This window comes from Bos indicus x Bos taurus, chromosome 1 (genome assembly GCF_003369695.1).
Source record: "Bos indicus x Bos taurus breed Angus x Brahman F1 hybrid chromosome 1, Bos_hybrid_MaternalHap_v2.0, whole genome shotgun sequence".
Classification (NCBI taxonomy): domain Eukaryota; kingdom Metazoa; phylum Chordata; class Mammalia; order Artiodactyla; family Bovidae; genus Bos; species Bos indicus x Bos taurus.
The window spans coordinates 114,730,601-115,018,958 of NC_040076.1; the positions used below are offsets into that span (position 1 = coordinate 114,730,601).

The 288,358-nt window shown below is 37.1% G+C and overlaps 1 protein-coding gene across 28 annotated transcripts; it reads right to left on the reverse strand.

Annotated features, from left to right (window-relative positions):
* Positions 1-8,719: 8,719 nt before the first annotated feature.
* MBNL1 (muscleblind like splicing regulator 1) lies at positions 8,720-231,012 on the reverse strand. Of its 28 annotated transcripts, none has more exons than XM_027543281.1 (12): positions 230,942-231,012; positions 167,739-168,723; positions 50,627-50,797; positions 49,471-49,581; positions 39,097-39,297; positions 28,592-28,849; positions 27,348-27,401; positions 26,323-26,476; positions 18,922-18,957; positions 18,133-18,227; positions 15,077-15,151; positions 8,720-12,144 (listed from the first exon to the last, which is right to left on the reverse strand). In XM_027543281.1, the coding sequence occupies exons 2-11, from the start codon at positions 167,910-167,912 to the stop codon at positions 15,095-15,097; spliced, it is 1,311 nt and encodes a 436-aa protein (XP_027399082.1). In that variant the 5' UTR covers positions 167,913-168,723; positions 230,942-231,012; the 3' UTR covers positions 8,720-12,144; positions 15,077-15,094. The 28 variants fall into 28 exon arrangements, with proteins under 28 accessions (XP_027399082.1, XP_027399063.1, XP_027399129.1 ...); XM_027543262.1 differs by lacking the exon at positions 230,942-231,012 and adding an exon at positions 202,707-202,985; XM_027543328.1 differs by lacking the exon at positions 230,942-231,012 and adding an exon at positions 202,707-202,931 and having other exon boundaries at positions 26,323-26,371.
* Positions 231,013-288,358: the final 57,346 nt, after the last annotated feature.

A 288,358-nucleotide genomic window follows, 5' to 3' on the forward strand; every position in this document is an offset into this window, starting at 1 on the left:
CCATCTATTTCCCATGAAGTGATGGGACCAGATGCCATGATCTTTGTTTTCTGAATGTTGAGCTTTAAGCCAACTTTTTCACTCTCCTCTTTCACTGTCATCAAGAGGCTTTTGAGTTCCTCTTCACTTTCTGCCATAAGGGTGGTGTCATCTGCATATCTGAGGTTACTGATATTTCTCCCGGCAATTTTGATTCCAGCTTGTGCTTCCTCCAGCCCAGCGTTTCTCATGATGTACTCTGCATAGAAGTTAAATAAGCAGGGTGACAATATACAGCCTTGACATACTCCTTTTCCTATTTGGAACCAGTCTGTTGTTTCATGTCCAGTTCTAACTGTTGCTTCCTGACCTGCATACAGATTTCTCAAGAGACAGGTCAGGTGGTCTGGTATTCCCATCTCTTTCAGAATTTTCCACAGTTTATTGTGATGCACACAGTCAAAGGCTTTGGCATAGTCAATAAAGCAGAAATAAATGTTTTTCTGGAACTCTCTTGCTTTTTTGATGATCCAGCGGATGTTAGCAATTTGATCCCTGGTTCCTCTGCCTTTTCTAAAACCAGCTTGAACATCTGGAATTTCATGGTTCACGTATTGCTGAAGCCTGGCTTGGAGAATTTTGAGCATTACTGACAAATAATTAATCTTAAAAATATATAAGCAACTCCTGCAGCTCGATTCCAGAAAAATAAACAACCCAATCAAAAAATGGGCCAAAGAACTAAACAGACAGTTCTCCAGAGAAGACATACAGATGGCTAACAAACACATGAAAAGATGCTTAACATCACTCATTATCAGAGAAATGCAAATCAAAAACACAATGAGGTACCATTTCACACCAGTCAGAATGGCTGCTATCCAGAAGTCTACAAGCAATAAATGCTGGAGAAAAGGGAACCCTCTTACACTGTTGGTGGGAATGCAAATTAGTACAGCCACTATGGAGAACAGTGTGGAGATTCCTTAAAAAACTGGAAATAGAATTGCCATATGACCCAGCAATCTCACTACTGGGAATACACACTGAGGAAACCAGAATTGAAAGAGACACATGTACCCCAATGTTCATTGCAGCACTGTTTATAATAGCCAGGACATGGAAGCAACCTAGATGTGCATCACAGATGAATAGATAGGAAAGCTGTGGTACATATATACAATGGAATATTACTCAGCCATTAAAAAGAATACATTCTAATCAGTTCTAATGAGGTGGATGAAACTGGAGCCTATTATACAGAGTGAAGTAAGCCAGAAAGAAAAACACCAATACAGTATACTAATGCATATATATGGAATTTAGAAAGACGGTAATGATGACCCTGTATGCGAGACAGCAAAAGAGACACAGATTTATAGAATATTCTTTTGGACTCTGTGGGAGAGGGCGAGGGTGGGATGATTTGGGAGAATGACATTGAAACATATATATTATCATATGTGAAACAAATCGCCAGTCCAGGTTTGATGCATGAGACAGGGTGCTCGGGGCTGGTACACTGGGATGACCCAGAGGGATGGTACGGGGAGGGATGTGGAAGGGGGGTTCAGGATGGGCAACACATGTACACCTGTGGCAGATTCATGTCAATGTATGGCAAAACCGCTACAATATTGTAAAGTAATTAGCCTCCAATTAAAATAAATAAATTTATATTTAAAAAATAAATAAAATAGAAATTTGTGCTATGAATAAAATGTAAATAGAGGATGACCTAGTCACACAAAAACTAATTACAATTTTAGAGAATTAAGACCAAAGACTATACTCGTATGGATTTTATTAATATCCTTTCACTAGTCTTCCCTAAAACAACATACATATTTCACTGATATGGCAAGATATTTTATATGCTTTTCAACTAACAGTGATAGATAAATGCATGTTTTATTAGACATTTTAATATTTTCAATTGGGCAAACCCCAGGGACAGGAAGCCTGGTGGGCTGCCGTCTATGGGGTCGCACAGTCGGATGCGACTGTAGCGACTTAGCAGCAGCAGCAGTATACTCAAATGGGTACATGATCTAAGAAACAATATAAATGAATTTATTGTAAAAAAAAAAGAAAAAATATGAAGCAATTTAAATGAAAAGCAAAAATCGTTTACTAGACACTTAGAAAATTTTAAACCCCCAAATTTAAAAGTAATAACCATACAATCCTACTACTACAATCACTTTCCTGTGTGGCATCTGATACCATCACTTCATAACAAATAGATGGGGAAATAGTGACAGACTTTATATTTGGGGGCTCCAAAATCACTGCAGATGGTGACTGCAGCCATGAATTTAAAAGACGCTTCCTCCTTGGAAGGCAAGTTTTGACCAACCTAGATAGCATATTCAAAAGCAGAGACATTACTGTGCCAACAAAGGTCCATCTAGTCAAAGCTATGGTTTTTCCAGAAGTCATGTGTGGATGTGAGAGTTGGACTATAAAGAAAGCTGAGCACCAAAGAATTAATGCTTTTGAACTGTGGTGTTGGAGAAGACTCTTGAGAGTCCCTTGGACTGCAAGGAGATCCAACCAGACAATCCTAAACAAAATCAGTCCTGAATATGCATTGGAAGGACTGATGTTGAAGCTGAAACTCCAATACTTTGGCCACCTGATGCGAAGAGTCAAGTCATTAGAAAAGACCCTGATGCTGGGAAAGATTGAAGGCAGGAGGAGAAGGGGATGACAGAGGATGAGATGGTTGGATGGCGTCACCGACTCAATGGACATGAGTTTGAGTAAACTCTGGGAGTTGGTGATGGACAGGGAGGCCTGGCATGCTGCAGTCCATAGGGTCACAGAGTTGGACACGACTGAGTGACTGAACTGAACTGAATTGATGTGACTTAATGATTTTTTAAAAAATCCTTTTTAAATGCATAACATAAAGAAGACTGAGCACCAAAGAATTGATGCTTTTGAAGTGGTGTTGGAGAAGATTCTTGAAAGTCCCCTGGACCGTAAAGTGATCAAACTAGTCAATTCTAAAGGAAATCAACTCTGAATATTCATTGAAAGGACTGAAGCTTAAGCTGAAACTCCAATACTTTGGCCACCTGATGTGAAGAGTCAACTCATTAGAAAAGACCCTGATGCTGGGAAAGATTGAAGGCAGGAAGAGAAGAGGACAACAGGGGATGAGATGGTTGGATTGCATCACCGACTCAATGAACATGAGTTTGAGCAAGCTCTGGGAGATGGTGAAGGACAGGAAAGCCTGGCATGCTGCAGTCCATGGGGTCACAAAGAGTAGGACACCACTGAGTGACTGAAAAACAACAATTGTAATAGCTTGTAATAGTTATTTCCTAACTATTGAAATAATTATTGTAATATTGAAAGACTGCTCTTGTTTTCTAATATTATGAAAAAATGCTGCAATGAACATGGCTATTCATAAATATTTTTTCAATAGTCAGGTTACTTTTTAAGGATAAAATAAGTTGGATGAGGATTAGAGTAGTCATAGTATTGATTCAAGAAGATAGGATGATTTTCATTTAATCTTATTCCAAATTATGTTGTGGTTCAGTTAAAGGACTAGAGGCAGATGTGGGAGGCAGGAAATACTAGATCAGCCTATATTCAGGATCCTATACATCTTGTTTTAGTCATTACACTGTGAGGTTCTTGCCATTCAGCCTCGCATCTCAAGCCCAGCATGGTGCCTGGCTAGATTCTTATAATGTGTGTTTACAAAGCTGAGTCAGTGTCAGTTTAAGCATTTAAAATATACTTGTGATGAAATATGATAAGGAAATATGGTAGTGCCACTCAAATATAATTAGAAATATTTTGATTAATACAATAAAATATTTTAAATACATTGTTTAACAGAACAAATTTCATGATGATTATGGCATCCATTCTCTAACTTGATCTTGAACACTGTTTAAATAAAGGGGGAATTCGAATAGTTAAGTTTAGTTATGTCTAAACGGTCACTTTCAAATTGACATGGATTAGGTATGGTATGTGATCATATCATGCTGGATGATGAATTTAAAATTTTCAGAGTGAGTCAAAAAGCACTTGATTCTATTTCTGAAGTGTTCATTATGTTTGCAACAATGAGCAAGACCTATTGTAGGTGCAAAGAACAGGAAGATAAAGTTTCACTACTGAACAGGAAAGATAGAATTAGAGACAACACAAATAGAGTATGTTCCATGACTGCTTTGAAAGGGATGTGTAACATAAGAACTAGGAGGAAAATGAAAGATTAGGTGAAGTAATTTGAAAAATGGATAATAATAAAATAGCAATCATAGTTTCTTGCTGCATGTCAGGCATCATCTAAAATTTTATATGTTAACCCAGTAGTTGCCTCCATAACAATAAAATCAGAATGGTGGAAGAGGGAAGCATCAATACTTTTTAAAAAGATTCCCCTGGATAATTCAATCTGGAACCATTCAAAAACCCTGCAAGGTAAATATTCTCTTGCGATTTCTGTTTTATGAAGGGGGAATCTGAATCCCAAAGAGGCAATGTAGCTTGGCCAAGGTCAAAGAGCCTAAAAGTTGACATGAATCCAGATGGTCTGATTACAGAGGCCTTAATTTTAATCACTTGCAGTGCCTTCCCAGCACTTCAGGGCCATTTCTGATGAGTAGCTTTGATTTTTATGAATTTAAGGAAGTTTCCAATGCATCTCTTAAAAATAACCATTTCAGGGACCTCCCTGGTGGTGGGCCAGTGACTAAGACTCCGTGCTCCCAAGGCAGGGGCCCCAGGTTTGATCCCTGGTCAGGAAATTAGATCCCTCATGCTGCAACTAAGACCCGGTACAGCCAAATAAATAAACAACTGAGCACCTTAAAAAATAATAATAAGATAAAAAGTTACCTCCTAAAAAGGAGGTTATAATCTATTTCTGTGGCTTAGCCAGCATTAGTGATGTTGGTGTCCCTGAGCAGTACTCATCTCTTCCATGCACAACTTGTCAAAACTGTCCTCTCTGCCTCATTCCTTAACCCTCTAAATATCACTATGTCCTAGTTCACCTTCAGAGTTCACCTAAGCTCACGTCAGGAAATTGGTTGCATCTGTGAAAGGAAGAGGCCCAGTGGCAAAGCAAAGCAGGGCAAGCACTGAGGCTCTTTACTGAAGCCACATTCACCCCACCCTGATTTTGACTGTTAGTTTTCCAGTTGTCCATTACAAAGGCTTCTTTTGTTCAGTCTCTGCTCCAGACTTCTAGCTCCTCAGATGTCTTTCTACCTTCAGCCTAAAGCTAAAGTCATGTTATCTTATGGGTCTAGTTTACTGCTTAGCTTGGCCATTCTCACCATATGACTTTAGTCAAGAGGTTTATACTCTCCTCTAGACTACTGTATTCTGTGCTCTTCTAAATGGAATTTGGAGATTTGCTTGGCTAAATTTCTGGCTCTTTGGCAGAGCATTGCTCTACATTTAAGTGCACGCATGCACTTCTGATGACTGCTGCGCTATGTCTAGACCTTCAAGGCCACATGAGCACTAGCTTCTACAACCCCTTATGAACATGCTGTCTCCTGTGAATGGATCCTGTCTGTATGGGCCATCTCAGTCACATTTTTACTGGTCCAAGCAATTGCCTTTCACCTATAATTTGGCAGGGGGTGGGGGTGGGGGGTTGGGGGAAGATATTTCTGTATAGCAACTGTGTGTCTAGTGCCAGAAAAGATGTAATGAGCTGGGCACTTTCGCCTGAGGACTCACACAAATGTGAAACCCTCCTATAGAGAATGTGACTGCTTTTTCATTTATTTTTAATTGGAAGAGAATTGCTTTACAAAGTTATGTTGGTTTCTGCCGTACAACACCGTATATCAGTTATAAGTATATATATATATATATATATATATATATATATATATCCTATATATCCTCTCCCTCTTGACCCTCCCTCCCACCCCCACCATCTCACCCCTCTAGGTCATCACAGAGCACGGAGTTTGGCTCCATGTTACACAGAAGCTTCCCACTAGCTGTGCTTTACACATGGTAATGTATATATGTCAATGATCCTCTTCCAATTCATCCCACCCTCTCCTTCCTTGCTGTGTCCACAAGTGTGTTCTCCAAGTCTGCATCGCTATTCCTGCTTTGCAACTGATGCTTTTTTATTTCCTAGGTGATGTATTTATGACCACGGCACAAGCAGGGATTGCAGTAGTTAAAAATTTCCCTCCAGTGAACCATGCCCATTGCAAGTGGAATCACACAGGCCCACCTGAAGCCACAGTTTAACCCAACCATCAGGCTCTGCTAAATTCCAAGGGCAGAGATTCAACAGCCGGGCTCCACCAAGGGGCCAACGTGACTGAGTGGCAGTTACAATTTACATAACAGCCTAGTGGCTCCCCACCACCGTGAATGAAGCTTCAGGTTTATTCTTTATCTGTTAAAAAAAGAAATCCTCTGTTTTGTCATCATGAAACCCAACTAGGGAGAAAAAAAAACTGATCACACTTGCTTCCGTAAATTGTTTCTGAAAGACATAAACAGGTCACTAATAGTAGCAGATTTTATCTGTGTTCTAATCTGCCACTGCCGTTTTCCCTAAAACAGTACACTCAAGGGCAAGGCTGTATGTTTTCCCTAACATTTAATTAGCAAAAGAAAAATAGTACATGAATTAAAAAAAAAAAAAACAGCTCGCACAACAAGAAAAGAGAACCAAGGGGCTGCTTTCTCAGAAGACACATAAGAGTAGCTCTGGCTACCTTGGTTACCTCAGCATCCCCCAGTGGAGGTGAGGTGGAGGTGGAGGGTAGGCTACAAGAGCTGAGGATGACAGGTGTCCAGAGCAAGTGCAGGCAACTCTGAGGGTGTTTGGCTGCAGGGCTTTGGAGGCGAGTTCACCACGTCCTGGCCCAGGTCAGCTCCAGCACACACCTGTATTTTGCTTTTGCAGGGTTCAGAGTACCTGCGGCCCTTTAAGAACCGAGTCCAACTCTTAAGAAGTTTGGAGAGGGAAGCTGTGACCCTGCGTGGCCTCACACAGCCACAGTCTGAGAGTAGCTTCAGATTTATTGCCCATCCCAAGTGCTGCATAACACAGACCAGCCATGGGAGGACCATGTGCTGGAGGCTGAGCCATGGCCAGTCATGGCCTAAGGCCACTTTAAAGTCACTTCAACAAGGCCCAGTGTTGTTTTGAAAGGTCAAGAGAAGTCAAAAACAAATCCTTTAACATTTAAATCTCTACATTTTCTCATTTTTGTATCTCTTCATGATGTTATACAACAGACTTTGAATACTTTAAATGGATATGTTCTGTCAAAAGTTTCCAAATCTTGAATAATAACATTTTTCTCCAGAATATATAGTAGACTATTTCAAATAGTAAGGTGACTGCCTCAGACTCATCAGTGAATGGAGTTAAAAAAAAAAAAATAGCAAAATCTCATTGCTGACTGTCCCACAGGTTCACAGGTTCGCTGACATGTTAAGTGGCTATTTCCTGTATGGAGGTGTGCCTCAGTAAAATTTAGATCGTCACTGAACTTCAGGGTCATTCCAAAGTGTAAACTCCATGAATGTCTAGGGTCTGTAATGAAATAAGAAACTAGACGTCTAAGACAGGGTTCCATCCTGTGAGCTGAGGACCCCTAGTGGTTGCTGCAGTAATAATTCCTTCTGAACAAGTACCGCCTGGAGAAAGAGTATCTTAAATTACCATTTTTCAGATGCATGTATACGCTGTTGTGATTAGTAAAAATAGTACAATGGCTTTTTGATACTGTATTTTTTTCAATTAAAAGATACCCAAAAGTACTCTCACTAATTGGAGAGGAGCCAGATGTTTTGATGTTACTCAAAAAAGTTGTGAACCCCTGCTTTAGACAGTCACCCCAGGGCAGCTACTGTTTTGAGTAGCTTGAATTAGTTGAGTCCACCGAAAAGAACAGAAATGCTATGCAAAACTCAACCCATAACATAACTGTATTAATTATAAAGTAATGCACTTATTTCTTCTGCAATAGGTTTTAGAAAACAAGCATTGACTACAAAGGAGAATTTGCCATCCCTGACCAAATACCAAGTACCACAGTCACACAAAGTAGCACTCAGCGAATGAGCAAATTTCTTCACATTGGAACTTTGGCTTTCACGATCTGTGAAAATTGAAAAATGCAAAGCCATATGGGAGACCAGGTCTCACTTCAACTGAATTTTTAACTCACCATTTAAAAAGCTCTCTCACACACGCACACACACAAACACAAACATTCAAGAGTGAGTCATCTCACAGCCTGTGTGTCAGCTGTGTGTGTGCATAAACGTTTATCCCTCTGAATCAAGTCATCATTATTCCATTATTGAAATATTCCCTCAGATTGCCTGATTTCCAGTGCCAGTCTCCTGGGGTAGTTAGGCAAATAAAATTTCATTTACAGAAAGACTGTGATTTGGAATTGATAAAGAGAATTTCTTTTTTCCCCTTAAGAGTTCTCCCCTCCTGAACCTAAAATACATCAAACAGCAGTCGAAGTGTCAGAGGAAAGGAGAAGATTTTTCAAAAGCACTGGGCAGTGGTGGCAACACATGATTCAGATTTTCCCCTTGGGCATGAGAGGCTAGTGGGGAGGAGAGTCAAGGTCCCGGTTGTCGTCAGTTAACACCTGATGATGAATTTCCATATCATTATGTTTGTCAAGACAGACACGCATGGATGCATGAAACGCGCACAAATAATAACACTTCAATCTCAGGTACACAAACATACTTAAGAAAGAGAAGTTTTATTAGGGCAATTTCACTTTATTTTTCCATACAGCAAAGTCAACTACTGCAGTAATAATAAAATAAGCATAAAACAAATTGCAGCCCAAGACAAAATACATAATTTTAAGCAACTACAAGCAGAAAGTAAGTTGTGATTACATAATAGTAAAACCAAGCACACCTGTCCTTTCAGCAGATGAAAGTGTAGGGTTGCTGATAAGTGCAACATTATAACCAGCTGGAGTGAAGGCTGGATACACTAATTCAGTAAACAAGTGCCCATTATCACATTTGCTTTTTTGAGTGCTTCTGAGTTGAAAATTAAAACCGTGAAAATTGAACTGTGTTTTATCTTTTTCACCTGCTGAAAGAACAGGCTCCTACAGCAATTAAAAAACAATCACATAACAACTATAGCTACGGTGTGCTGTTTGGTTTGCCTGTTTATGGTTGAAATTTTGTGAAAGTCAATACTTGTTTTGAAGATTTTTTTTTCTTTCTTTTTTTTTTTTGTGAACAGTAAACCACTGAAATTGGCAGAAACTGATTTGAATAGTATATGTCCTTAGTATAGTTCTTTCTCTCGTTTTTTTTTTTGTTGTTGTTTTGTTGAAGTTTTAAACATGCAGTAGTTTTTGAAAAATGTAAGGAATATCTGATCCATGATTTCACCTTAATGGTTGAAGGACCTGCTATTTTTGGTAATGATCTTCAGGCAGGTTTGGCCCAATGGAGTTTTTGTCAGTCATGAGATCTTGGAAGGATGGCATATCTTTCCAGCTGAAAAAATCCTGGCAAACTACAAGCTGTCCACAAAAAAGCAAAGCAACATGTTTGAAGGGGTATGGAGTGCTAACTCTGTGCCACTTTTGCAAGCAATTTTGCTCAGTCTGTCATTTTATTAGCCTTAACAAAACTCCTTGTAATTATAGACGTTTTTATTCAAAATAAGATCTTACTATTATACAGGTTTCTCTCTTTTGACTATATACAGAAGTGCAAAAAGTCAACCTTCTCTCTAGACGTTCCAACATGCTAAATTGCAGCATAATCAACCCTCAAGAGTTTGCACACACGCTATAATTCTCATTACGTAAACTTTGAGTATTTGGATTATCAACAAAAAGTCCCTTGTTCTATTTATTGATTATGCAGCTTATTTATAACAAGGCCTGATATTCAGGGATTTCAAAAATATTAAACAATACTTTAACATTTGAAATGGATACAGTAGAAAATAAATTTTATTCTAATATCTAGGATCTAGATCTTCTTATAATAACTAATTACAAACAAAATAAATCATCAAAATATTACTCAATTGTCTGCCAGGATTGTTGCGATAGCAACAACTTAACTTCTTACTTAGCAATGATTATATATTTATAAGATATCCATATAAAAGATCTTTGTTCTTTAATGAAAACTAGACAAGAACTAACAATGACTGACATTCTTACACTTTTAATATTAAATCAGTAAAATATAAATCATTTAGTTAACAATACGAATATTCATATGACACTACATGTAATTCAAAACTGAGTATGTTATGAAGGAAAAAACTACTTTTTTTTTGTATTTTGAAAAGTTCATCGGTAAAATCTACTAAAACAAGAGTCTATAAACTGAAATGGTATTCAATTGTTAATAGAAAATGAAATCTAATAAATGTAGGAAATGAAAAAACTACACTTTAACAAGAAAAATAAGTAATATTCTATAATGTAACTAACTACAATAACATGTGGAGTCACCATTACTCTCTTAACACGATTGAAATTACATTGGTATGGGTTCCAACCCGTAATGTAATAATCTAAGGCTTTAATAGATGTACAGTACAATCAGTAAAATCAACACATCAGTCTTATATTAGAAAGCATCTCTCTCAAGCATAAAAACTTGCAGTAAACTTGGAAGTATGGAAAGTTCTAGAACTGAACTTTCACTTCTCCCATTCCATACTAGAACTACCAGTGACCTGGCCCCTACTTCAGCAATTTTTAGAACTGCTGAACAGAGCAAAAATATCCTTTACTAGCTGCAACATCCAAACCACAAAAAAGGAATTCCTTTGGATGAATCCATTCTTAAAAACTGAATGCACATCTATTTTTTTTTAATTTGTAAAAGGCTTTCTAAGGCTATAAGCAGTAAATCTGAACAAAACAAAACAAAACAAATCACATATAAAATTCACCCATGTACTTAACCCACCCAATGACTAGGTTAATTAAACATTTCCCATTTTCATATTTTGGTTTATCATGCATCTGATGACAGTGCTGCTTTCTTCTTTGTTTAGAGTCACTATTTTAAATGTGACTGTGATGAAGCATTTAAGCAAATGTGAAACCATTTTTGCAAAGCATTTAGAGTCTTCTGACTTTTGACAGAGCTATAAATAGAAGCAAAATAATTTCCTCAAACTTTTTTTTGTTATCGTGTCTCAGAAATGGCATATCCCTTTTGAATAACGTGTTATACAGTATAGTAGGCATAAATATTACACTACAATGCATTAAAATAATTTTTATATATATCTATTATATATAATCTCCAGTATGTGTGAGTTTATCTGTATTGAGAGAGTCTGTGTTGTGCTGTCTATTCTGTTACTGTAAAGTTAAATCGGCCATTTCTGAGACAGCTTTGGTTTCCAAAAAAAAAAGAATGGTGCCCTTTGACTGATTAGTACTAGCAAATAAGCAACAAAATGTGGCTCTGAAAACAATAACACTGAAGAAATAATACTCTAATTTGATGTACAGTCTATGGCACTTCATGAGAATCCTTAACAACATGGTACTTAAAGCCATGATGTGCTTTAAAAGATACACAGTTGTGGTTTTGCTTGGCACATTCATCTCTGTCAGATCCCTCCCTCACCACATCTTAAAATCTATTACATTAAAAATATTACTCAAACAAAAATGACTGTGCATGCACGCTCTCATCTATAATGGCAATTTTAAATACAAGGTGCACCTTTGTTATTTGTAAACCTTGAAAGAAATAAACTTATTTTTAAAAAATTATATCTTGGTCTACAGACGTACCAATACATAATAGAGTCATGGTTACACCATAGTCTGTCTTTTCAAGATGGCATGAATATATAGGAAACTAATTAGGTCTGCATATTTGAATGCATCACTCTGTGCTAGAAAAGAAAGACAATGTTGTTCTTTTAGACAGGAGTATCACCTCAGCACAAATATCAATTAAATGTACAAAGTGTATAGGCAACAGTGTGCAGTGGGTTTCCATGTTGTCTTTTCTTCTGGTTAACATGCAGTATGTGGATGTCTTGTGGCTGAGGGGTTTTTGTGTGTGGTTGCTTGACGGTATATACAATATGGCTAATGACCTCGTCCTTTACTCTAACCAAGCACACTGTCCTTTCCTCTTTAGTACGATCTACAAGGGAAAAAGAGATAACCTTCTGTTAAAACAGACAATATCTAACAGCAGTTTCTCAAATACATTCAACATGAAAATTGTATTTCTTGGTTTAAAGAGTGAACACAGGAATAGCAGCACCTTCATGTAAAAACAAAAAACACATCGCAGGTACAAAGGACCAAAATGTGTTTATTGTCTCTTTGAGAATAAAATGACACTCACAGCTTCATAAAATTGTAGTCTCTGAACAAATATCAGCCAATACACAGCTTAAAGTATAAAATACATTTGCAGAATCAAGGGGCATGATACAGCAGAGCTCTTTTAGCACTATCATTGTGGGACAGAATTTACAACTCACTTTACTTCTTTCTAAAGTTTAATAGGTTTCAGAAGTAATGGTTTGGCCCACAAAATTAAAATCCATGAAACAGTCCTATTAAACACAATTTGTTCTATGTGAATGCTTGATTAGCACAGTATGTGTTCGGAAAAAAACCAAAAAACAAAAAAAAACGAAGATACTCTAAGTGACTGCTTTGGATAATTTGCAGTTTGGATTTTTTCTCCTAAAGGCAAGAAAAAGAAAAATCATTCCTTATGCTCTTGACAAATTCAGGTTGAACTGATATTACAATGTACTTGTGACTTAATAATTCCAGCTGTTACATGAAATTTGTTCCCATAGAATCTTTACATATTCAACTATGCTTTCATACAACTTGAGAATTTAAAAAATCACCATTCTGCTCCACTCAAAAACCATTCTAAATATCGCAGCTTCTCATGAAAATGTGTAAGTATTTGTTAAATAAACAGAACCTTAAAGAGCTTGAGTTTCAATACTGACAAATCTACTGTTTTGCTAACTGATGAACTCCACAGCCATTTTGTATTTTTTATGAACCTGGATTATTGCTAAGAAACAGAACTTGTTTACATATATGCATACCCAACTGACCATAAAAGCTTGAAATGTGGTTTTAACACGTCTAAAGAAGAACTCTACATACTACAAAGTGATGTACTATTACATTATACAGAATAATAAACCTTATTATTAGAACTGCACTGAGAGAGCTTATGAAATAGAAATCAGTTTCAGTAATTTAATTCATGATTGCAGCACATCTTTGGTGGTGCATCTCGGATTGAGTTTATCATTCCTTTATTTCAAGTTGTGTCTGTTTTCTTCTCTATGAGTTTATCCTCTGACAAGCTCTTCCTATAGATTATTATTGCAAGGGCCTCTGAACTGGTTCCCTAACACCATCTCCTGATTCAACATCCTGTCCCTTCTTCTATAAGGCTCTGATATCTCCTTTCTCTCTGCATCAACCTTTACTGTTCAAATTCACTTAATTTCTGACTCGGTTAGGAAGATCTGCTCCTTCATCTTTGTTCCTAGAGGAATTTGTTCAAAGCTCTCTTATTTTAATAAAGAGTGCTAAAATTTCCATCATCATCTCACTGACTGTCAATCTTTATTTCATCGACCTGGTAACTAACACACAGTAGATAACACAAAAAATCATTTATAAATGTGTTAATGCACAGATAAATGAATGAAAAGAAGCAACAAAGAAAGAATGATCACTCATCTTATTTACCAGATTCAGTTTTAAGCATTGTAGCTCTTCTTAAATATAAAAAGAAATACCTAATATAATTCTGAGCAGGTAGATAACTTGAATGAATACTTAAGAATAAAACATGATCTAAAAGGATGAAACATGGTCATCTTTGCAAGTCAGTGTGTCTGAAAAGAAACTACAAGACTTTCCAACTATTTGAGCAAATATCCAGGTAGATGTGTGCGTGTGTGTGTATGTGTGTGCATATATGAATGCATGCTGCTGCTGCTACTGCTAAGTCGCTTCAGTCGTGTCTGACTCTGTGCGACCCCATAGACGGCAGCCCACCAGGCTCCCCCGTCCCTGGGATTCTCCAGGCAAGAACACTGGAGTGGCTTGCCATTTCCTTCTCCAATGCATAAAAGTGAAAAGTGAAAGTGAAGTCGCTCAGTCGACCCCATGGACTGCAGCCTATCAAGCTCCCCTGCCCATGGGATTATCCAGGCAAGAGTACTGGAATGGGGTGCCATTGCCTTCTCCTATATGAATGCATGAATATATTTAAATTAGGCTCTTTATATCCTAATGACCCTGATGTGGTGAAGCATGGGGTGAACTGGATACATGTTCTCATTTAGGATTTAGCAAGACAATTTTTGAATAAAATAAATGCTGACCTATACCAGGGATCAGCAAACTATTGCCTGTAAGCTAAATCCTGACTACTGCCTGGTTTTGTGTGTGTCCAGCTTTTTGTGACCTTATGATCCATAGCCCACCACGTTCCTTGGTCCACGGGATTTTCCAGGCAAGAATACTGGAGTGCGTTACCATACCCTCCTCCAGGGGATCTTCCCAGCCCAGAGATCTAACCTGTGTCTCTTATGTCTCCTCATTGGCAGGTGGGTTCTTTGCCACTAGCACCACCAATAAAGTTTAACTGGGACACAGCACACCCTTTCATTTACACACTGTCTCTGGTTGCTTTTATGCTATATCGGCAGAGTAGCCCTATGGCCCACACAACCAGAAGTATTTACTATCTCATCTTGAAAGAAAAAGCTTGCCAGTCCCTGATCTATACCTTCTATTTAGTTTTAAGCTGTATTTTCCCTTCACGATTGTGCTTATTTCTAGTACAAAATTTTTAAAAATGTATATATCCTCAGTATTATGCATATTTAAATGACATTAGCATATTTCTTATAAATTCGTACATTAAAATTCCTCATAACCCATCTAAGATAAAATCGTGAGTTCTATATAAGTACATTTTTTTGAATTCTGCAAAATTTTTTAAGTGCATTACATAATTGTTATCTTAAAAAAAAAAACACCATGAATATACACTCAATATTACATAATGAACTTACTGTTTAGTGATGAAAATTCTACATCTGGGTAACATACTTGTGGCTAGTCAGATGTTCGGCAGATATTATGGGTATCTAGCAAATAAAAAATTATTTAATGAATGACCCATGCAAGCAAGCCAACAACCAAGAGATGAAAACATCTTAATATTAAATTTTTTAAGAAAGTGAAATTCAGCTGTGAGGTGACAGTCCTTATCTGATCAACATAACAGTAAGTTAATGTAAACTTAATGCCAAAGTAGCAACTCATTGTTTAAAATCTTTGTGTTAAATACTATTCTATAAATGTTATCAGTTTTTAGGAAGTAAGAGAAGTAAAACTATCAAAAATTCATGCAGAGCAGTAATTGAAAAGAAGCCCTTTTTGTTGGCCTACACACACGCGCCTGTGGTTTCAGTTATTCCATATTCTAGAAAGCAAAGTAGGCAAGGTCTTGCCTATTTTTGTGCAACCAATTTCTACATTTTCATTCAACTTATGGTATCTAACATTTTTTTCCAAGTTAAAAATACCAGGTAATAATTATAAAGGAGTATTTCAAAAGAACCGGATAAAAGCATGTAAGTCTACTTCAGAACATATTCCTGAATCCTGATTGCACATTTTATTGCATTTTAAATGGGCAAGAAAATTACAAAACTTGACAGGAAACACAATAAGGAACCAATATAGAGGTGACTTGTTTCAATCATCCCAACAGCCATTTTCCTGTAGCCCAATTCTTCTCTACCCAGAATGATGACTGCTATACGGGGAGAGGCAACACAGCACAGGTTCAACCCCCTAGTGACCCATTTCTGGGTGTGTAAACGTGAGCAAAGCACTTTATTACTCTATACTTAGGTTTCTTCATCTCTAAACTGGCACTAATCTCATTTCAGCAAGGTTGATGGGAGAAGAGTAAAATCGCATACATGAAGGCATTTTGTTGCTGTTTCCATCTAGATGTCCTAGACTAACTACCTCAACGTATTACAATCCACAGTCTGGAGTGTAAATTAGTATGTCTCTATTTTATTTCCATTTCTCAGCTGACATCTTTACACAATTTACAGCACTGGCAAATGGCACGAAAATGTGCTCCAAGCATAATGAAGCTTCTCATACCATTTTTCCTGCTGCTGCAGGACAGGATGCTGCACCCAACAGTGTAGAAGCATCAAGGATGGGGCTGTCGAAACATACCAAGGACCTTCAACACCAATCGATGCAGATGAAGGGCCAGCTATAAACTTCTGCATGCATGCAGGCTGCATTTTGTGGCATCAGCTATTTCCAGCATCGCTAATGTACTGTAGGCATATACATATGTATGTATATGTAGATATAATATATGTGTGTATATATATCCATTCCCTTTTCTTTCTTCTGGTTGTCAAACAGTATGAAGACCCAAGATTATGCATGAAATGGTCACAGCACAATGCAAAAAGTAAAGTGTCCCCTACAACCAAGGTGGCCAAGGGCATGTTGAAATTTGCTTTGCTGTAGTTCTGCTTACACCAGCAATTCTATAGTCATACATGGTACACACAAGAGAGTGCAGCATCACTGAACTGCACCATAAATGGATTGCATTGAATCCATTAAGAAATTTCCACCATAGATTACTAACATGCCACATATGCACAATCTAGCATTCTTGTAAATGAGTCTGATGTGTTAGTAAAAATCCAAGGCTATTTTGACAAACTTCAGAAAAACTAATGATTCTTTGCCAAGAAATGTTTAAAGCTTGTCTGAAACTTTAAAATACATCCACTTTGGCATGCTGCTTTTGAAAGTTTTTAGTGACTATATTTATAGTTTATAGTTCTTCAATGGTACATGGCGTACTGCAGAAACAAGGCTGGCTCCTCCTTATAGTGATAACTGCACATTCAAATGGCATTTAAAGGGGCAACACGTCGATACCCATCTGATACTGCTTGTTTTGTTTTTGAGATTCATTTGGTTGCATTTAACTTGGTCTGTGAATTATGTGAAATTTGATTGGACTCTAGATATTTCATATGCTGATAACCCTATTGAACTTGCTTTCATAACAAACCTATCTATACTTTCAAGCCAAAAACTACTTTATATAAATTTGATTTTGATTCAACCAGTATTTTCTAGACTATAATTTTAAACAGGAGCTAAAAATGCTGGCTGAATCCATGCAGATTTTAAATTTCAAATATTTTAACAATTATTTTCTTTTGAATAATTACATTATGAAATTTAAATTTCTGAAACATATTCCTTTTACTTAAAAAACAACCCTGTGTATTTGTCACTCCATGTAGACTTGTATGGAGCACAGAATGACTCTAATTGCTATACTTGGTGCCTTCTTCTTTCCTTCATAACCCTCTAACATTTATGCTGAGTAGTTACAGAAATAAGAGCACTTACGAATTTTATTTTTTCACTTAAATCACTGAGAATCAAAACTTGAACACTTATTTTAACTTATTTTGAGTATGCAATCTGCTTATCAAATAAAACTAATGAATTTATAACAAACTCTATTTACAAGAGTGGTTGTTTGTGGCATATATAGCACATTTAAATGTTTTGCTTTTTATTAAGAATTTAGGCAAGAAACTATATATATATATATCCAATGCTTATAACAAAACCCTTAAAATCACCTATATTTTTAAAATTACTTTTTATTATGTAAGTTTCAGGTGTACAGTACTGTAGTTCAACATCTGTATACACTACCTGATATAATTTCGATTGGTCAAAATACCTGCATGATTTTGATTTGAGACCAACTGAGAATTGCTTGTGTAATTATCATTTTAGTAGCTTTAGAAATGGAGCTGCGACAACTTTGGAGCACTTATAAATGGCATAAAAGCATTCTGCTGCTCATCATAGAAAGAATGTGTAGGCCAACAAGAGGTATCTTTGAAACCCCATGCTATTAAAGCACCCTCTACAGCCCTCACGGACACACGATTCCCCACTGACCTCAATGGGAAATCCACGTGCGTAAGGGCTGTTGGATTGAGCCCTATTAGAGTTGGTTTTTAAGAAACAAAGCTGTAAATTAGCAAACCTGGTTGGCTGTGGCTGTTGCAGCGAAGGGAACACTTGTGGCAGATGTTGTTGCTGCGGACACAGTGGCTGGCGTAGCACCGTGCACCATGGGAACTTTCGGAGGGAAAATCATATAAGCAAACATACAGAAGAGTGTAGCAATATGGAAACCATGGCAACATGGAGGAGATAATTGGGCATGGTATTTATCACAGCAGTAAGCCATGTGACGGGACATCATCACCAGCGAGTGACATGCAATCACAGCGCAAAGCAGGACAACATTCCAAGGAGAGAGGGGGAAGGGGGATGAAAGAGAAAAAAAAGGGGAAAAAAAGCTTGTTACCATCAAATCAAGAAAATTGACACAAACAGGCTTAATTTGCTAAGTCAACACCAAGAATTTTATATAGTGTTCATAGTTAGACATTCAAAATCTAAGTTAAAATACAGATATTTACTTCATATATACAATTATCTGGTTTTGAATAAAAGTATGTTTTCTTATTTACTATTATAAAAATACACAATATATTACTTTTATGAGATAGTTTGTTTTTTTTTTTACACACCAGAACTCATAGTCCAATCAAAATCCACCAAAGGTGACTAAAGGAAACTTGTGTGTAAAGAAAACACTTATGTGAGTCCATGTCAATTAAATAGAAAATGGCATTTAATTGACAGGTGTTAGTAAAAAGGAAATGGACTTGCCCAATAGATACAAGTTAAACTCAGCAGTGGATTTTGAGGGGCTGTGAGGTGCACCATAGGTTTAAGATAATCAAGAAACAAAGCTGGCACCTACCAACACTTGTAGCGGGTGTCATGCACAATATTGAGCCTGCCCATCATGCATTGCAACAGGAAGGTGGATTTGAAAAGGGAAAAGAATTAAAACATCCCATCACACGTGTAATTAGGAAATTCATTTGAACAAAGAAGAAAAATTGTTATTATGGGAACAGTGGCATGTAACTGTCAGCACAATCAAATCATACAATAGCATAGTGATCAATTAGAACTAGTCTCAAGTGAAGAATAAAAGCCAGTTTAACTGTGTGCTGGTACACTTTGTTTCTCCTAATTGCTGCCTATAAATAAAAGTGAATTTAAAAAAAAAAATGGAAACCTGCTTAATTCTTTTAAAAATAATATTGCAATTTGTTTTGTTTTAATCTGGTTACTGGCCATCTGGTGGCTTTGCTATTTCTGACTTTTTAACATATGAATTGAGCACATGTTAAATAATTAAGAGAAATTTACTAAGAGGCTAAATAATTCAACGCACAGAACTGACTTAACAATGCAATGAAACCAAAGCACTCATTTCATTCCCTTAGTTTTATTTATTTCCCTGTTCAATGCAGCAGCAACCACACAGAAATGGAAGGGGTTGTGATCAACCATACAGGAATTTTATTTGGAGGGATACCAAGCAATATAAATAAGGCATAAGGAGAAACTGAACTTCTGCACTGCCTTAGTTTGGAATTTAAATGTACAGAAAACATTTAGATGGGACACACTTTCTTAAAGTCTCGAACTGATTTATTACTTAGAAGGTATCTGAGAAAGCAGACTGGTTTTCCTTGATGTTTTAAACCTTCAGGACTTCTCAGACCGGCAAGTGTTCTATGAAATTTCACATTCAAAAATGGTTAATTGGATTAGAATAAAAACCCTGAATGGGGGATAATGAGATATATACACTGCATAGGGGGTGTTGGCACTGATGTTCACAATGGCTCCACCACAACGTTAAAATCAGTATTACATAGATAGTACCTGTTCTCTTGGCCATATAAACATTGGAAAATCTACCTAATCTTACCAAGCACAGGGCACTTTCCCATATACTGAATTACTGTTCTTTCTATGAGACTATTTTAGACTCCTAGGTTTTAAAATATCATATGATTTTATATTTCTATCTAAATCTTGGCACATCCTATTTACATACTAGCAGCATCTGGGATGAACATTTGTTAGAAAAAATCTGCCAATTGCGTCTTGTCAGAGATGGCCCTACAAAACAAAGCTGCCATTGAGAAGCATAGATTACTTCACTGGCATCCTTGTAACAGCTGCAATTAGACTGTTATCACAATTAAGACTGTGGGCGCAATGATCAATGATTAAACTCGGGAAGAGAGCTAGGGAGGCATTGTCTCAGGTGGAGTACTGTTACACTGATAGGCATTATTTATGAAGACACTTGAAGATCTCTGTCATTTGCTACCACTACTGAGTCAAAGCCTTGTGGAAGACAACAGAAACAAATCAGTGATAACTGAGACAGTAATTTGAGACAGTAGAGCAAGCAAACTTTAATATTCTAGATTCTATGAAATCATTATCCTCCAACAGTTGGGCCAGAAGACTGGGAAAGAATGAATGAAAGATGAATGAAAAAGAATAATGTGGAATTTCAGAAATATTTGTTTTAAATACTGTCCAGGGTAAGTTTTAAATTTATTATTATGCTGCAATTTGTCTATTATGTTTCATCCCATGCATAAGGAAGGCTGCACATGCTGAAAATGAGTTAACCTTATCCTACCTCTCTAAAACCCTAAAGCTTTCAGGATTTGAATTTCAGTTTGAGCTATCTTCCTCATTACCATTAAAACCAATGCACACAGTTTTGAGAGGGATTTGCAGCAAATAAACATAAGGCAGCAATGAAAATACTAGCCAGGGTGCAGTAACTCACAAATATGAAGACATAATGCTGTAGGACCCACTTACCGAAATAAAAAATCACTTTTGAAATGACCATAATAGCCATCTTTACATCAGATTGGTTGATTTATGAATAATGATTGCATAAATAGCCAATTAAAATTTTTTATTCAATTTTCAGCATAAGGTAAAATTTAAGTGAATGTATTTGTCAATTTCAAATTTCCCCTACAAAGGTAGAGCAGAATGGTGTGCTTCTGAGGAATGCAGGATGTTAATTACATGATTTTTAAATTGAAATGTTAAGTTAATCTGTATGAAGATTCAGAAAATACAACTAGGAAAGTAGTTTACCAATGAGATGTATGTGTAGTTCAAATCAGTTCAAGGAGAAGGGAAAAAAGTAGAGAGGAAAAGAACTATAGAGATTTTGTTGGAGGTTTTACATGTGGTAATTCAAGCCTATTTAGGTGTATTATGATAGGAGTAAAAAGCTGATTTAAAGCCTTCTAAAAATACTCTATATCATTTAGAACTAAAAGTTCACAATAAATTGAATTATTCTTAAAACTGATGTCTAAAGAAGCAACAGCTTCATATAATTTATTTTTATAATCTATTGAATTATATTTTGTGTCTCTACTGAGTTCAGGAAACAACAAAAAAACAGTGCTTACTACATTCCTGGCTTTATTCCAAATTCTTAGACCTGTCTGTAAAAGCGCTTTAAGAAGATGTTTTATCAAATTATGCTTAAAACTAACTTACACATAACTTTATGAAATAATCACCAGTATTATCTCCTTTTTATATATGAAAAAATTAAAGTATAACTTATGGTAGACTGTATTTAAACTTCCAAGCCAGATTTATAATCATTATGCTAAGGTTCAAATAAACCATCTTTATTAACTTCATTAATCATATAAAAATGATAATTGAAAGTTTTGTTTTCTTTTCTTTCTGTAAAAGCAACCCCATCCCCTGCATCTCTCCTCTTATTCCAAACCCTTAGGAAAGTTTTCTGGACTTCTGTTTCCTTCTTTCTAGGAGTGTTTGCTCAAGGTGAAGCTGAAGCTGTTGAAAGCAAACTTATTTTTAGGTTTTTAAAAATCATAAGCCTACAATGACTGAGGGCAATATGCTAGGAAGAGAAGTATGCTTTTGCAGATGGCAAGTGGGCAAAAATGGTGAAGGAAAGCAGAGAGAAAAAAATTCTTCCAGACTCTGAAGAGAAGGCGAGAAGCGTGCAGGACCCCTCGGTAATTGGGCTGGTGGTGTGTTCTTTCACAGAAGTGCTGCCAGAAGCAGGCTTTCCAGGGAATGGGCTGCATGGGAGGCTAAGGAGCGTAGGCAAGGATGCTGGTACCCAAGGCAGGCACAGAAGCCCTGGAGCACCTGCCTTCAAGGGATCTTCTAAGCATGGACAATGATTACATCAGTAATGGCCAGTGTTGACTGAAGAATGGAGACTGGGTAACCTGTCTGAGACTACTGGACGGCACAGGATCACCATTCGAGTAGAGGTGGGAAAGAAGAGGAGATGTGAGGATGGGAATCCTGGAATTTCAGTGGTGCCTGATACATCTATCCAATACTGTAACTGAAGTTTAGAATTGGACTTAATATAAATTCAGGAAAACAAAACTGATGTAAATATAAGTGTTATTTCGTGAAATTTATACCTACAACATAAGTAGACATTAGATTACGTATACTCTGTATGAATAGCAAATTTAGTCTTAACAGGTGAAGGTAAAAAAAAATGGACTATACATCTAAAAAAATAAAAATTTCTTCAGTGTGAACATGGTCCAAATTACTTATATTTATCTTTAAATGAGATGGAGGGTATAAAAGTAAAAGGCTAGAAAACTTTCTTGGGAGGGGTGGTAGTGGGATGGGAGATGCAGTGGGATGTAGTTGACTGAATGAAAAGAAAGACGGATGAACAAGTGAGTTAGAAGGATGTGCGGTGCTAAGTCGTTTCAGTTGTGTCAGACTCATTGTAACCCCATGGACTGTAGCCCGCCAGGCTCCTCTGTCCATGAGATTCTCCAGGCAAGAATACTGGAATGAGTCGCTATGGCCTCCTCCAGGGGAATCTTCCTGACCCAGGGATCGAACCCGCATCTCTTTTGTCTCCTGCATTGGCAAGCAGGTCCTTTACCACTGGCACCACCTGGGAAGCCCAGGAAGAAGGATAGGTGGATGGAAAACAGGGAAGGAAAGAAGAAAAAGAGGAAGATAAGGAGGTAGGAACAGAAAGAATAGATGGTTAGAAGGATGGATGGATAAATGGACAGATGAATGCATACATGGATGGATGCATGGATGGATTGATGGATAGATGAGTAAAGGCCACATAAGTCTAAGTTTGTTCTTAAAAGTTATGGTATATACTAATTTTTCTTTACTAGTTAGGTGGCTTGTCATGGAATCCTGATCTTTTGCTAGCAACCTGTTCTGTATACAGTTACCTGCTCCAAAGATTTAGTCAACCATGCTTCACTGTAATGTCAATGAAATAGACCTATATATCCCTGATGTTATTACTGAAGCAACAGACTACAGAATTCAAAAACTATAAACTGCAAAAAATAAATGTCTTTCTTTCTCTAATCAGTTCCAATAAAGTCTTCAAATATAACTTCCGAATTATAATATTGTGGTTAGATAGGATGCTCTGATCACAGAATTCATCTATAGGTCTGCAGAATAACCTAGACTTTGGAAAATGAATTTCCTTTTCCTCCCTATCCCATGAGATGACACATGAATTTATGGTAGGATAGATTTTCTGTAGTTCTCAAAAATTAATTGACAATGTTTAAAAATGGACAGATTTCACATATAACTGTTCAAAAGTCCAGAGTATCTGGGAAATACATCATAAGATCTAGCAATACTGGACACCAGAGCCATCACTTTGAGTTGAATACAACCAACCCTGAGAGGCACAGACACAACCACCCATAGTCACAAAGACTATGACATATATGGAGCCACAAAGGGTGTCCAGCGCACAACAGGTACAACCTACAGGGCAGATAATCTTCTAAGGCAACAAAAGGCTAAGTCTGAACACCGACTGTCCCCTTCAGACTAGGCCTAAGCTCTCCTGCACCTCCCAGACCCCATAGCTTCAAATTTACTTCTTGCTTCACTTGTTCATATTTCCTGCCTGGCTTTTAAGGCATTTGGGTTTTTATATATTTTCTACATTAGATTTCTTTCCTTCCCAGCTGTATAATAAAGTGGTTTGGCAGGAGTATAGATGGGCTATCCATTATAACTTTTTAATGTCACTGTGGCACATAAGTACATATGAGATTAAAAATACTCTGAAGGAATGAAGGAGGTACTACTTACTTCTATGTGATGACTAAAAGTTAACCTGCAAGCTCTTTAAAACTGGGTTACAAATAAACCTTATTTGATATTACTATTGCAATAATTACATATTGACTACAAATATAAAAAAATATTTCTGATGCAAATTTATCATAAAAAATGCAAACAAATCTTAAAAATTTCAGCATATTTCTTTTTTTTTAATTTTAATTGGAGGCTAATTACTTTACAATATTGTATTGGTTTTGCCATACATCAACATGAATCCGCCACGGGTGTACACATGTTCCAATATATTGTGGCACATTTTATTTAACAATGCTTAGTTTCTAGACAGAGAAGTAAGTATGACTCTGATTTATAAAGGTATTTATTGGTTTTCCCTGAGTTGAATTTTATCTCACATCTTTTGCTCTATCCTATCCACAGACTAAAATCCATTCCATAGAGAGACTATGGTCATAAATCAGAGTCATACATGTCATACAATTAATGATTATACTTATTTAGAAAAGTCTTCAGTCATGTGAATGTTGTTGGAGAAAATGATGCAAAATCCACTTGATAAAAGAGATTATTTTAGGTTTCTTTAAGTAATACATGGAAGAAGTTAAATTTGTTTTCACTTTTAGATTTTTAAATAGAGAAACTGTCATTTCTAGTAGTAATGTTTCATTCAGTGAAATAAACTGACAAAAATAGTTGTTAATTTCTTCAAAAAGATCACAGTAGTTACCTACAATTCCTTGAAACTTTGTCTAGTGATCTGACTATAGAAAAATTGATAGATTATTTGTTGGAGACAGCATAAATCCAGGGGAATGGAAATTTATACTAAAGCAAAAAAAATTATTTCTGGAAATCTCTGAAAACATACATATGTTGAGAAAAAATTTTTAATTTTATAAAACTTAAAAGAAATGTGACTTTTCCTTCAGAGTACAACAAATACCCAAAGATCAAATGACTTAATTTCTATTCTAAAATGGACAAACTTCAACTTGATAGATACTATTTCATGAGTTCAAATATAACTTTATCTGTGGTGCTAGGGCAGGCTATTTCAATTAGTGGAATATTCTATTCTAGTTCATTGAATGTTACTACATATTCTACACATGGATGGCTAGTTTTCAAAGAGGCACTGTATAAAAAGCTGTACTTGGCAGTAAAACCTAATGAGAATATAATTTATTCTCACTATTAAAAAATAAATTATCACATTTCCTCATGGTATTTTGAACCTAATGTACTATAAATACTGTTAGCATAGTATAACATACTAATGGGTCTGGATCTTTGACATACACACCTAACCATAAATTAATCAATTTAATTAATAAAATTATTTTATTAACTGAATCTCTTAACACAAGGCAATTTTTAAGAAAGATTAAGAGATGAAGAGGAAAATAAGATTAGAGTCTCTGGTTACTTGAATTCTAGATTATAAGGAATGTAATATGTATTGTCTGAAGCAAATGAAGAGTAAGTAAAAGTAATAAATTTCCAGGTAATTAAGTGACTGATTATGTTTTTAAATTGTAAATCTTTGTGTATAGTTCTAGAGTATGTTTATGTTACTACGTTGAAATCAACTGAAACCAGAAATGTGTAACTCACTTATACATGTAAACTTCACCAGGTACTTAGGGCTACTTCAATATAAGCTCAGGAGCAACAGCTTTAAGTGATGTATACTGATTGGTACCAATAAGATTGGAACAGAGTCAGTTTTTTATTCTCCACCTTGAAAACAAACAGGCTGAAAAATAAAAATCAAAACTGAAGTGTCATTTCATATAATTCAAATGAACTCTGGAATCATGAAGGCAAAGGGGTCTTACAGCAGGAAAGGGTCATAAAATAGCTTGACAGACACATAACGGTGTTGAGGAAAGAGAAAAAAAAAAAAAGAGAACTCTATTTCATTTCAAATTACACAAATACAAATAAATATACAAAATATCACTGACTTCTCATCCATTTTTCATCAACCTAAAACTCTTAATTTTTAAGGAAAATCATAGGAGAGACCTGAGATAACTTTTCATCTTACCTTCCACCTGCTCTATGGCTAAAAACGACTAGGGGCGTGGCTTATCTGCTCTACCGACAGAAATCTACATGCATTATCAGATTTATTTATTAACAGACTCAAACGCCTTACCTGGTGGGAGAAATGCTGTATGCTGCTGTAACTGCATGTTGGCTAGAGCCTGTTGGTATTGGAAAATACCAGTGTTAAAGACTGCTGTGGCACCGTTGGTTTTTTCAAGAGCAGGCCTCTTTGGTAATGGGGGAAGTACAGCTTGAGGAATTCCCTGTTTAGTGAGTGAGTATAAAAAACAAATACCAGTAAAAAGAGAAAAAGAAAAAAGAAAAATCAGTTGAAGGCTAAAATTGTTAGGAAGCATGAGCAAGCAAGCAGCAGAGCACTTAACTACCCGAGGAAAAAAACATCCAATAAACAAAAATTTAAAGGGAAAAAAAAAAAGCAAGATAAAAGCTTTAAAGGAAGCATTATTTTTGTCTTGGAGAAAAACAATCCCACTAGTATGAGAGCACATGTTATAATGTGTTAAAGTGTTTTAAGTCCCATAATGCTTCAGGCTTTCTGGGAGAAGCCGTTGATTTGGGAAAAGAAGAAAAGCTGCACTGCGAGCTCCATGAGGATTGACAAGTATAAGCAATGTTAATAGTTAATTGTACGAAGTGACCGAAACTGGTAAAATAAACCCAGTCCCACTCTGCCCCCCTCCCCACATCTACCTAAACATGCACATGTCCCAGAGCATGCAAGTTTTTTTTTTTTCTTAAAACACTGAACTATAAATATTAAAAAGTCAATAATTCTATCACTAAAGCCATGCTAACCAAACAGGTACATAAATATACAGTCCAAAAATACATTTTTAATGTCCTTCAAATACTTCATTAGAACATTCTACAATGTAGTTAAACTGAATGTGGGCTGCTGGGTTTTTGGATTCTTTCATTGTACCACATCTGTCCAGGGACTTGTTTACAGTCTTTCCACTAATTTTGTCAGGAAACCACACTCAGTTTTCATTGTACTTTACAACTTTATAACAGAAAAAGGAATATATATATTTAAATTGATTAAAAAAAAAAAAAAAACTTGTATCTACAATAAAGCTACATGCCAAGCTAAAAGGTGAAAGGTCATAGTACCAGGTCAAAGGTTGCCTCGAGGGGTCGCTTCAGTGATTTGACAGCCGACTGAGTCTTAATTAGCAGGCAGCGAGCACATGATGGCAATGGGCCAGTGGGGTTCAAGCGCATTAACATAAACAGCAAGCAGAGGTGCATCATGGGGGCAGCAGTGCATTTTTGGGTAGGTGAGAAAAAACAAATAAAAAAACAAATCATCGGAATGCCATATACAACGAATAACAAGACTAAGCATGCACAATAAAGGCACTACTGAGTTGTTATTGGGAGGATAACTCCTCTTCGTAGTTAATTACAAACAAGATACTCTAACAGAAAAAAAAAAAAAAAAAAAGAAGAGTGGAAGGAAGAGAAGAGGAGAGAGTCTGCCTTCTGTATTTTTGCTCAAGTATCCATAAACAAACACAGAAAAGACCTCTCCGTAACTATTTGACTGTGCTACGAAATACCACACAGTGTTCTTTTTCATGAATAATTTAACAATTAAGTCATATATTTATGTAAAAAAAAAAAGGACAACATTAAAACAGCTAAGCAAAGAACAAAAATGGACTCATTAAAATCAGCTATTAGATCACGTTAAAATTTACCTTCATTATATAGTTTAGTATCGTTCTAAATGATCCATTTCTAACTCTTCCTTCAGTACTGCTTTCTCCTTTCTATGTAATGGCATAGGCAAACTTCTCTGGTTTTACAGTTCTGTTTATGCCACAATATAGTTCAAGAGAATCTAGATAAGCAAACTGCTCAACATCGTGTATTGAATTCTTAAAACAGTTTTGTTGAAGCAATTCTCCTAAATAGTTTCAGATTTTGTTATGGTTAAAGCAAGATAAATGTAGAGAAGAGCCTTGATGTGCAGAAGAACACACCGAAGGAAAACAATGGCTGATTAGATAGCACACAGAAATAAGAGGATCAGAAATGGCAGTATCGTTAAACCGAAAAGGAGACAGGTGTTCTGTACAAAGCAGAAATTTCAGAAACCCTACATCCAGAGTAAGACAGAGTATTAAAAATTAGGCCGAGGGTAGGAGCAATCTGAACCATTTGAGGAGTTACCCTCACTTCTCTGAATGGTCACTTCATTATGTATTGTCTGGGATACCTGAACAAACATATCTTCAGCAAAAAAAAAAAAAAAAATTTTTAAAGGTTAATAAATGAATAGCTTGTTGTCAGATACAGCTGTTCACTGTTTTGTGACCGTTAACAAGGACTGAGCTAAGGTCTCTACTCACCATGGCAGCTGCAGTGGCTGCAGCCTGTGCTGCGGCAGCCTGGTTGACCTGGTATTGGGCAGCCTTGATCTTGGCTTGCAGATGTGCGGGAGGATGGAAGTATTTGCACTTTTCCCGAGAGCATCTCCCTTTGATGTAATCCATACACACGGTGACTGTGTTGTCATTGGTGTCAATCATTGTGCTGTCAGCAGGATGGGCAAACCGACAATCATTTTCTCCTCTGTTGCAATTGCCTCGCTGGTACTCTCGACATACCTATGGGGTCATAAAGTGCACGAAGGTCAGTCAATATGGACAAGTAGAAACTTTCTCAAGATTTAAAGTGCAAGAGTGGTGACAGAAGGCTACAGGTGAAAGGGGGAAAGAATTTGCAAAGGAACCACAAAATAACTTGAAAACTGTGTGTGTGTGTTAGTCACTCAGTTGTGTCTGACTCTTTGCAACCCCATGGGCTGTAGCCTGCCAGGCTTCTCTGTCCATGGAATTCTCCAGGCAAGAATACTGGAATGGATTGCCATTGCCTCCTCCAGAGAAACTTCCCGACCCAGGGATTGAACTCTGGTCTCCTTCCTCACAGGCATATTCTTTACCATTTGAGCTACAGGGAAATTGTAGTATACTAATTACAGCCCCATTTCAATAAAATGTCCATTAGGAAGAAAACGCACTTAAGATACTAACTATGGTAAAACATCTAATTTAAATAAAGTTGATATACTTATTTATTGTTGTTGTTCAATCACTTAGTTGTTTCTGACTCTTTTGTGACCCCATGGACTGTAGCTCACCAGGCTCCTCTGCCCATGGGACTCTCCAGACAAGAGTATTGGAGTAGGTTGCCATTTCCTTCTCCAGGGGATTTTCCCAACCCAGGAACTGAACCTGCAACTCCTACATTGTAGGTGGATTCTTTACTGCTGAGCCATCATGGAAGGCCACACTTACTCATTACTAAGGAGGAAACAGTAACTCTGTAGTGAAGAACTCTATAGACACCCACTTAACCAAACAAAGTTAATATCACCAGTAATAAAGACATAATGATACCACATATTTACTGATATGATGCACTTAAAAAAGGTTACAACATCACATTTGTTGTATTATTGCTGAGAATGCATAACCTGAATTTAATCATGACAATACATTAAACAAACTAAAACGGTAGGATGTTTTACAAAATGACTCATCAGTACTCTCCCAAAGTGTCAAGGTCATGAAAGACAAAGAAAGACTGAGATACTGTTATAGACTGAAGGATCCTGATTCAGAGGAAGGATATTGGGAGCACAATGGGTGAAATTTGATTAAGGTCTGTAGATTGGTTAATAGCAGCATATCAATGCTAATTTTCTGGTTTTGTAAGCGGTAACATGGTTATGTAAGCTGTCAATATTTAGGTAAGCTGGGTGAAGGAGATGTAGGAATTCAGTTCTATTTTTGCAAATTTTACGCTAATCAGAAATAATTTAAAAGTCAAAGTGTAAAAAGTAAAATGATAGCTTTTTTATAAAATGTTTCTAAGAGCTATATTTTTGATCATTAGAGATTCACCAGGTAGTAATGTAAAGCAGATGCAAAGGATTCGTTTTTGTCATTTGTTTGTTTTATATCTATTAATTTTGGATGGGGTCCCTGGAGAAAAGGTGAAAATGGATTATTTTTCACCCATTTGCTTGATTCAGACCTCTTACTATTAAAGGTTGTTGGGGATTTCCCAGGTGGCACAGTGGTAAAGAATCTGCCTGCCAATTCAGGAGATGTGGGTTTAATCCGTGGGTCAGGAAGATCCCGTGGAGTAGGAAGTGGCAACCCACTCCCGTATCCTTGCCTGGAAAATTCCATGGACAGAGGAGCCTGTTGGGCTACAGTCCATGGGGTTGCAAAGTGTTGGATACGACTGAGCACACACTTTATAGCTCTTTTCAAAAAGTTGCCAGCACTTTCATTCAGGAAAGTTTGACCTTTTTACCACAAGAGGGCCACCTAAACACAAAAAGTCCTTGTGATATTTTTATGCTCTTGTTACTTCATGCTTTAAGGATGTTTCCTTTTTGTTTTTCACAAATCTTTTACAAACTGAGCAGATACAGTCCCTGAACACTCTATTTTGGAATTCATGAAGAAAAAAAAAAGGCGAACTCTGCTATGGTTTAAAAAACAAAGATTTTCTTGGATTTAAGTACATAAAATGATTACATTCAATTCTAGGCGTTTCTCCCTTTTATATCCATATCCCATTATTGAGGAAAATGATTCCTTTTAAAAAGGCCTCTATAATTTGTATCATGCTACATGTTAAAAAAAGAGCATCTTGTACTTTTTAGAAACCTCAAGCTAAAGCAATGCATCTTATCTACATAGCCGAGTCAACTCTACTCATCACTTCAATTTATATAATTTTAAAAAAGTATTAAATAATTACTCTGTGCAAAATACTCCGAGAAATATTAGGAGTAAAAGATGACTTAGAAAGTTACAAAAGATGCTCCTTTTTTTAATCATTACATTTATCTTCTTGAATAGAAGAAAACAAGGATATTGAAAGGATATTGAGGAGTTTATAATTTGAAAAGCAAACGTGGTTACGCTGTTATCCGGAATTCTTGTCCTCCACTCTCACTGGGCATGCAATCAAGCTGTGCCGCTTTCTAAACCACAAATCCCCACTTACTAAATTAGACTTCTCAAAATACGAGGAGATTTTAAATACGGATTAAATACGGATAAAAACTTTTCATGTATATATGTAAAACTTATGCATAAGCAAAAAGGCCACTTTTCTGTTTAAAAAAATCTATGTCAATTCAGCCTCATTCAACAGGAAACTGTTGTTCGGACACTACTGCTGTTAGCTTTTCGGTAATTTTTGCTTTCTCGAATATGCTCACAAAGAATCTGCCGGCAGCTGAACCAACACTCTTTTCCAATTTCTCTTACTCTGCCACAATGACAAGAAATAACATCTAAAGGTAGTCTATCTGCAGGAGCCTGAATAACTACTAAAATCAAAGATTTGTTATTTTCCAAAAGCAATTACACCAGTGTTTGTGCCAGAAATTTGAGCAACAGTCCCCCAAAATAAAACCTGAATGCTGGGCTGATTTTGACTTTTTATTTCTCTGTCTGTCTCAATGTTCTTTTTATTTTTAGGAATATGAACTTACCATCAGGTTGCATAAAGATGGTCATTCTAAGACCTCTTCTGGTCCCTGTCCATTTGCTTTATACATGTGTATATGTGTGTTTTGTATAAGTTAGTATGTGTCTTTTGTATAAGTTAATAACTGGTTTAGTACAATTTTGTACTCTTTACAGTCTTGCAGGATTCATTTAGGGAGAATTCTAAAAAACACTTAAGCAGAGTTGATAACTCGCAGTCAGCTTAGAATCTTGTCCTAAAGTGACTGTTTCACTTTTTTTTTTTAAATCCAGCTTAATGTTTCTCCTGACAAGAGAAACAGAACAGAAGAAATACACTGAAATAGCTTTTCTCCAATTATTCTTGCCTTTGAAAAAATATAAAGAAGAAACAGAAAATCTCTTGTGTAAACTTGTACTGGTGCGAGCCACAAGGCCAGGGGGCCTAGAGAATGTTGCCAAGCTTTAGATGTACATCTGGCTTGCTGAAGACCTATCTGAACAGAACAAACCTCCCAGAGCTTTTCACACAGATTTTTCTCTAATAATCAATACATCTCATTTCTAAATAAAATTTTTCATTAAAAATAAAATGAGATCTGTTTCTTGACTGATGAATATGAGTTTGGCCTGGTTTCTCTGATAAACTCGAGAAACTGTAGGGTGTGCTGCTCCCTCAAAGAAATATCTTAGTCTGGTACTGCATTTGCAAATTCTAGTTGACAGACAAAATTTCAACAAATTTAACCATCCAACTCAAATCAGGATAAGAAGTTGCACAATTTACCATATAGAGAATTTGCAACAAAGAAGATTAAATTTGAAAATCCTAACAATGTTATGGTCCTCTTTGCTATTTGCATCTAATCTTCTGCACGAATGTATTTTTCAAATAGTTGTAATTAGAGTATGGTTATTACCTGGTGATATGTTATTGCTTGCTGATGTATGTAAACATTCTTTTTTGCCATTTTACTAGTGTCCACAGTGATCATTTTTGCTGACTGAATCAAATTCCATCAAATAGATATGCACAATCTAAGTAATTCTTTCAGAGAACATCTAGATTATTTTGAATATTTCCATACTACAAATAATGTTGCAAAGACTATTTTCAAGACACACCAAAAAAATCATTCTGTAAGGATGAATATGTAGAAATGGTATTAGTGGGTCAACAAACATAACTACTTTTACAATTTGATAAGTGGTTTCAAACCTACATGAAAATAATTCCATCTACCAGCTAATGTCCTTCAATCAAAAAGAATGTTTGTAAGTGTTAACATAGATTTACTTTCGAAATCACGTAAGTTTTGTAAACTTTCATACAAAAAGGTTAAGAAGTTACTTTCATAGTAAAAATCATCACTTTGATAAAAATATTTACTGAAAACATTAAAGTAGTAAATTTCATTTCCAGAAAAACATCTTTGGCTAATAAACTTTAAATAATCAAAAGGAAAAGCAATTAGAAAAACTTCTGAAGGAAATCTATGTTAATTCTACATAAACCTTCTTTGTTAATTAAATAGCAGTGGTAGTCTGCAAAGAGAACAGAGTCTGAAAACAGAAATTTGGGGTTCTATCTAGTATTTATATTTACTAGTTATGGAATCATGAATACTGAAAAAAAATAATACATAGCTTAAAACATACTATATAAATCTGATTAAAATAAACAGTTCTGTTATGTGATCTCAATTTTTTATAAACATGACAAACATATTTCAAATCAGTCAAAATAATAATAGGTTGTAAGAAATGAAAGTGTTAGTCACTCAGTTGTGTCTGACTCTTTTGCAACCCCATGGACTATTGCCTGCTAGGCTCCTCTGTCCATGGGATTTCCCAAGCAAGAATACTGGAGTGGGTTGCCATTTCCTCCTCCAGGGGATTTTCCCAACCCAGGGATCAAACCCACGTCTCCTGCATTGGCAGGCGGGATTTTTTTTTTTACTACCACTGAGCCACCAGGAAGGCCCAATTTAAGTCTAATGACTAATAATAAGGAGCTTAGTCAAAGATACATATATACCTGCTGTTCAACAGTAAGTATCATGGATATTTTATTTTCTATTAAATTTGAGCTAACACACACTTTAAAGCATAAATACTGAATAATCAATTATTTTATCAAAGAATCCATAGCATTATACGTCATGAATATACAAATATGATGAAATTATCTATGTTTTCAAAAAGAATTCAAATATCCATATCTTAAAATTGTGATGATTAGGGGAAATGATCTTAGTTAATTGTTTCCATAATTACATTCCCAAGATAAATGTCTAATGGTATGATATCTAGTTTCAGTTTGTTACCAGATAATTGAACAAACTTGGTCTACCTGAATCTCATTTTTTAAAAAAATGAAGAAAAAGACATCTATAATGCTACTCTAGAGGATTTCTGTTAAGATCAACAGGGACTTTTCTTTGAAATCTAAACGGTGAAATCCATGATTACTGCCATTAGCCAATGAAGACAAGCACATTTCTATAGATAATATAGCTAAGAATTTGTCATTTGATTTCAAGTAACTTAAAAGTAAAATCTGAATATATTAGAATGGCCAACTAAAGAAACAACTTCCAACTATATTGTTTCCAAAACAAAACTCAAACTAATTACAGATAGCACAGACTAGACGTTTTAACTGGGAACATGAGTTCATCATTTTAGAGTCTTATTACACTACATTATTAAGCCATTCTAAAGTCTTATTACAATTATTTTTTTAATTTAAACTTCATAGAACCATGTGCATTAAACTCTTAATATTTCTTGGTGATTTTCCAAAGAAATTAAAATATCACAGAAGCAGTAGCTAAATACTCGAGACAAAGACACAAAAGTAAAGTAATTATATCAATAAGGCTTTCTTGTATTATTAAAAGCATTTGCTTTTCTAATCTCATTTTGAAATGAGTGCAATAGATCATGACAAATCCATTAAATGCCTATAATGCTGTCATGGAGGCATCCTTTCACCATCACTTAAATCCACATTTAGCTTTAAATGCTTTTTTTGTGTGTGTAGTCAGTAAGTATCATATGTTTTTATACCTATATGAAAAAAGCCACTAGACTCTTCTGTATCAGTAAGTAGTGGAAGCATTCAGTATCCAGCGGCCTGAATTAGAAACTCATGTCATGATTGCCTCAGTAGAATAAAACTTTGAGCACATGAATACATTATTTTGAAACAACTCCAACTGAAAATATCAGAAGCCAAGTAGTTTGGCCACCTTGCTGGAATATGTCATATAGACTATTAATATAAAAATAATACAGTTAACCTAATGGCAATCTAATGTCTCCATCAGCATATGAAGTATGTGGCCACTGGTTTGTTCTGTTTTATTAATGCTTTATGTGGTATAAATTGCCCCCAAAATCATCATTGTTTACTTAAAATATTTCATTATGCTGTACCACGGTGTTCTCAGCAACTTCACAAAATACAGAATGCTAAATGCATTTGAGGAGACAGATTTTTAATCCAGAATCACAAGTAAACTACATGAGGTAAGTGATAAAAAAGTTACTGCTTAAATAACAGGTGCTCACATCCCCTGAATGGAATTTTATAAACCATTTGTATTTACAATCACCCAGATCATCTGTGAAAAGAATTTGAGATCCCCATTGGAGATCCACCAAATCAGTCCGTGGGGATGAGGCCCCACACTTAAAAACAATTTTTTATGTTTTAATTTTTGGTTGTGCCTTGTGGCTTGCAGGATCTTAGTTCCCTGAGCAGGAATTGAACCTGCACCCTCCTCAGTGAAAGCCCAAGTCCTAACCACTGGATGTCCAGAGAATTCCCAGGCTTTCCATTTTTAACAATCATCGCAAGTGATTCTCATCACATTAAAGCTTGAAACTATTGCTCTAGGACTAGGGGCATGAACAGGATGCCTTATTATGTAGTTGGAATGTTCAAAATGTAAACATGTTCCCAAGGATAATGCCAACAATGTTAAAAATGTGTCATGTTTTATCTCCTCTGGTAGATTACCCTAAGCTCTGAATAAGGGCATGGACTAATTAATTGATTAACTAGTTGATTGACTCATTTATTCCTTCATCGAACAAGTTACTAGGCATAATTTATGAGCCTGGCACTATTCTGGGACCTTTTATTGTTACAAAACAGTAGGCAACCTTTGATGCCTCAAGATATTCCTCACAACAGCTTTTACTTGAAATATGGTCAACAGTTCTTCATTGGATATTGCTGAATAAAGGAGAGAATAAATGCATTCATGGATCCTTTTTGCACCATAAAAAAATTATTGTGTATCTTGAAAATAAACAGTTTCCTTGATTACCAACTCTTTGTAGTAAAGCAGATATGACTAAAAACCTCAGTCCTTTCTAGTACGTACAGATTTTAACAATTGTTAAAATAATCACTGAAAATAACTGCCACTCAGAAATTACACAAAGGCACCCCAAGGTCACAAAATGGAATTTTTTAAAAGCCTCATTTCAGTGACCAATATTTAAGAGGTTTGCTCCTCTTTAGAGAAAACTGATTTTACACCATAGAGAGTATGCAGCTGCAAAGTCTTTTAAAAGATATCCAACAAAGAATGGATAATATGGATAGTGATAGGAAACTTATGCATGTGTGGATATATACACACACACACACACATAAATAACCTTTTCAGTAATTTGTGGTTGGCATTAAATGCAAGAAAATGATCTAAATTTCACCTTACTGGAGGTGATCGTAGAGAGTATCTGGTATAATCTCCTAGTTTAATACGTGTGAAATATGACACTTAGGGGGAAAAAAAACTTGACCTATGCTTACTCAATTAGCAACATCACCAGCACTAATCCTTGGGTTCCTCTTTTTCAATTTTTTGTAGTATCAACATTTTTGTAGCATCACATTGGGTGCTATATGTTAGTTCTTCTAAAAAAAAGAATCAGAAGGGTGATAATCTATGGTGTTTTTAACTTCATTTCCTATTTTGTAGTAAAAAGAGAAAAGGAAGTGGCAAGAAGAACTGGCCGGTATTTTAACTGATTCAAAATTTGTTCACCTCAAAAGTAACTCAAAAATTCTAAAATGTACTTGGGAGTTCCATGAGTTAAAAATCAAGCACAGATTTAAATCCCAAACAACTAAATGTGTAAATAAGTGCCGGCGCTTACTACCATGTCTCTTAGACCCCAAGATATGGTGTAATGAGCATGAGAGGAAAGAGCCTGAAGACAGGAGTGTCTAAAATCACAAAGCCAAGGAGAAAGACGTGCCCCTTAGCATCACACTGCAATATCCTAACAGGTTGTAACTGTGACCCTGAATCAGATCCTGTGAATGAGAATAAGATAGGAAGCTGCCCTACTATCAGGCACTGAGATAAGTGGAATTCAGGTTAAAAGGAAATGACAGTCATTACAACAGGAGCCATTTGTTGTGACTACTAGAAAGGAAGACAGAAAAAAAATACTTGCAATAGCTCCTTGCAAAAGAAAAACAAAACCAAATGAAAGACGGAAGTCTTCATTTTAACTGAACATCATGCAGAATATAACCAATTACAGTCTACCTAAAATTGTGGAAGAATTAGTTTAAAAGAGTTCTGAATACACAATCAGCCTTTTAAAAAGGTTCCTTGAAAGAGAGTTAAATAGAGACAATCTCAGTTTTAATCTCCTATTAAAAATTAATTCAATCAAGTTCATCTCAGACTGCCTATTTGGTTCCCATTAAACAATCAAGAACCTTAAGATATGCTTCTGAAAGGTTGGGGGGGAGGGATTCATACATTGAGCATCTAATAAATTTTAAATATTTAAAACTTCCTAAATTTGCTCCTAAATTTCTCTGCAAACAGCGTTAGTTATTAATGAGCAAGAACAACTATGCAATGACAAACCACCCACAAGTCAAGGTTTTATCTCTAGCACACAGCAGGGCCTTGGTCCACAGAGGGCATGAAATCAGGTCTCAACATCCTTCCTGAGTCCTCCTTATGGAACTCCTGTAACTAGGAGCTTTTTCCAGCATGTTCAATGAAAGGTTAAAAATAAGCCCAAAACAAACAAACAAACAAAAACTCTAAAGGGAACACACAAGCCCAAATTTCCTGCCTCTTGTTTGTACCATCACTTGTACGGGAAGGGGAGTAATAACAATGTTTAAAATTCTGGTATCATGCCCTACCAGAAGATCCTACCCATGTGACCTTGAATAAGTCACGTTACATCTCTCTCAAGTTTATTGCCTTGTTAAATGGAGTTAACGATAGTATCTTTCTCATAAGATGGCTTTGAGGATTAAATGTGTGTTGCACATGGAGGGGTAATGCTATGGCTGGTAGAGAGTAAATATCCAGTAATTATCAACTATTGCTACTATCATCAGAAAGGTGGTGGCAGTTATAAATACTCTGAAATCTGAGATCCTTTGTAATGCATGCAATGAAACTTAATCAACAAGAAAGTGGTATTTATTAAATAAATTCCTGCTAAACCGATAAATTATTAGTGTCAATTATGTTCACACAATGGCCTTGTTTTGCCATTTTCTCGTAATTAAGACATGCAAAACTTCTAGTACTAAATATTGCCTCATCCTAACCAGAGAAAAGAGGAAAAGCTCATTTTTTCTTTATTTGGATACCAAAGCCAGATTTGAGAGCTTCAGTGTACAGTAATGCTGCCATTTTTCCCAGAGTTTACCAAGTCTACTAATTTACAGTCAAGTTGAAATTCTCAACTACTTCAATATAAGATTATATCTTTAATTTCTTTTTCACGCAGCAACAGCAAAGCACATACATCAGATCATCCTTGACTCGAAGACAGAATATCACCCAATCTGCAATTAAAAATTTATCAGCACATTTCACAAAGAAAGGTGCCTTGTCATTCCTGTTGAAACATTGTGAGGGTTATAAGGAAACTTAACAATAAAAAAATTTTAAACACTTTGTATGTAGTAACTTAATAACAAGTTCATTCAGGGGATTGACAGAATTTGTTAATACCAACAGTAACAAGAAACATTTAGGAAGCTAAGTCTAACTCTTTGAGATAAAATCGTTTCTCCATTTTGAACATAAAAAAACTGAGGCCCAACCAAGTAAAAAGCAGTCTGATCCCAGAGTCCAAGTTCTTATCCACTTTTCCACATATGGATGTTGTGGCTTCTATAAATGTTACTTTCATGAAATACAGCATCTCTATATTCTAGCAAAATGCTCCAAACACTGAACCAAAATCTCTGAATTATCTTTTAACCTTTATAGCCATTGAAGAAAAAAAACAAAAAACAAAGAGCACATTATGAATTTTAGAATGGAACACATAAAAATACCCGTGACTCCTACCTCAAGTCTGTCTGTCCGCATTAATTTCTGTGCAGCAGCTGCAGCAGCTGCAGGTACAGGGACCCCAGGGTTCCCTGTAACCAACATTGGTGCAGTCGGTAAGATCTCTGCTGGAACCAGGCTTGGGGAAACAGGTCCCAGGTAGGGATTAAAGGCTGCTGATGCATTGGTAGCTAAGCTTGGTGCAACTGAAAACATTGGCTGAAAAATAAAATATAAGGTAAAATTTAATAGGCAGGTCTTGGTTCAAAGTCGATATCCTGCATCATATAGCTATCCTCCACCCATGCATCCATCCATCCTTCCATCCTTCCATGCATCCATCCATAATCCATTCTTCCTCTGCTCCCTTCCTCCCTCCCCCTCCCTCTCTCCACTTAACTGTACATTTATTAACTCTCATTTAGATTAAGAACGTTTCTTAAATAAGCATTCATCAAATCAATGTTTCTCTAAAATATAATGGGTAATTTATCTAGGAAATTTTCCACTGGGATTTTGAAGCTTGGGGTCTACAATACTTGCAATTGCTTTTTTGAAAAATAGCTCAACCATTCAATACAGAAACTTCTTGTAGTTACCTAAACTCCACCTTTGTCCTGATTTAATCCTAGATACTTGTCTAAGAAAATACATTTCATAATTGCTATGTCAGATGTACCTGAAAGATTTGTTTACAACTGTTAATAGGCTGCAAGTGTCTTATCATCTAGAATAAATAAAGCAGAACTCCCAGTGGATAACAGAGTCTCACAGTCAATGTAAACTGTAAATAAATCTCAGGATATATGAAAGGTGATGATGACACCATTTCTTTTGAGCACATAAGATAAAGTGTTTGGCCTATGTATTTGTTGTAGGTTTTCCTGGGGAAATAGATGTTCCACCAGCTTCTTATTCCTTTGTGAGAGACTTTACAACAGATTCAGCTTACTGTGAAGAAATGAAGTCTGAAAAGAATACTCCCAAAGAAGTACATTATGATTATTCAAGGAAATACATATAGTAACACTGAATAAATGCTATAAGATAGATTTTTCTGCCAGAAATGTTTTCATGAATATATGAGGATGGTTTCCATTTGTTGATATGAAAATCTGTATGTCAGGAAATATATCTGTTCTTGAGTAAAATTAAATAATTTACCTTAAATTTACTTTAACAATGTGCTTTTTCATTTTCAAAGCATAACCTAGTACAATTTTCCACCTTGCTGCTGCTGCTGCTAAGTCGCTTCAGTCGTATCCGACTCTGTGCGACCCCATAGACGGCAGCCCACTAGGCTCCTCTGTCCCTGGGATTCTCCAGGCAAGAATACTGGAGTGGGTTGCCATTTCCTTCCCCAATGCATGAAAGTAAAAAGTGAAAGTGAAGTCACTCAGTCATGTCTGACTCTTAGCGACCCCATGGACTGCAGCCTACCAGGCTCCTCCGTCCATGGGATTTTCCAGGCAAGAGTACTGGAGTGGGTTGCCATTGCCTTCTCCAATTTTCCACCTTACTGGTGGTATATTTTCAACCTTCTAAGTCAATGGAGTTTTCATTCTGGATGTTTAATCTATGTGTAATAATAATATTTGTTTCAAAAACAGAAAAACAAATGGACAAAATGGATCCTATTCTTTAAGGTAATATTCAACAGTTTGTTATCTTTACCCTGCAGTAAGGAACAGAATCATAGAAAGTTTCTTTAGAAAGAAAGGGACATGAGAATGTAGATAATTCTTCCCTCTGATAGGAAGAAGAAGTCAGATGATCCAAGAGTTTACTTAGTACTCAAGGGAAAAAGAGCTTTATGCAATCAAGATATATATGTTACAGAAATAATTTTTATAACTCAGAAATATCTTAAAAAATAAAATAAACTCTTTATCTATTTTGGCTCTGACTCCTGTATTTAGAAGAATACCACAGAATTCAAGTATTCCTTTTTTCTTAAGGCAGTGGTTCTCAATTATGGGTGATTGTTTTCTCACAGGGAATATTTTGCAACAGCAGGGGATATTTTTGGTTGTCACAGCTGGGGGGCACTACTGCATCTAATGAAGAGAGGCAAATAATGCTGGTAAGTATCCTACATCACATAGAAAAGCCCCTCATAACATAGCCTCATCCGGCCTAAACGTCAATAGCGCTGGGGTTGAAAATCTCTGACCGCCTTCTCTTGATGTCACAAATTGTTTTAGGACAACATGTTTGCAGCTATCATATACAGTCTTAAGCACAAGATCGTGTAATAGAGAAAAGTTAATACAACTTCTGATCCACTTGGGAGAAGAAAAAGTATATCACAGAGTCCACAGACACTTTCAAATTAAAATAATTATGCCTCCCAATGTGTTGGTCTGAATGCCATGGTGAGCTGCCCCGTCAGGTTGATGGCTCTTGATGAAACAGCCTAAAGTAATACTTCTAGTTCCCAGTTCCATCTCTGCCTAAGGCAGCTACCCACTAACAACAGAAAACTGTGGGAGTCCCAGATATTAACAATCAATAACCTGTCAGAAATGGGGGCCCAGAGCAATCTCTCAAGTCCATCAACAGCTACTTATTCAAATAGCAGTTGATTTGATGTTGCTCCACTGACTATTGGCTGCCAAGGCAGCAGCAAGACAAGAGTTTAGCTGTACAATAAATACATGTTCAACTTGGGTCTCTATTCAGAATTATTCAGATTAAACTTATACCATTACGTACTATCAAATGCAATACGTGACATTTTCAGCCACATGCAGACCAGCACTCTAATTTCTCTCTTATATATTTAAGAATTATAAGTAATTTAGCATAGTAGACTAAAAAACTAGTTTAGAATATGAAGAACAGAAGCCAGTCAATATTAATTCTTGCCATGAATTAATATGCATTTCCAGACAGGGTATTTTAAATGTAAACTTCAGAAAGTAACTGAGATGTTTATGTCACTTTGCACAATCTACTAAAACTATTTAGAAGCAGAGGTCAAACTGGCAAACTTATCTAGAGGGAAGAAAGCATTCTTAAAAATTTTAAGAAAATAAGATCAGTGGCCAATAAAATTCAGCTTTGTTAAATATCATTGAGTAAAACAAATTTATAATCTGCAATACATATAAAATAGCAGCTCCATATTACAGATAAAAGAATACTTTCATTAGATAAAAATACTGATCTTACTAACTGGCAACATTTTTTCCACTGGATTGTCTCTATAGAGTTGTCACATGAATTGACTTTCTGACAATTCAGCAAATGTTAAAAACTTTAGGGCACTGTCCCCAAGTAAAATCAGTAGCAGCTTTCAAAATTCTAAAACATCAACTATGCAGCAAGCATTATCTCAAATTGCTCCCTCTCCAGATAAGTAGCATTATTTGCTAAACAGGCAGACAATAAATAAAAGTAGCTCTATACTTTGAAATTTGATTCCAAAAGTTGCCCCCAAAACATCCCCATCAAAGCGCAATATCCCTTCATTTCTTCTGAGCTTTTGTAAATTCGTTATATCTCTTCTTAAGAAGCACCTTGCTGGAGGTAGGTCATTGCTGGCCCCATCAGAGGGCCCTAATCAGACTAGTGAAGCGCCTGAACGGTGGCACTGCCAGTTCTCTATTACAAAAGCCATCCTGCAGAGTTCAGCAGAATCGCAAAGACTGATATTAATGCAATGGTATTATCAAGTAGTATCCTATTTTCTCCTAAGTATCCACAGAAAAATGTATAATTATGTAACTGGCGCATTTGATCCTGACTACATCCTTGTAATAATGATTTACAGATATCTTTGTTCCCAGAAGGCATAAAGAAGGTTGCTTTATGATTGCCTTTTTTGCCAGTGAACACCCTCAGCAGAGAAAAACAAACTGCAATCTTACTAATGCTGGTGCATTTATAGGCTAATCATTTGTTTGTTTTATATGAGACATTTGATTCCATTAAAGGTAATCAGGCTTTATTATGAATGAAAACATTATTCAATTTCACTTTAGGACCCTAGTTAAATGTGTGCAAACATGATTATTACAATAATTCTATTTATTGTGTGCCAGGTATTGTGCTAAGTGCTTTACCTGTGTTATTATATTTAATCCTCATAATAGTAGAAAATAAATTCCTTGGAGCAAACAAAAGCAAAACCGCTACTGCTTCTATGTCAAGGAGGAGGGGAGACACATTTAGTTCACTGTTAAGTCCCCAGAACTGAAAATGATGTCTGGTATACAATAGGCATTCAATAAATACACGCTGAATAAGTTATTGAATGAAAGAATGAATGAAAGGGTGAATACATTACAGCCTTATCAAGTGGATATTATTAGTTCCATTTAGCAAGTAAGAAAAAGGGTTCACAGAGACTATGTGCATATGGTCACAAATGAGTGCATGAAGACCTATGACTTGCACATCAGTGTGTTTGATTCCAGGTGGTTCTAGAACCAGTGGTTCTCAATGTTGGCTGTCCAACAGAATCACCTGGACAACTTGAAGCCCAGAATGCCCTGGTTAAATAAACTCTCCATTCATCAGAGTTTTCTAGGCAACAGGATTTTTTTAAGCTCCTGGGGAGGTCCAATTCCATATACTATGCAGTCTTCTACTATTTAAAAACAGAAATGGGTCCAGTTTTCAGATTCTATACGAGGTCTCTAAGAACACATGTTTCCTTATGGCTCCCTGCTTTTGAACATGGGTTTCCCTCCACAACAGAGGCTGATCCTGCCAAGCCCAAATGCTTAATAACTAATTAGGCTTCAAGAATCAGGACTCTTTTGGTGTTTGTCCTGATTCATCCACAGCTCCAACTATGAAAGGCATTTTCCTACCCTCAGGTCCTAGGTAACTCTTCATCACTAGAATCCAGTACTGATCACTTAGTGTGTTTACTTAACCATCTTTTCTACTTGGGCTGTCAGAGGGCAGTCTCACACACTGTGCTTTGTCTACTAATATATCCAGCACTTGGCATCTATACATGTCTCTACAAATACTTGCTTAACAAATATATTTATGGATTTGCTGTTTTTCTCTGCCACTAAAAATTAACAAATACATTAAATATTTTCTAGTACACATATCTGAAAGTTTAAAAAGATTTAGTGTTATTTTCTCCCAATCTCAAATTTTAATCATTAATTTCTTTACTATGCTTGTTTAAAATTTATTTTATTTTCAATTGTCACTTTTTTTATATATTGAACTAAGCTTCATTAACATACTGTTACCAAGCTGTAATCTTGCAAATATCATGGGGGTCCTAATTTTTTAAACACTGTGTGAAACAGTGTTTGCATACAATGTTTGCTATTTTTAATAAAATGGAGGGAGTATATAAAATAGATCATACATAATCAGTATGTTCTGGGATACAGAACAAATTTTAAGTCAAGAGTTTTCTAGATTTTATGGTATGTGTGCGTGTGTCTGTTTGTAAAGATCAAACTTTTAAGCAGGGAAAAACAAAGCTTTTAAAAAAATTAACAGCTCACAATCAAGGTGCATAAAGCCATGTTTCTGGGTAGGTACAATCCTGTACAAAAGCTATAAACAGTCTCTGTACACAGTTATTTTGCATATAAACACAGAGCCAAAAGCTAATGGGAATTATCAACAAATTCACATCACAGCGTATTTTTTTCTAAGAAGGCAGCACATGACTGGAATAAAATGAGAAATATTGTTTTAAACCCCGCTTCTAGACTGACTTGCTGACTGGGCAAATCATATGACCACTTCCTTTATTCTGAATTTCACATTATCCTTCAAGCGAGTTCTCCTGAAGTAATAAATACTTAAAAGAGCAGACTCAATTCTAGTCCTCCACACAGAAAGGTATTAACAAACACGGGCTGGTGCCTAAGATTCTGGGCCCATTCTCAAGCTGCTTGAAGAAGCAGAGGCTCCTTGACAGAATCAGGCAGTAAGACGGGCAGGTTGGATGCAATAAGGCTCAGGGTGCCTGACCCGGAAACATTTTACCAGAAGTACTTGGGGATAAAGCAGCCTTATCTCAACCACTAGTTGGATAATCTAGAAAATAAAGCACTAAAAAACAATTTAAGAATTTCCAGGTGTTCCTGGAAGTGTGACAAATGACAACTTCAAAGCTTTGAGCAACCAACTGACAAAAAATGCTTGGACATGAAGTGACAGCAAAGGCAAAGTTTTGCTGTCAGGAGCAGCAAAGGAGCTTCTAAGACTTTAGCTAAATCCAGTAACTCTGAATTTCTCTGTCCTTAAGAAGCAATAGTTAGAACTGGACATGGAACAACAGACTGGTTCCAAATTGGAAAAGGAATATGTCAAGGCTGTATACTGTCACCCTGCTTATTCAACTTATATGCAGAGTACATCATACAAAATGCCAGGCTGGATGAAGCAAAAGCTGGAATCAAGATTGCTGAGAGAAATATCAATAACCTCAGATATGTAGATGATACCACCCTTACGGCAGAAAGTGAAGAACTAAAGAGCCTCTTGATAAAAGTGAAAGAGGAAAGTGAAAAGGCTGACTTAAAACTCAACATTCAGAAAACTAAGATCATGGCATCTGGCCCCATCACTTCATGGCAGATAGATGGAGAAACAATGGAAACAGTGACAGACTTTATTTTCTTGGGCTCCAAAATCACTGTAGATGGTGACTGCTGCCATGAAATTAAAAGATGCTTGCTCCTTGTAAAAGATATGACCAACCTAGACAGCATAGTAAAAAGCAGAGACATTACTTTGCCAACTAAGGTCCATCTAGTCAAGGCTATGGTTTTTCCAGTAGTCATGTATGGATGTGAGAGTTGAACTATAAATAAAGCTGAGCACCGAAGAATTGATGCTTTTGAACTGTGGGGTTGGAGAAGACTCTTGAGAGTCCCTTGGACTGCAAGGAGACACAACCAGCCAATCCTAAAAGAAATCAGTTCTGAATATTCATTGGAAGGACTGATGGTGAAGCTGAAACTCCAATACTTTGGACACCTGATGTGAAGAACTGACTCACTGGAAAAGACCCTGATGCTGGGAAAGATTGAAGGCAGGAGGAGAACGGGACAACAGAAGATAAAATGGTTAGACGGCATCACTGACTCGATGGATATGAATTTGAGTAAGTTCTGGGAGTTGGTGATAAGTTCTGGGAGTTGGTGATGGACGGGAGGCCTGGTGTGCTGCAGTCCATGGGGTCAAAAGGAGTTGGACATGACTGAGCGTCTGAACTGAACTGTACTGAGGTTACTTTGAATTCATGAAATGCATAGAGAATTCGACGTGAGTTCTGCACTTGTAAGTGGCTAGTGTGTGTACCTTCAGGGCAGCTACCATGGGAAATTATGGAGAGTCAAGGCCAACCTTTGGGTACACAGGGAAAGGCATCAGGGCGGGCATGGCTAGGGGGCCTCTAGAGCTCAGTTACAGCCCCTCAAAGCACTGCTGATGCAGACCTCTTCAAGAGCAATGCCAAGAACCTGGAAAAAGCATCTCTCTGGGATAGACCAAAGAAATATAAGAGATGCTTCCAAGTTGTGAAACCCTAGGTGCAATCTATTTTTGGCTATTTAGCAATTTATTGTTAGATTACCTTATATCAGAGAGTGCATGACAAAGTAATAGTATTTTTTAAAGTACTGTGTGTGTGTTAGTTGCTCAGTCATGTTCAACTTTTTGTCACTCTATGGACTGTAGCCTGCCAGGCTTCTCTGTCCATTTTTTAAATCTACTTTAAAAGTATTTTGCTAAGGCACTTCAGTCGTGTCCGACTCTGTGTGACCCCCATAGATGAAAGCCCACCAGGCTCCTCTGTCCCTGGGATTCTCCAGGCAAGAACACTGGAGTGGGTTGCCATTTCCTTCTCCAATGCAGGACAGTGAAAAGTGAAAGTGAAGTCGCTCAGTCGTGTCCGACCCTCAGTGACCCCATGGACTACAGCCTACCAGGCTCCTCCGTCCATGGGATTTTCCAGGCAGGAGTACTGGAGTGGGATGCCATTGCCTTCTCCGTTAAAAGTATTACTTAGATTAAAAAAAACCCAAAATTATTATTTTTTAATTTGGATAATAAAATTCTCTAGGTCCTCTATTTATCTTCAAAAATCATACAACAAACTATTTGCATTTTTATTAGTGATTGAGAAATGACAATACAATTAATACCAATTATTTGATGATTTACTATGATAAATTTAAGGAAGTAGACACACAGATTCAATTACTTATTTTCAACTACTTATTTTCTTATGAAATGGGAATAATTATATAGTTGGTAGGATTTTGCAAGTAATATGTCTTATTATAATTTTTCACTATATGTTGAAGAAGGTTAGGGATTTTTAATGAATCAACCAAAGACCCAAAGTGGGCTGGTGACATGTCTGCACTTAATGTTTCTACAGCATGGACGCCAGAACCTGAACAGTCTGGGTGAAAATCGTGGCCCTCCTACTCACTAGCTATGTAACTTGGGCAAACTAGTAAATCTCTGAACCCCTGAGTCTTCATCTCTAAAGCTGGATAATATTCCCTACCTTATAGTATGGTTGTGAGGATTCATCATACAGAAAGTGCTGAACTCCTTAAATGCCCTCAGAGTACTGTAATTACTACCCACCCCCCAATGTTATGTTCTCTTTCTGATTCATGGTTTGGCACATTTCACTACAACATAATCAAGTCCATGAAAACAAGAAACTCTCCTATAAATCCCACCATTTCCAAGATCAGTCCAGTGTCGTGTCCTGGAGATCTTAAATTTATAGACCTAGTTTGCTCAAACTCTGTGAGAAAATGAGAAACTAAACTCGGAGGCATGCTAGCTATTTCCTGGTCCCAACAGTACTCTCATGAAGTCCCTGACTACCCCATTCTATGCTGCAGTCTCTATAACTGGACTGTGTTCTGGTTCCCAGTTACAATTCCTTTGGAGTCTGGGGTAGGTAAACTACTGTGAATTTCTGTTTTTCCCATGTTTGGGAAACTCGTTCCTTCAATAGTCCTTTCACCTATTAGAAATCTTTTAAAATCTCTGCTACATGTCAGGAATAACACTAAATACTTGTGAATTTGATTAGACCTTCATAGCTCCCTCGTCTTTTCACGTTTCCTCCAGTTATGGTTTGGGGGTCACACTGGTTGGCCATAGAGAACTAAGATGCTTTACCTAATTGACTAAAAACCCTACCACTACTTAAGATATTCCTGATACTGCCTAGGTTACAAATCTGCTCACGTATTATCTCCTCTGAGATCACCACTATGTGGGTTGGATCCATGTTGATACCGTATCTTTGTACACCACCATCTATTCTAATGGCCATCTTCTTTTGAGTGGCAACCTTTTTCCATATTTCCTAACCTTCCAGCCCTGTTGTAACTCCTGTTTGTAGGCTCAGCACTAAAATTCCAGAAAGCAGCTGGTTATGACCCTCTAGTTTATTTCTGAATCTCCATATCATTATCTTCATCAAAACAGGGCTTGCTACAAGAACGATCAGTGTCTCAGGTGGGGTTTTGAAAGCAAATTTCCTGGAGTAAAGCCTTCTCTACAGTCATTAAAAGCCCAAATGTTTCAAAATTGAATAATTAAAATGACTTCTATACTCATTACAAAAACGTCACTCTGAATGGAGTCTATTTTAGACTATGATCTCAGGATGCCTTTAGCAGAAGGGTAATTCCACATTCAAATCTAGTCATATCAAGGAAAATTAACAAAATCTGAATGGGCTCACAACTAATAAAAATAAATGCTTTGTCTAAGCAGAGAATTTTCCAACAAAAACACAAAATGAGGTAATTTTTCTGGTTTCTGAAATCTGCAATTTAGTGATCTCATAAACAACATATATTTTGTTAACAGTATTTCAAAGACATGGGCAGAAATGCTGTTTAGAGTTTGTCACAGGATTACGCATATGATGACCCTGAAATGGCCTTGAGAATAAAACTCAAGGACTGCCTCAGGAGAAGCCAATACTTCACAGTGAGGAGCTCACTGCCATGACCTGTCCTTGTTGTCTGGGAACCACACTTGCTGATGTCAGAGGTGCTCCGGGACACTGAGAGGGAGGAGCCTGCCAGTAAGCACGCTTAAGTGTTTAAGTAGAACAAAGTATCTCACACCAAGGAAAGATCTTATATCAATTAAAGCAGCAGCCACCCCAAGGATTTATCACATCTTTGAAACCATGTGAGAGTCAAGTATAAGAGAACTCTTATCCTATATTTTACGCTACAGAGAAGACTTTTTTTTTTTTAACCAAATGGAAATCTTCATGCTATCCCCACAAAGACATGTGAAATTAACAGATGTCACACAAATAAATTTAAGATATCATATTGTTAACTGAGTTCCCAATAATGGAAAAAAATATATCAAGTGAAAACAGACAGAATTATAACATTCTCTCACCTCAACTGTATAGTATTGATAATTGGTATCACTGCCGATTGGATTTGGAGATCCCTCCCACCTCGAAATGCAATCCCCCCCTCTTTTTTGGAATGATTGGTTCATTAAGTTCTAAGAGAGAATAATAATTACATTGAGTTCAGGTGTTAAAAGGTATTAGGAAAAAAAATTAGTTAGCACACATGCTACAGTTGCCATATCAGAAAAACGTGGGTCTTCACGTTTCTAGGACCCCATAATATTGCATATAAGTCAGTGACAGCAATATTCCAATTATTGCAAATTTCAACATGCATTTAAATACAAAATTACTATATCAAAATTAATATCAAAACATCTTTTGCAACTTAGTTATGATATTAATCTCTTACATTTTTGTGGATAAGTGTGAGTAAAGGTTATTAAAGTCATATGTCACATACACCCTCCCCCCAAATTCAAACAAAAAAATAAATGAATATGCTCAGAATCATAGGTTATCTACCTACACTGTTCAGTAAACATTAAATGTGTGTGACCAGCTAGAGTTTATAAAATTTAGCTTTTTTCTCTAAAAGTCCATGGAGTTTCTGCCTCTCCTGATTAGTTCTCTGATGAGACTTCCAGATCTATGATATGGATTCACCACTGTCAGAATTTTCCTAGCATCTGTAACTACCAAATAGTTTCAATTCATAATTGAATAACGAAGGCTCCTTTTCAAGAAAGAGAACTATATAGATTCTCTTTAATGAGAGAGGGAAGGGAAATATTTACTCAAAATTAAAGATGATTGACACCAATTTTCAAAATGACTATTAGTGTTAAAAAGGTAACCTGAAAATGCACTGGACTATACTGATGAGTTTAATGGTCATTTTTAAAAAGACCATTGCACATCTGCAAGTCACAGGATTTAATCTGAAGAGAATCTGAGGGGTTAAACATCCTGTCATGTCATTTTTCACGATTTAGCCAGAAGATGAGTAACTTCATCGTGTAAAAATTGTTCCTAGGGAAATTGTTTCTAGGGTTTGACTGATATTTTTGCTGGAAAATGCTAGGCAACTGATATTGTTACCTGTGTTCACTTGATCTAGTGTAATCACCAAGTTAACACTGAAACTGAGCACTCAGCAAGACAAACTTAAGGAATGAGAACTAAGAACATGCTTACCACGGGTTGTAATGGGGCCCCAGGCATCATGGCATTGGCTAGTTGCATTTGCTGGGCCAACATGGCCATGTTCTTCTGCTGAATCAAGTTATTGCGCCCATTTATCTCCAACTGTGTTTTTAAGTGTGGGGGTGGATGAAGATATTTGCAGTTCTCCCTGGAGCAACGACCCTAAGTAACGAAAGCAGAAAACATCATCTTAAAAAAATAAAATCCACCAATCTTTAAAAAAAAAAATCATAATAATATAAACCTATCTTGAATCTACCATGAGTCTTTCACACAATGTATTATCCAAGGACTTTATAACACATTTGAATAAGTAATGAATTCACTCAAGTGTATTATCAAAATGAAGTATTAAGACATTTCAAAAAAGTTTCAAGCTTAGAGAAGTTCCTGTATTAAAATATTAGCATTAATATTTCTAGACCCAAGTTTAAAAATCTACAAACTGCTAGGGTAATATTAACACAGAAGATCAAATAAAAATTTTAGGCTCCTTCCTTAATGTCTCCTGGCTAACTTTAATGAACCCAAAAGAATCATGAAGTTTTACCATCTATTTTTACTTGTACTGAGTTGTAAGGAAATGAACTTACAGGACTCAAGGCACACTGTATCTTCAGTAAAACACCTTTACACATATCTCATAAGAAGTTAAAATTGCTACTAAGCTTTATGAGCCTAAATATTAAGAAATATATAGATGAAAGGGAGGAAATTCCTACATATTTCCTGCTGAATACAGAGATCAGTAAGTATAATGAAATACTGGTGAAAAAATGCAGCCTTTAACCTTTCAGCAATAAATCTAGTCTCCATTACCTAAGAATTATAAAACAACAGAAACAGATATGTTTACCCTTCAAAAACTTACAGCATAAAATAGAGAAACAAAATAAGTTACTATAAAATAAAAAATATGAATATATGTTTCTTTGGGGATGATTCTCCTCATCAAAATACACATAAAAGTCTGTATTATGAAATACTGTCAGGGACAGACCCATTTATTTCAATACAGTATTGTCAAGTCATATTGATAGCAACTTATCTCATTAGTTATTACCTCATAATCTCTTTCACCAATAAATTTAGTTAGAACTGTTTGTGAGGGTAAAAAAAGACTTAATTGAAGCCATCAACCACTTTCTTGAGCTTTCTTTGATTTTGCTAAGAAAAACCTATCTGTTTACCATAATTTGACCTTGTACTGTAAGCTAACTCAGAAAACTGAGGTTTGTGAGAAAATCTGTCAGAATTCTACTTTTAATGACCTATTTCTGTCTTATATTGATTAAGGCTTTTGGGAATAAGTTTATCCACAGGCTAATATCACAGGATACTGCCTGTTCTGGTAACAAGCTTTATGTAATAAAGTATTACTAACAATATTTCAAGTCAGGAGGCAGTAGAGAACAGTGGACAAGAGCAAGACCATTCCAGGCGTCAGGACGTGGGGCAGAGGCCGCGCTCTCCCACTCATCAGCTACATGAGCTGCATAAAAAACTAACTTATTTAAGCCTCAGGCTTTTCATTCATTTCAAAATTGCTATATAACCTACATGCATGTGTGCTAAGTCGCTTCAGGAGTGTCCAACTTCTGCGACCCTATGGACTGTGGCCTGCCAGGCTCCTCTGCCCATGGGGTTCTCCAGGCAAGAATACTGGTTCTAGGCGATCTTCCCTACCCAGGGATCGAACTCATGTCCCTTATGTCTTGTGCATTGGCCCTATATAACCTACACTATACATTTATTTTGAAGATTAAAAAAGATAATGTATATGTCACATCCTTGGCCCTGTCCAGTACTCTTAGAGGAACAAGGGCAAGGTCAAAAGCTGCTGTTGCCACCACCCCCAGCACATTTTAAATTGTATACACAACAGCAGAAAAACAAAATACTGGCATGAAGGTAACTTTTATACCATTAATCACAGCTATCGATATATTTACAAGTAAAGTAACATGTACATATCTCTGATTTATTCCATAGGAAATCACCATGCCTGATACCTGTTGAGATCATGAGCACGTTATTAGCTTAAAAGCATCTGGATGCAAAACAACCTTCACAAAAACAACACTTCAAGTCACAAGACAAACCATGGTGAATGACTGGCCAACCACGGATGACACATGGTCTGATATCAGAAATATCCAAGTTTGGGTATTATAGAGAAAATCTACTTTTTCAGTACAATGAATAACTTGGTTCTAAGAAAAATTCTGGTTATCAATATCTCCACATCATATTTCTTACTAAGATTGGACTTATTTAAGAGCAGATAAGCTGGGTTATATCCACTCTGAGGATTCAGTTAATGTCAGTTCACTCAGATCACTTTCTATAGTTCCACAAATTCCATAAATAACACAGAGACAGCCCTGGGCGCTGAAAGCAGCCTTGTGAACATCAACACTGGTCTTCCTCTCTCTTCATCCTAAGGCCTCCTTGGAACACAAATCTCTAGGGCCCTCCAACCTACAAACACAGCCTATATTGAAACAATAAAGGAAAGAAATCATGTACAAATCACCATATATTCTGTATCACTGCATCTCAAAACTTAATAAAAATTCAGGCCCTTTGGTTTTCCTTTTGTCTTTACTACACGTACTCAGGAAAAATGTCATTCTACTACGTTTCTTACATAGGCCCCCTTTCCATGCTCAGCTTGATTTGAGTGCATTGGAGCCTTACTTTCAAAAAGCTATGTATGTCCGAAAGAATTAACTGAGGACATTTTGTGGAAAAGGTATGCAGATTACCTAGCCTCTTTCACACAGAGTTTGTGGCAACAGACCTGGGGGTCCAGGGATCTACATTTTAACAGTATTCCAGGTTATTCTGATATAGCAGGAAACATAATAAACTACAATTCTGCAAAGCCATGTGAATTTTTCATTGACATCTGTGGAAAAAATAACAGAGTAGCCTCCGCAATGGATATTAGATAAACTTAGCTCCTTAGGAAGGTCAAAACTTGTTTAATGCTGACTGTGCTGCTGAATAATTGTGGTTTGACAAATACAAAGGTCAAAAGTAAGTTAGAATAAACATCCTCTTCTAGAGAATTGCCTAAGCCCTGAGGAGAACCATGAGTGGCAACCCTTCTGGGGAGAGTTAAGGTAAATATGACATTGGTACTTCTCCAGGTTCATCCATCTCCAAGTTCCCAGCCCTGTACCTCAATAAGCATTTGCAGAATGAATGAAGAACATTTCTAACTAAATGCTTAAAGATGAATTCTATTGTAACTCCATTATGGAGACAATGAAGATAATAGAATAAAAACTAGTTCAGTTCAGTTCAGTTCAGTCGCTCAGTCGTGTCCGACTCTCTGCGACTCCGTGAATCTCAGCATGCCAGGCCTCCTTGTCCATCACCAACGCCCGGAGTTCACCCAAACTCATGTGCATTGAGTCGGTGACACCATCCAGCCATCTCATCCTCTGTCGTCCCCTTCTCCTCCTGCCCCAAAAACCTCCCAGCATCAGAGTCTTTTCCAATGAGTTTGACTCTGAGTTGTACTAACCTAGTGATGCTTTTATTCAGAGGCCAGCAACTTGAACACACAATAAATAAAGCTTGCCACAATAAAAGAAGAGAGGGTAACAGGAGGCCTCCAAGTTTCACTAAGGAGGAAAGAAGATCTGTGTAGAGATTCGATGCACTTGGCATCCTAAACTCTATACAGTGCTGAGAATATACTCTAAACCATCTAAAAACAGAAAGTCAATCAGTATCTTCTGCTCACATACACAAATTTTTGTATAGGAGCTACAACTCTAAATCATTAGAGATTTTACTCCAAGATACAATAAATTGGGTTGCAGGATTACTGCAAAAACATGCATAAGTTTTTGTAAAGTTTTGATTCCTACAGATAGATTGAAACTAACTTGCTTCACTCACGTCAGATTCTTTGCAACTGTATGGACCATAGCCTGCCAGGCTCCTCTGTCCATGGGACTCTCCAGGCCAGAATACTGGAGTGGGTAGCCTTTCCTTTCTCCAGGGGTCTTTCCAGTCCAGGGATAGAACCCATGTCTCCCACATTGCAGGCGAATTCTTTACTAGCTGAGTCACAATGGAAGCCCAATAACAAGCAGTTGCCTAATCCAGCACCCTATCTGTTAAAAGTACTAAAAATAATACGAGGAGTAAAACTCCATGACAGTGCATGACAATCATCAAAACTATAATATAAGCTTGCCCTTGATCATCATTCTATATTGGCATACCCACTAAGAAAAAATGCCATTCTAATACATTTTTCACAACGCGATGTTTCTGTGATTTACTTTTGTTGATTGCACTGAAATCTTACTCTCAGTGAGCTGGCCAGCCGATGCTATACAGCTTATATCGTAAATACCTTAGACTCCATTCAAGGAGACTTTTTATAAGTTAACAACACAGATTCCAAAGATACCCTTGTAATGTATGCTGTATATTTTAAGGAAATGAAGGAAGTTCAATAAAATATTGATCCAGAATGAGTCCATTTTCCTCTAATAATTTTTCTACATCTTTAAATAAAAGTAACCTGTTCAAAAAAAGTAAAAAACTTCCCCTTGAAGTCTTAAAAGCCTATATATAGCAATAATGGTCATCAGAAATCACTGGAGGCCAACGGAGAGATCAAATCATCAAATCCTCAATTTCTGAAGTCACAAATTATTAAATTGTGAATTGAAGTGTTTTATTAGCCTTTGAAATCAGTACAAACAGTGTGATTCCAACAAGAATTTGTACACTATTGTTTGAGCCTCAAAATAAATGTCGTTAATTTTTAAACATTATAGTCTAATAAAGTGTGTGTGTGTGTGTTAGTTGCTCAGTCATGTCCAACTCTTTGCAACCCCACAGCCTGTAGCTGTGGGGGTTCCTCTGTCCCTGGGATTCTCCAGGCAAGAAAACTGGAGTGGCTTGCCATTCCCTTCTCCACTAATAAAGTGTACTTTAAAATAATTACATACATAGTATGAGCATATATAATACATATCTAAAAATGATATATGATGTATACAATGAGGTATAAATTGCAGAATAAAGAGAAAACTGCATAAAACAGAGGTGGAGATTTAGAGATATAAGAACACTATTTGTCAGCTATTTTCAATATTTAAGAACCTGCTAACAATCAAAAATAAAACATCTTACTTGGAACTTGGACAAACTTAATAAAACCAAAAAAAAAACCCACCAAAATTATATTTGAAAACTAGAAAAACAAATGTCCTGTTTTTAATTTCACTTCTTCCACCTAAATTAAAAGAAATACAGTGACTTATGAGGTCAGAATACAAAAAGACATCTCATTAAGTTACCAAATGGTCATTATGTTTTAAAATTAAAATTACTGAGTCATATTTGGGCAGACTCTGAAAAGAAAGGAGCAATGAAAAAATTATAAGGATACCAGCTAACACTCAAAAATCTTTTCCAACTTTCACTGGAAATACTGGTTTTCTGATATTTCAATTGTTAAAACTAATATTTTCTTTGCAACAGCTGAGATATGCAAATGTTTTGAAGCACTTTCTAAAGATATTCATTGCTCAGATATTGGCCGGAAGCACTGGCAAAAGAATTTGGTAGCTTCCTACTAAAAACTGTTACTGTTTTTTGATCGACCTTTTTTTTTTTTCCAGCTATGATAATACAAATACTCAGAAAAATTCTGCCAAGGTGGGAGAGTAAGTGGCAGTCAAGAAATACTGTTTCACACTTTTCCAAAATGATGATTTTTATGGTTCTGTCATGCTTTCAATTATCAATTCTAAGATAAGGGTGAATAAATTTACTTACATAATATTTATTTTTTAATTTATTTTACATATACATGCTAAATGCTTTTTGTTTTTTTCATTTAAGTGAATGAAAGTTTAGCTCTAGGAATTAGTTTGTTGGCTTTTGCAAATATTGGAAATAAATTAATTGCATCTAAAACACAGGATATTATAGGTCTTATGTATACCTCTTTATGACTCACTTGTTTACATAAAGTACCTGTGTCAGCTGAAAAAATACATGCATCCTAAAAAGCAGTTCAAGGTTTCTCCACCGCAGCACTGCTGACACTGGAAACCAGATAAGCCTTTGGTATGGGGGCTGTTAGTAGCAGGCCTGGCCTACTAGATGGCTCTAGCACTCCTGGCCTCAGTTATGACCATCAAAATTATCTCTTGATAATTGCCGAAAATTGTCTCAACACTGCCAAAACACCCCTGGGAGCCAGGGGAAGGTAAAACCATCTTCAGCTGAGAGTTAAGCACTGCTTTATACCTAATGGAATTTAATGAAAGCTATATTAATCTGCTCAGGCTACTATAACAAAATACCGTAGACTGGGTGGTTTAAAGAACACAAACATATTTTGTCACAGTTCTGGAAGCTAGAAGTCCAAGACCAAGGTTCTGGACAATTCGGTTTTCAGTGAGAGTTCTATTCCTGGCTTGCATCACCTTAATATTTCCTCAGGTAGCCTTTCCTTGGTGCATGCATGCATAGAGAGCACTCTCACTGGTGTCTCTTATTAAAACATTAATCCTTTCAGATCAGGGCCCCACATTTAGGACCTTAACCTTAACTATTTGCTTAGAGGTCCAGTCTCATCTCCAAATATAGCCTCACCGAGACAGAGCTTCAGCATATGAATTTAGAGAGAGATGAGCTTCAGTTAGTAAAAGGGGCAAGCATAATTTTAAAACAGCTAACCTAAATTTATGTGTTAGTAGCTTTAAATATTTTCATTCTTACATTTAAATGGTAGAATTCTTTATTCTGGAAATTTCCTCAAACATAAGATAACAGATTTGTACTATAACACATGACTAGAATTTGGCAAAATTAAAAGGAATACCACCCCAACACTTGACTCTAAAGTGGTGGTATTCCTTTTTAATTTTGCCGAATTCTAGTAGCTGCAGCTTCTAAAAACTTTCAAAGTATGAAGATGTGAATTTTCCTATTTGTTTGGGTTTTAAACGATATTATTTTATTTAAAATAAAAACAAAGACTATAGTATATCAAAGACTAAATACATTCTGAAATCATATAAGTCATATCAATCAATTCACTTGCTAACTGGAATACTGAAGATGCTGATTTTTTTTTTTAAGGGCAAGCCACATTTTCTTGATTTTATTTCCCCACAAAGTCTTTTCAGAAAAACTGCAAGCTAGACACACACTCTCTCCTTTGAAAAAGAAGTATTGAGAAAGATAAATTAAGTAGCCAAAGAACCCCAGAAAAGTATTTCTGACTGCCACCTGGAATTCTGGAGGACCCATTGCATAGTGTTGTTTTTAATCATATGAAAATGAATGCTGCTACTGCTGCTGCTAAGTCACTTCAGTCGTGTCCAACTCTGTGCGACCCCATAGACGGCAGCCCACCAGGCTCCCCCGTCCCTGGGATTCTCCAGGCAAGAACACTGGAGTGGGTTGCCATTTCCTTCTCCAGTGCATGAAAGTGAAAAGTGAAAGTGAAGTCACTCAGTCGTGTCCGACTCTTAGTGACCCCATGGACTGCAGCCTACCAGGCTCCTCCGTCCATGGGATTTTCCAGGCAAGAGTACTGGTGTGGTTGCCATTGCCTTCTCCAATGAAAATGAATACATGTGTACAAATGTACTTATGCATATACACACATATATATTCACCTCAATTGTATACCTATTTCCAAGAGCAGTGTATGTATTACAAACTCAAACTTTGCTTTTGCGGCAATTTTAAGAAACTTAAGATATATGACTAAAATTTTTATTTCACGCTTTATTTGAAAAAACACAGGAGAACTTTTAGGAAGTTATGGAATAAAACCTAAAGGGGCATAGAACTATTTTTAAGAAATTCCTAAAGTAGTCAAAGCAGATATCTTCATTTTTTTTGTTAGTCTCCAGGGGGATTTCACTGATTTGATGTTATCGTTTATTTGTTTTCTTTTGTTTTACAAATAAGATTCTATACTACATCTCAATGAGTTGACACCTGAACAACACAGGGAGTCTGGTAAAGGGGTGGTTGTTAGGGACACCAACCCCTCCCTCAACATAGTTGAAAGTCTGAATATAATCTTACAGTCGGCCCTCTTTATGGGTGGTTTGGCATCTGTAAATTCAAGCAGCTTCGGATATTGTGGTACTGTAGCAGTATGTATTGAAAAAAAATCCACGTATAAGCGCACCTACAAAATTCAAACCTATGTTGTTCAAGAGTCAACTACAGTATATACACTGTTAGTAAGTCAGAACCATCAATTTGCTATATTTAAATACTATGATATACTACACGATAAATAGATAATACTAACATATTAACAGGAATTTTTCTATTCATTTTTTATTCTCAAATATTATGACCCTCTAAGCCATATTATAGGTGCACCCTTGTACTTATTTCAGTTTTGCCACCTAAAAAGACAAGAAAATATTCTTTAAAACAAACACAATATCTGTTTTAATTTCCTCACTGGACTTTCAGGTAACACCAGAAACAAATGCTTAGCATCCCCCCAGAACATGAAGAAAGGAATCATTTCTCCTATTATTTTTCTGGGAAATTAATCTCTAGTCTCCTAAACTTAACATGAAGTAAAATACAGCAACACTACATCAATACTTAAAGCTTAACTTTTTAGGTGTAAATTGCTATTTCTCCATCCAGTCAACATAAGGACAAGTGCTTGGAGCTTAGGTCAACATAAGAACTGGGACAATTTTTTCCTACCAGTATGAGAAAAAAGAAGCAAAAATCTATAAATGTATTTTCACTGAAATATTCTTAATTTATTACTACAGATCAGAAGTGTTTTCAAACAACAATCAACATAACGCAAATTTTTTTTTCTTCCTTTTCCTGATCCCATAAAACGTTCATGTTCATATATACACTGTGGCTTAAAAACTAAGACTGTCAGTAAAACCAAAAAAAATATAAACATACATACACGTACATATATACAATCTACTCAGTTTAAATTTGTAATTTTACCATGGTTTGAAAGGACATAAAAGGATGTAACAGACTCTGTTTCTTGGGCTTTACACTTTTTCTCACCCAAGTCTAATCTGACTTTAGGGAAGCAATTCTAGGTTAGACTTTCCTAGCTATTTCAAGAGGCCTCTCCAGCATTCAAATGTTCTAGGCACTATTTTGTAGAACATTCCTAAGTTTGATGACGACGACTCTTGGACATGAAAACCAATAGTGACATTTACAAGACCCCAAAATATCCTCAATGCTGACGCAATAGCAACACACTTTAACTCAAACATCAGGATACTATGACTTTTTTCCCAGAGAACTCAGGAGCTTTAATTGCACAACTCCCATTAATCATCTTGAAAATGGCATAACTGAAACTCTACACGTCTAGATAAGTATTATGTAATTCATGAGAGTCGGGTTAGCTGCCTCTGAGGAGGCGGAGAAAGGGAAAAAGGCAACAAATCACACACACATTCTCGTAACCAAAACACCACTCCTTTCTCCAGCAGCTTTTGTCTGTGAGAGATCAGATATACATACAACTGAGACAGCAACAGTTGTTATCAGCACACAATTTCAGCTGACAGTCATCTGAAGAAATCTTAGCCTCCTCAGAGAGGGCCCACAAGGATCTTATATTTAGAGTTGCTTCTGATAGGATGCTGTAAGAAGAAACAGTCTTCACTTTTTCCTCCTGCTCCTAGCCTCCTCTATGCCACAGAGTCCCACAATAGTGTGCGGCCATCTATGAAGTGCTATAAAGGGTTTAGCTGGCACCTACTGTCTGTCACTATTCCACAGTCTTCCTGGGCTCCAAAGATGGGTCTGGCCAGCATCGCTGAGCCAAACCAGAGTCTCCATGACCTTGTGAAAGCCCAGTGACATTTGCTAGGTGCCAGTATCATTAAACAGTCCAACATTTGTTGGCTGCTTTTTTATGGCATCATAAAGTTGGAAATGCCAGATCACTATGTTTCTATTATTTTTTCAATCGCTTCATTATTTTTGCGGTACAGCAACTGCCAGACTTCTAAACTGTTTGTAGCAGAAACAATTCTGAAGTTTTATGGCATCCAAATCAGACACTCTTCAATCTTGGCTAATAATTAAAAGCACGAACATTTACATAATAAAATTTAGAGCTCTATTTGTAGCGCATGCCTTTCAATTGAGAAATACAAAATGTTTTACAAATAGTACCCGATTCATCATCCTACCATGATTAGGTGGATTACAGCATGGTTGTCTCTATTATATTTCTAGGGCTTTCCTGAGGGTAAAAAAGAGGTAAACTTCTTGAGTCAAACACACATAATTTTTTCCTTAACAATCCCTTGGAAGATTTGTTTAAGCAGTTCTTTATAGACCTATTTGAGAGTTCCTAGTGCACTGATAAAGCAAAAGCTCTCTATCTTTAAATACCTTTTCAAATGGGAAGGAGAGAGGTTCTCACTCAAGGACACATAACTAAACACAGACAGTCTAACTATAAAGTTAGTGCCCTTCACCATTACGTTAGAGGTATGTATTTGTACCAATGACCACTTGATCACTGTTCCATGTGCCTGCTTTTCTAAACATTGCTCACACTAAAAACATATATGACTTTATCCAGAATAGGTCAGAACCAATGAAAGCTTCAACCCCCTTGAATTCTGCAAAAGGAAAAGATGTTTTGCAATATAAGAAACTAATTTTATCTTTACAGTTAAATTTATTTTTAATTGAAGAATAATTGCTCTACAATATTGTGTTGGTTTCTGCCAAACATCAACGTGAATCAGCCAATGGTATACCTATGTCTAAGCAACTAAATTTTGAGAAGACTACTCTAATAGTATTTCCAACGTGTCATGGAAAAAAAAATTAAGATTCTCTTATAAATTTCACTTTCTCTGAAAACTAAAAAGAAAACAACTGTACACCAAAAAATTAAACTCTTGCTTCACATCATCCATTTCAACAAGAGTCCCAGTGAGGCAAGAGGTTCTTAGACTTTCTATGGATTCCACTAACTTGGCCTCTGTGATTTAGACAGATCACATGTAAAGAAAAGGTGATTTTATATAAGAAAACAGGATCCATTGTATATATATATGTGCATATATTAAAAGTGAAAAATAAAGTTAGGTAATAATACAAAGAGGTTTTAAGGGGTAAGATTTTCATCCAGCAATTTAAAGAAACTAAAGGAAATCAAAGAGGTAAAAATTTTGGTGAAGTCAGTTGGAGAACACACCATTACTTTGTATTTATATGAAGGATTTATTTGTTTTATTCTAGATCCTATATGCCCACAAATATAGGAAAGCAAACCCTGTTTTTACATCTCTAAAATGATAACATTTATTTTTAGTTACGATAAACCTTAAATTATAAAAAACCTCTGGGATTCCCTAACTGAAAACAATCGTCACTAGCTTCCTGACCTCATAGATTCGGCCTCAAGTCCAGCCATTAAATGCTACTGCTTCACATAAACAATGACAGAGCATGAAGCAAAAGTGAGGTGACAAAGGCCCTCGTTACTGCTGACCACTGTCTCCTTCAGGCAGATCAACTTTGCACTTGAACAAAATGTGCTCAATGCCACTGCCTCAGTCCCTGTGGGGAAAGCACTCCACCCACCCCCGCTTCTCCCCGCCCAACATCCCCATGACAATTTGCTAAAATTGTGCACAGCCATCCGCTCTCCCTCAGACTTCAGTCTGAATCGAGGAGCAAGACAATTGGCTCCTGGGCCCAGAATACGTCTCTATTGGATGCTGACTGCGGTAGCACAGGCAGCAGGATGAAAAAAAAAGCTCTTGAGGTAAAAAAGCAGTATTACAACACAGGTTATCTGAGCCTCTCTCCTCCTCTGCCCCCACCCCCACCCCTAGAGACTTTCACTGGCTTTCTCTGGCAGGTTTCCAAACATTTAAAAGAGTAACCATCAACAAAAGTTACTTAAAAATTATTGCTGGGAATAAAACAGGAAAGTCACTGAATTTAGAGAAATCATTCGTTATATTTCTACTATCCTCGAATAGCTCTCTGGAAAATGATCCATTGTAACAATACATACGTAAATAAAAAAGATGCCTATGAACTATGGGACTCTTTCAGAACATCTGTAAGATGAGTTTCTAAGGCAGAAGGGTACTGAAGTCGTGACTTAAACTTCAGCATTTGAAAAGCTTAATCATTACAAGGTGCTTATTCCAACAGCAATCAGAAGCTGCGGAGATATTCTGAAGTGCTTATTTAAGATGAAAAGTACGGAGATGTTGAGCCTCACGGGAATGCCAGCCATGGCAACACTGTTTTATAATAAGCCAGAATGTGAACGTAAGAGGGAAAAGCACAGGCGGCTGTCACATGATGTTTTTCTCCTGCTATCACATCATCAACATTTAGGCCGAAAGCCCAGATCTTCTAAACACCGGGCTTGGGTGCATTAAGTGAGTAAAGCAACGTTATCTGTGAATCTGACACTGTCCACCTCTGGCTACAGCAGGCGGTTGTTAGTAGATATAGTCATTTCACGTTCCTTGGCACTTTGCACATGTCTGTCTTCCTCCCAAGAGGGTCATAGGGCTTTACTGTGAATTAATTACATGTCTTCCTCCCATGCCGACTGCCTCCAGGAGGGGGCTGTGCCTCAGCCTGTGCCCCCAGCCCAGTCCAGGTCAACACACCCAAGAAATGTTTGCCAAGTGAATCGGTCCTGACTTTATTTCAGAATATAAAGTATTCTGTCCAGAGTAGAGAAATATAGTATGATATCACTTACACGTGGAAGCTAAAAAAAATAAAAGATACAAATGAACTTATTTACAAAACAGAAACAGACTAACAGACTTAGAGAAGGAACTTCTAGTTATCAGAGGGGAAGGATGGGGAAGGAATAGTTAGGGAGATTGGGATAGATATGTACTCATTGCTATATTTTAAATGGATAACCAACAAGGACCCACTAAAAATAGCACAACTCTGTTCAATATTATGTAACAACCTAAATGGGAAAAGAATTTGAAAAACAACAGATACATGTGTGTAGAACTGAATCAGTTTGCTGTACATCTGAAACTAACACAACATTGCTAATCAACTATAAATAAGTTTACATTAAAAAATCCTTCAGATACAAAAAAAGAAAGGAAAAACAAACAAACAAAAACAAAAACAAAAGAAATTAACACTCTAAATCAATCCATGAAGAAAAAAGTGAAAATGTTAGTCACTCAGTTGTGTCTGACTCTTTGCGACCCTATGGACCATACAGCCTGCCAGGCTCCTCTGTCCATGGGATTTCCCAGGCAAGAATACTGGAGAGGGTAGCCATTCCCTTCTCCAGGGTATCTTCCCAACACAGGATCAAACCTGGGTCTCCTGCATAGAAGGCAGATTCTTTACCATCTGAGCTATCAGGGAAGCCCATACTTCAGCTAATATATATATATATAAATATATATATATTTATATATATAAATCTTCTTTCAATAAAGTAGTTCTCAAAAACATTCCTTCTGCATCTTCACCCAAACTTCTACATCTTCACCCAGTCAACTCACACCCTATGGCTCTGTTTTCTCTCAATTCTATTCTCCTTTCCCCCTCATCTCATTTGCTCCATTTTCTAGTAACTTATTATTAATACAATACCATCATCCAAACACAAGTCTGTACTTTGCTCCGACCCAAAGAAACAATATGGCCCTTTGTCGGACTTCTCTGCGCCTTTAGTGTGAAAGCTCCTCCTCTGCAGGCCTTGGGGATCTGCACACAGAAACCATCCCAGGAACCATCCCAGGATGTGATGTAAAAGAGCAGTAGAGCCCCAGGCTCAAATGATCACGTGAACTGGAATCACAAGGCTGTTGGTTCTAAAGCCAACTTTGGTATTTATTAGCAGTAAGACTGAGTAAATTACTCAACCTCACTCTACTTAAACTTCCTCTTTTATAAAACAAGAATACCATCCTAGGGATGATGTGACAAATAAGAGCATGTTATAACAGCCTCTGATTAGGCGCTGGTACTCGGTGACCAGACAGCCCTGAGTCCCTTTCCCACACCCAGCACATTCTTCACATCCCTGGAATCGTGCAACCCCCAATTCTCCTCACACATGCTTGAAAGCATTCCTTCTCCTCTTCCTTCAACCTCTGTTTTGACAGAGTCCTTCAGCTCACGGTCAAGTTAGAATCTCTTTGAATGAACTAACTCCCACAAGCCTCCAGTGGCTTAGGATGGCAAATGTTCAGTCCAGGGGGGACAAAACCACTTCTTTAGGAGCCAGGCAGCCCTGGCTTCAGTGCAGCTCTGTCAGCCACCAACGCTGGCCTCAGGTAGGTGCTCGCCTCCAAGCCTGCACAGTGCCTTCATTTGTGAAACTGCATCCAAGGAACTTTACTCCCGAGTAGCTGTGAGAAAGCTTCCCCCATGCCCAAGGACAAATCAACCAATGCTCATTTCTCTGACCATCAGGAAACTATTTTAACAGGGATTGATAAAAACATGGAATCATTTTCTTAGGTTCAATCTGATGATGAGAGATGACCCTTTTCAAATGTCCCTTTCCGTGGACGTTTTCTCTTTCCTTTTCCCTTCCTTCCTCCTCACCACTTTCTTGTCAGGTAGGATAAACTCACAGTGGTGAATTCAGCACCTGTCAAATTGTATCACAGGTAATTTTTACAAGTCTGTCTATCCCTCGAGATTAAGAAGTTGTTAAAGACAGGCTGAAATCTAATCATTTTCAGTACGTTTGCAGAATGAATAAGCAATTTAGGAGACAAGAAGGACATTTTGGTGTCCAAATCACCACACTACTGAGACACCACTGTTTAAGTTTTAAGCCAGTGGTCCTTAATCATGGTGTGCATGCGTGCTAGGTAGCTTCAGTCGTATTTGACTCTTTATGACACTGTGGACCACAGTCCGCCAGGCTCCCCTGTCCGTGGGGCTCTCCAGACAAGAATACTGGAGTTGGTTGCCATGCCCTCCTCCAGGAGATCTTCTCAACCTAGAGATCTAACCTTCATCTCTATGTCTCCTGAATTGGCAGGCAGGTTCTTTACCACTAGCAACATCTGGAAAGCCCTTAATCATGACAAATTAAAAATTCCTATACCCAGCCTCCATCCCCAGAAATTCTGATTTAATTGATTTTGGCTGGGTCCCAGGAAAGCTCTCAGACAGTTCTAATGGCTGCTACTCTGAGGACCATTGGTGAACCTCTATCTACTAATACACATTCTCATTTACACATCCATCACAACCCTTTCCACAGGTCTTTTAAAACCAGTGTTTGCCAACGACTCCAAGATAACAGCTAATGTTATCTGCCTGTTAACTGATACTTGTGTTCCTACACTGTCTCCTCACAGCTCCTCTCCTAGACAGTGGGAGAAAGGGTGTTCAGGGCAAGGGTAGACACAAAAAGAGCCACTGCCTGGTGTTCCCTTGGGCATATCATCTTGGGCATACGTGCAGGCAAAAGAGAAAGCACAATGGAACAACTGATTCATTGTCTCCTATCTAACCTGAAAAATAAGCTAGAAGATAGGAAATGAATGGATGAGGCAAAAAAGTAAAATAAGTGGCCTTGCCTAAAATATGCTTCATACCAAGCCTTAATATCTTCTAGAAAAACTAATTTATTTATCGATCCACCATTTATCTACTTGGTGAAACCACTCATGTACTGAGTGCTGCAGGGCACAGGAGACAAAAAATGAATCAGACACACAGTCTACTCAGGGAAATAAAGCAGGCACATAAAAAGTGCGAATATACAGAAAGAAGACAAAAAGCATCGTAACAGGCATTCAGATGAAGAGTTCTTACAATTTCAAGGAAAACGAGAAAGATTTCACTTAGAAAAGTCAGATAATAGCTTTGAACAAGAGAGAGAATTTTATACATGACAAGTTAGAAAAGATATTCAGGTAGAGGGAATAGCACAATTGAAGCATCAGTAACAAGTAATAAATCTGTAATAAGAGTCACGGGAAATAAAGTTTGCAAAGTGAGTCCAGCTTGGGGACCCTTTTAAAAACTGAGTTAAAGATTGTCTACTTCCTCCTACAGGCTAGAGAGAGTCTCTGAAGGGGACCAAGGATGACGTTGGCAAAACTGTGTTTCATGAATTCATCAGACAGGAGCTAAGGCGGCCTGATATGGCTGAGAGCCTAGGGAAAGAAGACCAAATTAAGTAATTATTTTAATAGTCCAGACAAGAGCTAACACAGACCTACCCATTCTCCAGATCATCATCCCGTCTTTTCCACAGTCCCCCACCCCACACCATCCTAATGCACACTCATTCTCTCTCCCTCCTCCTCTCTCTCCCAGCCATATCAAACTAAACTGCATTTAGTCCCTTGGGCAAGATGCTACCTTGTCCACGTAGATCCAGTTATTCAAATACTTCACCCTCCCCTCATCTTTCCTGTTTGGCCTGGCTGATTTCTAGTCAGTTAGACTCCAGTTAAATGTCACCACCTCCAGGAAGTTCTTTAAACTTCAAGTCTTTGTTTAATGCTCTTCCAGTTGGCTCCAGAGCATTCATTACACTTTATCATTATCACTTGGCAGTTGCCCTTATCTTTCACTAGACCAGGAATGAGGGTAGAAACCACAACTGTCTATTTTTCAGCTGTACTCCCAAAACAAGAACATCTAGGATAGTGATGGGCTCATAATAGGAATTAACTCACTGAATGAGCAAAGAAATACAGGAGTATCATAAAGTAGAATATATATTAAATAATATACATGTGTGCTTAATTGCTCCATCATGTTTGACTCTCTTGAGACCCCATGGACTGTAGCCCACAAGACTTCTCTGTTCATGGGATTTTCTAGGCAAGAATGCTGGAACAGGTTGCCATTTCCTTCTCCAGGGGATTTTCCTGACCTAGGGACTGAACTCCGGAGAAGGCAATGGCACCCCACTCCAGTACTCTTGCCTGGAAAATCCCATGGATGGAGGAGCCTGGTGGGCTACAGTCCATGGGGTCGCTAAGAGTCGGACAGGACTGAGTGACTTCACTTTCACTTTTCACTTTCATGCATTGGAGAAGGAAATGGCAAGCCACTCCAGCGTTCTTGCTTGGAGAATCCCAGGGACGGGGGAGCCTGGTGGGCTGCCGTCTATGGGGTCGCACAGAGTCGGACGCGACTGAAGCGACTTAGCAGCAGTAGCAGCAGCAGGGATTGAACCCACATCTCCTACATTGGCATGCGGATTCTTTACCACTGAACTGCCTGGGAAACCCAATATATGCATGATACATATATCTATACACACACATATACTGGACATGTAATATACATACATATATGTTAAGCGTATGTCTAAATTCTAAAACACACCTAGAACAGTGCTTTTTCAAAATCTATTAATGTTTTGAAAATGTATTTATTGATTAGCTGCCACATTAGGCATGATTATTTTCCAATTTCTTGCTACTTAGTAGCAAGTTTCAGATTCAATCATTAGGCCATTACTTTATTTCATGGCTTCCTTCATTCCCAGATAGAAACTAGACTCCATACTACAGTCACATCAGAAAAGAGTAAATAATAATCGAAATCAGAATTACTCAGATTGGAAAATAAGTGTCAAGAAGTTAGGTATGCTCAGTCACTCAGCTGTGTCCTACTCTTTGCAACCCCATGGACTGTAGCCTACCAGGCTCCTCTGTCCATGGAATTCTCCAGGCAATAATACTGAGTGGGATGCCATTTCTTTCTCCAGGGGATCTTCCCAATCCAGGGATCGAACCCATGTCTCCTGCATTGGCAGGTGGATTCTTTACCACTGCAACACCTGGTAGGCCCAATAGCCTAGCTTGGCAAAGATTTTGAGGCATTCATTGCTCATGGGATTACTAATAAAATGAAACAAAAAATGTGGGTTTTTCCCACAACTGTTTTAACAGTTGTTAGAATAGCAAAAAAAAAAAAGCAGCTGATAATCAAATGGACTGATTACACAAACAAAAAGTAACTCCTTCTAAAATCAGTACTCTATGTTATAAGCTGCCGGAGTTTTGCTAAAGCATATTGGCTTATGTGGGGTGGGGGACAGGTGCCCCAGACTCCACAGAAGTGAGTCAATGACGTTACCAGACCACATGGAACACACAGCAGGAAAAGACCACATGGAACACACAGCAGGAAAAGATTTACAATGTATTAGTCAATGAGTTTATTTTAGGGAAGATTAAATAGAGAACTATGTAAGGACCAAGAAATACTTTAAATAGATTCAAGCAAAAGTTTATAAGTTATCAGTAGCCTTAGTGTTTATGCCTAAAACATGTTATCAATCATGAGTCTGAGCATTGCTCAGAATGTCAAGGTTCTTATCTCCAAGATTTTCTGAAGTGACGAAACTTTCAGATGACATCATTCATTTTGAACAGTCTTGCCAACCACGACTTATTGTAGCTTTACTTTCTGTTATTTCTCCTTGTTATTTCCAGTAATAGTCAAAACCATGTTATACCTTCTGTGTTTTTCTTTAACATTTAATTGTTATGGGTCCACTATGTAAAAGCATTTCTTAATTTAACTGCTCACACAAATGTACAGATGGTTCATCGTTCATTAAAATAAGCAGGTAATCCCCAAACTTTCTTTCTGAGAACTTTAACCTACATCTTTCTTTTATCTCCTTGCCTATCAAAAAAGAAAAGAAAAGGTGGAGTGGGACCAACTATAGATCATAATACAAAGTAGGTGTCAGAAAACAAATAATGAATACTATGAAGTGTCCTGTTATACCAAGGGGGACCAAGTGCAAAGGAAAAAAAAGATCAGGAGCGAACCACTTTTTGGGAGCAGTTCAATCAACTCACAATGACCCCAGGAGTAGCAGGCATTAATTCCATTAGTCTGATGTGGAAATTAAAGTCCACCGAAGTTTCATGACTTGCCCAAGATCACAGAAAGAGCAAATAAAATGTAAATCCAGGTCTGCTACCAAGTCTAAGGATTATGTCCTTTATAGCAGACTTGGCTTCTCAGGAATCCAAAAAGCCACGAGGTTCTGCTAAGTAAAACAGCAGCAAGCAATGCCACCCAAATGGGAACTTCAGGCCATTATAAAGACAGTAGATTAAAAAAAAAAAAAAGACAGTAGATAAACTAACCTGGCTGGTATTGAAGGCTTTGTTCAGGAGAGGTAAAGTGAGAGAGTTAAGGCAAAGTTAAGTGGAAATAACAAAGTTAAGTGGAAGTAACTTAACAAAGTTAAGTGGAAGCCTGGTTAAGAAATCTACAAAAAAGCCAAGATAACCCATCCACCAAGTACCTTTGCTGAGACCCGACTGAATTTCAGGAAGACCCTGCATAGTGAAAATGGCCTATGTCATAAGGATATAGAAAGACTGCACTCATTAAGTCCAAGTGGTGACTGCTGGGTACATGGGTTTGTAACAACACAAGACAAAACATTTGCACTAAACTGTTCAAGTGGGCTAGAACATCAAGTTAGGACACAAATGTGAAAGACTGCTGCTGCTGCTGCTAAGTCTCGTCAGTCGTGTCCGACTCTGTGCGACCCTACAGACGGCAGCCCACCAGGCTCCGCCATCCCTGGGATTCTCCAGGCAAGAACACTGGAGTGGGTTGCCATTTCCTTCTCCAATGCATGAAAGTGAAAAGGGAAAGTGAAGTCGCTCAGTCGTGTCCGACTCTCCGCGACCCCATGGACTGCAGCCCACCAGGCTCTTCCTTCCATGGGATTTTCCAGGCAAGAGTACTGGAGTGGGGTTAGGGTACAAGAGTACTGGAGTAGGGTGCCATTGCCTTCTCCGATGTGAAAGACAGTGCAGACCAAAGTGGCGAAGAATAGAAACTGGACTTAAATGATCATCAAGACTATTATTTGATAGTCGAGTTCAAAATAATTTATATTACCCTATGAAGAAATGAAACTGTACCAAGTCACTCTATTAACCCTGAAGAAATAAGAAGTCTGCTTTGCAGCCTTAGATTTATGAAAATAAAACATTTCTCACAAAATAAAAACTATGACTTATCCACTTTTTTTTTTTCTTTTTACAAATTATGAACGTAAGAGTTAAATACCAGGTAAGGAAATTTAATGAATGATGAAGGGAAGAAAGTTTGCCATTTATTGTCTATGCTCTTACAAACAGGGCAGTGGGCATAACCAACTCAACTAAAGCCCTCCCAGAGCCAGGCTCCATCTGTTTATTCTCTTCACAGCACTAGTCATACCTGCAATCCTCTTGCTTATTTATGTGTTTCCTTATTCACTGACAAACAACGCTAGGGATACAAGATCCATGAGGGCAGGGCCTTGCTTCCCTGAGCCTGGAGTGAGTCAGAGTGCTGAATAAAGGAAAGACTAGATCTCCCATAGTCCTCCCCACAATTCTATGATGGGAGTACTGGAATCTCCACCTCCACCTATTTCACGCTGATGAGGATTCAGAGATCCTGTGATATTAAATAAGTTGTACAAAGTCACAGAACAATTAAAGCAACAGAGACTCATCTGCCTGATTCATATGTACTATATAAACATATTTGGCCAGCTATGTTTAGAACTAAGACAATATCAAGTTCAAATTTAAATAGTCAGTGGTATTTAAAATGAAGCAGTGAAAAAAACAATCTTTAGAGGACTCTTTTCACTGGATGTAAGTACAAACAGATTTCTTCTAACTGTCACCACAGTATGTATTTAGTTACACTATGGATTTCACACAAATTAATATGACATTTTGCAAATCATAAACAAAGCTGTTTCTGTTGACCTTTGGGAAAAGCTCAATTTTGCTCCAAAGTATTTGTGTTACCACTACAAAGGTCTCAGTGGTTCTCACTTTGGAGAAAATTATGAAGAAAATCTAGCTGATAATCTTGGTTTTTAAAAGCTGTAGGTTCATCTTCTAAACACATGTAGGATGAACTGAATGTCAGTGTTAAAAATAGATTCACGCTAAATTGGTTACTCTCAATAACTGTTAGAAAAGCTCTATAAATTAGACACCATTTTCCATTGAAATTCTTAGAAAAATTATTTAAAATAATTTCATACCTCCTATTATAAGGGATAATACCCATAAAGGCTAAGAAATGACTCTTTTAAGAAAAGAGCTATATTTAATATTCAAATTCACTGTGCCAATGACTGCACATACATTGGAAAGGAAACTATATCCACAATTTTGCTAATATACTATTTTTATAGTATTAATAAATACACATTGGGTGTCTATTAACCTATCATACCAGATGACACAGGATAGAAGAAAGACAAAATGTAATTCTAATTAGTAAAAAGAATTGGATGGAGGAGAAATGAGTGGAAGCTAATTTCAAGGCAAGCATCCTTAAGAGAGATATAAAGTTGGGCTAAAAGGGTTGAAGGACATTCTCTCAACCCTGATAGGATTCATGCTCTACCTCCCCATTCATTCTCTTGAGAAGGTAAGTCATCAGTGGCTTTCTTACCTACTAGTTCACTAGGATTCCAGAGACTTCTAGCTCACTGCCACCATTCTGTGGCAGTTAGAATCTCAGAAAATGAAAGGGCTTACAACTACTATGCCCATTAAAAGTACGGTGAGTTGCCTCCGTATTATGTTTCGGTCATTGTAAGCAGCACTGCTGTGGATACTGACACACAACCTGAATGTCCAACAAGAGATGAATGGATAAAGAAGACGTGTGAATACACATGATGCATAAACAATGCAATATTACTTGGCCATAAAAAAGAATGAGATAATGCTGTTTGCAGCAACAAGGATGGACCTAGAGATGATCATACTACGTAAAGTCAAAGAAAAATAACATATGATATCACTTCTATGTGGAGTCTAAAAAAAGTGATACAAATGAACTTCTTTATGAAACAGACTCGCAGATGTAGAAAACAAACATGGTTACCAAACGAGGAGGGGTGAAGGACTAAATCAGAAACTTGGGATTAACAGATACACACTACTATAAATGAAATAAACAACAAGATCTTCCTGTTACAACACAGGGAACTATATTCAATATCTTGCAATAATCTATAATGGTAAATTATAGAAAAAGAATACATATATATATACATATATATGTATGTGTGTATATATATATATAAAACTGAATCACTCTGCTATATACCGGAAGCAGTGTATATCAACTATAATTTGAAAAAAATAAAAAAGGAAACGGGCAACAGAACAGCACTCTGGAATCTGGAATCAGTTCTGGATATCAAAAACTCCTCTAGGATAGATAAGATTGTAGCCACAAAATAATTTGTGATTCTAAGCTGCATAACAGATTTAAAAGCCACGCAAGGGCCATAAGCACCTTCTATGTGAATTCTAGCGGGAATGCATGTTGCTCCCTTCTCAGACCTCAGAGGTACGCAGGCACAAGTGGAAAAGGGATTTGAGGGAGCGATGACCTAAGACGGGGAGATGGCCGAGTAAGTGTTAGGTGGGAAGGACAGGAATGTTTATATAGAGGAGTTATATTATCTTCTTGCAGCATCTAAGCAAGTGATGCAAATTCCTTTTAGGAGGGAGGTATCATTAAAGAGATAAGACAGGACCAGTCTAGAACTTAGGACCTAAGGAAATAAATTATATACCGCATTAACATGCTAGAAAATTCAAAAGACCATCTGTGAAGGCGTGTTTCCTGTTAAAAACAGAAAAAAGGGGGCTTTGGGATTTTCTACTCAGACGAATTTCAGGAATATTTTTGCATCTTTTAAGAAGTTTCCCTTACTTTATCGCAAAAAAAGTGAGAGTAGCTCCCTTTCAGAAGAACGTGACTGTATTGCAGAGCACTAAAGTATTCTGAAAGGCTACTTTTATAATGTATGTTCTTTCTTCATGTGTATTTTTCCCACCCTGAGATGACAGCTCACCCAATTAAGGCTATTATATAACTGTGCCCCAAATAGAAGGGAATCAGTTAAGAAGAAATACTAAAAAAAGATATATTATTCAAAAATTAAAGATTAACACTTCAAATGTTTTTTATTTCTTGTTGCTACTTAACAAAAACAGAAATTCTGGGGCAGTTGTTTATTCAAAGAGGCAGAAGTAGGAGAAGTATGCCAATTTTCAAAAGCATTCCATTCATTTTTGGAGTTTTGAAATAGCACACGAAATGTAAATATGTACAAAAGGCTCAATTTGTTGAACTCTGTCCCCATTAACACCACTGCATTGGGTCTCATATCAATTTTAGCTCTCAGAAAGATGCTCTGAAATTTTTAACAGAAGCATTACGGAGCAATAAGAAGTGAATTACATATTCATATGAATACAGTATCATTCAAGTATTTTAAAAATTTAAGGCCTATCTTTAGGAACCTCTTGTTGATATCTCTGTTTATGTTGCATCATATGAAGAAAAAAGAAGTCTTTATGCCAGGACTGGCTAGTTATAAATCTCAACTGCCTCTCCATAATATAAATTTCCCTTTCCAAAATGACAAGACTTAATGATGTTTCCTATACTTATAACCCATGTTCAATAGAAGAAACTCAAAAATAGTTTGCGATTCATTCAAATGACAGAAGCATAAGAGAATGCCAATACTTTATTACAAATTCCTTGAAAACTCAGCCTTTCCCACCAAAGTAAAATTGGAAAGCATTCCTAAGAATGTTTAAATGGGCTTCCCTGTGACTTGGAGTAGGAGGGGGAGAGACACACAGATAGGCATGCCTGAGGCAAATGTGTTACTTCTCACTGCTACCAATTTGGATGTCAGCACTTCAGTAATCAAATCTGATTTTTTCATCTCTCACATACATTCTGTTTTTCATCTTGAATTATGCCAAGGTGTTTGGTATAGGAAGCAGCACTGCAATAATGCCTGGCATATGTTTAGCAAAATGCTGTGCAAACAAAACCATTGCAGGCAGAAGGTAGACACACCAAGGATAAGGAAATATACAAAATTAAGCCCCCGAATATGGTCAGCTTTCCTCCCCCAAAAGTCTTCTGGAGTTGTAAGAGGCATTTGGCTTCCCCATGTGATTTTCAGGCAAATTGTATGAACCAAGTTTGCAAATCCTAATGATAAGGTCAGAAGAAGGAAGGTGTACAGGTATAAGAAACTGGAAGAAAAAATGGAAATGTGGGACAGTCAGGAATGTGAAGGGCAATGTCAGAAATCTGTGAAGGGTAGCTGAAGCAGTTACATAACACATCTCCTCCTAGCTGTGAAGACTTCACACTTCAAACTTGGGGCTGTCATTATCCATTCTAGGAAAGGTTTAAATTTCTCTAAGAAAGATCACCTTTATGTATAATATTATATGGTGAAGTTCCTTTAAAAATGATAAAGGAGACAGACAGTGTTTCAAAGTGGGAGTGGGCCTCAGTTCATTGTTTTGTTAAGGAGAGCCATTCTACAAAGTGCTCTGCCTCTCCAGACTGCAGGACAAGACCATTCTTGTCTGTGTCCTATAGACATACCTTCCCAAATCAAGTATCCCAGTATTCATGTTCCTGCTACTTGGGGGTACTTCTCCACTACAAGAAAGAAGGTATGGCATTTTATTTCCAAAAACGTGATCTCAAACTGATTAACATTTGTGTGTTTGAGTGTGTCTAGAAAGAGAGATACATACAAGAGAAGTGAAGATATATATATATACACACACACACACACACTCACATATATATATATGGGTATGTGTATATCCAGGGAGACCCATATCCACATATACAAAACAGCATATATGGAGATTAAAATCCCTTTCAAGATCTATGAAATACTTCAAGTGAACTTGGAAGGATTGAATAAAAGTAAATTAGTCTCTAAACAACAACAAAAGTGTTAGTCGTTTAGTTGTGTCCAACTCTTTGTGACCACAGGGACTGTAGCCCGCCAGCCTCCTCTGTCCGTGGAATTCTCCAGGCAAAAACATTGGAGTAGGTAGCCATTTCCTTCTCCAGGGGATCTTCCCAACCCAGGAATTCCAGCTCTAACTTTCAACTGGTAGGTCCTAGAACCAGAATCATTGGCGTTTTCCCAGAAAATTCTGTGTCTCCTCTGTCCTACCATTTCCCATAGAGTATCTAGTTATATATCTTCAAAGTCATAAACCCTGGACTGGCTGCAAGTAGGCAGACATAAGAACTGAACTGCAAATCAGAAGCACTCGTGACCAAGGCAGATGCTCTTAGTACAGGAATTGAAAGGCAACAGAAGAATATTCCTTCATTCAATTATGAGACTGGGACTTTTGGAATTAAAAGAGCTGAAGATCTGAAAATGATAACTAATCTTTGTTAGATTTCTTCCACTTTAAAAATTCTATTTGTACATCCCTGATAAGAAAAGACCTTTGATACTTCAAAGCACAACTGTGTCCTCTAGACCACTGTAAGTCCCCAAACATACAAATGCCCCACTTCATCAGAACCACTCTGTATGTGAAGTCAACAGGGACATACTGAGGTGGGTAGCCGATTGGGTATCCTCTCCAGCTGAGGCACCAAGCCCACTTAGGGCACAGTGACTTACAGTTCCTCCCAAGCATGAACACCAACAATTACATGTCATCAATCTTTGGGACTATTCCCAAATACTTAAAACACTATAAGAATATATAGGGTCTACTGAAATCCAGTTGGCCCATAAAACAGTGTTCAAGGCATGTGGTTCAAAGAACTTGGCATCATACAGGGAACTGTAGGCCACCTAATATCTATTTTTCTGTTTATGGAATGGCCTTGGTAGCTGATTTATCACTCTTTATATAAATTAATAATACCCTTTTCTTAGGTTACTAGAGACAAATGTGATACAGTCAAATCTATCCACAAAGCATGTATGTGTATATTTACACACATATTGTCACCCTGCTTATTTAATTTATATGCAGAGTACATCATGAGAAATGCTGGGCTGGAAGAAGCACAAGCTGGAATCAAGATTGCCGGGAGAAATATCAATAACCTCAGATATGCAGATGATACCACCCTTATGGCAGAAAGTGAGGAGGAACTAAAAAGCCTCTTGATGAAAGTGAAAGAGGAGAGGGAAAAAGTTGGCTTAAAGCTCAACATTCGGAAAACAAAGATCATGGCATCCGGTCCCATCACTTCATGGCAAATAGATAGGGAAACAGTGGAAATGGTGGCTGACTTTATTTTTCTGGGCTCCAAAATCACTGCAGATGGTGATTGCAGCCATGAAATTAAAAGACGCTTACTCCTTGGAAGGAAAGTTGTGACCAACCTAGACAGCATAGTAAAGAGCAGAGACGTTACTTTGTCAACAAAGGTCCGTCTAGTCAAGGCTACGGGTTTTCTAGTGGTCATATATGGATGTGGGAGTTGGACTATAAAGAAAGCTGAGCGCCGAAGGATTGATGCTTTTGAACTGTGGTGTTGAAGAAGACTCTTGAGAGTCTCTTGGACTACAAGGAGATCCAACCAGTCCATTCTAAAGGAGATCAGTCCTGGGTGTTCATTGGAAGGAATGATGTTGAAGCTAAAACTCCAATACTTTGGCCACCTGATGTGAAGAGCTGACTCATTTGAAAAGACCCTGATGCTGGGAAAGATTAATGGCAGGAGGAGAAGGGGACAACAGAGGATGAGATGGTTGGATGGCATCACCAACTCAATGGACTTGAGTTTGGGTGGACTCTGGGAGTTGGTGATGGACAGGGAGGCCTGGCGTGCTGCAGTTCGGACACAACTGAGCGACTGAACTGAACTGACTATACATAAAGACAGATAGCAAACATTCCTAATTTGTTTCCTATATAAATGTAATTTACATTACATTACGAGAATCATAACGCTCAGGGAACATATGGAGATAAGAAGGGCAGACTGGCACTTTAACAAGATAAGGTTGAACCATTCAGACATAAATGCTTTCTGAGACTTCTGAAGAAAAGAACAAAGTCATTTGTTAACCAAAAATGCAATAAGAACAAATTAAAGAGACAAAGATCGTACACGAGAAAGGAACACTTTCACAGAAAATCTGCAATAGTGGAGAATAATTAAAAAGAATGACTAAACATATTTTAGTTCTTAACTATATGAAGTCACAGCTTTGAAGGAGGAGATACACAGTATCATTTACTCTTTACAAATTTTAATATTTAGAAGACAAATTTAATATTGTGAGTCTTCAGTGTAGACAAGTTCTCTCTTTCCAAGGATTTGCTTTTGCTAGCTTTCGTTTAATAACAGTTTTCACAGTCAACACCAACTGCACTGGCGTCTTGAGCTTGGTGCAGGGTTATGCTACTGCAGTGATATAAAAATAGCAAAGCCAGAAAAAAATACACAGCAGACTAGAATAGCCTTAAAAATTGAAGCTTTTGGATAAATCTCCCTGAAATAATTATAATAGATACAGCACCTGATCCTTTGCAATAAAATAGTTCTTCCTTTATCATATAATATTAAAATTACCTTAGGGATTCATATTTCTTTCTCTCTAGACCTATCAACTATTCAAGTTATACTGGGTCTCGGAAGAGTTCAAAATCCAAGCTGCATTGGCCTGCTGTGTCTGTTTACTTAATCTATTTTTATAACACTGCAGTAGTCGAATCCAACTTAGCAAATACCTGGTTCAAAATTCTGTACCACATTGATTCGAGAGATAAAATTTATGAGAAGCAAGCTGCAAACTATGTTTGTTTCTAATAAATCAATCTACTCCATACTATTAAAGTCAAGGCCATAAGGAACCACAGATACACAGTTTTAAAAGTTTGAAACTAGCCCAAAAGGATTTAAATATTTTTTTTCAAACTTTGTTTGTTCAGTCAGGTAAGATAGCTGACTACTTCAGCCATGTGAAATAACTCAAGTTGCTAGTCTTAGTTTGTAAGCCTGCGTGTCTGTATCAATCCTTGGCAGGTTTTTTGACACACAACGGAGTGTTGAGATAAATGTTATTATCTCTACAGCAACCTATTATGCAAGTATTGTTGCTGCTATTTAGTCACTAAGTCATGTCCAACTCTCTGCAACCCTATGGACTGTAGCCCGCCAGACTCCTCTGTCCATGGGATGTTCCAGGCAAGAATACTGGAGTGGGTTGTCATTTCCTTCTCCAGGGAATCTTCCCGACCCAGGGCTTGAACCCGTGTTTCCTGCATGGCAGACAGATTCTTTACCACTGAGCCACCAGGGAAGCTCACATATATTATAGCTAAATCATTTAATAAAATAAATCTTGACCATGAGCATCTTCAATGCCAAAGAACAATGCCAAATCTAACTTTTATTTTGTGAAGCACTTTCAACAATTCAATGTACCCTAGAAAAATAAGCTTGAGAGTACTGACAGAATGGGATTTGCCAATTAAAAGTTGTTGCCATAGAAACAGGATTTAATATGTTCTATGAAAAAAAATGAACATGTTATGCTTTCTCTTCAGTCATTTCCATTTGAACATAAAATGTGAAAAACACAATTATGGAGAAGAATGTAGCTCCCTAAGGGAGCACCAAATGCATTCTCTTGTTCGTGAAAAAATAAAAGTTCTTTTTCTTAAGCAAAAATGAACACATACTCTGTTTTCCTGAGTTTTTCATAGGTTATTTGACTAATATATCATTTTAGTGTGCAGGATGATTTTTTTCCCCCCAAGAACGGAGCTTCCCCGCCCCGCCTCCCGACAAGTACTCTGCTAGATTTATATTTTCTGAAAGTCTTCAAACACTGTGCTCTTTGAAACATAACTTTAAAAATATCTTTTGAACTACTCAAGGGGAAGATCATTACAAAGGATCCTTTGACATTCTAAACACTCTAAATACCACATGTTAAAAAGTATTTTAAGTACATCATTGAATGTTCCTGACTGTTTACTCAGGGGATTAATATGGGTTAGACTCCAGCCAGATGACCATAACCAGCCACAGGATATAAAATAGTGAACTACTCTATCACTTTTATTACTGTTTTACTAACATAGTCCATGACAAGAATTCAGGACGTAGTGCTATTAGTCTTCAGGTGGTGACCCACAAGATAAATATTAATGTTTTGTAGAAATTCTATCATGCAGTTCCCAGATGTATGCATTTCAATATCACTCTAAAAAGCAAGTGCCATTTAAAATTTGTCTTTTTTCCAAAGGATCAGTCTATCATGATGTGACTTGATTCATTATAAATAAAATGAAATCATCCTATGACTGATGAAAATTTTGAAGTATAATATATATTCCTTCATTAGTTGAGGGTAGAATGATCTTTATGTGGAAAAGACATTGAATAGACTATTTAATTAATGCATTAATACTATTTACCATTGATTATCCAGAATTAGTATGATTTAATACCATGGAAACTGATGAAGATTTTAATTGAGTATAATTAAGATGAAAGAGTATTTGTTAAGAAAGAGGAGGGTATTTTAATTATGAAAGACCTGAACTAAAACATTAAAAAGTACATGAGAAGGACTTCCCTGGAGGTCCAATGCTTAAGACCTGGCGTTTCAAATCCTGGTCAGGGAGCTAGATCCCACATGCCATGAGGTTCAGCCAAGAAAATTTAAAAAAGAAAAAGAGAAAAATACATGAGAGTACTAGCCCTCTCAATTCCTTTCTTCCTCCCCTATGGGCATTCTCTCTGCCCTCAAAGGGAACTAGAGGATGTCTTAACTTATTTAAGGCAACAACATTTTTTAAAGAACTTAATCTAAGAAAGGTCTAAATACAAGAAGGAGATACATTCTTGGGGAAAAAAAAGCATGTATATATAAATTTACTACAATTCATTTTTAAAAAACCTTAAGCTGTTGGTCTTCCAAATTGCAACACAAATGCAGATCACATCTCAAAACTCCATATTGTTACCAAATAGAGTTCTCTTTCTGAGATTTCTACCAGAGATGTACAACCCCTCTTGCTTTACATGAAATATAAATAATCCTGAATATTACACCATTGTTATTTGATCTTCTTTTCAGGCCTGAACAGTAGATAATAATTATCTAAATAAGTTCAAAGAGGACATGTCCAGTAAAGAGTCAAATCTGTAAGATAAACAGCTAGTCAACTGAGGACAACAGCCTATCTAATGGTTCAAAGTTTAGAATTACAAACTCCTGACAGCATTGGTTTATACAATTAGACATTTCCAAAGCAAGGCAAAAGAATGTTTGATCAAGCAAGAATGTCTTTGCAGATTTAGATTTCAAGTTTGAAAACAAAAAGTTGGAAAGCAAGTATCATAACAAACTCCTCACCTGCCAGTGAATATTGCAAGTGACCTGCTTCAGTGCCTTTCTGCTTTGGTTTAGCAACTAGCACTGTATCAGGCTTGCCTGAGAGGATGTTACATTACTATGACTGAAATCTATTGTTTGGTTTCTATTTCTAAAATATGTTGTTTAGGGAGTAATGACATGACATTTTAAGGTTTTTCAAATTGACAGTGAAGTGTTATTCTTTTTAATGTAACTTTAAAAATCAATTTGAATTTAGTTTGGATTCTTTTCAGACTGTACCTTTCATTTTTTCTATTTTTCTATAATTCTGTAGCAAGACAAAAATCCAGCATCCTTGGGAATAAAGGATTATTTTATACACAAAAAAGACTGTTTTACAAGTTTTTAAAACGCCCTAAAAATGGATAAAAAGTGTCATGATTGGTACAGAGTCTCCTCCAAGAAATACTTCTTCCAGGCAGACTTTGCTATAGCCTACAGCCTTCCCCACCCGCTCCCAAAAGTTACTTTTTTAGAATTAAACATTATAAACTTCTGTTGTACACTAGGCATATGAGGCCTGTAATCATTCGAATACAAATTATTTAAATTTTATATTTTAAAAACTAACATGAAAACATTCATCACTTTGTTACCAAAATAACCGAAATGTTAGTAACTGTGTTACTGAAATAATTTAAATAACAGGTTAATCTAAATATGTAATAAATCTAATAAACAGTAAACCTCAAACTCCCTTAAGTCCCTGGATTTTACTCAGAGGCTAGACATCTGCTGAATGCCCAATACACATAAAAGGAATCTGAGGTGAGTGAAGGTGACATGACTAATTGTCTTGGTCACAGGTTAAAGGTACATTCTCCAAATTCATCATTTCTGTTACGTGTTATTTCTCCAACATGACAGCAACATAGTTTTCGAGGCAAACTGACCTGGAAATATACCACAACACATCTACATTCTGAGAAGTGTTCATCTCTTGGCTTCAGTGTCAATACAATGCAAAAGAGCCCAGAGGATTCCTCTAAAAACCACCCGAGGGTGCTCGCTTGGGAATTAGCTTCAAGGCAGCTATTCCACAGGGATAACAAACCTTTGTTGATCTTGTGACAATGGCTCCTTTACACCAGCTCTTCTCATCTAATTCAATGTATTCTCTATTCATGAAACAGTATTTCTCTATAGCCAGAGTTTTCAGATCTTTTTGCTATTTTCAGAATATTTTCTGGCTCTGTACAGGGCATATAAACAACTCTTCAGCTGTGGAGGGTCAGAGACACCCCTGTATGCTATGGACTCACTCTCCAGGAAACTGCACATGTAGAATTAACATAAACTGTTAGGGCCTTTGAATACCCCCATTCAAACTGTGAACTCCTTCAGGAGTTCTGTGAACTCTCTAAGACTTTTCGGTTTAAGGTAGAAGTCCAAGCTCCACTGTCGCAGTAGCTGTTACAGATGACAAAAAACAGGACTCACCTAAGGATCCAAAAGCAAGTCCATTTGCACAAAATCATTCTCTGCAAGCAGTCTAATTGTGAGGTTTTAAATGGGTAATAAGAGGAGACGTTAAGAGAAACTGGGGTAGAAACTTCTATCAAAAAAACAAACAAACAAACAAAAACGCTGATACTACCTTACAGGACAGCCCTTGTCTTCTGGGCTCCTTGAGTTCAGAGATGGAATCAGACAGGTAGATCTCCCCTTCTCCTAGCTTTGAGACTGGAAGCATGGTCCCAGTCTCTCTCAAGAGAGAACCACTCCTTGAACGAGATATTAACGCTGAGACTAATAATACGTGGAAACACCCATATTAAGTATGGACTGACATACTAAGTAAAGCAACATCACAGGACTAAGAATGCAATGACCAAAAAGAAAAAAAAAAGTTGCAGAAAGTATTAGGATAACAAAAACTGAATTTAAAAGAAGAAAAGTAAGAGACTCCCCTGCCATGGCAACCCACTCCAGTATTCTTGCCTGGAGAATTTTATGGACAGAGGAGCCTGGCAGGGGTCCAAGGGGTCACAAAGAGTCAGACAGGACTAAAGCAACTTAGCATGACGTAGTAAGAAAGAACAGAACAGGACACCTATCCGACTCCTACTTACATTTTGTCATTAAGGACAAGTATCTTTCTTTTTAATAAAATTAAGAAAAAAATTTTTGGCTGCACCACACAGTTCGTGGTATCTTAGTTCCCTGACCAGAGATGGAACCCAAAGCCACAGCAGCGAAAGAGCAGAATCCTAACCACCGGATTACCAGGGAATTCCCAAGGATCTTTAAATTGTAAAATATGGAGCTATAATGCACTCTGCCTAGGATACACACCCAGTAAAGTTCATGGACAGGAGAAATACTAGAAAAATGAAAAAGAGCCTCTACAAAAACATCTAGAAAATAAAATCCATTTACTTCGGATTTTCAAAGTTTCATTTTCTGTCTCACACTTCAAATGACTTGAAGCTTTAGGGAAAGGGCAGGATAAGTTTTACTTCCATGATCTATTTCCTCCTACTAACACAATGTATGATTTCTCCACGTTTTGTGCCTTCTTAAAAATGCTGTGAGGCCTAAAATATCACAGCAAGGGACAAGGATTCTATCACTGATTCATAATGTACTCTTATACTTCAGAGTCTCCATTACGACTTTAGGAAAGAAAAATGTTTCTTTTCCTTTAATCAATCATTGTCTGAGAGGCATTCCGCTTAACTAGTGCGTAAGACAAACAGGGTAAGAGTAGTCAGCTAGTTTTCCATTTGACTCTTTCTACTGCCAAGTGGGTTTAAAGGCAAACTATTTCATACTTATATTTGCTTACTTGATTAAACATTACCACCTCTGCTTACTAAACAAGTCTAAATATACCTTCCTTGGGGTAACTAAGGAGTGTGTTATGACTGCTTGAGTTACACTAAGGTTGTTCCTAAATCAATTCACAAATACACTTAACACCAAATATGTTCCTGGCCTCAGAAAATATGATCTCTGTACTGAAGCAGATTAAGGTGTCAAAAGAGCAGCTGAAAAACAAGGTAATAAGTCAATCAAACAATTATTTGACATCAAATAACTAACCCCTTCAAACCCTTTGACTGGGCTGATTATTTTGAAACAAACCTAAGCATTTTAGAGGAAGCCAAATTTTAGTCTTTTCTCACTTCACTAAGTACTTAATCAGAGAATAAAAAACACACCTTTCATAGAACTACATGTGAGAATGAACATATATGAGTGGAAAGAATAATTATTTGCATATTAAATGAAGGCCAATTTTCATAGAAATATGGATATGAGATGGTTAGACAGCACAGGGATTCTCCCATGGCTCAGTGGCGAAAAATCTGGTTGTAATTCAGGAGACACAAGAGACAGGGGTTTGATCCCTGTGTCAGGAGGATGCCCTGTAAGAGGACATGGCAACCCACACCAGAATTCTTGCCAGGAAAATCCCGGACAGAGGAGCATGGCTACAGCCATGGCATTGCAGAGAGTCAAACACGACTGAAGCACTAGAGCACAGATGGCATCACTGACTCAGTGGACATGAGTCTGAGCAAACTCCAGGAGATAGTGAAGGGCAGTGGAGCCTGGACACAACTAGCGACTGAACAGCAACAGCAAAATTAAATTAAATTAAATTTTGCTATAATGAACTACATTGTCTCCAAAGTGAATTCTCTGATAAGTGATTTTCTAGTAAACAACAGTGACATTCTGCTATAATATTTCAGGAAGGAACAAATCAAATGTCTTCATCTTTTTATGCTGTATTAAAATTTTAAATATTCAAACTATAAACAGGAATTTTTCTTAAGAAAACTATGCATTTATGGGTAGAATATGCTTTTATTTTTATTTCATAACAAGTTAGGTCACATACAAATTCAACATGCCATGATATTTTTCTATGTCCAGCCTAAAGTTTAAAGTGTATATCTATCTATCTATCTATCTAATCCTAAGGAGGAAACATATAAACTTCTGCCACCTATAGCCATATTTGCATACATTTCCCCAAATCCAGATGTGTTCATCTTTCAAGCCCAGCTTTGTCACAGACAATTTTGAATATGGGCAGAGTTTATGCCTTTTACTTAAATGTAATATAAGAATAAAACGTGTTATAATAAAAACATTTGGTATAAAATCTTGGTTTGGGGAAAGAAGTAAGATTTTTGCCATCTGGATCTGTCTAAAAACAAGGAATTCTTTTCTGACATGAACCAGTTTATTGTACCTTGTCACTACCCGCCTTGTTTTATTTACTATATACCTCTCAAATGGTGTAAGAACTTGCTATATTTTTTAAATCTTAAATTGGAATTGTTTTATTAATATCTTGATTATTCAGAATCTTCCTATGTAACGCCAAACAAAAACATCAATATTCAGAAGGGAAAAAATAGTGATTCAATGCTTAGAGAAATATGAAGTGAAAGTGTTTACACACATTTAAAGTGCATACACACTCATAAATCATTTAAAAATTAAACCCATTCCAGGAAAATGTGTAAAAACCATATTAAAATATAGCATATGACAGGCAGTACACTCCTGCTTTGACATAAATCCCAGCCAGATTCTCTCTGACCCACCTTCTAATGGAAATGAAAACAAAAATAAACAAACTGGACCTCATAAAACTTAAAAGCTTTTGCACAGCAAAGGAAACTATAAACAAGATGAAAAGACAACTCTCAGAAGGGGAGAAAATAATTGTAAATGAAGCAACTGACAAAGGGCTAACCTCCAAAATCTATAAGCAGCTCATATAGCTCAGTAGCAGAAAGACAAACAACCCAGCCAAACACATGGGCAGAAACTTCTCCAACGAAGACATTCAGATGGCCAATAAACACATGAAAAGATGCTGAACATCGCTCATTACTAGAGAAATGCAAATCAAAACTTCAATGAGGTACCACCTCACACCAGTCAGAATGGCCATCATCAAAAACTCTACAAACAATAAATGCTGAAGAGGATGTGGAAAAAAGAGAACTCCCCTACACTGTTGGTGGTAATGTAAACTGATACAGCCATCATGGAAAACAGTATGGAGATTCCTTAAAAAACTAGGAATAAGTCTACCATACGACCCAACAATCCCACTACTGGGCATATACCCTGAGAAAATCACAATTCTAAAAGACACGTAAACCCCAATGTTCACTGCAGCAATATTTACAACAGCCAGAACACAGATGCAACCCAGATGTCCATGGACACAGACTAATGGATGAAGAAGTTGTGGTACATTTATATAGTGAAATGTTATGCAGCCATAAAAAGGAATGATCTGAGTCAGTTGCAGTGAGGTGAATGAACCCAGAGCCTCTTATAAAGAGTGAAATAAGTCAAAAAGAGAAAAATAAAAGTCGTACATAAATGCACACACACAGAATCTAGAAAAATGGTACTGAAGAACCTAGTAGAGGTTTGTGCCCACCTAGACTGTGGGCACAGCAGGGGAACGTGAGGGTGAGATGAATTAAGAAAGTGGCATTGACATATATACACTATCATGTGTGAAACAGATAGATAGTGGGGAGCTGCTAAATAACACAAGGAGCCCAGCCTGGTGCTCTGTGATGACCTAAGCAGGGTGGGATGGGGGAAGGGGAGGAAGGCTCAGGAGGGGATATATATATAATTATGACTGATTCATGTTGTTGTACAGCAGAAACCAACACAAAATTGTAAACCAATTTTCCACTGATTAAATATAAATAAATAAAATAAAAAAAAATAAAATACAGCATGTGAAAATGTAATTAAGTCCCATGTATTAGCTCTTCAGTCATATCTGACTCTTTACAACCCCATGGACTGTAGCCCATCAGCCTCCTCTGTCCATGGAATTCTCCAGGCCCTTCCCTTCTCTAGGGGATATTCCCAACCCAGGGATTGAACCCGGGTCACCTGCACTGCAGGTAGATTCTTTACCACTTGAGCCACCAGGGAATTAAGTTCCATATGAAGGGCTTAATATAATGTACTAAGGTATCAAAAATATTACTTATTCAGGCTTACAATACTCAGGATATACTTAGCCAAGCCTTTCGGGGCAAGGATGATAAGGCAAAAGCTATACAACCTTTTGCAAAACCTCCTTAGATGCTTATACCTAGTAATCACAACGAATAATCTGTTCTTTCATCCATGTTCTTGCTTTTCTGTCCATTCCCCTTATCTTCTATTTCTTCTCTATCTGGCTCAGTGCCAGTTAGACCCTAAGACCTAAAGGATTTAGATCCAAGAAAAGTGTCTGATTTGAGCTTTGTGGAAGGTAAGAAGAGTGTCAGATTCTTAAATTATCCCACTTTCTTTCTTCCTCTCACCATTTCAGGCACTGTATTTTAGGCATTCAAGGACCAATATGTTCTACAACTGTTAATGTGAATTTTGTGGGCACTTCCTATTTTTATACTTTCTGACGCATCTTTTAAACTTCAGATTTGTAACAAAAGGAGACCTCGAACACAGAAAACACAGTAAGTGATGAATGATAAAGGAAAATTTCTGGATCTCAAGGTTATACAATCTGAAATATATGGCTGAACAACAAGATTAAAATCTTCATTCTCAGAAATCTTTAATAAGAGACCTCTGTGGTCTAGAATACAAACTTATCCCAGCTGGGAACAGCCATCTGCGGTTTCAAGTTATTTTACTTTTAGAAAGTATACATCTTCTAGTCTAAGCATCCTATATCATTAGTCTCTATGTATCTCAAGGAAATGGGGGTCCTTCACCAATTTAGGTGGAGAAAAGGCAGGATATATTAAACCATTCTCATCTGAATCTTGGACCAAAAAAAAGAAACAAAAAGCCAAAACAAAACAAAATTTTAAAACCTCAAAACAAACAATCAGAAAAACAAAAAACCCACAAAAACCCTACTACAACCTCCTGGTTCTTCTCTGCTTATTTGCAGCAATTATTAAAATGTCATTTAGAAAAATCTGTGTTCCAATAAATTTAATGAAGACAATTCTGAGCAATCTGGAATGATCCCAGGAAAGGAAACTACATGTTGCCAAAAATATAAAGTACCATCAAAACAATAGTTTGAAAGGAAAGTTGAAATGATTTTTAATATTTAAGCATCCAAGAAAAGCCACTCTGCATCTTCAGCTGATTTCAACGCTAGGGAACATGCTGTAATTATTCAATATTAATGATTAATGGTGAAAAATGAGATATTTTGATAAAATTTTTCAGAAATAACCATATTCATAGTTAGGAGAGAGCTACATGTACAGGATTTCCTACATCAGTGTTCTATCAATTTGATACCATCTACAATGAAAAACTCAAGGTTAATTAGAAATGCCAGTGGCCACCCTCCTGTACAAGTCTTCATATTTAATTACCATTGTTTCCAGACTAATTTTAAGTTATTCAGTATGTGTTAAACATGAAGGATATTATAAATCAAAATATACTTGATATTCAGCCTACCAACACACAATTTTAAAACTAAACAATGATATAACAAAATACTGGGTATGATCTTTTGATATTATTAGAATTACAAGAAGCTTCCAAATTTTTCAAAGAAGAAATCTTTCACAGGAACAAGCAATGATACAGGCACATTTTAAAAGGTTTTGCCAAAAGTTATCTAATTATGTAAATATCAGGAAGGAATTGGGCTTCCCTAATAGCTCAGCTGGTAAAGAATCCACCTGCAATGCGGGAGACCTGGGTTCGATCCCTGGGTTGGGAAGATCCCCTGGAGAAGGGAAAAGCTACCCACTCCAGTATTCTGGCCTGGAGAATTCCATGGACTGTATAAGTCTATGGGGTCGCAAAGAGTCGGACACGACTGAGAGACTTTCACTCAGGAAGGAATATACTATTAAATATTTATATACATTTGGAGTGGTAACAGCATTAAAAACAAGTACTATACCTACTTCCTAGTAGTAACATGTGAGTTTAGCTTTCGTAAAATGGAAGAATCAAGACTGATAAATATGGGAACTCTTGCATTTCTACATCTCATTTAAATAGCAAGAGCAGAAGAAATATTCTTAAAATACTTTGTCCTGGTTCCCAGGATTTGATAGCTGTACATTTTATCAAACAATATTAACTAATATTATTTTCAGATTTGAAATCTAAGGTACTGTAGAAGATACATTTACTCAATGTTAAATAATTCTAAACAAGTAACTGCCAAAATTCTGAATCATGAATGTGACTTCCAAATATACTGATGTATAATCAGAGTATACATTTTATTTCCATCAATAATTTGACTTTGGACACATAATGACAACTAACATTTGTTATCCTATAATGTAATGCTAAGTATTATTCTAAGTGCTTCTCATGTATTTGCTCTTTTAAGCCTTTACAATCCTATTCAGCAGGCACCATTAAATATCTCCAAATAAAAGATGAAGAAACTGAAACACAAACAGGTTAAATAATTAGCTAACAGTCACGTGGCTGAGAAATGGAGGTGTCAGGGTCTGAACTTCTTAGGCTTTCTAACCACTCTACCAACTAGTGTGTCTCCTATACCAGCTCCAAGGTCAAGTCTCTGCAGGCAGTCTTCTGCCATTATCGAACAGGAGAGGAGCAGGTACTTGTAAACTGATCAAGATTCAAAGGCCCATATAAGAACAAACACTGGCCAATCTGATGTTCAAAAGCATCATATCTAAGCTTAATCCTGTTAAAAATAGCAAAATGTCATCTTATCAAAAAGGAAGACACCTTTGACAAAAGGAACAAATATAACTATTATTAATAGCTTCTTATTCACAATGCAAATCTTGGAACCTCACTGTTATTGCTGTATTTTTCTCACTGTCATGGCTTTTGGGTTTTGTGTTAAAGCAGCAGGAATGGGCACATGAATCACCCACCACAACCCCTAGCCCAAATCACTTTTTGAGTATGGGGAAAGACAGGGAATGGGAGGATAAGGGGAAAAGGACGTGAAGGAAAGGGAAATACGTCTAGAAGATGGAGAACTGAACTGGCATTGAGCCCCAAGGTGAAGTGGCAGAATCAGAGTTCTCCATGAAGACTTACAGGGCTGTACCCCTTGGATCAACTGCTAATTGACATAACTAGAACAAATCATACGATGTTTCTGTATTCTTCACAACCAGCTCTTATTCCTAAAAACACACCATTTGCCAACGAAGTGTTATTTCAGATTCCTCGGGTTTTGGCTCTCCTCTCAGCTAGATCTAATATATGATCATCTACATAACAATTTGACAAATGGAAAGTTTCCAACAACTATTAGTCAGCAAGTCTTATCTACCATAAACATCTCATTCTCCTTCGAAAACAGCTTCATATTTCAGGTGTGAACCACAAATAACAATGGCATTTTCATAGAATCTCTAAGAAATTCCAGCTGAAAAGTTAGAACTGTTATTAAATGAAAGATTGCAACAGGAGAGATAAAGTGCAGTTCAATTTATATTCCTTCAAGACAGTATGTGAGAATATTTTCTTAGGCATCTGAGTCAAATATTTCTATTTATCTGAACAGTTTAACAGGATACAACCCTAATTGGTGGCGGGGCGGGGGGGGGGGGGGGGGGACGACATATCTTTAATTGTAAATATTTTAGTCATTAATTTAAAATTGTTTCTGAAATTTATAAAATATTTAAAAAATGTAATTCTGTATATTTCAAACTATTACTCTATGAATATGTTGAAGGGCCCTGTAACAAGGATATAAAAATATGTGGAAATTTCTCTAGAAAACAAATGGTTGACATCTAAATTTAAATGTTCTCAAACCTAAAAAGAAATAAATGTGGCTAACGCTGCAATGCAAATAGTTCTCACCCCTGTTAAATTATACCATAGTATTAATCCACTGAAAAATATTCCTTTCAGGATTTGAGAAATATATGGAAATTTGAGTACTAGGTCTCTATTATTATAATTATTATTTATTTTTATGAATTCATTACCCAGGATGTTGTAAATATTTATATGCATAATTCAGGGGTAATCAGTGGTGTTTATCTTGACTAACTGATAATCTACAGACTGCAGTGCATTTATGATTTCAATGGAATTAATCTTCAATTCTCTACACTTCATTGTGAGAAGAGCTATAAACAGATTGCCAAGAGGAGCCTTTCAGCATCGAAGCTTTACTTGAGGGAAAAAAAAAACAATTCCTTTGGGGGAAACTCATTATTTATTCACTGCAGAACACAACTATTCTCAAAAGGAGCTAATAACCTCAACTCTTTATAATGTACATATCTAAAAGATATCTTCTTTGTCATATAAACAAGATACAAGAATAATAGACACTTTCCAAGAGATAATATGAAGCCAATTCTACTTTGTCCACGGGAAATATAATTATTCCCACTTCACAAGCCCTCCTCTGACCTAATACAACGCAAAGGATCTGTGGGAGGTGGGCAGTAGATGATGGGGTGATGACCTGATTCGCGAACAGTTCCAACATCCCTGAAGCCCTCCTCTATTTTTCCAATTATTTTTCCATGTTCAGATAAACACTGAATACTTCATTCTTGTTTGGTGAATTTTATGTAGATTATTCCACCAGTAATACATCAACTTCACTTTCCCGGCAGTCACACCCTGCCCATTTTCAGCCGTCTTCCTTTGACTCCAATTTGACACCCTGGTTTGAAGAGTCATGCCACGTAAGGGAAATGCCAAGGCAAATCTGTCAGCTCTATGGGTTAGAGCCACCGTAGTGTGGCTACTTAATGATTTATAATAGAGCCGGGAAGTACTCACTTGCAGTGCTGCCTGGAGACGCTGGTGACTGACACGATCACAAAAGCGGTACAGATGTCTTCCAGGGTATTTTGTTTCTATCACATCACTGCATGTGCTCACTGGCCATAAAAAACGAAAGTGGTCCATTTCTATCCCAAAGATATTCTATTCTATTCCCTCTTCTCACCAGAAGAAAAAAAAAAACAAACTCTAAAACATGTCTTTCATTGATTTTAAAATATTGGATAATTTTTGAATAATAAATCACTGTGCATAGTAAATTTAAAATAAAAGCTGATTTTGTAAGTGCTCTTTCTATAGCTGGACTATTCTAATCCACAGTTGTCTTTAACAACTTTAAACTTAAATGTTTCCACAGAAGAAGAGATAAAAGTGATCCTCATCTTTAAAAAAGTCTTTATATGTAAATGATGCATATTAAGGCATTTACACAAGAAATGATATGCCGTTTAGGATTTGCTTTAAAATATTCAAGACCACTCCCCACCATCCCCCCAAGTGGAAGGACAGAAGCAACAAGATTAACAAATATTGAAAACTGCTGACACTAGATTACAGAATATTATGCTCTCCACTTCTGTATTTGAAAATCTTAATTTAAAAAAACTTAGTTAGAAACAGATACTCATGGAGTTTTACATTAAATCCCTTCTTTTCCTAAACAACCAAAGCACTTTAGTACGACTTAAGCCTATCTTTGCTACCTCGAACTATTAATGTCTAATATTCTGCAAACTATTACTTGGTCGTTAAGGACAAATGACATTATCTGTAAAGAAAATGTCTTAACTCATCATCCAAAATAACTGACATTAGTAGGCAGTTATTTTGATGTCCCTTATTTTCATAAGGAATGCTAAAACTACAAGGGATGACTGATATTCGAAGGCTTGCTCACCTTCCTAATTGGCTATGATATTTATTTCTTCATTATGCCTATGTATTTAAATTTCAGTCTTGCACCTGTCTTATTCTATCCTCCCAAAGCATCAGATTGCTACATTTCTACAATATAATAATAAACTGAAAGAGCCCTTCATTAATCCTCCAACATGGGCCACTTAAAAGTAGGTGAAACATTATAGCCAAATTCAGTTAAGATTTTCCGTAGCATCTACATTCAAATGGAAAGGTATCTGCCAGCTTATTAGGTGCTGAGGATATTACATTATACTCGGCAGAGCTCAGCAAGATGACTCACACAGTAAAATAAGAAAAATGGATTGAAGTAGAATAAAATTAAGTGCTATAAAAATCAACTGATATAAAGTACATGTGATAAAAGATGTGTACTTTCTCTAAAAATTATGTCTTGAAATCAGAGACACATTGGTCTTTTAAGACCAGAATAAGATGCTTCTGATGGTAATTAAATTCAAGGTTGGAAAGTTGTTAACTCAGTATTCAAATAGCAACAAACCCTCTGGCTAGAATTATAAGCCTAGTTAACAGCTTTTATGCTCCATGGTGAACACTAGAATACTTTTCTTTTTCTCCTTCCTTTTTTAAAACTTTGCAGTTAATAAATAATTGTGGAATCACAGCTGGAATAGAATTTAGAAATAGCGTTGTCAACTGCCTAATATTGTAGATAAAGAAACAAAGGTTTGCTCATGCAATGTCGATCGTGCCTTCCTCCTAAGTGGTAGCAAATTCAGTATTCTTTAAATAAATGTTTGCTCTGATACAGGATGCTTTGTTTATGCTTTTGAAAGATTCTTATATATCTCTGAGTCCAAAATTTTACATCCCTCTCACCTCCTCCAATGACTCCCCCATATATACACATACACAAAAATCATATATAAGTGATAAAGATCTCTTCCTCTTTTAAGTAAACAGAATATCTCAGAAGTCCCTTGAAACTATCTTGAAATTTTCAGGAAAAAAAAAACTGCATTAATTTTCAGCCTTTTAAAAAATGTTTCACAAAATTGTATCATTATAATGACGTATCTCTGTTATATCAACCTCAAGGCTATATTAGTTGTTCACAAAATGTTCTTGAGAAAAAGTAAATTTAAGCAAAGTTTTCTCAACTCTATTTTCAAATTCTATTTCTATTTTTTGAAAAAAATTAACTGCTTAAGAACATCAACTTAATCTCTAATAATATATCTTTGGAGAAGGAACTGGCAACCCATTCCAGTGTTCTTGCCTAGAGAATTCCATGGACAGAGGAGCCTGGTGGGTTATAATCTATGGGGGTCACAGGTCAGACACGACTGAGCAACTAACACACACACACAAAATATCTTTTAGCAATCTTTACATTAGTTAGGGAAGATAAAATGAGCTTAAAGGTTCAATTACATTCATCTAATTTAAAGTAAGAAAAATTGAAAAGGAAAGGGAGAATGAAAGATGGCAGCATTAATACATGAATTATTTTGCCTCATCATGAAGCAATGTGAGAATAGCAAACCTTCAACCATTTCATCTTTGTTTGTTAGGACTTGAAAAGTTAAGTCCTTCAGTAATTTTTTACTAGTTAATCAAGTCATGAAAAGAACCACAAAACTGTAAGATTTATCAGAAAATTGTATGGGCTACATACCCATTTTACTTTCAAAATTTACAAACTGCTGAATGGCAGAGTTTTTGGATCACTTCGGAAAATTTACCACAATACACATTTTATAGGTGTTACCTTCCCACCCAGGTGGTCAGCGGTAACGAATCTGCCTGTGATGCAGGAGATGCGGGTTTGATCCCTGGGTAGGGAAGATCCACTGGAGTAGGAAAGTACTTTTTAGGACAGCTACCACAGACTTGGGCTTCCCAGGTGCTTCGTGGTAAAGAATTCCCCCGCCAATGCAGGTAACACAGGTTGGATCCCTGGGTCAAAAGGAAACGGCAACTTGCTCCAGTATTCTTGCCTGGGAAATCCCATGGACACAGGAGCCTGGTGGGCTATAGTCCACAGGGTTGCAAAAGAGTCGGACACGACTTAGCGACTAAACAACAACTAAAGAAACAACATGCGTGTATTTCAAATCTCTAGCACAGTTAAATGCTTTCTAAATAAGCCACAATCATCCTACGTTTGGTGGTACAGATTTAGTGACATCATCTAAGGAGCTTCCCAGAAGAAACATGGGTTACAAAAGGCTGAACTCAAGGGTGACGAAAGACAGTTCAGCGTTCAGACAGAGCAGTCCACTTCCATGGAACTGCTAGCATGGAGCCAAGGTCCAAACATGGTCTGTCCTGGATTTCACTTACAACTTCAAAAGTAGTTATGCCAAGAAAAAGGCAGGGCATGATACACAAACTGATGAACTGGATTCCTTTTAATCACTATAATGACAGATCTACTTTGTGTTCTTTGGCAATCTCTCTCACCCTGTTGGACTCCCCCACCCCCCAAGTTGGAAAGCTTTTATCAAAACTACAAGTAACAAATTTAAAATATTTTGTAAGAAACAAAATCACGTTGCCAGGACTGGGTTTGGAAAATAGTCTAAAGTTATAAATATGTTCTGAATAAAATGTTTTAAAGATAGTTAAGATTTTTACATGGAAGTCTGTTCACTAATGAGTCATTTGGGCCATAAATATATACTGCAGTTAAAGCTTCTGTTTTACAATTTAGTGGATGTACCTGGTTAATACATCATCTGGGATGTCAGATAGATTTCAACTTCCACATCGGTTCTGAGTGGAAGCCAGTTTTTGGAGTGGCAGCAAGCAAGTAATGAATTTATCCTTCCTGACCTCTGCCATGCTGTACATATGCTAGACATGTAAAAAGCCTGCAGTGTTTTACCAGAAATCACAAAAGGTACATTGTTTCCTTGCAAGTGATCTCTTACCGAGATAACAAAAACAAAAAGTTACTGTAAGTCACACTATAGCTACCTTGTACACAGATGTCTCTTGTTAGAAGGAATTTTAAATATAAAAGATGCAGGCACTGCTACACAAAGATGTTATAGTCTCTATCAATTATACAACTTAAGTGATCAAATTTGAAAAAGAAGGAACTCTTCCAGGAGTTGTACATGAAGAATAACAGCATCTTTAATTTATAAAATATTGTGGGAACAAAATATTCACCTGACAGATATTCTCATCATAGAAAAAGTTTTGATGGAATGTATTTACTGGATCAGCAAAGGTTATGTTCCCTGGGGCCATCAGCTGTGTGATGGATGAATCTCATTCTTGATTATGATTCAGAAAAAGCATGAAAAAGGATGAAATATGAGGGCGATCTGATGAAGACTATTACCTATAAAAGGACAGGATCCGACATATGTTTTCTTCGGTGTTAAGTATCTGGCACATTTTAGCTGCTTGTTGAACACATTCAGTAAAAAATGGGAGCGGGGGGGGTTGTAGCATTTAGGCTCAATCTTTGGTTCTGACATTAACCAACTATATGATATATACTTAGAAATTCTTAGTTTTCTCATCTCTAAAATGGGACTATCAATACTTGCCTCAGTCAGCTGTTTTACAGAATGAACAGTATCATATAAGTGCAGGCACCACAAAGCCTGATATGTAGTCAGCACTCAGTAAAAAATTATTTTTAAAACTTCTATAAATACTTTAATATTATTTTAATACTGGGCTAAGACAGAAACTAATTTCATTGGGCTTATTCCTACATCTACTTCTTCATCTTCCTTTTCTTTGAAACTTACTGGTCTTCTATAAATGCAGCTAGAAGAATTCTAATACCTCTATTCAATTTATTGATAACAGAGCCTCCCTACCAAATCCTTCCCTCAACAGCCTTTACCCTGTTATCCTATGGCTCAATCTATAAACTTAACATTGAGTTGTTAACATTTTAATGAAGATTAGGCTTTCAGTGTATTAGCTTTGTATACATTTCCATAGCAACTTAAATTTATGCCCCTCAATGCTACTTCCAAATACTGCTGCTGCTAAGTCGCTTCAGTCGTGTCCGACTCTGTGCGACCCTATAGACGGCAGCCCACCAGGCTGCTCTGTCCCTGGGATTCTCCAGGCAAGAACACTGGAGTGGGTTGCCATTTCCTCCTCCAATGCATGAAAGTGAAAAGTGAAAGTGAAGTCGCTCAGTCGTGTCCGACTCTTAGCGACCCCATGGACTGCAGCCTACTAGGCTCCTCCGTCCATGGGATTTTCCAGGCAAGAGTACTGGAGTGGGGTGCCATTGCCTACTCCCACTTCCAAATACTAGTAATAACATATTTCAAATTGAAGACTTACTAAATTTGTACATAAAAATGAAACCCCAAAACAAACATATAACTCCAATATTATAAACCATGATTAAAAAGAACTATCTTGTCTGGTTATATTCTTACAGATTTAATCCTAATCCTGCTATTATTATATAAAAACATAGAACCTATTATTGAACTTCATCTACAAATTTGATACACATGTCTGTGGTTGGTTGATTTCTCTCTATATTAATTTTAAAATATGGAAACAACACATATTTAGACAATTCTACAGATATTTCAGATTTGTTCATCCTCTGAAATGCTCTCTAAATTAGCACTCAGCAAAACACCAAAATATAATATTTACATATCTATATCTATATATAAGTATAAACAATATATATTTGAGAAATGAATAAATGCAATTAGACCATGAGAAGGTTCACTGAATTACTTTTTTTTTTTAATCCTTAAGTGTCTACTCTGTGGTTCTGAAGCAGGGGCAATTTTGCCCACCAGGAGACATTTTGACAATATATGAAGACAAGTTTGGTTGTCAGAACTGTTTGGTTTTTTGGGGGAAACTGCTATTCGCATCTAGAGAGTGGAGTCCGGGAATGCTGCCAAGCATCCCACAATACATGGGGCAGACCCCACCACAAATACTCATCACATCCACACTGGTGATAGCGCAGAAGAGAGAAACTCTGGTTTGCCTGAAAGTCAATTTAACAAGATTCCCTTCAGAACTCAAGTCTTAATAACATGCCCTTCAAAGCTCAAGTTGATATACTCTTTTGAGGCATTACCCTTAAAGAAAGAACTCTGCTATCTGACTGAAGGAGTTTAAAACAAACGCAATGTGGTATTTTAAACGAATACTGCTAGGTTATGTTTCTTGAATCTATGTCAGAGATTTGAAACAGCTGCATGAGTGATCCCTATTGATGCAATCTCAGACATGATCTTGGGGCCCATCGATCTGGCTGTAGATCTGCAGTGCAGGGTGCAGAGACCTGAAATGTGAGCGACGGGTACCTTGTCAGAGTTGCTGCAATCTGCAAGTCAATCAGGTGGAACTGGCCCAATAAACAAAAACATTACATCAATTATAAAATTTCCAGAACACTGTCATGTTTTCATTGATTAATTCCTACTCATTTACTCAACTGAAAGAGTTCTGCAGCAAGGAATAAAATGCTTTAAATGACATCCAGTCCCCGCAAACCCAGGTGTCTAATTATAGTGACGCCTTCCTTCTCTCTCCCTCTCTCTCTGTTACGCAGCAAAATTAACTGCAGAGACTACTAACTCTTTGCTGTAAGCAATACATTTTAAAAGCATTTTTTTAAGATGCCCATTATCTTAGGAGAAAATGTATGAAAGAAAATAAAACTGGCTCTTGGGTTAAGAGACACTGGTTGAGTTATCCATTATTTGGTTAATTTCTTAAATACACAATAATTATATATCCTGCCATTTATTCACTTTTGCTCTTTGAGTTACCTCCTATTACAGCAATATTTAGCATCCCCAAATTAAAAATAGTAAGATCGGTCCTCCTCATAATCGTTTTCAGGACAAGTTGACTAAAACACAAATCCGGTAACCATCACTATCCCACCTGAGTTATTCACTAGCTGGCTCAACGTTTTAAGTAAAGATCCAGCTCTGTGGTTGAACTCACAAAGGTTTTCATAACCTGGGTTTTAGCCTCCAGCCCTGTGCCTCCCCTTATCTCATAAATGCCCTTTGGCAACTGCCACAGCAATTACACTAAACTGATGGCAGTTCCTGGAACATCCCATATTTTTTCATGCTTCTTTGACACGAAATATACTGATATTTTAGTCACAAATGTACTTTTGATCTGCCTCATTTACTCCTTATCCTTATCCTTCAACTGACTACTCAAGCATCACCAGAACCATTCAGGAAGCCTGATGTGCCCCCTTCTCCTCTGTTTGCAAAGTACTCTGAGGACCTCCATCAATGAGCATAATCCACTGCCTCAGACGATCTCTGTCTGCTATGTGAGACTGGATTCTTTAAAGGTAAGAAGCCTCCTCTGTGAATACTCAGAGCCCTTGGCAGTGCCTGGTATAGAACAGACAATAATTATCAGTGACTGGTTCAGTGAATGGACCAAGGATGGCAAGTTCATAGATTTGGGTAATGGGTTCCTTTCTCCACTGACAGTGGTAATATTTTATGCTCTCCTTATAACCTAGCCATCCTCAATTAGATATTTTCTGTAGTCAAACTATCTCCTCATTGAAATCTTCAAAGTTTGCCTTCAGCATCTGCAACCTAGTAGCTATTTCATAAATACTAGATAAATGAACAAATCGAGAAATAAATCTCTAAAAATTATTGAGCAAAATTAATCCAAGGACAGGAGGATTTCAGTAAGGGTTGACTAACAAAAGAAGTGGATATGCGCAATTTTACTTCCTTCTGGATTCAGGGAAAAGTGTGTATGAATACATAAACTAACTTGGGAAATCTATTTGAATGGTATATGGCTATTTATGACACCAGTTAGAGAAGGAAATGGCAACCCACTCCAGTATTCTTGCCTGGAGAATCCCAGGGACAGAGGAGCCTGGTGGGCTACCGTCTACGAGGTCGCACAGAGTCGGACACAACTGAAGCGACTTAGCAGCAGCAGCAGCATGACCCTGGTACAGCAATTTCTGCTCGGTTTGCAATTTTTCAGAATAAAATTTTGGGAGGAAAATACCGGCAATTATAATAAATTCAGGAGTACTCACAGAAGGGTCAACAACAGTACTATGGGAGCCCCAAGGAAACGAACATGAGAGGACATCCAAGTTATGTCTGGGAGCAGAGGAGATTACTTAGAGAAGACTTCACAGAAAGGGTGGTTCCTGAGATGAATCTTGAAGAGCAGAGAGGGATAAGGAAAGGATAGGCCAGGATGAGTGAATAAGCAGGGAAGGATTATGTTGGATCCTATCAATTTTCAAAAGTTAAAGTTTGTATCAATATTACCACACATAATTACTGGATGGTGTATGATTTTCAGCTATCCCTAATTGTAATCACCAGGGTTTGTGATATGTGTACAGGACTTTTGTTGTGGTTTGTCATGCTATGGTATAATGTTGGAGCTGCACTGACTTCCAGTAAATATGGAAGATATACTGGGGTAGGGAAGACAAGTAATGGAATACTAATCTGATTACAGGCAAGGACCTATTTGAGAAGCATTAGGGCAAAGATACTAAAAAAAGTGACAGAAGAAGCATATCAGAAACTAGAGATAATAAAACATTTGGAAATCATTAGGGCCCCGGCCAAGGTACTTGGTTGCCATGACAAAGCCAAAAGAATCAACTGAAAAATTGACAAGCAGGTATCTTGGGAGAAGCTGAACAAAGAGAGAAAAGGCCAATGTTTTCAAGAGGCAATAAGATGATAATTTTCTAAGTCTCTCTTGGGAACATGCTCTGAGTTTTATTCTGCTCTGAGTTTTATAGCATGAGTCTGATCTGACTACAAATGAAGCAAAGGTAGGTACTGTACAGGCATGATACACTTAATGTCCGAACCCTCTTCTAGCTTTGTTAATTCACTGTGAATTACTGAGGAACTTGTTATCTGAATAAAAGAAAGAGGCTGGAGCACAGAGCTAAGTTCACATGTAGCATCACATTCACTAATACCAATAGAGATGTCTAGCAAGGATGCTTGCTCAGTCACTTCAGTCATGCCTGACTCTTTGTGGTCCTACGGCCTGTAGCCCATCAGGCTCCTCTGTCCATAGGATTCTTGAGGCAAGAATACTGGAGTGGGTTGCCATGCCCTCTTCCAGGAGATATTCCTGACCCAGGGATCGAACCCATGCCTCCTGTGTCTCCTGCACTGTAGGCAGATTCTTTACCACTGAGTCACCGGGGAAGCCCCAGAGATGTCTAGAGCCACCCTTTATCTTTCACTTCATACCTCCCTCAAGTTGTAGAATGGAAATTCTAGTTTTGTGCAACCACACCTTCCAGGGGTAAGCTGACCCATGCTTGCACTGGCAGGCCTTAGCTGATTGTGTACATCTCTTCTCAAATCTATATTCAGTGACCTTGCATTGGTAATTTGAAATCAGTCACGGCATGAGTATTTCAACCACAGAAACCAGTAAACGTGACAAATCAAGGTGGTTTGTTTTTTATTTCCCTTTGAGGAAGCAAGTTATTAAACATTTACCAGGATACCACTGGATTCATCTATCCCATCTAGACAGTCAGAATCCAATTAAGCATCTCATGATAATAATTGAAAAAATTAACTGAACACTATTTTAAATAAAAAGTATGTGAGACATGGAGAATAATTCAGCTCAGCAATCTGTTAGCAAGCAAATCAGCTAGGATTGATCTCATAAAACAAATGATTTGAAACTTTTAATGTCATCTGTCCTCCCCAAGTGATAAGGTCAAAATATATATGGTTCCCACTAATGTCAACTAAGAAGGAAGCAACAACCATTTCTTGTTTATGCATGTGAGAGTATGTTCAGTTCCTTCAGTCATGTCTGACTCTAAGCAACCCTATGGAGTGTAGCCTGCCTGCCAGGCTCCTCTGTCCATGGGATTCTCCAGGCAAGAATACTAGAGTGGGTTGCCATGCCCTCCTCCAGGGGATCTTTCCAACCTAGGGATCAAACCCAGGTCTCCTGCATCTCCTGCATTATAGGTGGATTCTTCACCAATTGAACCAGCATGTAGCCGAAGTCAAATGATACAACATGTGGATACATTTAAATTGTGTTATTCTGGGAAGATAAAGTTTTAATCACCAGGGGAATAATTAGTCTTTGTTTATAAATACTAAATGTAATTTTTGAGAGAGTCAACACGTTTTCCCTTCAAGGAAAATTAACAAATACACTTGTTAATGTACGCTTCCCAGGTGGCTCAGTGAAAAAGAATCTGCCTGCCAATACAGGAGATGCAGCTTCAATCCCTGGGTCTGTAAGATCCCCTGGAGAAGGAAATGGCAACCCACTCCAGTATTCTTGCCTGGGAAATCCCATGGACAGAAGAGCCTGGCAGACTACAGTCCATGGGGTTGTAAAAGTGTTTGACAGGACTTAGTGATTCAACAACACTTAAGCAACTGATACCTTTCCATAAATTATGTCTGCAGTGTATGTCTGCAGAAGAGATACCTTTTATAATTCAGAGATTAACCAATATGGATCACTCAATTCATTTTACAGAAAAGACAGCTAAACTAGTGCTTTTTTATGCAATTCATAAACATAAAAGAAGCAAAGTATGTTTTATCACAATGGATAAAAGTAAAAATAAAAGAAAAAAAGAGAGAGAATGCCATCACTTAGATAACTCAATTAATTCTCTTCATTCCTGAAAGCAAAGACAACCATTTAAGAAGAAAACTAACTGAACTTGAATATTTAAAAGTGAATGAGATATGTATTTTTTCAAATAGCGTTTGTTGTCTTTTCTATCCTTTATTCTGACAAGTCACTTAAATCCCAAAGGTAACTTTCAACTCTACTTTTCTCTTTAATCATGTCTTTTTTTTTTTTTTCATAAAATGGGCTTATAGAATTTTTAAGAAGCCTGTGATTGAACACTACACTTACTATCTTCATCAATACCTCTGTTTAAATTTGAATAAATAAGAATGTTTTTAAGAAAACATATCAGATAGTGATATATTTATACATACATCATGAATAAACCTGTATATGACTTTAAAGCTCCCTGAATCATAACTGGTTTTTTAAGTTTAATAATTCTTTATACACATGTTGACTGGTCATGGGATGTCAAAAACTATCCTCATTGGTATGGCATATGAAATTTAACACTCTAAAGTTAAGAAATCCTGTTTTTCTTCAATACAGCCTACATAAAATTCATTCCTTAACACACACACACACACCTTTATCTTCATTTTTAACTTCTCAAATGTATTCTGCTCTGTGGGCCCTGGAGACCTCCACATTTCTAATTTCACTCATTTCATAATTTCACTATGAATTCTACTTGTTCCTTTGCCATCACCCGTATCTTGACATACTGACCCTGGACCAACCTTATTTTTAACTCTGCATCTCACTTTCTTCATTCTATATTATCTCATTGTAGCTTAGACTTTCCTGATCAGTAATGTTGCTCATAAAAAAGCAAGAAAAAAGGTGGGGAAGGAAAGGTACCATTTGAGATTCAATTTCTCCGACTCTGTTTTCCACATATCCTTCCTTTCTCCTGTTCCAGACCACCCCACCTCCCTCCCCTCCCCACCCCCGCCCAGCCAAGAAAACACACCACTCATACTCTGAGAACCCTAATTATCACATTACTGAAACAAAAGTTGTCTTTAAGGATCCCTCCCACATTCACTCTCTGGGTGACTTCCTTGCTCCTACAAGGGTCCCTTCTCAGAGATGGGAACTTAGCACCAAAGATACATATAAAGGCTACCACTGTTTATGTTTATATAGCAATTATTATTTCCTATAATCCTCACAACTGTCCTTTAAAAACATCAAGGCAGGTGCTACTACCTTACTGTAAAGGTAAGGAAACTGGCTTTGAGATGTGACATGTCTGGCCAAGTATCACAGAATTGGTGAGCAGCAGTGGTCCTGATGAAAATCAGGGCTTTTGAAAACTGACCCACCTCCTCCCTTGCATCACTTTTAAGGACAGAAGATAATATTGCTAATCACATCTACCATTCCTGAGGGCCTCTGTGAGCAAAGTACTGTACTGGGCTTTCTACGAACACATTCTCCTAGCAGCTTGCAGAGACAGACAAGGCATACTTCATAGTTCAGGACTGCACGAGCCTCATTTAGGAAATGTGTAAAGAGGAGCCTCAAAGCCACATCAATAAGTCCATGGTGAATTTGGAGACAGAACCAGGTCTTCTCATTCCTCAGCTATCTCCCTGCCAAAGGACTCACTACATTTGAGGTTATAAGCATGGTAGTATCACAAGGAAAGTGTATGACCCTGCATTAAAATATACTGGGGGAAATGTAAGAGCATACACACGTGCACACACACACACACACACATACAGCACGTACCTGCATATGTATAAACATCTCTAGGGACTAGATAACAAAAATAATTATACTTTTATAATTTTTAGAAACTAAAAAGAAAATCATTTCTACAACAAAGTTAATGTTCTGAGGGGAACAGTATCTTACTTTATTCCGCATAATTAATTTCAATTTTCTAGGAGGCATACACTTCAAGACACATGCCCTGTCGGATGACTCCTCTTCCACTAGCAGAGGGATCATGAACAGCTCAACTTCTAACCCTTAAGAAATCAGAGAAAAGGGGAGAAGTATCTGCGTAACCGTTTAAAACCATGCCAACTTTTACGAGTGTCCTTTTAAACCTGGGTTACTAGTAGCTTCCGTAGCACATCTTCTATGCATATTCTAGGAGTCCACTGTTTCTTTTAAGGAGCAGATACTGGAAACGTTATCTTAAAGGGATCAGAGGCTTATCTCACAACAGCTGAATGCTGCTGATGACACACAAAAAATGAGAAGGACATTAAGTCTAATCAAAGTGTGCTGGGATATCTGTTTATTTTAGTTTGAGACTATTAAAATTGCATCTGAGTGTAATACAGCATAAGTCACAGAGACTGTTGTCTTTCTTAGCACCCATTTTCATGAATCAGAAAATGGTTTCATAAAATCATGAAAACTGATGCGCTGCCTCGTGATCATCACCAACCCAGGCGGCTCTGCTATACTAGATAACAAGGAATATCACTCAACTGAAAACAGTCTTTCCATTTCACACCATTCTGGAATTCTTGCTGTTTCTTATGACACATAAAGTGTCATGAAATTGGAGCCAGAAACAATTTAAATATATTCTTTAAAAAAAGCAGGCTCTTTTGGGGCTTTGGTAGCTGCGTGGCCACAGTGGCCACCTTTGTTACTATAGTTTATTAATTTACAGGGGCATCGGTACTATGTTAAAGGAACAAGCTCCACTCCCCCGTATTTGGGGATGACTCAAACCAACACATGGCAAAAATACACGAGATCTGGTGCTGCTTCTCCACTCTGTGCTTTTGATTAAATCTATCAGAATAACTGAAGGCAAAAGGAGAAGTGGGTGGCAGAGGATGAGATGGTTAGACAGCATCACTGATACAATGGACATGAATTTGAGCAAATTCCAGGAGATAGTGGAGGACAGAGGAGGGTGTAGTCCATGGGGTCACAAAGAGTTGGACAGAACTTAGTGACTGAACAACCAATCAGAATAATGAAATTGCCTGGAAGCAGACTAAATAACTCTTGGAAATAAAGTCACAATTAGCGAATAATTTTCATCTTAAATTGGCTTTGAAATACACACTCTTTCATAAAACAATAGGTGAATATTTATATTCAGTACATTAGTCTATATTCTGGACTATATCTAATAACTTAGTTAGCTTAGCAGTTCCTCATCTTCTACTCACTAATTAATGACCACATCTTTCTAACTGAATGCTCACTTGACAGTGAAAGAAAATTAAATCTGCAAGAGAAGCTTAACTGTATAGTCCACAAAACTTGTTCTTAAACTTCAACTTATCTTAAATAAGTTATACTTAAATATTTTATGCTAAAACTAAAATCTGAAATTAGTCTCAATTTCCAGAACTATCAAATGCACTGTAGTAAGTCAAAGTTTAAAATATTTTGCTTCCCTTTATTGAGTCCATGTCAAATTTTATTCACTGTCTCTGTCTGATTTTAGTCAAAAATTTAAATATTTATGTCCTATTCACATAATCCTGGGAGAAGGCAATGGCAACCCCCTCCAGTACTCTTGCCTGGAAAATCCCATGGACGGAGGATCCTGGTAGGCTATAGTCCATGGTGTCTCGAAGAGCTGGACACGACTGAGCAACTTCACTTTCACTTTTCACTTTCATGCCTTGGAGAAGGAAATGGCAACCCACTCCAGTGTTCTTGCCTGGAGAATCCCAGGGACAGAGCAGCCTGGTGGGCTGCCGTCTATGGGGCAGCACAGAGTCGGACACGACTGACGTGACTTAGCAGCAGCAGCAGCACATAATCCTTGGGGCTTAAATTTATAAAGCAACATCAAAGTGGACATAGGCTCTGCTCCTGGTATTTGTATATATAAACTGATTTAATCCTCACACCCACACTGTAAGGTAGATAATGTTATTGCCAAGTTCCCTGATGTAGTACCAGGTCAACCTAGTACTTGAACCAAGGAAAGTCTCTACGATGCTATTTTGCCTCTCAGACACTCAGGCTGGGATGGGGTGTCATTCTTTTTTGTTTATTTGTAATACTTTTATTTAGTCATTTGCTCATTCCTTCACTCCATAAACATGTACTGAGTGCCCAAATAAGTGCAAGGCTCTGGAGGAACAATGATATGTGGTAACACAATTTATGCCTCTCAATCTGTCCTAAGTCTAGCAAAGGGAGCAGACTTTTGAAGGAATAACTAAAATCTACTGAGGAGAGTGAAAAAGCTGGCTTAAAGCTCAACATTCAGAAAACTAAGATACGGCATCTGGTCCCATCACTTCATGGGAAATAGATGGGGAAACAGTGTCAGACTTTATTTTGGGGGGCTCCAAAATCACTGCAGATGGTGACTGCAGCCATGAAATTAAAAGACACTTACTCCTGGAAGGAAAGTTATGACCAAGCTAGATAACATATAGAGACATTACTTTGTCAACAAAGGTCCATCAAATCAAGGCTATGGTTTTTCCTGTGGTCATGTATGGATGTGAGAGTTGGACTGTGAAGAAAGCTGAGCACTGAAGAATTGATGCTTCTGAACTGTGGTTTTGGAGAAGACTCTTGAGAGTCCCTTGGACTGCAAGGAGATCCAACCAGTCCATTCTGAAGGAAATCAGCCCTGGGTGTTCTTTGGAAGGAATGATGTTAAAGCTGAAAACTCCAGTACTTTGGCCACCTCATGGGAAGAGTTGACTCATTGGAAAAGACTCTGATGCTGGGAGGGATTGGGGGCAGGAGGAGAAGGGGACGACAGAGGATGAGCTGGCTGGATGGCATCACTGACTCGATGGACGTGAGTCTGAGTGAACTCCGGGAGTTGGTGATGGACAGGGAAGCCTGGCGTGCTGCGATTCATGGGGTCGCAAAGAGTCGGACACGTCTGAGCGACTGAACTGACTGACTGACTGAGAAGACTGCTAAAATGACAGGTAAAGAAATTCTATAGAAGCAAACTTGGAGAGAACCATTTAAACATTTTGAACCTCAGTATTTTCCTCTGAAAAAAATGGGCATAAACAAGTATCACTTTTTGGAAAAGAAATCATCTAAAACCCTAATTAAATAACAGGGCTTCCCAGTGGCTCAGCGATAAGGAACCTGCCTGCAAGGCAGGAAATGCAAGAGATGCAGGTTCGATCCCTGGGTCAGAAAGATCCCCTGGAGGAAGAAATGGCAACCACCCCCAGCATTCTTGCCTGGAAAACCCCACGGACAGAGGAGCCTGGCAGGCTTCAGACCATAGGATCACGAAGCACTGGACACGACTGAAGAGACAGCACTCACTCAGAGCAGCAGGTCTCTTCCCTGAGTCTGGTAGTTTACTGACTGAAATCTTCTGCCTGGACTTCAGAACAAATACGTATCAACTTGGTACTAACTTACTCAATACACACATGCCCTGCTTCACTCTATAAATGAAGAATTTGGGGGCACTTACTTTTCATATGGTAAAAAAACATAAAACTTACAGTGAAGGAATTGAGAATATAAAACTCCAATTTAACAGATTTGCATTATAACTTTAAAGAATGAAGGGACCATGAGTAGAGATTTAAGCTATGGCAATCTCTTTCAGTGTTTTCATTAATCTGTATGATCCTTAAACTCAAGTATATCTTTTAATAGCAAAGCACCGACTTGCCTGTAATACAGTCATAAAAAACTGAAAATTTTAATCCATTTTTCATTAAAGCCTCATATAGGACAACCAGGCAAGGGAGACCATGAATAAAAGGAATTTGCAGTCTCCATCAGCTGCCTGACTCTCTAGTATGCTTTTATAAACAATTTTGTCTATTATTACCACATCTCTCTCCTTGAATGATTCTATGTCCAAGTAGCAACTAATTTACCTCCTCCATTTAACTTGAGAGGATCAAGTTTTAATTTAAAAAGGTTCCTAGTGTTCACCTAAGACAGGAAAAAATTACGTTTGTGCTAATTTCTAATCTTCTCTAATACTTCACCCATCTAGGAGTGCTGTCCGGGCACTCTCAACTCCGCCAGGACGATGACTGGGGGGCTGTGAAGGTTTCATGAGCCCCCAGATTTCAGAGTTACGTGCTGGTGTGCACTTTTACAACTCTTACCAGATTCTCAAACAGATCACAAGCCAAAAAGATGAGGCTCTACTGAGACACTCTTCTTTGGGAATTAATACACATGAGATTTAACAAGGGGATCAGTAAACAACTGTGGAATTACTACAGGCATCTACTTCCTACTCATCTATCTGTCCCTTCTTGCCCACTCCCAAGAACAGGAACATTGAAAGACAAAGCAAAACAGATTGACTCGGTCAACTTCTGTGCACCGTCTTCTCAAAGTGCTCCAAAAGGCTACATTTTCTAGCCTCTCTTGCAATCAAGTTGTGCCACATAACCAACTCTAGCCCAGGGACCCTGAGCATAAACAGTGGTATAACTTCTGAAAGATGATGACCAGAAGGCAATGCTCTTTCCCAGACTCTCTCTGCCAAAACTTTAGGTACCTCAGAAGCCACATGTGGGAGGAAAACGGAGCATTATTCCTGAGCTGCTGGATGCAGGACTGCATCATTGACTTTACAGGGCAAAAAAAACCAGCTCTTGGTTGAGATAAGCTACTGAAATTGGGATGGTCTGTTTATTGTAGCTGCTGCTGCTGTGGATAATCACAGCCTATCTAGGAATCCTCAGATTAAAGATAAAAAGTTTATCAGACAAGTTTAAATCTCTCTATGTGTTAATTTTAAGTGGGGCAGAGTTTTCTGCAGGTGCTATTTCTATATTTCTGTAAACTACTCACTATAAACCAAACTTACACTAGTTTATTTTATAAAATACTGCATAATCCCAAAAGCTTATACCCACACACTCCTTGCCCCGAAACAAATAAAGATAAAACATAGCTTAAGGTCCAAAACAAAACAGCTATTTGTACATGCATTCAGGCAACACAAAATGAGCATTTACACAGTGGTGCTGGCCACTGTAGATCCAAAGCTAAGGGTCAGAGTCCCTGCCACCTCCCAGAGGATGCAGATCAGTAAACATTACAAGAGCAACAACAATATAGGATGATACGGGATCATCACTCAAGCCTGGGGGAATGGAAAAACCAAGGGAGGCTCCCCAGAGGAACCGTCACCAGAGTTGAGTCTAGAAGAACAAGACTCATTAATTAAGAAAACAAAGGTGAGGAGGTTTTTAATGAGAAAACAGAATGATGAGAAAGCACAAATGTGAGGTAACTGGATGTATGATGGAAAAAACAAAACAAAACTGCAGGGAGGCTGGAGAGGAGCTTCTAGACGGAAGGGCAGTTTGATGAGGCCTAAGAGAAACAGGCCAGGGCAAAACTCTGAAACTCTGCTTCAGTTTAAAATACAAATGTATTTAGTTGCACTGAGGAGCTTCAGCTGCATGCAACAAATTGCAGTAAATTCTCTTTTCACTTTTATTCTGTTACAAGTATTTTCTAATTCTCTTTGTTATGGCTTCATAGATACACCCATCATTTAATAGTGGATACTTAATTTCCAAATACAGGTTGTTGTTGTTGTTGTTTTTTAAGTATCTTTGATATTAATTTCTCATTTAAATGCTTTCCTCTCTGCAGTCACCCTCTGTGTTTTTTCAGTCTAACTTTATTGAAGTTTTCAATGGTCAAGTTCAAGATTTCTCTTGGTAAATGTCACAATGCACTTGAAAATATGTGGATTATTTTCAAATTTCTTTTGATATTGATTTCTGACACAATTCCACAATAATAAGAGAACAGACTGTATGATTCCAGTAACTTAAGACCATGAAATTTTTGCACCTTGTTTTATGTCTCTGGATATGTTCTATTGTCTCCTAGTCTATGGGAACTTGAATAGAATTTGTATCCTACTATTGTGTGAAAATCATATAAACCTTAATTATGAACTGAATTGATTCATCATGCTTTTCAGGTCTACTATAACCCTCTACTTTTCTGGATATTCAGTCTAGTTAAGTTTTGAGAGTTTGGTACTGAAACTCTAGCTAAAAATCTTAATTAAGCTACGTGAAAAAATAACTGTAATATATAGTGGAACTATATGTAACCTTGTTTTGGATGTTCCAAGTTTCCTGGACGTCCCTGTATCTCAGACAGTAAAAAGTCTGCCAGCAATGCAGGAGACCCGGGTTCAGTACCTGGGTTGGGACGATCCCCTGGAGGTGGAAATGGCAATCCACTAGTATTCTCACCTAGAGAATCCCATGGACAGAGGAGCCTGGCAGGAGCCAGCCATAGCATTGCAAAATGTTGGAGACAACTGAGCAACTAACACTACTACTACTATATACTCATAATTTAAAAAAGAAAAGAGAAACAAACAAAATACAAATGCAATTAAAGGACCTTCTCAAGTTTTTCTGGGCCCCTTCAGGAGAAAATAAGACGTCTGTGCAACTGCACAATAGTCATAATCAATCAGTGTGTTTATATGATTTGGAGTAATGTTAATAAAAACACGGCAAAATGAGTATATGGAAGTTGTCACTGGCGATGGTTTATTCATTTAGATATATTGATTCACTCAGATATATTGATTCACTCCTCAATTCTTCCTTCTCTACTTATTCTGAAGAAAAATAAAACCAAGTATTTTCAGGAGGAATAAAATCAAGTGGTTTACAGTATAAATTTTACAGCTTTATATGATTTAGAAATTTAAATGGATATGGTATTTTATTTTCAGTAGCTAGTGTAAAATCATGAAAATAGTATTCAGTTCATAATCTGTGTCTATAAAGCTCTACTTAAAAAAAAATCATTGTTAATTTATGTAAAAAACAGCAGCCATAAAACAAATAGTAATATACTTAGTATAAACAAATAGAAACATATTTACCATATGTTATCTAAATGGGAAAAGACAACTTTTCCTTTTTAATTTTTGCATCAAATTATTTTTTTCCAAGAAACAATCAGAAAACATAATTCAACTATTCAAATCAAGGGATTTGTGACTACAGTGTGCATCAGACCAAAGTGAAGGACACAATCTAATCTTTAGTTGATATAAACAGTGGTGTAAACCATAGCATTTAGTAAACATTAACTTAATTTTGTTTTTTCATAATTATCTTCTTTAGATATTTCCACTTTCTACAATGAATTATGGTTAAAATTTTTATCTGGTTTTGGAGGTATCCATTTCTGAGATCTTAGTTATGTTTTGCTACGCTGTAACTTTCTTAACCAGAAGACGGAAAAAAGTACCATTTTAATAATCTGTCCCATTCATTTGAAAATGAGGATTTGTTTTAGAAACAGCTTTTGAGGGTCACCTAAGTCACTAATTAGCCGTCAACCTTGTATTATGATGGATAGATCAGGCTGCAAAACATCCCCTGGTAGCACTGGCTTTTGGGATTACTGAAATACATTATGGACTACATGAAAAGGGAGTTATTAAGCAATGCATATGTGGTTATTAAACAATATATTCATGTCCATGTCCCCACAGAATTTACAGTCATGGTGAGACTATAAGGCAAGCAGAGTTAAACTAAAGGATTTAAAAAGCAATACATAATTTTAAGTGTGAACAAGGCTGTGAGTCATCCAGACAACAAACAAGATAGAACCAAAGGTGCAGAGGTGATAGGAGGTCTCCTTCGCCGAGTACCTCCTCCTTCAACACAACCTTCAGAGCCTGGAATTGCTCAGTTCAAGATCCTTTCTAAGATCAACCTTCCTATCCACTTTTTTATTCTTTTCTCTTGCATCCTCCATTATCCTTATTTTAATGAGCATTAGGCAATGGCAAACCACTCCAGTACTCTTGCCTGGAAAATCCCATGGACGGAGGAGCCTGGTAGGCTGCAGTCCATGGAGTCGCTAAGAGTCGGACACGACTGAGAGACTTCACTTTCACTTTTCACTTTCATGCATTGGAGAAGGAAATGGAAACCAACTCCAGTGTTCTTGCCTGGAGAATGCCCGGGACGGGGAAGCCTGGTGGGCTGCCATCTATGGGGTCACACAGAGTCAGACACGACTGAAATGACTTAGTAGTAGTAGTAGTAGTAGTAGTAGTAGTAGTATTTTCTTCTCCAGTAGTAGTATTTTCTTCTCCATGGACTCCTGTATCTTCCTTCAGTGGGAAAAATATGCTTCTATTGGAACCTCCACTATTCTACAAGAGTCTTCTCTGCTCTGAACTCTCCAGCTAACACCCACTTCTCTTTGTTTTATTGTTGATTATCTTGATAGAGTTGTCTGAACTTGTTCTCATACATATCTTCCAACTTACTAGTGACTCATCTTCTTGGAATCTGGTCTGCAATGAGGATTCTACCTCCTCCCCTCCCAACTCTAGTCCAACTGCCTTCTCAATCAATAGTTACTGGTGCCCTTCTAACTGCCAGAATCAATGTCCTTTTCTCATTTCTTGTCCTCTGTATCATCTGGCACCATTAACTACTTCCTTCTTTAGTCTTTTGCGTTTCTTGATAATGTTTCATTCTCCTTTCCCCAAAATTTATTAATTTGCTTATTCTCTGTCACTTTCTTTGATTTTTCTCCCATCTGACTGCTGATTACAGAGAGATGCACTACAGTTTTTTTTCTATCCTTTCTGCCTATCATACATCCTCTGAGTACGACACAGCACTCTTCTGTAACACAGCTATCAATTCTATGTGAATGACTTTCAGGTGCTTTTTTGTAAATTCAAACCATCCCCAACCAAATCAGTTATCTGTATACTCTCCCTGAAAAGAAAGCAAACACATCTATTATTTCTTAACTTGGCTAATAACAATGCCTCAACCCTAATCATCCAAACTGTAAACAAGGTCATTTTCAGCTATCTTCTCTGGATACACTTTGAGAAATAAGTGATAAACAGTAGCATAATGCAAAACATTCACAGTGCCTCTTTGTAAGTAAATATTTTTTCAAAGCACCACATCCATTTTCCTGAAATATCTTTGAGTGGGCTATGTGATTTTTATTGTTCAAGATGGACTACTATGACAAATAGGAACTAAATAATTTCCTATTATTAGGATGAATAAGAGATTAGTCAGAAATGATATCCAGCTTTTCTAGTTCAGTGATTTCCTCTAGGCCTTGCAGAGATAGTAAAACTTTCTCCAGTAAAGCTCAGATAAAATCAAAAGCTAGTGTTTTAAAAAGCTGTTCATTCAGAAGGCCAAGTTTCTATGCTTTCTCCTTTTTTATTTTTCAACATGCCATGGATATAATGTTACATTCAACTATCCATTTACAAAATAATAAGAAATAAGTTTCCAGCTGTTTTAGTCACTGAATAAGGTCACTGATGTTTGCATTTTTCTTAAATGTTGTTTATGTACTTTTTCAAATGATGAAACAAGACACAGCAGGTAACATAAGTCAAAGACTAGCTCTATAAATTGGTACTAAGATAAATAAATGCAACAGCTAGAAATAATTACGTAGTAACCCCTGAAGAACTGTTATTCCAGTATTTCCAAATGTCTACAGAGTGTGTTTACATAAGTACTCTATTTAGCACAAGGGATACATTCCTGGAGAACGAGCCCCAGGAGAGGCCAGTGCTTACGCTGATGTGAGTTTGCTCTTCTATCAGCAGAGGCTCTTCCTTTCTTTTCAAACTCCCACCTCAGTGTATTTCTGCAACTACTCTTTCTGTTCCCATGTTGTAGGAAGATTTATTAGATTTATTATGCTCTCCATAATTTCCCAAGACTTGCAAAAACCCTTAACTTCATACTGACATTTAATTTGTTTCCCCTACCTCGGTTTCCAAGAGTTAAAAGCCTGCCACGACTGTATCAAGTCCACGACTTCTTTTTTTTTTTTAATACTCTATACTTTTGGATGTTACTGTGGCTGGCTAAACATTTAAAAATACATAGTGCATGGTGTCCCTTTAACACAATTATTGTCAAAATCGAATAAAAATAGGGATAGAGAACACAAACTTCTTCTAAACTACTGTAATTTTCTTAATCCATTTCTATTTATCTAATTGAGGATGTAATTAAATGGACAAATATTTATTTTTAGAATAGGACAAACTGCCTTTTTGCTTATTTGTATTTTCTCCTCTACTAATTCCCAAAAACCCTATAAATTCAGGCAGGATAATTCAACCTACATAAGCAATATCTTATAACCTAAGACATTCTCATCATACTACAACTACTGGTTGTTGCCCCAAGAGAAAATGAGGAATTTCACCTTTTTCTTTCAATGAATTCTTTATGATACCTTAAAATAAGTATTGTTTTCTAAAAATAATAAACAGGAAGAAGAGAGTGTTACCACTGTTTATCCTTTCATTTATCCACTCACTCATTTTCACTAACACATTTATTTATTCAATAAATACACATTAGCTTATTCAGCTGTTTGAGGAAATAACACATATTGTTGATATAGCAAATTTTATATTATCTACGTTTGTTAAAAAACCATTTTCTCCTTAAGGGCAGAGGCTTATTTTCTAAACCTTAACTTTCTTACCATCATATTCACCTTCACTTTTGTAAAATTATTTTGGGCAATGGAAAAGTCTCAACACTGTAAGAGAAATTTTAAATATGATCTTAACTTTTTCACATTACTTAACTTTAAGGAAAACAATAGTTTGAACTCATTTTTTCTCCATCTCACAATTCTTCAAAATAGATTAAAATTTGTACTACCAATTATATTATAAAAAAATTATTATGTTTTCAATATTCATCTTCATGAGAGCAATATACAAGTGTACCATTAGTGGTCAGGATTGAGGCAAAGATTTACTAATCACAGTAAATACTTTTGAACTTGCAATTATTTCGCTTGTCAGATAAATGAATTATTTCCCAAATAAGATGAAAGTCAAGAGATGCTGTGCTATGCATTACCCGTATCAGATTTCATGTGGCCCAGAGGAAATATGGTGGGTATGCTTCCAGGGACACATGATACACACAAGGCAAATGGTGATTAAACGGAAACTTGTCACAAGAAACTAAATAAGCAAGTCAGAGTCCAGTGCTTTGTCCTCAGTCTTAAATGATTTGTGGTCTTCTTTGTTGTAAAGTTCCTGACTTCCATTGAAAAATGCAAAAAACAAAACAAACTTACACTTACCAAAATGAAGGGGGAGGGAATCATACCAAAGGGGGAGTATAGGATTAACAGATGCACACTACCATATATGAAACAGATAAACAAGGGTTAGCAGTATAGCATAGGAAACTTATAGTATGTATATCTCATAGTAAATATATATTACAGTAAACTGTAATGAAAACATTTTAAAAAGAACATAGACAAATACATATATATGTACTATCACTGGAAAAGACCCTGACGCTGGGAGAGACTGGGGGCAGGAGGAGAAGGGGTCAAAAGAGGATGAGATGGTTGGATGGTATCACCGACTTAATGGACATGAGTTTGAGCAAACTCCGGGAGACAGTGGAGGACAGGGAAGCCTGGCATGCTGCAGGCCATGGAGTCGCAAAGAGCTGGACACAACTTGGCAACTGAACAACAACATATATGTAACCAAATCACGCGTCTGCCTGCAATGCAGGAGACCTAGGTTCGATCCCCGGGTCAGGAAGATCCCCTGGAGAAGGAAATGGCAACCCACTCCAGTATTCTTGCCTGGAGAATCCCATGGACAGAGGAGCCTGGTGGGCTACAGTCCACGGGGTCACAAAAGAGTCAGACACGACTGAGCGACTTCACTTTCACTATACACCTGAAACTAAAACAATACTGTAAACCAACTATACTTCAGTAAAAAGAAAAAAGATGCCAAAAACAACAAATGAAGCAAAAACGGACCTGATTCCATAAGAACTGGTATATTTGAGTTACAGGGAGAAAATGATCTACTTAAAGACCTAAACATGAAAATTTAATTTTAAAATATCTTTGGAATAGAAATTCATAACAAAAATAATTAAAGGATAATTTTAACTGAATTTGTAGTTTTGTTACTAAAAATAATTAACTGAATTAGCATTTTTAAATAACTTTATTTTTCAATATGTCATTTTTCAACTCCTGTAAAGACATTTCAAAATAACTTAGGTTCTAAATTGAAACTAAAATTAAACTTTCCTCTGAGTTGAGTTGAGATGTCCTTTTTCAAGAGGTCTATTTCTGTGCAGCAATCTTAATAAGGCACAGTTAGGTATCCTTTGTTATATGACAGTTCATTACAGGTTTGCAAATAAGTCAGCACAGTTTCAAAACTCTAAATACATAAAGAAAGTTCAAGTTCAAGCCCTCAACCCTGATCTTTGAAAATGTAATATAGACTACATATTTTCTAAATTAAAGTGATTTTGTTTAGGGATTTGGTGTGGGGCGCAGAACAGGGTGTCCCCACAACCCTTGTAGAAGTTGGGCTGTAAGTTTCTTACCCAGATTTCTTACCCAGAAATCATGCAGACAGCTTCTAAAGCCTTTGTTATTTTTATGATTTTAATTGAAGGTGCTCTGTATTTTCCTCTTGGGCAACCTTCACTTACTGTTGTAGAGGACAATGGTGGCTTTAATTAGCCTAGGCAAACTTGGAAAACAAAACTCAGGACTCCCTATTTTCCTAACCACAGCACACTAAAGCAAAGTCTAGGAGAAAAACTGAAATGGGAACTATCCCAGGCAAGTGTGGTTATCCCATAATACAGCATCATTCTGAGAGTCATCAGGTTTATTCCATTAAATAACCCCTTGCATGTATCCCTGGTAAAATAAACTCTTCTCAGGAAAATGACGGGACAGTAAGGAGAAAAGCAAGAAAAGAAGGGAAATAACCAGAGTTTCTTTAAAATAATGTCTAACCTATTTATGTGAAAGGTATGAATTTTTTTTTAAGTAAGGAAATAATAATTTAAACAGATGTTGGTAAAAATTTCTGACTATAGGACACTGAAACGCAGAATTGATGTGGATACCTTTGTGAATGTTTCTCTAAATCTTCCAAAAGGGCGGCATTGCTAAGCCCCATCTCCCAATGATATAACTTCAGATTATTTATGTTTTAAGTGCAGTTCCCTCCCATCAGTCATTCATAAGCTTATGTCAGTTTGGGACTCCATACTACCACATGAATTTGGCCTCTGGCAGTTGACCTCTTGGAGAAGGAAATGGCAACCCACTCCAGTATTTTCTCCTGGAGAATTCCAAGGACTGAGGAGCCTGGCGGGCTACAGTCTACGGGGTCACAGAGCCCAATATGGCTGAGCAACTAACATACAGCTGACTTCTTGGCTAAGAAACACTCTCACAACTTTCAGTTTTACCTCTTTTCTCAGACTGTCAGTTCCCATCACCCTTACCTCATAAAATAGGAGGCTAAGTAACCAGTTCTGTTAGAAACAAATCACACAAAAAAAGAATAGCAAGATAAGGACTTACTGAATATCTAGTGTATGCCATGCACTGCTCTAAGTGATTTGTTTATTAATTTATTTAATCCTCAAAACAATCTTATGGTTTCACTATTATCTCTATTATAAAGACGAGATAACTGAAACTCAGAGAGGTCCAATAACTTACACAAGGAAACACACACAGTAAGTCAGTGGTGGAGGCGAGGTTTGAACCTTTCTTATCTGGCTCCAGAGTCAATGCTCCTAACTGCCAAGCTGTACCAGTATATTTGCAATTCTACGTAGAAATGCGGGAAGAGTTTCTGCAAATTACATCTAATAAATGATACACATACACATATGTTCATACACAGTGGTTTAACTATACACCTGTCCATCTAAATAAAAAGTGTTTTTTTAAAAAATATGTTTGACTTATTCCATGCAGCACATTTTTTTTAAATATTTATTTATTTGGCTGTGCCAGGTCTTAGTCGCAGCAAGTGGAATCTAGTTACTCAACCAGGAATGGAACCCAAGCCCCCTGCATTGGAAGAATGGAATCCTAGCCAACAGAAAATCAGAGAAGTCTTTCTTTTTTTTTTTAAATTATAAATATCTTTTAAAAAATTCATATATCAAAGGCTAACTGCCAGATAGGAAATCAAGAGTAACAACTGGTAATGATTATCGAGCACCGCTCACTTTATTTACATTTTCTCCCTTAACATTGACACTTTTATTTCCAATTTTAAAATTCTCCTCAGGGAGGGATCCCACTAATTTTATTTCTACCACTCCCTCTTATATTATTAAAAGGATAAAACAGAACAGATTAAACTGCCAAGAACATATGCAGGGCAAAGGCTGGGAGGTGAAATTGACACTCAGGTATCTAAGTTATTTCCTGTGTAAAAGATTTTATGATGAGTTTAACTTTTGTTAGTTACTACATACAGTTTCAGTAATATCTCAAACTTACTACCTAATTAAAACTCACTTTGATGAATTGACCAAATCAACTAAAAGCAGCCATCAGGAAATGAGAAACAGGGAAAAAAAAAAAAAGCACTGCCAGGGTATTTCCTCAAACAAATAGTATGCTAGACCCACATATAATTCAGGGATGCACAGTCACAAAAGCAAATGATTGAAGAGAATGATAGAGATACCATCTTGCAATTTCTGTTTTGGTGTAAATCCTTTACGGTATAAGCAAGTGTTCGTGTGCATGCGCGTGTGTACCTGTGTGTGTGGGTGTGTGTATGCACTGCCACCCCTATGCATACATCTCTGTAAACATCTCTAAGTATACAGAGAGAAACTGGGAAGAGAAGGTGAGTTTATAGGCACATTTGAAAAGAAAAGCAGGGATGGACCTTACTTTTCACAAAATAATGTACTTGTGCTGGTGATGATTTTTCCACTTTCAGACCCAAAGCAAAATTTTTTATATGTGTAATAATTTTGCCCTTGCTTTAAGAGTTTGCTGTTGAGATACCCTGGAAAGTTCCAGCTATCTTAATATTATAGAAGTACTACTGAAACATATGGTCTTTTTCAAATTAAAGAGACACAAATGTTCCAGGAAACATTTGGCCTGATTTTAACTCTCAGCTGAAGTTTTCTAAACAGCCATCCTCCAGGTGGTAGCACACAATATCCTGGGTGTGAGTCTAACTCAATGTGTCTGATCTACACGTACCAAATAATGGGCTTATCTGTTTGGTTTACCTAAAAACACCTTCATGGCAATTTAAGTATCAATGTAAATTGTTATGCTAAAGAAGAGTTACTTTTCTTTTGAATGTGTTTCATGCTTTTAATTGGGCTTTCCTGGTGGCTCAGACTGTAAAGAATCTATCTGCCTGCAGTGAGGGAGATCTGGGTTTGATCCTTGGGTTGGGAAGATCTCCTGGAGAAGTGAACAGGTACCCACTACAGTATTCTGGCCTGGAGAATTCCATGGACAGAGGAGCTTGGCAGGCTACAGTCCATGTGGTCGCAAAGAGTCGGACACGACAGAGCGACTTTTGCTTCACTTCACTATGTTTTTAACACAAACTTTGATTGAAAGATGCTTTTATCTTATTATTTTGGAGAATAGACATCAAAAAAGGAGTAAATTTTATACTAAATAAACTTTTACCGACCATTCCCACAAATATTTCAACTTTTATAATTATACTCCGACTTTCCACATCATCTGCGTAAGCTCATTTTACTCATATACTACAAATTACAACTTTACATATCTAAAACCGTATTTTGACAACTTCTTTATATAAGGACATATACATTAATGACACATTTACAGATGTATTTTTCTTCAAATCTGGCATGAAAATTGGCTTTTTAATGCCAGAAATATCATCTTTAACTGTCTGAAAAATGAATGTAAATTGATTCCAATAGCTTTTAATTTTTTAAATATGTCCTCAGCTTGAAAAGTTTTATAAACAGTTAGGAATATTTTATTCCTGCATTCATTAATCAAGCTACAATGACAGTCTCAATTCTGCTAGGTCCCCAAACCTGTCATTACAAAGATTACATACATTCAGCTCCCTGGTCCACCCCTAGGATCTGCCTTTAACCCTTCTCTCTGTCCCTGAGTGAGGCCTCCCTGGTAGCTCAATAATAAAGAATTCGCCTGCAATGCAGGAGTGAAGATGTGGGTTTGATCCCTGGGTCAGGAAGATCCTCTAGATGAGGAAATGGCAACCTATTCTAGTATTCTTGCCTGGGAAATCCCAAGGACAGAGGAGCCTGGCAGGTTGCATGAACAGAGGAGGCTGGCAGGTTACAGTCCATGTGTTGCAAGAGAGTCATACATGACTCAGCAACTAAAAAACAACAACTGTCCCTGAAGGAGCCCCAGGGCAGGCTAAGCTTCTGCAACTACAGTCTTCCGTTCCAGCCCCTTTGATGGCCGCGATATCCTTAAATAAGTTCTTCTGTCCCATTTCTAGAACATCTGTTCTTTAATTATCAAACATGCACGGAGTGTCCGCTATTTCCCAGAGTCTGTACAAGGCATTGTAAAGAAATATAATAAACCTCTCTGACCTCAAGAAGCTGAGAATCTAGTAAAGGAGGTTAGACATGTGAGCAGAAGTCCCTGCTCTGACGAGTGTTCAAGGCTAACCTCTGACACTCAGTCCAAGTTAACACTCTCTCTCCAGGACTTAACCCCACCTGCTAGTTTGTGTTCTGTTTCAAAAGGGAAAGAACACTGTTACTACCTACCATCTGTTTAACCAGACTGTGCCCACATATTCCCACCAACTGGTGACCATGACGCCAGTCACTAATATTACCCAATTGAGAGCAGTTCATCCACCTTCCTGATGGCAAAACCACTCCATATTTGGGTCAGTTCTGATCTTTGATGACTCTCCCCCATCTTCCTCTACGGGCCTGCTACTGACAGTGAAAACGTATTGATTATTGGGAGAATGGCAGATCATATAATTACCAAGATCCAACCCATCTCGGATTTTCATAACCATGCATCTCATTCTGTGAACATACCATATTTTAAAAGAAATATGTACATCTCAATTAATTATTAATAGAAAGTCATTTATTAAAGGAGTTCTTTAATTTACATAAATTTCTGTCATTGTACCCAATATAATAGGTACTATTATTAGCTTCATATTTAGATAAAGAGCTGTAGATGGGTTATGTAATTTGCCCAACACCAAATAATTTGCAAGCAATGGAGCTAGAATTCCAATTTTTGAAAGCCTTACCTCTAGTTTCCCCTGAGCCACTAAACCATGATACTTTTCCCAACAGCATTCATGACATCATGATTCAATCATCATAAAAGGTATGGTTAGGCATAAGAGGTAGCATCAGAGTTTGAAGAAAGCATGAGTTTTTGCTCTGTGGTTGTTATCCTGTTGTTATTGCTATTGCTTTGTGGAAAGTGTGTATGTGTGTACATGTTCCGTTTAGTTTTTCAGTCTTACAAACTTGGGTCTGAATTCTGACTCAATCACTTCTTAGTTGTGTGACCTTGAGAAAATTACATAATAGCATCAACAATTCAATAGCTATTTTCTATATGCCAGCCACTGTGCCGAGTGCCTGGCATACACTCTCATTAAATTAAATTTTCATAAAAAGACAAGGAGATAATATTACTCCTATTTCAGAGCAAGTGGGACTATGACTAAAAGAGGATAGTAAGTCATCTGTTCAAGGTCAAATAGCCAGTGATGATCGGCAGCCTAGACTGAATTGGGAGGGGGTTTAGAAAGGAGCACCTTAGTGGCACTAAGTCATAAAAAGGGGCAGGACTGAATTTGGGAACTAGCACTCACTGCTGGAATTTACAATTAATAGGATCTCTGAGTGTGGACACTGGAGCCATATGTCCTGAGTTGGAATCCCTGGGTCCAGTTATGGTATCTTGAGCAGATTATTCAACTTCTCTTAGCCTGTTTCCTCATTTGTAAAGGTAAAGTAGTACTACACACTTCCAGGTGTTTCTGTGAAGAATAAATGAGATAATTATTGTAATGACTAGAAGTAGTAGGTAGTCAATAAATTACAATTAAAGACATATCTTAACCTTGAATAATTCAATAAGCTTTCATTTCTACACAACAAAAAGGATATTGAACAGTGTAAAACTCCCCTAAAGTATCAAAAAGTCAGTATCTGGGACCATCCCTAGATCTGTCCTTTCTTTTATTTGCTTGAACCAAGTTCAGCTCTGTTTTTTCCTTTCTTTTCTACACAGATATGTCTAAGACTGGGAACTTTATTTATTACAACTGAGGAAATATATCATAAAGGCTTATGTACATTTGACATTTCTCAGTGTCAATTATAAATGTTCTGCTCATAGCCCAAGAGTCAGCACAACTCTCATACTCTCCAAGAAGGCACAAAGAATAGATGGGAAATAAAAACCAGTGGGAATTGAGAGGCGTGAGTCTTATGAGCTGAGTGATAGTGTAAATACTCAGGGATCATTATGATTGGGATTAAACAGACCTTAGTTTTTGAACTAACCTAAGACTTTTAAGACTTTCAGTGAATAAGTACTTCATACTTTTTTCTAAAGTAAGTGTTATAAGTTTCTGTTGCAAAATATTCTAGCACTTAAGTATTTTTCAAATTGAACCTTCTTAAAGGAGAATTCAGAGTTTATATTCTTAGTTTTGCACACATTTTTCCCCTAGGTCTGTCTTGGATAGTGAGCATCTTGGAAAAGGACTGGATTACAATTATACTTCCCCAAGAATCATAGTAAAAGAGCCATAGTAAAAGGTCCTATTAAGTGATGATATTGTGTGTGTGTGTGTGCCCAGTCATGTCCAACTCTTTGTGACCCCATGGACTGCCAGGCTCCTCTGTCCATGGGATTCTTCAGGCAAGAATACTGGAGTGGGTTGCCATGCCCTCTATCAGTGGGGTCTTCCTGACTCAAGGATCAAACCCATCTCCCCTGCATCAGCAGGCAGATTCTTTACCACTGAAGCACCTGGTAAGCCCCAAGTGCTGACAGAAGTGTGGTAAAATCAGGGGGACAATTGATTTTTGAAGTAATAATTTCAAGTCGGGCAACCAGAATGCATTTAATTAATAAATATGTCAAATAATTTCACACAAATACAATTACTCTATTACAGAGAATGAGCATTCTCCCACCTTTATGATGCCATAAATAGATATCTTGAAAGTTGCAAACTGAATAATTTTTTTAATTTTGGAAACAATCGAAGTCAATTAAAATTTCTACTTAGAAACAGAAAATATACAGTTGCATACAGGTCTGATCTTTTCAACTTTAAGAATTGAAATTTTTGGAAGACTGTCAAATTTACAGGATCATAAACTGAAATAAATGGGATGGCAGAAGTTCTACACTCTCATTAAACAAAAATATTTCAATGATTTCCTTCCAATGTGCTTTTCAAACTCTTAATATAATGAAAGCCACACTAAACAAGACAGAAATAAAAAAGAAATTCTAAAGGCCCCAATCATGCTACACTGGAGAAGTGAAACCAGGTTTATGAGCCATGCTCAGAAACTCTAAATACTAAGGAATATCTCTTCTAATCCTAGAATCCATTCGTTGCTCTGCCGACATTGCTCTGGCCCTTCAAATGTACTGCAACTTTAAGAAACAGAATCACATACAAACAAGTGCACTGGTTAGAATTCAGTGACTTGAATTCTGGTCTTGTCTCTGAGCTTAAGAAATTATGAATTATTGGTCCTCTGTTTCCTTATCTCCAAAATAGTCATTTTATAATTTGTTCAATTTATTTATTATTATTATTTATTCTATTCAGCTAACTGCTAAGATCTTAATAACACCACTATTTGGGGATATCTTGTACCTTTTCTGTATGCCTTAAAAAAGCAACCACTAAATTCTAAATATTACTATATTGTGTCCTGCTTACATGCAGTTACTTTCTTCATAAAACATTAAATACAATGAACATCACTAATTGATTATGTTCCACTAAAAATGCTTTTAAAGTAATTTTAAAATTGTAAGAACATTTTACAAATGGCCATAAGTACCATCTATCAGTCTGTCTTCACTTAATTAAATAATTTTAAAATTTAATACATATATATAATTTTATATGTATATTGTTTCATTTCTTGTCCCAGTAGAATATAAGTATTCTAGATAATAAAACAGAAAAAAGCATTCTACAAGCCAACTTGAGAATAATGCAAACTCCTAACTTCTACGGTGCCATACATTTTTTAAAACTGTAAACTCATTATAAATGTTAAGAATCAAAGCATTAAAATTTCCCTTTTCTGTTTTTACATGTGAAATCAATTACTCAATTAGATGCACTGAAAGACAGCAGAACATTCCATTTGCTTATGCTTCAAAAGTCTAGAGGGAATAAAACTTGAATTCGATTGTAAATAAAATATTCGGTTGAACATCTTTTAGTTTTAAAAATACACATGCTAAAATAAGCACCATCAAAGATAAGTCTTCTATTTCATTTTATACAGCTGTTGGTCAAAACTTCTTTTTCATTTTTAAAATCTGTTACATTTTTGGTTATTGAAAGTGTTTCAGTGTGACAGTAAGCTAATAATAGCCTTGATTCCAACTACAGGGAATCAATTAAAAGATTAAGTCCTTATTGAGAAGAAAACAAAGGGAGGAAAAAAGAAGGCATGAATTGATAGTAAGGCCGCCAACGATCTCATATTAGAAGTGTCTTAATAACACTTTCCAGAATAATGTCCATGAATGGAGGCAAAATAAAGAATAAAGTTTATAAATAAGTAACAGTTGCCAAAAAAGCTATAATGCTGAAGAGATGATTTGTGCCATTCACTCCAACATGCTGCTGTGCTCTCTCCCATCCCTCACACACCCCCACAAGTATTCTTAATCCAGTATTTTACATGTAAATGGAGCAAAATCTTCCCCCAAGAAATAGAGGCAGGAAAATAATCTCTTAAAAAAAATAAACGAAATTAAATTCTAAAAGAAAAGAGACTGCTACATTTAGAACAACAAGCAGTAATTTTTGACAAAGGACAATAATGCATCCTGGCACTACCATGAACTGAGCTGCCCTTCTCATTCCTTCTGAATTAACTGTGGACTTTGGAATTTGAATTTGAAAAATGTGAGGAAATAACCATTTCATGTTTCTGGTTTTCAACATGAATGGAGAGGTAAATAAAATACAGGCATTTGAAAAATACACACTTTCTATTTTATTTTTAACTGTTTCCACTCTCAACAAGATTCTCTGACAAGATACACAAAGCCAAAAGGTCCTTCACAAGTTCCACTTCAAATGATGGAAAAAGTATTTTTTAAAAAACTATTCATCATCAAGTTTAATCTAAATAAAATCAAATAGAAATGTGACTATTACACCAAATTCCTAAAAGAAGTGTTTTTTACTTTGGTTCTATCATCAGATACAGAGCTGCCCAAGGATAGCCTACCTATGGAGTCTACATTAAGTCAACGGCTGTAGGTTGTTTTAGCATCTAGAGCAGCTTCCTGGAGAAATCGGAATCTTACCTTTACACATCTTCTGCAGAGGTTTCTTGGTGCTTTGTAAACTCCTGAGGTCTATGTCAAACGGCCATTCTCTTGCTCCCAGGGTCTTAGGGGCTTGGAGAGATCCCAACACCTGCTGCTACCACTGAGTGTCGAGGCTAGGAAAGCTTGAGGGTTTGGACAGCAGGATCACTGAGCCGCAGCCAAAGCTTGGGAAGCCTTAACAACTGAAAGCAGGTGTAGAGGGCAACATGGTACCCAGCACAGGGCGCTCAATTGTAGCAGCAGGGGGAGGAATATTCCCGCCCTCACAGGGGTTCAGAGGCAGCCATCGGGGAACCCAAGGGTCTGTCAGTGGACAGGGCCAAGGAAGTGGAGACATGACCACACAGCACAAGACCCTAAGGGGACAAGGGAATGGGAACAACTAGCACAGAGCTCAAGAAGCGCTTGAAAAGAATCACCAAAATTCACCAACAGAACATAAGAAGCGATGGCAAAGTGCAACGAAATACACGAAGATAGGCCATTCTAGCATCCCACATACAGCCAAAAACACAGCTGAGGGGGGAGATGGAGCTCTAGTTCTAGAAAGAAAAGTAAGGAAGACACATTATAGTATGTCTACTGGCGTTGAGGTTAAAAATCTAGTAAGTGGCATAAAATTCCTAAATCACATTATTATAACATTTATATTAAGATAAGGGAATTTACAAATACAAAAAAAGTCACAGGGTGCTGACCCACAAGACTACAGAGATTAAAAGGCAAAGTTATCCACTATGAGAGGAGAAAATGAGAAGACAGCAAGAAGGTTAAACCCAGTTGATTTTTTAAATTGAGAAACCATTAAAACTGCTTTTTAAATACAACATGTTTCATCAAACACACCACCTTCTATTATGATCAGATGACGGGAGACTGAAGGAATTCAATGAGATAAGAAGAATAAAAAGAAAAAGTAGTGAACAAAGAGTGTTCAGAGATGAGGCAGAGATGGAAAAAAGAGAAAAGAGAGGAGGCAGAAAGAAAAATGAGCTTAACTCAGTAGTTTTTAATGCTCTGTCAGGTAACTACTCACTGAGATTCTCCTAAATTTGGGCTTCACAATATTCTATTTTCCATGGAGACACCTATAGCTTGTTAACCACTATTCACAGCTCTTCAACTGCTCACAAACCTTCAGGAACTTATCTTGAGGAGCCAAGTGAATGTTAAATATTAAACAGTTACAGGAGATAGACCGTAAGACAATTTTGCTTTAATGAGCTGGATAAAATCAAGCTAGAGACTAAATATAAACTCTGATAGAACTTTAATAATCCCTAATATGAATCAAAATTAAAACGATCAGACTCATTTAGGAACTGTCACTGTTTCAAGATGAGAAGCAAATTAACCATGCATAATATTTTATATTGTTTTAGAATTAAATGAAAAGAAATACTACTGCCTAATGGAAGTTCTGTGTGTGTAATCTGGACTTTGGGTATTTACTTTTATATATACATATGTGTGTGCGTGTATATATATATATAAGTCCAAGTTAACTAGAAGAACAATAATAATAATCTATTTACTTGGTGTCAAATAACTCAAATATTGTGTGTTGGGAAAGGCTGACTTCCATCTCCAGTCTCATATACATGTGGTTATGTCATATATATTATGTTGCTGCTGCTGCTGCTAAGTCGCTTCAGTCGTGTCCAACTCTGTGTGACCCCATAGATGGCAGCCCACCAGGCTCCCCTGTCCTTGGGATTCTCCAGGCAAGAACACTGGAGTGGGTTGCCATTTCCTTCTCCAGTGCATGAAAGTGAAAAGTGAAAGTGAAGTCGCTCAGTCGTGTCCGATTCTAGCAACCCCATGGACTGCAGCCCACCAGGCTCCTCCGTCCATGGGATTTTCCAGGCAAAAGTACTGGAGTGGGATACGTGCAATAAAAGCAGCACTTGCTTGGGCAAAACTTATGTCCAGTAAGTCACTAAGGGTCAGATATTTTTATAAAATGAAATAATCCTTATACTACAAAATAGTAAATACTGCCTAGGCAGCTAGTATTTTAAATCTGAGAGAATTGAGATTGTGTAAGAGGATGAGGAATATGAATTTCCCTTTTAAAATACCTTTATTGTATAAACAGTGCCTAAGTGGAGACAGATGTTTGTTTGAACTAAAGTTTAATTTTTTAAGACACAATCATGTCAATATGATAGGTTTGCATACGAAAAGATGAACTGAGTCCCTATGGTGGAAACCAAATGGAAGCTGACGTTTTTTCAATGTAGTAAGTCTGACTTTAAATAAAATATTTAAAAATCAATTACAGTTTGTTTTCTGACCTCTTTTCTCAATCCCTCTCATGAAAATCAATTTCAATCATCTAAACAACAAAAACTAAAACATACAAATAAGAAATGTGGAAGAGAAGATAAGAAACGGAATTAAAGTTGCCAATTAAAATAGTACAGTCCATTCAATTATAAGCTCTTCAGACTTCAGAATAGTATGTCAGGATTGTCAGTGAAAATAGAAAAATCGGTAGTGGCTTTTTAAAAATAAACATGATATTGCTACTAAAGTATCTTCCTAAAAGTAATATGATTAGATAATCTAAACCAAAGTTTGTTTCCCTATTGTTAAGCATCACAAAGGAAGAAATTGTTGACAAAGGTGCTTACAATTGTATTCCTGCACCTCATTAACCTGTGAACATAGTAGGTGTAGTGTGTGTGTGTTAGTTACTCAGTCGGTGACAACTCTTTGTGATCCCATGGTCTGCAGCCCACCAGGCTCCTCCATCCATGGAATTCTCCATGCAAGAATACTGGAGTGGGCAGCTAGTCCTTCAGTAGGTACTCAATATACATTTACTGGCTGAATAGTCCCGCCACATGTGAAAAGGCACTTCTCAAAAAGCATAGATGATGGGGGAGTGGCAGTTATGGTCAAATAGAGTTCTTAAAAATTGAAATGACATTAAAATCATGGCTTGTCATGGCCTTTACTATGCTCTGAGTAAACTCCTAAATTTGATTGTCAAAGTTTTTTATTAAATACCTATTAATCATAGATTAATTATTCTGGAAAAACATGGTCTACACATCTATGAAAAACTTGGTATTTCTGTATCTTCCAATCTTTTCATGAAAGATACAGGTAAACAATTAATTGGCATATATTCCCTTCTGATATAAATTATAAGATGGAAGAGATACATATGTATTTCAAATCTCAAAGTAGGATTATCAAAAACTATAATAGAGGGGGGATTATAATAGCAGAGGGGATTATCCTTTCCCCTCTGCTTTGGGGAAAGGAAATTTTAGGGTGAGAAAATTTCAGAGTGAGAAAAACTGAGATGAGAAGTGAAGTTGCTTAGTCGTGTGAGACTCTGCGATTCCATGGGCTGTACAGCTTAGCAGGTGCCTCCGTCCATGGAATTTTCCAGGCAGGAGGTCTGGAGTGGGTTAGCTCATTCAAATTATTCATTTTACCAATCAAGAAACTCGCTCAAATGAACTACCTTATATTGGCAATTAAATACATTAGCAATGAAATTTCTTTATTGCTAATGTCAAAGATTCATCCTGAGCAACGAAATTTCTTTAGTGCTCATGTCAAAGATTTATCCTGAGCAACTATCTGACTAATATGAACAGTATCTTACTAATTTCCTTACATAATTATCTTGAATTGAAAAGAATATTCCTGACAAGAATTATATGTAATATACAGTCTCTTAATTTAAAATTCTATATTCTTATTGTGTTGCAAAAAGGAGTAGCTCATTTAGATTTGAAAGGAAAAATAATTTCTTTCATATACTGAAAAGTTATTTAAAAAAAAAATCACTGTGGGTCAAATGAAAAACAAGAATGAAGATTAAATAGGGCCTAAGAAATAACATCTACTCCATATACTGAGACAGCTAACAAACTTCAGGATTAGAACTTTCAAGTGGTCAAGCTGGGAATAAATATGAATTTTATTAATGGAACATATATGGTATCATGGATCAGGTCACCAGTGTTAAAACTATGATTTCTTTCTAAAACAAAGTTCTGAGATTCAGACTATAGATGCCATTTTCCCAGGGACGCCACCTCAGTCCTCAAGAGAGCGGGTCTGCCCAAAAGGTATCTTAGTAAACTGGCTCCCCACTTGCCTTATTCACTCACCAGCATCCATTAGCCAATTCCATGCTTTATCTTCAATAGATAAGATACTGCTTCTTCTTGCCATGGTGCCATGAAAAGGATCCAGGAGGTTCCCTTAAACAACATTTCCTGAGTGACTGGGGCAGCACCAAGAGTAAAGGATATGCCAGGTCAGCCACTTGTCCTTCCCAGCAATATTAGCAGCAGCAGCAGCAGCAGAAGCTGGAGCAGACCATTTAGACCCGACTCCTTGCAGGATGCTAGCCAAAGCATTCTTGTTTACTCTACACCTAGACAGAGTTTGCCCGTATGTTTGCGCCTTCCCCACAGAGTGTCAAAACAGGTGTTTTCCTGTGATCGTGCTTAAAATCTGCTCCCCAAACAAGGTGATAAATATACTTTTACTATGAAATTCCACATTTTTAATTCTATGGAAAACACAGTTTTAAAGATTTACTTTATCACAAAGAAGACTTGATGAATCTTTGTTCAATTTTTGTTTACTTTTCCCACTCCTAAGAAGCAGGTACTTTGCCCTAACATCTCCTGTTAATGAAAAAAAGGATGTTACCATATGAAATGAATGTCATCATGCAACTTTGGTCATTTCTTTCATAATACTCTATTTGCCTTTCTGGCATAAAATTACATTTTACAAACGCTTATGTTTTCATAATCTTTACAACACTCCCGACAGATGGGGAAATATCAGGACTCATGAACTTTATTTTACAGAAGAAGCAATGTCTTCTCTGCTTCTCTCTTTCATTCCCATTTTTATGTTATTGATGAGTTGCTTTTCCTCCCAGTGGCACTCAACTTAACGAGTGGCTAGAATATGTCTGGACATAGAAGGTAAATCACTAACAAAACATTTACTTTATTTAACTAATTTATCCAGAGCTCAAATCTCACAGATAAAAAAAAAAAATTAAGATTTAAAAAAAAATCTAAATAGTCTAACAAAGGGTAAGTGAAAAACACATTACTATTATTCTCCTAACAAGTAAATGTTACTTATTAGAAAATAATTATAAACACTGACACATTTATTCTCTGCATAGTAAATAACAATAATTCTCATTAGCAAAACTGAAACCCTACATACACAGATTCTGATGTGTGAAACCTGTATGAAACCCTACATACACAGATACATACATGTTGCTCATGTATCAATACTTCACATGTTCACTTAAACACCAAAGTAAAAATCAGAACAGTAATTAACACATACCACATACCCAAGAAGTGCCAGGCACTCATTACTTTACATGTGTTATTCCATTTAATCTTCGCAGCAACAAAATCAGATATTATTACTGCCCCATTTTGCAAATGAGAAAACTGAGGCTCAGTCAAGTTATGTCACATGTTTAAGGTCACAGGGCTCAAAAATGATCACTGAATCCAGGTTATACATAGTTCCAGGCCAGGAGCTCTTAAACATGTTGTGAAAACTGCAGTATCAGTTCTGGTTTACAAAGTTTAGGTAAACAGATCATATGTATATGGTACTTATTGTGTGCTCTAGAATTTCGTAAGTCCTCTACTTCTTCAAGATTCAAAACAACTCAATAAGGTAAATATGTTCCTATTTAGGGGGGTATGAATGTTAAGGACATTGCCAAAGGTCATAGGAATTGTAAACAGCAAATGTAAACTCTGGTTTCAGGGAATGTAGTTCCTGAAGTGGTTTTGTGCCTACGCCTACCCTCTATTGCCTCCTGAAAGCTGATTACATGTTAGATTCTTAAATAAAGGAGATAAGAAACGTCAGCTCTGGCCAGAACCCTGGTGGGAGAAGGATCATCTACCCCTGCTCCTTTTCAAAAACATAGGTATGAAGTACATAATGTCATATACCCTGGTGACTCAGATGGTAAAGAATCTGCCTGCAATGCAGGAGACCCAGGTTCGATCCCTGGGTTGGGAAGATCCCCTGGAGAAGAGAATGGCTACCCAATCCAGTATTCTTGACTGGAGAATTCCATGGACAGAGGAGCCTGGCAGGCTACAGCCCACAGGGTCACAAAGAGTTGGATACGACTGAGCAACTAACAAGTAGATAAGCTTACACAATACACAATTCTATCATTTTTCTTAATGATGCTTACTAATTTAAGGAATTTACAAGTGTTTTATTCTCAGATTTTAAAAAGGACAAACTCAGTTTCATACTTTATTCCAATGTATCATATCTTCAGAGGCAGTAACAGAGTAGTAACATTATTATCCTCACAGTGTCAGTCATTCTTTTTGGGGGGATTACCACTGCTGAGAGTCATATTTATTTTTATTCCCATCTTTGGCAAATAAATGTGATCATGTGTAGGGCCAAGACAATAACTGTGAGCTCAGAGAAAGCTTCAGAAATCCAAGGTTCATCCCTTGAGACACCGGCTGCAACCAACCTTAGACCAGGATACTTCCTTGAATATTTAGCAGCTGAAATGACCTTCTTTAAATTAGCTCTTAAAGACACAAAGCCATCTGGGGAATGTCAGACAGCTCAAATCAAGCATCTAGGGAGCCATGTGTAAGTCTGAGAAACCAATAAGAATACTGAGACCAAGCAATTAATTTGGCAGCAAGTCTAACTCTCTGGACAAATTTTGGCCAACTTTAGCTTTTTATGGCTTTAACCTGATATAAATTACCATAAGAATCCATGAAAACTTCAGAGAAAAAATATACTTATGGTAAAGGTATCTACCCTGTGTCAGAATTTAGCCACCAGCTGTAAGCAATGCAGCCATTTGGTGGCATTTAGCAGGAAGAAATTTACATACCTATGTGGCACAGCCTGGGGTGATGCATTAGAGCCTACTTACTCTCCATTATTTTTACAATCAAAAGTTTCCACAGAAGGAAGATGACAATTCTTTACCGTATTTCTAGACAACTACCTTCTCTGCAGAAATCCTTAGGAATTGGAAGTATAGACTGTGTCCACATAAGCTTGATTTTTCTCTTTGCTGACAACAAGATTTAAACTTATCTCAATGTCCAATGTTAACACCGAATTAAAACAAGTTATTCAAGATTTTTAGAAATAGATTCTGGAATTTTTTTGGGTGGGAAAAAATAAAATAATTCCATGGGCTTTTACATAGACAGAACACAACAAATGATTTTATGACTTTGGCACTACTGAGTGACAGACTAGGAAGATCATGACTCATTGATGCAGTCATCTGTATTTCATATGAATATACATAAATATATTTTATATATGTATATAGTCATTCTGAATCTTTGTCTTATCTATTGAAGTTACAGTTCTTACTTCTTGCTGTCAGTGATTGCAATTAAAAACTTAGAAATATGATTCTGAGGTGTCAGACAATAAATATATGTTTGTGGATAACTAAATTAATAGCTTCTTACTCATCAACTCCTACTAGGTCGACTCTTTTATTTAATTCTGTGAACTTGGCTTTATCTGCAAAGAAATATATTAATAAGCACCAACTCTAGCCCGTACACAGATCAAAACAGGAAAAGCTGCAGTGAGCTTCCCAGCTTCTTCTGGAAATTAAACAACGTACCAACTGTAATCAATCCTTAACTAACACAAGTCAGCTAGATATGTACTGGTGACCTAAAAGTGAAAAGCTTTAATTGCGCATTACAAATTTCTGAGTCATTTTGTCCTCACAACTTTTTAAGCTTGAAATAAACCTAAATGCTGGCTAAAGAAAATCCCCAAGTATGACTTAGTGTTTCCAAACCAGGAAAAGGAAGGACTTTCAGTGTTTGAGATAAGGTTTGTTTTCTGTAGTTGGGAAAATAAACATTTCCTACGAAATTATGCCTGGGAGGCTGGGTGTGTGTGTATATGGAAAGAGTGTCTGTCTGGATGTGGGTAAGGTTAGAAAGGGGGAGAAAGCGAGAGAGGGAGAAAGAGAGAGAACTTTTTAGTAGTATTTGGTGTTCGTGCAAACTGGTTATTCTGGGCTGGAATCAGACTTTATCTCAGGAAGTGTGTGTACCTGAGTCATGAAAGCATTGCAACTTATCATAAAATCAACAGGAAATGCTTACCTGACTACATATCATATTTCTATAAATGAAGTGATATAGAATATGTCCCACGTGGTTACCTAAAATAACAGTAGTCTTGGGTCTCTAAAGTTACATTAGTTAGATAACCTTTTAAAATTTGATATCTTTATTTCAATATACATAAGCCACTTTCTGCATTTATATTTTTTCTAAATAGATGAATACACAAATTTTGTCCTGATGCTGTGATTATGTAACCTTAGAGATATCTACTTTCTTGAAAACTACTTTTTATGTAATTTACTGTTTACTGTAGTTACTGAGGGATGACCAACAGAAGTACAGTTTTATATGTCAAGTAAGGATACATATGTAACCTAGCATATGACATTTTAAGCATCAAGGCATCAATAAGAGCTTCTACTACAATGATGCATCTTCCCATGTTGGTTAGTTGGAAATGTGTCATACAAGCCTGTGTTTCAATATCTGGATATCGGATTAAAAGTAGAAAGACAAAATGCCACTTCCAGGTCTGTGTCTACCAGTTCATCTAATCCTTATTACACACCTTGGAGGCAGATATATTATTATTACCCTTTGACAGATGTGAACATTCAGAGAGATTGGAAAACGTGTCCAGCAAAACCTGTTCCCTAACAGAAATGAAGGATTAATAGGATTCTACCAACACACATACCACTTGTGATGTTAACTTTCTTGTTTTCTGTTATAGGGACTGTTACACATATATACTTCATCTGATATATAGAGTTAAATTTATATTTTTGAGAATTTATAGAAGCAGTTCTTAAAGTATTTGGAGATTGTTAACTCTTCTGTTGTCAGATACGTAAACAATAAGTGAAAATCATTTCAAACCGAGTAGCACACTTATTTTAAGACATCCAGAATGTTTTTGTTTTACCTAACACTTGAAAACAGTAGAATGTTTGCCTGTTTTAAAAGAAATCTGTTTTCTTTATGCACTTGAACATTAATATGTGACTTAAGCCAGGTCAGTTTGGCCAAGGAGTAAATATCGCTCTTTTATTTCAACATCATTTCTTTTATTTCTCTGAATCCGTAACAGAAAAATGTCTCCATTTTATTTTTGTTTGCTATTGACATAAACATTATATGTTGTAACTAAATTTGACCAGTATTATTCCTTTTTTTGAAAGTCCAGTTCTGCCCTGTAATGAACTCCTGTCTGTCTGTTAGCACTGGTACTTCCAGTTCCCCCTTCCTGTTTAAAATACTTTTTCCCCCATTCCCCACCTTTTTTTCCTTCCAGAAATGACTAATCTTCCTGTTATTCTTCTCTGTCAATTTTCCCCCTGGTATTCTTTTTGTGCTGCATAACATTTACTTTTCACCAACTCCTTTTAGAAGTTTACTACTGTATCCTTGACGTTAGCCTTCCGGTTTTCAACAGATTCAAACAGTCAATATTTATGGATGAGTACACTTCTGGGTCAACTTTCATGCTATTTAGATTAAGCAATTTCCTCAAGTCAAAAATACAGCTATTGTTTCCACTGACATAACATAAATATCAATTCTTATCTTCAAAGTTAAATTCAGCTTAATCCTCAGTTACCAGATACCACAATTAAAGGGTTTAGTTTTTTGCCTCTCAAATTTCCTGATAAGGTGCTAGCAAAGCAAACCTAATACTACTGCTTTTAAACATCTCTTGCCTCTCAGCACTTCTCTGCAACATTATACATCATAAAACATGTTAGCACAGACTTATAAGCCAACTGTAAAATTTCTCTATCTTCCTGATTTTCAATTGCAAAAAAGTATTTTCAATGATATTCCAGGAATCTGCCTTTTACTCGAATTTCAATTAATCATAAAGCTATTTCATACTATCCGAACATGAATAAAAGAGTTTCTATTCCAGAGAAAATATCTGAGAAGACTTTGGAATTACAATGGTTATTTAAATAATACCCAAAATTTACAACATTAACAGCACATGTCTAGCAAAACAATATAAATTATAACCTCAGATTTGCAGAATACATTTTTCTGGTGAATTTAACATGATATTGTATTTGCTATCTCCTAAACACAAATCCAGTAGATGTTGGCAATTTGATCTCTGGTTCCTCTGCCTTTTCTAAAACCAGCTTGAACAACTGGAAGTTCAAGGTTCAAGTATTGCTGAAGCCTGGCTTGGAGAATTTTGAGCATTACTTTACTAGCGTGTGCTGCTGCTGCTGCTAAGTCGCGTCAGTCGTGCCCGACTCTGTGCGACCCCATAGATGGCAGCCCACCAGGCTCCCCCGTCCCTGGGATTCTCCAGGCAAGAACACTGGAGTGGGTTGCCATTTCCTTCTCCAATGTAAGAAGGTGAAAAGTGAAAGTGAAGTTGCTCAGTCGTGTCCGACTCTTAGCAACCCCATGGACCGAGGCCCACCAGGCTCCTCTGTCCATGGGATTCTCCAGGCAAGAGTGCTGGAGTGGGGTGCCATTGCCTTCTCCTACTAGCGTGTGAGATGAGTGCAATTGTGCCCTCAAGAGATGGGAATACCAGACCACCTGACCTGCCTCTTGAGAAACCTATATGCAGGTCAGGAAGCAACAGTTAGAACTGGACATGGAACAACAGACTGGTTCCAAATAGGAAAAGGAGTCTGTCAAGGCTGTATATTGTCACCCTGATTATTTAACTTCTCTGCAGAGTACATCATGAGAAACGCTGGACTGGAAGAAGCACAAGCTGGAATCAAGATTGCTGGGAGAAATATCAATAACCTCAGATATGCAGATGATACCACCCTTATGGCAGAAAGTGAAGAGCTACTAAAAAGCCTCTTGATGAAAGTGAAAGAGGAGAGTGAAAAAGCTGGCTTAAAGCTCAACATTCAGAAAACTAAGATACGGCATCTGGTCCCATCACTTCATGGGAAATAGATGGGGAAACAGTGGAAACAGTGTCAGGCTTATGTTGAGGGGCTCCAAAATCACTGCAGATGGCGACTGCAGCCATGAAATTAAAAGACTCTTCCTCCTTGGAAGGAAAAGTTATGACCAATCTAGACAGCATATTCAAAAGCAGAGACATTACTGTGCCAACAAAGGTCCGTCTAGTCAAGGCTATGATTTTTCCAGTGGTCATGTATGGATGTGAGAGTTGGACTGTGAAGAAAGCTGAGTGCTGAAGAATTGATGCTTTTGAACTGTGGTGTTGGAGAAGACTCTTGAGAGTCCCTTGGGCTGCAAGGAGATCCAACCAGTCCATCCTAAAGGAGATCAGTCCTGGGTGTTCATTGGAAGGACTGATACTGAAGCTGTAACTCCAATCCTTTGGCCACCTTATGCGAAGAGTTGACTCATTGGAAAAGACTCTGATGTTGGGAGGGATTAGGGGCAGGAGAAGAAGGCGACAACAGAGGATGAGATGGCTGGATGACATCACCGATTCGATGGACATGAGTTTGGGTGAACTCTGGGAGTTGGTGATGGTTGGTGATGGACAGGGAGGCCTGGCGTGCTGCAATTCATGGGGTCGCAAAGAGTCAGACACGACTGAGTGACTGAACTGAACTGAACTGAACTGAAACACAAATCCTGTAGAGAAAGGAGGGTCTTACTAGTACCATTTACACGGGCTATTCATACAAGATGTTCACAAACATTTAGATATATGTTTTCTAAAATCCAAAACACCTTAAAAAAAAATCCTGACAAAACATATTTTAATTATAGGAGATAAAGACATCCATAAAATGTCACCCTCGGTTCCTGAATACAGAAGTCAAACTAAGTTCAAATACTTGCTTATGTTAAGACAGCACAGGATCTTAAGCATTAATTTTTGTCTTTTGTCTTATGGAGGTCTCATTATTCCCTCTTCTTACCTTTCCAAATAATAAAAATAAAAACTTCCTCTTTTGTCACATAGAGTGCCCAATATGCAGATACTTAATTTTTCTTTGGGTCAGCAGTAACAACTTTCAAATCTCTTTACTGTTTTTATTTCAGAGACTAGGGCCAGGGTCTCTAAAATCAACTAAAAATATTGTTTGTTAAAAATGTGTAATACAGGACACCAAATATGAGAGTAAGCAAAAACAGATTCATAGACACATTTGTTTTTTTTTAATCACATCATATTATGAATAGGAAACAAACCCAAACTATATATTCTGTGAAAAAGCTGGGCCAATGTCTACATTCTAAGTCTAGCCTAACCAGGTGCTTACCAAAAAAAAAAGGATGAGCAACAAATAACTTTTGAGAGAACAGACTCAATCAGATAGCAGTATATTTACAGTAAACAGAAAGGAAAGGGAACTTTCCATGAGAAGTAATGTTATCAAAATGCATTCATCCAAAAAAAAAAAAAAATCAAAGAACTTCCATAAGGGAAATTTTGTAAAAATGTGTTAGAATACTTTGACTATAACTATATTTCACTTTATTATTAGAAGTTAATGTCTGATTCTGAATATTGGTAAATAAAAAATCATGCATTTCTCCATCTTTTGCTGCTGCTGCTATTAAGCCACTTCAGTTGTGTCTGACTCTGTGTGACCCCACAGATGGCAGCCCACCAGGCTCCTCCATCCCTGGGATTCTCCAGGCAAGAACACTGGAGTGGGTTGCCATTTCCTTCTCCAATGCATGCATGCATGCTAAGTCGCTTCAGTCGTGTCCGACTCCATTCGACCCTATGGACAGCAGCCCACCAGCTCCTCTGTCCACAGGATTCTCTAGGCAAGAATACTGGAGTGGGTTGCCATTTCTTTCTCCATCATCTTTTGCTATAAATTGTATTATGGAACTGCCAACTAGATACTATGGCAAAGCCCTTCATAGAAAAATTTCAGGTAATAAATGCAGCAAGAATAATATAATTAAAAGTCACTGCTTTACAATCCCTAACAAAATCATGGTGCTATGAAAAAGCTCAGCAGTGGAGTGAAACCACTGGATCTAGATCTGATGGAGAACTTTATAGGAACTGGCCCAAGTTTACCTGAACTTACTGATAGATTTTAACATCATTAAAAGTGGAGAGAAATGAATTTATTCCCTCCTGATGGGATGCAACTGGAAGTACACAGCACCAGGTGGGAAATATTCTTACCAAATAATAAGCAGTAGCATTAAAATCAAATTCAATTCTAGTTTTAATTTCTAGTCTACAGAAAATAAGGGTGATGGGAGAACAAGCTAAATGATACTATTGGGAAGCAATTAGCTAAATTCAGAATCTCAAATATTCTCTAGGACAATGACCTGATTTTTCTCAACAAATAAAGCATGAAGGGGAAAAGGAGCAGGAATTATCATAGATGAAAAGAATCTTGAAAGACATAAAATCTAGATAGGTATTTTTTAGATGGTCATCTGAGCGATCTATTTGTAAAAAGATGTGTTGTGATAATTGGGAAAATGTTGAATGTAAACTGGGAATTAAGTGATACAATGAAATTATTATCAATATTGATAGATTCGTAAATGTTATATTTAAAACAAGTTATTAATACATAAAGTTCCTACATACATATAAGTAAACTGATAAGAATGTCTGAGATTTGTTTTAAAAGATATCAGGGGAACATAAAAAAAGACGCCAGGGACAAAAGGTACCTGGAAGGTAATAAATTAAACAAAAAATGTTCACATGGATGCATGCATACAAAATACTGATTGATATATACACAGGAGGTGTTACAATATTTCTCTAATTCTGTATATGCTTAAATATCACTATACAAATTTTTTGTTTTTGTGTTTCTCTAATTTTTTAGATTTTTATTTTTTTAATTGGAGGATAATACCATAGTAATTTCTTAAAGCTTCCCAAAGAAGGGAAAGAAAATGAAAACAAAGTATTGCCTATAAGAATAACCAAACCTTCTTCTGTATTTCTGATTCAGAAATAGAACAAAAGCAAAACATGGTTGACAAGCTAGGTGCTGCTTCTTAAAACTTGACCTGACTGACCTGACTGACCTAACTCAATTCATTTATATTTGGGAACATAAAAATCTGTATGTAACAGGGAAGTAAATGACCTTTCCTACTTCAGGAAAATGTATATATGAAAATAAATTATAAACTTAATTTCCATCCCTGGGGTCACAAAGAGTCAGACACGACTGAGCGACTTTCACTTTCAAACAAATATAAATATCATTATAAAATGCTTTCTTGTTCACCTTCATGTCACATGGGTATACTAGCATCTCTTCAACCAAGTAATAAGGTCTTTAGGAGCAAAGTCTCGTATTCCTTCAACCAACAACCATTCAGACATTCTTTTCGATGGAGTCTATTACGTAACAAGTATTTCACTAAGTGACAAAAACACGAAGGTGGTAGGTCACATGTCATGCACTGAAATCCAGAGAGGGAGGAAGATGCATGTAATTAGAATTCATGTGCCGAAGACAGTGATGGAGAAATGAACTGGGTGCATTACAGAAATAAGAAGGCAGGACAATAGCATGACCAGGGCGGGTTTGAGGAGAAGCTTCTTAGAAAGGGGTCATGTATAAACTGAATCTAAGTATGAAGAAAGTTTGCAAAACTCATACAAGAAGAAAAAAGCACTGAGAAGAAAAACAGAAAAAAAGAAAGAGAAGACATTGGGTTGGGACAGCAAAAAAGGAAGGCTTTAACCATAGAGCACGAAGGCTAATACTCATGGTTAGAGGCACTGAGTCTTGATCAATGACCCACTGAACTAAGCAAAATATTAAGTACTTAGTAAAGAATCAATAAATACCTATTAATTAAAGTACAGAGAGGTAAACAGTAATGCTACTTGTGTGTTCATTGTACATCAAGCATTTTGCTATTAGACTGAGAAAAGTATATTTCTTATTCAACATCATATCCATCCCAAGGCAGGTACCATTATTATCCCTCTCCTACAGATAAGGACACCAGGACACAGAAAGCATAAGTAATTTGCTCAGTTACTTCACTGGCAAGTGGGATAGAAAGAAAGTATCTGGAAAGAAATAAAACAGCAGAGAAAGAAGATATCTGGAAAGAAAATTCTACACGGCTATTCCACATGGTCCAACAATTGTTCAAAAAAGAAGAGATAATTCTATAACCAGTGGGTGCTGCTAAGTGTTTAATAAGTGGCTTTCTGAGGAGGGAGTTGTAGCATTTGCCAATTTCCACAGTGTAAATCCTCCCACCATGGCCAAGTCTAGGCTGCCAATATGACGTCACTTAACCTGGAGTTAGGAAGAGGTCTTAAGTAAGCCAACTCCACCATACCACTCCCTGCAGCCTTCAACAAGCTATGCAGGGAGAGAGCTGAATCAACAGGCTATTCATTTGATCAGAAGATAACAAGTAAATCAAAGAAAAGGTGCCACTGCTATCTCTTGTTATTCACAGACTCTGTACATAAGCAACATTCAATTTAGAGTTGAAATTAATGAGCTCCTAAGAGCTTCCCTGGTGGCTCAGACGGTAAAGCGTCTGCCTACAATGCGGGAGACCTGGGTTCAATCCCTGGGTCGGGAAGATCTCCTGGAGAAGAAAATGGCAACCTACTCCAGTATTCTTGCTTGGAAAATCCCATGGATGGAGGAACCTGGTAGGCTATAGTCCATGGGGTCACAAAGAGTCGGACATGACTGAGCGACTTCACACAAGGAGTATAATGAAATGTATGAAAAGCAATGAGAATGAACAAGTAATTCAAGGAAATATACATTTTATATGAATGACAGAGTTGACATTAAAAAAAGGATTCTTTCTATGTGATTAATGAACAGTGATTATTAAGTGATTCCCTGCTAAACTATTCTTCCCTCAGGGAGCACACAAGATGATTTATTTCTGACTAGAGAAGCATAAAAGTGAAAGCATGGTTTAGAGAAATTACTTGATTTTGGTCAGCAACAGTCATTACAACCAAAAAAAGAAGAGGGGGATTGTTTTTGCATACCATCTGCTTTACAAATTACCTATCGTATAAAAGGGGCAGAATGACACTGATCAGAAGAAAGGAGGAAAAAAAGCCAATTACTCACAGATCTAGATGTATCTTATCTATATTTAAAGAACATACAGATATATGTAGAAAAGGAGTTCCAATTATTAATATTAGTGTTATGTACACCATTGATTTGAAAATATTCCTTCAGGTTATCCATTTAACAACAGCACTGACCGAATAAGCACAGTTAGATCAATTTTGCATTTGTATATGAAGGGAGTTAGAATTATTAATATTAATATATTGATCCTTTCTCCTTATAAAGTTCCTTTATCACTTCACAAGTGTCCAATAAATAAATATATCTAGATAAATTACAAGTGAAATATAAAATCTATTTTTCACACAGAATATGAATACAATGCCAAAGAAAAGCAGCTGGTGATTGGCAAAGTAAAAAAGATAAATTCTACACTAATGTGTTACAAACATCTAGCAAACTTTAAGCAAGTATATACCTGTTTTTGGCACATGGTATGGACTGCAGCCTATCTATTAATGAACAGAATCCTGGCTTATACAGACTCTCTAGGAAAAAAAGGATGCAATTCATGAGCACTGTCTTACGTTACTTGAAAGAAAGTGAAAGTTGCTCAGTTGTGTCCAACTCTTTGCGACCCCGTGGACTACACAGTCCGTGAAATTTTCCAGGCCAGAACCCTGGAGTGGGTAGCATTTCCCTTCTCCAGGGGATCTTCCCAGTCCAGGAATCGAACCAGGGTCTCCTGCATTGCAGGCGGATTCTTGACCAACTGAGCTATCAGGGAAGCCTGGTGCTACTTAATACGTATGCAAAACAAAAGCAAAGGATGCTTCTGAGCCTTGTTAGAGTCTATATACGTTGGTTTCTGATGTTATCATCTCAAAAGTAGGTCCCAGGCATCTTTTATTGGGTCAATTTAACTATTGATTTCTACTCATAATGCTTATCAATGGCAGAAAAGATGTCACTTTTTCAGTTCACCGCCTTAGGGAGAAAAATTCACAGAATAAATGATTATAAAAATGAAAAAAATCAATCAGCAATATTGTCACCTAGTACATAAAATAACTCCAACAACCAATTTGGCTACTTAACTAAATGGACCTTTTTTCAGCCCAGTTACTAGACTGGGATGAAGACTACAGGTGTGTATTTTTATCTTTGTGATATCAAGTTGAGAAGTGAAAATTCAAGTGATTTTGCTGTTCTAGATACAATGCTAGTTTTCATTTCTTTGAATGAAACAGGCCTGTCAAAGAAGTGTCTATGTCAATTTTTAATGAAATGTGTGGTCTACTGCTTTACAGTAGAAACTAACACAACATCTTTTAATCTATGTATTCATACTTTAAAAAATTATTCTTATTTAACTGCTGATCTTTTCTAAAACTGCTACTAGTCATCATAGCGGATTTCTATAATCTGAAAGTTGGTTTAATACTGCACATAGAGCACTTTAGAAACAAAGAAACTTGAAAATAATTTTATTTTTTACTTTTACATGGCATGTTCTGTGCTACTATATTATGACTACATAAACCTACTTGAGCTCTTACAAATGCGTATTTTATGAGATTAAAAGTTTTGTGATTAGAAACACACACACAGGGAGAAATGCCAATCTGAGCTAATTTCATAATTTAATCTCAAACCAATACAAAGACCTGGGATAAATAAATACCTGAATTTGGGGCTAACTTCATACCATCCTACAGATCAATTAATCATCCCACTGTATCAAGTTTGTTATCTTTGAGTCACTGGTTAGTGAAAAATTAGACTGAGGTATTTAATTTTGTACTTGATGAAAATGTGGAGTAAGTTCAAGTCGTATAAATCTCATTGCAGAATGCATATATGTGTAATCTTTGAGGTGTAGTGGCCTCTGTTACGTTTCATAGGACTCAAACTGTCCAACTGATTTAACAATGCAGAATAAAACTCAGGTCACTTTGAAATTGAGATTAATCTTTTTTGATTCATTTAAAAACTAGCTCCCCTTTTTGTACTGGGGTAGGAGAGAGGATATCTAAAATCTTCAGCTTCCAATGACTCACATATGCCAAAGATTTTCAAGGACATTCTTATTATGTATTTTTAAATGATTTATTAACATTACTCTCCAAAAAAAATAATTTTTTCCCTCTTGGGAAGATACCATGCATTGCTCTCTGACCTGAGAATCAGAGCCGTAGATTCTGTTTCTACCTTTACTATTAAACTTAGCCTTGAAATTGAGCTTGGTTAGGTTTTCTGTGCCTTAGTTTCTTCACTTGTAAACAGTTTTCTATAAAAACTGCTTAAATTCCAACCAGAGTTTACCATGTGTGTTCATTCTCTCACCTTGTGGCAATGATCATGCTTAAATTTGATTCTCACCCTCTAAAAAAAATTGTAACTGGCAGTGATTGAACACAGTTTTGAGAGACGGACTTATTTTCCTCACAAAATGTATTGAAATCTGATTTTCCCATCTTATTTTCTAGCGGAAAAAATGTGTATTGTCTTGTGCCATTTTGTAATATGGCTTTCTCAGGAAAAAAAGACCACTTTCAATTGTAATATTTTCTCAGATCATTCACTATGGGTGTGAGGGCCATTATTCAGTATTGTGCTGATCCTATGTGATTTCTTAAAGGAGTTTATGAAAAATTTTAAAGATTATAAATGGAAAACATGAATGAAACACTCTAAAGTAGCAATCTACTTAAGAGTAGAAGTCTCACTTTTCAGTTGTAATGGGCAATAGTCATTTAGGATTGGTTAAGTTACATGTTTCTTATTCTCTCAACTCCTTAGTACTACAGCTAAATACTATTTAATTTATACAAATCTTACTTTATTGTTCTGTTACACTTCCTTTTTTATGAATCTGAAGATAACATGTGAATCAGGCAAATACACCAAAGATACAGTAATCTTTTTTCCTGGCTTCCAGTTTGTTGCCACCATTTTAGTCCTGCAGATGGTAAAGTACCTACTATGGGCAAGGATTTGCTGGGGAGGCCCAGCCATGTCTATTAAGTGCATTGCCTTCCTCCTTGGGAAGATCTTTTTATAAGTTTAAAGTAGACTAATTGTGAGAACAGGCAAGAAGTATTTGCGGGTTGCTTTAACAGTGGCAATCTTATTTTTCTGGCTTAAAATCTAAGAAGACTGTGAAATTATTCTGTAAGAAGGTAAACTTTAGTGCAGAGATTCGCCTCATACTTGATGGTGAAGTGTCTTTAAAATTTCTATATATAAGATACAAAATTGTTTTGTTGCTCTAATGCTTATTTTTCTGTATTTGTTTACACATAAAATTCCTGCAAAAAAAAAAAAAAGCAACTATAGTCCAATAAAAATTAATTTTTTAAAAATGTGTGGTCTGATTTACAACTATAATGGTTATAATTAGTTTAACTGCTTTTTGCAAACCTTAAGTGGGGGGGCAAGAAAGGTTATGGGATGGATCAAGAGCTACTATTGTAGCTGGTATTCCGCATTTTGTTTCACTTCAAAGTCAATACAAGTAAAGTAGTATTTACTGGAAGCTTACCACGTACTGGGCCTATGGGTGAGCAATTGAGATTCTAATGACTAAGGCACAGCCTCTGCTTCCAAACAGCTTCCAGATAGAGGAATGGAAGTAAAAACTTAACTACAATGGTCTGTCTACACTAGGAGCACCACGGAGTTCTAATGTATCTTTTCTGAACTGTATTTTTATGCAGTAAAATCACCTAGTAAGTAATGTGTATGTGTAAGTAATGTATATGTTTTCATAGTTCTGAATTATGGTAATATTACCTGGTTTATTAGAATCATATCTAAAACCAGAATGGATAGACTTTTAGTTAGGGATTAAAAGATTATCCTATGATAATATGTCCAGATTAAAAAAAAATAATAAAACTCAAGGTAAAACAAACGATCACGAACTCTTCCAATTAGTTTAAAAGTAGATCCAACTGTGTGTTCTTTTGAAATTAACATGTTCCTGTGTGCTATACAAATAAGAAGACTTGAAAAACAGAAACACAGAGTTCCTGATTTAAAAACAAAGTTTCTTAAAATTTTGGTGATGAAAAATGGCAAACCAGGCTCAACAGAATGTCTCATGAGCATTTAATTACTTCTCAACTTGCAAGATTAGGAAATTAAACTAGCAGCACAATCATCAATAAACACAGTCAATGTAGTATGAGGGTGTTCTCTTTTGAGCACTGTATGAAGAGGCTCACTGATGAAGACAATAAGCATTGCTTATGCCACAGGGAGACACTCTACAGAGCCCATATCCCTTTAAGAGTATTACCTTCTCTGAAAGCACACTTTACAACAAAAAAGGCACACGGAATCTAAAATAATGGGTCAGCAGAACTTATTCTCCAAGAAGACAACATTTACAAATTGTGAAGCTCCTTGAAGAGGGCCAATAAGTCTCAAGAAATAATGTATCTTACTGTTCAAGTAGAGACTGTAGCATTTGTTACCAGCTACATAATTACTCCACTCTAACCCTTAATGAGCCTGAAGTACTAAATTTTTAATCCCTCCTGATGATCCTCTTCAAAGTGGATAAATGGAGGTTTCCCCTCAATCAAATACTTAATTGCTAGGACTCCTGGCATCGACACACAGTCTGGATCATTTCTGACTCACGAGAACTTCTCAGTTCTTTTTAAGATAGTTCCTGTCATACAGCTCCTAAAAGAATTGTTAGAGGGAAGAAATAATGAGCAAGTGAACAAGTGGTAGGACCTAGACATTTACACTTTGGGGAAGCTTGGACTCTCTGTTCTGCTTGGGTTGAAGATTCGTAACACCATAAAGTTTTCACACTTGGAAGACAAAACCTTTTGGTTTTCCCTAAAATTAAAGTGTAGAGAATTTTAAGAGCATCAGAGTCACATGATCTACGGACAATATCATGTGTCTTTGTTATTAGGTCTACAATAAAAACGACAGTTATTATAGTTGCAGTCTGGACCCTAGAATGTTTCCCCACACGAGAAACACCGACACTAATCAATGTTCTTCTCAGTATTCTCAGCAGAGTGAGAGAAAAAGGAAAAACAAACAGTGATGATATTGGTATCCTGGTAGTATTGCTTCTCCCCATGTAACCTCTGAAGAATAAATTAATACTGTTCTATCTACGTGTGATACTTTCCCAACAAATCACTCTTACTAACAGTGAGTTAATATTGTTACAAGATTAACTGTGTATTGTGCCACTGCTCTCACCAATTACCATTCGCCTCTGAGACATGGGCTGTCCATACAACAATCCTTATCAGGAAGCCCAACCGGGTCCTCAAGTGCTGCCTGCCCAAGATAACATATAAAACGTGGCAGAAGTGCAAATAAAGGCCTGCTCAAGAGATTTACATCAACAGAACAGAAACAGTCTATTAGGGCACCAGAGCAATTTAACTGGATGAGTCCTGCCACAAATGAAGGGGGCCAGATTCCTTAGAGAAATAGTTTAAAAAGAGTTATATGTCACTATCCAACAAACGTCCTATTACATTAAAAAAAATTCTCTAATGAATTTGAAAGCACATAAAATCTGCTCACAATTATTAGTCATGGTTAGGAAGAAACATTGCTTTCAATTCACTGAACGCCAAATGCCAAGGACATTCAAATCGCCATACATAGAGAGGTGATGAATGTAAGCGTCTCCTTCTTAAGGAGTTTGTCATCTTGTGGCAAAAAGAAACATGAAAAACTGAACTATAATATCAGGTATAATGTGATTTATTCTGTAATACATAAAATGGTCGGAAAATGTAGAGAAGAAAAGTTATTCATGAAGTATGTCTCATTTGATAATCACTGTATAATGAGGGCCTCTTATGAGTAAGAGAAATGAAAGAGAACTAATAACTCATCTGTCAATTGCAACCACAGGTTGGCTTCAGATGCAAAGGTTTAACTAAAAAAAAACATTCTATAAAAATCAATTGGCTATCTAGAATGTAAAATACAGGATATTGGGTATTTTATGATATTAAATTATATCTAATACATCCTTTTGTTAGTAAATTTTGGTATAAAGTTAGGTATCCCCCCCCTTTTTTTTTTGGAGAATCTACTATTAAACAACAAAACACTATAAACTTTTAATACTGGCAGTAATCAAGGCATCATGTTAGTCAAGAAAGCTATGCACCTTGATGGCAGTTAACAGCACCAACTCGACCTTAATTAATAGTAGTTATCAACCAAGTGTATCATAGGCTATTTTCATAAGATGAAGACAGCTTATTCCAGTTTTTGCTGTAACTAATTGACCAATCATATTTAAGGGTTCTGGCAATCTCAGGATCTTCATGAATATGATTAAACTCTAACCCCACTAGTGGCTCCTCAGTTTCCTAATCCAAAAAGCAAGTAGATTGCAGGACATCATTTCTAAAACTCTTCTAACTGCAATCCAAAGAATCTATGGATCACTGGAGTTCAATGTTGAAAGTGATAAAAAGAAATCCTGTCTAAATATCATGCAAAACCCTTGAACATTCCATGAAAAATCTTTTAAAATGTAAAGAGAAAACAAATCTTAAATTTAGGCAAGAAAAATGTCAGGTATTTTTAAGGAAAAACCTAGCACCTGAAGTTTTTATTCTTGAAATGTTTACAAAGTTTAATTGTAGTGGAGGCATGACTATTGAGTGATTTGCCCCTACAAGTGTTACTATAGTAAAAATCAAAGTGGAACCCTAGATGAGTCTCAATTTTCTTTCAAGTTACTACTTGAAAAATGCTAGAAACACTTCCAACACTACAAATAAAAATAAGGTTAGTAGGTTATTTTCCAAATTTTAAATATTAACCTGATACTGAAAAATCATAATAATCACAGGTACTTAACTAGCTAGAATCTGTGAATGACTGTGGTGTCTTTTTTTTTAATCTGTATTTTATTTCTGTTCTTCAAATTGACATAATAGCTACTTGTGGCTTAGAAATGAGATTTACAGGCTGTTCCTTCCAAATATCTATGTAGTAATGATAAACCCAGTGATTAGAATCCATCAAGTTCACATGAAGCACGGTCACTGGTACAAAAGTTGCTGCTGGACAATGCATCTTTTCAAACCACTGAGAATAAAATCTGTAAATCCACAAATGAATGATTTTCCACCAGTCAAGTCCTGTGCCTGCATGCTAAGTCACATCAGTCATGTCTAACTCTCTGAAATCCCATGGACTGTCGCCTGCCAATCCCTTTTGTCCATCAGATTCTCCAGGCAAAAATATTGGAGTGGGTGGCCATGCCCTCCTCCAGGGGGATCTTCCTGACCCAGGGATCGAACCCACATCTCTTATGTCTCCTGCATTGGCAGGTGGGTTCTTTATGATCAAGTCCTATTTTCACTCAAATGCAGTTTAGAACCACACAGTGGAAGACACTTGAAGCAACTGGGTAAACTTAAAACATTTCATCTTTAATTTTATGATGATGTAGTTTTATATGTGCTACTGGAAATTTATTTTTAAAAATAGTTTAAAAATACAATGACCAATAATCTGCCAAGGTGATGGAGTTAATGTGCATAAGGGTGTTAAATAATTTCCTACTGAAGTTCAAGACAACATTCATTAAATAATTAGAAATGTATGAAGCAGTATCCTTTTAAGGAGTTTTATTATAAGGTAAACACATTTTAGTGATTAAATCACTTTCAGAATGCTGGCAACTTCAGATTTCATTTTTCTTCCAATGGTGATCTGTTTTTCTCGAGAACAGTTACTAAGAAAAATATTTTTCAACTAGTCATAAGAATGACTTCCTTAGAAGTCCTTTACTTTGTACTATTAAACAGTCTGGAAAATTGCTTGCTTGCCTCATTCATGCTGTCAAAATATACTACAGGCTAAGGCTGACCGTCAATTTTCCCTGCTTCCTAGAACAACACATACAGTTTATGCAGGAAGTTCTAAACGGCATTTGGACTTTTAGGATCACTTTCATGTCTTGAAAGTTTATAAAACTATATCTACCAGGCTAGCCTATTCATTTGCTATGCCTAAGGACTGCCTCTAAAGTAAGAAAAGTTTCGTTCATTTAAATCCATGATCAATTAGAAATTCAAAGACAAGATATTAGAATTCCTTCAAGATTATTATATTGGCAATTACTTGGAGATAATGAGATGAAACAGAATATGCAAAAATACAAAATTCTTAACAAAAATAAAATAATTATGAGGTCAACTAGGTCATCACTGAAACTCCACATTTGTTGATATATATTATAAGAAGCTTAAAAGTAGCATTCTTTTACCAACTATTTTATTGTAATAGAAGAGATACAACAAAATAGAAGATACATATCAAAACTGAAACTTGCTAGTCCTTTTTTTTTTTTTAAGGGATAGAGGATGTTATTTAGAGAAAGAAAAAAAATTTTTGTATCCAAAAGCTAGCAGGGACATTAATGAAATAAAGTGACTCCACTCCATGTTCTAACCATGAATAAGACATTAAGTAGGTGAGGTTATTTCACTTTTTTAAAGTCAGGTTTTCAAATTTATTATTGTTGTTTATTTGCTGAGTTGTGTCCAACTCTTTAGACTGTAGCCTCCAGGCACCTCTGTCCATGTAATCTGCCAGGCAAGAATACTAGAGTGGGTTGCCATTTTCTCCTCCAGGGGATCTTCCCAAACCAGGTATCGAACTCAACATCTCCTCCTTGGTAGGTGGATTCTTCACCACTGAGCCACTGGGGAAGTCCTCTCTAATGAATGCTGCTGCTGCTGCTAAGTCGCTTCAGTTGTGTCTGACTCTGCATGACCCCATAGACGGCAGCCCACCAGGCTCCCCCATCCCTGGGATTCTCCAGGCAAGAACACTGGAGTGGGTTGCCATTTCCTTCTCCAATGCATGAAAGTGAAAAATAAAAGGGAAGTTGCTCACTCACGTCCGACTCTTCACGACCCCATGGACTGCAGCCTACCAGGCTCCTCCGTCCATGGGAGCTTCCAGGCAAGAGTACTGGAGTGGGTGGCCAGTGCCTTCTCCATCTCAAATGAATCCACAGTACTAAATCAGAAAGCAAAGTCAACTCTATATGCGGAGTCTGGAGTATGTAAAGACTTCCAGATGATTTTATTGTTGGAAGAAAAATATATCTTCTATATGGAGTCAGAAGTCGTGGCAAAAATACTAGACTCCCTGAACCTCCTAGCAGTATTAAAAGACTAGCTGTTAACCAGGAGCACAGAGCTTTTGAAAATATATATCTGGCCATGTCTCTTATTTTAGAGATTCCAACTGAGTAGGTATAGATGGTGGGGCAAGTGGCAGAGGTAAGAAAAAATATATATACTTTCCAGGTCTTTTTTGCTTTGTGCAGAAAGCCTGGGAAAGTACTTAAGATGCTACCTGGCATACAGCAGGCATGCCATGTAAGCTTTTGGCTCATATGGAATTAAGTGGTTCCTGAGACTCGGGTTAGATCCCTGGGTCGGGAAGACCCCTGGAGAAGGAAATGGCAACCCACTCCAGGACTCTTGCCTGGAAAATCCCATGGACAGAGGAGCCTTGTAGGCTACAGTGCATGCGGTTGCAAAGAGTCAGACACGACTGAGCTACTTCACTCACTCACTCACTGTTAGCATGGTGGATCACGAAGCAAGGGAAAGGTTTGGGGCTAGCAGGTATTTGTAGCAAAATGGTCCAACTGGCACCATCTCTTACACACACTGCTTTCAGTGCTGAGGTTTCACATTTCTACTGTTAAAAGTTCCAAACTGGCAGGTCCTTTGAGGTCAGGGTTTTAATAGGCATTTCCAAAAAGCCAGTCGAAATTGTTTGCATTCCTTCATTTTTCAAAAATCATATGCTAGGCAAATAAACTAGAGGTGACAAAAGGTTAGAGATCAAAAAGCCCTGGAAGGTATTAACATGGGGAGAAAGTGGTCCTCTTTCAATCATCCTGAAGCAAACAAATTTTGAAAAAATAAACACATTTAAAATTTAAGGCTATAATGTGACTAGGAAGGATTAATATGGAATGCCTTTATTAACCTGAAATTACTATCATTATCAGTATTTCAGTATTTTTTCCAATCTAATATTTCTGTAAGAAATGATCTGCATGTGTCTGTGTGAGTGAGTCAGTCAGTGAATGCACAAGCGCCTCCTCTTAGACTGTTGATAGTATCTGTAGAAACTTGTCTGCTGGAAAATGTTTCTTTAACTTTGGTTTGGCTCCTACCTTGGAGCTGATGGGAAATAACTTTTCCATGGACTAGAGCCAACTGAGCTGCTAAAACAAAAGGTAACATTCATTAGAGGACCATGGTACTATGATCTCATTCTGAAGGTTAATTTTTTTCACATTAAGTGTAGACTGTCTGAAGTTCAGAAAATTCAAACAATTAATGTCAAGGAAAATAAGTAAATGTCACCTCATTTTAAATGTATTGTTTACACGAACAAATAGTTTTTAGCTAAGAAACATGAAATAAACGAGTACATTAAAAAAACTCAGTTGATTCCCAGCTTACTCATTTAGCTTAATTTTCTCTCTGCAATATCCCCCAAATTTGAGCACCTACACACACATACACATTGCATTTGTTATTTCTACATATACCCAATAATACATGGTTTCAATATGAAACCATTCTTAGAAAGAAGTGATTCTTTCTCAATAAAATGTGAGCATCCAAGGGTGTTAGCTCCTTTGATTTTTAAACAAAATACAGGGGGAAAATCCCAGCACTTACATATCTGCTAACTCAATATAATTGACCACTTAATGCCAGGAATGACTTACTACACAAGTTTTGGCATCTTCTAAAAGCTGAAAACAAATTTTATGATCTCTACCCTCAGAGGTCCTCCTGTACTTTCTCTTAATTGTTTCACAACATGTTAAAAGCCTAAATAGGCAACTCAATTAAACAGGCCACAAGCATCTCTTTCAAACATATTTGATCCTCTTTTAACATCAAGTAATGCAATTAACTCATTGCCACATACCAAATCAATACACAGCATAAAGAATGGGCAATAATCAATAGCCTTAACAAGAAGGCAGTGGCATGGCTCAATAAATCAAACAGTAAATACACAACTCATATTCTGAAACCAAATATAACAAAATTTACACCAACTGCAAAGGAAAACCCAGAGCTAGTCACAGGAAACCACTAAGCTATACCAGTCCAGACAAGACAATAATATCAGGGAGCCGGGGTACTTCTCTCCATTTGCTGCAAAAAGTATATACCCTCATTTCTAACCAAAGTGGAAAGTCTCAAACTTGTGAATTAGGCCAGCACGTTTTAAATATCTTGAAGCAAAAGAGAACATTTTACTGGACTAGAATGGGATTCCTATCAATTCTGAGTAATATGAAAGGGGGGAAAAACAAGGATGTGATAAATGGAATATCTTGGATATAAATGCTGCTTTACACCTTTTAGGGGCTTCCCTGGTGGCTCAGAGGATAAAGAGTCTGCCTGCAATGCAGGATACCCGGGTTCGATCCTTGGGTTGGGAAGACCCCCTGGAGAAGGAAATGGCAACCCACTCCAGTATTCTTGTCTGGAGAATCCCATGGACAGAGGAGCCTGGTGGGATACAGTCCACTGGGTTGCAAAGAGTCGGACACGACTGAGCGACTTCACTTTCACTTTCACTTTACACCTTTTAGGACGTTAAGGGGTAGATATTTCACCAACTAAGTTTATACAAGTATAAAAACAAAGTAGGGATAAAGCAAGTCATGAAAAACAGACTTTAATACCTAACCCTCTAGTCTGCACAGGTACTTTACTAAATAAACATCAATTTTATTTTTGAAAAAAGTCCAAGATAAATCTTTTAGGAAGAAATTTACATAACTAATACACATTTGAAATATCAAATGTGAATTATTCATTTTAGACCAACACAGAGCTAAAGAGGCATTAGTTTCAAATGAAATTAAATTTGGAATGATGGTTACAACTACTTCTTCATTCATGGATACCTGCATTAAGGAAATGGCTTTTCAGGCACAATGATATAAATAATGACTTATTAATATTACCCCAATGAGCTTAAGGGGCTTCCCTGGTGGCTCAATGGTAAAGACCCATCTGCCAATGCAGGAGATGTAGGTTCAATCCCTGGGTTCAGAAGATCCCCTGGAGAGGGAAATGACAACCTACTCCAGTATTCTTGTCTGGGAAATCCAATGGACAGAGAAGCCTGGAGGGCTACAGTCCATGGGTTCGCAAACGAGTCAGACACAACTTAGTGACTAAGCTACAACAACTACAACCAGCTTAAAGTCAAGGGGCACACAAGCTAGAGGTTAAGAGATGTATTCTCTTGATAACAGGTAAATGAATAAACTAGTATATGACAATGCAGATAAAAGTTGCTTTTTAATTTTTAAATCAAAAAATGAGTAAGTATCTATAGCACAATATGCAAAATAATGAGATGTCTCTTCTGACATAGGGAAGTTCTTCTTTTAAGGGGACAATAACGTGACCATATTCCAGCATTCAGACAAGAACATCACGAGCAGGTACTAGGTATGGAGCGTTTACACTGCTCAAGATGCTGCATAGAGTGATGTACATTATGTAAGTGATTTCCCTCAGTCCGCACAAACCTTCAAAGAAGGAATCATTAGTCTTGTTTTATAGAGGAGGAAACTGAAACTTAGGGAGGTAAAGGATTAGGCACAAAGTCACTAGGAAATGACTGATGGAGTCAAACCCAGACCCAGCTGCCTTTATGGTTTTGGTGCTTAACCTGGTCCTACTCTATCATGAAAAGTTTTTTACTTACATACTTCTGCATATGGTTTTTTGCAATTATTATGCAGATGCTACTTTGATTAAAAATTCCAGGGTACCGTTGGGACCAAGTAAAAACTATCTGTGGCAACATTACTCCTGGCACCAATATTGATTTGCTACAAAATATTACTGTAAATTTCATCCCAAGGAAAAGAGTACAGAGGCCAATCTGCTGCTGCTGCTGCTAAGTCACTTCAGTCATGTCCAACTCTGTGCGACCCCATAGATGGCAGCCCACCAGGCTCCCCCGTCCCTGCGATTCTCCAGGCAAGAACACTGGAATGGGTTGCCATTTCCTTCTCCAATGCATGAAAGTGAAAAGTGAAAGTGAAGTCACTCAGTCTCACTGCAGGATTTTCCAGGCATGAGTACTGGAGTGGGTTGACACTGCCTTCTCAGAGGCCAATCTAGACACTCAGAAAACACCAAAAAAAAAAAAACTGTCACTAAAGCAAACTAGTGAAGAAAATGCCCAGAGAAATGAAATCAAAGGACAAGGAAAACCACTCACCTTTCCCTGTGATCAATTTGGTTCTAAACACAAAATAAGTTTGACTTATATACCAAGTGTGAATTTATATCAATTCAGTTCAGTCACTCAGCTGTGTCCGACTCTTTGCGACCCCATGGACTGCAGCACACCAGGCTTCCCTGTCCATCACCAACTCCCAGAGTTTACTCAAACTCATGTCCATTGAGTTGGTGATGCCATCCAACCATCTCATCCTCTGCCATCCCCTTCTCCTCCCACCTTCAATCTTTCCCAGCATCAGGGTCTTTTCCAGTGAGTCAGTTCTTCTCATCAGGTGGCCAAAGTATTGGAGTTTCAGCTTCAGCATCAGTCCTTCCAATGATTATTCAGGACTGATTTCCTTTATATATCCCAAACAATTTTGGTAAAAATGTATCTAACTAGCTGTTTGAAAAAGCTGATATATTCAAGAAAATGGCCAAAAGGCATTAAGCTTCTAGTCATTTAAGGAAAGCTTCCTTGTAACACCAGCTCTTGATGTTAAAGGTTTTCTTTTCCCTTTTGTCAAAAAGCTGTGTGAGAATAATTATGTATCTCTCACAGAGCATTTTAAATCATCTAATGAAATTAATATTTGAGATACTTCTCTCAACAGTTCAATGTAAACTAACAATTACCAAATACTCAGGAAGCCCAGAAATTTGATATTTTTAATCCTTGTTTTTTCTGAGTGCAAACATGTTCTTTTTACAACATCATGAACAAAACGCAGTGATTCTTATATTTAGTCATTTTTATTTCAACTACAAATAACTCAAAAGCCTTAAAAACAATGTTGTGAGCGATTTTAAAATTAACTATTCACGTGAAAAAACTTTCCTCTTACTGGACACCAGTACTATGCAAATATACAAAGAATTAAATTAGCTACTATAACATTATTCCAAGCTAAGTTTTAAAACACAACATTAAAAGTTAGCACAAACACTTAAGTGTGACCTACAATAGGAATTTGGCAAAGAGGTGGGCGAATGGTTTAATCTAGATTTCAACTTCATATAGTACAATTTTAAAAGACTTTACAAAAGTTTGAGCAGTTTTTTTTGTTTTTAGTATTATTAAAAATGCCCAGTGAAACTCAAGAAATATGAAGAAGGAACTCTCACCCGCTTACAAAATAGTGTCGCATGGTTCTATGAATTAGAAAAATATCAAGTATACTACTTCTTGAATAAGAAAGGATACTTAGTGTAAACAAAATCATAAAGATAATTATGTAACAAAAACTTCTTTATCTGGTCCCCTGTACTTTCACTTCCAAGCTTTGTCTTAGAGTACTGAATTTTTTTTTTTTTTTTCCCCCAAAGCAGCCGATTTTGCTTTTCTAAACTGTTTCCAGTCTGGCACGATTATTAAAACTCTTCCTGATCTAGGTTTTAGATTCCTTATGTTATCAAACTCCCCGGTAAAATTTAGTATAAATTTCCCATTAAAAAAAAAAAACAAAACAAAACAAAACAAAAACCATTAAAAAAAAAAAAACCTTATTAGCAATTATTCAGGGATTTTTTTTTCTGAATTAAGTGAAAGTGTGAGTGATCATGTTTTAAAAAGTATATGCTATGCTATGCTAAGTCACTTCAGTCGTGTCCAATTTGTCTTAAATTCAGGTAACTACAATTTGGTCGCAAAGAGTCAGACACGACTGAGCAACTTCACACACAGTTTCTCAACAAATATGCCTAAGTATATATGTCTGTCACTCTAATATATAGACTCACTAATAATTAACACTATATTTTTGTATGCGAAAGTGGCGATGCAGTGCTTCATAACACTGTCAGCTTAAACGAGTTAGCGTGAAGGTTGAAGTATAGCCTCTAAAGACGGATTTGCCTGTGTTGGATCCCAGTTTGGCCACTTTCTGGTAGTGCAAATTTGCATAGGTTACCTAATCATTCTAAGCCCCAGCATCTTATATAATCAATAGATGATTATCCAGTCAGGCAATTAAATTAACCATTTCTGCATATCTCACCTAAGAATCAATCTAATTCAGGTTTATCTTGCTGAATTTTGGAATATGATGAATCGTGTACAAATCATTTACAATGTAAACACATTCTACTAATACAAGCATACCGTTTCTCTATAGTTCTGTATAGTTAACCTACTATATGTATGTTATATGTCAAGTTACTATATGTCAGTCAGTTTAAAGGTTTTGGAGAAGCTACTTAGACTCTACCACGCAAGAACTTGTAATATAGATGACTCTTCTTCAATGTGGACCTGACTCTTTAGTTTATCTGAGTTTAAGATGAGTTTGTTTTTTTGTTTTTGGAGTTCTTTTTTTTTTTTTTTAACATATTGGTGTTTTATGTGTACATTTGTATTCAATTTATTCCTATGCTATGATTCATGGAAGGCAATATCTGGCAATAAAACTTCATAATAGTGAAAAAATTTAATAAATAAAATCATGATGATAATCTTTTTCTCATGGCTAGATTTAGATTTCATTAGTTTCCACTTAGTCATGAAGAGATATGAAATAATGTGAAGAAAGATGGTTCATTCAGAATACAGATCTTTCTTAACAGGATTCTTTATAAATAAATGAATTCTTTAGTTATTTCTTTCTTCATGGTTTATTTCTCAGTTGCCTCCCTTAAAGGAGAATTGTTTTATGAAGGGCAATGTCATCTACCAAAAAGGAATCTTATTTTGGGCATGATAAATTTGGCTCTGTTTTTCTCCAAAATCTTTTTTTTTTTTAACTTGGCCCATTTGCTAAGTTAACACTGTTTAGTTATAAAGTCTTCCTGGGATTTGAAGATGTTACTAGACTTATCTGCAGTCTATGAACAATTTTAGACTATTAGATGAGCAAAGATATTTGAAAGCAAATAATCATCTGAATGCTGTAACATGGAGAAGAATGAATTACAGATGTAATTTATCTGTCACAAGCAGATCCTAAACACTGATTATGTCCATACCTGTGCATAAAATTGAAAATGATAGAAAAGCTTCCCAGCTTTTCTAACTTTAATTTTTCATGTTTTACTTTGCATAATTTACTGTCAACTATTAATAGCAGATGCTTCTTACCTATCTGAGAACACATGTATACCCGTGGCGGATTCATGTCAATGTATGGCAAAACCAATACAATATTGTAAAGTAATTTGCCTCCAATTAAAATAAATAAATTTATATTAAAAAAAAAAAAGAACAGCCTGGACTTAAGTATAAGTGATTCTGAAAACCAGAAGCCTCTACTCCATGTCTGAATTTAATGCAGAGAAACAAATTCTAACTTAAGATGCCTGGGGTCCTATGGAGTCTTGAGAAAACAGTTTTGGATCTGAATAAATAGTGTGTCTCAATCAAACAAGTTAAAATATATAAACATTGCTGAACAAAGTGAGAAAGCATCAGAAGAATCCATCTGGGCCTAAAATTGTGATCTGGTGTTAAAATATAGGTGGTTTCCAATAGACCAACAGTGATGCGGAAACAGCTGCCCCAGGCTGGTGGCCTGTGGCTATGGGAGCTCGCTTACTGGGGATTCTCTCTAGTTCTCTTCCCGACTGTGGTCTTGGAATTAGTAGTTGTGAGAAGGAAGAGAGGGAAAAAAGAAAGATAAACCACTAGAGACATTTCTCTCTCTCTTCCTTAAGTTTCTCTTCCACCGACCCTCCAATTGCTATTGAGACGTTCCCATCTGAACCCCACCACCACCACCTAATACACTGGTCTCCCTTTTAGCAATCTGTCCCTGGAAGGCTGTGTTTTTAATATCTTCCTCTGACATAGGAAGTGTTTAAGTTACACTCCTTGAACTGTGAAATTCCCATCCCCTATCACCTCCTAAACATCTTTGTTCTCATATCTGCTCCTTTATTGCTGATCCCTTGACTATATCCTGTGATACAATGGCCAAAAAACGTTTTTTTAATCTGATATTTTTACTATCCACCTATTTTTCCTTATTTTTACTAGTAATTAGAAAGAAAAGGTATTAAAAACAAAGCTATGCTTTTGATAATTTTATTAAAAAAAAAAGAGAATGGGAGAAATTTGTTCATTAATATGAAGTTCCATAGCGGACCAGACTCAGAACCAAAAACCTGCATATTCGAAAAGAAAGCAGGTTGAGTCCTTAGAAAAAAGAAAGGTTACCTGGAAGACATATATCAAAAAAGTCTTCCCACCCTGGGGAAACTTTATAGACTACAGCCCCTCATTCCACGTTGTTGCTGTTCAGTCACTAAGTTGTGTCCGATTCTTCGCAACCCCATGGACTGCAGCATGCCAGGCTCCTTTGTCCTCCACTTTCTCCCACAGTTTGCTCAAATACAAGTCCATTGAGTCGGTGATCCCATCTCATCCTCTGCCTCCCCCTTCTTCTGCCCTCAATCTTTCCCAGCATCAGGGTCTTTTCCAATGAGTTGGCTCTTTGCATCAGGTGGCCAAAGTACTGGAGCTTCAGCTTCTAAAACAGACCTTCCAATGAATATTAAGGGTTCAGTATTTCCCAAATATTGAATAACCCTCATTCCATACTCTGTCTGTAGTCCCTATGATTCTGAGCCACTGCCTTACTGAAAGCCAGCTCAGCGGCAGAGCAGGCCAAATGTGGAGCTGAGAAAACCTATTGCACTGGCTTGCAGAATATGTCCAGAAGTTTGGGAAAGGCCACTTCTCCTGCATTAGGCCCTGGTGAATTTACACAGCCCCAAACTGAAACTTGAAATATATTTTTCCCATTGAAAGAGTTTAACAAAAGCAGTTGGGGGTCTATGACACTAATATAACTTAAGATGTATGATGAGATGGTATTCACAATGCTTCTGGGGAGCCTCCTGGGTTTAATTAATAATCAGAATTTCCAGGGTACTATTTGTACTGGACTATAACTCAAGCATCCTATAGGTTACTTAGGCTTCCCAGGGTTGGACTAATGACTTAACCACACTGCTTCTGTGGGAAAATGCTTTCTAAATGATTAAAACTTTGGAATATGGGTTGTTTTTTTTTTTAATACAATGGGGGATAGCTATATGGTTTAAACAGTGACCACTTATTTAAGATGATTAATTCAAAATGTTTTCCTACATGGCCATACATTTAAAAGAAATATATCTGAAAGTTGGTGGAGCATTCTTGCTGCCATTTTGTGTTCACTTATTGATTCATTTGTTGACTTAAAATATAATTACTTTTGAGTATCTACTGCTTTAGGCCCAATGCTGCAAATCTGTCTGATACATTAATTTTTATTCTAAAGCACTGCTGTTCAGGTGTTTTCTTTGCTGAATCTTTGGGATGTGGATATATAAATTAAGAAGTAATGTTTTACAGGAAAGTTGTTAAAAGTATAGGCAGTGAAATTAGGTTACCAGGCTTGGAGTTCACCTTTTACTGGTTTACTTTACACACATCACTTAACTCCTCTATACCTCAGTGTGACCATCAGAGGAATGGCAGTGATACTGGTAACTCTTCAAAGAGTATTTGTGAGGACTTAATATATGAAAAAATTGAAAGCACTGAAAATACCATCATAGAATTATTTTTAATAAATAATAACTGTTTTTATCTTGCTTCATACACAGTAAATAAGAGTAATGTATATCTGCAGAAGAAGCAGAAACAGGGATCAGAGTAAATACAGATTCTCTTGTCAAAATCATTTGAGACCTGTTTTTTATGACTTACATTCTTGTTATATTCGTTATAAATATTTAACTGTGCATATAAATATGTACTGGCAATAGGAAAAATAAAAAATAAAGCAAACAATTTTTTATTCTGCATTAGCAAAAATCAATCCATTTGTATTATGATATGCTAGATTTTACTGACTAAATACATCATGATTTGAAAGGGAAAAAAGAAAAAAACAACTCTCATTAGCTAGGACAGGAAAAGTGATGACAGCTTAACCAAGAAAAGAAGATACAAGTTTCTCTTCGGAAGTGATCTCTCTTCAACTATTCCCATACCCAGGTGCTTTTCAGAGGGGTTAATTGATTCTGGAAGTTTTCTGGGGGGAAAATAAATCTAACTCTCCCATCGCAGTGACTGCCCTCCTGAATATCCATTTCCCTCCTCCTACCTAAACTACCCAGAAACATGGTTTCAATCAGGGCAACGGTTAAGAATACAGTTTCCAGCCCTCCCTGCTACCAGTAAGAAAGTAGGATAAATCATTGGGCAGAGCTTAAAAGACTTTTGCTAAAAAGAGCCTAAGTGGACCAGGCAGTGGTTTTTTTGCCCATGGCTCTTCCTGCTTCCTAGAATGCAGAAATGATGGCTGGAGCTGCAATGGCCATCTTACGATTTTTAAATAAACCTATGGTTGGAAGGCATGTGCTCCTTGGGACCTAAGGGTGAAGAAATCTAAGTTCCAGTGACTGCAGAGTCATCACATAGGCCTGGACAACCTACTGAAATATAAATCCTTAATCTGTTTATGTCTTGGGCTTCCCTGGTAGCTTAGTCAGTAAAAAAATCTGCCTATAATGCAGGAGACCTAGGTTCAATTCCTGGGTTGGAAGATCCCCTGGAGAAGGAAATGGCAACCCACTCCAGTACTCTTGCCTGGGACATCCCATGGGCAGAGCATGGTGGGGTATAGTCCACAGTGTACCAAACAGTCTAACAAGACTGAATGACTAAACCACCATTACATGATAGAGGAAAGGTTTCTCTGTTACTCACTGTTGAATGTAGTTCCTTATGGACAAAATGTCTAAATCATTTCTATATGACTCCAGAGATAAATGTAAAAAGGGATCTCACCAACACTTCTGATGTTGGGCATGTAAGAAGCTGGAAAGAACTTAGGGATAACACAAGAATAATAATACTGATCAGACATGGCCAAGGCTGAAAGGTATTCAAGAGAAGGCCTTTCAATCAGATAATAATGTGTAAGGGGTTATAACCATTAGAATTTTTCAAAACAAGTCCTTATAATACAGAAAGTTTTATCTCTAACAACAAACCAAATGCCATCTCAAAGTTTAAATCTGTCAAAAATGTGCCACAAGAGTATAAGTAACACCGTAGGTGATGTGCATTTGATGTTATTTATATAGGAAAAATAGTATTAAAACTCTATAGCTGTTTATCATAAATAAATTTTGAAATAAGATGTCCTCACCAAAATTACTCTTGTTTATAGTGAAATTCACCAAGAAATCACTACTCTAACAATCTGTTATACTTTAAGCAACTAAGTATTTCTAACAAGCCTTTTCAGTTGCTTTTACTGAATCTTTGGCATATTATTAACCAGCATCTGGGGAGGGAAATGGGAGGAAGGTTCAAGAGGGAGGGAATATATGTATACCAATGGCTGATTCATATTGAGGTTTTGACAGAAAACAACAAAATTCTGTAAAGCAATTATCCTTCAATTAAAAAATAAATTAATTTAAAAAACAACCAGCATCAGTGCTAAATTAAAGACCGTCTATTTAGTTATCCATTTTCACTGACATAATTTTTGGCCTTGTTAACATAGAAATTGCTCCCCTATCTACAAGCACAAAATGTGTTTCTGCTAAAGTTAAAAAAAAAAAAAAAACCACTTCAAAATTTGCTCAATAGGATCTCTTTGTAAGAAAATAAGAAGCTTTGTCTAAGTCTGTGGGAAGGCAGAGACATTGCTCAGCATGAAAGGTAACAGATTAGCGATGTTGATAGCTGAAATCCTCTACTTATCCTTGGCAAGGAAAATGACAGCATTTAAGCTTCCCAAACTAGGTCCCTAGGTGTCTGCGCTGAGTCTGAGAAACATTCAATTTCTCACCTCTCGCGTGAACTGGGCGCATGTCACACACTTCCTGAATACAAGATTTACCCCATGCTGCATAGGCTCTTTCAAGTCAGTAACAGCCGTCAGTAACAGCCTTGTTTGTACATGGAATCATTTTGAGGCCATTTGTGGAATCAGACTTTTATGTATGTTCTGAAGTACAATTACAGTTTGAACTCGATTATAAGTGCCACATTGCTTTAGGTTTAAACTGTTTTTAGTTTTGCCGCACACAAAAAATTAAACAAGATTAAATACAAAAAAGAAAAAACAGAAGTGTACCAAAATCTTATGCAGAAAAAAAAAAGGAGCTCCAGAATTAGTGCCTTACATATCATGATTCAAAACATTCCTTGAAATTTGTCCAGAAGTTTAAAAATCTTTACTCCTTTAAAAATATTACTCTAAAAAAGTCAAACCATAGAATATAAATAGGTAAATGAATAAAGTTGTAAGTATTACCAAAGCAGCTGCAGCTATTGAGAATTTCATTAAAGAAAGGTTCGTGTCAGAGTTGATGACATCACACTTGGCACATTTACAGGCTGTTCTTTACAAAGTTGTGAAGTTTCTGCTTAGAAAATTTAACTTAAACTTTAACATGCTACACATTGCCACACAAATTATGCTCATAGTCAGTTCATCTCTTAAGTCACTAGAGGGTAACGAGGAAGTCCTATCAACCTGTCACTGAAAGACACATCGAATATATACCTACAGAGTCACATGTACACAAATATAATACCCTGTCAAAGTTGTAACATCACATGGCAGGTGCCCTTAGCAAAAAAGACAACGACAACAAATTCTAAGTAAAAGTTATTCCAATTAAGAGCCTACCATATCAAAGTTTTAATTCAAAAGTAGATGTTTAGCCTGAAACTTGCAGATACCATTTCATCAGGATTATCAGTTAAATTGGTTTAAAAGACATGGCAGAAAGATTTATACTAGGATTTGAAGCTAAATTGAAGATAAAACTGTGTTAACAATGGAAGATTTCTAAAATCTAACTGTCAACAGCTTGAGACCACTTTACTAGGGCCATTCATGTCTGTCTCCACATAACCATCCAGAACCTTGGTTTATTTGTATTTCTAACTTTGGGTTTTCTAGTTGTTCATTTACCTGTATGTTTACTTATTTGTGTGTCTTCTAATGGCTAATTTTATTATTTCATATATTATGCCATGTCTTCAGAGGCACCTTAAATGCATCTACCTGTGCCCTTGATTCCATGGCACTTCGTAGTAGAATCTGGTCTCTGATGTGTCTATGATAAACTTGATTAGCTGGGCTAACTGTACACACAAACATGTGTAAAATGAACAATGAATTATCCTAAACAAAATTGCCTTATTTGATAAAAGAACAAGAGACTAAACTTTTCAAAGGTAAAAGAGTTTTGCTAGATTTTTGGAAAATAAATACTAAAGGTTATATTCCTCCCCTCACAACACCTGAAAGATAAATGGATATTTGAACAAAGAAAAACTCCATAAGCTATAGTGTATTTCTGCTGACCAGAAGATGAGTGAAAGCTTACTTTTTTGATAATATAAAAAACTCGGCATCACATTAAAATACATCCTGTAGGCCTTCTTTATATGAACTATTTAATTTTAGTTAAATTATTACTAAAGAAAAAAAGTAACTTGCCATTAACTATTCTTTGAATCATTTCTGAAATATAATATTCTAAAAGCAGCTTATAGCGTGGACATTTTCCTTTTGACATATTTCTCTTTTGGTATCCCTTTTATAAGCCATAAGGGGAAGAAAAAAAACAAAACCCTCTCCAGCATTAAATAAATCACCTTTTCTGATGTTCAGACTACCTAAAGCAATAAAACACTGAAACCTCAAATTCGTAAACAATTTAATTCTCAACATGAATATACTTTGTTGTAAATTAATACTGCAAGTTCAAAAGCAAAATTAAGTGAGAAAAATGAAGCACTTAAAACACATGATTTAATTTATAAATGAGTACTCATTATTAGAGCTTTTGTTCTATTTATTGCTATCTATTTTGTGACTTGTTTCTGTACAATATTCCTCATTATTATATATTCCCATTTTATTTAGCAACACATTTACTGTGATTCAGAATTCTATGTTTTCATGTAGTAAATGCATCTAAAGTTAATTATTTAAACTTTAAAATCACCACTATGCAACTAAAATGCTACCATAGCTGATTTTCTTCCTATTCCCTTTAGAATATGCCAATTTGATTTCTTCTATATAAATACTTTCTTGAACTGTTCGACTTCTGTTTTTAATGAAATGAATTCTCCTCCTCTCTGTAGAAGTCTGCTATAAACCTAAGTCACCTGGGAGCCTGGCCAAAGTCTGAAACAGCACAGCTGAAGGGTACAGCCATTTCCCAGGGTCCTCTCAGAGAGTATTTGGTTTGCTTTCCTAACTTGCTAAAAATAGGAGATTACACAGGCTACCTCCATCTCAGGGCTCAAGAACTCACAAAAGGCTGGACTATGGATGGGAGCAATACATACAACACATTTTATTAAAGAAGTCAGGATATTACAAGTTCTCTAAATTCCTTCCGTTTACTCTCTGAAACAATACAAATGATCTAGCGGTTACTGGCATGGAAACCTCATAATGCTCCCAAATTTCAGAACTTCAGGCATGAGTCAAAGAATTACTTTAACTGTTTTAAAATATGTTTTTGATCTATTTTAGCCACAAAGTCAAACACAGGAAGACTACTACCTAAAAGGTAGGATTCTAAATACTGTATCAAGAATCACATGTGTTAGTTACAAACATACACACAAATAGATGAAACATGGTTTTTGAAACATGAATACCTAATTAACACATTCCAAAATTTTTACATTAATTTTTAACAGAGTCATTTCACTAACACTGAAGAAGCTGCTGTCATTCTGGGCATGAAGCTCCACGAGAAATAAATTTGTGTTTATTTTTCCTCCTCTTATTCAAATTGAAATATTTTACTACATTTTAGACGCTATAAATTAAATTTCCGTTTCTCTTAGAAAGAACAAAGAGTATGGACAACGTTTGCACTGATTAGCTGCTATAACGAGTTCATTTCAAAAGTAAATTTAAAATCTTAAAATTGTTATTTAAAAAAGTCCTTGATGTGGCAGTTGAATCTTGTTAACCACACAGCATGTCATTAAGCAATGCTGCTGCTTTGCTCAAAGGGGGACTGTTCTGTGGCCACAAGTGAGTAGCAACTAAAAAAATATTTTGAGAGGGGAAAATAGCAACTGAATTTTAATGTTTCACAATATTTCCAAATGCCGTGGAGGCAGGTCTTCTGTGAAACCACTCAATGTCACAGCGAAGTTTAATGCCCTTCGTTCTTCAGCTACCAGTGTACCATCAACTGTCTGTGGGATTAAAAATTGGATTTAGTAGTAATTGGGTCAAAACAGGGTTCCTTACAGACAAAGCTGGTTATTGACAAGCATAATTAGCCTTTTGCCCCTCATTTATGGGTCCCAGTCTCTAATTACACCTAAATTCAGTCGGCAGAATTTAGGATGACACACTCACACGGTACAACTACTGCGTGCCCTTCACGGATGCCTTTCCAAACAAGAGGGGATAAAAGGCCCAGGGTAACTTATAACTTTTGTTTATTGATCTTTAGAACTATGTCATTAAGAACAACCTAACATTATATTTTTCTTATTGTTAATGCTTTCTTTTATATTCTACTTTGAAGATAATATCCTTGAGTCTTTGGTGAAAACTTTAGCAAAGTGAGCAGCACAAACTGACCAAGAAGCAATGTACTGAAAGAGTTAACTCACAACTTAACTCCTAACACTGGGGTGAGATATGGGTTAACTTATGTATTAAATACTTCAGTTAATTCTCCCCTATGGTATTAAAGAAAAATTTTTATAGCACTTTTTTTTTTGCATCAGACAAGATATGTCTATGAAACCTTCACTTCTATATATTTGTCAAAATGATAGCAACCTCCTTCTCAAAGGTTCAGAGTGAATTACACCTGCATATTAATATTCAAAGGCGATTCAATTAAACCAAGTATGTAGAGAGTGCCTAGGAATCTTCACATTTGTAGTTTTGACCTTACACATCAAAATAAAGACATGTATGCTATCTTTTAAAAGACTCACTTTCAACCTTGATAGCTGAAATATGAATCCAATGACATTTTGAATGCCAAAATACACTAAAGTGAATGTGCTAGGATTACGGTACCCACAATAGCTAACTTTTTACAGTCTGGCTGATACTGTTACAAATAAAAAATAATAATCAGGAGCTAACAGAAAAAAACCTGCTAAATTACTTCACATTTGAATTTTAGAAACAAAAAAGTCCAATTAATAATAGTACTTTTTATAGAGTTTCCACTGATTTATAAAACTCACATTCAACAAAGTTTTATGCCTCTGATAATATATTGTAAGAGCAGTTCAGAACCTTACTTCTAGTTATATTTTCCATAAAATGCATTGCTTCTGGCCTTAAAATAATATGCTCATATAATAAAAAGGAAATCCATAATGTCAAAATATTAATATAAAAAGTCTATCCAAGTTTAGCTAACAAAATCTGCTTTTCTTTTACAACTATACAGCACGTTTTCAAACAAGCAAAAACAAACCATCCCCATCTAGCCACTGCTATAGCCCCATATACAGTCTATGCATATGCTGACACATACATGTATCTGTATTTACTATTTCTCTAGACTGACTTAGCCAGTACTAAGTAAAAGTATGCTGACACTTTCTGCTCTAGGGAAAAAAAAAAAAAATCACAGCATTAAAGGACAGATAAAAGTTATCATAACAAAGTTTGGCCAGACTTGGCTCTGTTGCTTCTCAATAAAGTCCCCCACCCCAACATCATCAGTAAGAAGACACTGTATAACTGTTAACAAAGCAATCCATAATTCCAAACTCAGTGGACTGCATGTCCATATCCCCTTTATTCAATTATTGCGTATCCTTAAAATAATATAATATTTACTCACTTTCAATGAATCAAAGCAGGCGATTACTCGTCCATTTTCAACTTGGCAGCTTTTCGAAGGATGTGCAAATTTACATTCCGTGTCTGGCCGTGAGCAAGTCCCCCTTTGGAACTCTCTACATACTTCCAGTGTTAGCCATTTTGTGTCCCGAATTGGAGTGACACTAACAGCCATGTTTAGATTTTACAGGTAGTTAAAATTTTCAGTGAAACCAACAAACCCAACCCCCCTCAAAAAAAAAAGTAACAACCAAAAAAAAAAAAAAAACTGAACTGATAAAACTGTAAAATGATGAAAATGTCCCCTCCAAAATACTTTTCCCCCACTCCCTGCTTTAAAAGTACATGGAAAATTGTGTTCTCAATATCAAGGAAAAGATCTCCCACTAGAAATTCACAGCATGAAACTGTTAATTCAAAGAGGTTTTGGTTTTTAGAGAAATACTAGGATCGTAAGTAGATGAACGTTTAAAAGTAGGGCCTCGAATCAGCCTTGTGCTCTCAGTAACCCCTTCCCAGTGCCAATTTGGAGCCCAAAATGCAAGCATGAAAACGTGGCAGACCCTCTGACACCGAATTTCCAAGCTGCTTTCAGCAAAGTTGTCTGAAAGGTAATCTCCTCACAGCTGAATTTGCAATGGAGTTTGGTGGTGCAATCGGTATTGATTAGTTTGGCATAGACAGATGCAGCAGTTTAGAGCAAAATCGAGAAAATGATTTTGTTTTTCCTTCTTGATTTCCTGGCAGAAGATATCTTACTTTTTCAGCAAACTTTTCTTTTAAAACTAAAGCAGCCTAGGGCAATGCCAGATACTTAGAGCTTTTTTCTTGATTATAAGTAGAAATGGGGGTGTCTGGGCTAGAGGTGGAGGGTGGATGTGCTGTCGTCACAGTCTAGCTGGCAGCAAGCAAGGCAAAAGCAGAGACTGCTCTAGAAGCGGTTCCAAGCAGCAGAGACGTCAGGAAAGGCACTTCTTAGTACCAACCTGTAGAAAAAAGAGATAGGTTAAGATTTACTAAGTAGCTCTTCACTGATGTCCTAAGACAGTATCACAACCTTGCCATGTGCTACCAGACTAAGTCATATTCAAGCCAGCCTCCCTCTCTCTCCCTCTCTCTCACTCTCTCTCTCTCACACACACACACATACACACACACACACACTACTTACAGTGAGGCATATTGCAGCCAGCCATCGTAGATTTATTAAAAAAAGGGGCCGTTTCCCCTTGTGAAGCAATGCATGATAGAGAGATAACCAATCACAGATAGTGTTGCAGCAATATTCTGGGCAGAAAGCCAATAGTGTGGGTTGTCTTATGAAAGGTCGCGCCTGTCAGACGTTCATTACTATGCTATAAGCACAGAAAATGTCCATCAGATGTGACTTATTCCACTGCAAGAGGACGAGCATGTGGGTTTTGAATTTACCCAACATGCAGTTAGTGGACTAAACCATGTTAGTTTCAAAACAGCTTCCCAAACAAGTCCAAGCACTTGAAGATCATTACCAGGAAATAAAAAGCAAGGTTTAAAAATTGCAGCCGACTTCCAAGCTGCTTTCCCTCTGGCTCTGCGCAGGGACAGGCACTGAACAGCCTGCTCCTGCTGTCCTGACACGTGAATAAAAAAGGAAAGGGGTGTTTACAAATGGTACATTCTCCTGACCTATCCAATTCACTTCCTTCTCCAGCCTAAGTCCTGCCCCTCCACTGAAAGTGGCACTCCTACTGTAAAACTATTCCATTCAGCCCGCAGACACTTTGTCAATATATCACAGGCAGGCGAGATATGAACAAAAGCATCCTTTATTTGAACATTTTTTAAGCAAAAGCTGAGGTCATGTGGGGGAAATAAGGAGTGCAGTGTTGTCAGTGTGTCTGGCAAATCTGAAGTCAACCTCAAGGGAGAAAGTGATTCCATCGCAGAAACATTAAATATTAAGTGAGCAGTTTGATTTGGGCAGTATGATGCATTTCAGAGGTACAAATGAAGCCAGAGGCTGGGGGTTGGGGGGTGAGGGACCCCCCATTGCCTAAAGATCTAGTAACTCGGCACCACAAGACCGTTCCCTATATACAGCAGGGCATTTTTGCTTTTAACAACTTACTTTCAATCAGAATGGGAAAACTTTCCCCAAAATGCTTAGTAGTTACAGAATAGCAGACATATTATTTTTTCCCTTTTGAATACTACCAAAGGAAACAAGGCTTAAATAACTCTAGAAGCTTCACACTCCAAAGAGGCAATGACAGTATAATAAATAGTATCTGATTACTTCTTCCAGGGCCAAAAATGGCCAACGGGCATATAACATGTTTATAACTTGGAAATTAAAATACAGAATATGAATATATACACACATACATATAGATAAAACATGGATATATAGCAGAATTTTTTTAATTTGTTTTAAGATTAATACTGTCATTTTTAACATTATTTTTTTTAGAAACTACCAGATACTAGGTTTAGAAAATATTGTAAATATTTTTTTACAAAAAGCCACAACTTTTGAGAAAGATTAAAAAAAAAAAATTCACACTGATGCTCCAGAAGTATCTTTGTTTTCAAAAAATTTTCTAGTCCTAATTCCTGGTTCCATAAAAAACAAAGCCAAGTTAGTCACAAACTCTAAGACTTATTCACCTTCCTTAATATTTGCTCTGCATTCAAAACTTCTCGACTACCTCATGCTGTGAGTGTGTACCACATCTGTGGTCAACATCTCTTTTGTCTTTCTCTCTGCAACCACTACCTCCTTTTCTTTGGGGTCGTGCTCAGTCCTGTCCGACTCTTTAGGATCCCACAGACTGTAGCCCGCCAGGCTCCTCTGTCCACCTAATCATCCTGGTAAGAATACTGGAGTGGATTGCTATTTCCTCCTCCAGAGGATCTTCCCAACCCAGAAACTGAATCCCTATCTCCTGCATTGGCAGGCGGCTTCTTTACCATTGAGCCACCTGGGAAGCCTACCAACATGTCACTTCCTCCAAGACGCTATCAAGATGTCACTTCCTTCATCCCCATCCACCCATATATTAACACTGCCTCCTCCCAATTACCTCTGCTCCCCAATCAGTGTCTGATTTGCATTTATATGACTGACCCATGAGACGGCATGTTCCCAAGGCCAGAAACAATCTTACACATCTTAGAACCCTTAAGTGTCTGGCTTAGGGACGGAAAACAGGTGGAGCCCCATAAACTTCAGTAAATTAAATGATCAATTTCTATTTCAGCACTGGCATTAACTTTACAGCACAAAAATACACAAACACATGCAGGAACACACCCCTATAAACACATATGAGCACCCACAAACACAAACTTGAAAACACACACACACCCATTATTGCCTCCATAAGTTACTGTGTTCTAGGGTCACTCAGGCTTCCCAAATGCCTAAGAATCCTCCCCTTGGCCTGGACCGCCCCCTCTGACACTCCAGCTTTTCTAAAATTTCCTCACTATCAAGTCCCTCCTCCTCTGTGTTCCTCTCACTATCAATAATGGATATGATCTTACATGTCACAAATATTTCATAATAAAAATAGTAGCTCTCAGTCATGAACTTTCTCTCACCTTCCTACCACCCATCTTTAAACTATCTTTTTGTATCTTTCTTCTCAGTCTCCCAGTTCTCTCTTCTACTGCCCAAGGTTAAGCTGCTACCTTGACTGGCTCCTTCTTAAATCCTCTTCCTCTCTAAATTCCTGCTATATATATTCCTGCTTTTCCTCTTAGCTCTTAAAGTGCTAAAGGAGCTCTAAAATGGAAGGGGTTACATGGTAGGAGGAAGGGGACCTTGCCTAGTTATACATCACCTCTCTCTAATGTTCCTAATTCATCACTCCCAAACAAAAATCTGAAGAGTCACCTACACGTGCTCTTTTCTTGCTTCCTCCTCCTCCATTTACTTTTAAAAATGTATCGGTGTGACCTGCACAACTCCTACCTTACTGCTCAGTGACAGTCATCGATGCTCCCATCAAAGCCAAATCTAAGGACTGCACAGTCCTTGTCATTACTTGACCTCTTATCAGCATGCTGCACAACTCCCTCTTTCTCCCTTCCCCTTGTTTGAAACTGACACATTTTATCTTTTTTGGTCTCTCCCAGCCCTGCACCTCTACTTTCCCAGGGAGAGAGGGGCTGTGGGTTCTTAGCATACACCATCCAGGTGGGAGCTGCTGAAACTTGTTACATGCTAAACCTTTGGATTGACACATACCTCCTCATCCCTTCTTGTTTAAACTATTCAAATATCTCCTTCTCTAAAAAGGCTATGCTAACTCTGCTGAACAGTCTACCCCTTCACAATATTCTCAGTACTTTGTATCTCTTAGAACTTTTGTCCCCCAGGTTATAAATTCCACAACAACAGGGTGTTTATCACTTTTTTTTTTTTAACCCAGTCCCTGGAACATGGTGTTTTTTTAAATGTTTAAGAAAAGAATAATTTTATTCAACCTATTAGAAATAAACATGTTTATGAGGACATGTGTCCAACCCTGAGGAAAGTTTCATCGTGATCTATGAGATCCAAACAATGAGGAAAGGCAATGGCATAGCACACAGGAATAACTTCACTACTCGGGGTAACCCCCAAGTAGTAGTTATGTACTGTATTTATGTCTAAATACAACTACAAAATTCATTTCTAGCGCTGTTTTTCCCTTCTACCATGTTACAGACTTAGTCGTACTCAAGTAACAAAATATACCTTAATTACTAAAATGCTTACAAATGGGTGTTCTGATTATATTTTCTGTAGCAGACCAGTTAAGTCAAAAAGTATTACTGAAAAAATATAGCTATGTATTTTTAAGCTGAAAATACTATTATAAAATGTATTAGTCAAGGTGATAATCAAAATATTTATAATTAGCCAGACATGGACAAGTGAGCGATCAGACTGTACACTGATCTTTATGAAATACTCCAGCTACCCCTGATAATATGGGTTTCAGCCTTCGACACAGGGCACTGGGTGTAACGAACTCATATCTTATCTGAAAAAAACGTATTTGAGTAAACTGCTGATATCAGAATGCTATCTTGTAATCTTTTTATTTATTCAAAAATAATTTCAGGGAAGACCAGAAATCTTCATATCTTTAATAAAAATTAAGATTTTATAGGATTTGGACCAATACTTCAGTGGTAATGGATTTTTTGTTCAATAGATAGAGATAATATTTAAATGTGTATGGGTATTGTGCAGATTGTAGGAATTCTTGCAAATGTATCACCCTAAAAATATGTATTGTTTGCAAATAATTATTGAAAGAAGCACCGCTACTGTAAAGGTATTAGCTAACAGGTAAACTTCTTCTGAGGTAAAATTTTGACTGATATTTCAATATGTAATAAACTTCCCTGAAGAAAAACAAAGAAATGGAGAATTTAACTGTTTTCAGTGACAATCAAAATTTAACAACCTATATAGGTTTTTAAGGTAAGAGCCTTCTTTTACCTATTGATCAAATTCAAAACAGTAAACTGTAGAGTTCCTTACATCATGTGACACATTCTATTGATACAAACAAGCATAGTCCTCCCAAGAACCAAGATCAGTTTCTCCTTAAGTGATATCAGAATTCACATGTATTTTCTACTTTAAGGTAAATGGAAAGAATAAAATATAAAGACAGAAGAAAAGAAACCAAAAATAGGATAAAGTATAAAAAGAAAAAGCCTGAGGAAGTACAGATAACTACTCTTATAGCAATTGATATATATTAGCACTAAACTAACAGTGGATTTGCTCCTTGGAAGAAAAGTTATGAGCAACCTAGACAGTGTGTTAAAAAGCAAAGACATTACTTTGCCAACAAACATCCGTCTAGTCAAAGCTATGGTTTTTCCAGTAGTCATGTATGGATGTGAGAGTTGGATGATAAAGAAAGCTGAACGCCAAAGAATTGATGCTTTTGAACTGTGGTTCAAAAAGAAGATTCCTGAGAGTCCCTTGGACTGCAAGGAGATCCAACCGGTCTATCCTAAAGCAAATCAGTCCTGAATATTCATTGGAAGGACTGACGCTGAAGCTGAAACTCCAATACTTTGGCCACCTGATGCAAAGAACTGACACACTAGAAAAGACCCTGATGCTGGGAAAGACTGAAGGCAGGAGGAGAAGGGGACAGCAGAGGATGAGATGGTTGGATGGCATCACTCACTCGATGGACATGAGTTTGAGTAAGCTCTGGGAGTTGGTGATGGACAGGGAAGCCTGGTGTGCTTCAGTCCATGGTGTGGCAAAGAGTCGGACATGACTAACTGAACTGAACTACAGTGGATTATTACATGTGCGTGCCCAATGGCGTGTGACTCTTTGTGTCCCCATGGACTATAGCCCACCAGGCTCCTCTGTCCATGGGATTTTCCAGGAAAGAATACTAGAATGGGTTGCCATTTCCTACTACCCAAGATCTTCCCAATTCAGGGATCGAACTCGAGCCTCCTGAAACTCCTGCACTGACAAGCAGATTCCTACCTCAGTGCCACCTGGGAAGCCCTTAACAGTGGAATGCATTCATGTAAATATCTATTTAAAGGCTGCATACATTGTGCAATACAGGATAAACAGACACAAGGAATAAGACTAAAATTCTGTTTTGGAGAACTGGTTGGCCTCTATGAGCAAGGTTAAACTTCCTAGTCACAAATGTTCACTAATCATTTCAATTCTTCTGGACCAAATATAGGCAGATTGGTTCTACATGCCAGAGTAGTTAGCTGGGAATTTGGGGGACTTTTTTCATAAGTTTTGATTTTGAAATGTTATGTATTGAGGAAGTTAACTTAGTAATTATTTGAGGTTTCTTTTTTTTTGTTAACTTACTAAGAAAGTTTCAAGCTAACTGGAAGAGACGGCCAACTTTGCTGAGTATATTTGGAGCTGACGAGAAAAGGAGCCTTGTCCAAAACTTCTCCCCCTGGCTCACTGGTGTCGACAAGTCTGTAACTAGCAATGTATCACTTCAGTAAACTAAGTTAGCTCACAGCACAATTTTGCCCATGGCTTTTCCCAAATATTAACAGAGATTTTGGTAAACAAATAACTAAGCATTTCTGGAGGCTATATAGCTATTTCTCTACTCACAAGGGACTAAATAAAGTAACAAAATCATTTATTACATGGGAAAAAACTGTGTTCTGAATGGGTTAATGCAATCTTCACCTGTATTCAACTCCATATAACAAAAAGCTAAGATCAGTGTTTCTCAGTGAGGGGGAAGCACCCTAGTGGTAGCACCCATGGTGATTTTCAGTGATGCAGAAACAACGTAATTTTAATAGATGCATCAGAATGCTAAAACAAGCTCGTCAAAGTGTGTGGATATGTAACTTAGGAAGAGGCTAAAGTATAACAAAAGAATTTAAGGAATAATAATAAATATACTGGTAAAAATCATAAAGAATATATGCAAATAACTGAAGTTTTAGATAAATTGCTGAGAAAAAAGATAACTTTCAACCACAAATCCTCTGGAATGGCACAGCAATAGGCAACGTGGCCTACTGGTCTGACGCTCTGCATTGTTTTGGGTGACAGGTTGCTTGCAAGGAAAGGAAGATTATGTTTACCAACTCAAACAAGTAATCTAAGATCTATCAAAGCATTCCTTTAAGATGCTGATAAGGTTTGCTTCCCTAATCATCCAGTGGTGTCTTACTGGAAGGATACTGAAGGAAGTCCGTTAGGTGATGCATTATTGCTAAACATTAGAATTCCAAAAGCAAGCAACTAAACTTTCAAGTTAGATAATGACTACTGTCCCTTTAAGGATTTATATTTAAGACAAAAACGAAACAGGAAGTCTCTATGCAGTGATTAAAAAGTGAATTTTGAAATGATTCCTATAAAAGGCAAAATTATAAAACATAAAAAGGTATTAGAAGATAAACATCAAGACGTCTTGCTGCATTTTGTAGCCTGAGCCACCAGTTCTGTACCTAAATGTGCCCTCACCAGTCCCTACAGCAAAGTTTATCTTCCTAGAAGCTTTTCGGCCCACTGTCAAAAGTATGCAAACCTCTCTTCCTCTTAACACCAGTGCAGACTTGCCAGCCCCTTATCCTGCTTTATTCTTCTTTACAACTCTTGTTAGTATTTTCATAATAGTATGTACCTATTTCACTATCTGCTTATCATCTGCTTTTTCCATTAAAATGTAAGCTCCGTGACAGCAGGCAGGTACCAGCTAGTTTCTTCACCAAACAGCCACCACCAACACAGCACAAGGTCCAGACTAAGTCAACGATCAGCATTTGTTGCATGATAATATTTTTCTTAGTATATCTGAACACTAGTTTACAAATATTTGCTACAACTTATAATGCCTAAACAATAGATACACAGTTTAAAACACTGATATGTCACCTTTATAACTGAATGAAATCAGCATCAAAGACCACTTATTGGAAAGAAAGCATAAGGAAAGGAAGTTAATTAACATAAAACCATTTTTATACTTCCTTAATTGGGAAGCTGACAGAAGTCTTTTTAATCCATGAAATAATATGAAATAGATACACATGGTTTTGCAAATTTTTAACATGTAAATAATTATCGGTGCATTTCTGACAGAATCAGTCCTCAGTTCTGGCTAAAGAAGGAAAATTTGCTTTTTTTTTTTAGGATTCCAACAGGCAGTCTTTTAACATTTCCCTCTATTCCATAAGAAAGTATAACAACACTATGAATGCTACTTTATCATTCTTTGAGACAAAATACTAATCCTATTTAGTGTTTTATTTACTCTGTATATTACAAAAAGATGAAGTTATCTTGTTAGCCTTAGGTAGTCATTTCTGATCCGTTCATGTCATTTAATATTTCAAAATAATAACTAGAAGTCAGAACACAAGACTACAGTAAAATCAACAGTGTTGAATACATGTGCAATGTGCTAAAAGACAGAAAAAACAAATCTAACTATTCTGGCAGTTTTCAGGAAGAATGATTCATTAACCCAACTGAAATCTACCAATGTGAAATAAGCATGACAAAACTCTGAACATTAAATGCAACGTGATACATTGTGATATTGTTATTTCCAGAGCAAAACTATGATTATGGACTTTGATTTTAAAGTTTACTTTTATGAGTTATATTTTATTTGCTGTAGTAACTAGGGGTCAAAATCTTAATTTTCCATCTCCATACCTTCTGAACAGTATCACCGAGCTTCTTATTGAGGCAGGTGATACCTTCATCTAAAACGTGTTTCAATATGATCTTTATTGCTTGAGGAATGGTAGCAAAGTCACCCGTGCTTCCCTAATAACGTTATCATATAACTCAAAAATAAGAATGAAGTTGATTCAGTTCAGTTCAGTTCAGTCACTCAGTCGTGTCCGACTCTGTGACCCCATGAATTGCAGCATGCCAGGCCTCCCTGTCCATCACCAACTCCCGGAGTTCACTCAGACTCACGTCCATCGAGTTAGTGATGCCATCCAGCCATCTCATCCTCTGTCGTCCCCTTCTCCTCCTGCCCCCAATCCCTCCCAGCATCAGAGTCTTTTCCAATGAGTCAACTCTTCTCATGAGGTGGCCAAAGTACTAGAGTTTCAGCTTTAGCATCATTCCTTCCAAAGAACACCCAGGACCATCACCATGGGAAAGAAATGCAAAAAAGCAAAATGGCTGTCTGGGGAGGCCTTATAAATAGCTGTGAAAAGAAGAGAAGCAAAAAGCAAAGGAGAAAAGGAAAGATATAAGCATCTGAATGCTGAGTTCCAAAGAATAGCAAGGAGAGATAAGAAAGCCTTCCTTAGCGATCAATGCAAAGAAATGGAGGAAAATAACACAATGGGAAAGACTAGAGATCTCTTCAGGAAAATTAGAGATACCAAGGGAACATTTCATACAAAGATGGGCTCGATAAAGGACAGAAATGGTATGGACCTAACAGAAGCAGAAGATATTAAGAAGAGGTGGCAAGAATACACAGAAGAACTGTACAAAAAAGATCTTCATGACCCAGATAATCACAATGGTGTGATCACTGACCTAGAGCCAGACATCCTGGAATGTGAAATCAAGTGGGCCTTAGAAAGCATCACTACAAACAAAGCTAGTGGAGGTGATTAACGAGAGACTTAAGAAAATATTCCCATAGAACCCCGTATATCAGTGAAAATTTGCTGCATGTGAACCTCTTTGCCTCAATGTTCAACTTTCTTTACAAGGCAGAAACCATTCTCACAGCCAGTAGTCATTAAAAGATTTTCCATAATTAACCTATGCCCATTTTCCATTTGAGTAGGTCCAATCGAGCTAAATTATAAAATCAGTATGTGAAGAAATGACAAAAACAAGTAAAAAACATCTGGCCAAAATATAAAGCATATCTCTATTAGAATCAAATAATCATAGCTATCACACTTCCCAACCCAGGGATGGAACCTACATCTCCTGTGTCTCCTGCCCTGGCAAGTGAATTCTTTACCACTGAGCCACCTGGGAAGCCCACTATCAACTCTATCTGAGCACACTAACTTGATCTTAACAGTTGATTTAGAATGTAACCTAGTAAGCTCAACCTGGGAGACCTTACTGGCTTATTTCTATTGAAGACTGCCCAAAATCTGTTGCTTAATTATTAATCATTATGAGAAAAATATGTGTATTAAAGAGGGTGGTGCTAGTAGTAAAGATTCTGCCTGCCAGTGTAGGAGACCCAAGAGACAGTGGGTTCAATTGTTGGGTGGGGAAGATCCCCAAAGGAGAAAATGGCAACCCACTCTAGTACTCTTGCCTGGAAAATCCCATGGACAGAGGAGCCTGGCAGGCTACAGTCCATGGGGCTGCAAAGAGTCGCACACAACTGAGCACGTATTTCTTCAACTTCAAAAAGATCTAAAAATAATTATTCTTCAGAATATAATGAATGATATCAAACATGAATATAGGATGCTATTACTTGAATGCATCCTAATTAAGTGAATTAATGGACTTCTGATGACAAAACATAATACACACACATCCCCTTTTTTCCATTTCATCAGTAAAAATCCCCATCACATCAAAAATGCATCTTTTACTGCAAACTTTACAAATACTCAAGCCACAAAGGTACCACACAGTTTAACATTATAATCCTAGGGATATTTCTACTGATTTATATATTTGATCTTAAAGATTACTTTTTGAACAAATAATCTCAAACATACATTTAATAATATACCAATGTCAACTGAATTTATCCCTAAAAACAATAAAATATTAGAATTTCAGTTTAATTTGAGCTTTCCTAAACAAAAAAAATCACAAATTCACATACGCTCACATGCATATCAGAATTAGGCTTTCCCTGACCAACAGTGAATCAAGACCCAGTTGTTTTTCCCTGGTTTAAAAAAGAGGAAGATATGTTTCAAAACAGACATGCATTAATAACTCATATTTTCACTTCAATGTAGCTGTATCTTCTAGGGAACGTCCCACATAACACATATACTAAACTAGGTCTCAGATGCTGAACAACAACAAACTCTGCTAATATTACTGCAACTGCTATACAGTATAGCCAGAGCTTCAGAATTTATTTTGCAGAAGCCTAAGATTTAAACAAGCAGCTCCACAGTGGTAACAGGGAGGTATATTTTGTTGGTGCCTACCTCAACATTTATTAATTACAAGGCTTCTCTTATAAAAAGAAAAACACTGAAAGATTCTGCAAGTCTTAGAAATACAAGACTAACCGGATAAAAAGATAAAATTTGTCTCCCTGATAACTAAATTTATATTTGTACATAAATCATTTACCACACTTTTGTGCAACAACTCTAATTCCTTAAATTTCTAACATACTTAAGAACTGAAATCTCATTACTTGTGCAATGCAGATCTGGAATCATGAGTCATTCATTCAGAGGAACTTTGCAGACACACACCAAAATGCATGTCCCATGAAGTTCACATTCAGAAAGAAATGTAAAATAAAACAAGGCAAAAAATCAGACAGTGAAAATAAAGAATTCTCAAATTAGAAATGTAAAGGCTCAGAAGCAAATCACAAGTTAAATAAACAGTTTATCTAAATTTTGAGTTTTCTCCCTCTACACCTACATTATTTCAAAGTCAAAAAATAACAATTTATGCTGTTAACTATGGTTCTGCCTTCTTTTGTGATCTAGAAGTATGGGTATAAGTACTCAGTTGCTCAGCTGTGTCCAACTCTTTGCGATCCCATGGACTGCAGTCCACCAGGTTCTTCCATCCACGGGATCATCCCAACAAGAATACTGGAGGGGGTTGCCATTTCTTCCTCCAATGGGTATAAATGATAAGGCTATTACCCAGAAGAGATAGTAACATGTAAGTTCAAATGACAGACAGAAATCTCTAGCAAGTAATTTATATGAATTACATACATTATCTACATGCTAAATTCCTTCAGTCATGTCTGACTCTTTGCAACCCTATGGACTATTGCCTGCCAGGCTCCCCTGTCAGACGGGATTCTTCAGGCAAAAATACTGGAGTGAGTTGCCATGCCCTCCTCCAGGTAATCTTTCCAACCCAGGGATCAAACCCTTGTCTCTTATGTCTCCTGCACTGGCCAAGTGTATTCTTTACCACTAGCACCACCTGGGAAGCTCTCACATATATTAACTCCATATATTTTTCTTTCTTTTTGTTTTTGGTTTTAGACATTGCCAAATGAATGGATTTTCACTGTCAATAAATTTAAATCATATAGAAGGGGTTATTGAGAATTTCCCATCTTTCTACTGCCAAATCAAACCCCCTCCAACCCCAAGCATAACCACTATTATTAGTACGGTGTGTTCAGTCCTTTTTCCATGTATTATCACACACAAACACACATCTACACATACAACGCACATACACAGTTTAAATATTTTTTTAATTTTTTTTACAGTAATGATGAAAACATACTAAGCATATTGTCCTTTGGCTTGCTTTCTACAAAATCTGTTAATGACCTTTCCTTATCAATAGAGACAGACTCACATAAATATTTTTTAACAATTATGTATTACTTTATATCCATTTCTATACTAGTGGTCACCTAAATAAATGCCAATTTTTCATTATTTTAAGCAATACTGCAATTATATATACAAAACTATGCATACATTTGAGTGGTATTAATAATATAAATACTTTGGACATAAAGTATATGCAAATATTAATTTTGAACTAAACATCAAACTTATTCTAAGAAAACATTTATCATTACATACTTCTACTCGCAATTAATAACGTTTTTCTACATTTATTAAATCTATGTAAGGCCCTAAAAAAGATATTATCCTTCAAACCATATTGTAAATTTCTATTGTAAGAAAGGAGTAAAAGTTTTATGTCTTTTTCCCATATAAACTTGAAGCCTTGTCTTCGTGTTTTGCTAAACATTTTCAGTTGTTAGCACTTACATGGCAGTTAATCGATGGAAACATTTGTAAAATCAGTTGTTCAACTCCTGTTATTTCAAAATAAACCATCTCATTGCTAAGATAATTACTATATTTATATTTTGCAATTATTTGCCAAAGAACAGGGGCCAGAGGTTTGAATAAATGTTTGAGTTGACAAAGTATCAAAACAAATATATAGCTTACCATTCTTTGCTTCTTAATAAAAACAAAACATGTAGTTAACACTCTGTGGGACATGTTATATTAGGAAAATCTCTGACAGCACAATGTCATATGATTAAGGGAGTGCTTTTTTTGCATATTATTTCTACAAATGTCAGAAAATATCCTGCTTCCCCCCCCGCCCCCCGCTTCTTTTTTAGACACTAATTGACTAAAGGAAATCGTTTCTGACAAGTGCTATAAATAATGCAAGGCGTTATCAAACTAGCTAAGGCACAATAGAACTCTGGTGAACTCATGTAGGCCCAGACACATTTCCCTGTGTGGTAATTTCTCCTGAGGCCAGAGGGCCTCTTGCCCTGGACTGGAGTGTTCTGAAGTGGAGGGCATTACTTCCAGTCTAAAAAACCGAGGTAGGTATATACTCTTGTATGATTTTGCAAAGGGGCATGTGTCCCATTAGAAAACAAAACACTCTCCCCTCCTTTTACCCTCCTCAAACTCTTTATCGGTTATTAAATAACAGTTCGCAGAATAAAGAGGAACCTGAAACTGGATTTTCAAAACACTTAAGATGGTTGGTTGGCAAAATGCGGGCATTTCTAATGCTTTTATTCTCTTTTTGACAGTGTGCTTTTACCATGTTGTCAGAGTATAAATACAGTCACAACTTCTCAGGAGATAAGAGCAAGATTCTATTCCTAGGATTTTGTACTTTCCAAAAGAGTATATGTACTGAACACACTTTGAACAAACTAATATGGCAACGTGAGGTTTGGTTCCTCTGTCGAACAGGAAAAAAAAAGACAATCCCTTTCTTAAGTATTTTAATCACCCATAAGGTTCTGTGCATTCTAGAAAAGCTGTAACACATGAGGAGATCCGAAAAGCTGACTACATCCTTCTAATGAGACAGTGATTAAAGCTGTATGTGCTTCTACCAGCATCATATGCACTTAAAAACCAATGACTGGCTTTCCATGGCAAATCACAACACGTCAGTAACTGGCTAATAAACTCCAGTAACTGCCAACAGTTTATTAACAGCAACACTTTCTGTTCTGTCTGGGAAATTAGAGATTCAGTTAGATTCTCGAACTCTCTATATTGGTCACCCAGGGGTGACTTATAAACACATATTCCTTGGACCTACCCTAGACCTACTAAGGGTAAAGAAGATCAGTAATCTACATTTTAAGCAAACTCCCCAGGCTACCCTTAATCTCATTAAATTCTGGCAATCATAATCAACTAAAGTTAAAAGACTACTTCCACCAGAAATTGTTTACTGCATTTCTACCCAGTAATTTCCCAGAATATCTGCCCTGAAATGATGGCTTATTTGAGATTTGCTGACATGCTTTTTGATTATATTCTATTAACTACTTTAGAAAATCAACATGCCTGCAAAATGTTATGCAAAGTTCTGTTATATTCATTTTTTTCAGTGTCATAACTGAAGGTTTATTTTTAAATATTTCATTATTTTCAGAACATCACTGGCAACTAGAAATTTGTATGCAAAGGTGATTTTATATCAGAGTAAATAAAAGACTTTTATACACTAGTCACAGATGTCTGTCCTTCTCTCAACAGAATGACCTTTGAGGTTACACCACCAAATGGGCCAATTTTGTATCATTTCCTTTTAGATTCTGCTTATAAGGGACTGTTACATTCATTTTTTAAAATATTATTTTAAATCAGGCACCACACATGCCCCTCCACATCATCTAAGATACTACTCATATCATCCTACTATGTCACAAACCTCTTATGTTTCAGTTCTGCTCAAGAGTTCACACCATATAAAAGCTACTTAATCTGTAAAAAAATAAAAAGTACCCCAGTATATCTGAAAGAGTATATTGAATAAATTCAAAAAAATAATTACTTGGTAATCTTAAAACTTCCCATATCTTTCTATCATTAAAATGTCAAATATGTATATACATAAATATATACATATATACACAAATATATAAAATAAATAGAGACAGTGATATTTAGGCTCCACATAGTAAAATTATTTTGCAAAAAGAAAAAACAAGCACTTAATTACTACAATCTGATAAAATTATTAATAGTATAAATAAATAAGAAATAAACTGTAATGTATGTATGGGAGTGTAGATATGCATGTATGTTTGTATACGTGTGTGTGTGTGTGTGTGTGTGTGTGTGCATCCAAAGAATAAAGAGAAACTTTATGTAGGAATTAGTCAAATCATGCTCTTCATATATAACTAACACCTGGCTCTTTATTTAAATTCAAGTAAAACCTCTGTATTCAAGTTAACAAAGGGAAAAAGACTTAAATAAGACTTTAAGCTTCCTTCAACAAAACTACAAACTATGTTTCTTCATTAATAACTCCTGGAGAGATTACCTTCTTGAGAAGTTGGTCTGTGCTACATTTCTTCTTGATTTACTATAATATCTGCAAGATGGTCATCTTGTTCTTTAATAAAAAGTTTTGACTAGAGGAGCCACTTGGAAAAATTTACTTTTCCCCCAGAACTCATACATTCTATTATTAACATTCTCCTATCAACAATAGGAGATAATATTGGGAAAAGGCAATGGCACCCCACTCCAGTACTGTTGCCCGAAAAATCCCATGGATAGAGGAGCCTGGTGGGCTGAAGTCCATGGGGTCGAGAAGAGTCAGACACGACTGAGCGACTTCACTTTCACTTTCCATTTTCATGCATTGGAGAAGGAAATGGCAACCCACTCCAGTGTTCTTGCCTGGAGAATCCCAGGGACGGGGGAGCCTGGTGGGCTGCCGTCTGTGGGGTCGCACAGAGTCGGACATGACTGAAGTGACTTAGCAGTAGTAGTAGCAGATAATATTTGATTCACTGGTATACAATTTACTTTCATATGCATTTTGCCATTTGTTCCTCATGACTCTAAAGGATGGTTATATTATCTTGTTCATTTGTGAACAAATAAATTAAGGCTGGCATGGTTAAGTGACTGACTCACCCAAGCCTCCTAAGCTAACTGAACAGAACAATCAGGATCCAAAATCAGATCTTCTGATTTGAAACTTAAAATTTCAATCACAACACATGCTGGCAATTTAATACCAATCTTTGTAGAAATGACAACAACCTTAAATACAATAGAAGCCAAAAAAAAAAAAACACCAGAGAGATTGGGTATAGAGTTGGGTATGGTACAGTGGCCATGACTACATCCTTAGTGATTTGCTCTGAGAGGTAAGTGAAGGAGCAAACCCTGTGTGTAGAATCTGAAGGAGATAAGATGGCCCCCTTCACAGAGCTGAGAGAAAAATGCTCTTTTCCTTGTATGTCCATGGGGTGTACACTGGACACTAATATGTATACTTAGAAATGTGAGAATTACACACTACCTCTTATCGGTTTCTTCTTAGGACTGCTAGTTTAGTCTTAATCTAGTAATCAATACATTGTTGTTTAGTTGCTAAGTCATGTCCAACTCTTTTGCAATCCCGTGGACTATAGCCTGCCAGACTCCTCTGTCCATGGGAATTCTCCAGGCAAGAATACTGGAGTGGACTGCCATGCTCTCCTCCCGGGATCTTCCCAACCCAGGAATCGAAGCTGGGGCTCCCACATTACAGACAGATTCTTAACTGTCTGAGCTACCTGGGAAGCCCAAGGATACTGAAGTTCTCCGGGGGAACTTCCTGACCCAGGAACTGAACCAAAGTCTTCTGCATTACAGGTGAATTCTTTACCTCTGAGCCACCAGGGAAGCCCAAATAATACATTACAGGGTCCTAAATACTCAGTAAATGATTAAAAGATGAGTTATTAAGGAAAAGGATCTTTGGGCATGATTTTATTTTCATCTGTCTGCTTTCTGAGCAAGAGCATACCTTTCCTTCAGAGCTTTTGAGGACTTAAAATCTATTAACAGAAACCTTCTGCATAAGGATAAAGGAAGACTGCTCTGAAAGCAACACAACTGAATATATGCAAAGCAAGTATGCTTACAGGAAGACTGATCTGTATCAGCCACTAAAACAGTGTTTGAAAAGCAGTGAAGGAGATGGAATAACTGTCTGAAACACTTCTAAGCAATGCAGAAGCAGAGAGATTTTTTGACAGCTGTTAAAACGGTAGAAAAGTATACTAGGGAGAAAGCACTGAAGGTCTGAAATGGCGTTAAGTGATACTTCTCTTTACATGTAACAAAGCTGTTCTCTAGTAGTTACCTTACAGCACACACACACAAAAAGGTAAATATTAAGTTGTTTTCTAATAAGAAAACCCAAAATCAAAACAACTTTAAAAATTACAATCTCAGCTCCACTGCCTCAAAATTATCTCCTTTGACAAAAACTGCAGATGTCTACTCCTCTAATAGTGCTCTTTTTTAGTTCTCTTTCTTTCTTCTCTACTATCCTAGGAAAAAAATGTTTTATTTAAAGAAATCCAAATATATCCAACATACACAATAACCTTACTAAATAAATATTAAGGATAAACAATACATAGATAAAACAGTATATACACACTGATTATATTAAAGTTTATGGATGATCTTGTATATGTAGCCTGGAGAAGGCGATGGCACCCCACTCCAGTACTCTTGCCTGGAAAATCCCATGGACGGAGGAGCCTGGGAGGCTGCAGTCCATGGGGTCGCTAAGAGTCAGACACGACTGAGTGACTTCACTTTCACTTTTCACTTTCCTGCATTGGAGAAGGAAATGGCAACCCACTCCAGTGTTCTTGCCTGGAGAATTCCAGGGACGAGGGAGCCTGGTGGGCTGCCGTCTGTGGGGTCGCACAGAGTCGGACATGACTGAAGCGACTTAGGAGCAGCAGCAGCAGCAGTATATGTAGCCTAGATCTAGGGGGACTATATGGATCCAGCTTTCAAGAGTTTATTGCTTTATTGGGGAAATAAAATTAATACACAAATAATTGCACATAAGAAAGAAAGTGCTGAGAGATAACAATAAGGCTTGGTGATTAAAAGAGAGTCAGGGTGGTTTCTTGATGGATAAGACATCTAAAATGGGCCTGGAAGGATGGGTTTCATTTGATTGGATACAAAAACGAATGGCACTCCAGGCTGCAGGAATACAAGGAACAAAGGCTGGGACAGGAGAAAGCACAGAATATGAACGCTGGAGGAACTGGTCAGTGTGAAGCACCATGTGCAATGGGGCTGGCAGAAGATAATGTTGGAATCTGGGGCTGGAACCAAACCAGTAAGGGCCTTGAAGGCCAGAATGAAGAATTTAGCCTTCATTTCTTAATTATTTGGAATCCATCCATTCCAAGATTTCACTCAAGGGCAGAGTCAGAATATTTAACCAAATACCCTAAGAGCTAAGAATAAGACTGTACATGGGATATAAAGAGATCTTAACAAATAAACTTGGGATTTTTCTACTTCCTAAAGCTTTTGCTTTAGTCTCCAGAAAGCCGAGAGATAAATTCTGTTCTCAATTTCATCTCAAGTACTTGTTTCATTTCTTTTCCTTCTGATTTGTCTTTTCATAGTCTTATTTGATGTGTGCTTATTGGAGAAGGCAATGGCACCCCACTCCAGTACTCTTGCCTGGAAAATCCATGGATGGAGGAGCCTGGTAGGCTGCAGTCCATGGGGCCGTTAAGAGTCGGACAGGACAGAGCAACTTCACTTTCACTTTTCACTTTCATGCATTGGAGAAGGAAATGGCAACCCACTCCAGTGTTCTTGCCTGGAGAATCCCAGGGACAGAGGAGCCTTATGGGCTGCCGTCTATGGGGTTGCACAGAGTCGGACACGACTGAAGCGACTTAGCAGGAGCAGCATCATAGTAAGGCAACTAACATCCTTTTTTTTTTTTTTTTTTTTGATGAAGTACACGTTACACATAAATAAAATTATTTTAACAAATGCCCTGGTATCAGGTAAGGTTGTAGATCCAACACTTAAAAAGTTTTACAAAGGAGAAATCAGAACCCTCCCATCAAGTAAAACTTGTTCCTCTGTAAATATTTCAGTGGTAAATGGCCACAGCAAATTAGAACACCCAGTTTTTGCAGCTGACAACTATTCTAAAATCTACAACTGTTGGGTTAAGCAACCTATCTTCCTGCCTGGCTGTCCAGTTTGACCTTCCCTGTGAATCAGTGTTTCTACTATGATGCCAAAATGACCTTCTGAAACTTACAAGGCTTCCAAGGCTGCAGATATTTTCAGCTGTATCAGCCCTGGCTGTCACAACATTCTGCATGATATTAAGTGGCAAAACTGGAGCCTCCTGTACTAGCCTGACCTTTTAAACTCTACAGTATTGTGCTGCCACTCAAAATTGAGTTTTCCTTTTCTTCGTACTTTGTGATGCTACTCCTCTTGCTTACTTGGAAAGCAGTCATTCTAAGCATAAAATGGCACCTTCCTTACATGAAAACAGAACGCTTTACTTATTCACAGTAAGCCTAACACTGATAGAGGCTTTAAAATAAATATTTACTGCCATCTATAAATGATACCTTTTTAATCACAGAAAAGATTATTTAAATTCCATAAACAAGATTATTTAAATTCTGTGGCGACAAGAATATAATAATACGTCATTATTTCTGCAATGGCCAATTTGAAATTTGAGAAATGTCTGAATTTTATAATTGCACTTTTATAACTGCATCTGTTTATGTTAACCATTATGTATTCAATGCCTAGCACAGTGCCTAAAACATAAAAGAATCCAAATTAATATTTAAGTGCATGTTGCAGAATCTGAATGTTTAATTATACTTCATTTATCACAGAACTATTGAACTAAAATATAGGTGCTAATTTTCTTGCCAAAAAATTAGTATATTAGCATAGAATATTTATCTTAAAAAACATGCCCGAGAATTCCTGGTACATGAAGGGAAAATATTTTTTAAATCCATTTATGCCAGGTCATTTACCAACAGAAAATTATTGTGCAAACAGGATAAAGTCTAACACCAGTAGAGGAAAAAAGCAATAGAAATCAATTCACTAAGACAGAGGGACTAAGATTCTTAATAACAATATCTATCAATTATTTGATCTCAAGCCTTAATAACTATTAGTAATAATAAATTTAGATTTACACATGTATATTAGAGTATCTTTTCTTTTGGCATACTGTATTTTCACAAATCTTACTTATAATCAGTGCAAAGAACCACACAAAGTGTGGTTGCTATTGTTCAGCTGCTAAGTCATGCCTGATTCTTTGCGACCCCATGGACTGCAGCACGCCAGGCTTCCCTGTCCTCTACTATCACCTGGAGTTTGCTCAAGTTCATGTCCATTGAGCTGGTGATGCTATATAACTGTCTCATCCTCTGCCACTCTCTTCTTTTCCCTTTAATTAAATATACTTCAGAACAAACTTGGTGACCCTATTGGTGAATGCATCCCTTAGTTCCATGAATTTACTTTGTTTCATTTTCAGCTATAACCTATGGACTACTTACTTCATAGTCCTTTATGGAATATACATGTAAATAGGATATAACATATGTATCTGTACACATGACACACTCACAGACATATTCTAATTACTCTGCTAGAGATGGGGGGAAGTGGGAGAAGTTCAACCGAAATTTCCAAGTGAATACCCATTCTCAGTGAAATGTTTATTTTAATGTTGGTAACAGATTTCTATTTTTAAATGATGGGAGAAATAAACTGAACTACCCTAATGCCTTCAATAATGTAGCTGACTAAATTATAAAAGCATTTGCAACACTGTTCTATGGACTCAAGACACTTCTCAAACTGTGCCACTTCAAGCCATACACAGGATCAATTGGCAGAATGCTATGTCATTCAGAAGTGACACCTGAAACTCACAGGTGGTAATGATTTTGAGTCTAAAAGTAGATTTTGCTGATCTTGGCAAGTGCTGGAGCAGAGGGTATTAGGTGTGAGTAGAACTAATACTGAGCAAGCCACCCTGACAGATTAGGCCATTCGATACTGCCCTCCTTTCCAAGCCAGGGAAACGTCAAAGTCCACTCCCTGGTCTCTGCTATTTTATGACCACAATGATTCAAAACCCGCCTTTCACATCCTGCCTCCTTCATTAAGTCTCTGCAGACCTAACCTGGACTGGGCCTCAAGTGTACACTGCTGTGAGTGCTTGTTGACTCAAGTCGTGGCATCTTGATGGAAACAGACAAACCAACAGCAGAACTGGGTTGAGAGCTCAGCACACACAGTACCTTAATACATGGCCCCTGAACAAATTATGTGACCTGAGCCTTGCTGAGCCTCCATTTTCTCACCTGTGAACCAGAGACAGCCAGCCATGCATAAATCTCACAGTGCTATGTAAGAACTTCGTATAGTCACATAAGTAAATGAATAAGTGCCTACGAAATAAGCTATTTTTATAATTATTATAACTGCTGAAGGTCTGGTCTTTTGTAGTTCTTGTTGTATTTTCATTATTTTGCAATGGATGGAGCTTTTCCTTTGGGCCATAAACTTCAGAAAAGCAGAACCCATATCTCTAATTTCTCTTGAAAATTTCAGCCAAAAATCTTATCATGAAGCTTTTTCAGCAGGGGTCTTTAAATAAATGTTTATGATTGCAAATGAAGAATGGCAAGCAACAGAATAAAAATCCTGGTTTCTAACCTGCTGCTGCTGCTAAGTCGCATCAGTCGTGTCCAACTCTGTGCGACCCCATAGACGGCAGCCCACCAGGCTCCCCTGTCCCTGGGATTCTCCAGGCAAGAACACTGGAGTGGGTTGCCATTTCCTTCTCCAATGCATGAAAGTGAAAAGTGAAAGTGAAGTCGCTCAGTCGTATCTGACTCTTCATGACCCCATGGACTGCAGCCCACCCACCAGTCTCCTCCATCCATGGGATTTTCCAGGCAAGAGTACTGGAGTGGGGTGCCATTGCCTTCTCCGGGTTTCTAACCTAGAACACAGAATAAATCCTGGAAACAAGTAACAAACACTTCACAGCTGAATGGGGCCTTATAGAACCCATGCACAGTTGCACTTTCACCATTTGAGAGTTGGGAAGCTAGCCTCCAAAATACAGCTTTCTTTTCTGCACACAAAGAAAAGCCAAAGGGAAGAGAGTCTCATATATCTAAAACCTTCTGTCACTAAAGTTAAATTCGTTAAGACCTAAAGCATATCTCTATCTTAAGATTTTTTTTTTTCCTGTTAACACAAAAGTTTCAGTCTCTGAAACCTGAAGGTCAATACTGAGTGTCTTTATCTCCTAATCAGGAGTTAGTATGAAGACGCTTCAGATGAATTATATGTCCCCACCTTTCTATAAAAATGCCGACATCTGAACTAAATTAATCTCTTCTGTCTGTCTACCTTACATCTGGGTCATGCTTATTTATCAAATACTTAAACAGAAAGAAAAATAGCTTAAGTACTGAATCATGTAATTTTAACAAATTATGATTTGATTTTTTGTCTTCTATGTAATATACAAAGTATGTAAAGAGTTAATGTGTCTACTGGATGATTTTAGGCAAATTCCACACTCTGCCCACAAGCAGCCTATTCTTGGCTCCTCCATGCCCACTTTGTTTTGCCCGTACATTACTTGTGAATATTTCCATCACTACACTGAAACTACTCTGAGAAGAGGATATACCTTACTCACGTCTTTATCCTCTGATAGGTGGATAAAGCATGAGAGATGGCACATGTACAACTACATTCAATAAATCTTTTCTAATATAAGTGCTTTCCTTTGAGGCCAAAAGCAATAGCATACAGTTCTTTCAGGCTCCTTCTCTAAAGAATACATAATTTTATTTGGTGTATGTTCAAAATAGCTCATGAAGAGAGGGATTTTTTAGTAAGGGACTAGCTGCAAGACAAGTCTTCAATTAATTGTTTATCTTTTTTTAATATCATAAGCTCTGCCACATAGGGACAGAGAGCACAGATTATTGTGTGAAGATGATGCAACATGAAAGCATAAAATGCCCATCTTGTTGTTCAGTCACTAAGTCATGTCCGACTCTTTGGGACCCCACGGACTGCAGCACACCAGGCTTCCCTGTCCTTTACTATCTCCTGAAGTTTGCTCAAACTCATGTCCATTGAGTCAGTGATGCCATCCAACCACCTCATCCTGCCATCCCCTTCTCCTCCTGCTCTCAATCCTTCCCAGCATCAGGGTCTTTTCCAATGAGTCGGCTCTTCCCATCAGGTGGCCAAAGTATTAGAGTTTCAGCTTGATAAACAAATTTAGCATGTACTCTGGAGCTAGGCCTATCACTTCTTGGTGAAAATTTTATGGCATCATGTTACTGGTGTGAAAGTACATTATCTTTGCAAAGCTTCCTCTGGGAGGATCCCAGATGGCCCAAATGCAATGTTATAATGGGTCACACTACTGCATGCCTTTACCATATCTGCCAAAAGCAGGAGGCCTGATGTGTTTTGCTTTGCTTTGGTTTTTACAAACCTAAAAAGTAATGATCACAAACAATTGGGCAAATTCTATACCATGTGTATTAATAATCCAATGTCAAAGCAAAAGAACGAAATGTATTAGCCAGCCTTTTAAATTAAATTTATATCTTCCTGAGTCATGTCAATTCCATGGGCGAAGTTTCAAATTACTGTATCATAACTATACCACATTCACTCTCAGCAGAATCATAAAGGGGAGCAGAATGCTATCTCAGAAGTGAAGAAGTACCTGGCTTCAACCACTCATCAGGCTGTGTGAATTTTGGCCTGTAAGTTAACCTCTCTGAGCCTTAGTTTCCTCAACGCTATCAAGAGGATGGTGGTTCCTACCACATAAGTCCGTTCCCTAACTGTGCAGCACTGTGAGCAGGCTCTTTTTTTGAAAAGACCATCTCATATACAGAAGATGCTCGAATTTGGAAGCTAGCCTCATTCTCTTCATACCTTTTCCCTCCATTTTCTGAAAAGATTGCTTAATCTTCACCCTGTCAGGTATCCTCCTCCACAGAGGGGATAGCGATCCTACATGCTAACCACTCAGTTCCTCAAAGACTTCCCTCTTTTCATTTCCTCCTTTGGTATTCAATCGTATGGTGTCAATACTGACTGTACTGTTAACTTCTCATGTCTTTCTCCCCAACTCAATTATATGTCAACCAAGAATAAAACCTATGTAATTCTCCTTTGGGACCTTCTCTCCTGACCTACTATAATCCTTTACTTCTAATAGGTGCTCAGCAAATGTTTGTTAATTGATTACTTAGTAGAACATAAAGAATGATTTCCCTATATCGCCTTATTATTAACATAGAAAAATAGCCTTTTAAGTGAAAAAGACCTCAGCACAGAGTAAACTTTAATCCATTACTGAGAAACAGACACAACAGTCTCTATATTAACTGCTTCCAAAACAATATTTACTTTTAAAATCCAGTCCTCAAACCATTAATATATTTCTCTGGGAGAGTCATTTCCCATGTGCAATTTTCAGTAAATGTGGTCCTTCTGAAAGAATTATGCAGAATTCAATTTTTTTTCAATAATCTCCACTATTGTTCTGGCTATTTCTAATTAATTTTCAGAAAGGTCCTATTTGGAAATACCTCAGAGAGGTTCCACAGCTGGGTTACAGATCTGCTTGTATTCCCAGTTGTTCACTTTTGCTGTGCTCATCCAATCTTTCAAAGTCTTCTGGATAGGGTATGTAATACCAATTATTTAAGACCAACTGTCTTATTTGAATGCCACTAAGTTGACAATGCAGCTTTTCCTGAACTTTTTGAGCAATGAAATTCAAATAACAGCTCAAAATAATTTGGAGTAAATTTACTAGTTAAGATTGGCCCATGAGTTGGGAAGGCAAAGAAGAATTTCTAATCTTAGTACTATTTAATCTTATTTACTTTGAAATGAACATTTTCTATGCATTATCTAATAATTCAACAAAAATAGATTTTTACCGGACCTTTATAGCACACAGCCAAAACCAGATGGGGCAAAAAAAAGTCTAATAATAGAAAAAGACACGTTCTAAGTGTGGTTTTCACATAATACTAAAAGGCATATAAACAAAAGGCAAAATGGAAACACCGTTAACATTATTTTCTCTACCTCTACATGTTGTATTTAAAGACATACACAGTGCAATTTAAAAATTATTTTCCGTGGACACAGACTATCTAAATAAATTAAGTGATAAGTATTTATAAATGGAATCTTTTTCTTGGAAACTCTTGATTTCATGAGAATTTCTCTATGTATATTAAATACAGTCATTGCTCTGACATGCTCAACTTAAACTCTTAAGCCACTTACTTGTAAAAAGCACGTAAATGCCTTATATAAAAAGGCCTACGAGTACTCCTGTAAAGCTTTCTATTTTATTTGAAATATAACTATCCTCCCAACTCCAGGTAACTGCTAACTCAATGCAACTGCTTATTTATTTCCGTATGTAAATCATTCTGTTTATAAGGGTGTCTGATTATTAAGGATCTTTATTTCCAGGAAACAGAGTATCATTGATACCTTCCCTAAAATAGCAAGGTCTGAGAAGTATAAATGTCAGCCACATTGAGCACATTGCAAACTTGTTTTATCATGTATCTATCTGCCACCTGGTTTATCACTGGGGATCATTTACACCAGTGTTCTGCATGAACTTTAAAGGGACCAGAACTGCCTAGCTGTCAATAAGACATTTCCCAGCAAACAACAAGATACCCCTAAGATGAAATGACGGTTACTTTAGAATGACCAATTTGGGATAAAGAATTTAAATACCATTCTTTAATTGATTGGATCCTGTGTTTTAAAGGAGCTTGACACAGAAATGAACTGTTTTTAAGAATGTAACAGGTATCTTCCACCTAACCAAGTTACAGTCCCAGATAAAACATAATTTTAAGTGTTTTTCTCTAATGTTTTAAAATATAGTGCTTTATATGAAAAGAGCTCACAAGGAACAATATGATGAACACGGATAACATTAACAAAGTTTTAAATAAGGGATTTTGGATGAAAAGTTTTAAAAATTCTTACTATACTCTTTAAATCATCTTTAATATCTCCCATCACCTTTAATATCCACATCTAATCAGTTGATACATCCTGTGGACCTGAAGCCTGTGACTTTTTCCCCAGAACACGTGTCCCTTCATTACCTTGTTATTGTCCTTTTCCAGCCCCTCATCTCTAGCCAACAATTTCCATTTCATCCTGTGTATATCCTACTCTCCCTCGAAAAAACGTCACTAAAACACAACACCCGTACGTTACTTGCTAAAGCAAATGTCTCCTAATGTTCCCACTGTGCCCTGAACTTCCTACCTGGTCCTTAGTATTCTCCAGAGTGGAGCCCCAAACTCCCTTTCTCCACTGATTCCCTATTTCTTCTATCCTATCACCTGCCCCTCCCCAGGCCCCTTATCTCTCTCCTCTTAACTTCCTATCCATTCTTCCGGAGTCTCCTCAAATGCTGTAGCAAGAGTTGCTCTTGTGGATTATTCCAAATGTCTACAGTCTCAATCTCCTATCAGTACCCGAGTATCTTTTTAAATTTTGTTTTTATTCTTTCACAACTCTAGAACTGGACTACCTTGGTTCAACTCCCTGTTGTGCCACTTCCTAGTTAAGAAACCATGGGCAACTAACTTTGTGCCTCAGTTTTCTCTGTGAAACTGAGATAGTACCCATCTCATAGGGTTGTTCTGAGGAGTATGTAAATTAATTCATACACCTAACCCTGGCACAAAGTAAGTAGTCCAAGATGTTAGTGATGGTTGTTAAAGCTATTATCCTCATCACCATTCTTTGTAATGATGGCAAGCAAGACCAAAAAAAAAAAAAAGGTTAAAAATATGGAATTGGAGTTAAAAAAAAAGTCTCACAATTCTGAAAATGGCAAAGCGTTTAGCAGTCACGCTAGTCACTATTAAAAGTCAAAAGGGGAATTTTACATCTGTCACAAAGATTAAATGAGATATTTTGTAAAGAAATGTATAGCAAATGGCACTTATATTATTAACTATTATTTACATGCTCATAATTTTACAGAGGTAGAAATTAAACAACAGAAAGAGTGAATGTTTTTTCCCAGTCCACATACCTAGTCACATCTGGTTTGGTAAAATAAAATCCATACACTGTGAGATTTTTGTGCCCCATCTCCCAAGTCTATTACTCCTTTTAAGATATAGACAAAGTGTAATAAATATATAAAAATATAATAACTTGTAAATGATAATAACATCAATATCACCTCTTGTATTTATAAAGTACGTCATTTTTCAAAACAAGTACCCCCAAATGGGCTCTGGTTCTACCTGAACTGCAACAAACACTGGACTTTCAAAACAAATGTAGACACAGTGCTCACAGAAACTGATATATCATTTCATAGGATGGCTTTTTTAAACTAAAATGTAGTAAACAGAAATATCAATGAGAGAGTCTGTGTTAGAACACTGAGTTGCAAAGTCACTTAATGGTTCAGAGCTTTTTCCACCAACTTTCCCCTCCAGCAGGCCATCTGCCTTCCTATTATATCTGTGGTCACCTTGATTATCACCATCCCATCCCAGACTATCTTTCTACTAGGATAAGGGGAGCCATCCACATAGAGTGCTAAAAGGTCATTGTAAAGGTAATTCTCTTCTTGTAATCGGATAAGACAGAAACAAATAAAATGTTAACCTATCATTATTACTGTGATCAACAACGCTGATAAACAGATTGCTGAATATTTGACTTGATTAAATTTTAAATTTTCTGGATACAATAAGCCGTGAACAGTTTTTAAGTTTTAAGTTCAAGAAGTATCTTTAATGATGTTCTAAATATGAATATGGACTTCTTAATGCCTCATTTGGCAGTCTTGTTATTTATCCTGCTTTTGACGTGTTTTAACTATTAAACTGTAAAGTCTTTCACCGTTTCGATTTCCTCACACTCCCACTGCATATACTATTGTTACCACACTTTTTCCAATTTTCTAGAAGAGTCTATTCAGTTATAATCACTGTAGACAAATGTTAGTAAGGAGGAATTTTGAGTACAATAAGTAAACACAATGTTACCACGTCTTCCACAACCACATACTTAAAATATTTATGAACTACTTTTAAAACCCACAAAATTGTATTCACAATTGTGACACTTCTACCAGTGCCTGAAATCATCATCTATATCTTGTTTTTATTTCTTCACTTTCCTATTCAATGTCACATTAAATTGGATACTCTGGCTGTCTCTGATTAAAATCTCCCTGCTAATATATATTTCTCTCATTGCTTCATTCAGTATAAAACATTCTCTTTCCCTAAATGAAATCACTTCTTTTCTTGGTACATTTTAGTAATATTTTCACTGCTTAACTTTAATATATAGATTTTTTTTTAAGCAAATGACCTTGTAACTATCAGTTTACTTTAAACCTAGCTTTTCCCTTGAACAAATTTTCTATGCACTGTTTACCCTGGTTACCCACTTTGGTTTTCTGATACATTTGTAATTATTTGGTAGCTTCAAAAACTGGTATTTTATGGTATTTAACAGTAGTGTTAATGCCAAAGCTATCAATATTTTACTACAGGACATCTGAAAAATATATATTTCTACCAGCAAAATGAACTAAATAAATGAACTAGAATATGTATGAAAATCATGCCTAGATATTAAATATAAACACATTGATAATATGGAAACATCACTGAATAGATATAGTTAATGCTGCTTTGACAGAATAATATTTCTATAATATCAAAAAATGAAGAATGTTTTTTGTTTTCCACTATTTATGCATTAGAACTGTTATATTTATTACATGTATTGGTCAGAGCTTTCTTTATCTCAACTTACCTTTCCTTAACTCAACTTCCATACAATGTTACCTAGGCACCGTTTATGAAATACCTGTTCGCACTTTACAGTTATTTTCAAAACTCTTAACTTCCCCTACAAGACTGCCACCTCTTTGAGGACAAGATGTATCTTGATTAAGTTTGGTAGAGCTCACTGAACCTAGCTTGTTATTTTTGCCACAATATATATTTTCCTATGAATCAATTTTACAAAATAAAATATCTCAAATCAGCATGTAATGTTTATTTCACATGATTAAGTGTGTTCCCACAATCCGAGAATTTTGTTAGCTCTTTAAAACAAGTTCACTCGTAATTATATGAACTATGAATTAAATAATAGTTCAACTATTTTAAAAGTGGAAAATATAGTAAAGGTCCAGTGTCAAGACAGATTTTTTTAAGAATCCTTTGGAGAAGAAATATCATTTTGTGACCTCAGCTAGAGAGGGACTGGAATGGAGTTGATATACATGGACACAGCCTTTGGATTACATAGTATTTTCTATAATCCTTTTTAATAACATTATGTTACTTAATATCTAGATGATTTGAATAAACTGGCATTGCCTTGGGAACAGTTTTATATTCATATATATATACTCACACACAAATTGTACCCACACTTGATGGGACTGTTTACCTTATTAGCTATTATTCACTTCTCTGGGTATTTAAAGATGGAACTCTCAATTTCTTAAAACAATTGTCCAAAGAGATGACAGTTTTTCTTTTAGAGCATATACATTATTTGAAGCATGACACTTATTTCAGAAACATCTTCACTTTAAAAAAAAATAATTGATCACAGTGGGAATGTAATTTTCCACTCTATCCAATATGGCTACATTTCATCTTGAGGTTAATATATCCTGAATTCTTTAACAAAGGATCATCACAGAAACTGAGGATAAGAGCTCAAAAACAGTGGAAAAAGTACCAAAAGATAATGCTCATACTGTAAATATATATCCTTCAAAGGTTTTTCATTTTTATATATGTCATAGGCAGAGGTAATAAGATGCCTTTCAGAAAACATGAGTAGTTATCTGAAACAAATGTAATGCAATCATTAAAAGACTAATGATAATATGCAGAAAGCTATTATCTCATTACTTGTTCAGGGTTTTTTCAAGGATGTAGCTGTAATGTTTATATAAATGCATATTTTTTATAATATAAAAGCATGACATAAATCCCAAATTTCCTACCTCAACTCTAAAAATATAAAATATGTCTAGAGACTTTTAGTGCCCTATGTCAATAGCTCTTCTTAAATCCTTTGCTTTGCAATCAATAATTCTCCAAGCATTAGTGAATCTGCTCCATGACTCATCAGAAACGATCTACAAAGTTAATGGGGATCATTGTTCCCCAAAGGCTCCACATGCATTGACACTAATGGCAGTTATGCTTCTTGTGGTGGGAGACAGATTCAAAATTCGCACCAAGCCGGGAGGTAAGTCTTCTGAGATTCTCCATAAAATCTGCCCCCTCTTCCCCAGCAAAGAAGAATCCATAGGCTCCAACATGTCTCATATATTTAGTATCCTTCAAGTAAATAAAAGTATGCTTATGTTATATGGATTTTTTTTTTCAGTTTAACACTCACTGTGTATGACAAAATGTACTTCAGTTATGAAAATATCTGAGAGGAATGTTTCCAGGACCTATGCCATTGTGCTTTGTTTACCAGTCAGATGCTTTCTCAAGAATGTGTTCAAATTATAAAGACAATGTCTCCGTATATAGGAATTCTTCAAAGCCCAAAACATTACCAAAGAATTGTATTCTTACCTTTCCTAGTATTCAAAACAATGCCCACTTCCCTACAGGTGAAAGTCTTTCCTTCTTGTGAATGTATTAATCTTTGATTAACATACAGTCAGGAGTTGTTTGGATTTATTAGGTGTTTTTATTTTCCAAGGAAGGAAAGTCATAGCAAAGGAAAATATATATTAAACATTTGAAGATAATTGCTATTTACTGAAAATTCTATTTTAAAATAAATTTCAGTGACTCGTTTGTGTTTGGTAACTTTGGGACAATGATAACTATAGAGTCTCTAAAATGTTCCTAACTAGCAATCATACTCTATTCTGGCCTTTGAGAGGTGTTAAGACTCATCCCCTAATTATAAGCCTTTTCTCTGCTATTACTACCTCACCATTAAATCTCTAAACTAAACAGTAGTTTTGAGGAAATAAAAATAGATGTTAGGTGGTGTGTTTTCTCAAATTTTAGTTACAATGGGTAAGAAAGATGAAGTATTCCTATGTATAATAAACTTCTTTAGCCTGTGAAAATGAAAACCCCTTTTACTGTGTTTTATCCAGTAAATTCTATTAGGCTTTCTCCCAGAATACCGCTTTCTTGCTTTACTCTAGAATAGCTCTGTCCAATAGAAATACAATGCATGCCACATCTGTTATTGTAAGTTTCTAGTAGCCATATTTTCTTTTTACTTTTTTTTTTTTTTTTTTGGACCACGCTGCAAAGCACATGGGATCCTAATTTCCAGACCAGGGATCAAACCCCCAGTGCCCTGCAGTGGAGTACAGGGTCCTAACCCCTGGACTACCGGGGAGGTCCCAAGTGGCCATATTTTTAAAAAAAGAAAATGAAAAGAAACAGATAAAATTAATCTAACAACATATTCTACTGAAACTAATAGATTCAAAATGTTATCACTGTAATATATTATCACTATAAAAATATTACCAGGTATTTTACATCCTTTCCTTTGTACAAAGTGTTCAACATCCAGTTAGAACAAACTTCAATCCAGATAACCACATTTCAAAGGCTCAATAGTCACACGTGGCCAGTGGCTACTATATGGACAGCACATTCCAGATTTCAAAACCATGAAGCTTTGTGGCCTAAAAGTTCACGATTTAAACTTTTCCTATGTAATATCCTCTATTATTGCTATTGCTGTTGGGATTTTCTATTGAGCCAAATATTTAAATGACTATATTTCATTTCCTTCATCTGCTTCCCTGACCTTTGTATCTACTGGCCACTCTGACGCCTCAGAGTACAAGAAACTCCAATCACCTATTCTTTTCAGCTTCTTCTAAGCAAGATCTGAGACAGTCTCTCACCTCCGCATCTTCCCATCACCAAGCAGAAAGCCAGAAGGTGCAGGAAGGCTATTCTGTTTCCATAAATAGATACATCAAATACAGGCCTAATGTATGGCAACAATGATAAACACAAGGGCAATTTTTTTTGTTTACAAAAAAGATCAGAAATTTTCTATAACAAAATAACACACTCATCTTCAGTCAGAAATACAATTTTACTCCCTTCCCACCCCCATCCCAGGAGAAACTTTGGGATACTCTGTTCTTGTTCTGGAACAGAATCCAGTGTTTCATGTCATAGGAATTCTGTGCCCAGAGGAAGAACAGAATGTTGGAATCAAAATTTAATGAATTCAACTTGGAGCCTAAGTTTGCCCCAAATGTGGAAATGTAAACACAAGCAATAATATCTCAAAGCATAAAACACTTTGGAGTCTGTTGGCATGGCTGCATAAGAGTATCACACTAGATGTGTATCTGCACACAAATTTTATCTTAGTTCCATGAGAAAAAAAAAAATTAAACCAGGCATATGTGAGGTTTTCTGAGTCTCTTCGTCATAATAAAACCTGATTATTCTGTCTTAAGTGACACTGTAATTATAGACGGTTGGATGAGCAGGTTTTCTAGTGCTGACCCAACTTGTTCCTTAAAACACAAACGGCCACTTTTGTGAGGAAACCCCCCATTAAATAAAACTAAAAGCTACGTCTATCTTTTGAAAGAAGGCCTAACAACACGCTAAGTAATTAAAAAAAAAAAAAAAATTCACCCCAGTGCAACACTGATGAAGATCAGAATGCCGGAGTCTTCCTAAAAAAACAGTTTTGAGCTGCAGTTGTCACCAACTTTAAGAAAGCGAAAATACAAGTGACAACATTGTGCTTTCACTGCCTACAAAATAACTTTATTCAGTGTCTCTGGCTAGAGCACCGCATCAGAGCCATTCTAAGTATTGAGCTAAGTATTCCTAGGGTGAGTTTTACAGTCCTTGAACTTTCATTTTAACTTGTCTCAGTGATAATATTTTTATCTCAACAGCAAGACAGGGAGAAACACCAACGCTCTCAGCAACCCAAAGAGATAACAGGGAGTGGATCACTTAGCCTGGTATAGAATAGTTATGTACTAAATACCCTCCGTGTATAAACAGACACTGTGTTCAAACCCAGGAGGGAGGAACACCGCGTCCACGGGTGTAGAATTTCAAAGCACATTGCGGAGGGCCTGCAAATTCAAAGGCATTAATTATGACTTCTCTCTCGGTGGATTAATTTGCTTAAGAAATTCCTCCGAGTATAGCAGAGTTTACCATCCATTTGCTCTGGACTTGTCCCTGGGCTGGTAGATACACAAAAGGCAGCGGCAATAACCTTGCTGGCAGCTTCTTACTCAATCTTAATCCTAGGGAAGCACACTCCTCGGAAATACACCATAGAATCCTAGCAGCCGCATATTCCCCCCGGCCCGGGAGAGACTAAAGAACACAATTACTCTTCTAGCTCCACCACGCTAGTTGTAAAGTACTGTGAGACGGGCAAGCATAAACTCCACCATATACCTGCTTGCCATACAGGCTCCGGAATCGAAGTATTCTCACATGACACATTACTACCAATAACAGATTCCGGCTCCGTTTAAAAAAGAGAGAGAGAAGGGGAGGGAGGGGACGCGCTACATATTTATCCTGCTTTTGTCTAAAAAAAGAAAAAAACAAGACAAAAACCCCAGAACCCAAGTCCTAACTACTTTTCATTCTTTTCAACCTTTCATGAAAGCAATTGAATCAACCAACTGCGGCTCCACCCAGAGAGCGTCTATACTTACTTTTCTTACAGTTTTTGAGTGACGCACTACAAAACGATGGAAAAAAAAAAAAAAACAGGAGCCCTCTCATGCAGGGCGTCTTCCGCCCTAAAAACTTGGCAAAAGGCAAACTGGACTGAAATACAGCACTCTCCATATAAGGAAGGCCAGCTAAACATGTCATGCGTAATTTATGGGTAGCAGGCAGAGAATTAACCTTTGCGTGCACATATTTGGCCCAGATGAAAACCGGGCTGGATGGCAGCCTCGGGAACAGGGATGCGGGACCTCTAGGGAGAAACCGTGGCTCGCGGCTGATGGACTCGCATCTCCCCCCTCCCCCGACAAAGGCCGTTAAGTTGTAAGTACACTTCCACGCACCTGTTTCTTTTACCGCCCTCCCCCCCTCTTTTCTTTCTTTCTCTTTGTTTTAGGCTGCCAAGTGGGAAGCTGGCAGGGCTGACAGTGTCCGCAGAGCCCGGGGAAGGGCTACTCGGAGCTGGGCTGCAGCTGCAACCTCCCGCTGTCCCTCTAGCTCGAGATGGTGTGTGATCGGAAACCATCCAGCGCGGTGAGCCGGCCCCAGCCTCCTTTCACTTCCTCCTTCAGCCATGTACAGTCCCGAAAGAGTACGAACAATGCAGAGCAGCAGAGCAGCACGAGCAAACTGGGAAAATGGAAACTTACCTCTCACATTTTTTTCCCCCTCAGAGGCAGCCAGACTGCCGAGCGAGTGCCCAAGGCATTGTGGGAGTCATGATTCCAAGAGGCCCGCGATTTAAAATTGAACTTGTCAGTTCCCGGTCACGGGAGCATTGTGAGCGCCACAACTCATTCAGCTGCAGTGAAAAGACTGTTGCATGTCGCTGTGCAGCCTCTTATCGCCGAGGTCTGGTTTCCGCTGCTGCTGCGCGGCCCCTCCCCCGCCGGCCCAGCCCCACCAGGAAGCCCTGGGCGGACTCCGCGAGCCCCGGAACGCACGCGGCGACAGAAAAAAAAAAATGCTCTTCAACTTTCCGCCGCCCGGCGGCTCAGCCCCCCGCCACCTCGCCACCCCTCAATCTAACAAGAGTCCGCCGGGGGTGGCGGTTGCCACTCGCCCATCGGCGCAGAAAGCAAAAGGAAACCCGAGCCGGCGCTGGCGCGGTGCATCCCCGCCGCCTCCCGGTGGTATCTTCCATCTTATACGTTCAACACTGTAACCTCCGAGCTATAGTGCCCACGGGACGCACCCCTGCTACTTTCTGATCCTTGAGACTGGCTGGGCAGACAGATAGGTTCGTATTTGAAAGCGGCGGGTGGATGGGGCTTGGTAAGGCCGTCGGCAAGGTTAGACTGAAGGTGAGTCTCCAAAACTGGATAAAACAGTAGGAGCTGGTGGGGCTGGCCGCCTTAAAATGCACCACGCAGATTTCGAACCTGGATGGCCCATAGACGGGAAAAACATCCGCAAGACTGCCAGTGTGTATCTTTCTCCAGGAACAGGGTGTCCACGGTTTGGGAATTCTACGGTAAAACTGTCACACAAGCACGAATACTCACATACTAGCTTCCCATCTACTTTGTAAATAATATTTGGACTGTAAAACCCCCTTTCACCCCAACTCTGCATTATATGATATATAGAAAGCAGAGACTCCTCCTTCCTTATACAATATTCATTTTCTGAAATACTAGAATCGTCCGAGGCAAATAAGTCATATTATTGCTGGAACAAAAGAAAACACAGCCCCAAATCATAATTCACTGGGTGTTAATGAGATTTAACTTGCCTTCACTTTGAACGGAAAGAATCCTGGACTATTGTGATGTGATCAAGTTTTAAAGATTTGGAGGGCAGAATTTACTTAGGATTTAGGGAATAATTATTCAACGGTGATTATAATTTTTAAACTTTTTTCTATGTTTTGAATACAGTTTAGGAGCAAACTCTACCTATCGTGTGATGTTTCTACAAGTTTGTTAGGTTGTTTTAAAGATGGTGGGGACGGCTGAAGGAGGAGAAGGAAAAGCATCGTGAAAGGTGCCGAAGTACAAAACTACTTCTAGAGGTATTAATAATGACTTGAGTTCTCTACCCTTGGCTACATCCACAAAACACTGAGTTAATATTGTGTACTGCTCCCTTCCAGAACAAATAATTTAATTAATTAGATGGTGCCGCTTCTCAGTATTAATCATGAAAAAGTACCCAAGTGCACACCCAGTGGAAGCAAATTTAAAAGGAAACCGACACTTTCTCAAAGGACAGGGATGGGCATTCTCTATCTGCCAATTAGGAGCTACCCCAAGCAATGAGGACTTCCTTTCTTCTAATTCAGCATTCATTTCAACAACTACATCAATAGCCTGCTATGCCAGAGATTCAAGAATGGATAACAACATAGAGTCCCTCCCCTCAAGAATACCTCTACTAGGGAAGAGACTGGGGAAAAGACAAATTAATTAATTCTGGCTGAAGGATAAATGCTAAAATGATGGGAGGCAAGACCAAGGTGCTTTCAAGTAGAGTCAAGAAGGCTTCCTGGAGGGGTTGTTTTAACAGGTGCCTTAAAGGGGGGTATAGAAATTATCAAGATGAATGGAGAGGTGAATCCAGGTTCTGTGGGAAAAGAGCCTGGCAAATACAATGGAACTGCTAGTCTTGGGGTTAGAAGTGAGCTGGATACTTGTAGGAGAGTGGCAGCAAAGTGAACTAAAAGTAGGTCTGTATTCACCCAAGGAGTCTCAGCTTTACTCTGAAAACTGTAATAATCTAGCTGAGTTTAATCAGCAAAGAGATAGGTTGAATTTGGACTTGTATTTCAGAGGGATCCTGTGGCAGCAGCTTGGAGAGTGAATGGGAGTGTGGGGTGGAGGCTGATGGAAGAAGGGTGAATGGGTGTGGACAGACTGGAAAAATGACTCATGCAGGGAATGAGGAAGGGAGGAGCCTTGGGAGACTCCCAAGTCCCTGGCTTAACCTACTGGATTGTTTGCTACTTGCTTTTTAATTTTGCCTCCATTCTCCATGACAACAGAGACTGACTTCAGAGCTGGGCCACCTGTGCATGTGCTAGCAGGTTGGAGGCCTTGTCGGCTTCCACACGCCTCTCCTCAGAATGACCAGTGAACCGCCAAGGGCTAATCCCAGTTGTAGGAACTTCTTTTCAATTGTTCTCAGACCCTTGCAGACTTCCAAGTCAGAGCTTTGGTGTTCTTTTTTCATGTGGGCTAGAAAATTTGCTGTTTGGAGCAACATGATGAAAAACAAGACTTTGAACCTGTGTATGGTGCCAGAGGGGAAACTATTTTTCCACTTCAACACTGGAGGAGGGGGAAGTTCTGGGAACAAAAGAGAAATTGAAACTGAGACAAATTTTCTGCTCCACTGCACAGAATACAAAGAAATACAAGAAAGACCCTTAAGTGTTAGGAACAGTAGAATAAACATCCTAGTAAATGACAAAGAAGAGGGAAAAAATGTTATTCACACTAGTAAAGGAAAAAGGGGTGGCTAAGAAAACTCATACAAAGCAGTTTTCAACCCAGGACTCCAAAGTGAGTCCAAATAAATTGTGATATAAAACTTCATTATCACTGGTCTAGCTTAATTTATTGTCATTGATAATATCATAACATGAATAATGACATTTAACATTTCGAAGCAGTGTAGCAAACACCAGATACTATGTTAAAAATATTAAATCATATGGCCAGCTTTCACTACCAGTAGCATGCTAACCACATTTCAAATTGTGAAAATTATTAAAAAATCATTATAGTAATAAAAAGTAAATAGTTCCCCATTTAGAATACCAATCATATTCCCTCAGTGCTAGGATAGCATTATGGTTTCTCTTACATCTATGAAGTGTAGTTATAGTCCATAGGCTCAAGAGTGAGTGCATCTATAAGTATAAAAAGAATGTCATTTGTGGGTGGAGAGGGAAATTATAGAGAACAATTTTAGATGAAATAAAACTACATGTTAAGATAAAGGAAAGAATATTCACTGCAGGTTTCTGAAATATTTTAGACCATTCAAGTTTTAATTATACCAATGAATCCCCGTAGAAATACAGTTAAGGAATATGGTTTTTAGAGATAACATTAACTACCTGGTTTACCAATAAAATAGATAAAGGAAACAGTAGCATTGATCTTTTTCATTCAAGTGGGAATCTTTACAGCACTGTGTAAATGTGTGTGTACAAATTGTATGTTTCTTGTCATACACACCACATTTATATAAAGTAAGCTCTCATAGCCGTCTAAATATTATTTCCTTTTTCTGCATCGTCCCCCTCAACTCATCATCTAAATGAAAATACCCTTAGAAGTTACGCTCTTTAAACTCGAATTATGAAAAGGTCTTGAATCACAGATCTAGGAATGCTGTTTGTATTATTCTGAAGTAAAAATAATCCATTGGAAGATAGTGTCAAAACTAAGATTCAAATTCGGGCACCGTGATTTTTAACCCATGTTTAAATATAGATGGTTAAGAGAAGCTGCTGGAAGGCAATGAAGAATTGGAAACACTCCCATATGGTGAATCCATTTTAAGTATATGCATTAAATGTATCTCCATTCAGTTTTACAGCAGGGAAGAGGGTTGAAGCATTTTTCTGTAGCCTGGATTCTAACCTGTTTAGGTATCTGAATAAATATATTAATATTTGATAGAGTTATATGAATTTAGTTACCTAAATTTAGTTTAGGATTTTTATATATTGCACATATAAGTAAGTTTTAAAAATCATACCTAGTATTTAAATATTAAAAATATATATTCTATTATATATTATGTGTATGTATAGTATGTTATGTAATAGGACATATTACATATATATACCACTTAATATACAAATCACATAAATGTAAAAACATTATATAAATTCAATGTACTTGTCTTACAATGTACATAAATATTAAAACTGAGTTAAAATATTAATTTTATTATGCATTTTTTTTGGCATCCCTGGGTAGGCATGAACCAAATGTGCATTTTTCAGTTAGACTATTTTACCTAAAACTTGAATCTAAATCTTCATTATAATTATTTTGGCATAGGGAAAAAAGAATTAGAAAGCAAATACATTTCAGAATTAAAGGTTTAGAACCACAGAATTATAGTCGAGAATGGAACATTGGAGACTTATCTAGTCCTTCTCCCTAATTAAACCAGAGAGCATTGTATAAGTAAGTTGGAACAATGTCAGAGAAGAACTAGCATCAATGTCTTCTGACTCAGGCCATTTATTTTCATCATTTTTTCTTAAAGACACTGAGGTAACGTATACTTGCCTCATATATGAGGCTCTGAGCTCAACTGAGCTCTCATACAGGCATAACTGCTCCCAAGTTTAATGTGAAGAGGGGCCACACTAGATTTTGAGGAGTATACTTCTTTCCGTCCCTATTTCTTCCTTGTTTCTCTTTTCCTTTTTTCCTTTCCATTTTTCCATTCTTCCTCCCTTCTTTCCGTAACAGAAAACATTTTCACACAATGCCACCGTTCAAATGTTCATGGAGCATCCTCTGTGTTAAGTCCTGTTCCAGGTATTGCGGTTTACAGAAATGAACAACACAGCCCAATCACTTCCTTCAAGGAGTTTACAGTCTGCTAGAAGGAGATAGGCAGCAAACAAAAAATAAAGGAACAAATAAACCTTTGAGGCAATTTCAGATGTAGGTAAGTACACGAAGTGAAAGATAGCAGGCTGAGGGGATAAGGAGGGGAGGCTGTGTGTTAAACAGGACAAGTGGTCAAGGGTTGAGACGGTGAGAAGTAGGCATAGTTCTCAAGACAGTGAAAACTATCTGGGAAAAAAATCATTCAAAGCAGTGGCAACTGCAGGCCTAGCACCTTGAATCTTCAGCGTATATTAGGGCTGGAAATCCAATGACCCATAAAAACTAATGGGTGGGAGTTCCCTGGTGGTCCAGTGGCTAAGACTTCACCTTCCAACGCAGGGGATGTGGGTTCAGTCCCTGGTCAGGGAACTAAGCTTCCATATGCCTTATGGCCAAAAAGCCAAAGCATAAAACAGAAGTAATATTGTAACAAATTCAATAAAGACTTTTAAAATGGTCCGCATTAAAAAAAAAAAATCTTAAAAAAAACTAATGGGATGCCTAACTTCAAAGAGCTTAGAGTCCAGTGAGAGAACTGATGAATCTTAATACGATTAGTCACACTCATGATACATAGCCACAATACTGATCATTTTGGCCAGCAGGAACCATTGACATGTTTGATTAGGTTAGAGGTGGGAGTGTGGGTATAACTGGTACAGGATTGGAATTTGCTTTTCATGAAGATGGCTAGATTACACTTGACTGCTATGTGCAGAAGGCTGATAGTCTAATCTCAAAACAGAATGCAGGAAATATACCACTGCTGAGAATGAAAGCAAGTCAAAAGAGTGGGCGGTGGCCAGAACGGCAATGACAGCAAATGGCTGAAGACCTGAGAGAAAGTGATTTGAGGGTCCATAGCAGTGAGATGCAGTAAACATTAGAATCTTCCACTGCACAGCTGAATAGAAACCATAAGATGGCCACCTCCAGGCCTTGAGGGAAGTGAAATGTGTGTGTGTGTGTGTGAGAGAGAGAGAGAGGGGGTGGATTTACTCCCGTAAACACAGGATAGAAAACTCCAAATTACTAAAGATAGAACATTATAAAATCAGCAGTGATTCTAGTTCCCAGATACTGTTACTGATACTATTACAGTTTATTTATTTCCAAGTTTTCCTCAACACATGTTTTAAAACAGTTGACATTGTGTTACAAATGCAATTTTGTGCTCTCCTTTTTTCCCACTTTACCTCAGAATATAACTTTATAAAACAAATAATATCTCCCATGTCATTCATATTCATTATAATCCTCAGTAATCATATGAGGTAACAAAGACTGGAGAACTGACCCTTGACCAAAACCTCATAGTTACCAGGGGGTCAAGCCTCCTGCCCCATAGTACAGCATTTCTGAGCCTACATCCCAGATCCTGAAGTCATGTGTCTAAGGCATATTGTACTTCTATACACTCTGTTTGGGATATATACATGTCTCCTAATACAGACTGTCGTTAGGGAAAAGAAAATATATAATAATAATCTTTTAATAAATAAAAAAGTTATAAAAATAAGTATGAAACTGGTAGCCAGAATGTCAAAATGGACACATTACCTATATTATGTTATAGTATTTAATATATACTTATTATATAAGCATATACTTATATATAATTAGTGTAGTATTATGAAATACTTTCTACCATCTCATAAAATGATGTACTGTGGGTAAGCATAGAATTCTCTTGTAATCATTTTAAAATAGTATCTACTAGATCTAACAGTGCAAATGTTATACTGTACTTATCTCATGGACTGTAATCTAAATATTTCTACATTTTAATTCTGTTCTATGTAGAATAAAAGCATCTGGAGAAAATGTGGCCATTGCATTATTTGTTCCTAAATGCAAAAAAAAAAAAAAATTTAAACATCAATAGCAAGACTGATTTTTCTTTTCCTAAATGCCCACTATATCTATCTACTCATTTATTTTTGAAGTTCCTTTCTTTTGGTTATTATGATATTCCACATCCTTCTCTCTTCTCACTCCTTTAAATGGGTTTTCTCTTTCTGGATCTTTTCTGCATCTGTTATTCTTTCTTTCTTTTCTGTTTCCAGAAATTACTTTCAAACCATGTCTTAAGCAATGTCCTAAAGAGACTTCTGAATAAGAACTTTTGTCACATGAAAATGGTGGGGGTTTTGTATACACATCTTTTTTCTCTTCTTCCCTCATTGCCTTGTCCAGTAGTGTGGGAACTAAGCAGTACAGTCATAAATTAATTCTAATGTCTTAAGGTAGACATCAGGATGCTCCCTGCTGCTTCTTGATTTGTTTAAAAATATTTATTGAGCACCACACACTGAGACTTACACTTGCAATGCAAATACAGAAATTATGAAGACTTCTTCATGGTGCTCACAATCTAGTCTAGTATGGGGGAAGACATAAAGGGGAAAAAAAAAAAAAACCCCTACACATTTGGAAATAGCTGTGAAAAGAAGAAAAGCGAAAAGCAAAGGAGAAAAGGAAAGATATAAGCATCTGAATGCAGAGTTCCAAAGAATAGCAAGGAGAGATAAGAAAGCCTTCCTCAATGATCAATGCAAAGAAATAGAGGAAAACAACAGAATGGGAAAGACTAGAGATCTCTTCAAGAAAATTAGAGATACCAAGGGAACATTTCATGCAAAGATGGGCTCGATAAAGAACAGAAATGGTATGGACCTAACAGAATCAGAAGATATTAAGAGGTGGTGAGAATACACAGAAGAACTGTACAAAAAAGATCTTCACAACCAAGATAATCACGATAGTGTGATCACTCACCTACAGCCAGACATCCTGAAATGTGAAATCAAGTGGGGCTTAGAAAGCATCACTACAAATAAAGCTAGTGGAGGTGATGGCATTCCAGTTGAGCTCTTTCAAATCCTGAAAGATGATGCTGTGAAAGTGCTGCACTCAATATGCCAGCAAATCTGGAAAACTCAGCAGTGGCCATAGGACTGGAAAAGGTCAGTTTTCATTCCAATCCAAAAGAAAGTCAATGCCAAAGAATGCACAAACTACTACACAATTGCACTCATCTCACATGCTAGTAGAGTAATGCTCAAAATTCTCCAAGCCAGGCTTCAGCAATATGTGAACCATGAACTTCCAGATGTTTAAGCTGGATTTAGAAAAGGCAGAGGAATCAGAGACCAAATTGCCAACATATGCTGGATCATGGAAAAAGCAAGAGAGTACCAGAAAAACATCTATTTCTGCCTTATTGACTATGCCAAAGCCTTTGACTGTGTGGATCACAATAAATGGGGAAAATTCAAGAGATGGGCATACCAAACCACCTGACGTACCTCGTGAGAAAGCTCTATGCAGGTCAGGAAGCAACAGTTAGAACTGGACATGGAACAACAGACTGATTCCAAATAGGAAAAGGAGTACGTCAAGGCTGTATACTGTCACCCTGCTTATTTAACTTCTATGCAGAGTACATCATGAGAAACGCTGGGCTGGAAGAAGCACAAGCTGGAATCAAGATTGCCCGGAGAAATATCAATATCCTCAGATATGCAGATGACACCACCCTTATGGCAGAAAGTGAAGAGGAACTCAAAAGCCTCTTGATGAAAGTGAAAGTGGACAGTGAAAAAGTTGGCTTAAAGCTCAACATTCAGAAAATGAAGATCATGGCATCTGGTCCCATCACTTCATGGGAAATAGATGGGGAAACAGCGGAAACAGTGTCAGACTTTATTTTTTGGGGCTCCAAAATCACTGCAGATGGTGACTGCAGCCATGAAATTAAAAGACGCTTATGGCATCTGGTCCCATCACTTCATGGGAAATAGATGGGGAAACAGCGGAAACAGTGTCAGACTTTATTTTTTGGGGCTCCAAAATCACTGAAGATGGTGACTGCAGCCATGAAATTAAAAGACGCTTACTCCTTGGAAGGAAAGTAATGACCAACCTAGATAGCATATTAAAAAGCAGAGACATTACTTTGTCAACAAAGGTCCATCTAGTCAAGGCTATGGTTTTTCCAGGGGTCATGTATGGATGTGAGAGTTGGACTTTGAAGAAGGCTGAGCGCCCAAGAATTGATGCTTTTGAACTGTGGTGTTGGAGAAGACTCTTGAGAGTCCCTTGGACTGCAAGGAGATCCAACCAGTCCATTTTAAGGTGATCAGCCCTGGGTGTTCTTTGGAAGGACTGATGTTAAAGCAGAAACTCCAGTACTTTGGCCCCATGTGAAGAGTTGACTCATTGGAAAAGACTCTGATGCTGGGAGGGATTGGGGGCAGGAGGAGAAGGGGACGACAGAGGATGAGATGGCTGGATGGCATCACCGACTCGATGGACTTGAGTTTGAGTGAACTCTGGGAGTTGGTGATGGACAGGGAGGCCTGGCATGCTGCAATTCATGGGGTCGCAAAGAATCAGACATGACTGAGCAACTGAACTGAACTGACACATTTGGAAAAGAGTGTAGCAAGTAAAATAATTCAATTAAACCCATGTGCTAAGCAGATGGCAAGGAGGGTAGAGCTGGGCAAAGCCTCGCACCTCATAGACTCCCAAGTATTTTCAAATGGTAAGATTACCTGGCATATATGTGTTAAATGTTTGATGGCAGAAAGAAAGACACAGAAAGTTTTGAAAGGCCATTAGACGGACAAACAACTTGATGCTACAACCACTTTTAACAAATCGTTACACTATAGCAACAGTGATGAGAAGTTTGTTTTTCTTATTTTTCGTGCTGCCATTATGTAAAGACAACAAAATGTCAAGTCTAGTTCCCAGACCCTGGGGCTCCAGACAGCCAGACTTCCTCACCCTGCCCTGAGGGAACACCCAGCTGCCCAGCAACTCTCTTCAAGCTTCCCCCAGACCTTTAACAACAAATTCCCAACTAGGTGATAGGAGATTATCTGATTAAAGTCATTCACACTAAGGTGAGAATGAGGCTTAATCCTTCAAAAGTGTTTGCTTTGACAAAAGGATAGCTTGTTAACCCTAATGAACTGCTAATTGGCAGAACTGGAGGGCTCTATGGAAAAGATCCCTCCTCCTCACTTTCCCAGACTCCCCACCCCCTAGTCCTTCCCTGTCTATTTACCTTCCTGAAATAAAGGAAGAAGGGAAACTGGTGCATTCAGAGATGTTAGGGAACTCCTGTTACCCACACTATCTCTTTGAACCCTCAAGAGAGACATGTGAGACGGTATTTATGAGCCCATCCTAGAAAGAAGGAGACCGAAACCAGGGCAGTGACTCTTTAGCCACATTTTGGATCCGTAGAGTACAACCATCTATTTCTGGGCGGCAATTAAATCAGGATTTCTAGGCATGGCATTGGTATTTTCTTATAAGTTCCTCAGATGATTCCTCTGTGCAGTCAGGTTTTCCTACTGCAGAGCTAGAGTTTATGCGATGAAATTACTCAGAATCACTGGCAATGCATGGACCTGCTCTGTCTCCTTCCATTGGCAAGTTTAGTTGGCACAAGAGAAGCAATGTTATCTGCAGGAAACTCTGTCTCAAGTCCAGTTAGGTTTTTGTGTAAACAGGTGCCCATACACATGTAGAAATGCAGGAGTCAGACTAGTTGTGAGGAAGTAAGGTGATGCGGCACTTTTCTTCTGTACCTGGTTGGATGAGGTGCTTCTTGGGCAATCAAAACAGGCTACACTTTATACCAGGTAAGCATCAGTAAAGTTTGGGCTTAAAAACTAGCTAGAGAAACAACCAAGCCCACACAGAGGATAATCCTACATGTTATGTAATGCTTAGGTTGCTGTTTGCTTAGAATTCTATACCCTGTTTCTTTCTAAGAAATTGTGATCATGAGCACCATTGAGAATAGTATCAAAGCTTCAGAGTATCCTGATCCACTTTGGGATTTATTTATATCAGATTACAGAAAACATAATTTTATATATATATATATATATATATAACATATATATATAACATAAATATATATATAACATATATATAACATATAAAACATATATATAATAAATATATATAACATATATATAACATATAAAACATATATATAACATATATATAATACATGTATAACATATATATATATAATATATATATATAACATATATATATAGAGAGAGAGAGTCCCTTGGATTGCAAGGAGATCCAACTAGTCCATTCTGAAGATCAGCCCTGGGATTTCTTTGGAAGGAATGATGCTAAAGCTGAAACTCCAGTACTTTGGCCACCTCATGCAAAGAGTTCATTCATTGGAAAAGACCCTGATGCTGGAAGGGATTGGGGGCAGGAGGAGAAGGGGACGACAGAGGATGAGATGGCTGGATGGCATCACTGACTCGATGGACGTGAGTCTCAGTGAACTCTGGGAGTTGGTGATGGACAGGAAGGCCTCGTGTGCTGCGATTCATGGGGTCGCAAAGAGTCGGACATGACTGAGCGACTGATCTGATATATATATATATATATATATATATATATATATGTTGCAGCCATGAAATTAAAAGATACTTACTCCTTAGAAGTAAAGTTATGACCAACCTAGATAGCATATTCAAAGCAGAGACATTACTTTGCCAACAAAGATCCATGTAGTCAAGGCTAAAGTTTTTCCAGTGGTCATGTATGGATGTGAGAGTTGGACTGTGAAGAAAGCTGAGCGCCGAAGAATTGATGCTTTTGAACTGTGGTGTTGGAGAAGACTCTTGAGAGTCTATTGGAGTGCAAGGAGACCCAACCAGTGCATCCTAAAGGAGATCAGTCCTGGGATTTCTTTGGAAGGACTGATGCTAAAGCTGAAATTCCAATCCTTTGGCCACCTCAAGTGAAGAGCTGACTCATTGGAAAAGACCCTGATGCTGGGAGGGATGGGGGGCAGGAGGAGAAGGGGATGACAGAGGACGAGATGGCTGGATGGTATCACTGACTCGATGGACATGAGTTTGAGTGAACTCCGGGAGTTGGTAACGGACAGGGAGGCCTGGCATGCTGCGATTCATGGGGTCTCAAAGAGTCAGACACGACTGAGCGACTGAACTGAACTGAACTGATATATATGTTCTAGAATACATATAGATATGTATATGCCTATATAAGAAAATATATGTATGTTTGATTATATATGTGACTTTTTAGAAATAAAAGCTCTGGCAAATGTTAGTATATTTTATGAATTCACTCACCAACTAACATGGTTAAATCATAAAGACAAATAAATAACTGGACATTTCTCATTTGAATCTCATTTGCAGGTAGTGTTATTAGTCATAATATACCATCTTTGTGAATGTGCAGTCAGCCCAAAGGACCCTCCTGGTCACACCTGGCTGGCCTCAAATGTCCTTATTTCTGCCAGAGGCTTAGCAATGAGTAATCGCTGACAGGATCTGATCCCCTCTAGCCTTCTCAGTAATTCATGTATTTTTGGATAGTGTTGAACATTCTTTTCCCTTTTCAAACTTCTCTGGACATAGGCCACCAGCTCACCAGTAACGGGCGCATTTTCACTCTTTTTGCTGTCAGCTTTCCTACCTGGTCCATGAATAGTCACTGAGCACTTGACATAATTCTGCCTTTCCTGGAATCTGAGGCTACAGGGTGAGCAACACTAGACCCCCAGCCTCTTGAAAGATACAGTCCCACTGGGGCAATAGACATGAAATAGCAAGTAATTATAATCAGGTAAGTAAACAACAGGACCTCTCTGGTAGCTCAGATGGTAAAGAATCTGCCTGCAATGCAGAAGATCTGGGTTTGATCCCTGGGCGGGAAGATCCACTGGAGAAGGGAATGGCAACCTCCTCCAGTAGTCTTGCCTGGATAATCCCATGGACAGAGGAGCCTGGCAGGCTAGGTTCATGGGGTCACAAAGAGTCGGACACAACTGAGAGACTAACACACACAGGTAAACAGTACAAATTTGCAAAGTGTAGTGAAAGAGAAAAAAGAATGTGAGCAAGTGACTCTAAATTCCAAAGACAGACAATTATTATTTTTATGACCTCCCCTTTATTTCATTGAATTCTAACATCTGGACTCATTGCCTTGTGAGAGTCATCATAGTGTATAAACTACATGTCTACACTGCTCGAATTCCTCATTTGAAAGATAGAATTCTGCTACTGTTTTTGCATAAAACAGTGACTTGACTTCTGTTAAGATGCACGGTGTCCACCACACAGCCCCTGAGGGCAAGGTTTGAAGAAATCTGTGACTTATCATTACCGTTCTGCCCTTGCTCTGTTCTTTGGTGTTTATTTTCACTTGCTTCCTGGGTTTAATCTTTTAAGACTGACATCTACAGACAAAGCTAGCATTTCTCCCACACTTTCAGAGTATAGTATGTCAGCTTTTGAATTAACATATGAAAATCCACTTGTGCTATCTTTTGTTTTGTCAAAATTACAGTCTCTTTTTTTAAAATCCCTGTTCCTGATGTAAAAATTTTTTTCTATTCCTGGATATAAAAAGCAATGTGTGCTTATTTTAAATAATGTATCAAGTGCCTTTAATAGGGTTTTATTAATTCTGTTCAGGTGCCATCGTAAAGATGTTTATGCATGATTATTCTAGGCTAGCAATAGAGCAGCAGTGTCTAACTCCTACCCACAGGCTTATTCCCATGCACACTATAACTTCCTTCTATGGCTTCAAGACGCCCACGTCCTGCAAAAGCACTTTCCTACCTGTCATTTAGTCTTTACAATTAAATAAAGAAAAAGGTAACTGTGTAAGAGAGGCTGGCCACTCTGAGTCTCTCTTTTCATGAAGTCTTTCTTCTCTAAAGATACTCTAAATTACAGACTTCGCCAGAACAGTTTTTCCTCTTGTGATGACTTTGAAGTCTGTTTATTCTTACAATATACTGGTAGGTCTGTGTTGGAAGAAGCTGTAAATGGTTTGTCAGGGTTCCTAAATACTTAGAATTCTACATGGGCCCTGGGAAGTGTTAACAGATTAGACTTGAACTTGTGGAAAAGGGCATATCTGGCACCAAATATCCAATTTATGGGGTGCAGACAAATTGACTATTAGGGAAAATGGAGTACTTGGATGATACTTCGCACAGTTTTGGGTATTTTTCCTTACCATGATGGAAGAAGAAGACAACTGAAGTAAGTCGGCCTCTTTTATGACTAACTTACTGGGTGACTAAAGGGAAAACACTTCGGGGTTTTTGACAACAGGTACGCACATGCCAAATATGACACATGGGCCAGTCTCCATTGGCAAGAGTCTGGCTGCTTCCACCTTGCCCTTTTGCTTGTCTTGTTGAGCACTTTTGAAGCGAGGCATACCCTTCTCTCCCCACCTCATGCAATGACCTGCGTGTGTACCACATTCTTTAGAAGAATCAGGTTAAAAAACACAGGGGTAATTTTTCAAAAAACTGTTATTCTGCCCATGACCTTGGCTCCTGTAAGATAAAGACAGTCTTTGGAGCCTGTTATTAGACTCGAGGTTCTGGACAATCTCTTCAAGTCTCAGTTTCCTGTGAACTTAAAATCCCTACCTCATAAAAATGTGCTCATGAATGACTTCATGGGAATTAACCTAACATGGATCCAGCATTTGATAACTTACAACCACTATTATTATTTTAACTGGATAGCAATTACAAATTTAAAAATCTAGAATATTTAAAGAATAAGCTCATGTTAGACTTCAGGTCTTCAAAATATGAGGATTAGACTCAAACTACAATCTTAAGAGATTTACAGCTATTTTCTACAAGATGAAAAGACAGATTCCCTTACAGTTTTTTTGAATAGACAGGTAGGATGTAATTAAAAGGGAATCCCAGATCTTCCCTGGAATGATAAACAGGCACTTTAGAAACATCTTAATTGGCCAGTGAACAGCTTTCTTTTGTCCAACTTTCCCTACCCACTTTACAAGGAAAATCATAAGGACAAGCCAAGCCAAGCAAAGGGCATCTATCTACCACTTTAAAGAACAGTTTATGTGCACAGTTGCATGGAAACCACTTCCTTTGGAGCCATACGTGAAATTATGATTTTTTTTTTTTTTAAACCCAGTCAAAGCTGTTGCCACAGTACAAAAATTTAGCTGTCTACTTGCTTCTTTTAAGTAACACAAGTCAAGAGATCCTTTCAGACATAACTTCCTCTTTTTCAGATTTTATTCCTCCCTCCTGGGAAAGAAAAAAAAAAAAAAAAGCATATCTCTCAACTTCATCAGAACAAACACGCTCAGAACTCTAAGAGGAGAAAATAATGATTATATGTTGCTAAGTACTATTTAGTAACAAAGACTTGGGCCACAGGAATGATGATGTCACCCACAGAAAGAGGAACATTTACACTTTTGAAAGAGATTCTTTTCCAACACGATGGGTCACCATCAGAAGAACAAAGCCAAATAAGGCAGGAGAGTCTGCTTGGCCAGGAGAAGGCATTCTTAGTATCCAATGCTGGAGAAATTATTAGCCCCAAGTTAACTAAATAGAGTCACACCCCAAACCCACACGCCTTTTCTGTGATCCCCTCTTGAACCTAGTTCATGTCAACAAACGTGTACTACTCTATGGCAGAAATCCCATTAACTCCCACAGCAGATTTGCTACTTGGTTAAGTTACCCAACTATAGTAAGCAACAGGTCAGAGAGTGGCTTCATGTTTCAGGACTGGTCTCTTAACATTCACACACGGTAGATAAGCATATATTTATTCTCTCACACACCAGCACTTAGAAACCACACACCATCTCACACTTTGCATTAATCCGATAACATGGTGAGTCATCATGCCCACAAATGTATGTGATAGGATGGAGTGCATTGCTTAAGTAGCATGTAAGTCATTTGCATCCTCCACACTTCCCAATACTGGTAGCATAATGATTTTCTACTTAGGTACTGTCAGGAGCATGTAAAAGTTAGCTTCTAACTCCTACAATATCATGTCTGCCTGCCTTGGGGAAATTATCATTGTGTTCCCCTCCACACCACCCATGGCCAATCTTCTAGCACACACTCAGACCAAGGTCACAGTAGATTTTTTTTTTCTGCTTAGACTCTTAACCCAAAGCAGATATAGAAACAGCCATACTAGTTGCAATTCACTTTTTAAGTATAGGGGGAAGCCATTTGCTCCTAGATATTGAGTCTGCTTACTCCATTTTTAAAAAAAAATAATATATCTTGCTCAGTAAATTAGCTTATATTCCCTTCCCAAATCATACCCCACCTCCAAACTCCCTCAAAAAGTTTTTAATAATAATATTAATAATAATAATAAGTGTTATTTAATTGGGTCATTTAAAGCTCTTGAGATGAGAAAAATAAATCAGAGGGAATTCATAATTACCATGGAAAATGCAATGTATAAGTTACTGCTACTTATAAGAGGAACAGGTTGATATTGCTAGGGTCCCTATGATCACTGACAATGAGATTTAGGAAGAATAAACAAAGGAACATCTGTTGTCTCTAGAGACTCTAATGTAGCCTTTTCTCTAGTCTTTTCTGCTTCATATCAATGCAGAAATGAAGTGCCTTATGACCCCATTACCAGACATCAGTGAATTTATTTTCAGTGGCCATGATTGGGGTCAATTAATCCACAGCAATTTTGCTGAAAAATCTCAAGTTGATAAATTTAAATTATATTTGAGACCTTTTCACTTTTATCAAACTCACACCTATTATGGAAATAAAAAGGCAAGAAAATGTAGTTAACCTCTGAAGGTAAAACTGAGCTTATCTGAAATTTATATAAATATAATAATTTAATCTCCTAAAAAAACTTTTGACCTATGTAGCAATTCCTGCTTAGCTTCAAACAACAGTTTACTCCCTGGCCTGTGTTAAACACAGATAATGAATGAGTCATTCATTGTATTCCTCCACCCCATCCACATATGCACACATCCTTGCAAATATTTGCTCACTTTGGACAACTCTTTTCCTTGACTTCCAACATAGGTGACCTGGCCCTTTGTCAACCTAACCTCCTTAGTTTTATGCCCCATTTCCCTCAAAGGACCAGACTCCTCCTTTCTACTTCTCAGATGTGCTAAGCTCATTCCTGTCTCTGCACTTGCCCCTCAATCTTCCCAGGTCACTCTTCCCTGAATCCATGGTGCCTTAGTCTTTTCAGCATTCAAGTCTTAGCTTAAGTATTACACTTTCAGAGAGGCCACCTCGGGAGGCCAGCTGTCTTTCTGTCCTTCTGCTTTGCTGAATTTTCTTCATGCTGCTATCATTATCTGAAATTCCCTTTTAAAAAATTTACTTGTCTACTGGTGTACTCATTGTCTTTCCCCACTAGACTAGAAGTTCAGCTCCTGGAGGGTGGAAACTTGGTCTTGTCCACGCTTCAAATGAAAACAGTCTTCTCACAAGAATTAAACTCTTCTCCTCACATAACCCACTTCCTGAGAAGAACCACAAAGTCAGGGACACCAAATACCTCCTGTGGTGAGGCCATAAAATGGGGAAAAATTACAATATGAAATTCATTTTATAAATCATAATTCATAAAATATTAATATTTTTAGTTCTTTGAAATTAAAAAGTTTTAGTTCTTTGTAATTTCCCCTAAATTTATTGTCTTTTTCATGTAATAAAATGTGGATGATTCAATTTTAAAGTTACTTCTTTTACTAAGCCTTGTGCCATCACTTCACCCAGGAGTATAGCTTTAGATTATTTTGATGTCTTGGGTGATACCTTATATTTTTCACATTGTGTCTCAAAATCCATTTCTTTAATATTTCCTCTACTAGATGGTAAGATTTCCAAGGCAGGGGTTGTACCATGTAAATCTATAAATTTCTAATAGCATCTAAACCACAGCTTTCCCTATCTTGTTTCTCAATAAATAAATAGTAGAAGCAATATAATACGATGATAAAAATCCAGCTTAGAGAAAAACACACCAAGATCAGTTATGTTACCATTATCAAGTTAGCTCTCTCTGAACCTCTCTCCCTTTTTCTCTTAAATCTGTAAAATAGTACATATTTCACAGGGTTGGTGAGGTATTAAATTACTCATGGGAAGCTTTTGACATACAATAATATTTTTAAATGGTATTAAAAAATAGTCCTAAAAAGTGACATACCATGTCACATGCAATGGTACTAAAAACTGATGCTAAAAATATAATAAAGCTATTATCATCATCATCACCACTATTCTTTGGGGCCTAAAAGTCTCAAGAACCAAGTTGTATGTTTATAACTTTAATCTTGACATTTTCCACAGACCAAAACCAAAACCAAACAAAAGTCAAAAACAATTTTCCTAGAGCAGCTTTATAATCCACTTTGAGATCTAAAATAGATCCAGAAAACATTTGCAAAATATGTGAACTATATGCATAGCCATGAGGGTGATTCATCAGGAAAGGATTCTGGAAGGAGATTGCTTTATATCTGGCTTGAAGAAAGCAATGAACCCTAACTGCAAAGATGAACATGCATGCTAAGCTGCTTCAGCCATGTGCAACTCTTTGCCACCCTATGGACTGTAGCCCACCAGGATCTTCTCTCCATGGGACTTCCCAAGCAAGAATACTGGAGTGGGTTCTTTCTGCAGGGATCTTCCAGAGCCAGGGATCGAACCCACATTTCTCATATCTCCTGCATTGGTAGGGGGTTCTTTACTACTAGCGCCACCTGGTAAGCCCAAAGAAGAATGGACAGGTGTTTTTCTTGGTGTTGAGGACAGGGACAGAAAAAGTGTAGAAGCAGTGAGGCAGCAATGCACAGAGATTGCCCCTCCATATTCTAAGAGGCTAGTGGCAGCCACTATGAACTCATCTCTTTTCAGCTCAGTGGAAAAAAGCCAACACACACCAAAAAGAGAACTTCTTGGTCCATTTGTTGTCTCCAGGGACCACTTTTTGGTTTCAGTTCCTTTCACTCAGTGGTAACAGAAGTATCCCCACCTGACAACTGCATGACAATTTAGAGTCCTACCATAACCATGGCCTCTTCCAGACCGCCTTGGGAGATAGCTGTTATTTTCATTATGCCTGTTTTATTTGTACATGAGGCTTAGAAATGTTGAAACATTTTGCTTAATAATTTATTTTAGCACCTACTATATTCCATGCAGTGTTTGAGATACTGTGGATATAACATGAACAAAACAGACCAAATCCCTGCCCTCATGGAACTTATATTCTAATGGGAGGAATGGACAGTAAATAATTGAGTAAAAAAAAAAAAAACTAAAATGTTATTTAGTATTAAATATCACTCGGATGGAGAAGGCAATGGCACCCCACTCCAGTACTCTTGCCTGGAAAATCCCATGGATGGAGGAGCCTGGTAGGCTGCAGTCCATGGAGTCGCTAAGAGTCGGACACGACTGATCGACTTCAATTTCACTTTTCACTTCCATGCATTGGAGAAGGAAATGGCAACCCACTCCAGTGTTCTTGCCTGGAGAATCCCAGGGACGGCCGTCTATGGGGTCACACAGAGTTGGACACGACTGAAGTGACTTAGCATAGCATAGCATAGCATCATTAGGATACACACACATAAGTATGCACACACACACACACACACACACACACACACACACACACACACATACTGCTATGTATAAAATAGGGCTTCCTTGGTGTCTTAGTGGTAAAGAATCTGCCTGCCAGTGCAGGAGATACAGGTTTGATCCTTGAGTCAGGAAGAACCCCTGGAGAAGGAAAGGGCAACCCATTCTAGTATTCTTGCCTGGGAAATCCTGTGAATAGAGAAGCCTGGTGGGCTACAGTCCATGGAGTCGCAAAGAGTTGGACACAACTTAGCAACTGAGCGTGCATGAGCAGGCATGTATAAAATAAGTAACTAATGAGAACCTACTGTGTAGCACAGGGAGCTCTACTCAGTGCCCTGTGATGACCCAGATGGGAAGGAAATCTGGAAATGAGGGGATATGTGTGTGCATATGGCTGATTCACTTTGCTGTACAGTGGAGGATAGCACAGCAATGAGGGGCAACTATACTCCAATAAAATTTTTATTAAAAAGTGAAAAAAAATTAAAGAAAATTAAAAGACAGAGAATGACTGGAGTAGGAACTCTTCAATAAAATAGTTGGTGATGGAAGACATCTTTTTGGAGGAACATTTGAGCAGAGATCTGAATAAAGAATGCTTGTGTCTTTATTAAAGAATGTGTGGGAAGAGCTTGCTAAGAAAAGAGAAGGAAAAGTACGTGCAAAGTTAAGATACTCTAGGAGCAAAATAACGAGTGGAGTCAGAACATAGTGAATGAAAGGAAGACAGAGCGGATTTGAAGGCGAAGACGTAGGTAGATGGAGAGTCAGAGCATAGTGAATGAAGGGAAGACAGAGAGGATTTGAGGGCAAAGATGTAGGTAGAGGACAAGACATGAAGAATTTGAATTTTATCATACTTAAAATAGGAAGCCACTGAAGAATTTCAAGCATCGAGTTATATGATTTGGTTTATGTTTTAAAGAGTCACACTGGCACTGGGATGCATGAGTAGAAAAAGAGAGATTTCTTAGGAGGATACAGCAAGTACAGAGACAGTGTCTCACATGATACTCAAGATGGCGGAAGGGGTGAGCCTGATCAGTGTTTTGATATATTTTGGAAAAATATATTTAATAGACTTGCTCATAACTAGGGTGTAAATGAAGCAAAGAGAAAAATTAGTGATGCTTTTGACCTACATAACTAAGTATAAGATGGTGCCATTTACTGAGCAAAGAAGATTGGAGGTGGAGAAATGAAAAGTAGTGGATAAGTAGAATTTTTTTTCTTTTTGGACATGTTGACTTCGACATAACTGTTAACATCTGAGTGAAGAGCTTTAACAATAAGTTTGAGGTACGAACCCAGAAGTTGGCAGATGTTAAGGAGGTATGGATTTTTAAAAATTGAACTGTATGAGACTAGATATTTGGAGAGGGAAGACAAGTAACTTATCTAAGATCCACAGTCAGCAAGTGACAATTGAAATTGAAAATGAATCTTTTGACATCAACCCACTTTCTCTTGTTACCGCAAATATTAGGATGTATTCATAGTTATAAGCAACTGGAGTAGAATATAGGGGAGGTCTGGGAACAGGAACATTCTAGAATAACTTATATGGAAGGATGAGAATTTTTTTCAGTGCTTATGGACTATGAAAATTTATGGTTACTTCTTATCTTACTTTCCTTATCTAATTATTTGTTGTAAATAAGATGATATTTGCACAATTAACTTTTAAAAAATCTCTGGAATGATAAACACATAAGGTTGGCCAAGTACCACAGATATTTATCTCCTTTCTCATTTGAAATGGTCATTTTCTGGAATATTCAAGAAAGTAACTGAATTTAGACCAGATGTAGACTGCATAAAGTGAAGAGGAACTAAAAAGCTTCTTGATGAAAGTGAAAGTGGAGAGTGAAAAAGTTGGCTTAAAGCTCAACATTCAGAAAATGAAGATCATGGCATCTGGCCCCATCACTTCATGGGAAATAGACGGGAAACAGTGGAAACAGTGTCAGATTTTATTTTTTTAGGCTCCAAAATCACTGCAGATGGTGACTGCGGCCATGAAATTAAAAGATGCTTACTCCTTGGAAGGAAAGTTATGACCAACCTAGATAGAATATTAAAAAACAGAGACATTACTCTGTAAACAAAGGTCTGTCTAGTCAAGGCTATGGTTTTTCAGGGGTCATGTATGGATGTGAGAGTTGGACTGTGAAGAAAGCTGAGTGCCGAAGAATTGATGCTTTTGAACTGTGGTGTTGGAGAAGACTCTTGAGAGTCCCTTGGACTGCAAGGAGATCCAACCAGTCCATTCTGAAGGAGATCAGCCCTGGGATTTCTTTGGAAGGAATGATGCTAAAGCTGAAACTCCAGTACTTTGGCCCCATGTGAAGAGTTGACTCATTGGAAAAGACCCTGATGCTGGGAGGGATTGGGGGCAGGAGGAGAAGGGGACGACAGAGGATGAGATGGCTGGATGATATCACCAACTCGATGGACGTGAGTTTGAGTGAACTCCGGGAGTTGGTGATGGACAGGGAGGCCTGGTGTGCTGCAGTTCATGGGGTCACAAAGAGTTGGACACAACTGAGCGACTGAACTGAGCTGAACTGAGACTGTGTAAAATTGAAATATAAAGGAAAAGTTCAACTAGTAATTCAAACAAGTATTTCTGAATTGTGTCATAAAATTTCAATTAGGTTGTATCAGGTTTGTTTAACAGAATTGGTCGCAAGCAAGTAGCAATTCCTCTTCATGACTTAAAAAAGATTAAATAAATTAAGAAAAAAAATTAAAGCAATAATAATGAAAAGGAGAAAAATCTTAAAGCCAGAAACAAATGGAAACAAATAATCTAATTGTATTTTAAGTAAATATTATGATAACCTGAATAAAAAAAAAAGAAGAAAGAGTGAGGGATGGAGTGAGAGAGGAAGGAAGGAAAGTGTATTCATCTAATAATTTACAACTACAGTATTTGGTGGGGTATGAGTGTTGGGGAGAGAAGTGCACACAAACTCTGCCCTCTATTTCAGTAGATTTGCTTATTGTAGTAGCAGTTTGGGTAAAGCAATTTAAAGATTATTTTAGATGTATCATGCTGCTGCTGCTAAGTCACTTCAGTCGTGTCCGACTCTGTGTGACCCCATAGACGGCAGCCCACCAGGCTCCCCTGTCCCTGGGATTCTCCAGGCAAGAACACTGGAGTGGCTTGCCATTTCCTTCTCCAATGCATGAAAGTGAAAAGTGTAAGTGAAGTCGCTCAGTCCTGTCCGACTCTTAGCGACCCCATGGACTGCAGGCTACCAGGCTCCTCTGCCCATGGGATTTTCCAGGCAAGAGTACTGGAGTGGGGTGCCATTGCCATCTCCATTAGATGTATCATAAAATTGAGCAAATGAGTAAGCATATTGATATTGTTAGGATCCAGGGCTCACAATGCAGAAGAAGGAGCACAAAAATATGGAATTGTGGAGGGCAAGAAAGAACCCTCTAGTAATAGATTAGAATTAGAGCTATCAGATGAACTCATGATGTCTAAAACAGAGGTGTGTCTATATAAATTTTTTTTCATGAATGCCTATGATTTGTGAATGCATATTTGTGTGTTTATGTCTATGTATGTATATGCAATAATATATTTCTCCAGAAAGAGTCAAGAAGCAAAGATATGGCAGTGGCAGTGAGTATACTAAACTCCCAAATCTTAGCTTCTAACACTATTCCCCACTAAAGGAAATGAGAAATGAATGATTTCAGGGGTGATACAGGATGGGTACTAGAACATCTTATTCAGAAGAGTAAGAGAATACTTACTCAAATGATGAGGGCATGTTGCAAGGCATCAGAAGTCAGAAAGAGAGGGCTTCATTGGCTAAATGTGGACCATTTGAGCACCAAAATTATTAAGGTGGCAATAGCCATTGAAAATACAGAAATCCATGAGTTCACACCAGTGACAGATAAACATAAATTAATAATCAAATAAGTGGGAGGAAAGAGAGCTCTTTTGCTTACAGTAGAATGTGCAAGACTGATGCAAATGTTCAGGAAGTGCTGGAGTTGAAAAATCATCATTTGGAAACCATTTTAGTACAGATTGCATCAGATAGCACTGGTTAATGCTAAACCGACACGCGGAGCCGTCCTTATAAAATGGAGAAATTAGGCAACACCTTGATTAGATAGCCAAAATTAACACTCTCCATGTGGCATAGATGAGCATCACATGCCTCTAGATGTTGATTGCACCTGTATGTGCCGTATTCTAGCAGAAAATGCATAACCACAAGGTAATCATGAAAAAATGTCAAATATATAAAATGAGGAACTGTTAAAAAGAAAAGAAAAAAAAGTATGTGGATAAACCGTATTCTTTAAAATCTGCAACTCCATACAAAGAAATGTTGTTGAAAGGCTCCAAATTAAGGAAGGCTAAGGAGATACTACAACTAAATGTGATATGTGACATTAGAGTGAATTCTTTACTGGAAGGAGAAATATCATAAAAGTTATTATTAGATAAACAGTAAAGTTAAAATATGGACAAATATGAGATTAAAATATTATATCCATGTAAATTTGTGAAGTAGATAATTATATGTAACTGCTAAATAAGAAACTATTTTTAGTCATTACACAGTGAAGTAAAGGGCCATGGTGTTTGTAACTTGCCCTCAAGTGGTTCAGAAAGAAAAAAAAAAAATAGACATAGAAAGATGGAAAGAATGAGAACAAATTATAAGTAAATGAGGTAAAATATTAAGATTAAGTAAACCTGGGTAAGGGAATAAGAGAGTTCCGTATACTGCTTTTATTTTTATAACATTTTTTGAGCTTGAATTTATTTCTAAATAAATACATTTTAAGTAAATGAAATATAACAAGCATATCTAGTGAGCATTTTGAAAAATCCATTGCCATAAGATATGTGACTTTATCTTACTGAGAAAGCCGCCTAATTGCACTGAGAATGTTTTTATCCCTTCTCTAATTCAGATTTGTTCACTAGCACAGGAAAAGAATAAATGCATCTGCTTAAATTTTTTCTTATGAAAAGTGAAACTAAATTTAACTAAGGTATACTTAAAGAAAAATTCTACTTTTTTTTTTCAGAATCTGAAGAAACTGGTGATGTTTTTGAAGATCATATTACCACTTATATCGAAAAGAAGAATTCTGAGAATGTGGTGACAACTACATACATAAAAAACTAAAAGCTTACAATGAAATATCTGTAAAGTAGAATATTTTTCTTTAAATTTGGATTTTAAAATACAAATTTAGCGTTTTCCTCAATAATACTGAAACATTAAAACTTATTTCTTGTATATATACAGAATAAGGAAAAAATAAAACTGGAAGCAATTTGGAAAACATCAAATATAACTGCCTGATTTTAGTTCATGTAAAATAATAAAAATTATCAGTGATGTCAGGTAAGTGTTGGAAATACAACAACAATGCTCAAATAACAAATAATTTGCATTTTAAATATTTAAAAAATTAGCACTGTTTTTAAAAAATTTATTGGAGTAATAGTTGACTTACAATAAATTAGTGGTGTTTTTATTTTCTACACTGCAGTGCAGACGTGTACAGTCGACTGCATTTAATATATCGTTTTAAGTGGGAGTGTTCAGAAATATAAAAGGGCTTGCCCTTATTCTTTATATTTGCAGATATATACTTTCTTGTATGGAAATGAGATACACATTCTATCTCACAGACAAAATATACTGAGTATATTTTTGGGAAATACACAGTGCATATTTTTGGGAAATCAAGAATTTTCCAATTTATTTAACACATAGTTTTATTAGCAAAATAAATATGAATGCACTACATCTGATGCTTATCTGGAAATCATATGTGTTAAAAATAAATAGAAGATCAACAGATGTAGGTGGATACAAATTTGCTTTTAAAAGGCTGAAAGACTCACAATACCTAGTTTTAGAGAATTTTTGTTTCTGAATTTAAAACATGCCATCCTTCTTAGTTTGCACTTAAACCATAACCTCTTTCAGGCAACAAGCTTTCTTGTGTCTATTTTTCTTTTTCTTTTTTTTTGCAAATGGGGAAATGGCCCAAAGAAGGGAAAGCAAAACAAACAACAAAGAAATATTTCTGTATTTCAAAAGACCTTTTGGAAATCCAGTTGTCTATATCAGAAACAAATAATGTTGTTTCAAAGTAAAGTTATTATATGAAAGATGATATATTCGTCAGGGTGGGATAGAGTCTTCTGTTAGCAAGTCATTCTCTTCTACAGGTGGGCAGTTTTGGGAAGTTCATACTGTGAAAGAGAGATATAGCCAGGGAGTTATGAGATTAGCTGGATCAACCCTGGGTCTCAATCAACTGACAGGTCCTCAGCAATATCACCCACAGGTCACATAGTCAACTGTGTCTTATTAAGACAGATATAAAATTTCACAATGCCATACAGCAGTCATTTAGTTTTAACTTTTATTAGACTCAGTGAAAATCGATGCCTTATATAGTATGTCACATGAATATAATTCTAATGAAACATAGTAAAATATGTGTCTATAGTTCAAAAGTCAAAATTTATGTTTCCCAGCAATAAATTATTTACATTATGGTATCTACTTTCACTTAAAAATTTTGGATGTGGTTGTTCATTGGTCAGTTGCCAAGTCATGTCCAATTCTTTGCGACTTTGGATGTGGGGGCAAAGTCTAAATGTTTTATGTAATGACAGTGTGTGAAATAAAAAGTCTATGTAATAGAAATTCCTTGCTGGTCCAATGGCTAGGACTCCATGCTCCCAATGCAGGGGACCCTGGGTTCAATCCCTGGTCAGAGAATTAGATCCCACATGCCACAACTAAAAAAAAAAAAAGATCCCATGTGCTGAAACTAAGAGCCAGCGTAATCTAAATAAACAAATATTTTTTTAAAAGTTAATGAAAAAAAAGCCTATGCAATGCATCCAGCTGTTTTCCTAACAATACCAGGAATATCCCATTCAACTATCTACATGACTTATGCAAACACAGCCAGATAGGCACTGATTTTTTTTCTGTAGGTATAATTTTCTCAAAGGCAGAAAATATTCTAAGCTTATTTTCCATAATCTAGGACTAGGCTGTTCGTTCAGAGACTTTAATAATTCTCAACAACAACAACATCAACACATCTGTCTTACTAGCAAGATAGCATTTTCTCTATTTATTTAGCCTTTATTTGCGTTCTGAATTACAGCAGTGATCAATTTAGATTCTAATTTCCTTGGATTATGTTTTCTCTTTGTTGTCATCAGTTATTCAGTGTAACACCGCACTATGTATAGCATACACATAGCACATAATAGTTTATGATGTCAAAATATCTCATACTTAAAATTCTGGACATTTAAAAATATTTCCATCATTTTTTTTGAATAAAGAAGGGCATTAAAAATGATATTGTTGCAAATAACATAATGAAATTCTATGGAAGTAGTTGTATTTAATTGATATGTGATACATAAAGATGAAGGTGTATAATTTTAATGGTTTTCTCACAACTATCAGCTTAATTTTAAAATGTTAATTAGTTAAGAATTTCAAACTTTAGTCAACAGTTTACTTCCTGAATTTATAACACTATCAATCTGTTTTTATTTCTTTTTTTTTCCTCCTTATAATCAAAAAACAGCAACTCTTGTTACAACACTTGACATGAAAATAGTTTTTTTAAAAAACCCTTTTTCCAGGTAATGTAGAACCAGTATGACAGTACTGTTTACCAAAAGAGTAAAAATTAAATCCGTTAATTGATTGAACAATGTAGACTTTCTCTTTTGGAAGCCATGCTATTATTGTAACTGAAAAAGCAAACCAAGTCAAGTAAGCGTTTGCATTATTATTTGAATATATATAAATGTTATATATGTGTGTGTATAAGTGCATTTTTCTTTTCAAAGATGTTTTGAGATAAATTGTAATGATTTTGGCCAAAGTCATGGAAACCAACTGCTTTTAAAAGGAAGATTTAAAAATTGTTGTATAAAGAATACAATTGTATTAAAAACACTTAATTCATGTTAATATGTATAAACATTACTCTAATTGGGACAAACAATTGGAAAAAATTACATTGTATTTAGATTACTTTAGAATTTCCTAGTGAGATCAGTTTCAGCTTAGTTTGATCTCCAATTACAAATCCAAATGGTCTTTGTTTTAGTTCTTGCTCTGTTGTTAAGCATTAAACTGTAAACTGATCTTAAGACAAACATGAATTCATTTTTCTAGATCATATCATATACGCTACAAATTGCTTTTCTAAAGTATTTAAATATCACTGTAATGTGATGATATGAAAAATAACACTGAAATGTCCTTTTAAAATAATACATTTTCACAGTGAGTAAACAAATGCAAGAATATCTTTTCCCCAGAAAATGTTCAACTAATAATATGCAAAATTAACAAACCAATATATGTAGGAGAATTTACAAACGTTAAGAATTTACAAACGTTAAGAATTTACTGGAGCTGGGAAAGAAAAAAGTTCTCAAAATTTATCATTAATATAAAAATTCTTTTAGTGTAAGTTGTGTACAAACTTACGAAGAAAGAGTATGTTTAACTTTGCAGTTAAAATAATTTAATGGTCAATGAGAACTTTTAAAATTTCCAGCTTTTTAAAGATTGTATGAAGTTGAGACATTGTAAATTTGCTAAGCATTTTCATTTGAAATATTGACTACTTACTTGAGAGAGATATCCGGTTTAATTTAACTTACTTTGTAATCTGGCCAGTATTTAAATTGTTGTTCTATAAGTAACAACCCAAATAAAATGAAAAGTAATAAGTAATACTTTCTTCTTACCTCTATATCTTATTTACAGTTGCTTGTTGGGCTGCTTAGAGAATTAAATTAAACTAACAGCACCTCAAAGAACTCTGTTCTCTGCTCTGCTCTCTTCTCTAGACAAATTTTTTTTTTCCCCCTGTGCAAAGTGATAGTCTACTGAAAGAGGAAGTTGTGAAACACCACAGTCATTATGCTTTATAAATTCTACAGAGAACAGAAAATTATTCACAAAGCTTACACTTGAAATCATGGTAACAGCCTATAATTTGTGGGTATACATACAAAATTAATGTATATAGTTATATATGTAAGCAAATTTTAGAAAAGTTATAGAAATTTATACTTAAGTAATGTTCATTTATATGAGGAAACATCTCCTCTGTGGTTAAATGATAATCATAGAAAAAGAGAAAATATTGCTCTATGTGGAAGAAATTGTCAAGCTGATATATGAGGAATAAACTTGCTTTTTCATAAGGCTAATTAATGTAAAGTCTTTGGAGTATGACCTAAATGCTAACCTGACTACAGACATTTTGTAAAAACAAAAAAACTTCAGTAAACGGGCATGTTCCTGGAATCTGAATAGTGGTTTTTTTACCTAAAAGTTTTAAACTTCCTTTCCCATGAATAGTTGCCTGTTTCATATAGATAAAGCATTGCAAAACTGAAACTGTTCCTTATTCATGAGCTATGATCTCTCTCAACTTCAGCCACAAGAATAAAAAACAGGTGCAGATTCTGCAATGCTGAGCATTTAACTGGTTAATTTTCTAAGAAGATAGGGCATTAATTAAAAATATCTATGGGACAGTAGGGACAATATTTGAAAAAGGACATAAAAACAGTTGGGCAACACATATACTATTGCTAACTTCAAATAAAAGGAAATACTTATGTATATACTTCTCCCAGGTTACTGGATCATAGAAGCAAATGGGTAGCTGCAATTTTTATGTGGCAGTCCTTCCCACCCTCCCTTGCTGGTTGGTGAAGAGATAGGGGGTGGATTGCAAGAATAATTAAGTAATTATGCAAACCTCCACACGTTGCAAGAACTGCTTTCTGAACTTTAGAAACTACCATACTCTCAAGGTATCACACGCTGCTTTACTTAACCTTATTTTCAAAGAGCCAATAAAAAGTAATTAGGGGATGATTAAAAATGGAAACATTTTCCATTTCACCTAAAGTCATACTTAATGTGAATTTGCAGTAAGTGAAAATAAATGAATACACAACACTAAGAAAGCTCCCTCCCCCGCCCCCCAACACTGAAATCAAACCAAATAAAAACTCCACCATAGAGTCACCAATATGAAATTTGATTAAAAAAGTGAGATACTTATAGAAAAACTTTGAAGAAAAAGTTATTGATGTGATTAACATTGCTTAGATTCTATGTGTTTTGAGAGACTTTATAATTACTATATGTGAGTATTATTATAAAACATTAAGCCCATCTGTTGCTCAAAGACCCAGGTTTACTCCTGGAAGCACAGTGCTCAGTATCTCTGGATGATTTTAATGTGCTAGCTCAATATTTGTGTCCCTTTTACCTGGGTGGTAGATGTATATCACTATTTCTCTAAAAATCCTTTCTAGGCTGGTGAATATGTTCAAGGTTCCCCCATCTCAAAAAATCTCTGACTTTACTGCCCTATTACTTTTCTTTTTGAAAACGTTGTCACCATTGACTTCTTTCAATTATTTAAAATTTGAAAAAAATTATTTAATTTTGGCTGCACTGGATCTTTTTTTGCTTTGTGCAGGCTTTCTCTAGTTATAGAGAGTTGGGGCTACTCTGTAGTTGCAGTGTATGGGCTTCTCATTGCAATGACTTCTCTTGTTGCAGAGCACGGGCTCTAGGACTCACAGGCTTCAGTAGTCGCAGCACATGGGCTAAGTAGTTGTGGGTCATGAGCTTAGTTGCTCTGCAGCATGTGAAATCTTCCTGGACCAGGGATGGAACCCATGTCCCTTGCACTGGCAGGCAGATTCTTATCCACTGTCACAGGGAAGTCCTACTTTTGTCATTTTTTAAAAGCATATATCCCAGAGGTATTGTTTGCACATAGTTGTACAACCATCAGGCTTCCCAGTTGGTGCTAGTGGTAAAGAATTCTCTTGTCAATGCAGGGGACAGACATGGGTTTGATCCCTGGGTTGGGAAGAATCCCCTGAAGAAGGAAATGGCAACACACTCTAGTATTCTTGCCTGGGAAATCCCATGGACAGAGGAGCTTGGCAGGCTACAGTCCATGGGATCATGAGTTGGACATGACTTATCAACCAAACCACTACCAGCATTGTTCCATTGTTTGTCTATACTGTATTTTGTTTATCCAGTCATTCTCTAATGGATATTTGGGTTACTTTTACCTTTTGGCTGTTGTGAATAATGCTTCTATGAACATGAGCATACAAATATCTGTCTCTACTTTCAATTCTTTTGTGTATATGTATGTGTGTGCATGCTCAATAGTGTCCGACTCTTTGCGACCCCATGTACAGTAGCCCACCAAGGTCCTCTGTCCATGGGATTTTCCAGGCAAGAATACTTGAGTCTGTTCATTTCCTACTCCAGGGGAACTTCCCGACCCATAGATCGAACTTGCGTCTCTGATGTTCCCTGCTTTGGCAGGTGGATTCTTATATATCTAGAAGTAAAGTTGCTGGATTATGTGCTTTTCTTTTTTTTTAATTTTTGAGAAACTGCCATACTGTTAAATCTTCCTATCTTCCTTATTTGTCATGCCTCTGCACTCTGGTTTCTGTCTCTGCTGTGTATCAAGACTCTTGACAAAGTCATAGAATGATCTTGATACCAAATCCAAATGACAACTCAAAGCCCTGGTATTTGACCTCTTTGCAACATGTGCCACTGTTGACCACTTCCTCCTCCTAGAAGTGTTCTTTGTGCTTGAGTTCTTTACTTCGCCCTCTCCTGATTACATAGCAATTGCTTCTTTGATTTTCTTATAGGGTTCCTTTAACTGTGTTCATCTACTAAAGATTGGAATTTCTCAGGATTCTGTTCTGGGCCTGCCCAGATTTTTACCCACAGTCTCTTTAGTATACATCCATGGTTTCAGTAGGCAAATATGTATTGCTCCCAAACCTGTCTCCAACCTAGGTATCTCCCTAAAGAAGTTTTGACCAGTGCAAAATACAAGATCATTTTTACTTGTGATCTAGAGGAAAAGATTTTGTCTGGAGGCAGTAAGATCAGCCTGAATTAATTTTCACCTCTATTGTTTAACTTTGGGCATGCCAGACATTATTTCTGAGCTGTCTTTCCTCACCCATAAAGTGGGACCTTAAATGACCTCCTTAGAAAGTTATTGAAAGATGATTTTCTTAACATTAAAAAATTATGAAATAAAGATTACTTAAATAACTATGTTTATAGTATAAAAAATATAGGTAAATCAAAAGACTATTCTATTTTCCTCTAACATGATTCTTCTCCCCAGAGGTAATCAATGCTATCAATTTGATACATATCTTTGCAGATCTACTTCCTGTGTTATTATATATGTATACATTATGTATATTATATCACATATGGAATTAAATAATTTTGTGGGTTTTTAAATGTACATAACATCATACTTACGCTTTTCACTGTGATGTTTTTTAACTTAAAAATATAGCTTGGGGCTTCCCTAGTGGCTCAGTGGTAAAGAATCCACCTGCCAAAGCAGGAGACACGAGTTCGATCCCTGATCCAAAAAGATGCCACATGCTGCCGAGCAACTAAGCCCATGCACCAAAACTATTGGGCCTGTGCTCTGGAGACCTTGAGCTACAACTCAAGTTGTAGTCCACTACTGAAGTCCACACAACCTAGAGCCCGTGCTCGGCAACAAGAGAAGTCACTGCAATGAGAAGCCCACACACGGCAACTAGAGAGTAGCCCCTGCTCTCCACAACTAGAGAAAAGCCCACACAGCAATGAAGACACGGCACAGCCAAAATTACATAAACGAATAAACAAAATTATAAAAAATACAACTTGAAAATAGGGCTTCCCTAGAGGCTCGGTTGGTAAAGAATCTGTTTGCAATGCAGGAGACTTAGGTTTGATCCCTGAGTTGGGAAGATACCCTGGAGAAAGGAATGGCAACCTACTCCAGTACTCTTGCCTGGAGAATTCCATGGACAGAGGAGCTGGGCAGGCTACAGTCCATGGGACTTAAAAAGTTGGACACGACTGTGCGGTTAACTGTTATAGCTTGAAAATATCTGTAAGTTATTCTTTTGAACTGATTCATATATATCTAATCCCCCTGTTGATAGAATTTGTGTAAATTCTTCACAATTAAAAATAGTGTAGCCAGTCAGCAGCATTATAAATGCCTATTTCAAAGTTTGTGCAAGTCTTTCTTTAAGGTAGATAAGGGAAAGTAGAATTTTTGGAATGTATATGTATTTGAAATATTAATCGTCACTGCCAAATTGCCCAGTCAAGAAAAACTTTATCCATTTGAGCTTCCAACATGTCCTGGTTTTGGGCTCTTTTTCCAGTATTTGATATACTTAAACTTTTAAAGATTTGCCAATCTGATGCACAAGAAAATGGTGTCTTTATAGTTTTAATTTGGACTCTCTGATTACTATGGAGATTGAATTTATTGTAATGTTTGTATCTCACTTTTTAATTCCTGTTTTGTAAATTGTGTGTTCTTTCATTCTAGACATTTTATTGGATAACTGTCAACTTCTTATTGATTTGTAGAGTTGAATTTATCTTGTTTCGACATATTGTCATCATTCTTCCTTTTTAATGCTCCAGTAATTGGCTACTGTAGCTTTTTGAGATGACTCTAATATTCGTTGATAATATGCTTGCTTTTTGGAACAGTGAGATGACCCAGGTTTATTTTGTACATTTCCTACCACAGGTCTGAGCTTAGTCATTTCTCTAAAGGACCCTGATTCCTTTTAGTAGGACACAGTTTCTTCAGACCACAATTGAGACCTTAATGGTGTTCATTGCTACTGGAGTTCATTGCTACTGGAGTTCATTGCTACTGGTGTTGCAAGAGTTCGTTGCAACTCTTAAGGCAAGCATTAGAGTTGGTCAATAAAATGTTTGGTCTTTCTATGTGCCAAGTAGCACACACTTGCAAGATATATTTAAATATGTATTAGAAGCTTATGAGTCAATATTACATCATATTTTGCATTAAAAATAAGATAGGATTAATGTATCTGGTATAAGAAAATATATTTTAAAAGTAAAAATTGGACATTTTCTTATGAAAGGATATTTTGATAAAGGTAGTAATGTAGTAACTGTCATAGCTTACACTTAGAATATTCAAAATATTCTTCCAAAGAAATGTCAAAAATCATATAGATTGGAGAATATTATACAGCTTTCGTATTTTCCATTATTTTGATTCACAGTTATCATAAGACTCTCAATCACTGTTTCCTTCATTTTTTTCTTGCTAGTATGCAATTACCACTTAAAAGTAAGAAAGCATCTGTGCATATATCCCTGAAAACAGATTTTAATTAGAGCAAAATAAATGTATCCCTGCTTTTAGCCACTATTTTTTTCTTAAGATATATTTTCATGGTCACTTTAAAAGTACAGAAGTAGCAATATTTCGGTTGCTTTCTGCAGATTTCAATGGTGAGAGAAGTACCTCTGATTCACTGATTTTTTTTTTTAACTTGTAGAAATGGCCTTCATGTTTAAGCATTCATATAATGTTTTCTGTTTTGTGTTTGTGCAGCTAGAGAATCAAAGAGGAAAGCATTGTCTGATTATTCTTAAATACCTTTAGCTTTCAGTTCCTTATCTGAAAAAAGGAATGAGAACATCAACTTCAGTAGTGACTGAGAGGATTATTTGTATACTCAGGTAAAGGGTGAAGCTAAATAAGTTTCCTTATAAGTATGATGCTGATATTTCCAGATCTAATTTGAGAACACACAATTGGACAAAAATTTTTCTTCTAATTTTTAGAGGTATATTTATTTACTGGAAAACATCCCAGAAAGTTTACAAATTAAATCGCATCTAGGTCTATATTTATATTACATTTATTGCATTCATTAAAAAGGATGAATGAATGAAAAGAGCCAGGAATATCAGAGATTTGTAGAGAGTCATTTATTCTTCTATTCAATATTAATTATCTGCTATATGTAAGGAAAAGACTCTGATGCTGGGAGGGATTGGGGGCAGGAGGAAAAGGGGATAACAGAGGATGAGATGGCTGGATGGCATCACCCACTCGATGGACGTGGGTTTGGGTGGACTCCGGGAGTTGGTGATGGACAGGGAGGCCTGGCGTGCTGCAGTTCATGGGGTTGCAAAGAGTAGGACGTGATTGAGTGACTGAACTGAACTGAACTGATATGTAAGGAGATATACTAGGGGCTAGCTGGCACCCCACTCCAGCACTCTTGCCTGGAAAATCCCATGGATGGAGGAGCCTGATGGGTTGCAGTTCATGGGGTGGCTAAGAGTCAGACACGACTAAGCGACTTCCCTTTCACTTTTCACTTCCCTGCATTCGATAAGGAAATGGCAACCCACTCCAGTGTTCTTGCCTGGAGAATCCCAGGGACAGTGGAGCCTGGTGGGCTGCCGTCTATGGGGTCGCACAGAGTCGGACACGACTGAAGCGATTTAGCAGCAGCAGTAGCAGCAGGAACACGAAAAGAATAATTGGAGTCTGCAGGTTATTCTCTGTTTCATTCTTTCCTGCCCTGATCCTTTGCCAAGAAGCTGATCTCTACTCACAACTTTACTAGGCTCCCTTGCCCTCTTCTGGTTAAATTTAGCCAGTGAGTGTACCAGCATGAGACAGAGAAGAAAGAATTTGGAGGATTCATTTTATCCACTTCATCCCAGCAGGGCACAGTTTAGGAATGGCAGAATTCCTCTCCCTACAGTTGCAGATCTTCTTTGGCTGTTGTTCTTCCTCAGACATACCTCTGACCTCAGACATACCTCTGACTTCAGACATACCTCATACCATTAACACGGTTTTTCTTGCCTTTCTTGGTCTAGAGATGGCAACAGCTTCTGACCGTCACTAACCTGCAGAGGATGAGATGGTTGGATGGCATCACCGACTCAATGGACATGAGTTTGAGCAAACTCTGGGAGATGGTGAAGGACAGGGAAGCCTGGCGTGCTGCAGTTCATGGGGTTGCAAAGAGTCGGACATGAACGACTGAGTGACTGAACAACAAACCTGTAGGTGCTTCATTGTAACTGGTTGGTTCCTAATTACTTCAACACCTCTCAATCATTCCTTAATTAAATCACCTGAAGTGAAAGTGAAAGTGAAGTCGCTCAGTCGTGTCCAACTCTTTGCAACCCCATGGCCTGTAGCCTATCAGGCTTCTCTGTCCATGGGATTTTCCAGGCAAGAGTGCTGGAGTAGATTGCCATTTCCTTCTCCAGGGGGTTCTTCCCGACCCAGGAATCGAACCTGGGTCTCCCGCATTGCGGGCAGACGCTTTACCGTCTTAGCCACCGGGGAAGCCAAAATCACCTGAAATTGATCCTTTAAAATGCACCATCTCAGGCAGACCTTACCCTCAATATCTACATTAGTCCTGTTATTCAATCAAATTATACATGTTACTGATACTTTGAAAGTGACATATTACAAGGTGTATGTATCACTTCAGAGGGAACACAAAAGTGAAAAACTAAGGAAGATGCCCTAGGCTAGGGGAATCAAGGATCACAGTTTGGATTTTATGGATATTTCAGGGAAGGGTTGCAGTTGGAAAAGTCATGGAAGTCAGAGGAAGAGGACTGAATTCTTGGAGTTGCATGTGATATGCTATATGGAGGTGTGAGGCAGGGCTGGGAAAGAGGATTGTGAGGGAGCCAGAGAGGAGGAATCAAGATGGTGTAAGGAATGGTGTCTTGAAATGGGACTCCTGATCCTGAAGAATAAAAAAAAATGCCTTTAACATGAACAATCAGGTCTTTCAGGTATCTGTACTTTTTCTTACCCACATTACTGATTTTTTTTTTTTTCCTTCTAGAAACAACTTTCATGGCTTTTCTCTGAGGAATAGCTCATCCTTTGTGTCAGCCCAGATAAAGTGAGTGGCACTGATTGTCCTCACACTCTAACATTGGTGTAATGTGACCAAGATCTGGCAAGCAAGTTTTAAGCCTTTTCCTTTGCTACAGTGATTGGTTCAAAGATGGGCATGGGATTCAAGCCAGCCAATGAGACTTATTTCTGGACACTATAAACCCTGCTTTTGCTGAGACTGGCTAGTGAGAAGATTGAGCTCTGATGACATCATCAGAGTCCCTGACTTCAACTATGTCTGCCCTGTTGTCTCTGTTCTCTTCATTTACTGAGTCAAAACATTCTTAGATTTCTGTCACTTGCAACTACAGAGTCTTCTACATCAGGAAGGAAAAGCTGGAGGAGGGAGCTTGTTTTCTTTTCTTGAATTATCGGATATCATCAATAAAAGAAAGCATTTTCATTATCTGAGACTAGGATTGTTCAACAGAAACATAATACAAGCCAAGTTTATCACTTAAAATTTTCTAGTTATTATTTTAAAGAGAAATGGGTGAAATGAATTTTAATAAGGTACATTATTTAACACAATATATATAAACATTACCATTTCAATACATAATCAATATAGAAATTATATCATTTAATTTTTTTTAAAAATTAAAATTAAGCAACAGTTAAAAATTCAGTTTTCAGTCACATTAGCACATTTCAAGTGTTCAGTAACATTGGACAGCACAACTGTAGACCAGATCCTAGAGTACAGGAGTTAATAGAAGTCCAGTTGAAGCTGAGTCTTTAGTCAAAGTTTAAGGTCTCAGAACAGGGTCATATTTCATATTTTTGAACAGGAAATAACTTAAGCAAAACAATGCTTCAATAAAAATAATCTGGCACCTCCAGCATTCTTAAAGCTTTCTTGATTTCCCAGTCAAATTAATGATGTCTTTTTCTATAATCCTGTTGTATGGAGTCATAAGGACATATGTCAGAATCTCTAGGGGCAGAAACATTTATTCACTTAAAGTAAGGCAGCCAGGGAAATAATCTGGTGTTGAACAGACCTCTTCCAAGAACTTGGCCACGCAGTTCCTTTGTCCCAAATAAGATTTGGAACATTCCCATGGCCCAACATTACGTGCTGGGCCAATTTCTGATTACTGCTTCTAGATAATCAGGTACAATGCTGTGGTGGAATAAAATGTATGATGAACAAATAATTAAAACTTTTTTCCTAATGTATCTTGACTTGAGACCTATTCAAATAGGAAGACAGTAAAAGTCTACAGTTAAAAAATATGCTATATATTGTCAGTTCCAAAGTGGGGAAAAGGTGCTTTACTTTTCTTTGACCCCATCCCAGGTTCTTGCCCATAAATGTTTCTCAAAAAAGTATATTTGGAACTAGGGAATTGTAAAATATAAATAATAGTCTTTCAAATATCCTTGGATAAGTAATATAAAATAAAACAGAACACTTTAAAAATATTTTTCCATTTTTAATTTGTTTAACATATTTGAATAACTTCTTAATTAAATTTTTCTGATCAACATTCCATTTTCTTTCCATCTTTTCATAAATGTAGAATGATTTAAAGATATAATACTTTTCATTCCTGGAACATTCATTATGATTTTAATCAAATGATTATACGAATTCTGAGAGTTTTCATTTGCTGGCAGATGAATTATATTAACAAAAAACTTTTTTGTGAGAAACATTTTTCTGTAAGAACATTTCAGATTACTGAGTAGAGGCATTTTATATGGTTAGTGAAATACTTTGTTTCTGCCAAATGGAGAGAGCTATGTTTGTTATTTCTATGGTGAAACAAAGAAAGGATATGTTCTTCTTTAGTGGCACAAAATCACTACAGCAGAGGAATATGTTTCAAAATAGGGATCAGGTCAGGAAAAAATGTCCCCAGAGGAAAGTTGGTGGGAATAGGTCACACCTAAAACGGGAGAAAACAATGTAACAGCCATTGATGGTGGCTGCAGCAGACCACAGCCCCTGTAAGATGGCTGCAGCCCCTTTTATAACAAGACTTTCAGCAAACAATGGTGTTATGTAATGTTGGAAGCTCTCATAAAAATGATACTTTGGCGTCATTTCTTTGGTTTTGTTTGTTTATTTTGAGCAATGGTGAGATATGCATTTGAGAATGTTGTGAGGATTCAGTTTGAGGACTGTAAGCATTAAAAGAGAAGAAATACTTCTTAGTGGGATTTAATCTCTGCTCCTTGGGAGTGGCTGTCTTTGTCAATAAAGTTAACTATTTTTTGCTTTTGGAGACCAGTTCTGACATTTGATGGCAATATGAATATCAATTTGGCCACTACTGACCGAGCCCTTGGTGGTCATATTATAAAGCTTTACAATGTGCCTTTTGTTAGAAAACATTTATATGAGCCTTAATGCATTCTGTTTTTCCCAAAAGCCAATTAGCAGCAGTTACTCAGCTTTCAGAAGGCTTAAAATGAAGTCACTTATGTTTCATAGTGACTGAAAACTCACAGAAATATCAAAGCTCAAATCCTTTATTCTGTTTTCTCCACTGAATCAGTGGTTTTCAGTGTTTTCAGAATGTTGGACATGAAGCACTTTTGCTTCCTGAAAATACTTTTTTTTTGGATGGATAGTTACATAGATAGGGATATAGATAAAATATATGTACACATACACACTATGGATATAAATGGATTTTTTGATGAATGGTAGTAATAAAGGTAATCAACTAGGGATTCTTACTATTCAGTTTTTATATATAACCTTCCAGATTCATATATATGGGGCTTCCCAGGTGGTGCTAGAGGTAAAGAACCCACCTAAGGATGCAGGAGATGTAAGAGATGCAGGTTCGATCCCTGGGTCAGGAAGATCCTCTGGAGAAGGGAATGGCTACCCACTCCAGCATTCCTACCTGGAAAATTCCATGAACAGAGGAGCCTGGTGGGCTACAGTCCATTGTGTCACAAAGAGTCAAACATGACTGAAGCAACTTAGCACAGCATAGCATAGCACATACATAGACATAAATTTTTTCAGAAATAGATTGCATAAAAATATAGCTGACTCCTATATAACTACCTTTTTATATTTATTATTCATAAACTGGGGAAATACTTAATGACAAAACTCTTATACATTCAATAACACTTCTTATTCATACCATCACCTATATACCTTTGAACAATAGTAGCACATATTCTTACAGACCATATATATCCACACTACTGAAATACCTGTGGATGCATGGTTTGGAGATGTTTCATAAAAAATATGTCTCTCACATATAGAACCATTGAAATTGCTTAACAACAAGCCAGCCTTGTATGGCAATGCTGATTGCTCTACATTCAAAGTAAGTTCACCTGCCATAGCTTCTGTTGTTGTTAAGAAACACACATGGAATATTTGCTACAAATCAGAATAGGCCTCAACTTGTAAGAGACAGTCTTGGGAATCAACCTGTCTGATTATGTAATTATGTGACTTCAGGAATTAATCATTAGTGGTTCTTAGGTTAAAGGGGCGTGAGATGTATTAATAATTTCTTTCCACAAAACCTAGTAAGATTTCTAAAACAGGAGAAGATCTGGAAGAGATCTTTAAAGAAGGAGCTAATATTTGAGGAAGTTGTTTGAGCAAATGAAGGTTTAAGGGAGATGTGTAGTCAAAATCCAGAAGAAATATCCACTGAGTAGTGTATAGAGGATGATCAAGAAGTCAAAATTCAGAAAAGAATTTATGTTAGAAGCAGCAGAAGATGTATTTAGAAATGACAGATTTCTTTTTAATTTAGAAGCAAAATTTGAAATAAAGTTAGTTCAGAAAATAATATGATGAAAAATTACATAATGACTCAGAATAAAAAAAACTATTAATGCCTGGGTATATTTTTGTTAGGTAGTTTTTCTTCATATAGTTAATTTAAAAAATCAAACTTTGAAGTACAAGGAGTGGTTGTTAAAGTGTTGGGGATATTATAAAAGAAACTGGAAAGGGAAAACACCTTAGGGAGATATAACTCATGTAATGTACATGACACACACTCAAAAAACCTTTAGAAAAATGACTCGTTGGAATTATTTAAAATTGCAGAGACTCATCAAAGAAGGAAGGTTGACTATGACATGATGTAACATGTTCTAAGTTATTTGGTCTCCACAGTCATTTGATTATAACTCTTTAACTGATTAATTTCAGAAATACAGACAGATTCCAAGTTTAACTGGGATGTGATCCAAAAATTAACTTGCATTTTAGTTGTTCGAATTTGTTCCCCCCTATTTATAAGATTGTACTCTGTTGTTAACTTTCCTGACTGGTTCATAAAAGTCTATTTAACATGTTAGCCAGGATTACCATATCCTTTATGGCTTCCCTTGTGGCTCAGCTGGTAAAGAATCTTCCTACAATGAGGGAGACCTGGGTTCGATCCCTGGATTGGAAAGATCCCCTGGAGAAGGGAATGGCTACCCACTCCAGTATTCTGGCCTGGAGAATTCCATGGACTGTATAGTCCATGGTGTCACAAAGAGCTGGACATGACTGAGTGACTTTCACTTTTACCATCTCCTTTAGGACCCTTTATACATTGTATCGGAGAAGGCAATGGCACCCCACTCTGGTACTCTTGCCTGGAAAATCCCATGGATGGAGGAGCGTGGTGGGCTGCAGTCCATGGGGTCGCTAAGAGTTGGACATGACTGAGCGACTTCACTTTCCCTTTTCACTTTCATGCACTGGAGAAGGAAATGGCAACCCACTCCAGTGTTCTTGCCTGGAGAATCCCAGGGAAGGGGGAGCCTGGTGGGCTGCCGTCTATGGGGTCGCACAGAGTCGGACACAACTGAAGCGACTTAGCAGCAGTAGCAGCAGCAGCATACATCGTATATGGACTTCACCGGTGGCTCAGTGGTAAAGAATCCGCTTGCCAAACGGAGATGCTGGTTCAATCCCTGGGTTGGGAAGATGCCCTGGAGAAGGAAATGGCAACTCACTCTAGTATTCTTGCCTGGGAGATCCCATGGACAGAGGAGACCTGTGGGGTACAGTCCACAGGGTCGCAAAGAGTCGGATACAACTTAATTACTAAACAACAACAGCAACAACAATACATCATATATAGGAAGCAGCGATTGCTAGGTCCGATAATAGTACAGTGGTTATATTTAGCACAAAAAAATTAGTTTTTTATGGCTATGTAGCAAATTATCACAAACAGCAGCTTAAAATAATACAAATTTAGTAATACCTCATGGTTTCTGTGGGTCAGGAATCTCATACAGCATGGCCCTGTTCCTTGATCAGAATCTCAAACTGCTGAAACCGAGGCACTATTCAAGGTTGCTATTCTTATCTGAAGCCTGGGGTCCAGACTCAAACAGGTTGTGGGCAGAATTCAGTTCCTTGTGGTTTTAGGACTGATGTGTCCATTTTCTTACTTGCTGATAATGAGAGGCTGCTCTGTGCTCCTAGAGAATACATTCTCTGCCACCTGGGCCCCTCTGGCTTCAAGCTAGTAGTGGAAGCCATCTTGCATATCATAGCCTTCTCCTGTGTTAAATCTCTGCCTTTCTCTGTCTTTGATCTCTAGGCCGAGTTTTAAAGTGCTCATGTGATAAGGCCAGGCCCACTTAGAAAAATCTTCCTATTTTAAGGTCAACTGATTTAGAATCTTAATTACTTTTGCAAAATCCTTTAAAACAGTGTCTAGGTTAGTGTTTGGTTGAATAAGTAGGAGAAAATATGTGCACAATAGGGCCCAAGAATCTAGGGGCACCATCTTGGAATTCTGCCTATCACAAACCCTATCAATTTGCAATACATGCTGACATATAAAGGAAGGAATGACATGATGCATTGGATTTACATTGAGATAATACAGCAAGAATAAAAAAAAAAATAGAGGGAAAGCTTCCCTGGTGACTGAGTGGGAAAGAATCTGCCTGCCAATGCATGGGACATAAGTTTGATCCCTGGTCTGGGGAGATCCCACATGCTGTTTGACAACTAAGCCCTTGGAGCACAACTACCTAGCCAGGGCTCTAGAGCCCGGGAATCTCAAATACTGAAGCCCGTCTTCCTAGAGCCCAAGCTCTGCACCAAGAGAAACTATTACAATAAGAAGCCTGTGCACTGCAACTAGAAAGTAGTCCCTACTCACTGCAATTGAAGAAGACCCACTCACAGTAATGAAGACCCAGTGCAGCCAACAAATCCAAAAATAAATTTTGTTTTAAAAAATAGAGTGAGAAATAGGTACAATAAAATTGGCAAAATATAAAGAATTGCTGAAATGGAATGATGGCTATCTAGGGGTTTATTTTGCTACCCTTTCTGCTTCTATTGCATTTTAAAATATCCACTAAAATTTTAAGTGAATAAATAATATGTCCCTCAACCTTAATCCTGAGACCTAAACCTCGACATCATTGAACTGTAATCTTGTTGAATTTAATCTCATGGCCTGCATCCTTCCTTTCTTCTGAATCCCTTGTCCAATCATTTTTCAACCTTTTAAAGCCATGAAAGAAATTGGTACTGAGTGCATCCCAAGGCAGACTTGGGATGGCCAGCATGGTAGATGTTAGTGCATGGATAAAGACTAGAGCATTTGCTGTGCTGAAGGTGAGGAGTATGTCTGAGACAGAGATCTCTAGCCAAAGGGCAATTGTGATCAACCTTACAGTGGTTGGAAGGAATAAACAGAAAAAAAAAAAAGGCTTGAAAAGGAAGAACTGTCTTTCATACAAACGTTAGCAATAAATGTACAAGGAATGATAGAATTAGCAAATTGCTATTATGCAATCTGCGATGTAACAGGAAATTTAAACAAGGATGTCAGAGATATGAAATCAATTGGTGAAAGTTTATCAGAGAACAGAATACTCACAGTTTTAAAATATCATCCTGAAAATAGCTTTTCTTTTTCTTTTTTTTTATTTTTTAATTTAACTTTTCTTTTTAATTACCAAGGGAAAAATGGATCTCTATAATGGAGAGATCTTGCAATTACTACTTTAATAAAGCTATGTAATTTAAGATAACCAATAGTGAGACAATGTAATTTTATGTGATTCCTGATTAATGCAGTGAGAGTTAAATACTATCACTTGTGCAATATTTTCCCTAAAATGTTAAATTTGAATACAATCATAAGAAAGTAATCATCTAGGGAATTCCCTGGCAGTCCAGTGGTTAGGACTCTGAGCTTTCATTGCCAAGGGCCTGGGTTTGGTCCCTGATTAGGGAAAAAAGATCCCACAAGCTGCCTGGCATGGCCCAAATCATTATCATCATCACCCAATCTACTGGTCTGAACTCTCATAAAATTCAGTGTCAGTAAATAGAGAAACTAAAAGCATAGGAACTGTTTTAGATTAAAATACTTAACCAAATGTAGCTTCACTGGTGGCCCAATGGTAAAGAATCTGCCTGCCAATGCAGGAGACACGGATTCGATTCCTAGTTTGGGAAGATGCCCTGGAGAAGGAAATGGCAATCCATTCTAGTATTCTTGCTTGGGAAATCCCATGGACACAGGAGATATATGACTCCTCAATGACTAAACCACCATCGCCACTTAACCAAATGCCATAAATGAGCTTTGACTGGATCCTGGTTTGAAGAAAGAGTTTATGAATACATGTTGGAGCAAAAAATTTGAGTATGTTTATATTAGATGTTATAATTTATTTACTATTTGATAATCTTGAGAGTAATAACAGTATTATGCTTTTATAGGAAAATGTTCTTATCAGGAGATGTGTTCAAAAATACTTAGAGATGAAATAATAACAATTTTCAGCAACAAGTTTAATATACATACATGCATATACATGTGTGTGCATGTGAGGACAGAACAAACAAATTTGCCAAATGTTAATAATTGGTGAAGATTATATAGGTTATATTGTAATATTCCTTCAAGTATTTTGCAGGTTTAAACTTTCAAATATAAAGGGAAAAAATCACACAACCTTTCTTGATTTGTCTTTGCATCTGTAAAATGAGGGCCTTTAGAATAAATTATCTCGAAGTTCTCGACTATCCTTTGTATATGCGTGTGTGCTTGCTAAGTTGCTTCAGTCGTGTCTAACTCTTTGCAATCGCATGGACCATAGCCCACCAGACTCTGTCCATGGTATTCTCCAGGCAAGAATACTGGAGTGGTTTGCCATGCCTTTCTCCAGGGGATCCTCCTGACCCAGGTATTGAACCTGTGTATCTTATGTCTGCTGTATTGGCAGGTGAGTTCTTTACCAGTAGGGCCACCTGGGAATCCCTTGAGTATACATAAATTAAAACAAAGGACAAGGCAACAGGTGAATTATTCAATAATTTAATAAAATAGACTAGAAGGATAAGAAATAGGATGCAGATGATATGTACAGTTAATTTAAAACAATTTTTAAAATAACATGTATTCCACTGCCTTGTACACAATTAATTATGATTTTTTTGATTTGTTGAAAATCAACAATTTTTTGATTTGTTGAATTATGCTACACTTTGATTCTTTAAAAATATTAAATGTCATAAAAGCCCAAATTATTTCCATTTTGAGAATAGCAGTTTATATATATATAAAGGCCTGTATTTATTTTATATTCAGAGTATGTTTTTTGAGAAAAATAGAAATTCATCAGTGATTATCTGTCAAAAATTTTGGAGAGTTTTTTAAAACTACAGAAAATTTTTACATATGATATATTATTCAAATGCTAAACATTATTGTCTACTATTAGTTCTTAAGGAAATAATTTTAATTTTTCATTCAGCAGACTAAATGTTTTGGTTCTTTAACAAGTAGTAAATTGGAAGAATTAACAGTTCTCAACTGGTGAATATTGATTAAAAATTAATCTTGTTGCTTTACATTTACAATTAGGTAGCAATATTGAAGGATAGAAACATGTAAAAGTTACTTTAAGTATAAGAATTTTAGCTGTTTTACTTTAAAAGTCCAAAAACGTTACACAGAGAATGTATATAAAATGTACTGTATTGTTGCTGAATAATATTCCTTGTCCATGGTGATATAAAATATTATTTGAAAAGATAAGAAAGATGAAGTTTCTCCTTCAGTTAGAAAGAAAAATGTAAGCAAATAAAGAAATGTTTCACAGATGATTTCCTGCCTATACTATAAATATTAATCAATCTTATGAATAATTTTTGACATCCTGTCTTTCCTTTAATGGTTTATTTATATTGGAATATTCTATTAAAATTGTTACACATCTAAATCTATCATAATGTTCTGATTATAATTGCATTCAAAGAAGAAAAAATGAAAAAAATTTATCCAAAGTTCAAATTTTTACTCTCTATTTTACTACATATTAATATAATGTGTTGTATAGTTAAGAATAAAAGCAAACATGATGTAAGAGGATAGGATACATCCTGGTAGGTTTTCAACAAAGTATCAATATTAAAAGATTGGTCCAGAATATGTGGTTTTTAAAAATTAGTGCTGATTTATTTATTTATTTATTTCTGGCTGTGCTGGGTTCATCGCTGTGTGAGTTTTCTCACAGAAAAAGCAGCATCTTCCCTTTCGTTGTGGTGCACAGGTTTCTCAATGGAGTAGCTTCTCTTGTTGCGGAGCACAGGCTTTAGGCGTGTGGGCTTCAGTAGCTGTGGCACCTGAGCTCAGTAGTTGCAGATTGCTGGCTCTAGAGTACAGGATCAATAGTTGTGGCACACAGGCTTAGTGACTCCATGGCATGTGGGATCTTCTTGGACCAGGGATTGAACCTGTGTCTCCTGAACTGGCAGGCAGAATATGTATTTTAAAAAAGAAATAACATTTTTATTCTAAAAAATGGTATTTTCTTCTTATTTGATCTTTATAGGTTCCTGATAACTAATTGGAACACATTACTGGTCTGTCTTTGTATTAATATTTAGATTTTCTTGTCAGGCAAGAAAATCACAGACCATGAACCTGCACACCAAATGGTTATTTTGTCTTTGACTCCCTTAATAACATCCAAACTTAGGGGTAAATTAATTTTATAAACCTTAGTCATGTTGGTACATTTTAAAGTGACTCTTTTTTCTTATGAAACACAATAAATTTACTGAAAGTTAAAAATTAATTCTGGGTACTTTCTTGGTGGTCCAGTGGTTAAGGCTCTGTGCTTCCACTGCAGGGGGTGCAAGTTCAATCCCTTGTTGGGGAACTAAGACTTCACATGCTTGGGCAGCTTGGCCACACACACACATACACACACACACACACACATAAAAGAATTCTGCTTTGTTGTATACTGATGGTGTCTTGTTCTCATCTACCAGTCAGTATTAAAATGGCTACATGTTGATCAAATATAATTTGCATCCCCCACATCACTTAATACATAAATAATACATAAATATATAAATAGACATTATTTACAGTTGTGCTTCCCCAGTGACTCAGCGGTAAAGAATCTGCCTGCAATGCAGGAGATGCAAGAGACTCAGGTTCGATCCTTGGGTTGGGAAGATCCTTGGAGAAGGAAATGGCAACCCACCCCAGTATTTTTGCCTAGGAAGTCCCACGGATGGAGAAGCCTGACCGACTACAGTCTACAAGGTCTCAAAAGAATTGGACATGACTTAGTGACTAAACAATAATTTTCAGTTGTATATACAAACACACACGTCCAGTAGATATTTGTTGAATGAATGATTCAATGAATGAACTACCCTGGTAACTAAGAAGGTGCTCCCAGCTATGTGATAAGGTTCCCATGTAATGAGTCATTGTTTTTAAAATTAGTGTGAGCATTAGCTCTTAAAACTTTGAGATCAGTAGGTCTTCCTATTGTTTAGTATGTCTCCCAGATTTTGGTATCATATTTCTGCCCATTTTTCTTCTACTTTTCTTTAATGCTTAATTTATTACAAATTTCAGAACTAGCAAATCTTATTTCCCCTTGTTCCCCGTAACAAAATATAGTTAGCATTGCTTAACTAAACAAGCAAGAAACATTAATTCTATGCTCTGTCTACTCATATGCCAAATTCACATCTTTGTCTGATTTACTTGCATCTGTTTTATTTTAGCTTGATCAAGAAAACAATACAGTATTGAACTGTATTACAAAAGACCAGAAATGTGACTAGTGACTACCATTCATTACAATAGTTATATTTGAAAAGGATATTGTTACAAAGAAATCCTGTAACTATAAGGGAGATGAAAATAACTAGAAATAACTGTGTACAGTGCTTTACAGCTCTGCAATTTATAGATTTCATGTGCATTAAATAATTTGCAGTACTCTGACTCTTTATAGTCAATTTTCCAAATTATCTAAGGCAAACGTACCATTGTTTATGCTGCTGAACATTTGAAGTTTAAAAAATGTTTTAAAGTTTTTTATGACAGGGCTATTTTTATGACAGATCTATGAAGTTTAAATAACAGGGCTATTGTACTTAAACATGTTGCATAATGATGGTCTTTGCTATTTATCTGAATAAATTAGTAATTTTACTTAGGATGACTTTTATGCATAAATAAATATTTCAAAAAATATGATTCTATATGCTTAAAAGATTTATACTACTCATTTAACATTATTATTAAACTATGAATGTCCTTGAATAAGATTTATGTAAATAACAAAAAAAGAATCAATTGAATATTATCCTCCCTTTACGGCTCATAGTACATCTTAATTCTGCACGTAAAAATAATTTTTTCAGTGAATTGTAGTGTAGAGGTATGAATAACAATATAAAAACACCGATACAGTATAATCTTCGTACCATTTGTATCCCGTAAAAACTGAATTTTTTAGTCAAGAAGAACAAAGTTATTAAGTTATATGTTCATTAATGCTTCATTATGATGATAATATTAAGAACAATTTGGTAATATTTCTATATTTCTCATCCTCTAAGTTAAAAAAAATGACAATTTCTGCCCAACTTGATCTGCAGCTACTTCCTTTTCCAGATTGGTAATGAAAATTAATTGCCTAACTTCATAGTTGCATTGAAAACTAGTTTAAAAAAATTTGCATACAGAAACTTTCTGTCACATCATCTTAAGTTTCACTGAAAACCTAAAGGGGCAAACAACATCTAGAATAGGAAACAAAAGTCAACCACGAAGAAAACATTTCTTCTCTCAGTTATTTATAATTGATTAATCTTGATAAAATCTATGTAATTTTTATTTTTCACTGATGTTGGAAATTTATTCTTATGGTAATTTGCAACTCCAGGTACCACCAATAATTAGAACTTAGAGCAAACAGGACCCAATTCAATCTTCTCATACATCTCCACCTTTTTCTCCACCTAGAATACGAATGTCTCTCATTCCTAAGAGGTATCAAGTTTTCAATCAAAAATCTAAATCAAAAAATATTTTAGACTCTCTTGAGAGAACAGAAACAGCATAAAATTATCACTTATGCAGTGATATTTTGTTTTGTACATATATAAACACAGTGGTGAGAGACAGTCATGTGTGTTAAAAAGCAAATTAAGTAAAATCACAAGCCTGAAAGGCAGTCATGATTGAAAAGCAAGATATCTATCTCTGCTTCTGGCCGTGAGGGAGTCACAGAGCCCCTCATATGAAAGTATTATCTTTCATCCATTATGAAAGTATTATCTTTCATGCATTAACAACTAGAAAACTGGGCAAAACATAGAGCACATTGATTTTCAGAAACTGGACCATAGGCAGTGTAGCTAATGGTCTCTGAGAAAAGAAACAAATGACTTGATCTTCTTGCTTGGAGCTAATTTCTGGGCTACGGTGCAGATATGGGGAAACCAAAATGAGCCCAGAAATCTCACTGAGTCACGTCATTGATGTCTCAATTTGAGAAGGCTGCAGCAGTTAAAATATACAGGACCAAGTATCCAAGATAAAGGAACCGCACAGAAAAAGAATTCTTAACAATTTAACTAGGAATCTCTATGAGTCTTTGGTTGAGTATTAAATACACAGTAATAATATGAAGCCTCATGGGTCCAGATTAGGAACTGCTGCTGCTGCTGCTAAGTTGCGACTCTGTGCGACCCCATAGACAGCGGTCCACCAGGCTCCCCCGTCCCTGGGATTCTCCAGGCAAGAACACTGGAGTGGGTTGCCATTTCCTTCTCCAATGCATGAGAGTGAAAAGTGAAAGTGAAGTCGCTCAATTGTGTCCGACTCTTAGCGACCCCATGGACTGCAGCCCACCTGGCTCCTCCATCCATGGGATTTTCCAAGCAAGAGTACTGGAGTGGGGTGCCATTGCCTTCTCCAAGAATAAAGTTGTAAGATGAACAATTTCCAAAACTCAGAGAAGGGAGTTGAGTTCCCATTAACCAGAATAGAGAAAATTGATTCTAGACTTTCCCTAAAATGACTTTAAAAAGAACCTCGAAGGATCAAAGTTCTAAAATGTGCACCTGGTCTAACAATGTTTAAACGAATATAACGAAACCCTGTACTTAGTAACCTAAAATTCATAATTTTAACAACTGATAAAAATTATTAGCTTTATGAAAAAAGATAAAAATTTGACCCTTAATTCAAAGAAAAATCAATTAAAGGTAAGAATCTTAGAAATAAAAGAGAGGATAAAATTGGTGACAATGACTTTAAGATATCAATACAAATATGTTCCATATCCTCAAGGACATAAAAGAAAACAACATAATGAGGATACAAGTAGAGGATATAAAAAAGAAAAAATGGAATTTCTAGAGATGAAAGTTAAACTATCCGGAATAAGAAATTCATTAGGTAAAGTTGACAGCAGTATATTCATTTCAGAAGAAAAGATCAGTAAAAGTAAAGACGAGGGGGGAAAAGCTATCTAAAATGAAATATAGAAAGGTCAAAGACTAAAAAATATAAACAAAGTTTCAGTGATCTGAGGGGCAAGATAAAGCAGTCTAGAGAAGACCTTGAATGAAAGGAGGGAGACCAGAGTGGGGGACAGAAATAGCAGAGAAAATTCTTCAATTCCATGAAGCTTACAATTCCAAAGCAAAAAAAAAAAAACAAAAAAAACAAAAACAAAACCCAAAACAAGAAAAACAACACAGTGAAAACTATCCTAACACATAACACAAGCAAGTTGCTGGAAACTGCTGTTTGAGGCTGGAGACAGGTGCAGGGATAGGGAACAAGAAGATGGAGTTAGGGTTGTCATTGAGATAACTGAAGCATCCACTGGCCTCTCCTTGAGGACTCACAACAGACAGGTATAAATACTTAACACGGACTTTAAATATTGACATATTTTTTCTTAGTGTGACATTAACAATGAACAAAATTAAAATGCTTATTCTAAAGTCTAGAAAAATATACACAACACACAGCCAAAGATGTTTACTGGAGATATATGTGGAGTGTGGGTGATGGCAGAGAGAAGGGTAAAGGAAAGCTAAGGATCATTTGCCATTTATTACAATTTTTAGTCACTCCATCAGAAGAGTCTTCCATATACATGCTGAATAATGCTATGCTTCTTTAGTGCCTGCGTACTAAGTCACTTCAGTCGTGTCTGACTTTTTTGCTGCACTATGGACTATAGCTTTTCAGGCTCCTCTGTTCATGAGAGTTCCCAGGCATGAATACTGGAGTGGGTTGCCATGCCCTCCTCCAAGAGACCTGCCTGACCCAGGGATCGAACCTGCGGTTCTTATGTCTCCCGCATTGGCAGGCGTGTTCTTTACCACTAGTGCCACCTGGGAAGCCCATGCTTCTTTAGTATTACATTTGTATTCAAAGTTTCTCATGTGATATATTACTCTGTAAATCCGCTCCTCCTCCATTTTACTCTCTCTTCACTTGTCCTTTATTATGGATATGAATTCACATCCATAATTCCTCTTCATCTACTTTTTATTTTATGTATATATATACAATATCTCTTCATCTGTTTTTCATATCTCTTCATGTGTTCTTTATTATGGACCTGGCATCATATCCAGTTTCCTGGTCATGAGGAGACTGGTAAGAGCTGAGGTAGGAATATACCATCATAGTGAATAGATAGTCTAGAGGTTGGGTATGGAGGTCACAGGACTTAGAGGGTCTATTGTGTTGAGAAGTGGGAAAGATGGGCTTTAGTCAGCAAAAGAGGGCCACGGGGCCCTGACAGTATTAAGAAAAAAAAGACTTGTAGTTCACTAACCATGAACTAAGCAGGAGTTATCAACTGGGCCCCAGCAACCAGGTATGTTTAAAGAAAAAAAAAAGTTGATTATTTCCACATGATTTTTCCTCAAAATATTTTAACTGGATGAATAAAATAATGTCTGACATAACCCATATTCTAGGTGTTTTAAGTGACTCAGCCACTTTGATAAAATATTTTGAAATAACCATATATTAGCAGTAAGTTTGAACTAGTTATGGAAAACTATTTTATCTAAATATTTTATATAACATGATTTTAAAAAACTAAAGGAAATACAGGAAAAAATTAAAACATATTCATTTTTGGAATGTGTATCACTGATGTATGTCTATCTATCTTCTATCTTTATGTAATAGATGTATCTTCTATCTTTACGTAGCGTTTCCACCTGGCTCAGACTTGCTGGGAGATGCTTATTTCTTGTTAGATGGTAGTGCATGTTTTCGAAAGAGGCAGATAGCTGGGAGCTTAGCAGTGTATTTAAGATGGGACATATTTCAGTACGGGGACTTGGAAAGATCATGTGACGCAGAGGAAAAAAAGCCCATAGATGTACATGCTGCCTAGTGTCCAACCTATGGTCTCATTATCCACATGAATATATTGAGTCTTGTCATCTCAGACTCTGATGAGATCACTTAGAGTACTAATTGTGGCTAAGGTGTCAGACAGAGTAGAAAGAGCCCTGGATGGGGAAGCTGGATATACTGACCTCTACACTGGTTTCTGCCATCAACCAGTCATGTTAACTTCAAACTGAGGTTTAGTTCTATGGGGTTGAGACTAATTATTTCCAAGATCTTTGTCAATTCTAATATTTTTGGAACTTAAAAAAAATTCTACTTTCATAAATGTAGAAAACCACATCATCAATACCCAGGTTCAAAACTATTAAAAAGTGATGACATTTAAGAATGAATAAAGTAATAATTTTTAGCTTACTATTTGTACTTTTAATCTAAACACCTGTGCCTTTCTCTGTTGCCCTAGAATTCTTCTCATTGTATTGAAATGAAACATAAAATAGCAGATGTACTTGTATCTAATATTCAGTAAAAATATTCTGTCAACCATCAGTGAAAATATTCTGGAGTTTAAAAGTAAATCAGTCACTCATTCTTCTGATGGTGTTACTATAAATACTAATGGTAATATTGCTTGTGCACATTGTCCAAGGAAGACACAAAATCTGACTTAACTTGGTCCCTCTTTATTACTCATACATCTCTAATTTCCTTTTTACCCCAAATTCTTCTTTCCGTGTATGTGACACAAACTTGGAAAACTAGAAGTTGCCTGTGACCTCCCTCTAACTTCCACCCACCTGAAATTATTTTTCTCTTTTCGGAGTTTCCTCCATAAATTTACTTATAGAATAATCTATTTTATCCCTTTTATCTCTCCTCTTAGAAGAAAGCATCTAATAAACTTAGTAATTGTAAGCTATCAGTGACAATTATGATTAGTAAAATTCATAGGGCATATTTATTTTTAAAAAGATGCAGTAATTGTCTAACTGCAATGGCACCCTACTCCAGTACTCTTGCTTGGAAAATCCCATGGATGAAGGAGCCTGGTAGGCTGCAGTCCATGGGGTTGCTAAGAGTCGGACACGACTGAGCGACTTCACTTTCACTTTTCACTTTCATGCATTGGAGAAGGAAATGGCAACCCACTCCAGTGTTCTTGCCTGGAGAATCCCAGGGACGGGGGAGCCTGGTGGGCTGCCGTCTGTGGGGTCGCACAGAGTTGGACATGACTGAAGTGACTTAGCAGCAGCAGCAGCAGAAGTCCCATATACACCATTAATTCCTAGTGATATTTGTTAATTATGAACTACTAAAGAGACATCTTTTAAAATTAATTAGTGTTTACATAGCTCATGAAGATTTTTTAAAAATATCATTTTTAACACTTTCAAATAGAAACTCTAGTAACCTATTGTAAAAGGAATAATTAAGCTAATGTATAATGAGCCACAAACTATATCAAAAGCACAAAATGAAATGAGTACTACAATGTCAGGCACTGTCACAATCAAAGGATTTATAGTTTTTTTGTCATTACTGTGTTGGGTAACTGTTTTTACTGTGAAAAGCTTAATTGCATTCATCATTCATATATACGGAAATCTCTGCACCATTCATTCATTAAACATTTATTGAGCACCTACTATGTTCCTTGACTAATTTCTTGACTATTTACAAAATATATAAGGCACACATATTACTAGTTAGGTTATGCCCATGGCAGCCACCTAACTGAGAGGCTATGAGTTGGTGAGTAAATAAACACTAAACAGTACTTTACATAGGAAAACAACTGCATATAATAATCTCCAAAGTCTCATCGCATAAATACTTACACCAGTTATAGACTTATTTTTATGCATCAAAACTCCAAGATATAGTATTTGGATTAAAATAAGACTTTTCTCCCCACTAAAAATAACGATAATCCTAGCATCAAAGGGTGCTGGAACTGAAGGAAAATGTAGAAGTATTTTAGTACAGTGGCACTCAGACTTCCTTGAAAGAGGCCAGGTGGCTGCCCCAGGAAGGTTGCAGGAGTGACATGCTGGTGGGGGCAGATTGGTTGAGCAGACGGCCCCTGGTATAACAAGAGAAGTAAAATCCCTGGGGCTAGGGGTGGCGGTGGGGGCAGTGTTCTCTGCCTCACACTCTGCCAGACTTTGCAAGTTACTTATTTACATTATATGCTCTGGTCCTGTAGACATTTAAGTTTGCAAAGCCTGAGTTATATTCTCCCTCTCCTTGTCATTTTTTGGTTTTTAAACTCATCTTTAGTTTCTACTCAATGTGTAATCACTAAAGATTTGTGTCATTGGCTGACGTTTTCCTAGATAGCACATTCTTTCCTAGCACAAAGGGAACCATTGACTTAAGTAATTTTTATTTTAACTCATTACTATCTTAAGTGATTTTATGTAAACTTGTTTTATGACTGTGGACAAGCATTATTAATGCATGTTTGTGGAATTAGTTTTATTTTAACACTATTTGTATATAGCTGAAATGATAGTTTTAGGCTTGGAAGCCTGATCCATCTCACTTGCTTTAGATTTCTCACAGGCAAAAGTTAAACAGTACTGCCAGCAATATGAGCTTCCCAGGTGACTCAGTGGTAAAGAATGCGCCTGCCATTGCAGGAGATGCAGGTTTGATCCCTAGGTCAGGAAGATCTCCTGGAAAAGGAAATGGCAACCCACTCTAGTTATTTTGCTTGGGAAATCCCATGGGCAGAGCAGCCTGGCTGGCTACAGTCTATGGGGTCTCAAAGAGTTGGACACAGCTAAACCAGTACAACAACAACCAGCAATATAACTCCAAATCCTTCATAATACTTAGGAAAAAAAATACAAATTTAAGAAAACTCATCTTATTCTATTTGACAGGAATGAAACATAGAGAAAGCTTCTATTTTGCCTGCTGCACTGTCCAATATGGTAGCTACTAGCCTCATGAGGCTATTTAAATTTAATTTAACTGAAATTTTGAAAAGCAATTTTCTCAATATCACTAGTTACATTTCAATTGGCTAGCAGGTGCTTTATTAGACAGCTGAGATGTAAAAAAATTTTCGTTATTACAGAAATTCTACTGGACAGCACTGTACTAGAGAAATGTTATAAATTGAAGAAAATTGCTTGTCATCTATGAGCATGAAATCTTACCCTCCTTCTTTCTCTTGTCATGATAAGGAAATTGTTACTCTGTGAAAAGAATATGTAGTGTGTTTGTTTTCCTTGTGATATTTCTTCAATTGTCATGTCCTCCTGTCTACCTTTTACGATTAAGGGTTTATCTCTCCTGTTCAATCCTCACATTAAACACAGAGACATCAACTGTTTCCACCCACAGCCTTCCCTGCTTAAAAAAAACTCCAATTGTTCCACTATCACTAATATTAACTATAAGTTGTTATCCTGCAACTGGAAGACATTAGATTGTACAAACTTAAGCTAACAACTTCTGTCTTTGATAGATCTCTAGTAAATGTCTTTACCCCCAAATACCTTCCAAGAATACGATCACAGTGCTGAAATCCCAGCATGTTCCTGAAAAATTTCACTTTGCCAAAAGTTTATTGCTGCTGCTAAGTCGCTTCAGTCGTGTACGACTCTGCGCGACCCCATAGACGGCAGCCCACCAGGCTTCCCCGTCCCTGGGATTTTCCAGGTGAGAACAATGGAGTGGGTTGCCATTTCCTTCTCCAATGCATGAAAATGAAAAGTGAAAGTGAAGTCGCTCAGTCGTGTCCGACTCTTAGCGACCCCATGGACTGCAGCCTACCAGGTTCCTCCATCCATGGGATTTTTCAGGCAAGAATACTGGAGTGGGTTGCCATTGCCTTCTTCCCTATCAGCTCCTGCTGCTGCTAAGTCGCTTCAGTCGTGTCCGACTCTGTGCGACCCCATAGACGGCAGACCAACAGGCTCCCCCATCCCTGGGATTCTCCAGGCAAGAACACTGGAGCGGGTTGCCATTTCCTTCTCCAAAAGTTTATTACTGAAATGCAAATTTCTGGCCGCTGTGTGTCAGTCTGGTTTCCACGTGTAACTACTTGTAATTTAATAGGTTAATTCTTCTAGGTTTAGAGCCTGGAAGGAAAAGGGCTTTGGCAACTGAAGAGAGCAGTTTGTCAGGGGAAGTTTTCATGAAAATGCCAGGTTGTCCGTGAAAATGTAAACTTCCATACAAAGAAAGGAAACCAAAAAAAAAAAAAAAGAGGATGCTGTTTGGAGCACTATGGGATAAACCTGGGTGTGGTCCTGAATTGTAATGTTCTCTTGTGCCCTTGGACATACTACTTAACTTCTCTGAACTTCAGTTTTATGTCCTTAAAATGTGTTGTTATTGTTCAGCTGCTAAGTCATGTCTGACTCTTTGCGATCCTATGAACTGCAGCACACCAGGCTTCCCTGTCCTTCACTATCTCCTGGAGTTTCAAGTTCATGTCCCTTGAAGTGGTGATGCCATCCAACCATCTCATCCTCTGCCACCCTCTTCTCCTTTTGCCTTCAATCTTTCCCAGTGTCAGGGTCTTTTCCAATGAGTTGGCTCTTCGCATCAGGTGGCCAAACTACTGGAGCTTCAGAGTCAGCATCAGTCCCTCCAATGAATATTCAGGGTTGATTTTCTTTAGGATTGACTGGCTTGATCTCCTTGCAGTCCAAGTGGCTCTCAAGAGTCTTCTCCATCACCACAGTTGGAAAGCATCAGTTCTTTAGCGCTCTGCCTTCTTTATGGGCCAACTCTCACATTGTTACATGGCTACTAAATGGATCTAAAAGTAACTCATCAGGATAATAAAGGATGTGAACAAGACCTAGTTCTGTATAAAGCATACACTGGGAATGATAATAAGGAGCTACTGTTGGGATTATCTGCCCCACCTTGTCATTTTGATTTCAAACTAAAAATGATGACCATATTCAGTGTCTTTCCTCTCTGTCTCAATTACTTGACAGTCAGCCAGTCCGAGTCAGAAACTGACTCTAGAAGAGTTCAGAGAAGGTATAGAAGAGAACTTCCATGGTGCCTGTGATGAACACAGAGAAATGTCTTGCCTGGAGCAGAGAATCATTAAAGCATTATCCAGAAATGCTGGAAAAGGAGACTGGAAGTTTGGGATAAAGATAAAATGTAAGGCTTGGCAAAAGTTGCTTTTTTTGTTTTTGTTTTTATATAGCAGTTTCCCTCAGGGACTAGAACCAGAAAGTGTAAATTATTCCTAATTGTTTCAGTTTCTTGCATCTGTCTGGTTTTATACTGATCTTAAGTATTATTTTCAGTTACAACCAGAAAGTAAGTGCATACTGAGTACCTATTTGTGTCTATAAAATAGGCATATCCTTCTGTTTAGGATTTTTAAAAAATTATTTTTATCATATTACTTTTCTATTTTTTTAAAAAAATAGTATTTATTTATTTTTTGGCTGCACTGGGTCTTCATCACTGCACACAGGTTTCCTCTAGTTGCAGTAAGTAGGGCTGTTTTCTAGTTGCAGGCTTCCCTGGCGGCTTAGACGGTAAAAATCTGCCTGCAATGCGGGAGATCTGGGTTCATTTCCTGGGTCAGGAATATCCCCTGGAGAAGGAAATGCCAACCCACTTCAGTATTCTTGCCTGGGAAATCCCATGGACAGAGGAGCCTGGCAGACTACAGTCCTTGGGGTTGCAAAGAGTCAGACACTACTCAGTGACTAACACACACACACATACACACACACTCTCTCTCTCTCTAGTTGCAACACATGGGTTTCTCATTGTGGTGGCTTGTCTTGTTGCAGAGCACAGGCTCTAGGTGCATGGGCTTCAGTAGTTGTAGCTGAGGGTACTAGAGTGCTGGCTCAGTAGCTGTGGCACATGCGCTTAGCTGCCCTGTTGCATGTGGAATCCTCTCTGATTGGGATCAAACTTGTGTCCCCTTCATTGGAAGGAGGATTCTCAACCACTGGACAACCAGGAAAGTCCTAGGAATTTTTTTTAAGTCTAGAGGGGCAGATAGACTTAAAAAAAATTTTCTATAAGACAATATGACTTGAACGATGTAGGCTGCAATGGGAGTGCAAGTGCATCTGCTCAGAAAAATAAATTTCCCCGTAACAGCAAGCAAAACTCCAAACTGAGCAGATGTCATTTCCTGCAGCCATGACTCTGAAAAAACAATGGTTACTTTATTTAATGTTTTAGGATATTTTCTCTATCTTCTTCCTGTCCTATTTCTTTTAATATAAACCACCTAGAATCAAATTGAAATATTTAAGTTTATGACTGTCCTAGAAAATTATAGTTAATAGTCAACTTAATAATTCTTGTTCAATAACCTTACCCATTTGGAGTCAATATAAAGAATGCAAATGAATACTTCTGAGGGCTATATGGTTGCCACAAGCAGTTTTTATGATCATCATTTATTTTGACTTTTATTTTATATGTAATGTGACAAATTCTTGTGTTCCTTTCTTGTTTGTTTTGGTCATCCGTAAAGGCTGACTAGTGATAACAAATGAGAAATCTGAAGAAATCAGGCACTTTGGAAGTCGAAATGGCTGAATATGAACCAGAAAGGATTCTGAATTTTGAAAAAAGGGCATTAAGATTTGAATCATACTGCATTCCAATAGCAAGCCAATGGGAAATGAGTTTTAAAGGATTCCCTTACAAGTGATCAAAATGGGAAAAGAAGGCATCTAAAGTGATGTTTCCACTATTTAGAATTTTTTACTTATATGAAATATTACTTTTATCGGTGATGATTGATAAATAAGGTGTTATAAAACCTTCGGACATAGGATTTATGTCCTCAAAATGTCTGCTTATTTATAAAGCTTTGCAACAAAATTATTAAAATCTTTCCTCTCTGCACTCTGATTCCAGTGTCAAAAGATCTTACTCTTCAGGAAAGATTTTAAGGAAAATTAAGATTCTGTCATAAGTTTATGTAACAAAAAAAAAAAAAAAAATAGAAGTTAAAGGGTTTGACTCATTTAAACCAAGTTATTGAAAAATTTATAAAATTAAGTAGTGATATGCAATTTATATTTAGTTGAGTAACTTAAGAGTAATTATAAAAAAATAACCTAAGAGTTTTTATGGGACCAAGGGCTAAAGAACAAAAACCCCAAAGGAAAGAAAAAAGAAAAATCTTCAGATCAGCATTTCCAACCGAAGACTACTCTAAAAATCTACCTCCAGAATAGTAATTATAAAATGTTTTATTTCTTACGTAACAGTTAATTTCTAAAGACTGAAATTTTTAAGCACTAACAAAATTTATGTGTTGATGTAGAAGATTGTGGAATTAAAGTAGGGTTCTCTTATTAGAAAACACAGTTCCAGTTTAAGTTAGAATATGAATGAACACCTCATTCCCACCCACCTTAGTTCTGGGTCCTGGTTCAGCCACCTTTGCACTATTTCAACAGTCTGATAATTGAAAGTTTTCCTTATCACTAATCTTTCTTTCTTCCAGTTTATCCTATTCATTTGATAAGATTAATCTTTCTAGAGCAGTGCTATTCTATGTCATTCCCACAATAAGAAACCTTCAAAGGCTCCCATTTTTAATTGAGTTAAGACACACCTGTCAGGCTGTACTTTAAATCCCTCTATCCCACTGGTTTTTCAAATGAGTTCTCTGGAATCCTAATGAACCAAAGATGTGCTTCAGAAGTTACATGAAATTTTGGTCTAAGTGCAATGGATGCTGACACTGCAACTATTGTCTGTTATCCTGGGGTTCAAATGTCTACATGTCATTAGACCAAACATTATAGGAGTAACTGTGCTAAATCTGAACTTACAGAATAACTAATTTACTACTTTAAAGTATTTTACAAATTAGTATTTTCTGCATAAAACGTTGTTTGAAAAAATGTTTGATCTATTAAAAGAGTTTGGAAAAAGTTATTTTACATACAGCATGAAATTGAAAGTTTTAGTTGCTCAGTCATATCTGACTCTTTGTGACCCTCATGAACTGTAGCCCACTAGGCTCCTCTGTCCATGGAATTTTCAGGCAAGAATATCAGAGTGGGTTGCCATTCCCTCCTCCAGGGGATCTTCCCAACCCAGGAATTGAACCTGGGTCTTCTGCATTGCAGGCAGATTCTTTACCATCTGACCCACCAGGGAAGCATGTACCATTTTTATTCCCAACATGCCCCAGTTCCCTGCATCTATTGTCATGCTGGTTCTCTTACTGGAAATTTCTTCTCTTCCCTTCATTCCCCATTATCCCAAGGTTAAATCTTTCTATGACCATCAAAGCTTTTACTGGTCACCTATCTATCTTTCTCTTCCCTTTGGTCATGTTGAATGTTTACTGCACTCATTGGATTTTCCTCCCTGTGTTTTGTCCATATTCCACACTAGGTTTATTGTTCTTGAGGGTAAAAATTGTGTCTTACTTTCCATTTATTAAGTGACCAATATTTCTTTAAAAGGAATTGAGCACCACAAATTCTGACATAAAAATAATTACCACCACCACTGTTCCCACCGCATAAATTCAATAAATTCTCTGCTTTAAGAGTACTATCTTTTCAAGAGGCTGGTCCAATGACAGATGTTCTTTAATTAGTAAAAAGTATGAAATATGATACTTTCATAGAACATATGCAAAATCACCCATATCTTAGAATTATTTGACAATAAGAAAAAATATGGTGATAATAAGGATAATGAAAACAATAATTTATTGAATGCTTATGTGCTAGATCTATCCATACATTTTTCTCATCTCATTCTAACAGTTCTCCAAAATGGGCAGCATCTTACTTTTATAGAAGAGAAAACTGATACTCCAAGAGGTCAAGTCATTGACTCAGGGTTACAAATAGAGTAAGTAGGAGAGTCAGGATTCAAACATTGTTTGTGTTGCCCAAGAATGAATGCTCTTTCCAGTTCATCACATTATCACTCAGAATGGAAATAAGGAAAATAACAAGAATGGCATATATATGAATTTTTCATGCAAGAAACTTTGAAAGTTATTATCCAATACTTGGAGTTTGAGACTGCTTTTTAATATGTTACAAAATTCTTTCTTGAGGGTTTCCCAAGATAACACACCCACTTGATCTGAAACCGTTTTCCTCAGTTACTGAGCATTTCACTCTTCTTGGCTAAGATGAAGAGCTTGCACCAGGACAAATGACGATAAAAGTAAAAAAATGAAAAATAGAAACCTTATATCCTTAGTTACAGAGTGACTTTAACTTAGTGAAGTTAAAATGTATACTGCTTTTCATAATAGAATAAGAATGAAGAGAACAAGTGTACAGTATACATTAGTTAAATATAGATTTGTGAGCAACTCTGGTAATGCTAATAGTGTAGTGATTAAAGCTAAATAGACAGAGACAGATTTCCTATCATAGCAGAATGGATTGGAGGTATTGATGAAGATGCTTTTGAAGTGTACAGGAGTTTCAGACTTTTTCAGCTTGTTCCTCTACTTGAATAAATGCCAACGGTGACAGTCTTCCTGAGAGACCTACTGTCTCCTCACTGATGCAACCAGGTAACCTCAACCAGCCCTGGTTTTAACTTCTCTTGCCAGTTGGCAGTCTTTCTGATTTCGCTCTTAGCTTTAAGCCCATTGACTGGCTAAAAACTAAATAGTTGCCTTATTTCACAATACTTAGAAATTCCAAGCTTACCCTTAGGTCATTGAGCTAAATTTTACATTGGTGATTCCTAAGTAAACTTAGCATCTTTCATAACTTACCCATATTTTTCCTTAATTGTGATCTTAGAGTGTCTGAATTCCTAAATTATGACACTAGATGCAATTTATCAGCCTCCAGTTATTTGGCAGGAGACACCAGTTCAACACCAGGGAAGATCTCCTGGAGAAGGAAATGGCAACCGTCTCCATACTTGTCTGGGAAATCCCATGGACAGAGGAGCCTGGCAGGCTACAGTCCATGGGGTCACAAAGAGTTGAACATGACTTAATGACTAAACAACAACAGTTTTGAAACTAGCTTTTGTGACTATCACCTTGAGACAACCTTGAGATTATTACTGGGAGGAAATGAGTGTGAACAGCAGGGATGCTCAGTGGAGGTGGTCTCCAAGGAGGAGAGAGCAGAGGTTCAGTTGTTAATTAGCCCCAGTGCTTGAGGATTCGGTTCCAGTTACCTAGAAGCCAGTTGTCCTAAGCTGTTTACAAAACCTCCCTCTCCTCCCTCTTTCTTTTCCTACCTGCCTCCCTCCTTTGCTCCCCTAGTCCTCTCTCCTCCTCCTCATCCTTCATCACTGATTTTCCTGACCACTTCTCTCTGATCCTACATTGATAGATCTGAAGTATGACTTCATCTTATGAGAAGCTTTCTCCAAAGTCAGAGTGAGCGGAATCATTTTAGACAATGATACTGTCAAGATGATATTTAAATTGTCAGTAAGAGATCATTGTAATTGCTAGCACCTACAAGATGCCACTTCTATTTAAAAATTAAAGATGATTTATATCTATTAAGTGTAGTCTTCATTTTGTTTCAAAGTGAAAAAATTTTAACTAACACCAAATTTTCATTATGTGCCAGGCATAAGTATTGACTATTTTACACAAACTTCCTTATAACATCTTTAAAATCAGTCCCTATCAGATAATAGGTATGTGGAAACAGTGCCAAACTTTATTTTGGGGGGCTCCAAAATCATTGCAGATGGTGACTGCAGCCATGAAATTAAAAGACGCTTACTCCTTGGAAGGAAAGTTATGACCAACCTAGATAGCATATTCAAAAGCAGAGACATTCCTTTGCCAACAAAGGTCCATCTAGTCAAGGCTATGGTTTTTCCAGTAGTCATGTATGGATGTGGGAGTTGGATGATGAAGAAAGCTGAGCACCGAAGACTTGATGCTTTTGAACTGTGGTGTTGGAGAAGACTCTTGAGAGTCCCTTGGACTGCAAGGAGATCCAACCAGTCTATCCTAAAGGAGATCAGCCCTGGGTGTTCACTGGAAGGACTGATGCTGAAGCTGAAACTCCAGTACTTTGGCCACCTCATGCGAAGAGTTGACTCATTGGAAAAGACCCTAATACTGGGAAGGATTGGGGGCAGGAGGAGAAGGGGACAACAGAGGATGAGATGTCTGGATGGCATCGCCGACTCACTGGACATGGGTTTGGGTAGACTCTGGGAGTTGGTGATGGACAGGGAGGCTTGGTGTGCTGTGATTCATGGGGTCGCAAAGAGTCGGACATGACTGAGCGACTGAACTGAACTGAATATTACCCTTACTTAACAAGTGAGGGAATTGGGACTTATAGAGATTAGGCAATTTTCCAAGGTCACACAGCTAGTAAGTATTCAGACTCAGGATTTGAAACCAGATACTACTAATTATAAAGAAAAAAAGAAGTGCTCTTTATCACTTATACTACTGAAGATTTTAAATTATTAATTTTAAGCTATATCTGATATCTTTTTGGTGAAAACCACCTCTCCTAAAGCTATTATAAAATATGGTGAAAGAGAGGCAAGAAGCAGACTGGTCAAATTTCACAGAGAATTAGTTTGGGTCAATAATAGAGTCAGTTCCAATAATAAAGTCTACTTGTATTATATTTCACAAGATTATAATAAAATGGCTTTTTTTCTTTTTGTAGAAATATTTTCATGTAGCATGGCAAGATGGTTTAAAACACTACATACCAATTCTCCTGTTAATTTAAGTCTTTCTCCAGAAATGTTCTTACAACTGGATAACAAAGATCTACTTTTTAATGGTGGGTTTTGGGGCAAACAATCTCCTAAACTTTAACGAGAACATCTCCTTAAGAACATGGAAATTATGTTTTTATGTTTAATACTGTGCCAGTCTTTAGGCTCACATTTGGAGCTGCAGTATTACAGAGGACTTATCTCTTTACCATAGTTTTGTTGAGTATCTCCTGTGAACAAAGAGTCTTAGACAATAAGAAGGTTACTGGTCTAGTATCAGACCTTACTTGCTGGAGCCAGGCTCACCATGATGAAAGAGGTTTGTACATCAAGATGAATCCCTCAGTTCTTGAAGCAAGCTGATCAGAAGTGAGTATTTCAGGAGCATTTCCCTCACCTCAGGTGGAGAGGCAAACAATTAACTGTATAGCCTCAGATTAAACTACACAATGGTTTTAACCTATGACACTGTAATCTACCTGACTTCCAGTATCACCACTATCTCCAAATACCTATTTCTATTCCCTGTCCACTAGATTGAACCCACTGTATATTTACACTAATCTAGTCTAGGTTCCGGAGAAGGCAATGGCACCCCACTCCAGTACTCTTGCCTGGAAAATCCCATGGACGGAGGAGCCTGGTGGGCTACAGTCCATGGGGTCTCGAAGAGTCAGACACGACTGAGCGACTTCACTTTCACTTTCCACTTTCATGCATTGGAGAAGGAAATGGCAACCCACTCCAGTGTTCTTGCCTGGACAATCCCAGGGATGGGGGAGCCTGGTGGGCTGCCATCTGTGGGGTCACACAGAGTCGGACACGACTGAAGCGACTTAGCAGCAGCAGCAGTCTAGGTTCACAACTCTTCCTAGGGCATGGTTATTTGGGGCATTGATACTTTCGGGGGAGCTCATCTACTTTAAGGATCAGTTCCTTTAGCCATAGTTCCAACTAGTCCCACCAGTTTGAGATGCCATGTATCCAGCTGAACCCATTTAATTATGACATTTATTTGTTAGAGCTGGAAAGAGACTCAAGATCCCTGTTTTAGAAAATTTTAAATCAAACTATAGTTGATTTCCACTTGGTGTGTTATTTTAATCAGTAGATTCACTTCTTCAAGTGGAATTTAATGGAGAAGCTCAGCTTTAAAAAACAACTAAATAGAAATAAAAGTGCAGTTTAAACAAGAATACAGAAATGAGAAAGTCGAAGATTCCTCAGTCCCCATCCACCACAAACACACCTGTTAAATGTGTTCAGAGCACAGCCTTGACATTCCTGATTCAGTCCAACGAACCCTGAGTCCTAGGCATCTTGCCTGAAGTCATCCAACTAGTAACCAACTAATAAGTCTAGGACCCCAAACTAAAGACCAGTGTATTCATCAAGGTTCTCAAGAGAAACAAAAACAATAGAATGTGTGTATGTGTGTGTGTAGTAATTGGACGGGACTGGCAAATATGAAATTTGCAAGGAGGCAAGTAAACTAGAGACTCAGGGAAGAGTTGATTTTGTAGCTCGAGTCTGAAGGCTGTCTGGAGGCAGAATTCCCTCTTCCTTGGGGGACTTCAGTCTTTTTCTATTAAGGCCTTCAACCGATTGAAGGATATCCACCCACATTAAGGAAAGTGATTCACTCAGTGTCTTCTGAATTAAATGTTAATCACATATAGGAAATACCTTCACAGTGACATCCAGACAGGTGTTTGACCTATCTGGGTATCATGGCCTAGCCAAGTTGACATACAAAATAAGCCATCACACTCAGAGTTCTTAATTAAAAATCCTGTGCTCTTTCCCTTGTGAAAATGGTTTATGATCCAGCAGGAGAGAAAGGACAGTGTAGCATATACTGTTTGTTCCTTACCTAATACTGATTTTCCTCTTCCCCTTCCTAAGACAACCTAAAATTTTTGTGTGAAGGCCAATGAGCCTACCTAGAATTTTAACTTTCCTAGTTTTTCCTAGGGTTGTTTTTTGGCCAGTGAAATGTAACTAAAGATGACTGGGTGCAGCTTTGGGAAATCTCCTTAAAGAGACAAGCTGAATCAGCTTAGCCTTTCCCCATCCCCCTTTGTCTTGTCTGGAATTTGGACCTGAGGACTGAAGCTACAGAAGACACCCTGTGATCACAAACGTCAAGAGAATCAGAAAAACCTAAGGCCTAACATTTTTTGAGTTGATGACAAGTAACTCTTTCCAGATTTTTTTTGTTTTATGAGAAAAAGAAAAAACCCTTTTTTTCCTCCTATGCCGTTGTTAAGATTGTTACGCAGTCTCAGTCCTTAATTGATATAGACAAGGATACAGGTAACTACAGTGAAGATCTTGAAAACTGAACAATGATGAAAACCCTGAGACTGTGCCTAAGGCAGCAAGGCAGAAGGAACAGGGTTTCTATGAGTTAGACGTCATGAACACATCAAACACTATGACAGACCATTAGGCAGGAACTCTGGGAGACTGAAGAGCTGCCATGAATTCAGCAAAAAGTGTAAGGGGACATAAAAGGCTATAGGAAGAAAGGAGATGGACATTTAAAAGAACTAATTTTTAGCCACAAGCCTAGGACAGTCACTGGAATGAATTACAGTAAAACTGTGTGACTTTTTTCTCTGAACCTTTCTGGGAAGTGACAGGACAGGAGAAGAACAAGAAGAAATTAACTATCCTCATTAGAAATCTCCAGTGTAACTTACCTCCTCGTGACAGACCCTTTGACGAGCTTATCTTGACTGGTTTGTCAGTGGAAGCGCCTCCTCATCCCAAGGTTTTTGTTTTTTGTTTTTTAAAGACAACTGATTAAACTGTTTAACTTGTGACTACAAGTGCCCACCTTGCAGCAAGAGATGAATCACAAATCACTTTTAGACATTAATTTTCAGGGGTGTGGGTTGGGGAAAGAGAGAGAGAGAGGGAGGGGAAGAGTAAGATACTTAATCTCTTTGAGATGATTTAAATTAACTCCTGCTTTGAGGCAAAGAGAGAGAGAGTCTCTGAACTTTCCATAACCATCAAAAACCTTTTCTAAAAATACTCTTCTTATGAGTGTTCGGTTTTATGGAAAGAATGAGGAGCTGTACAGTAGTGGTAAGGGTATAAGTGGGAGGATTTAGGAATTGAGTTTTTGTGAGTTGAAGTGGGAAAGCTTCACTAAGTGGATGGCCTTGGGTGCAAGACAATCATTGACTGGAAGTGAACACATAATATCTTTGGGGAAAAAAGAATAGAGTAGGGCAGTTTCAAGTCAAGTTTGAAGCCAGAGATGTAAGTGAGAATCAAGATGCATCTAGCAATAAGAGATCAGGACAGCAAAAGAACTAAGCAAGAGGACAAGAAGCAGCGGTTAGCAAATAATAGGGTTGGAATTGTGTCTGAACATTCTGACAAAGGGAGATTTCTCCCCTCCTTTCATTTCCCTCTTTCCTTCCTTCCCAGGACATTAGAGGTATCGGGCTCACTTTCCTGGCCAAGTTTATTTCATCCTCTTTTCTCAAACCCCACACTGCCAATGAACATAATGGTCCTTATTCACAGTTCGCCTCTGAGAAGTCTCTTGTGAAGCACAGAAATTCAAACATGTTTATTATACTCCATCTGTTGTCAGGAATTTAAAAAGTATTTTTTTGTGCAAAAAATACAACATGAAGTTGATTTTGACAAGGAAAGATAGTTATTTTAAAGATATTTTACACAATAGGATATGAGACTCAAATCTTATAACGCATCCATCAGTTCAGTTCAGTTGCTCAGTCGTGTCCAACTCTTTGCAACCCCATGGACTGTAGCACGCCAGGCTTCCTTCTCCATCACCAACTCCTGGAGCTTACTCAAACTCATGTCCATTGAGTTGGTGACACCATCCAACCATATCATCCTCTGTCATCCTCTCCTCCTGCCTTAAATCTTTCCCAGTATCAGGGTCTTTTCCACTGAGTCAGTTCTCTGCACCAGGTGGCTGAAGTATTTGGAGCTTCAACTTCAGTATCAGTCCTTCCAAAGAATAGTCAGGACTGATTTGCTTTAGGATTGACTGGTTTGATTTCCTTGCAGTCCAAGGGACTCTCAGGACTCTTCTTTAACACCACAGTTCAAAAGCATCAATTCTTCAGTGTTCAGCTTTCTTTATAGTCCAGCTCTCACATCCATACATGACTACTGGAAAAACCATAGCTTTGACTAGAGGAATCTTTGTTGGCAAAGTGATGTCTCTGCTTTTTAATATGCTGGGTTGGTCATAGCTTTTCTTGCAAGGAGCAAGTGTCTTTTAATTTCATGGCTGCAATCACCATCTGCAGTGATTTTGGAGCCTAAAAAAATAAAGTCTGACACTGTTTCCATTGTTTCCCCATCTATTTCCCATGAAGTGATGGGACCAGATGCCATGATCTTCGTTTTCTGAATGTTGAGCTTTAAGCCAACTTTTTCACTCTCCACTTTCACTTTCATCAAGAGGCTTTTTAGTTCCTCTTCACTTTCTGCCATAAGGGTGATGTCATCTGCATATCTGAGGTTATTGGTATTTCTCCCAGCGATCTTGATTCCAGCTTGTGCTTCTTCCAGCCCAGCATTTCTCATGATGTACTCTGCATAGAAGTTAAATAAGCAGGGTGACAGTATACAGCCTTGATGTACTCTTTTTCCTGTTTGGAACCAGTCTGTTGTTCCATGTCCAGTTTTAACTGTTGCTTCCTGATCTGCATATAGGTTTCTCAAGAGGCAGGTCAGGTGGTCTGGTATTCCCATCTCTTTCAGAATTTTCCACAGTTTATTGTGATCCACATAGTCAAAGGCTTTGGCATAGTCAATAAAGCAGAAATACATGTTTTTTTGGTACTCTCTTGCTTTCTCCATTATCCAGCTGATATTGGCAATTTGATCTCTGATTCCTCTGCCTTTTCTAAAACCAGCTTGAACATCTGGAAGTTCACGGTTCATGTACTGCTGAAGCCTGGCTTGGAGAATTTTGAGCATTACTTTACTAGCCTGTGAGTCAGCCATAGGTATACATATATCCACTCCCTTTTGAAACTCCCTCCCATCTCCCGCCCCTTCCCACTCCTCTAGATTGATATAGAGCCCCTGTTTGAGTTTCCTGAGCCATAGAGCAAATTCCCGTTGGCTCTCTATTTTACATATGGCAATGTAAGTTTGCATGTTACTCTTTCCATACATCTCACCCTTTCCTCCCCCCTCCCATGTCCATAATTCTATTCTCTTTGTCTCTTTCTCCATTGCTGCTCTATAAATAAATTCTTCAGTACCATTTTTTCTAGATTCTGTGTATATGCATTGCTGCTGCTGCTGCTGCTAAGTTGCTTCAGTCTTGTCCGACTCTGTGTGACCCCATAGATGGCAGCCCACCAGGCTCCCCCGTCCCTGGGATTCTCCAGGCAAGAACACTGGAGTGGGTTGCCATTTCTTTCTCCAATGCTTGAAAGTGAAAAATGAAAGTGAAGTCGCTCAGTTGTGTCCAACTCTTCGTGACCCCATGGACTGCAGCCTACCAGGCTCCTCCATCCGTGGGATTTTCCAGGCAAGAGTACTGGAGTGGGGTGCCATTGCCTTATCTGATATATGCATTATAATACAATATTTATCTTTTTCTGAGTCACTTCACTCTGTATAATAGGTTCTAGGTTCATCCACCTCATCAGGACTGACTCAAATGCATCTTGATTCCAGCTTGTGCTTTACCCAGCCCGGCATTTCACGTGATGTACTCAGCATATAAGTTAAATAAGCAGGGTGATAATATACAACCTTCATGTACTCCTTTCCCAATTTGGAACCAGTCTTCTCTTCCATGTCCAGTTCTAACTGTTGCTTCTTAACCTGCATACAACTTTCTCAGGAGGCAGGTAAGGTGGTCTGGTATTCCCACCTCCTTAAGAATTTTCCACAGTTTTTTGTGATCCACACAGTCAAAGGCTTTGGCATAGTCAATAAAGCAGAAGTAGATATTTTTCTGGAACTCTCTTGCTTTTTCAATGATCCAACGGATGTTGGCAATTTAATTCATAGTGTTATCCAAATTCTTCCACTGAAGTAGTATTTTGTTAAATAAATGTACATATTCTTAGCACTTTCTAAATTAATAAATATACATTAAAAATATTGTGAGAAAAGTCTACTTAATTCTCTGAGTAAAGGGCATCTGAAAGAAAAACTATCTGTATTTTCTTTCTCTCTTTCTTTGTTCTTTCTTTCTTTCTCTCTTTTTCTCCCTTTTTTTCTCCTCTTTCCTTCCTTCTTCTACTAAATTCCCTTTCCTCTTCCTTATACTTTTGCAGCCTCAATTTCCTTTTAGCCAAATATCAATCAGTTAATTGGAATCTAATATTTGTTGAGTACAAACATGGTCTCATTTAATGCTCACAGTAAGCATCTTAACATTTTTTAAAAAGATTTTTAGCCACTTGTTGAAAGTCATTTAACTAGTAAGAATAGTAGAGAATTTTCATTTTCCTTGAAATAAATTATCAGCTTTAAAAAAAGCCTTACTAAATGATGCTAATTCTGTACACTTCCTCAAGTTATTTTAAAAGGCAGGGGAAGTATAAAAAGTGTCAGTCATTCAGTCGTGTCCAACTTTTTGTGACCTCAAGGACCGTAGCCAGCCAGACTCCTCTATCCATGGAATTCTCCAGGCAAGAATACCAGAGTGGGTAGCCATTTCCTTCTTCAGGAGATCTTCCCAACCCAGGGATCGAACCCAGGTATCCTGCATTTCAGGCAGATTCTTTATTGTCTGAGCCACCAGGGAAGCCCTAGGGGAAGTATGCTGCTGCTGCTGCTAAGTTGCTTCAGTCGTGTCGGACTCTGTGTTACCCCAGAGATGGCAGCCCAACAGGCTCCTGTGTCCCTGGGATTCTCCAGGCAAGAACACTGAAATGGGTTGCCATTTCCTTCTCCAATACATGAGAGTGAAACGTGAAAGTGAAGCTGCTCAGTCATGTCCGACTCTTAGCGTAGCCTAGAATTAAAACTGAGAGCTGTTTTGGGGACATATAAACTGATTTGAATATGCTCATTATACCAATTTGATAATGAATACCCAGAACTAGAGGAACTTTAGTAGTAAAGTAATTATAGAAAATGAAATATTCGCATTTTAGTTTAGCAATTTTATTTCAATATGTGGAGAAATATTACTTTATACAACAGAATCTGTAAACATGGTGGGTTTAATTTACAGTAATCCAGTTAATGGAGTTAGTGGCCAGCATAATGATGCAAACAGTTCCTAACAGTCATCACAGAGCTTCACCGCTGGTCCTATACCTTTTCGTGGCTCCTTGTGATTTAGCAATCATATACCTGTGACTTTACAAAAAGATAGAAAAGGGTAAATGAGCAGTTTGGTTATTGTTTAACCATGAAATAATTTTCCTGCTTTTTACCCAATAGGAAAATTATATGATAAGCAAAAGATTGCTTTTCATATTTACCACAATGAAGGACATTTCAAAACCGTTTTACTTTGATGGTTCAATGACTTTATTTCTTAATTTATAATCTCTTGGAAGGTAAAAATATAGTAAATCTTTAGATAATATAAAAATCACAAAGCTTTAAGTAGTTTCACATAAGACATTAGAGGTATGCTCTACTTTCTAAGCAAAACAACTAATTTCTGAATATTTATTTAGTTTTTAAAACAGAAATATTTGCAAAAATGTCAGACACAAACCTACATATTGCAAATCTTCTCAGAGCATAAATACTTGTGTTAAGATGAAGTATTTTAGATTTATGACTTATATGCAAGAAGTCATAGACGACCTAATTTTATTATTTTTAATGTTCTAAAACATTATAATCTTTCAGTAGTTTTCACGTTTCAAGTCTATAAATGTATCTATTAATAAGAATGTTGAAGTTCAAAATAATCTATTTTTTAAATGCCACCCACTTTTCTGATATATTTAAATAATATTGCATACTAACACTTAAATGAAAAATAGTTTGAAACCTCAGCATTCCTAAGAAAGGAAATACTCTCTGATGAGCCCTCTCAGCATTTTTAGTTCATAGCACAGTACCTGGTATATATTTTATACTCAGTAAAATTTAGTGAACTAAAAAATTAGTGAATTACTATGAATTATTTTATCTTTAAAATTTTTATATTGTATACTGGAAGAAATCTAGGAAATTTTAAGCATCCAAAAATTATGATAAAAAATAAAGCATGAGTCAATAATGAAATGAATTGTAGGCTAGGATCTATTGGTTATAGGATATTTTGAGATGTAAGTTTATTTTAAAGTATTTTATGAATAGCAGCAGCACATTTAGCTACAAAATCCTTAATTGCTAAACATTTTATGTCTTAAATGGATAACCTCTGAATGGCAGTTTTTTTTAGTGTTATTTATACTTACCTTATGTTAAGTGTAGTACATATTTAACATCTATTATGAACACATTTGTTCACATATGTAAACTTTCCCTAGGACACTCCTGCTTTATCTTTACTAAAGGTTTCCCCTCACAATAGCACTTCCTTCTGCTTTCTCAAAAGGACACCTCTGTCTTACTCCCGCAAAGCAGAACTAATGGGATCCAATGCTACTCTTGTTCACCACTCCTCCACAGGCTCCATGAATCCGTAACCATCGCTCATCAAGCCTTTCTCATTTGTGACTCTCACTTTGTTACTGGTTTCTTACAGCTTCCATTTATTGACTTCTAAGAGATTCAGGTTTTACAACTTCAACACCTGGACTGAACTCCATCTCTTTTCATTCCTTATCCCACTACCACATTCATCAGTGAGCCTTCCAAACCCATTGGCCCAACTTTCTGTCTCAGGCAGAGACACCCTGGTCATTACCCAGAACTGGTTCTTCAAGATATCAAAGTCTGAAACTGCCTCTCAGTCCACAACATCTTTATTCCACACCATGAGCTCTTATACTCCTATGGAATTTGTTGCTTTGTGCCCATAATGAATCTTGGTTTCCAACCCCTTTGTACTGTCCTCAGGTATGAGAAAGCCAACTACCTTTGTGGCCTCATCACCCAGTTAAAGATCCCATGTTGAATCAATTAAACTTTCATCTCATTAGCCCCTTCCCTCTCTTCCCCAATCCAAGACACATTCCACAATCTGTTCTCTCCACTCCTATTCCATGACAGCATACTGCTGAAGAATGTTGCATAGTAATGTGTACTATAGAGAAAAGAAATTTATGCTCCCTGACATCAGCTGGGTTTTCAGTGTTTCTCAATAGTATTTTTGTGATTTTATTGCTTTATTTTCTATTAAATATTATTTGTTACCTAAAACTTACTTTTGATTATCTCACTCTAAGCAGGGAGAAGATTTAGGCCAATTAATATGAATTCTCCATTTCTCTCCTCTCCAAAAATCTTCTTTTCTTTCTTACTCTTGTTTTAGATAAAAAGGAAGATCTCTACATTTCCTTTGCTAAACTTTCCATCCATATTTTTAAGCCAAATTTTCCCCATATTCTGCACACATTTTCTTTTAGTTCCTTTAATTTATCCTCATCTTCTTTCTTTCAGTTAATTTCCCTCTTTCCCTCTTGATAAATGAAGGCCCAAGTTGTCACCAAACTTAAACTAAGTTTTCCTCAGTTTTGCTTTCAACTTAAAAAAAGCCATCCTCTTTCTCAGTTACTTCATAATCAGACTTTTAAAATATAGTCTTTTATTTCTGCTCCCTCTTCTTTCCCTGGAATTGTTTTTAGCAACTGGGAGCCTAGACTTCCTCCCACTGGTCTACTGGAACAGTTTTCTCCCAGATAAACAAATTCCCATATCCAATGTCTCTCCCTAAACTACTCTTAAGTTTTAATCTAGCACTGTAGACCATTCTGCTTCTCAAATGTCCAAAGTGTCCTCCCAACAAATATTTAAATCACAACTATATGCAGTATATGCAGAAGCCCATAGACTAGAGATGGAACATCCTACTGAAGTTATGAGCAAGAGCTATCATGACAGAGAAAAAAATAGAGTGATCAGCTCTACCAGGGAGAACTGGGAACAACTACAGCAGTGTGTCATCTTTAGTGCTGGTACTAGGACTAGTATGCATTTGCTGCATGAAAAACAGGAAGGTAAGCGTGGAAGACAGAGACAACATGCCTGGGGCACTTGTCTGGCAAGTTTTGGAAAAGTTTAATGCATGTGAGTAGATGTAGAATGTCAAGCATTCAGAGTGTTTTATAGGGATTGGTGAAGGTCACATGTTGAAGGACTTTTTAGACCAGGAGAGGTTAAAATCTGTCCCATTTGTATCAAGGAGACTTCTAAGATGTAGAGCTTGATGATATGATTTAGCCAAAATAGAACAGATTGTAGAGCCTCTGAAACTAACTCTTCATTTACTAAAATTTTGATTAAGGGAAACTTTATTCTCCTAACCAGTCAGTCTTTAAAACTTAGACTTCTATGTCTAGTCTGCCTTCCCCAAATCACTCTGTATATTGTCCATACCAAACTCTATCCATTGTACTCTACATCTCTTGCATTTTGGTTTTCCATTCCTCTCATCCTCTGTGTTCAGATTCAAACTTCACTGATTAGCTCTTGCTTGGACTTTTGAAGCACATCACACATGGAGGTCCCAGCCTCTAGTGCCTCTCTTTTTATTAACATGCTCCCCATAGTATTAGAGTTATATAATCTCTGCAAGGAATAAACCAATATTTCAAACTTTCTCCAGGTCCACCTGATATGAAAAGGCTTTTATTTCCTTTTGTTAAACCTTTATTGTGCACTTGCTATTTCAGAGGCACTCTGCTGGTGCTTTGTTGTCTTATTTTACATTTGTGCATAAGAAAATAATTTCATATTAACACTAAAGCATGTCAGGGGACTTCCCTGGTGGTCCAGTAGCTAAGACTGCACTCCCAAGGCAGGGGCGGGAATTTGCTCCCTGGTCAGGGAACTAGATTCCACATATCACAAGTAAGAGTCCACATGTAGCAATGAAGACTGAAGATCCTGCATGCCTTAACTAAGACCTGGCACAGCCAAATAAATAAATACATAAAAAAAATAAACTCACTAAAGCATGTCATAGCTGTATATACAATCTCTGTCAGCATCTCCCTCTCCTGAATCCCCTTCCCTCAACTTTAATTTCGTAGCTTTGTCCCTAAACACACTGTATAGGTTAAGTCCTTATTCTAAGTCACCTGTGTAAACAGAGAATTATTCATCTCTGGTACCACCTCAGAAAAGACTGGATTGCTACCACTCTAAATGAACCACTAAAGTAGCTCCTTCAAAGGGTTGGTCCAATTGTGAATCACTATATTTTACACTTGAAATTTACATAACATTGTATATCAATTGTACCTCAATAAAAATGTTAGTACATACATCATGTAGATCAATCTGATCTCAGAAGTTAATGAATTTTGTGACTACTAAGCTACTAAAAACATTTAAAAATAGCTTTAGTGCAGTGCTCCATTTTTATAACCTTGACGGCAAAACTAAGGTCATCACTATAAATCATGGTTTGAAAAGTGAAAGTGAAGTCACTCAGTCGTGTCTGACTCTTTGCGACCCCATGAACTGTAGCCTACCAGGCTCCTCTGTCCATGGGATTTCCCAGGCAAGAGTACTGGAGTGGGTTGCCATTTCCTTCTCCAGGGGATCTTCTCGACCCAGGGATTGAACCTGGGTCCTCCCGCATTGTAGGCAGACGCTTTTACTGTCTGAGCCACCAGGGAAGCATGGTTTAACTCTGCTTCAATTATACTTTTTAAATTTTAGTGCATGCAACGCTTATTATTAGATATAATTAGTTAATTATTGCTGCATAGCCTTTAGTATCAGAAAAATCCAGAGGTCTTAATGTAGTAAGTTATAATTACAGAATATTAGAGTGGAGGCTGTGAGTTAATATCTCCACTGAGCCCTTTGGTCCCCAAAAGTAAAAAAACAAGTAGCCAATCTGCTTCTTGCCTTTAGTCAGGGTAGAAAGCAGAAGTATCCTACTGGCAAGTGCCTTATGACATTTATCAAGTCCAAGGAGAAGTTGTAAAATGGTGGCCCTTGGGTTGAGTTGACTCAAAAGCTGTGTTTTATATAAACAGCATCATTTAAATAAACACTTACAGTTTGGGACAACTCACACAAAAATAAAAACTTATGGTTTCTGTTGAAAACACCTATCTGTCAAAGCAGGATCCACAATCAGATGGTTCTAAATAGTGTGTGCATGTGTGTACATGCTGAATTACTTCAGTTGTGTCCAACTCTTTTGCTACCCTACAGACTGTAGCCTGCCAGACTCCCCTGTCCATGGGATTCTCTAGGCAAGAATACTGGAGTAGGGAGGAGCAAAGTCTTCTAAAGGTATCACTTGTTACTGCCTTTTCATCTCATTTGATTTCTTTCCGCTAATACAATTCTGGGGCAGGGAAGAGGCGCAAAAAGGGAAGGGAGGGAGGGCTGAAGAAGCCTGGAGATGAATTTCCTGTCATTTTAATGGGAAGAGGTCTAAGAGTCAGAATTACATTTTAAAAATTATGATCATAAAATAGTATGCAATTTCTTGAATACTTGAGTGTTCATACCAGCATATTCTTGCCTGGAAAATCCCATGGATAGAGGAGCCTGGCAGGCTACAGTCCATGTGAAAGTTAAAGTGTTATTTGCTCCTTGAGATCCCATGGACTGCTGGGAGCCAGCATATTGCGTATTGAGTGCATATTGAGTGCATATTGCATATTGAGTGCATATTGCATATTGAGTGCACATTGCATACTGAGTGCATATTGCATATTGCATATTGAGTGCAGCACTTTCCACAGCATCATCTTTCAGGATCTGGAATAGCTCAACTGGAATTCTATCACTGCCGGTAGCCAGCGTGAGGAGCTCCGCCCATGACAAAGGTCATGAGAAAGGAGGCTCGGCACACGCAAAGGCGGGATCGAGCCTCAGGAGTCCCCCTGGAAATTCTTGAGCAATCTACCCCCAAAACCAGAGTCTGCCTACTTTCTGCTTTGTGCTTTCACCTACACCTCTGACTTTACGGGGGGCTGTCCCCCACTACCTCTCTGAAAAAAAGAGTTAGCTTACAGCTCCAGTTAATAATTCCTGGGTGTGACAGTGTTTCAACCTACAAACTCCTTTGGAAATCCTCTAGCCTGCCTGAATAGGTTTTTCCGGCCACATGTGATTGTTCAGAGCCTCCCAACTGTGAGAGGCAGGAGATGTTCTAAACTGTCTAAACACAGATTCTTTTGAGTAGTTAAAAGATTGATTAGAAATTGTATTGGTGAAGGGATTTTCACTTGTTGGGCCAATGTTTGCTGCTAAGTTTCCATATCCCTTACCTGTTGTGTCCCTGGCAGTGTATTGATTAATATAATTGGCGTAAGTAGTAGCTTTAATGTTTGCTGGGACCTGAGACCCTTGAGTTAATTCTTTTTCTTGTTATAGCCCACCGCACCTTTGCTCTGTAGGAATGCAACTTTATCTAATGCTTTTGGAGGGTGGCTCCTGACCAATCACCTTTAGAGAAAAATAAGTTTTCTGAAGAAAAGGTCTTAAAATGTTAACAGGCCTCCGGGCCAGAAGATGATGCAAATCACCTAAGCTTTTGCATATGATAAGTTTGCAGGAAGAAAGCCTGACTTGCTGCATGACTCTACCCCTTCCCCCATTACCCTCTATGCATAACTTAAGGTATAAAAACTACTTTGGAAAATAAAGTGCGGGCCTTGTTCACCGAAACTTGGTCTCACCATGTCGTTCTTTCTCTTACCTTCTGGCTGAATTATTCAGCCTCTTTTCTCCACTGAATTTCCTCACTGAGCTATCCTTATTCTAGTACTCTTTATATCCTTAATTAACGTTTAATTAAGCAATTGTTTCCTGATCTTCGCCTACGCCGTCTCTCCTTCGAATACCCTGGATCAGCCGGGGCTGGACCCCGGCAATGGACTATAGCCTATGTTCATGGAGTTCTCTAGGCAAGAATACTGTAGTGGGTTGCCATTCCCTTCTCCAGGGGATCTTCCTAACCCAGGGCTTGAACCCAAGTCTCCTGCATTGCAGGCAGATTCTTTTTCACCTGAGACACCAGGGAAGCCCAAACAAAGTTTATGGAATTCTCCAGGCAAGAATATTGGAGTGGGTATCCATTCCCTTCTCCAGCAGATCTTTCCAACCCAGGGCTTGACCCCAAGACTCCCACACTGCAGGCAGATTCTTTGCCATCTGAGCCACCAGGGGGGTTACAAAAGAGTCAGACAGGACTGAGCACATGCACACCAGCAAGGTGTAATGTCCGTAATTTATCCCAACTAGATGTAGCATCAATGACTTTCTTATTTTAGATTTAAAATGACCCTTTGGTTTCTACTTATATCTTATTCTCTCATCTTTTTAAGAAGAGTGGTCATCAGAGCATTGATAGATGCAGTGAAAAGTGAAGAGGGACATGTACAGGAAATGAGTGGTCTTCAACACAGAAATTCAAAGCAGTAAATTCGGTTAAGGAATATCATGGGTAGAAAGCCAAGAAAAGAAAAATAAAATGCATGGGCAACAAAGCATGGGAGAAAATTCCTTGTGTGATAAGAAAATGCAGGATTGAAAGCAGAGATTTTATCTTTTCAAGTGTTTTAATACACCAGGACACATCACAGCCAGAGTTAGAGAACATATGAAGCAGAAGTCTAGAGAAGTCCCCAAACTGATGAAAGAAACTACTTCCCCAAATAGTTTAAGGATGTTTGTCTTTGGTGAGCCAAACCACTAAAATAAAAAAGGAGGCAAGGTCAGGATTTTCTCTTCTAGGTTTGAAGGCATCATGTTTCACCTGATCTGATACTGAAGCAACTGTATTTCCCTACAGAGCATGAAGCTGTATGTAAATTCATCCATTGTTTAAACCTATTCTGCAAATATGTAATAGGAGACAAAAAAAACCAGCTGGCTCATAACATTGCATTTTATACCTTTTATTAACATGTATCCCAGGGACTAATTTGCATAACATTTGCATTGCCTCAGCCAACTACAAACCCTTGATCCAGGGAGGAAATAGTGTGTGATGGGCTTATTGAGATATTTGTGAGTGAAGGTTGTGGATGGAAAGAGAGAGGCATTCGTAAGTTCAGTTAAGACAGAAAATGAGTATTTAGGTTCCTTTAAAACCTCTCTTTCCACTTTAAAGCTATTTTGGGACTTAGAACCTCAACAGTAGAAATTGTTCTTACAGGGAACAAAGTTCTCTAAAAGAAAAAAATGCTAATTCCATATTTGGCAAGAGGCTTTATTTTTTAATTAAATTTGAAGATAAATTTGTTTTTCAGATAGTATAAAAAAGCAACCTCAGAAAAAATGTCAGAAAAGTATAGTTTTTTATTTAAAAAACACAGAGATATAAATTGATTTATATTCTTGTTATGTTCCCTTGGATATTACACAGATTGAAAAGTTGTAACTAGAAAAGGAATTAAAAATAACTCCATAAAACTTACACTGAAAATCCAGAAGAATGTAATGACATAATCCAGTAGTCAGTACAAGGAGTCATTCTTTTAGGTGAACTGAAGTGTCCATTATTGCAGCAATAGCAAAAAGACCCATAGCTGATATTTGGGGGAGTTCTGACTGAGTGGCATGTTATTCAAACTTTCCCTATGTAACGCACAATTCCATATGTATATCTGTAGTTCAAAGCTTATGAATTTTGCACAATCTCTGCCAATCTCTATACACATGTAAGTTCAGTTCAGTCGCTCAGTCGTGTCCGACTCTTTGCGACCCCATGAATCACGGCACGCCAGGCCTCCTTGCACCATCACCATCTCCCAGAGTTCACACAGACTCACGTCCATTGAGTCAGTGATGCCATCCAGCCATCTCATCCTCTGTCATCCCCTTCTCCTCCTGCCCCCAATCCCTCCCAGCATCAGAGTCTTTTCCAATGAGTCAACTCTTCACATGAGGCGGCCAAAGTACTGGAGTTTCAGCTTTAGCCTCATTCCTTCCAAAGAACACCCAGGGCTGATCTCCTTTAGGATGGACTGGTTGGATCTCCTTGCAGTCCAAGGGACTCTCAAGAGTCTTCTCCAACACCACAGTTCAAAAGCATCAATTCTTCGATGCTCAGCTTTCTTCACAGTCCAACTCTCACATTCATACATGACCACTGGAAAAACCATAGCCTTGACTAGATGGGCCTTTGTTGGCAAAGTAATGTCTCTGCTTTTCAATGTGCTATCTAGGTTGGTCATAACTTTTCTTCCAAGGAGTAAGCGTCTTTTAATTTCATGGCTGCAGTCACCATTTGCAGTGATTTTGGAGCCTAAAAAAATAAAGTCTGACACTGTTTCCACTGTTTCCCCATCTATTTCCCATGAAGTGATGGGACCAGATGCCATGATCTTTGTTTTCTGAACGTTGAGCTTTAAGCCAACTTTTCACTCTCCTCCTTCACTCTCATCAAGAAGCTTTTTAGTTCCTCTTCATTTTCTGCCATAAGGGTGGTGTCATCTGCATATCTGAGGTTATTGGTATTTCTCCCAGCAATCTTGATTCCAGCTTGTGCTTCCTCTAGCCCAGTGTTTCTCATGATGTACTCTGCATAGAAGTTAAATAAGCAGGGTGACAATATACAACCTTGACATACTCCTTTGCCTATTTGGAACCAGTCTGTTGTTCCATGTCCAGTTCTAACTGTTGCTTCCTGACCTGCCTGCATATAGGTTTCTCAAGAGGCAGGTCAGGTGGTCTGGTATTTCCATCGCTTTCAGAATTTTCCACAGTTTATTGTGATCCACATAGTCAAAGGCTTTGGCATAGTCAATAAAGCAGAAATAGATGTTTTTCTGGAGCTCTCTTGCTTTTTCGATGATCCAGGACAACAGCCTTGTCTAACTCAATGAAACTATGCCATGCCCTGTGGGGCCACCCAAGATGGGCGGGTCATGGTGGAGAGGTCTGACAGAATGTGGTCCAGTGGAGAAGGGAATGGCAAACCACTTCAGTATTCTTGCCTTGAGAACCCCATGTACTGTATGAAAAGGCAAAATGATAAGATACTGAAAGAGGAACTCCCCAGGTCAGTAGGGGCCCAATATGCTACTGGAGATCACTGGAGAAATAACTCCAGAAAGAATGAAAGGATGCAGCCAAAGCAAAAATAATACCCAGCTGTGGATGTGACTGGTGATAGAAGCAAGGTCTGATGCTGTAAAGAGCAATATTGCATAGGAACCTGGAATTTTAGGTCCATGAATCAAGGCAAATTGGAAGTGGTCAAACAAGAGATGGCAAGAGTAAATGTCAACGTTCTAAGAATCAGTAAACTTAAATGGGCTGGAATGGGTGAATTTAACTCAGATGACCATTGTATCTACTACTGCAGGCAGGAATCCCTTAGAAGAAATGGAGTAGCCATCATGGTCAACAAAAGAGTCCGAAATGCAGTACTTGGATGCAATCTCAAAAATGACAGAATGATCTCTGTTCGTTTCCAAGACAAACCATTCAATATCACAGTAATCCAAGTCTATGCCCCAACCAGTAACGCTGAAGTAGCTGAAGTTGAACGGTTCTATGAAGACCTACAAGACCTTTTAGAACTAACACCCAAAAAAGATATCCTTTTCATTATAGGGGACTGGAATGCGAAAGTAGGAAGTCAAGAAACACCTGGAGCAACAGGCAAATTTTGCCTTGGAATACAGAATGAAGCAGGGCAAAGGCTAATAAGAGTTTTGCCAAGAGAACGCACTGGTCATAGCAAACACCCTCTTCCAACAACACAAGAGAAGACTCTACAAATGGACATCACTAGATGGTCAACACCAAAATCAGACTGATTATATTCTTTGCAGCCAAAGATGGAGAAGCTCTATATAGTCAGCAAAAACAAGACCGGGAGCTGACTGTGGCTCAGACCATGAGCTCCTTATTGCCAAAGTCAGACTTCGAAGAAAGTAGGCAAAACCACTAGACCATTCAGGTATGATCTAAATCAAATCCCTTATGATTATACAGTGGAAGTGAGAAATAGATTTAAGGGCCTAGATCTGATAGATAGAGTGCCTGATGAACTATATACATATACATATATTTAAAAGGGTTATGTTACTTAAGTCATAGCCAATGAACCATTTTAAAAGAGAGGAAAAACTTACTGTAAAAACCAAGCCAGTTCTTACTGTGTGTTTTAGTTAAATTTAACATGTCAAAGTTTGCTTTAAAAAATTCAGAATTTCTAGACATTTCTCCAAAGATGACATACAGATGGCCAAGATGCACATGAAGTGATGTTCGATATTGCTAATTGTTAGAGAAATGCAAATCAAAACAACAATGAGGTATCAGCTCATACTGGACAGCATTAAAAAGTCTACAAATAACAAATGTTGGAGAAGGTGTGGAGAAAAGGAAACTCTCATACACTGTTGGTGGGAATGCAAATTGGTGGAGCTACTATGGAGAAGAGTATAGAGATTCCTTAAAAAGCTAAAAATAGAGTTATCCTCTGACCCAACAATCCTACCCTTGGGTATATATCCAGACAAAACTGTAATTCAAAAGATATACGCACTCCAATGTCCACAATAGCTAATACATGATAACAGTGTAAATGTCCATCAACAAATGAGTGGATAAAGAAGTGGTATGTATATATATAATGGAATACTACTCAGCCATAAAAAATGAAGTCATACCATTTGCAGCAACATGGATGGACCTGAGTGTCATACTGTATGCAGTAAGTCAGAAATAGAAAAATAAATACCATATGATGTCATTTATACATGGAATTTAAAGTAAGACACAAACAAACATATCCAGGAAACAGAAATATAACCGCAGACATGGAGAACAAACTTGTGGTTGCCAAGGGGGAACGAGGATGGAGGAGGGAGGGATTGTGATTTGGGATTAGTAGATGCAAATTATTATATGTAGAATAAATAAACAAGGTCCTACTATATATATAGCACAGGAAACTGTATTCAATATTCTATGATAAACCATAATTGAAAAGAATGTGAAAAAGAATATATTTATGTATAACTGAATGAATTTGCTACACAAACAGAATTAACACAACATTGTAAATCAACGGTACTTCAGTAAAATTAAAATACCTTTAAGGCAAAAAAAAAAAATTTGGAATTTAAGAAATAAACAGCATACAGTTTTATTGTTTTTCCAGTCCATCACAACCAGAAAAAGAAGTGAATTGTTTCAAAGTCATCACTTGAAAACTATATTATCATAGTTGGAAACAATCTTTGGGAAAGTTCCAACTGTCACCAGGGAATAAAATATTACCACATTTCAATTCAGAGCAAAATTTTAAAGTGTTCCATATCACTGTATGGAATATTTTTTGAAAAACGTAGGTACATCTTTCCATGTTTTGTTGTTTATTGCTCTAAATAATTTTTAGCTAAACAAAAGTTTCAACTTATATAAAATGTAGTTCATAACACAGTAACTACAACATTTTTACAATAACTTACAATCTTCTGAGATGATGTTTCACAACTCTTTCAGTTAGAGCTGGCAAATATGATTTCTGTTACTCTTCTATTTTAGCTTTTCAGTAAGTGCCAGCAAATGAAATTATATTCCTTCCCTTTTATGGCTTTCTACAAGGCCCTGGCTTGTGAAGAAGGCATTTGTGAGGTTGCTAACATTAAAGTTAATGTTAAACAGCTTATATTTTAACTACAGCTATTTTGCATGTTGAAATACCTACATTTTGATTCTTCACCACAAATTTTGGAGTTGAAATAGTAAATGACCATACTTTCTTCTTACTTATTTTTATTACTGGAATGGTGGCCTCCTTACACCTTTAGAAACAATAGTTTCTATTAAAAGAAGATCTGGAATATTGATTGATATGAAGATGAAAGTTCACGTGATCAACATTTTTTGTTTGTTTTAAATAACTTAGAAGCCAAAAAATGAAATTAGTTCACATGGCCAAAATGCAAGGCATTTTAGGCTTTTATAAAGAAGTAAACACTGACATGGAAATAAGGAAACCGCTTAGAGAAATATGTGACGGGAAGAAGGCTTTTGTTGGAGGACATGGTGGCTTGCCATTAAAAACGATTCCTGTTCCAAGAAGTCTGTCTGGCTAATGCCAGAGACTCTTTATCAACAAAATAAGTGAAGCATGCTATGCCTCAGACATGTTTCTACACACTCTTTGAAAAAGTCTGAGCAACTGCAAAAATAAGAATGAAGAGTAGAAGCTGTATTGGTCATAATCTTGTTTGAAGTGATCCCTGATCTCTACCGCCACTCCGAGCTCACCTCCAGGCCCCAGCTCTGTGCCTGTGACAAATGGAAGCAATAAATGACGTCCTCATCAACAGGATTCCAACAAAAGCTCTCACTACATTTCTCTTTGCTTTTGACCACATATATTGGCATTGTTTAGATATAACTAAAGGAAGCGAAAAATTGATTTAGGTAAAAAGGTCAAAAAGAATCCAAAGAGGCACTGCTAATAAGAACGCACGTTGAAATGTGCTTTCATATGATAAGACGGTAACTCCTAAAACGCTCTTTGAAAATCACTCTGTATGGAATGTACTTATTGGGCCAACCAAAATAATCTATACTATCAAATATTTTAAACTATTGAAATTCTGAATAGTGCCTCCTTTCTTATGTAATCCTTTGTCTTACAAGATAAAGGAATATTTTCATTCATTTTCCCTTTCTTAAATGGTTGTCCTGTCAAAACTAATAGTGCTCTGATAATAGGATTTTTTCCTTTTTAAACTAAGCAGGTCTCTTCTTTTTGATGCATGTTTGGTTGTCTACACATATTTGTACAACAGTGTGTTAGGCTGTTAGTCTATTTAATTAGGCTTTGATCACTGGCCAGCTGGATTTACACTTTTTATAGATCTTTTTGTTAGAACGCAACAAATATTTAATAATGATCATTATAAAGAAGTACGGAAACAGCCACAGTATAGTTTTATATAATCAGTGAAAGTGAAAGTTGCTCAGTCGTGTCTGACTCTTTGCGATACCATGGTTGTAGCCTACCAAGCTCCTCTGTCCATTGAATTCTCTAGGCAGGCATACTGTAGTGGGTTGCCATTCCCTTCTCCAGGGGATTTTCCCAACCCAGGAATCGAACCTGGGTCTCCTGCACTGTAGACAGATTCTTTACCATCTGAGCCACCAGGGAAGCATATTATCAGTGACTCTAGTTAATTATCATATTTTATGCAATTTTCTAATTTTTAACATTTTAATATAACTGATACATAATAGTATGTCTGAAAAATCAAATAAAGCTTTTTAAGAGTATCCTTTCCCATTCTCAGAAATAAGACACCTAATATGATTTAATTGCACTTCGATATTTTTTAAAAAACATACTAATTAACCTTTTAGAATACAGAAATTCATGATTTTAAGTCTGTTGTGAGCCTAAGAAATTGTCTAGCTCAATTGCCTTCATTTTGCAGATTAGAAAATTTGAGTCACTGAATGAAAAAATTGCCTGGATTCATGTAGCAGATGTGAATAAAGAGTAGACAGAGCAATTTGAATATGAAACAAAATAATTACAATCTAAAAACCTGAAATTTTCTTCTTTTAGTGATTATAAGACCCCATCCATCTACTACATGTGTTTGGTATAATATTAGAAGCCAGTGTTTCCCTTTTTGAAAAATATTCTTTGTATCATAGAAACACAAAGATAAAAAAGTAACTTTTATTCTCATTTATTTCAACAGATATTTAGAGAGAATGATTCCCTTCCAAACAATAACAAAAATGTTTTGCAGTTGTTTAGTAGCTAAGTCATGTCTGACTCTTTTGTGACCCCATGGACTATAGCCCTCCAGGCTCCACTGTCCATGGGATTCTCCAGACAAGAATACTGGAGTGGGTTACCATTTCCTTCTCCAGGGGATCTTCCCAACTTAGGGGTTGAACTCACGTCTCCTACATTGGCAGGCGGACTCTTTACCGTTTGGCTACCAGGGAAGGGGTCAGTTCAAAACATTTTATTAACATTT

Excerpts from the sequence above, each read along its gene's own strand:
- MBNL1 (XM_027543281.1), bottom strand. The coding sequence starts at position 167,912 with ATGGCTGTTAGTGTCACTCCAATTCGGGACACAAAATGGCTAACACTG. Across the intron at positions 18,228-18,921 it reads GACACCCGCTACAAGTGTTG|TTCCCATGGTGCACGGTGCT; the intron begins GTAGGTGCCAGC and ends TCCCTCCGAAAG. Across the intron at positions 15,152-18,132 it reads CAACAGCCACAGCCAACCAG|ATACCCATAATATCTGCCGA; the intron begins GTTTGCTAATTT and ends TTTATTTGCTAG.